This window comes from Rana temporaria, chromosome 2 (assembly GCF_905171775.1).
Source record: "Rana temporaria chromosome 2, aRanTem1.1, whole genome shotgun sequence".
In the NCBI taxonomy this organism is placed as follows: Eukaryota; Metazoa; Chordata; class Amphibia; order Anura; family Ranidae; genus Rana; species Rana temporaria.
In genome coordinates this window covers 25,654,619-25,861,343 of record NC_053490.1, presented here as the reverse complement: position 1 = coordinate 25,861,343, position 206,725 = coordinate 25,654,619, and the positions used below count along the sequence as shown (strand labels likewise).

At 47.1% G+C, this 206,725-nt stretch overlaps 3 protein-coding genes across 4 annotated transcripts in view; 1 reads left to right on the top strand and 2 right to left on the bottom strand.

The window, feature by feature from the left end:
• The window catches only part of CCDC90B (coiled-coil domain containing 90B), a 77,068-nt gene extending 16,210 nt beyond the window's left edge, over window positions 1-60,858 (top strand). The window contains exons 3-9 of one of the 2 annotated variants that reach the window (XM_040339974.1): window positions 59-162; window positions 36,610-36,711; window positions 40,881-40,922; window positions 45,910-45,981; window positions 49,299-49,352; window positions 59,382-59,496; window positions 60,635-60,858. In XM_040339974.1, the coding sequence (XP_040195908.1) occupies window positions 59-162; window positions 36,610-36,711; window positions 40,881-40,922; window positions 45,910-45,981; window positions 49,299-49,352; window positions 59,382-59,496; window positions 60,635-60,690 (545 nt within the window). In that variant the 3' untranslated portion in view covers window positions 60,691-60,858. The remainder of the gene's footprint in view (window positions 1-58; window positions 163-36,609; window positions 36,712-40,880; window positions 40,923-45,909; window positions 45,982-49,298; window positions 49,353-59,381; window positions 59,497-60,634) is intronic. The other variant, XM_040339975.1, reaches the window with a different exon arrangement.
• A 26,819-nt stretch (window positions 60,859-87,677) lies between these two features.
• Window positions 87,678-147,791, bottom strand: ANKRD42 (ankyrin repeat domain 42). Its single transcript, XM_040339973.1, has 12 exons — window positions 147,696-147,791; window positions 141,949-142,115; window positions 139,520-139,627; window positions 136,370-136,489; window positions 131,613-131,748; window positions 127,712-127,912; window positions 113,750-113,875; window positions 109,702-109,807; window positions 103,536-103,708; window positions 97,958-98,084; window positions 93,133-93,274; window positions 87,678-87,919 (listed from the first exon to the last, which is right to left on the bottom strand). The coding sequence occupies exons 1-12, from the start codon at window positions 147,724-147,726 to the stop codon at window positions 87,809-87,811; spliced, it is 1,548 nt and encodes a 515-aa protein (XP_040195907.1). The 5' UTR covers window positions 147,727-147,791; the 3' UTR covers window positions 87,678-87,808.
• Window positions 147,792-154,955: 7,164 nt separating this feature from the next.
• On the bottom strand, window positions 154,956-190,008 carry PCF11 (PCF11 cleavage and polyadenylation factor subunit). The gene is made up of 16 exons (XM_040339972.1): window positions 189,701-190,008; window positions 178,885-179,010; window positions 174,716-174,901; window positions 174,238-174,432; window positions 170,495-171,672; window positions 169,386-169,572; window positions 168,165-168,594; window positions 166,245-168,067; window positions 165,358-165,463; window positions 164,297-164,413; window positions 162,651-162,756; window positions 161,632-161,815; window positions 160,326-160,481; window positions 159,997-160,089; window positions 157,142-157,177; window positions 154,956-155,714 (listed from the first exon to the last, which is right to left on the bottom strand). Exons 1-16 carry the CDS (start codon window positions 189,866-189,868, stop codon window positions 155,484-155,486), a joined length of 5,322 nt encoding a protein of 1,773 aa, XP_040195906.1. The 5' UTR covers window positions 189,869-190,008; the 3' UTR covers window positions 154,956-155,483.
• Window positions 190,009-206,725: the final 16,717 nt, after the last annotated feature.

The following is a 206,725-nucleotide window of genomic DNA, read 5'->3' as shown; positions in this document are numbered from 1 at the left end:
AAAAAATATGTACAGACTAGATCAATGGATTTACATGTTTTTTATTTATTTTTTGTAGGCTTTGACAAAAGTCAATCAGAAACTATTGTGTCTGCACTGGCCTCCCTGACCAATGCAAGTCTGGACACTGTGTACAGAGAAATGGTGACACGGGCTCAGCAGGTAAGCCTCCTGTAATGTTATGTATGAATAAGGGAATGCTTCACATTTATTTGTTTGTTCTAGGAATTTATATAGCACCAACAATTTACACAACGCTTTTTGGACAGTTGGAGGAAACTGAAGTACTCGGAGGAAACCCACACAAGCACAGGGAGAACATGTAAACTCCATGCAGATGGTGTCCTGAGTGGGTTTCAAACCAAGGTGCCTAGCGCTGCAAGGAGCGGAACCTAAAGTGCTTTTATCGTATGCTAATAGTACAACGCTACTTAACCACTTAAGGCCTGGACCAATATGCTTCTAAATGACCCAAGGGGTTTTCACAATTCGGCACTGCGTCGCTTTAACAGACAATTGCGCGGTCGTGCGACGTGGCTCCCAAACAAAATTGGCGTCCTTTTTTCCCCACAAATAGAGCTTTCTTTTGGTGGTATTTGATCACCTCTGCGGTTTATTTTTGCGCTATAAACAAAAATAGAGCGACAATTTAGAAAAAAATTCAATATTTTTTACTTTTTGCTATAATAAATATCCCCCAAAAATATATAAAAACAAATTTTTTTTTCCTCGGTTTAGGCCGATACGTATTCTTCTACATATATTTAAGCGTTTATCGATTGGTTTGCACAAAATTTATAGCGTTTACAAAATAGGGGGTCGTTTTATGGCATTTTTATTAATAATTTTTTTTTTTTACTACTAATGGCGATTTTCTTTTTTCTTTTTCTTTTTCTTTTTTTTCTTTTTTTCGTGACTGCGACATTATGGCGGACACATCAGACGCTTTTGACACATTTTTGGGACCACTGTTGTTTTCACAGTGAAAAGTGCTATACAAATGCACCGATTACTGTGAAAATGACAATGGCAGTGAAGGGGGTTAACCACTAGGGGGCGCTGAAGGGGTTAAGTGTGACCTCGTGTGTGTTTCTAACTGTAGGGGGGCAGGGCTGGACGTGTGACGTCAGTGATCGTCTTTCCCTATATCAGGGAACACACGATCAATGACACTGCCACCGTGAAGAATGGGGAAGGTGTGTTTACACACACCTCTCCCCGTTCTTCAGCTCCTGTGACGGATCGTGGGACACCGGCGGCGATTCGGGTCTCACGGGCGTGGTCACCAGGGCAGGACTTAGGGTGGTGGGGGCCCCTGGGCTTGAGTGTTGAAGGGGCCCCCTGGAGCCGACAATTGGGGGGGATCGAAGTTGTTGAGCGGGGGGGGGGGGGCGAATTGAAGTTGTTGAGCGGGGGGGAGCGCATTAAAGTTGTTGAGCGGGGGGGGATTTTGCAGTTGTTGAGGGGGGGGTGCCTCTCACCTGTCATTAGCCCGGCTCTCGGCTATCTTCCCTTCAGCAGCCACAGTCCTCCACACACCACTCCGGTTCCTCCTGCTTCCGTGCTGCCTCCTCTTGCAGTGCGGGAAAATTAACCCTTTTGCGGGACTGCAGGAAGAAGCTGTCTGTGCGGGAAAGTCCCACAGAATCCGTGCGTGTTGGGAGGTATGCGCAGGGCCGCCATCAGGAATTTTGGGGCCCCTTGCACAGCTTAAGGCATGGGCCCCCTGAAGCAGAGAACCTAGGGGGGGTGGGGGTGCTGCCGCCTGAAATTGAGAAGCGTGGGGGCTGCCGCAAATTGAGAAGCGGGGGGGCTTTTACAAAAAAAAGAAGAAATAAAGAAGAAAACAAATATATATAAATATATGTAGCCATCCGGGGCCCTGGGGACCTCTGGGCCTTTTAATAAAAATAAAAAATAAACCTCTGGGCCCTTTAATAATAATAAAAAAAACATTTATAAAAAATACATAAAAAAAGGGAGGTTGCCAAACCCGGGGGCCCTGGGGACCTCTGGGCCCCTGGGAACCTCTGGGCCTTTTAATAAAAAATAAAAAAATAAACAAAAATAAAAAAAAAAACATTTATAAAAAAGGGGGGGTTGCCACATGGGGCCCTGGGGACCTCTGAGCCCTTTAATAAAAATATATATATATATATATATATATATAAAAAAAAATGTAATTTTTTTTATAAAAAAATAAAAAAGGTGGGTTGCCATCCGGGGGCCCTGGAGACCCTTGGGCCCTTTAATAATAATAATAAAAAATATATATATATATATATATATATATATATATATATATACATATATATATATATTATATATATATAAAAATAAAAAATATATAAAAAAAACATTTTTTTACAAAAAATAAATAAAAAAAAGGGGGGTTGCCATCCGGGGCCCTGGAGACCCCTGGGCCCTTTAATAATAATAATAAAATATATATATATATATAATATTATATATATAAAAATAAAAAATATATAAAAAAAAACATTTTTTTACAAAAAAAAAATAAAAAAAAGGGGGGTTGCCGTCCGGGGCCCTGGGGGCCTCCGGGCCCCTGGGGACCTCCGGACCCCTAAAAAAAAAAAAAAAAAAAAATTTTTTTTTTTTTTTTTTTTTTTTTTTTAAAGGGGGCCCCCTATTGGGTGGGGCCCCTGGGCTTGAGCCCAGTCAAGGCCAATGGTAAGTCCGGCCCTGGTGGTCACGGAGCTTCGGACCGGGTCGCGACCCCACGGCTGGGCACTTCGAGGACGTACAGGTACGTGCTTGTGCCCAGCCGTGCCATTCTGCCAACGTATATCGGAGTGAAGGGGTCCTTAACCACTTCCCAACCGCCGCATGTATATGTAGGTCCACAGAATGGCACGGACAGGCAAAAGGGCGTATATATACGTCCTTGCCTTCTAGCAGGTGGGGGGTCCGATCGGGCCCCCCCCTACATGCGGCGGTCGGGTTCCCTCGGGGAGCGATCCGGGACGACGGCACGGCTATTCGTTTATAGCCGCTCCGTCGCGATCGGTCCCCGGAGCTGAAGAACGGGGAGAGCCGTATGTAAACACGGCTTCCCCGTGCTTCACTGTGGCGGCTGCATCGATCGAGTGATCACTTTTATAGGGAGACACGATCGATGACGTCAGTCCTACAGCCACACCCCCCTACAGTTGTAAACACACACTAGGTGAACCCTAACTCCTACAGCGCCCCCTGTGGTTAACTTCCAAACTGCAACTGTCATTTTCACAATAAACAATGCAATTTAAATGCATTTTTTGCTGTGAAAATGACAATGGTCCCAAAAATGTTTCAAAGTGTCCGCCATAATGTCGCAGTCACAAAAAAAAATCGCTGATCGCCGCCATTAGTAGTAAAAAAAAATTATAAAAATGCAATAAAACTATCCCCTATTTTGTAAACGCTATCAATTTTGCGCAAACCAATCGATAAACGCTTATTGCGATTTTTTTTTTTACCAAAAATAGGTAGAAGAATACGTATCAGCCTAAACTGAGGAAAAAAATATTTTTTTATATGTTTTTGGGGGATATTTATTATAGAAAAAAAGTAAAAAATATAGAATTTTTTTTCAAAATTGTCGCTCTATTTTTGTTTATAGCGCAAAATAAAAACCGCAGAGGTGATCAAATACCACCAAAAGAAAGCTCTATTTGTGGGGAAAAAAGGACGCCAATTTTGTTTGGGAGCCACGTCGCACGACCGCGCAATTGTCTGTTAAAGCGACGCAGTGCCGAATCGCAAAACCTGGCCTGGGCATTTAGCTGCCTAAAGGTCCGGGGCTTAAGTGGTTAAGTGGTTAATAGGAGTTGGGGAGGCTTCGGTGTAGGGAAGGGGTAATCGGAGTGGATTTCGAGCCCCCAGTTGGGCTTTATGTTCTTGTGTTCCCTGTGAATAATCGAAGGTGTTTATTTTATGTGCCCTCTAGATAGTGCCAAGTGGAATATTTTTGTTTTTTTATGTCTTTCTCGCTCATTACCGGCGCAGTAGGAAAACTCATTGGAAGCGTCGCTTGCCATTTTCCCGGGCGAACGTCCTTCTATTGCCCTTGTAAAGAATATTTATGTAAAGCAGATGGAATGTTGCTGTGTTTGAGTTTCCCTGAATATTTGATGACAATGTTCAGCATACAGCTATATCAAATGATGTCATACAATGACTAACTCCATGTCTCTCGTATCAAATTTATGTTACCAGCTTCTTTTTTTATTAGGCATCAAGAAATGCAACACGGGGTGATTAATCCTCCCACATTCAGATATTTATTTTCAGCAAGTAATGGAATCTGTCATTTGCGTTGTGCGCCTGTCAGACATCCATCATCTAGTGACAAATTTACTGTTCAGTGGAAGAGAGGAAATTGACCACCTAGGACTCCATGTATATTAGGGGCTGAAAACCAAAGATTATTTCTAAAAAGTTCCCTGTCACTTAACAGCAGCTTTTCTGATTATGTACTAAAGTACCTTATGAGTCAAGGATGTCCCTAAGAATGCAGCCTATCCATTCACTAGAGACCAGTGACATCACTGAGAATGTAGCCTATCCATTCATTAGAGACCAGTGACATCACTGAGAATGCAACTTATCCCTTCTTTAGAGACCAGCGACATCACTGAGAATGCAGCCCATCCATTCACTAGAGACCAGTGACATCACTGAGAATGTACCCTATCCCTTCACTAGAGACCAGTGACATCACTGAAAATGCAGCCTATCCCTTCACTAGAGACCAGTGACATCACTGAGGATGCAGCCTATCCATTCACTAGAGACCAGTGACATCACTGAGAATGCAACCTATCCATTCACTAGAGACCAGTGACATCACTGAGAATGCAACCTATCCATTCACTAGAGACCAGTGACATCACTGAGAATGCAGCCTATCCATTCATTAGGGACCAGTGACATCACTGAGAACGTAGCCTATCCCTTCCCTAGAGACCAGTGACATCACTAAGAATGCAGCCTATCCATTCACTAGAGACCAGTGACATCACTGAGAATGTAGCCTATCCATTCGCTAGAGACCAGTGACATCACTGAGAATGCAGCCTATCCATTCACTAGAGACCAGTGACATCACTGAGAATGTAACCTATCCATTCGCTAGAGACCAGTGACATCACTGAGAATGCAACTTATCCCTTTTTTAGAGACCAGTGACATCACTGAGAATGCAGCCTATCCCTTCACTAGAGACCAGTGACATCACTGATAATGTAGCCTATCCATTCGCTAGAGACCAGTGACATCACTGAGAATGCAGCCTATCCATTCACTAGACACCAGTGACATCACTGAGAATGCAGCCTATCCCTTCACTAGAGACCAGTGACATCACTGAGAATGCAGAATGTCATACTTTGATTTACTGACTAATGTACTCCCTGTACTAATAAAGTACAGGGAGTCTCCGGGTTACAAACAAGAGGTTCTGTAGGTTTGTTCTGGAGTTGAATTTGTATGCAAGTCGGAACAGGTACATTTCCTTTAAGTGTAACTCCAGCCAAATTAAAAAAAAGTTTTCTTTCTTAGATAGCATAGAGAAGGGTTATCACCCCTGTAACGTTTGTTTTGCTGTCTGTGCCCCTGTTCTGAAGATTTCAACTCACTTCCTGTCCCTGTGACAACTGGATTTTGAACATGTTGGTTGTGGAAACAAGAATTTGGTGATAAAGCTTCTGTAATAACTCTTATAAGAGAGAATTTCCCTTCCTAGGGGGAGATTTCTTCTCACTTCCTGTTGTCTCCCTCCGTTTGTAAGTACGAGTCGTATGCAAGTCGGCTGTATGTAGCTTGGGGACCTGCCTGTATTAGCATTTGTATGGGGATATGCCTGGGGTGGGATTGGTTATTCACCATTTCTTTGCTCTTTGGTATAGTACAGGGGTCTCCCAACGAATCCAGCCCTCTGCAAAATTGTGTCTGGACTCTGGTATAAGATTGGACTCTGGTATAAGACTGGACTCTGGTATGAGACTGGACTCTGGTATGAGACTGGACTCTGGTATGAGACTGGACTCTGATATGAGACTGGACTCTGATATGAGACTGGACTCTGATATGAGACTGGACTCTGATATGAGACTGGACTCTGATATGAGACTGGACTCTGATATGAGACTGGACTCTGATATGAGACTGGACTCTGATATGAGACTGGACTCTGATATGAGACTGGACTCTGATATGAGACTGGACTCTGATATGAGACTGGACTCTGATATGAGACTGGACTCTGATATGAGACTGGACTCTGATATGAGACTGGACTCTGATATGAGACTGGACTCTGATATGAGACTGGACTCTGATATGAGACTGGACTCTGATATGAGACTGGACTCTGATATGAGACTGGACTCTGATATGAGACTGGACTCTGATATGAGACTGGACTCTGATATGAGACTGGACTCTGATATGAGACTGGACTCGGATATGAGACTGGACTCGGATATAACTAGGGTTGTCCCGATCCCACTTTTTTAGGACCGAGTACGAGTACCGATACTTTTTTTCAAGTACTCGCCGATACCGAATACCGATACTTTTTTTAAATGTGTCCCCAAATGCAGCCATGTCCCCAAACATATGCAGCCATGTCCCCCCACAGATGCAGCCATGTCTCCCCCCATATCCAGCCATGTCTCCCCCCTATATCCAGCCTGCATATGGGGGGAGACATGGCTGCATATGGGGGGAGACATGGCTGCATATGGGGGGAGACATGGCTGCATATGGGGGGAGACATGGCTGCATATGGGGGGGAGACATGGCTGCATATGGGGGGGAGACATGGCTGCATATGGGGGGAGACATGGCTGCATATGGGGGGAGACATGGCTGCATATGGGGGGAGACATGGCTGCATATGGGGGGAGACATGGCTGCATATGGGGGGAGACATGGCTGCATATGGGGGGAGACATGGCTGCATATGGGGGGAGACATGGCTGCATATGGGGGGAGACATGGCTGCATATGGGGGGAGACATGGCTGCATATGGGGGGAGACATGGCTGCATATGGGGGGAGACATGGCTGGATATGGGGGAGACATGGCTGGATATGGGGGGAGACATGGCTGGATATGGGGGGAGACATGGCTGGATATGGGGGGAGACATGGCTGGATATGGGGGGAGACATGGCTGGATATGGGGGGAGACATGGCTGGATATGGGGGGAGACATGGCTGCATATGGGGGGAGACATGGCTGCATATGGGGGGAGACATGGCTGCATATGGGGGGAGACATGGCTGCATATGGGGGGAGACATGGCTGCATATGGGATGAGACATGGCTGCATATGGGGGGAGACATGGCTGGATATAGGGGGGAGACATGGCTGGATATAGGGGGGAGACATGGCTGGATATGGGGGGAGACATGGCTGGATATGGGGGGGAGACATGGCTGGATATGGGGGGAGACATGGCTGGATATGGGGGGAGACATGGCTGGATATGGGGGGAGACATGGCTGGATATGGGGGGAGACATGGCTGGATATGGGGGGAGACATGGCTGCATATGGGGGGAGACATGGCTGCATATGGGGGGGAGACATGGCTGCATATGGGGGGAGACATGGCTGCATATGGGGGGAGACATGGCTGGATATAGGGGGAGACATGGCTGGATATAGGGGGAGACATGGCTGGATATGGGGGGAGACATGGCTGGATATAGGGGGGAGACATGGCTGGATATGGGGGGAGACATGGCTGCATCTGTGGGGGGACATGGCTGCATATGTTTGGGGACATGGCTGCATTTGGGGACACATTTAAAAAAAGTATCGGTATTCGGTATCGGCGAGTACTTGAAAAAAAGTATCGGTACTCGTACTCGGTCCTAAAAAAGTGGGATCGGGACATGGCTGCATATGGGGGGGGGGAGACATGGCTGCATATGGGGGACATGGCTGCATGGGGGGGGACATGGCTGGATATGGGGGGGGGGGAGACATGGCTGCATATGGGGGACATGGCTGGATATGGGGGGGAGACATGGCTGCATGGGGGGGACATGGCTGGATATGGGGGGAGACATGGCTGGATATGGGGGACATGGCTGGATATGGGGGACATGGCTGGATATAGGGGGGGGGGACATGGCTGCATATGGGGGGAGACATGGCTGCATATGGGGGGAGACATGGCTGCATATGGGGGGAGACATGGCTGCATATGGGGGAGACATGGCTGCATATGGGGGGAGACATGGCTGCATATGGGATGAGACATGGCTGCATATGGGGGGAGACATGGCTGGATATAGGGGGGAGACATGGCTGGATATAGGGGGGAGACATGGCTGGATATAGGGGGGAGACATGGCTGGATATGGGGGGAGACATGGCTGGATATGGGGGGAGACATGGCTGGATATGGGGGGAGACATGGCTGGATATGGGGGGAGACATGGCTGGATATGGGGGGAGACATGGCTGGATATGGGGGGAGACATGGCTGGATATGGGGGGAGACATGGCTGCATATGGGGGGAGACATGGCTGCATATGGGGGGAGACATGGCTGCATATGGGGGGAGACATGGCTGCATATGGGATGAGACATGGCTGGATAAGGGGGGAGACATGGCTGGATATGGGGGGGACATGGCTGGATATGGGGGGGGGGAGACATGGCTGCATATGGGGGACATGGCTGGATATGGGGGGGAGACATGGCTGCATGGGGGGGACATGGCTGCATATGGGGGGAGACAGCCATGTCTCCCCCCATATGCAGCCATGTCTCCCCCCATATGCAGCCATGTCTCCCCCCATATGCAGCCATGTCTCCCCCCATATGCAGCCATGTCTCCCCCCATATGCAGCCATGTCTCCTCCCATATGCAGCCATGTCTCCCCCCATATGCAGCCATGTCTCCCCCCATATGCAGCCATGTCTCCCCCCATATGCAGCCATGTCTCCCCCCATATGCAGCCATGTCTCCCCCCATATGCAGCCATGTCCCCCCCCATATGCAGCCATGTCTCCCCCCCTATATCCAGCCATGTCCCCCATATCCAGCCATGTCCCCCATATCCAGCCATGTCTCCCCCCATATCCAGCCATGTCCCCCCCATGCAGCCATGTCTCCCCCCCATATCCAGCCATGTCCCCCATATGCAGCCATGTCTCCCCCCCCCCCCATATCCAGCCATGTCCCCCCCATGCAGCCATGTCCCCCATATGCAGCCATGTCTCCCCCCCCCATATGCAGCCATGTCTCCCCCCCCCATATGCAGCCATGTCTCCCCCCCCCATATGCAGCCATGTCTCCCCCCCCCCATATGCAGCCATGTCCCCCATATCCAGCCATGTCCCCCATATCCAGCCATGTCCCCCATATGCAGCCATGTCCCCCCCATGCAGCCATGTCTCCCCCCCCCATATCCAGCCATGTCTCCCCCCCCCCATATCCAGCCATGTCCCCCATATGCAGCCATGTCTCCCCCCCATATCCAGCTGTGATACATTTGCCTATATGTCTCAGTTTACTGCTCCCTGCTAGCCATATGGGTAGAGGTAGAAAGGAATTTCATGTGTGATTCATTCCTCTGACAGGTTATTGACGTGCTAATGTCCCCTCACTATTCTAAACGTTAATTGATCTATTGTGTTGTGTGAAGAAGATCTGTGTTTACCCTTAAAAGATGTGTATTGTATCATCAGGCTAAATGATTAGAGAAGTAGTATGTTAATTATTCTGATTGCTTCAGTGTATTAATTAACTTCACTGATGTCTTTATCTAAAGAAACGTGTCTGCATGGTCGGCTCCGACTTGTCTCCTATAATCTGTATGGGAAACCCCACTGTGTGAGGGGGGCGTTCCTAACAAGCTGTAACCACATATAAGCTGAGTTTTTGTGTCATTAAAGTGTCTTGTTCTAGCAGTAAGCTTGGCATGTGTGGCTTTCTGGGCGATTCCAGGGATATCCCTCCTCGTGGAATATTGGGGTGATTTTCGTTATGGGAAGAAGGGAACGTTGACGGGGATATCATACCGATACCGTCACACCAGCCATGCCCCCCATATGCAGCCATTGTCTCCCCCCATATCCAGCCATGTCCCCCTTACCTGCATCCCGCTGCCGCCGACTGGTTAATACGCGCGGGGAACATTACAGCTTTGAATAGCTGTAATGATTCGCGCCGGGCTGCGTATAGACACGCCCCCTTGCTCGGGATTGGACAGTTCACCCGAGCAAGGGGGAGTGTCTATACGCGGCGCGGCGCAAATCATTACAGCTATTCAAATGAAAGCTGTAATGTTCCCCGCGCGGTAGCAGCGGGGATGCGGCGTAATGGCGGGTGGGGGGGGTTTATTCTATTTCGGTATGGGGGGTATTTGCGGGAGTACGAGTACTCCCGCATATACTCGGTACAAATACAACCCTAGATATAAGATTGGGCTCTGATTCATTTTTTGGAATTATTTTGCTTGGTTTACCGATTTATTTATTTTTTTGGATTTTTTTTTATGTTCTAAATCATTTCATGCTGATAAATAAAAACTCTGCCGGTTCACACGGGCAACGCGACTTCCAGACTTGGAGCGACTTACAACGCGACTTTGCCAGTGGCCAATCAAACAATAATCAGCTCTGTGGGAGGGAGGGGTTTGCCTGAGAAAACAATTATCTCTTCCTGTAAAGTTGCTTCAGTTTAGACAGAGATCCGACTTCGGAGGCGACTTCCATTGAAATCAATGGGTACAAGTCGCCTAGAAGTTGCCTTGAAGGAGTACAGGAACCTTTTCTGAAGTCGGAGCGACTGCAGTAGTGTGCATTAACCACGCCTAGACGTGGGTCGGGGGTCCGATCGGGACCCCCTCCCCCCCCCCGCTACATGTGATGGTCGGAAACCCGCGGGGAGCGATCCCGGACGAGGGCGTGGCTATTCGTTTCTAGTCGCCCCCTCGCGATCGCTCCCCGGAGCTGAAGAACGGGGAGAGCCGTATGTAAACACGGCTTCTCCGTGCTTCACTGTGGCGGCGCATCGATCGAGTGATCCCTTTTATAGGGAGACTCGATCGATGACATCAGACCTACAGCCACACCCCCCTACAGTAGTAAACACACACTAGGTGAACACTAACTCCTACAGCGCCCCCTGTGGTTAACTCCCAAACTGCAACTGTCATTTTCACAATAAAGATTGCAATTTAAAGTGGAGTTCCGGCCACAATTTCACTTTTTAAATATAAATACCCCTGTAATACACAAGCTTAATGTATTCTAGTTTGTCTGCAAATTAAGGTCTGTTTTGTTAGGTTGTTACAGCATTTAGACACTTTATAAAATAGAAATTGACTGGGGCCATCTTAAGTGTGGGCATCATGAAGCCAGACTGTATGAGTTCCTGGATTTCAGCCTTGCAGATCTCGCACATGCTCAGTGCTGCACAAGCAGTGTAATAGGTTTCAGATCAGGTTTCAATAGCAACGGGAGTGTCAGAGGAAGTTGACACTTCAGACTCCTGGAAAGTTACACCCACTACATTCCCAGGAGTCTGTGCGGTGTAGGTTAGAACGCTTAAGCACCTAGGTGTAGGAAGTGGGAAGAGTAACTATTCTGCCTAGCAACAACACTTTGAAGGCATCTAAAAAAAATATGTTTTTCTTAAAGGACTAATGACATTTTTTTAAAACTACTGATGTAATGTTATATTTATGGGTGGAACTCCACTTTAAATGCATTTTTTGCTGTGAAAATGACAATGGTTCCAAAAATGTGTCAAAATTGTCCGAAGTGTCCGCCATAATGTCGCAGTCACGAAAAAAATTGCTGATCGCCGCCATTAGGCCCCTTTCAGACGTCCGCTCCGCTCGTCCGTTTATTACAAGTCCGTTTAAGGACTTGTAATACATCCCTATGGGATTGCGTCTGTTAGCGGATGGAGCATCCGCTAACGTCCGTGACCATCCGCGTCCGTCAGGATCCGCTTTTGCGGACGGAAGAAAACCCTATTTTTCTTCTGTCCGGCGGAACGGATCGGATGCAGACGGACAGACGGTCCGTCTGCATCTGATTCCCCATAGGGGAGAGCGGAGCAGAGACAGGGTGGTCTCTGCACTGTGTGCGGGGACCACCCTATCCGCCGACAGCTCAGCGGGGATTATGGATGATCCCCGCTGAGATTTTGCGGAACACATGGAGCGGACACGGTCGTATAGTATGCAAATTGCATACTACCACCGATTCACAAAAGTTGCGCGGGCCCTGCGCACGCAAGGTACGTAGTTTCCGTACGGCGACTTTAGCGTAAGGTTGCTCCTGCTAATAGCAGGGGCAGCCAATGCTAAAGTATAGCCGCCCTTCCCGCTCGTGAAATTTAAATTTCACGTCGTTTACTTAAGTGATTCGTGAATGGCGCTGGACGCCATTCACGTTCACTTAGAAGCAAATGACGTCCTTGCGACGTCATTTGCCGCAATGCACGTCGGGAAAGTTTCCCGACGGAGCATGCGCTGTTCGCTCGGCGCGGGAGCGCGCCTAATTTAAATGATTCCCGCCCCCGGCGGGATCATTTACATTAGGCGCCCTTACGCAGGGCTAATTAGCATAGCGCCCGTGCAATTTACGGAGCTACTGCTCCGTGAATCGCGGGCAAATCAAAATATTTGCGTGGGCGCAGAGCAAAAATCGTTGCCCTTTGCCCACGCAAATATTGCGCGGATCTACCTGAATCTGGGCCAATGAAAAATAAACACTGAACTGTGACTGTAATCATAAAACACCCGTGATAAATGAAGAAACGTGAATTAGGAGCACTGAAAGTGCAAAAGAAAGTCTCTAAAAAAATCCAAAAGTGGATCAAAAAAAGTTCATGTGATTAAGTATCCTGCGATCTTCAAAGGTTTTCAAGAACTTTCACCACACCCGACAGTGATCTGTGATTCCTTCCCCATCAAAATGGACACTCGCCAGACAAATAAGCCTCACACTCTCGTGTTTTGGCAAGTAAGCTTATCAAATATAGATGTTGCAGTCAGTGAAGATGAAATATCGATATAACCTCCATACAGTTCCACATAGATGTTAGGGAGAAACAAAGAAGTGCAAATAGTGTGATACTGTAAAACAGGTTTAATAGCACACCAAATTAAAACTTCAAAAGTTACACTCGCAAACAAAACTTGCAAGGCTGCATTCACACCTGAGCGTTTTGTCGCCTAAAGCGCAACGCTCAAATACGCTAGAGGGGAAAAAATACATTATACCCTATGGAGATGGTTCACATCTGCACGCCGATACGCCTGACGCCGAACGACTGAAGCTCAAACAAGTTCTGGACCCTTTTTTTTGTCGCGCGTATCGGGCGTTTTGGGCATACTTGAGCGTTTCCATTTTCCATAGAAAGTAATGGAAACGCTTGATTCAAGCGACTAGCGCGACAATGAGCGCTTGCTACGGGCGTTTCGTCGCTTTAATCAATAGAACTTTTCACCCAGGCAGAAGATTAAAAAAAATCTACCAACATAGCAACAAGTGATGAAAAGATGATCATTTTTCCTATTGGCTAAAATAAAAAAACGTTGAAGTACAAAAACGTCGGACAACGCTGTATGCAAACGCGCAAATAAGCATGAATACGTGCGACAAAACGCCAAAAAAAAACGACCGACGCTCAGGTGTGAATGCAGCCTTAACCAGCAATGTGTCACATCAAAAAAATCCTTCAAAAGCTCAACTGGTGAGAAGCGGTCACGGCGGACCCCCGATCAGCAAGAAAAAGGAAATCCTCCTACTCACGCCGCCATGGACAGCTGTCGGGTGGAGCCGCAAATCCAAATTAAAATGAAACTTCAAAGGCACTCAGCATCCAAACACGTCACGTTCACTTGTAGAGATAGACTGTGTGGCAATACCCCCGACATGTTTCGTTATTAAAACTTGACCATGAATAAGTTTTAATAACGAAACATGTCGGGGTATTGCCACACAGTCTATCTCTACAAGTGACGTGTTTGGATGCTGAGTGCCTTTGAAGTTTCATTTTAATTTGGATTTGCGGCTCCACCTGACAGCTGTCTATGGCGCCGTGAGTAGGAGGATTTCCTTTTTCTTGCTGATCGGGGGTCCGCCGTGACCGCTTCTCGCAAGTTGAGCTTTTGAAGGAGTTTTTTGATGTGACACATTGCTGGTTTACAAGTTTTGTTTGCGAGTGTACCTTTTGAAGTTTTAATTTGGTGTGCTATTAAACCTGTTTTTACGGTATCACACTATTTGCACTTATTTGTTTCTCCCTAACATCTATGTGGAACTGTATGGAGGTTATATCGATATTTCATCTTCACTGACTGGAACATCTATATCTGATAAGCTTACTTGCCAAAACACGAGAGTGTGAGGCTTATTTGTCTGGTGAGTGTCCATTTTGATGGGGAAGGAATCACAGATCACTGTCGGGTGTGGTGAAAGTTCTTGAAAACCTTTGACGATCGCAGGATCCTTAACCACTTAACCCCCGGACCATTTTGCAGCTAAATGCCCAGGCCAGGTTTTGCGATTCGGCACTGCGTCGCTTTAACAGACAATTGCGCGGTCGTGCGACGTGACTCCCAAACAAAATTGGCGTCCTTTTTTCCCCACAAATAGAGCTTTCTTTTGGTGGTATTTGATCACCTCTGCGGTTTTTATTTTTTGCGCTATAAACAAAAATAGAGCGACAATTTTGAAAAAAATGCAATATTTTTTACTTTTTGCTGTAATAAATATCCCCCAAAAACATATATAATTTTTTTTTTCCTCAGTTTAGGCCGATTCGTATTCTTCTTCTACCTATTTTTGGTAAAAAAAATCGCAATAAGCGTTTATCGATTTGGTTTGCGCAAAATTTATAGCGTTTACAAAATAGGGGATAGCTTTATTGCATTTTTATAAATTTTTTTTTTTACTACTATTGGTGGCGATCAGCGATTTTTTTCGTGACTGCGACATTATGGCGGACATTTCGGACAATTTTGACACATTTTTGGGACCATTGTCATTTTCACAGCAAAAGGCATTTAAATTGCATTGTTTATTGTGAAAATGACAGTTGCAGTTTGGGAGTTAACCACAGGGGGCGCTGTGGGAGTTGGGGTTCACCTAGTGTGTGTTTACAACAGTAGGGGGGTGTGACTGTAGGTCTGACATCATCGATCGAGTCTCCCTATAAAAGGGATCACTCGATCGATGCAGCGCCATAGTGAAGCACGGGGAAGCCGTGTTTACATACGGCTCTCCCCGTTCTTCAGCCTCGGGGAGCGATCGCGACGGAGCGGCTATTAAAGAATAGCCGCGCCGTCGTCCTGGTTCACTCCCCGCGGGAATCCGCACGCAGCGGGGGGGGGGTCCCGATCGGACCCCCCACCCACTAGAAGGCAGGGACGTATATATACGCCCATCTGCCTGTCCGTGCCATTTTGCGGACGTATATAGTCGTGCGGCGGGCGTTAAGTGGTTAATCACATGAACTTTTTTTGATCCACTTTTGGATTTTTTTAGAGACTTTCTTTTGCACTTTCAGTGCTCCTAATTCACGTTTCTTCATTTATCACGGGTGTTTTATGATTACAGTCACAGGTCAGTGTTTATTTTTCATTGTATTATATATGGTTTGTGACATTATTTATATTTAGTCGAATATGCACATATATTTCGTTAGCGCTGTTTTAATTTGCTGACACTCTAGAGGGAGTGTGATCATTTTATACACTTTTCACTGATTTAATTTAAACAGCAGCTAGGCACCACTCATTTCTCCACAAGCGCAACGGTGGGCGGCTATTAGGGCGCTAACTATAGACCACCCATTTCTCCTACTATAAATTTTGCGCAAACCAATCGATAAACGCTTATTGCGATTTTTTTTTTTTTTTTTTTTTTTACCAAAAATAGGTAGAAGAATACGTATCGGCCTAAACTGAGGGAAATGTTTTTTTTATATATATGTTTTTGTGGGATATTTTTTTAGCAAAAAGAAAAAAATATAGAATTTTTTTAAAAATTGTCGCTCTATTTTTGTTTATAGCGCAAAAACTAAAAACCGCAGAGGTGATCAAATACCACCAAAAGAAAGCTCTATTTGTGGGGGAAAAAGGACGCCAATTTTGTTTGGGAGCCACGTCGCACGACCGCGCAATTGTCTGTTAAAGCGACGCAGTGCCGAATTGTAAAAACCCCTTGGGTCATTTAGCAGCATATTGGTCCGGTCCTTAAGTGGTTAAGACGGGTCTCATTCACGTTCATGTAATTTCTCATGTCGCGCGACACAAGTCGGATTACAAGTCGTGGTAGTGTGAACGGGCACTTAAAGGGGTTGTAAAGGTTCCTTTAAGCTAGTGCATTGTTGGTTCACCTACCCTTTCCTTCTAAATTTGTTTGTTTTCTTTGTCTGAATTTCTCACTTCCTGTTCCTCCTCAGTAAGCTGTTCTGACGGACTTTCCATCGCTCGGATGATGGTGGAAAGCTTACTGAGGAGAAACAGGAAGTGAGAAATTGAAACAAAAAAATAAAACATTTAGAAGGGAAATCGAAGGAAAAGGGTAAGTGAACCAACAATGCACTAGCTTAAAGGAACCTGTTTAGAAAATAAAAGACAAACCTTTACAACCCCTTTAACTGCTTGCCGACCAGCCACCGCAGTTTTACGGCGGCAGGTCGGCTCTGCTGGGCGAGAGCACGTAGCTATACGTCACCTCTCCCAGCAGCCAATAGGGGCGTGCGCGCGCCCCTATTGGCTGCTGGGAGAGGTGTGAAAAATGTGTCAAAAGTGTCCGATGTGTCCGCCATAATGTCGCAGTACCGAGAAAAAAAACGCTGATCGTCGCCATTACTAGTAAAAAAAAAATATTAATAAAAATGCCATAAAACTATCCCCTATTTTGTAAACGCTATAACTTTTGCGCAAACCAATCAATAAACGCTTATTGCGTTTTTTTCTTTTTTACAAAAAATAGGTAGAAGAATACGTATCGGCCTAAACTGAGGAAATATATATATATATATTTGGGGGATATTTATTATGGTAAAAAATATTCATTTTTTTTTCAAAATTGTCGCTCTATTTTTGTTTATAGCGCAAAAACTAAAAACCGCAGAGGTGATCAAATACCACCAAAAGAAAGCTCTATTTGTGGGAAAAAAAGGACGCCAATTTTGTTTGGGAGCCACGTCGCACGACCGCGCAATTGTCAGTTAAAGCGACGCAGTGCCGAATCGCAAAAAGTGCTCTGGTCTTTGACCAACAATTTGGTCCGGGGCTTAAGTGGTTAACCACTTCCCGCCCGGCCTATAGCCGATTTACGTCCGGGAAGTGGTTCTGAAATCCTGACAGGACGTTCCAGAACGTCCTGCAGGATTTCATGCCGCGCGCGCCCGTGGGGGCGCGCAGCGCGGCAATCGGTGGTGCGAGGTGTCAGTCTGACACCCTGCATCTCCAATCTCGGTAAAGAGCCTCCGGCGGAGACTCTTTACCACGTGATCAGCCGTGTCCAATCACGGCTGATCACGATGTAAACAGGAAGAGACGTTAATGGCTCTTCCTCACTCGCGTCTGACAGACGCGAGTAGAGGAGAGCAGATCGGCGGCTCTCCTGACAGGGGGGGTTCGCGCTGATTGTTTATCAGCACAGCCCCCCCTCGGATCGCCACACTGGACCACCAGGAATGGAAAAAAAAAAAAGCCTGCAAAAAAATAAAAAAAGCATATAAAAAAAGATGCCAATCAGTGCCCACGAATGGGCACTGACTGGCAACCTGGGAAAATCAGTGCCACCCCACAGTGTCCATCAGTGCCACCCCACAGTGTCCATCAGTGCCACCCCACAGTGTCCATCAGTGCCACCCCACAGTGCCCATCTGTGCCGCCTATGTGTGCCCATCTGTGCCGCCTATGTGTGCCCATCTGTGCCGCCTATGTGTGCCCATCTGTGCCGCCTATGTGTGCCCATCTGTGCCGCCTATGTGTGCCCATCTGTGCCGCCTATGAGTGCCCATCTGTGCCGCCTATGAGTGCCCATCAGTGCCGCATACCAGCGCCGCCAATCGGTGCCACCTCATCGATGTCCATCAGTGCCATCTCATCGGTGCCCATCAGTGCCGCCATATCGGTGCCCGTAATTGAAAGAGAAAAACTTATTTACAAAAAAATTAACAGAAAAAAATAAAAACTTAATTTTTTTTTCAAAATTTTCAGTCTTTTTTTAGTTGTTGCGCAAAAAAAAAAAATCGCAGAGGTGATCAAATACCACCAAAAGAAAGCTCTATTTGTGGGGAAAAAAGGACGCCAATTTTGTTTGGGTACAGTGTTGTATGACCGCGCAATTGCCATTCAAAGTGCGACAGTGCTGAAAGCTGAAAATTGGCTTGGGCGGGAAGGTGCGCAAGTGCCTGGTATGGAAGTGGTTAAAGAGCAAGTAAACCCTGATGGGTTATACTTCCTCTTTTTATCCCCCTGCAAAGTACTAGCATAATGGGCTAGTATGCATCGAATGGAGCTCAAATGAAATTTTTAATAATCAAAAGTTAGCTACAAAATCTATGGCTGCTGACTTTTAATAAACAGACACTCGCCTGTCTCTCAGTTCCAGCACTGTGCTCACCCAAGCCCTCTGTTACACAGGTGTGTATTGCTGTGTTTTCAATGCATTTCAATGGGAAGGTGCAATTTTTTTTTTTTTTTACCGCAAGCGCAATGCCCCAATCTGAACACATACCTAGAATTTAAAGGGAGTTATTTTCCTTGAGCTTTTTGGGCGCTGTTTTTAATGCAAAAAGCACTTAAATTTTCCTCCAGCGATGTGCACGCGAGCCTCAGCTCTCCGGGGACTCTCCCTCCTCGTTGGCTCCCGCTGCTGTCAATTGCAGCCATTGAGAAGAGAGAGGGGTGGGGCCAAGCCACGGCTCTGTGTGTGTATGGAGAGCCAGACCAGTAGCTTGGGAGCGAGCCTTCCTTGGTCCTCTCAGAGCAAGCTGCTTGCTGTGGAGGCAAGAGGGAGGGGCCAGGAGCGGCGGTAGGGGAGGATCCAGGCTGCTCTGTGCAAAACCCCTGCACAGAGCAGGTATGTATGACCTATAGTTTTAATATCACTTTGACTTCCATCCTTAAAGCGGTAGTTCACCCACAATCCCATGATTTTACCATCGAGACAGGCATTGTAGCGCGAGCTACAGTATGCCTGTCCCGATTTTTTTAACCCCGTACTCACCTTGTAGTCGTCCATCGTAGATTTCGGCTCCCGCGGGGAATGGGCGTGCCTATGGAGAGGGAGGATGATTGACGGCCGGCCCTGGCACGTCACTCCCCCCGAAGACAGCCGGAGTAGGTCTCGGCTCTTCACGGTGCCTGCGCACAGGCTACGCGCACGCGTCGTGAAGACCAAGCCTATTTCGGCTATTTCCGGAGAAGCGTGACGCGCCAGAGCCGGCCGTCAATCATCCTCCGTCTCCAGAGGCACGCCCATTCCCCGGTATCTTCGATGGACGACTACAAGGTGAGTACGGGGGTAAAAAATTAGGGACAGGCATACTGTAACTCGCGCTACAATGCCTGATTTTAAGGTAAAATAAAAAAAAATAAAAATTTTCCCGTCGATAGGGTGAACCCCCGCTTTAACTCCACATACTTGCCTTTCGCCACCTTTGTCTACTGGGAGGGAGACGAGGAAGCACTCTAGTTGGAGCTTACACCAAGTCCTCCCCACCCTGATGTAGAGCTGCACGGTTAATCGCGGAGAGAATCGTGATCTCGATTCTCCCCGCCCGCGATCTCCCCGCCATTTTTCTGCTTTTTTCATAGGAGTTACTGTATTTATCGGCGTATACCGCGCACTTTTTTGCCCAGAAAATCAGGGCAAAATCGTGGGTGCGCGGTATACGCCGCTTTCCCGCGCCGAGTTTTGAATACTGCGCCGACATATACCGAGCGCAGTACACTCGGGTATAGTCGGGCAGTCTCTGCTCTTTCCGCGCTCACGTCCTGGACGTACAGGACGTCAGCGCGGGTAGCCGAGCATTGCTGACAATACACGAGTGTACTGCGCTCTATATATGTCGGCGCAGTATTCAAAACTCGGCGCGGGAAACGAGCGGGGAGGACGCCATGACGCCGGACCCGACGAAGAGGACACCCGAAGCCGCAGAAGGACGCCGGACCCGACGAAGAGGACACCCGAAGCCGCAGAAGGACGCCGGACCCGACGAAGAGGACACCCGAAGCCGCAGAAGGACGCCGGACCCGACGAAGAGGACACCCGAAGCCGCAGAAGGACGCCGGACCCGACGAAGAGGACACCCGAAGCCGCAGAAGGACGCCGGACCCGACGAAGAGGACACCCGAAGCCGCAGACGAACGCCGGACCCGACGAGGCCGCCGATGGACGCCGCGCAAGACACCAAAACTGTAAGTACAAAAAAAATAAAAAAATTTCCACAGGATTGGGGGCAACTTTAGGGGTGCGCGGTATACGCGGGAGCGCGTTATACCGCGATAAATACGGTATATGGTCTTTAACATTATAGACATATCACTGGTCTGTTTTTTATATATTCATATTTTCAGATAAATCACAGGTTTATTTATTTATTTGGGGGGGGGGGGGGGGTTCTGGCATTCAGTGTTTGAGAATCGTGATCTTTAGTCTAAGCAAAAGAATTGTGATTCTCATTTTGACCAGAATCGTGCAGCTCTACCCTGATGGCCCAGTCACCAAGCACCAGTACTGTAACATGGCAGACAGGGCAGCAGTAGGGCTATGTCCCTTTTGCTCTTGGTGGCTACCCAAAGTGACAAGGTTAAAGCGGGGGTTCACCCAAAAAAATTTTAACATTAGATTCAGCCGAGTTGTCAGAATGACATTTTATCCCCGTACATACCGGATTTTCACTGCCGCTTCCGGGTATGTCTTCTGCGGGACTGTGCGTTCCTAATTGATTGACAAGCTTCCGACCGTCGCATACTGCGCGTCACGAGTTGCCGAAAGAAGCCGAACGTCGGTGCGCAGGTGCCGTATAGAGCCGACTCGCAGTCCAGCTTCTTTCGGAAACTCGTGATGCGCTGTATGCGACGGTCGGAAGCCTGTCAATCAATTAGGGACGCCCAGTCCCGCAGAAGACCTACCTGGAAGCGGCGGTGAAAAAACGGTATGTACGGGGATAAAAGAAAAAAAAAACAGCCGATTGTCATTCTGACAACTCGGCTGAATGTAATGTTAAACATTTTTTTTTTGGGTGAACCCCCGCTTTAAGGTGTGCAGTTGGGGTGAGCTGCAGTCAAGTGAACTTTTTGCTCTTTGGCTAAGCAGAGGTTGACTTTATGTATGCTTTGGACCTCAGGCTGTATACTACCTATGGCCCCCTCTACTTAAAGCGGAGGTTCGCCCTTAGAGAGCACATTTTCCCCTTAGATGGATGCTCGTTTTGTCTAGGGGAATCGGCTAGTTGTTTTAAAATATGAGCTGTACTTACCGTTTACGAGATGCATCCTCTCCGTCGCTTCCGGGTATGGGCTTCGGGAATGGGCGTTCCTTCTTGATTGACAGTCTTCCGAGAGGCTTCCGACGGTCGCATCCATCGCGTCACGATTTTCCGAAAGAAGCCGAACGTCGGTGCGCAGGCGCAGTATAGAGCCGCACCGACGTTCGGCTTCTTTCGGCTACGAGTGACGCGATGGATGCAACCGTCAGAAGCCTCTCGGAAGACTGTCAATCAAGAAGGAACGCCCGCTCCCGAAGACCCATACCCGGAAGCGACGGAGAAGATGCATCTCGAAAACGGTAAGTACGGATCATATTTTAAAACAAATAGTCGATTCCCCTAGACAAAACGAGCAGGAAGCTAAGGGGAGAATAGAAAAAAAAATAGGTGAACTCCCGCTTTAAATAAACCTAAAATATAAATAAAAAAGCTAAAAGCAGACCCTGAGCTCTGGGGAGTTGGGACTTGGGCACCAAGTAAGTTGGTAAGTTGACATTTACATATTGAGCTCCCGCAGCAAGAAACCAAGGCTACCTGCTTCTCACTGAATAAGCATCTTGAATAATTTGCCCATACGACGGCCTGAAATTATGCAATTTCTGTTTTATTGCTGAACCACCGGTGCATTAATTCGCATGAATAATCATCAAAATATTTCAATAATTTGCAGCGTTATTTTACAGCGACGCGAGCCTGTCGTGTGTGGCACTGCGTCATTCTGCCTACTAGGGCATAATTTTTTTTTTTTTTTTTTTTGTGCATTGTAAATCAAGGTAAATGCTAGGTCAATTATTCTAGATTTTATAAATAGATGCAAATCGCCAAGTTTAGCATGCAAAAAAATCAAGGATTTAAAGGTGACTTTGTACAACTATGAATAGAGAAGGCGATAGACATTGAGGAACAGTATTAGGGCTGCAACTATTTATTTCATAATCATTTTCATAATCGATTAGTTGGCCGATTATTGTTTCGATTAATCGGATAATAGCCTTAAAAAATAAATACATTTTCATTTTAATTTTTTTTTGGGCCAATTTGTTGTTGGGCAGATTACAACACACAAATTGCAGCAAAAACACATTACATGCTTTTCTGCAGCTTCTCCATTGAAGTATTTTGAACCAAAAAAAATAGCACCGTTTTGCGTTAAAAAGTCCTTGCCCTTTCCAAATACGCAGCAACTGGAAAAAAAATCATGGATGTGAACGTGTTCCATAGGAAAACATGTGAATGAACTGTAGTGTGTTTCTGCAGAAAGCACCAAAAAACACAGAGGTGTGACCCAGGCCTGAGATGTTTAGTTAAATAATGGGGTTAAAAAAACAATAATACCGTATTTTCCGGCGTATAAGACGACTTTCTAACCCCTTAAAATCTTCTTGAAAGTCGGGGGTCGTCTTATACGCCGGTAACCTAACCTTACCTTATCCTAAAGACATGCAGAATCGCGGCCGTATGTTTTTTCAAAAGCCGCGCCTCCTACGTCTTCTGTTCCGTGATAGGCGGAACACTCGGCTTCCCAGGAGGCACTGTGTTCAGTGTCCGCCTATCACGGAGGCCCTCTCGACCTGTGTTTAGTGCCCGCCTATCACGGAGGCCCTCTTGTCCTCGGACGAGTGGGGCCTCTGTGATAGGCGAACACTGAACACAGTGCCTCCTGGGAAGCTGACTGTTCCGCCTATCACGGAACAGAAGACGTAGGAGGCGCGGCTTTTGAAAAAACGTACAGTACGGCCGCGATTCTACATGTGGATAAGGTAAGGGCACAGTGAGGGGGGACACGGAGCGCGGACGGGGAGAACAGCACAATGGAGGGGCACAGTCTGGCATGTAATGGGACACAGTCTGGCATGTAATGGGACACAGTCTGGCATGTAATGGGGCACAGTCTGGCATGTAGTGGCACAGTCTGGCATGAAATGGTGGCACCGTGAGGCGAGGCATGACTAGTAGGTAGGGGGTAGTCTTATACGGTGAGTATATCCCAAAACCAACATTTTGGCTGGAAAATTAGGGGGTCGTCTTATACGCCCAGTCGTCTTATACGTCGGCAAATACAGTGTGTACAAAAAGAGCAAATAATCGCTACTGTAAGGGGTTAATTTTTTTACTGTGGGATAGTGAAAGTAATATTTACAGTAGCGATTTTCTCTTTGTACTATAAAGGGCCAATTATTTATTTTTTTTAACCCCCATTATGTTACGGGCCGATTAATCGATTATGAAAATTGTAATCGATTAATTTCATAATCGATTAGTTGTCGATTAATCGATTAGTTGTTTCGGCCCTAAAAAGTATAGGGGCTGATAGAGAAATGGCGATAGAATAATAACATAAACGGAGTGACCACCCTGGTCTCCGGTAGGTGTGGTAGAGGGATGTGGAAAAGATCATATGTAAATGTGGAAAACTTTCCGCGCTATCCTGATGTGTGTGTGTGTATATATATATATATATATATATATATATATATATATATATATATATATATATATATATATATATATAGGTAGATTCACGTACAGTGGAATAAAGTTACGGCGGCGTAGTGTTTAGGCTACGCCGCCGTAAATTAGCTAGGCTAGTAGTGATTCTCAATCTACTTACCTGCTAATATATGGCGGCGTAGCCTAAAGCGGGCGGGCGTAAGGGCGCCTAATTCAGATTGGTTGGAGGGGGGGCGTGCTGTATGGAAATGAGGCTTGACCTCACGTTTTTTTACTTTTTTTGCTACTGCGCATGCGTCGGGCGCCTACATTTCCCAGTGCGCATTGCGGCTAAGTATGCCGTACAGGCCTATTGATTTCGACGTGGACGTAAACGACGTAACTCCCGATTCGCGGACGACTTGCGCAAACAACGTAAAAAATTCGAACCTCGCGGCTGGAACGGCGGCCATACTTTAACATTGTTATTCCACTTCATAGGTGGAATAACTTTAGGCCACCTAAGGCCTTACGGAAACGACGTAATTCGACTGCGGCGGCCGGGCTTTCGTTCGTGAATCGGCGTACAAGCTCATTTACATAATCTACGCCGGCTGCAATGGAAGCGCCACCTAGCGGCCATCATAAACATTGCAATCTAAGATACGACGGCTTGCGCCGTCCTATCTTAGATATGTTTAAGTGTATCTCTGTTAGAGAATACACTTAAACATAGGTCGGTGCAGATTCAGAGTTAGGTCGGCTTATCTGTAGATAAGCCGGCCTAACTCTTTCTCAATCTACCTAATAGTGCTTTGAAAAAGTATTCATACACCTTAAAATCTTTGACATTTTGTCATGTTACAACCAAAAACGTAAATGTATTTTATTGAGATTTTATGTGATAGACCAACACAAAGTAGCACATAATTGTGAAGTGGACAGAAAATGATAAAGGATTTTCAATTTTTTTTACAAATAAATATCTGAAAAGTGTGGGGTACATTTGTATGGCGCCCCCCGGAGTCAATACTTTGTAGAACCTCCTTTCTCTGCAATTACAGCTGCAAGTCTTTTTGGGGATGTCTCTACCAGCTTTGCACATCTAGAGAGTGAAATGTTTTCCCATTCTTCTTTTCAAAATATCTCAAGCTCTGTCAGATTGGATGGAGAGCGTCTGTGAGCAGCAATTTTCAAGTCTTGCCACAGATTCTCAATTGGATTGAGGTCTGGGCTTTGACTGGGCCGTTCTAACACATAAATATGCTTTGATGTAAACCATGGGTCTCCAAACTTTGGCCTTGGAACTGTTGCAAAACTACATGTCCCATGAGGCATTGTAAAACTCTGACATGACTAGGCATGATGGAAATTGTAGTTCCTGAACAACTGGAGGGCCGTAGTTTGGAGACCCCTGATCTAAACCATTGCATTGTAGCTCTGGCTGTATGTTTAGGGTCGTTGTCCTGCTGGAAGGTGATCCTCCTTTTCTTTCCTTCTCTCTGCAAGGAAAGTGATCTATAGAATGCATCTCTCTCCTCCATTCACCATTCTCATCTCTCTCCTCCATTCACAGAGAGAGAGAAACACAGAGGCCAGCTTCACAGTGACTGATCACTGTCATAGATAATCAGAGGCTAACACAGGGATCGGGGACCCTAAATGGGGAGATCCGGGTCCTGATTGTTCATATGGGAGCCAGGTCTCTGTGCTAGGAGTGCGCTCTCTCAGCACAAAGACCGATGTGGGAAAAAGCCCAGTGCAGTGAGGCCGTTACGTCGCGGTGAAGCGGTTAAAAAATAAATAAATACAGTGCCTTGCAAAAGTATTCACCACCTCCTTGGCTTTTTACCTATTTTGTTACAGTACAGCCTTTAGTTCAATGTTTTTTTTAATCTTAATTAATATGTGATGGACCAGAACACAATAGTCTAAGTTGGTGAAGTAAAATTAGAAAAATATATACATAAAACTATTTTTCAGAAATAAAAAAACTGATAATTGGCATGTGCGTATGTATTCACCCCCTTTGTTATGAAGCCCAGAAAAAGCTCATATAATTAGTGAAATGATGTCCACCTGTGTGCAATCTAAGGCCCCGTACACACGACCGAGTTTCTCGACAGAATTCAGCAAACTCAAGTGAGAAACTCGGTCGGAGCCGGATTCTGCCGAGAAACCCGGTCGTGTGTACACTTTTCAGCGAGGAACCCGTCGAGGAACTCGTCGGGCCGAAAAGAGAACATGTTCTCTATTTTCTCGTTGGTCAATGGAAAAAGTCGGCCCGCCGAGATCCTCGGCGGTTTTAACACTAAACTCGACGAGGAACTCGATGTGTTTGGCACGTCGAGTTCCTCGGTCGTGTGTACGGGGCCTAAGTGCTACATGATCTGTCATTACATACACACACCTTTTTGAAAGACCCCAGAGGCTGCAACACCTAAGCAAGAGGCACCACTAACCAAACACTGCCATGAAGACCAAGGAACTCTCCAAACAAGTAAGGGACAATGTTGTTGAGAAGTACAAGTCAGGGTTATAAAAAAATTATCCAAATGTTTGATGATCCCTAGGCAGCCCTCAAAATTTCCACTCGCCTGCTAGCATTTGGCGAGTGGATTTAAGCTGGGGGCGAGTGATGACAGGGCTGCATGACCAATGTCCCTTCAATCTGTGCCTATACTTAGAGCCCTGATGCTATTGGCGGCCGAAGAGGAAAGGTGCATGCTCGGGAAAAGTAGTCTGGTGAGCCGCGCACAGGCAGAGCAGTACACAAGTGCTCTCCTTACAATTCTCATTAAGCCATGGGACCTAACAGTATAACCTCTCTGAGCCTGCCCCCCTCCCCCCCCCCTCCGACCAATGTAGCTGGAGAGCAGGGAGCAGGAAGTAATGAGTCAGGTGGAGGATTGCGAAAATTACCACTCCGGGTGTCCCAGGTAGGCAGTGCTGCGCTCACTGAAAGTTGCCCTGACATGAGAGCGGCAGCCTTCCAGTTTGTGCAGTTTTCTTCTCCTTGTGCTCTATGTAAGTGTCCAGCAGTTCAGCCTGAGCACTGTGAACAGACTGGTCTCAATGTGCGCTGTGCGCTGTCAGTGTGCGCTGTGCTATGGTGTCAACAGCTGTGCAGTTGTGTGGATCTCGGCGCTGGATTGTACTCCCTCCCACTGTGCTGCTGCAGCTCCTCTCCTCTCTGCCAGCCTGAATAAAAGGGGGAAGTGGGGACATGCAAGCGTGGAGCCGCACACACAGGCTCCTGATGATGAGATGAATAGGAGAGAGAGAGAGAGAGGATGGATGGGAGTTGCAGAGGAGACAGCAAGAGAATGGGGAAGAGACCCAGTTCTAGTGCCATGTCCCTCTGGTCTGTCCCCAGTGCCATGTCCCTCTGGTCTGCCCCCAGTGCCCTGTCCCTCTGGTCTGCCCCCAGTGCCCTGTCCCTCTTGTCTGCCCCCAGTGCCCTGTCCCATTTTGTTAAAGTTGTTTTTGGTAATATTTAATTGTGTAACTTTATTCTGCATAAAACATTTAACAGTGTCATTCCATGAGATAATTTACGAGGGCGTGTTTAGGGGCGCAATTAGGCGTGGAGCAGTGTATGAATTAGGTGGGGCAACTGGTGGCGAGTAACTCTTGAGGCCTGGCTAGTAGCTCAGGGCTTGAAATTTTGAGCCCTGCCTAGGAGAACTATCAAATCTATCATAACCAAATGGAAAGAACATGGCACAACAGCAAACCTGCCAACACCAAAACTCACGGACCCGTCAAGGAGGGCATTAATCAGAGAGGCAGCATAGAGACCTAAGGTAACCCTGGAGGAGCTGCAGAGTTCCACAGCAGAGACTGGAGTATCTGTACATAGGACGACAATAAGCCATACGCTCCATAGAGTTGGGCTTTATGCCAGAGTGGCCGGAAGAAAGCTGTTACTTTCAGTAAAAAACAAAATGGCACGTTTTGGAGGAAGGTGCTCTGGACTAAAATTGAACTTTTTGGTCATCAAAGAAAACGCTATGTCTGGCGCAAACCCAACACATCACATCACCCAAAGAACAGCATCCCCACCGTGAAACATGGTGGTGGCAGCATCATGCTGTGGGGATGTTTTTCAGCAGTCAGGACTGGGAAACTGGTTGGAGTTGAGGGAAAGATGGATGGTGCTAAATACAGGGATATTCTTGAGCAAAATCTGTACCACTCTGTGTGTGATTTGAGGCTAGAATGGAGGTTCACCTTTCAGCAGGACAATGACCCCAAACACACTGCTAAAGCAACACTTGAGTGGTTTAAGGGGAAACATGTAAATGTGTTGGAATGGCCTAGTCAAAGCCCAGACCTAAATCCAATGGAAAATCTGGGGTCAGACTTAAAGATTGCTGTTCACAAGCACAAACCATCCAACTTGAAGGAGCTGGAGGAGTTTCGCAAGGAGGAATGGGTAAAAATCCCAGTGGTAAGATTTGGCAATCTAGAGACTATCCAAAGCGACTTGGAGCTGTGATAGCCGCAAAAGGTGGTTCTACAAAGTATTGACTTTAGGGGGGTGAATAGTTATAACTTTTTCTGTTATTTTGTCCTATTTGTTGTTTGCTTCACAATAATAATAATTGAAAAAAAAATCTTCAAAGTTGTGGGCATGTTCTGTAAATTAAATGATGCAAATCCTCAAACAATCCGTGTTAATTCCAGATTATACATCAGACAGGAGGCTCATATATTATGCATTATCTTTCTTTAATAATGCCCATAGCAGAAATACAGTAAACATTTATTGTAACTTAAAAGAAAAAATTCAAAGAACTACCCTTCCCAGCAGTCCCTGGGCCAGCGTAGCCCCTCCCAGACCGTAATCTATATAAGGGACTGTCTGAGGTAACCTATCCCTCTTTCTTTCTGCTCATGGCAGAGCACACAAGATAAGTATTTCATGTATCTTTATTATTTACAAGATAAGTATTTCATGTACCTTTATTGTTTGATTGTATATATGGTCTCTGATACCGAGTGCCCAGGTGTCGGGTGATTTTGTTCAGTCTTGACTGATATGTTTGAGGTATTGTGGAACATGGGGAGTTTCCCTGGAATTCCTCCCTGATACCGAATGCCCCGGTGTCAGGTATTTTGTCGGAATTGATTATTCTGTAGTTTTTGGAAGATGTGGAATACTGGGGGTTCTCCCTGCTATCCCCCGTTTCTGCGCTTTATTTCTGTCTGCCTGACACCGGAGCGGTGTCAGGCAGATATGTTTGAGAGGCCACGTTTGTTTGTTTGCAATTCTTTGATTCTTTGCTCGGGTTTTTTCCCTTTCTTTGACGCCGGAGCACTGCGGCGTCCGTGCGGGATCCGCGCTGTTTTTCATTCGCTCCCTCGGCTTGCGCCATGCCTGGGCAACTGTCCCCCCCCCCCCCCCTCCCTCCCCACGCTCCCCTTTGCGCGCTCAGGTGGGGGGCGGGGTCTCCACCGCGGCCGCTCCTCTCCTCCTCTCCTCTCTTTCGGTGCCTCTCTCGGTATCGAGAGCGAGACGGGGGAGAACGGTTCTCATCGACCGTTCCGTCCCTCACAACCTCGGGCCAATAAGAACTCCAGAGGCCGTAGTCTCGCGAGACTTCGCCTCTGGAGTTAGAATCTCGTCAGGCTCCCCTCACACCGCAGGATGTCCTTCCCAGCGGTGTCGTAGCCAGGAACCTGCTGCTGTTTCACCATGCTTTCAACCACTAGATGGCAGTACAGCTTTTCATATATATATATATATATATATATATATTTATATATATATATATATATATATATATATATATATATATATATATATATATATATATATATATATATATATATATATATATATATATATATATTAAAATAAAATAACCGAATCTACAATAAATAATTCAATATATACTCAAATTATATTTCTGGGGAATTTATTCCCTAGAACATATACCTTATTTATCCTAATAAATAAATAATCAATATGTAGATAGATCAATAAATCAATAAATTAAATAAAGAAATTATAGCATGTTTATCTCCGGGGAATTTATTCCCTACAACATACTCCTAATAAATAATGTATTAAATAACTATCTAAGGATTGAATGAATAAATACATTTATTATTAATGATATTATTATTAATATATATTATTACTTATAATATATAACTAAATCCATTATTCAATTTTACAAATAATACATTATAGATGGATTATACAAATTATATATTCATTATATAAAAAAATTATACAAATATGTATAAAAAATTTGTATTGAATTGTACAAAGATTCTACAATTTAATGAATATCATGGCATTGTTCATGCCGGTACCCCGGATAGGGTGGACACAGTCCTAGGAGGCAAAATCTCAACAGTGTTACACAGTTGCCAAAACTGATCGGTAGACCAATCTTTACGACCATGGCGTCGGTTACCCCCGCCTGCACACCATATGCCCGGACCATCCGGCAACGGTCTACCGCCCCTGAGAAGGGCTGGGCGTTCCAAAACGCTGCCACGTTTCTGTGGCCCTTGACTCCCCGACAGGGGAAGTAAATAATATGTCCCAGGCAGTACCCTACCCGGACTGCCGACCCACTGCCCTCCCAGACTCCGACCGACCCCCGAGCCTCGGGGAAATGCACATGCAGAGGCAGCGATCCGTTAGACGGACTAAGCCAGACCCATTCGTGGACTCTTCCAGAGTTGTCCGCGGAGTCTGAGGCGGCTAACACCTTGAGTCTGAGGTTGTAGATGATGAGAATGATGATGAGTGTTAGGGCAGTGGGCACATGGCGCTCTATGACGACGCCAACCCTGTTCCCAGGGTGACACTCTATGGATTCTCGTAGAGAGCCATTATAGATCCGGGGGCGATATGCCATCCACACTCCGATGACTGGGCACCTCCGCCCGAGGTGATCCAATATATCACATAATGGACCCGGAGATCGGTCGAAAAGCTCACCGAATCATTTTCAGGGCGTAACCCCCTTCCTTTACCATTTATGGCTGTGCACACTCCCGAGGTGAACCCCATACCCTGGGGGTATCCCACCATACACGGGAAATCCCCCAAGCTGGGAATAGAGAGGTCCTTCGGATCATACAGACCAGGGCCTTGGATCTTTGGGACCTATCACCATCATCCCACACCTTAGTGAGCAGGCCACGCCGCTGAACAGCCGACTGACCTGTCCCAAATCGGGGCTGGGCCCAACGGGCGGTCGCCTCCTGGGATGCGTGGACACTACGGGTCCGACTGGACACCACCGCTCGAATCTTAACGTGGCTTGTTCCCCAGCTGTCTCACCTAGCCGAATCAGACCCCGGTCCGACCACCGAGGGCAGGCTAGTCGGGATCACGCTGATTAAGATATTCCAAGACGGTAGGGCTCTATTCCATCCCGGATGAGCCCAAACGTCATCAAAGTCTAACACGGTACAGTGCCGGTCTATCAGGATTATAGGACCGGAGATGGACCTAGTCCCTCTTTCCTCGGTCTTCAGACCTGAACACCGCCCTAATAGACAACGAATTGCAGGGCCTCTGGTTCACCCAAACGATAGTGGAGACGGACCCGCTCTCCCCGGGTTTCCCCAACAACGTCTTCCTGGTCAGGAAAGGAGGGCGGTTATCGCCCGGTAGTAACTTGAGAAATCTCTCGTAATTACCGTATACAGTGACGACATTCTGCGACACAAAGGGTGAGGTTGATTATCTACTTGGACGACCTACTCTTAATGGCTCGTACCCCTCGCCTGGCGAACGAACACGCCTCCGGGACAGTCCCCCATAGATCACGGGGAATCTATCCTCTCCCCATCTCAGGAGGTAGAGTTCTAGGGTTCTTGGTGGACACCAACCTAGTGCTCCTTCGGCTACCCATGACCACTTGGCCGCCATCTGCACGAGGTCAGTATCGTGCTGGGCTAACGACGGGTATCCTTACGCGGACTGGCTCGCCTGGTCGGCCTGTTTCCGGCGTTAATCCTGGCCATTTGTCCAGCTTCTTTTCACTATCGAGACCTTCAGAGTCTCAGTCCCTACGTCTTTGCCAGGGGCTTCACTGTGCAGACGTCGTCACTCTGGACACGGAAGCCATAATTGAACTACGGTGGTGGCTACGTCAGGTCGACAGACGGCACGGCAGGTCCACCTGCAACTCCACAACGGATTCATCTTGGAATAGGTTGCCAACCACCTCGGTTGGGGTACTCGATGCGGTCCCTCGTCCACAGGAGGGGCGTGGCCCACAGCGGAGTCTCTGCTGCACGTTCACACGTGGAAATCCTGACGACCGTCTTGCCATCAGGACTCTAATGCCACACACGTCCACCTACGGTGTGTTCTTGCGTATGGACACCGTATCCGCGGTCCAGTACGACCTTCGCTTGGGGGGTCCTTGACCCAAAATCCTAACGGATCTAGCAAGATCTCTGACATTTCTGCCTGGAACGCGACATCGTTCCAGCTGCGAAATGTACCCCAGGCACTTCCGCTATGGTGTTAGATTGGAATTGGGCGGGTAACGAGAATTCCATCGACTGACGACTGCACCGGTCAGTGTTCCTGGCCCTTGCTCCCTTATGGGATCCTTTCTCTCCCCAGTCTGTACGGGGATCTGCACCCTCTATTCACGACGCACGTCCTACTTCTCTTCGCATGGTTGGGTTTTCGGGGTGTCGGTCACGGACAGCGACCTTTTCTTTTATAACGGGGGTTCCACTTGCCTTGATCTAGGCCTTGGGACTAGATATACATTTCGATCATCCGGAGGACTCTGGGTTAGTTGGTGATCAACGACAAGTTAACCTCATGAAGGCGTTCGTCTGAGATGACCAACTACCTGGTGGACTCGTTTGAGTCCGGGAGGTCCTATAGCTCCCCTGCGCCTTCCGCGCTGCGAACTCGGACTACCACTCCCTTGTAGACTTGCTACCGGTGGGATAACACCCATGGTGTACCGACTTAGTAAGCGTTAAGTTTCAACGCCCATCACACCCAGGGTATCAATGCTCTTGGGAGGTGATCAGTGGTCCTGACCACGCGCCAGGACTGGGGGGACAATCTCACTCTGTCGGAGGTTATTGTCGTTTGAGCTACTGCCCCCTCGTGTCTGATTCCGTCAGACGCATATCGGGTGTCACGACGTTGGCCATTCCAGGCGTCGGATCCCGCCTCGGAGAGTCTGGGTTTTTCCGTCGTGCGTAGGACAGCGGCGGGACTTCATCGTTTTTTTTCTACCCGTTCTTCCCTGCACATCGTACTCCGTTGTCTACGGGTTTCTTAGTCCTTCACGGTCCCACTGCGATCTTCGCATCTCTTCCTACTCCTCATTCCTACGCTAAACCTCAGTTTCCGGTTTCCTCAGCTACGCTAGCCAGAGGGGTACGATCAATCATGGAAATGGCAGGGTCTTACGTAACCCCGTTGGGCGCCCACCCCTCCAGAGGAGCGGTGGCTCCTAGGTCATCACCCCGGGCGGCTTCCTATAGGATTTACGGCTAGCGGCGGACTGGTAACCACGATTGCTTTCCGCCAATTCTGCTTGGATCGGAGGAACACATATCTATATCAATTTTGTAGTTGTTTCATTTGTTATCATCTATATATGCATTGTTATAGCTTTGAACTTGCATAAGATATGAGCCTCCTGTCTGAGGTATAATTCGAGATTTTCCTAGCTTGTGACGGAAAGTATTGATTATATGAAGACAGGAGGCGAGTATCTTCCCTCCCGACCCAACCCTGTCACGAGGTTGTCTCTCTCTCGTTCTAGACCAGGGGTGGGCAATTATTTTTTCGATGGGGCCACATGAGAAACTAAAAATATTTTGGAGGGCCGGGCCAAAAGGCTAAACTCAATACTGCATAAAATCAATTGTATTTCTTTATAAAAAAGCAGTAAACATCATTGTTGGAAAACTGGTACGAGTACTTGTTATAGACATGGCACAGGAGGGGGACAGAGGCTGGGGACATGGCACAGGAGGGGGACAGAGGCTGGGGACATGACACAGGAGGGGGACAGAGGCTGGGGACATGACACAGGAGGGGGACAGAGGCTGGGGACATGACACAGGAGGGGGACAGAGGCTGGGGACATGACACAGGAGGGGGACAGAGGCTGGGGACATGACACAGGAGGGGGACAGAGGCTGGGGACATGACACAGGAGAGGGACAGAGGCTGGGGACATGGCACAGGAGGGGTGCACAGGAGGGGGACAGAGGCTGGGGACATGGCACAGGAGGGGGACAGAGGCTGGGGACATGACACAGGGGGGGACAGAGGCTGGGGACATGACACAGGAGGGGGACAGAGGCTGGGGACATGGCACAGGAAGGGGACAGACGCTGGGGACATGACACAGGAGGGGGACAGACGCTGGGGACATGACACAGGAGGGGGACAGACGCTGGGGACATGACACAGGAGGGGGACAGAGGCTGGGGACAGGCAGCCACTGTTTAATCAATAACAATTGATTAAACAGTGGCTGCGTGTGATGGCACAGTGGTTGCGTTTGATGGGCACAGTGGCGACAATTGGTACAGTGGCTGCGTGTGATGGGCACAGTGGCAACAATTGATGGCACAGTGACTGCGTGTGTTGGCACAGTGGCTGCGTGTGTTGGCACAGTGGCTGCATGTGATGGCACAGTGGCTGCGTTTGATGGGCACAGTGGCTGCGTTTGATGGGCAGAGTGGCTGCGTGTTATTGGCACAGTGGCTGCGTGTGATGGGCACAGTGGCTGCATGTGATGGGCACAGTGGCTGCGTGTGATTGGCACAGTGGCTGCGTTTGATGGGCAGAGTGGCTGTGTGTTATTGGCACAGTGGCTGCGTGTGATGGGCACAGTGGCTGCATGTGATGGGCACAGTGGCTGCGTGTGATTGGCACAGTGGTTGCGTGTGATTGGCATAGTGGTTGCGTGTGATTGGCACATTGGCTGCGTGTGATTGGCACAGTGGCTGCGTGTGATTGGCACAGTGGCTGCGTGTGATTGGCACAGTGGCTGCGTGTGATTGGCACAGTGGCTGCATGTGATTGGCACAGTGGCTGCATGTGATTGGCACAGTGGCTGCATGTGATTGGCACAGTGGCTGTGTTTGGGAACAGTGGCAACAATTGATTGGCACAGTGGCTGCGTGTGATTGGCACAGTGGCTGCGTGTGATGGGCACAGTGGCTGCGTGTGATGGGCAGAGTGGCTGCGTGTTATTGGCACAGTGGCTGCGTTTGATGGGCACAGTGGCTGCATGTGATGGGCACAGTGGCTGCATGTGATGGGCACAGTGGCTGCATGTGATGGGCACAGTGGCTGCATGTGATTGGCACAGTGGCTGCGTGTGATTGGCACAGTGGCTGCGTGTGATTGGCACAGTGGCTGTGTTTGGGAACAGTGGCTGCGTGTGATTGGCACAGTGGCGACAATTTATGGTGGCACAAGTGGCTGCGTGTGTTGGCACAAGTGGCTGCGTGTGTTGGCACAAGTGGCTGCGTGTGTTGGCACAAGTGGCTGCATGTGTTGGCACAAGTGGCTGCGTGTGACCCCTCCCGGCCCTGCCTACTGTTATCACCGCGGCGGGGAACATTAGACAGCATTCGTTTGAACAGCTGTTTTCCCCGCTGCGCATAGACACTCCCCCTTGGACGGATCTGTCCAATCGCGAGCAAGGGGGAGTGTCTATGTGACTCCCCCTTGCTCGCGATTGGACAGATCCGTCCAAGGGGGAGTGTCTATGCGCGGCGGGGAAAACAGCTGTTCAAGCGAACGCTGTCTAATGTTCCCCGCCGCGGTGATTAACGCGGCAGCGGCGGCGGTTTCGGCGGCGGGGGTGGGCCGGATAAAAAGGTCCGCCGGGCCGTATACGGCCCGCGGGCCGTAGTTTGCCCAGGTCTGTTCTAGACTGTTGAACCACACACCCTGCAAGTCGGAGGCTGGTACGCCCCGGCAGTTCATTTTCACTAACCCCGTCGGGATTGCTGTTCCGTTTCGATCCATGGGTTTAGTTCACCGCAGATGGAGGCTCCTACTACGTTCCAGATCCGGAGTCGGGATGCCGTTGACTGAATCCGTTGGTCCATGTTCCTGAAGACGACTGACCGGTCGGCTCCGAATGGTTTTGGTTTTCCTATAGTCCCCGTTGGGATGAAGTTGGTCCGGATGAAGTTGGTCCGTGTTGGCCTTGTCCTTTCGTTTCCTCCAGATTCAGATGTTGTGTTCCGGTCGGAAGGTTCCCGGCAGCCGCAGAGATGTCTAATTGGACTTTCGGTTCCTGTTTACACTAATTCGCATGAAGAAAGAGGAATAGGTTACCTCAGACAGTCCCTTATATAGGCTACGGTCTGGGAGGGGCTACGCTGGCCCAAGGACTGCTGGGAAGGGTAGTTCTTTGAATTTTTTCTTTTAAGTTACAATAAATGTTTACTGTATTTCTGCTATGGGCATTATTAAAGAAAGATAATGCATAAGATACTCCCCTCCTGTCTTCATATAATCAATATTTTCCGTCACAAGCTAGGAAAATCTCGAATTGTGAGGCAACAAAACACAAAAAAAGCCATGGGGGGGGTGGATACTTTTGCAAAGCACTGTACATTTTGGTTTGTGTTCCATATATTATTTTTTTTGGCCATGATAAATATTTTCCTCATCTTTTACAGGAAATTACCATCCAGCAGGTCATGGCACACTTGGACTCTATAAGGAAAGACATGGTGATTCTGGAGAAAAGCGAATTTGCCACCCTCCGGGCAGAAAATGAGGTGATTGTTCAAACTTTCCTCTATTCAACATAATCAAGTGTAAGGAAATGTGTCCTTCTCCTTCCATCCCCAGCTGAAAGCTGACCTCCAGCCTTCCATTTCCTTCCCTGATGGTTTTCAATGCTCTCACAGATATTTGAGTCGGCAAAGTCGGTCAATTGTCCCACAGTCACATCTTAAGTGATCTTGGCTTCAAACTTTTTGAGTTTAACTTGTATAATAATTTTTATTCATTTTTGGGGCCTCATAAGTACCGTATTTATCGGCGTATACCGCGCACTTTTTTCCCCTTAAAATCAGGGGGAAATCGTGGGTGCGCGGTATACGCCGATCCCTGCTGTCTCCGACATTGTCCGAGCCGAGTTTACTGCGTACTCGGCTCCGCCCGCAGCCATGCGAGAGGAGCCGAGAGAAGCAGGAAATCCGGCTCTGCACAGCGCGCCAAATTCAAACACACAACGGAACGCAACCCCGGACAAGGTGCGGTTGGACACCTCCAAAGCCTCAGACGGACACCCACAAGGCTCGACGGACCCTGCGCAACGCCGCAGACGGACGCCGGACAAGGCCGCCGGGCAAGACAGCAGATGGACACCGACAAGGCTGGACGGACCCCGCGCAAGGCCGCCGATGGACGCCGGGCAAGACATCCAAAATGTAAGTTTTTTTCTCTAAACTTCCCTTCTCAGCTTGGGGTGCCCGCTATACGTCGGCGCCCGGTATATGCCGATAAATACGATATATAATTTTATAGCTGACCTCCAGCCTTCCATTCAGTCTTTTGCAGCACAGACACTGAGATAGATAATGATAGCTAACGGAGGAGATGGGATGTTTGTAGTAAAGTTATAATAGCAGCACGAAGGGGAGGGGTGGGAGCATAGTGGTACAGACTAGCTGACAGGCAGAGGGGGGGGGGGGTGGGGAGGGGGGTCGGAGGACTGAGTAGGGCTGCGGATAACGGAGGCACGTAAACTGTCAGGGCTCAGCAGCCATGATATACCGTGATTAGTTTACAGGAGGAGAGCATAGCCAGGCAGGATCAGCCAGGTTTTTTAGGTGATAGAAGAGAGCCGAAATATACAGCACATGCACTGTGATGTTATGCATGCTTTAAGGGAACATGATCTGTTTTTAGTTTTTTTTTAGGGTCAACCTAGGGGTCCGTTTCAGGTGGAGGGTGTAGCGCAGGGGTAGGCAACCTCGGCCCTCCTGTTGTGGTGAAGCTACAAATCCCATCATGCCTCTGGCTTTATGAGTCATGCCTTTGATTGTCAGGGTCTTGCAATATCTCATGGGACTTGTAATTTCAAAACAGCTGGAGGGCCAAGGTTGCATACCCCTGGAGTAGGGGGATACTTTTTTTTTTTTTTTACATTCATCATTAAAAACCCTATAACAAGAACCACCGGCAACCAACAATCATCACACTGGGAATTTTCTTCAAAAAAAGCTTCTGCTTTATAGAAGGTATGCTGTGTGTTCGTGTCGCGATGCCTTTAGTGCCTAGATCGGCCATTATCGACCTTTTTTACCCCTGCAGGACCCTTTGAGATCATTTTAAGGTTTTGGGGGGACCCCTGCTAAAACCAATTAACTGGTCAGTGGGAAAAATTCCCCCTTACAGTAGTGGTCAGTAGGGATGGGCCAAATAGACCCCTGTACGGTTCGGACCCGAACGTTTGAACACCACGAAAGTTCGGACCCGAATAACGAACCCCATTAAAGTCAATAGGACCCGAACCTTTAATGCACTTTAATCAATGTAAAGAGTACTCACTCTACGCAGACACACTCCAAGGATACACTATAATATACTGCAATATAATGTGCCAAACGTACAGTGACGCACAGAACTATATGGCGTTAAACTGGCAGTAACGCAAACAGCAGTAAATGGCAGTAACGCAATCAAATAGATGGTGTTCAACTGTCTCTACACTGACGCTATCTGAACTGTCCCTACTCTAGCTCAGTGGTCTCCAAACTATCTAAACAAAAGGGCCGGTTTACTGTCATCCTGACTTTATGGGGGCCGGACTATGGCTAGTGGGAGTAAACAATGCCCCATCATTGGTTTTAGTGGAAGGAATAGTGCCCTATTAATATCGGTGGGAGGAATAGAACCCCATCCTTGGTGTCAGTGGGAGGAATAGAACCCCATTCTTGGTGTCATCGCCCCATCCTTGGTGTCGGTGGGAGGAATAGCGCCCCATCCTTGGTGTCGGTGGGAGGGATAGCGCCCCATCCTTGGTGTCAGTGGGAGGAATAGCGCCCCATCCTTGGTGTCGGTGGGAGGAATAGCGCCCCATCCTTTGTCGGTGGGAGGAATAGCGCCCCATCCTTGGTGTCGGTGGGAGGAATAGCGCCCCATCCTTGGTGTTAGTGGGAGGAAAAGTGCCCCATCCTTGGTGTCAGTTGTGGATGCAATAGTGCCCCAAGGGCCTGATAGAGGCAAGCTAAGGGCCACATCCGGCCCCAGGGCCGCAGTTTGGAGACCACTGCTCTAGCTATACACTAATGTAAAGATTACTGACACGGTCTCGCTACACTACACTGAAACTATCTGAGCTCATCCCTACTCTACACTAATGTATGTATAATTGACACAGTCTCACTACACTTTAGTGAAACTATCTGAGCTGTCCCTACTCTAGCTAATACAGGACTGGGGAAAAAAATCGATTTGAATTTAGAATCAAGGTCAAATCGATTCAGATTTTCAGCAAATCGATTTTTTTAGATTTTATATTTTTTTTCACCAGGACCGGCGCTGACACCGCGCCGGCCCTGAGGAGCTGCGGGCAGGAGTTCTTAGGCAAAGCCGTGGCTTCGGCCTAGTCCGCGAGGTCAGACGCCGCGGACTAGGCCGAAGCCGCGGCCTCGCCTAAAAACCCCTGCCCGCAGCCCATCAGGACCGGGTCATTGCCAAGAATGCTCTGCTTACAGATGGCTAAAATGATCATTGGTATCAGTTGTTGCTTAACCACTTAAGGACCGGACCAATATGCTGCTAAATGACCCAAGGGGTTTTTACAATTCGGCACTGCGTCGATTTAACAGACAATTGCGCGGTCGTGCGACGTGGCTCCCAAACAAAATTGGCGTCCTTTTTTTCCCCACAAATAGAGCTTTCTTTTGGTTGGTATTTGATCACCTCTGCGGTTTTTATTTTTTGCGCTATAAACAAAAATAGAGCGACAATTTTGAAAAAAATTCAATATTTTTTACTTTTTGCTATAATAAATATCCCCCAAAAAAATATATAAAAAAAAAAAAATTTCCTCAGTTTAGGCCGATACATATTCTTCTACCTATTTTTGGTAAAAAAAAATCGCAATAAGCGTTTATCGATTGGTTTGCGCAAAATTTATAGCGTTTACTAAATAGGGGATAGTTTTATTGCATTTTTATTAATTTTATTTGTTTCACTACTAATGGCGGCGATCAGCGGTTTTTTTCGTGACTGCGACATTTTGGCGGACACTTCGGACAATTTTGACACATTTTTGGGACTATTGTAATTTAAATTGCATTGTTTATTGTGAAAATGACAGTTGCAGTTTGGGAGTTAACCACAGGGGGCGCTGTAGGAGTTAGGGTTCACCTAGTGTGTGTTTACAACTGTAGGGGGGTGTGGCTGTAGGTCTGACGCCATCGATCGAGTCTCCCTATAAAAGGGATCACACGATCGATGCAGCCGCCACAGTGAAGCACGGGGAAGCCATGTTTACATACGGCTCTCCCCGTTCTTCAGCTCCGGGGAGAAATCGCGACGGAGCGGCTATAAACGAATAGCCGCGCCGTCGTCCCGGATCGCTCCCCGCGGGAACCCGACCGCCGCATGTCGCGGGGGGGGTCCCGATCGGACCCCCGACCCGCGGAAAGGCATGGACGTACAGGTACGCCAATGTGCCTGTACGTGTCATTCTGCCGACGTATATGTACATGCGGCGGTCTGGAAGCGGTTAACTGATGGGCAGAAATAGCCGGTTGCTCATGGAAACCCTAGCAACCTCCTGGAGGAGGTTCCACAGAACACTGGTTGAGACTGACTGACTGACTTGACTGACTTGACTGACTTGACTGACTTGACTTGACTGACTACAGATGATTAAACTGCCTTCCCGGCTCTTTTTTTAAGACTTTCTTTTCTGTTCCTTTTGTAGAAAATGAAGATTGAACTGGAGCACGTCAAGCAGCAACTCTCGGTAAGTAGTTGAGTGGGTTAGAAAAGCATGCATGTGTCCACCCCTTGGTCTCCCTCCATAGTTCTGGTGACCAGGAGATACCATTTGCTCTGCAGAGGGGGCTCCCCCTGCTTTATGTTTAACCACTTGCCCGACTTCCTCGCGTAGATATAAGTCGGCAGAATCGCACGGGCAGGCAAAGCAACGTACCTGTACGTTGCTTCAATGCTGTGGCGCCTGTTCGCGGCGAGCTCCGGAACTGTGGGAACTGTGGACTCGATGTCGCAATCGTGCCACGGAGCTGCAGAACGAGGCATTTCCCTGTTCTGCCTAGTGACAGGACAGTAATCTACTGTTCCCTGTCATCAAGAGCAGTGATCAGTATCGTGTCACTCGTAGCCTGTGATGGACTTTTTACCTATATGCTTCAGTTTAATCCTCCCTGCTTGTTTAAGGCTGTTAATTGTATTTACTCTTCTGCAGCTAGCCCTGTGTTTACTGGTTACTGTGATTAGATAAGTGGCTCATGTTAATTATGCTGATTGCTTCATTGTGATAATTATCTCTCTATATGCGGTGCCGAACCGGCTAGATACTGACTAGTTCAAAGAAATATCTTTATTTCAAAGGAGCTGTATTGAAGACCCCCCACTGTGTAAGGGGGGGCGGAGATTTGTCATTGTAACAGTTGTAACCACATATAAGCTCTGGTTTCTTACGATTAAAACTCTGTGTTATACCAGCATTAAGCCTTGGCTCATGTATGGATGCTGCTGTGATTTCTTTTATGGGAAGAAGGGACTGTTTGACGGGGATATCATACCGATACCGTTACAATTGGATTGCAGCAGCGGGATCTTCCCGTCTACTCTCCCTTACACCAGGATTCCAAGCAGACACTGGGAACAGTGAATGGAAGGCTGCTACACCCTGCTTAAAAGAAATACACTGAAAGAACTACTGGAAGTTCGTGGAAGGATTGCTAGCAACAAAACCAAGTGGGTCATCATAGCAGAATCAATGGAGATAGACCAGGAGGACGGGATTGCAGCAACGCCAGCAGTACAAGAGATGGAGACACCAGTGATTCAGGAAGAGGAATCACCAGCCAACAAGCTAATGAGAGAGAAGCTAGCGTGGTTCGGCCCGAGCCCAACGCCGGATGTGGTGCTGAAAGTGATGGACCTGTTAGTAAACGCAGAACTACAGAAGGATAAACAAATAAGAGATGCAGAACTACAGTTAAAACTGGCAGCAGTCCAACAAGCAGCCGCACATTCTCCGAACAGTGAGTACAGCACAGCAGACACAAGGAAGATTCCGTTTAGCGCTTTTAAAGCTTTTGATGAAAAGGACTGTGAAATTGATAACTACCTGGCAGATTTTGAGCGACAATGTAACCTGCACCGAATAGCTAGAAGAGAGTGGGTTGCAATATTGTCAGGCAAACTGTCAGGCAAAGCTTCTGATGCTTTCCGGACCGTGCCAGATCAGGATATCCATAGCTACGCCCGGGTTAAAGAAGTGCTCCTGGCTCGTTATGCAGTAACCCCAGAGTCCCACCGACAGAAGTTCAGGGACTCACGCAAAACCACGAAAGACTCTTACGCAGAATGGGCATGCCAGTTGTCCCTGTCGGCCTCTAACTGGGTTAACAGCAGCCAGGCCACCACCGCAGAGGACATTTTGCAACTAATGCTCCTGGAGCAATTTTACAATCACATCCAGACGGACGTCAAAGATTGGGTGAGAGATCGCAGGCCCATGACTCTACCAGAGGCCGCTAAGTTGGCGGATGAATATGCGGATACTCGCAAGACAAACCAGGTCACACCACGGGTACAACCTCCACGACCAACGGCGCCCTCACACCCACCAGCCGCTAGATACCAACCGCCTAACAGACCGATGACATCTAGCCCTCGCTACCCACGCCAGGAGGACAACGAACAACGCTGCTTCCGGTGCAAACAGTTGGGTCACTTCAAGCAGAATTGCCCCATGAATGACAACACCAGATCAAATTGGTCTCAACCTGGGTACCGCCCACCAGCAGCAGCCCATTGTGTAGACTCGGCTTGGGATCCCCAGGAGCTGGGTCGGGAAGAACCATTGGGCACCCCTTACGAAGCCCTCATGGTACAATCTGTTATTACGGACAACAGGGAACACCATTGTCAGCTGGTCATGGGCGACAGCCATGAGCCGGAGGGGCCTTGGAGGGAGCTGGGCAGAAAGAGGCACCGCCAGCTACCCTCCAAGAAGAAGAGGTCCTGGAAGTCATATAACCAGCGGACCTGGGAGGAGAAGAAGCGACTGGAGGAGATGGAATCGCAGCGGGCGCCCCAGATGCGGGCCGAGATGTTCGCCAAGGGCCCACCGGTGGCCCCTTACACCACCACCCAGTTCCTGATGATGAAGGACCACGTGGAGAGCCTGCAGGACATGAGCAAGCAGGATCTGATCCGTGAGTACATAGAGCTGGAGGAGTGCATAAGCCGCATGGAGGAGGAGAACAACCACCTGAGGTCACAGCGGGCTGACCCCCCCCAGGCTCCATGAACTGGAGATGGAGCTGGAGAAGCTCAAAGAGGAGAACCGGCGGCTGCGGAGGGAGCAGGGGGTGGCTGACCTTATGGGGCTCTGAGTCCCCTCCCCCCCCCCCCCCCGGACTCTGAGCACCAGTGCTACAGCATTTCAACAAATATAACTTTTTCTTTTTATGAATCTCCTGTGACTGTCACTTCAGAGCCATAACCTGCCCCTCCCATAGCGGGACACCTAGATGGCGGCGCACAGACCCATTCGCCGTCTTCACACTGACTTCTGGTGACTTTGCAGATCGCACAAAGACTTGGGGACTGACTGGCGTGTGATCTGACGACCCGGTGGCATACCTGAGTCTGAAGCAGTTGCCAAGGGAGGTCAGTCATGCCAAACGGAGTTAACCTCGGACTAAAAGCTCTGAACCCGTCAACCCTACTGGACCAGGAAAGGTCCAACCGGGTTTTCCGGAGCAGGGAGAAGAAGGGGGGCCATTGTGATGGACTTTTTACCTATATGCTTCAGTTTAATCCTCCCTGCTTGTTTAAGGCTGTTAATTGTATTTACTCTTCTGCAGCTAGCCCTGTGTTTACTGTGATTAGATAAGTGGCTCATGTTAATTATGCTGATTGCTTCATTGTGATAATTATCTCTCTATATGCGGTGCCGAACCGGCTAGATACTGACTAGTTCAAAGAAATATCTTTATTTCAAAGGAGCTGTATTGAAGACCCCCCACTGTGTAAGGGGGGGCGGAGATTTGTCATTGTAACAGTTGTAACCACATATAAGCTCTGGTTTCTTACGATTAAAACTCTGTGTTATACCAGCATTAAGCCTTGGCTCATGTATGGATGCTGCTGTGATTTCTTTTATGGGAAGAAGGGACTGTTTGACGGGGATATCATACCGATACCGTTACATAGCCCATCCCCCCCACCGTTAGAATCACTCCCTAGGACACACTTAACCCCTTCATCGCCCCCTAGTGTTTAACCCCTTCCCTGTCAGTGTCATTTACACAGTAATCGGGGCATTTTTATAGCACTGATCGCTGTATAAATGACAATGGTCCCAAAAATGTGTCAAATGTGTCCGCCGCAATATTACAGTCCCGATTAAAAATCGCAGATCACCACCATTACTAGTAAGAAACTAAATGAATAATAAAAATGCCATAAATCTATCCCCTATTTTGTAGATGCTATAACTTTTGCGCAAACCAATCAATATACGCTTATTGCGATTTTTACCAAAAACATGTAGAAGAATACGTATCGGCCTAAACTGAGGGAAAAAAATAGCTTTTTTATATATTTTTGGGGGGGTATTATAGCAAAAAGTAAAAAATATTGGGCTAGATTCAGGTAGGGGGACGTACAATTGTGCGGGCGTAGCGTATGTTATTTTTTAACTTACAGGAGCAAATGCAGTATTCACAAAGCACTTGCTCCGTAAGTTGCAGCGGCGTAGCGTAAATGGGGCCGGCGTAAGCCCGCCTAATTCAAATGTGGAAGGGGGGGCGTGTTTTATGCTAATGTGTGATGACCTGACGTGATTGACGTTTTTTAACGAACGGCGCATGCGACGTCCGTGTACATATCCCAGTGTGCATTGCTCCCAAGTACGCCGCAACAACGTATTTGGTTTCGACGTGAACGTAAATTACGTCCAGCCCTATTCGCGAACGACTTACGCAAACAACGTAAACAATTCTAAAATCGAAGCGGGAACGACGTCCATGCTTAACATTGCGTGCGCCTCATAGAAGCAGGAGCAACGTTGCGCCGAAATAGCCTTACGTAAACGACGTAAAAAACTACCGCACGTACGTTTTGTGAATCGGCGTAACTAGGTAATTTGCATACTCTACGCCAAAAACGACAAAAGCACCACCTAGCGGCCACCGTTCATATGCACCCTAAGATACGACGGCGTAAGAGACTTACGCCAGTCGTATCTTAGGCTAATGTCGGCATATCTTGTTTTCTGAATACAGAAAGAAGATACGCCAGCGCAGCTTTGAATTTACGCGGCGTATCTATGGATACGCCGGCGTAAATCATTGCTAAATCTAACCGGTTCCCTACGGCGCATGGGCGAGTCGCTCTACGCCTGCCGATTGGCTCCCCTTGTGTACTGGGGAAGGTGACGTCATGCCCGCAGTCTGCCCGAGACTGTGTGGCCGGAAGTGGGTGAAAATACCTGTCTTTAGACAGATATCTGCACCCCCCTCCCCCCTGAAAGGTGTCAAATGTGACACCGGAGGGGGGAGGGTTCCGATCAGCGGGAGTTCCACTTTAGGGCGGAGCTCCGCTTTAATGAGCAATTTAAGCCTTGCAATATGAAGGGTGCCACTGCAAGGGTCTTTTTTTTTTTTTGTAGCTTCTGGAGCTCGGCTTCTGTAACTCCACAGTTCCGATCTTAATTTGTGTTGCTCTATATTTCTCTTCTTTTTTTATAGAATGAAACCAACCAGATCCGGGCCGACACCAAACTGGACATAAACCTGGAGCGCAGTCGTCTGACCGACTTGGTAATGACCCCCCCCTCCCCCCATGGATATATTCAAAGATGCTCAGTATACATTTATCAAAAGTCTCTGCTGCCATCCAGTGGTCACAGGCTGCACTGACGGTGTAAAATATGTTATTGCTGTGCATTATTTTCTTTCCTAAGCACAGGTGAGCTCTTCTAGTATCTAAAGCAGCCCATGCATGTGTATTTTTTTTTTATTCATTTTTTTTTTTCCTTCAGCCAGAGGGTTGAAGGACAGAAATGACTTGATTTTCCTATCCGCACAGTCGCTGCGTATGAGGAATCCTCCCGCTGAGCCGTTGTATTCTGACTTCCTCTCCATCACAATACAATGGTCGGGTCTGCAGGCTATAATCCTTCTCTACTCTTATCCTGTACTAGAATTTTTTTTTTATAAAAAAAAAATACACTTATTAGGTTGCCTATAAGGCCCCTTTCACACTTGTGCGACCTGAACGTCGCGTGATTTTGCTGCAATTTTTTTTTTCCACGATTTTGATGCGACTTGAAGCAATGCCTGTGTAATCTTGAGGTCTGTGGACCTCAAGTCGCATCAAAGTTAGACCAATGGGACTGCTTTTGATGTCGCCTTGACTTGAAGTCGCGCAGATATGAAATTGGAAATCATAGGGGTGCGACTTGTCATGCGACTTTTGCAGTCGCACAAGTGTGAAAGTGGCCTAATGCAACACGTTTCAACGCATACACTTACGCAGGTGTAATTAAACGCCAAGGCCCCTTTCACACTGCTGCGACTTGAAAGTCACAAGATTTTTGCCGCGATTTTTAAGGGAATGCCTGCGTAAAAACTTCAGGTCTATAAACCTTGCATCCAAGTCAGACCAAAGTAGTACCAGGGACTTCTTTTGAAGTCATTATGAATTGAAGAACAGGGAAGGTGTGTTTACACACACCTCTCCACGTTCTTCAGCTCCGGTGATCAATCGCAGGACACCGGCAGCGATCGGGTCCCGCGGGCGTGGTCACGGAGCTTCGGACCGGGTCGCGAGCGCACTGGCGCGCTTGTGACCCCCACGGCTGGGCTCTTAAAGAGGACGTACAGGTATGTGCCTGTGCCATTCTGCCGACGTATATCGGCGTGAAGGGGTCCTTAAGTGGTTAAAGCGACGCAGTGCTGTATCGCAAAAAATGGCCTGGTCATTGAGCAGCCAAATTTTCCGGGGCTGAAGTGGTTAAAGCGATGCAATGCCATATCGCAAAATAAGGTCTGGTCATTAAGGGGGCAAACCCTCTTGGTCCTTAAGTGGTTAACTGACAATTGTGCGGTGCTGTACCCAAATAAAATGTGTGTCCTTTCATTCCTGCATATAGTGTTTTTCTTTTTTTTTTTTGTGGCATTTGATCATCTCTGCTTTTTTTTTTTTTTTTTTTTTTTTTGCTATAAACAATAAAAAATAAGACAGCCAGTTTGCGTTTTTTTAAATGGTTAAAGAACTGAACCATAAACACTCCTCATTTGAAATGCATGGAGAACGCAGCAAGAATGCATAAAAAATGTGACCGTGTTGCATTTTTGATGCATATTTTGAGTCGCATACCTATGAAAAACACGCCATAAGCAAGGTAAAATCGCAACAAATTCTGGTAAAATCGCAGAATTTGCACTTTTCGGCACAACGCTTAAACAAAACAAACCCCTATTTTCGGCCAGTTTTTCGCCAGCCATAATTTCAGTGCATCACTACTGTTTTTTATTACCGATGATGACGCAGTCAGCCCCTTAACCACTTCCTGCCCGGTCAATGGACAATTGAAGTCCGGGAAGTGGTTGTGAAATCCTGACTGGACATCTATTGACGTCCTGCAGGATTTCATGCTGGTGTGCACCCTTGGGGGCGCGCCGATCGGTGATGCGGGGTGTCAATCTGACACCCTGCATCTCCGATCTCGGTAAAGAGCCTCCAGCAGAGGCTCTTTACCACGTGATCAGCCGTGTCCAATCACTGCTGATCACGATGTAAACAGAAAGAGCCGTTGATGGCTCTTCCTTACTCGCATCTGACAGACGCGAGTAGAGGAGAGCCGATCGGCGTCTCTCCTGACAGGGGGGGTTCGCGCTGATTGTTTATCAGCGCAGCCCCCCCCCCCTCGGATGCCCACACTGGACCACCAGGGAAGGGCAGTAAAAAAAAAAGAGAATGGATGCCAATCAGTGCCCACAAATGGGCACTGACTGGCAACATGGGCACAAGTGATGCCCAGAAATGCCATCAGTGCCACCCCTCAGTGCCACCCCTCAGTGTCCATCAGTGCCACCCCTCAGTGTCCATCAGTGCCACCCCTCAGTGTCCATCAGTGCCACCCCTCAGTGTCCATCAGTGCCACCCCTGTGTCCATCAGTGCCCATCTGTGCCACCCATAAGTACCCCTCTGTGCCACCCATAAGTACCCCTCTGTGCCACCCATGAGTACCCCTCTGTGCCGCCTCATCGGTGCCCATCTGTGCCGCCTCATCGGTGCCCATCTGTGCCGCCTCATCGGTGCCCATCTGTGCCGCCTCATCGGTGCCCATCTGTGCCGCCTCATCGGTGCCCATCTGTGCCGCCTCATCGGTGCCCATCTGTGCCGCCTCATCGCTGCCCATCTGTGCCGCCTCATCGCTGCCCATCGGTGCCCGTAATCAAAGTAGAAAACTCATTTACAAAAAAAATGTAACAGAAAAAAATAACTTAATTTTTTTTCAAAATTTTCGGTCTTTTTTTAGTTGTTGCGCAAAAAAAATTGCAGTGATGATCAAATACCACCAAAAGAAAGCTCTATTTGTGGGAACAAAATTATAAAAAAAATATTTGGGTACAGTGTAGCATGACCGCGCAATTGTCATTCAAAGTGCGACATCGCTGAAAGCTGAAAATTGGCCTGGGCAGGAAGGGGGTGTAAGTGCCCTGTATGGAAGTGGTTAAGGACCCGGGCACACCAAAACGCAGTGCAGGAAACTCGCATTCCGTGTGCGTTTTCCACACCGCAATCAAAACGCACTGCAGTTGTGATCTACAGCGGGTATCAATGTCGCGCTGCTCCCAATGATGACCCCAAATGCAGGTCACATATGCGTTTTGCCTGCACCCGGATCGCGTGGTTCCAAAGTAGCATGTGATCAGGTTGCAATGCGTTTATAAAATCAGCGCTTGCGCTACTTTTGGTACGGTGGGATTTTCAGCCCGTTCAAAATGAATGGTGCTGAAATCGCATCGCACTGAACTGCATGGGAGTCGCGCTCCTGAGCGATGCCTAGCGTGAGCCGCCAGTTCTAAAACTTACATTACAGATAATAACATCTTTCTTCTATTTCAGTTCACAGATCAAGAGAAGAAGCTGATGGAAGCCAGCACAGAGTTCCATAAAAAGGTGATTTCTAACAATTGCTCCCCAGGAAATATTCCAACAAAATGAAACTTTACATAAAAATAATGCGCCAAATTTTAAACTTTTTTTTTCACCATTTGCAAATAACTTTGTTTTGTAGAAGAAAGATCATTTTTAGTGTAATTTTTTTTAAAATGTGAACAAAATTTATTTTTACAATATTTATAATACTTTGTAACCACTTCAGCCCCGGACCATTTTGCTGGCCAATGACCTTGCCACTTTTTGCGATTCGGCACTGCGTCGCTTTAACTGACAATTGCGCGGTCGTGCGACGTGGCTCCCAAACAAAATTGGTGTCCTTTTTTTTTCCCCACAAATAGAGCTTTCTTTTGGTGGTATTTGATCACCTCTGCGGGTTTTTAGTTTTTTGCGCTATAAACAAAAATAGAGCGACAATTTTGAAAAAAAAATAATATTTTTTACTTTTTGCTATAATAAATATCCCCCAAAAATATATAAAAAAAAACATTTTTTTTCCTAAGTTTAGGCCGATACGTATTCTTCTACCTATTTTTTGTAAAAAAGAAAAATCGCAATAAACGTTTATTGATTGGTTTGCGCAAAAGTTATAGCGTCTACAAAATAGGGGGTAGTTTTATGGCATTTTAATAAATATTTTTGTTTTTTTACTAGTAATGGCAGCGATCAGCGTTTTTTATCGGTACTGCGACCTTATGGCGAACACTTTTGACACATTTTTGGGACCATTGGCATTTTTATAATGATCGGTGCTATAAAAATGCATTGATTACTGTAAAAATGCCACTGGCAGGGAATGAGTTAACACTGGGGGGCGGGGAAGGGGTTAATCATGTTCCCTGGGTGTGTTCTAACTGAAGGGGGGGTGGGACTGACTAGGGGAAATGACAGATCGCTGTTCATACATTGTATGAACAATCAGTAATTTCTCCCCCTGACAGGACCGGGAGCCACAGCTCCCGCTTCTCGCTCTGTAAGGAGCGATCGCGGGTGCCCAGGCGGTAATCGCTCGCACTGAGGGTGAGCAGGGGGCGTGCGCCCCTAGTGGCTGCAATGCAAAATCACTTTATATTACGTAATTTTGCGCAGCCGAGCCGACCTGCTGCCGTAAAACTACGGTGGGCGGTCGGCAAGCGGTTAAACCACCTAAGGTCGGGGGGCGTGGCCAGGACAGGCATGTGAGAGGACGCATCTCTCACAGCTCCCAGCGCTGATCCGGTATTGATCCTCCCCCGGCCGTTATTCCGGTTCGAGACCGCCATATGCTGGAAGCCAGCACTCCCGGGACCACAGCGGTACCACCACCGGCGTTGTGCACCAGGGGAAAGACCCGCAAAGGACAGGTGGAGATCGCGGGGATGGAGGCCCAAGATGGCGCCGCCGCGCCAACTGCCAGAGGGACGCCTCGTGGAGCGGACAGAACGGGCCCCAAACAGGGTAAGCCTGCCAAGACCCAGGGAAAAGAGGCCCCCAGGGACATGCTTTACTATGCCCAAAAGATGTCTGGAACGGGGGGGCCAGAACAACCGTCCCGCTCCGGTGCCATGCACCAGGCTAGACCCGCAGCACAGGGCGACAGTGTCCCACTATACTGGGGGGAGGAGGAGGACAGAGAAGGAGCAGGCCAGGGACCGGAGGACGAGCAGGCCCCAGACGCACAAGCTGAGAATGCTGTGCAACCCACGCTGGCAGACATACTTAAAGCAGTTAATAAATGTACTGCATCTGTGGACACTTTGAAGGAGCAGTTTGGTTTACTAAGGCAGGATATGCAAAAGATTCGTGAACGTACTACTGCAGTGGAAAGCAGAGTCAGTGAGGTGGAGGATCAGCTGCAGCCCATGGCCCAAGACACCAGAGCTGCCCTGCAGATGGCAAGAGACGCTTATGACCGCGTGGAAGACATGGAGAACCGTCTCAGACGCAATAATGTCCGTATAGTAGGGCTGCCGGAAAGGGTGGAAGGTAAAGACCCCACCATGTTTGTAGAGAACTGGCTGATTGAACTTTTTGGCAAAAATACGTTGTCACCATTCTTTGCGGTGGAAAGAGCCCACCGAGTACCTTCGCGCCCACCGCAGCAGGGGGGCCCCCCTAGATCCATCCTGGCAAAACTACTCCACTACCGGGACAGGGAGGCGGTGCTGCGTCAGGCTCGGGAGCGAGCTAACATCCAACACAATGGCGTCCGGGTGTCATTTTACCCAGATTTTTCGCAGGAAGTACAACGGCGCCGGGCCAAATTCCTTGATGTAAAAAGGCGACTGCGACGGATACAACTCCCATATGCTATGCTCTACCCAGCGAAGCTCCGGGTGGTGGTGCGGGGTCAAGCCCAATTCTTTGAGTCTGCAAAGGAGGCCATGTCATGGCTGGATAGAAACGAGCAATCTTTACAACGCCAAGCACAGGAGGAGGGGGAGTGAGGCATGGGCAAGTTATTTTTACTTTTTATTTCTTTGGTTTTGCCTCCAGTCACTGACTATGCAAGATTGAAATGTTTCTATGCTTCCCTGCTGTCCCTTTTTTAGGGGGGATCCCCTACAATTTGCCTGTTTGAATATTCCTTTTTCACTTACCCTTTGGCCGGGGGAAATTATGATTGGCAGCACATCGTGAGGAAAGCTGTTCTAAGTAAAATGATTTCTGTGACTGAAGTAAGCCGACGTTTAGTCGCACAAAGTGCTGGAGCCGCCCTGTTGGTGGACACTGATGTTTCGGGACCCGTTTGGTCCGCAAGTTATGCTAACTTTTGTTTTTCTAGCTACCATATGAAGACAGAGGTACATCTTAACAGACTTGGGCCGTTGGCCCTTACGCAAGATACTGTGCAGGAGAGGACAGAACTGGGGGGTGGCCCGTTTTCCAGACGGTGGGGTCAGACTGTGCATTTTTGCCCACAAGTATATTGCTTTCTGATGTTAAAGGAAGACACCCATGGCTAAGGTACCTATTGTGTCATGGAACGTGAGGGGTATGCTTTCTCCATTGAAACGCACGATGATATTTATGTGTTTAAAGAAATTTCTGCCTGGGGTGATATGTTTTCAGGAAACACACCTGACTGCGGATACTGTGGGCTTTTTGAAATATGTGTGGGCGGGCAAGGCATATCACTCTACACACACCTCCTTCTCTAGGGGGGTGAGTGTACTAGTGCACAATGCCCTGGATTTCCAGGAATTTGACAGTGCGGTAGACTCTGAAGGTCGCTATGTATTCATCCATTGCAAAATTGGTACATTGATTTGTGTATTGGCGTGTGTTTACATCCCCCCGCCGTTCACGGCAGCGGTGCTCAGGCTCCTCCTTTCCTTTTTAGGGGGTAGGCCGGAGGTTCCGTTGCTCGTGATCGGCGACTTTAATTGCTGTCTGGACCAGGTGGCGGATAGACATCCGTGCCCTAGGCCCTCTGCCCTCGCTAGGAGTACTCCCCTGGCGCGGTTGTTGCAAGAGGTGGGCTGGACTGATATCTGGAGGCACCGTAATCCAGGGGGCAGGCAGTTCACGTGCTTCTCGAAGACGCATGGCTGCCTGTCCAGGATAGATCTGGGGGTGGGTAACGCAAGCATGCTTCCACTGATAGCAGACCTGTCGCATAGGCCCCGTAGTGTGTCGGATCACTCGGCCCTGGTGGTGCAACTCTGCGTGGCACCGCAGGGGAACCTGGTTAAGGCACCATGGAAGCTGAATGCATTTTGGTTGAAATTGATTAGATCCCACACCGAAATAGAGGACAGTATACGGAGGTATTTTGTTGCGGAGGAGGGGGTGGAACGAAATGTGCTACAGTGGGATGCCTTTGAGGCTTATCTTAGAGGCCTCCTCATACGGGAAGTGACTGGGGTGAAGAGGGCCTCTGCTGCATTACTGATAGAAGTGGAGAACAGGGTCCAGGAAATGGAGCGGGCTTACATTACAGATCCTTCTGATTCGGCCAGGGAGTCCTGGCAGGCGGCTCAGTCCGCCTACCAGCAGTTGCTCTCCTCGTCAGCAGAAAAGAAGAGATTCTTTGCCAAACAGGCGTTTTTTGAGGAGGGTGAGAAAACCGGCCGTATACTGGCACGGATTGCGAACTCTCATCAACGGTCACCTGAGATAGGGGCTATTAGAGCTAGGTCAGGAGGGGTAGTCTCTCAGCCAGACCAGATTATGCAGGAACTGGCGGGTTTCTATGAAGCCCTGTACAGTTCCGGCGCGGCATACACCCAGGAGGATCTGGAGCTATATTTGAACCAATTGACCTTCCCGGGACTGTCAGATAATCAGCGTATTTCGCTGGAGAAACCAGTTACTGTTGAGGAACTGCAAGAGGCAGTCAGTGCCTTCCCTAATTGTAAAGCCCCGGGGGAGGATGGGCTGCCCATGGAGGTATACAAACAGTATTCGGGGGTGTTGCTGCCACAGCTTTTGCAGGTTTTTAACAGCGCCAGGGAGGGAGGGACTTTGCCCCCTTCCATGTCCAAAGCAAATATAGTACTGTTACTTAAGCCAGGCAAGGACCCCGTGGACCCGGGGGCCTACCGTCCCATTTCCTTATTACAGAGTGACGTTAAGATCCTGGCCAAGGTGCTCGCCATCCGGCTAAATGGGGTGGTGACTTCCATAGTACATGGAGACCAAGCTGGGTTCATGCCTAACAAATCAACGGCGGTTAATTTGAGAAGGTTGTTCCTTAATATACAAGCGCGGGCAGACAACATGGGCAGTAGGGCTCTACTATCCTTAGACGCAACAAAAGCCTTCGATAGTATCGATTGGAATTATCTTTGGACCGTTTTGCGGAAATTCGGATTTGGCCCTATCTACATTTCCTGGGTGCGGCTGCTGTACAGCCAGCCGCAGGCAGCGATACGGACATTTGGCTCGTTGTCGGCGGGCTTTGCACTGAGGAGGGGGACTCGGCAGGGTTGCCCCCTGTCCCCCCTCCTCTTTGCCCTGGCTATTGAGCCGCTGGCCATGAGTATCAGGGCTAACCCCCGCATCACCGGTTTTTGCTATGGCGACATGCAGGAAAAGGTGATGTTGTATGCTGATGATACGCTTCTGCTGCTGGGAGACACGGATTCCTCCCTTAGAGAGGCTATGATGGCAATCACAGAGTTTGGAAAATTCTCTGGCTTGCTCATAAACTGGACAAAGTCAGCACTGCTTCTGTTGGATGGTGATGACACACAAGTAATTAACGCTGTTTGCCCCTTATCCATTACTTCATCCTTTAAATATCTAGGGGTACAGGTAACGGCCCGGCCACGAGATTTCATACATCTAAATATTTCCCCCCTGTTGTTGAGGTTTAGGGATAAGGTTAAAACTTGGAAGGCCCTGCTTCTGTCGGTTGCTGGGAGGGTGAATCTAATCAAGATGATACTCATGCCGCAACTGCTGTACTTTCTACACAACACCCCCATGGTCATCCCCCTGAAAGTCTTTCACACCGTGAACAGTATTTTTCGGGGACTTATCTGGAAGGATAAGAACCCTAGGATTAAGTTGGAACACCTGCAGAGACCTAAAGATAGCGGGGGATTGGCGCTGCCAAACCCCTGGCTATACTATTTGGCGGCTCAGATGCAGCAGCTGGTTGGCATGTTTCGGCCGACGGTGCGGTCCTCGGCTCAGAGGCTTATGGAGCACACCGTGGGCGGAGGTCCGATCCCTGAGGCGTTGGAGGCGCAGGCATTTGCTAGACCGCACAAGAAGCTCCCCACATTTAGTCTGATTCAGAAGGTATGGAATAAGGTTAAATATGTCCAAGGCGCAGAGGGTTACACGAAGTACAGTCCCATATGGCTAAACGACACGTACACTGAACTGGCTAAACTACAGTCCGGTGCCAGGTGGAAACACTATGGGATTACACACCTTACCCAAATATTCCGAAACGGGGTACTTCGCACGTTTCCGGACTTGCGGGAGGCGTTTGGCCTGCCACAGTCCATGTATTTCTCATACATACAGTTGAGACACGCAGTGGCGGCACAGGGTCGCTCCTCTGAGTGGTGCCTGTCGCCGACCCCTGCTTTTGATCTTCTGGGGGAGGCTGGGACGTCTAAGGGCTTTATCTCCCAATGCTATGCCATCCTGTTGCAGTATGTGATGAAGCAGCATCCCCTGAAGATACGGGAAAGGTGGGAAGCTGATGCAGGGGACTTGGACGGGGAACAATGGGAGGAAATTTTTCAGGCAGTAGGCAAGTGCTCACTGAATGTCTCACAGAGGCTCACGCAACTGTACATGTTGTTACGAATATATTATACCCCACACAGACTCCATAGAATGAACCCACAGCTCGACCCTACCTGCACCAGGTGCAAGAGAGACCATGGAGACCTGATACATATGCTGTGGAGATGCCCAAAACTCCACACATATTGGGCGGGAGTCGTGAGTACCATCAACTCAGCATTTGGAGTGTCTCTTCCGCAGGACCCGAGGGCTTGTCTCTTGGGGGCTCTGGAGGAGTATGAATGGGAGGAGATGGACAGGGAGGCGGTGCAAAGGGTCTTATTCCAAGCTAGGAAGCTCATTATGGTTCACTGGAAGGCCGAGGCTCCTCCGACGCTGGCTGAATGGATCAATAACATTGGGACAGTGCTGAGGATGGAGAAGGTGATATATCAACACAGGGGTAATGCCCAAAAATTTGAGAAGTTATGGGCAAAGTGGCTGGATGTGCCGGGTCTGGCCCCTGTGGACCTGGTGATGGACAGGCTTCTGGGCATTAATATTGGGTGAGGTGGGCATTGAGCCAATTGTCGGGAGGGAAATGTTTGACTTGCTTGGGGGGGGGGGGGGGGTTTACCTCCTGTTCATAGATGTATTCTGAATATGTGGCTGTCTCGCTGCAGATCTTTATTTTCCCCGCACTGTTAAGGGGACTTTGTATACCTTGTACCTCTGTAAACTAAACTAAATAAAAATTTTGTTGGATTAAAAAAAAAAAAAAAACACCTAAGGTCAGTTTTATTGTCACGGGCGGCACCCCTTCGCTGGATCACGTGTGTGTGTGTATATATATATATATATATATATATATATATATATAGCGCCAACCAAAATAAAGCTCTATTTGTGGGGAAAAAAGGACATCAATATTGTATAAGTGCAACGTCGCACGGCCGCGCAGTTGTCAGTTAAAATAACGCAGTGCCGTATTGCAAAATATGGCTTGGTAATGAGGTGGGGGGGGTTAAATCTTCCAGAGGTCAATTGGGGTTAAAAAAAAAAATGACTACTGGTCAAAAATTTTGTCATTTTATTACATAGAAAATAAAATATCTTTGCTAATTTTCTTTTAACGTTTTCTAAGTCAACCTTTTTTCCTTTATAATAATCAAAGGCTGGATACTCTCATATAACCCAGTCATGACACGATAACTCTTCTTGCTCACCATGGATGACGGCAGCACTCCCTTTGTTAATAAAGCGGTGGGATTCCCAGTGTACATTGTATAATTCATACACACTTGGGATTCTGAGGCTGATGTGTGTACATTATGTCCCCCTCCGAGCATGCGCCGCCGCACTCCCTAGTACAAGCAGAGATGAGATCTGTTCTATTCATGGCCAGGATTTGATCAATTACAGATGAGACCCTTGTAATATTCATATCTGATTTTAGAGTAAAGTTTCTGAGATGTCAGGACTGGTTTGTCCTTTAAAATACTGAATACAAAGTAGATTTGATGTCTCATATTTCCTACTTAAAGAGATATTTTACATGGGAGTGTGAGGCCCTGCTACAAGTATAGGCAAAGGATCAGTAATGCATTTCATATGCAATATTCTTTTGTACCACAATATAGTTCCCTAAATAAAAGAGTTTTATACAAATATATATAGATATATCTATAGTTGTGTGTGTGTGTGTATATATATAAAGGCCCGGATTCAGAAAGGAGTTACGTCGGCGTATCTCCAGATACGCCGTCGTAACTCCGAATGCGGTCCGTCGCATCTCGGCGCCTGATTTATAGAATCAGATACGCCTCAATGTTGCCTAGATACGAGCGGCGTAAGTCTCTTATGCCATCGTATCTTAGGGTGCAATATTTACACTGACCGCTAGGGGCGCTTCCCAAGACTTCCGCATTGAATATGCAAATTAGGTAGATACGCCGATTCAGAAACGTACGTCCGCCCGGCGCATTTTTTTACGTCGTTTACGTTCGGCTTTTTCCAGCGTAAAGTTACCCCTGCTATATGAGGGGTATCCTATGTTGGGTATGGACGTCGTTCCCGCGTCAAATTTTTAAATTTTTACGTCGTTTGCACAAGTCGTTCGCGAATAGGGCTGTACGTAAGTTACGTTCACGTCTAAAGCAATGACGATTTGCGGCGTCATTTCGAGCATGCGCACTGGGATTCTTTAACAAACGGCGCATGCGCCGTTCGTATAAAACGTCAAATACGCGGGGTCACAAGTAATTTTAATAAAACACGCCCACATCATCCACATTTGAATTAGGCGGGCTTACGCCGACACATTTACACTACGCCGCCGTAACTTAGGGCGCAAGTTCTTTCTGAATACGGTGATACGTTGCGCCCGCCTATAGATACGTAAATGTAGCTGAATCCGGGCCATAATCTCTATCTATCTATCTGGTATAAGGATATATGTGTCTCAGAGAAATCAAACAAAATTCTAACAGTGGGTGGCCCTGCTGGCTCAACTGAAATCAATGAATCTGTTCGCTTTGCCAATAGAGGCGCAGTGACAATTGTCGACCAACCAGCATCTGCAGGCACTGTGCAGATATTCTGACCGCCAGCACTAGCAACTGTCAGAATGCAAAAGCCTAGCTCGGGGGGGGGAGACATTCATCCATCCCATTTATATGGATGGAGGAATCTTCTTGATTTTATGTGTTCAGCCCCTGAGTCCAGGGACACCGTGAGCGGTAAGGGATAATATAATGAGGATAGGAGGGGAGTCCAGGGACATCATCAGGGGTAAGGGATAATATAATGGGAATAGGAGAGGAGTCCAGAGACATCAGGGGTAAGGGATAATATAATGGGGATAGGAGGGGAGTCCAGAGACATCATCAGGGGTAAGGCATAATATAATGGGGATAGGAGTGGAGTCCAGGGACATTATGAGGGGTAAGGGATAATATAATGGGGATAGGAGGGGAGCCCAAGGACATCTTTAGGGATAAGGCATAATATAATGGGGCTAGGGGGAGTCCAGGGACATCATCAGGGGGTAAGGAATAATACAATGAGGATAGGAGGGGAGTCCAGGGACGTCATCAGGGGTAAGGGATAATACAATGAGGATAGGAGGGGAGTCCAGGGACGTCATCAGGGGTAAGGGATAATATAATGGGGATAGGAGGGGAGTTCAGGGACATCATCAGGGGTAAGGGATAATATAATGGGGATAGGAGGGGAGTCCAGAGACATCATCAGGGGTAAGGCATAATATAATGAGGATAGGAGTGGAGTCCAGGGACATCATCAGGGGTAAGGGATAATATAATGGGGATAGGAGGGGAGTCCAGGGACGTTATGAGGGGTAAGGGATAATATAATGGGGATAGGAGGGGAGTCCAGGTACGTTATGAGGGGTAAGGGATAATATAATGGGGATATCAGGGGAGTCCGGGGACACTATATAAGGGGTAAGGGATAATCTAATGGGGATATCGGGGACACTATATAAGGGGTAAGGGATGATTGAATGGGGATAGGAGGGGAGTCCAGGGACATTATCAGGGTAATATCAAAGTCCATAAAGACATGGATGAACACCTAGAACGAAGACTGCGAGCCAGGACTTCTCGTCCAACATCAGTGCCTGACCTCACAAATGCACTTCTGGAAGAACGGTCAAACATTCCCATAGACACACTCCTAAACCTTGTGGACAGACTTCCCAGAAGAGTTGAAGTTGTTATAGCTACAAAGGGTGGGCCAACTCAATATTGAACCCTACGGACTAAGACTGGGATGTCATTAAAGTCCATGTGCGTGTAAAGACAATGTGGAATTTTTTTATGTACTTTCTACGTTTTACAGAGTGCGACTACCGATGGTGTCATCACAGAGATCCACAAGAAGATCGATATAGACATCGCTTCTCTAAAAACCCTCATGGAGTCCCATAAACTGGACACCATCCGTTATTTAGCCGGTAAGAAGATTGGGCTTCACCAATTGGTTCATTCTGTTTTTTATGTTTCGTTGTCTGTAGTGGTTGAGATGGAAAGTTTTTTAAGAAGAAAAAGATCTCCTTTACTAAAGGACCATTCAAGATGAGTTAAAGTGGAACTTCACCCAAAAGGGGGAAGTTCCGCTTGGGGGTGGGTCCCTGGTTTTGACATCGCGGCAATCGGAGCAACATTTGGCACCTTTCAGGGGGAGGAGAGAGCAGATACCTGTGTAATACAGGTATTTGCTCCCACTTCTGGGCATAGATCATCGCGGTGACCAACGCCACGTCGGGCGCTTACTCCATCCTGCTGTCTTCTGGCGCGGCGGGTGTATTACTGTTATATCGTGTAAGGGGCGGAATTTAAAATTGATGGAAAGAGCTGATAAATTGGGGGTGGTTTTAGCAATAAACTAGACGTCTTTGCGAGGCGTGTTTAAACAAATGAAGGGCGGGTCCCGCAAAGACGTCTAGTTTATTGCTAAAACCACCCCCAATTTATCAGCTCTGCCCATCAATTTTAAATCCCGCCCCTTGCACGATATAACAGTAATACACCCGCCCCTTGCACGATATAACAGTAATACACCCGCCCCTTGCACGATATAACAGTAATACACCGTAATACACTGTTCTTCCCAATGATGGGACATGGTTCCTCCCAATGATGGGGCACTGTTCCTCCCAATGATGGGGCACTGTTCCTCCCAATGATGGGGCACTGTTCTTCCCAATGATGGGACACGGTTCCTCCCAATGATGGGGCACGGTTCCTCCCAATGATGGGGCACGGTTCCTCCCAATGATGGGGCACGGTTCCTCCCAATGATGGGGCACTGTTCCTCTCAATGATGGGGCACTATTCTTCCCCCCTAATACTAAATGTGGCATTGTTTTTACTACCAATAATGCCAGGAATATTTACACTCCGCTGGCCACAGTCTCCCCCCCCCCCCCCTCCGAAGCCTGAAGGGCAATAAACTGGCCCTTTGTTTAAAAAGTTTGGAGACCCCTGGTTTAGGGGAATGGGAACTTCTCTATAGGCATGGATGTATGGTGAAATGCTTTTGTTTCATGAATTATATTAAGCTTATATATATTTTTTGTTTTTCCTTTTTAGGCTCTGTATTTGCTTGCCTTGCCATAGCCCTTGGATTCTACCGACTGTGGAAATAGTAGAGCAGACCGCGTCTAAGGGAACCTGTCACTTCGCAGCAGACATATTACTGATAGGGGGAAGGGTAAGGAACGCCTTATCGCGAAACTGCAGTTATAACCGTTGCCTAAAGAAGAACTGCAGTCTGCTCACATAATTTGTAATAAAAACATCTTTGCCATTCTGAAGCTTCCCTCCAACCACTCTCCATATTATTTTATATATATATTGTGATTCTGTACTTGGCAAATATGCCGCAGAAATCTCCCTCCGATGAGTCTGGCTGCAGCCATTTTAACTGTGGGCAGCTGAAGCTGCTGCCTGTTCACTTCCTGGATTTACATAGAGGAACACCTCCAGCTCTGAAGCTCTCATTGGCTCTCTTATGACTCATCTTTCCCTCCTTTCCTGGCAAACTCTCACGAGAGAGAGAGCTGTGCATGATGTCATAACCCTAGGCTAGGGATCCTCAAACTACGGCCCTCCAGCTGTAGTAGAACTACACTTCCCATGAGGCATTGTAACACACTGACATTCACAGACATGACTAGGCATGATGGGAATTGTAGTTCCTAAACAACTGGAGGGCCATAGTTTGAAGACCCATGCCCTAGGCTAATGACCAGACAGGAAACAGGAAGTGGGCTGTATAAGGTACTACTGGCAGAGAAAAAAAGATTTTACTACCCAAAGTTAAAACAACAACAAGGGCAGAAGATTTAATTTCATTATTATTATTTAGGTACTTGTATAGCGCCGTCAATTTACGCAGCGCTTTACATATACAATGTACATTCACATCAGTCCCTTACAATCTAAGGTCCCTAACTCACATTCATATACTAGGGCCAATTTAGAACAGAAGCCAATTAACCTACCAGCATGTCTTTGGAGCGTGGGAGGAAACCAGAGTACCTGGAGGAATCCCACACAAACACAGGGAGAACATGCAAACTCCAGGCAGGTAGTGTCGTGGTCAGGATTCGAACCAGCGACCCTTTTTACTGCTAGGCGAGAGTGCTACTCACTACACCACTGTGCTGCCCAATAGATGGAAAGATGAACAAATGACTGTAGTTCCACTTTAAGCCCCATCATCTATTCTGGCCTCTTCCCCGGGCCTGTTGATTAGATTAGTCCTGCATTTTGATGCGCTTTCAGAAAACGCACCAAATCTGCAGGACATTATAGGAAGCGTATGGGGGAACTGGCAGTTAACTACTCGAAAACGGCGGTACACCTGCGCTGCGACCAATCCAACCAGAGGTACCAGCGCGAAACCTCTGAAATCATTCAGGACTCGGATCTCTTCCTTCCACTTCTCTAACATCAGGACTACTAACACAGGAGAAAATGAAAAAAAAAATTGCTCATGGCAGCCATTCGATTTTATTTTTTATTGTATACAATGCGCTTTGTATAAAAAACGTTTCCTATTCACCAACTCCATGTAGTCCATTTTCTTCTGCTACAAAGTGACAGGTTCTCTTTACATGAATGTATTCTGCAAGTGCTACATTCTCATAAATGGCAGCTGTTCACGTCGGCCATTCTGGCGGCACTGCGTTTGCACCGTTCCTTATCGCCGCGGTACACGGATATCGGGGAGCCAGAAGTCTGAACGCACAATGTTATGTCTTTTTTGATTGCTAGGACTCCATGCTGATTGGTTGTCTGTCACACGCCATGACACCGCTCTGCAGCCGATCAGGGAAGCGGTAGAATGTATAGTCGCTGTATTGTTCATACCCGCTATGAAGTGCCTTTCTGTGTGTTTATAAGGCGGATCCTTTTGTTTTATATTATTCTATTAAACTCATTGAATGTTGCCTTTGTGTGAGTCTCTGTTGTGTTATGTCTCCTATATGGCGGAAACCAAGGAAATTATACTGATCTATGTGCTGGACTGGTGACCTCCAAACTCTGCTTGCCCTTATCTGGGCCTTGGGCACTATTCCTCCCACTGACACCGATGACGGGACACTATTCCTCCCACTGACACCGATGACGGGACACTATTCCTCCCACTGACACCGATGACGGGACACTATTCCTCCCACTGACACCGATGACGGGACACTATTCCTCCCACTGACACCGATGACGGGACACTATTCCTCCCACTGACACCGATGACGGGGCACTATTCCTCCCACTGACACCGATGACGGGGCACTATTCCTCCCACTGACACCGATGACGGGACACTATTCCTCCCACTGACACCGATGACGGGACACTATTCCTCCCACCGACACCGATGACGGGACACTATTCCTCCCACCGACACCGATGACGGGACACTATTCCTCCAACTGACACCGATGACGGGGCACTATTCCTCCAACTGACACCGATGACGGGGCACTATTCCTCCCACTGACACCGATGACCGGACACTATTCCTCCCACTGACACCGATGACGGGGCACTATTCCTCCAACTGACACCGATGACGGGACACTATTCCTCCAACTGACACCGATGACGGGACACTATTCCTCCAACTGACACCGATGACGGGACACTATTCCTCCAACTGACACCGATGACGGGGCACTATTCCTCCAACTGACACCGATGACGGGGCACTATTCCTCCCACTGACACCGATTACGGGACACTATTCCTCCTACTGACACCGATGACGGGACACTATTCCTCCCACTGACACCGATGACGGGACACTATTCCTCCCACTGACACCGATGACGGGATACTATTCCTCCCACTGACACCGATGACGGGATACTATTCCTCCCACTGACACCGATGACGAGGCACTATTCCTCCAACTGACACCGATGATTGGACACTATTCCTCCCACTGACACCGATGATGGGGCACTATTCCTCCCACTGACACCGATGACGGGACACTATTCCTCCCACAACACCGATGATGGGGCACTATTCCTCCCACAACACCGATGATGGGGCACTATTCCTCCCACTGACACCGATGACTGGACACTATTCCTCCCACTGACACCGATGACAGGACACTATTCCTCTCACTGATACCGATGACGGGGCACTATTCCTCCCACTGACACCGATGACGGGACACTATTCCTCCCACTGATACCGATGACGGGACACTATTCCTCTCACTGATACAGATGACGGGACACTATTCCTCCCACTGATACAGATGACAGGGGCACTATTCCTTCCACCGACGACGGGACACTATTCCTCCCACTGACACCGATGACGAGGCACTATTCCTCCCACTGATACCGATGACGGGACACTATTCCTCTCACTGATACCGATGACGGGACACTATTCCTCTCACTGATACCGATGACGGGACACTATTCCTCCCACTGATACCGATGACGGGACACTATTCCTCCCACTGACACCGATGACGGGACACTATTCCTCCAACTGACACCGATGACTGGACACTATTCCTCCCACTGATACCGATGACGGGACACTATTCCTCCCACTGACACCGATGACGGGACACTATTCCTCCAACTGACACCGATGACGGGACACTATTCCTCCCACTGATACCGATGACGGGGCACTATTCCGCCAACTGACACAGATGAAGGGACACTATTCCTCCCACTGACACCGATGACGGGACACTATTCCTCCCACTGACACCGATGACTGGACACTATTCCTCCCACTGGTACCGATGACGGGGCACTATTCCTCCAACTGACACCGATGACTGAACACTATTCCAACTGACACCGATGACGGGACACTATTCCTTCCACTGATACCGATGACGGGACACTATTCCTCCAACTGACACCGATGATTGGACACTATTCCTCCAAATGACACCGATGACGGGACACTATTCCTCCCACTGACACCGATGACTGGACACTATTCCTCCCACTGACACCGATGACGGGACACTATTCCTCCAACTGACACCGATGATGGGGCACTATTCCTCCAACTGACACCGATGACTGGACACTATTCCTCCCACTGACACCGATGATTGGACACTATTCCTCCAACTGACACCGATGACTGGACACTATTCCTCCAACTGATACCGATGACGGGACACTATTCCTCCAACTGACACCGATGATTGGACACTATTCCTCCAACTGACACCGATGATTGGACACTATTCCTCCAACTGACACCGATGACTGGACACTATTCCTCCCACTGACACCGATGATTGGACACTATTCCTCCAACTGACACTGATGATTGGACACTATTCCTCCAACTGACACCGATGACGGGACACTATTCCTCCAACTGACACCGATGATTGGACACTATTCCTCCAACTGACACCGATGACGGGACACTATTCCTCCAACTGACACCGATGACGGGACACTATTCCTCCAACTGACACCGATGATTGGACACTATTCCTCCAACTGACACCGATGACGGGACACTATTCCTCCAACTGACACCGATGACAGGACACTATTCCTCCAACTGACACCGATGACGGGACACTATTCCTCCAACTGACACCGATGACGGGACACTATTCCTCCAACTGACACCGATGACTGGACACTATTCCTCCAACTGATACCGATGACGGGACACTATTCCTCCAACTGACACCGATGATTGGACACTATTCCTCCAACTGACACCGATGATTGGACACTATTCCTCCAACTGACACCGATGACAGGGCACTATTCCTCCCACTGACACCGATGACGGGACACTATCCCTCTCACTGATACCGATGACGGGGCACTATTCCTCCAACTGACACCGATGATTGGACACTATTCCTCCAACTGAAACCGATGACGGGGCACTATTCCTCTCACTGATACCGATGACGGGACACTATTCCTCTCACTGCTACCGATGACGGGACACTATTCCTCTCACTGATACCGATGACGGGCACTATTCCTCCAACTGACACCGATGATGGGACACTATTCCTCCCACTGACACCGATGACGGGACACTATTCCTCCCACTGACACCGATGACTGGACACTATTCCTCCCACTGACACCGATGACGGGGCACTATTCCTCCAACTGACACCGATGATTGGACACTATTCCTCCAACTGACACCGATGACTGGACACTATTCCTCCCACTGACACCGATGACGGGACACTATTCCTCCAACTGACACCGATGACGGGACACTATTCCTCCAACTGACACCGATGACGGGACACTATTCCTCCAACTGATACCGATGACGGGACACTATTCCTCCAACTGACACCGATGATTGGACACTATTCCTCCAACTGACACCGATGACAGGGCACTATTCCTCCCACTGACACCGATGACGGGACACTATCCCTCTCACTGATACCGATGACGGGGCACTATTCCTCTAACTGACACCGATGACGGGGCACTATTCCTCCAACTGACACCGATGACAGGGCACTATTCCTCTCACTGACACCGATGACTGGACACTATTCCTCCAACTGACACCGATGACGGGGCACTATTCCTCCCACTGACACCGATGACGGGACACTATTCCTCCCACTGACACCGATGACGGGACACTATTCCTCCAACTGACACCGATGATTGGACACTATTCCTCCAACTGAAACCGATGACGGGGCACTATTCCTCTCACTGATACCGATGACGGGACACTATTCCTCTCACTGATACCGATGACGGGACACTATTCCTCTCACTGATACCGATGACGGGCACTATTCCTCCAACTGACACCGATGATGGGACACTATTCCTCCCACTGACACCGATGACGGGACACTATTCCTCCAACTGACACCGATGACGGGACACTATTCCTCTCACTGATACCGATGATTGGACACTATTCCTCCCACTGATACCGATGTCGGGACACTATTCCTCCAACTGACACCGATGACGGGGCACTATTCCTCCAACTGACACCGATGACGGGGCACTATTCCTCCCACTGACACCGATGACGGGGCACTATTCCTCCCACTGACACCGATGACGGGACACTATTCCTCCCACTGACACCGATGACGGGACACTATTCCTCCCACTGACACCGATGACGGGACACTATTCCTCCCACTGACACCGATGACGGGACACTATTCCTCCCACTGACACCGATGACGGGACACTATTCCTCCCACTGACACCGATGACGGGACACTATTCCTCCCACTGACACCGATGGCGGGACACTATTCCTCCCACTGACACCGATGACGGGACACTATTCCTCCCACTGACACCGATGACGGGACACTATTCCTCCCACTGATACCGATGGCGGGACACTATTCCTCCCACTGACACCGATGACGGGACACTATTCCTCCCACTGACACCGATGACGGGACACTATTCCTCCCACTGACACCGATGACGGGACACTATTCCTCCCACTGACACCGATGGCGGGACACTATTCCTCCCACTGACACCGATGACGGGACACTATTCCTCCCACTGACACCGATGACGGGACACTATTCCTCCAACTGACACCGATGACGGGGCACTATTCCTCCAACTGACACCGATGACGGGGCACTATTCCTCCAACTGACACCGATGACGGGGCACTATTCCTCCCACTGATACCGATGACCGGACACTATTCCTCCCACTGACACCGATGACGGGGCACTATTCCTCCAACTGACACCGATGACGGGACACTATTCCTCCAACTGACACCGATGACGGGACACTATTCCTCCCACTGACACCGATGACGGGACACTATTCCTCCCACCGACATCGATGACGGGACACTATTCCTCCCACCGACATCGATGACGGGACACTATTCCTCCCACTGACACCGATGACGGGACACTATTCCTCCCACCGACACCGATGACGGGACACTATTCCTCCCACCGACACCGATGACGGGACACTATTCCTCCCACTGACACCGATGACGGGACACTATTCCTCCCACCGACACCGATGACGGGACACTATTCCTCCCACCGACACCGATGACGGGACACTATTCCTCCCACTGACACCGATGACGGGACACTATTCCTCCCACTGACACCGATGACGGGGCACTATTCCTCCCACCGACACCGATGACGGGACACTATTCCTCCCACTGATACCGATGACCGGACACTATTCCTCCCACTGACACCGATGACGGGGCACTATTCCTCCAACTGACACCGATGACGGGGCACTATTCCTCTCACTGACACCGATGATGGGGCACTATTCCTCCCACTGACACCGATGACGGGACACTATTCCTCCCACTGACACCGATGACGGGACACTATTCCTCCCACTGACACCGATGACGGGATACTATTCCTCCCACTGACACCGATGACGGGATACTATTCCTCCCACTGACACCGATGACGAGGCACTATTCCTCCAACTGACACCGATGATTGGACACTATTCCTCCCACTGACACCGATGATGGGGCACTATTCCTCCCACTGACACCGATGACGGGACACTATTCCTCCCACAACACCGATGATGGGGCACTATTCCTCCCACAACACCGATGATGGGGCACTATTCCTCCCACTGACACCGATGACGGGACACTATTCCTCCCACTGACACCGATGGCGGGACACTATTCCTCCCACTGACACCGATGACGGGACACTATTCCTCCCACTGACACCGATGACGGGACACTATTCCTCCCACCGACACCGATGACGGGACACTATTCCTCCCACCGACACCGATGACGGGACACTATTCCTCCCACTGACACCGATGACGGGACACTATTCCTCCCACTGACACCGATGACGGGGCACTATTCCTCCCACCGACACCGATGACGGGACACTATTCCTCCCACTGATACCGATGACCGGACACTATTCCTCCCACTGACACCGATGACGGGGCACTATTCCTCCAACTGACACCGATGACGGGGCACTATTCCTCTCACTGACACCGATGATGGGGCACTATTCCTCCCACTGACACCGATGACGGGACACTATTCCTCCCACTGACACCGATGACGGGACACTATTCCTCCCACTGACACCGATGACGGGATACTATTCCTCCCACTGACACCGATGACGGGATACTATTCCTCCCACTGACACCGATGACGAGGCACTATTCCTCCAACTGACACCGATGATTGGACACTATTCCTCCCACTGACACCGATGATGGGGCACTATTCCTCCCACTGACACCGATGACGGGACACTATTCCTCCCACAACACCGATGATGGGGCACTATTCCTCCCACAACACCGATGATGGGGCACTATTCCTCCCACTGACACCGATGACGGGACACTATTCCTCCCACTGACACCGATGGCGGGACACTATTCCTCCCACTGACACCGATGACGGGACACTATTCCTCCCACTGACACCGATGACGGGACACTATTCCTCCAACTGACACCGATGACGGGGCACTATTCCTCCAACTGACACCGATGACGGGGCACTATTCCTCCAACTGACACCGATGACGGGGCACTATTCCTCCCACTGATACCGATGACCGGACACTATTCCTCCCACTGACACCGATGACGGGGCACTATTCCTCCAACTGACACCGATGACGGGACACTATTCCTCCAACTGACACCGATGACGGGACACTATTCCTCCCACTGACACCGATGACGGGACACTATTCCTCCCACCGACATCGATGACGGGACACTATTCCTCCCACCGACACCGATGACGGGACACTATTCCTCCCACCGACACCGATGACGGGACACTATTCCTCCCACCGACACCGATGACGGGACACTATTCCTCCCACTGACACCGATGACGGGACACTATTCCTCCCACCGACACCGATGACGGGACACTATTCCTCCCACTGACACCGATGACGGGACACTATTCCTCCCACCGACACCGATGACGGGACACTATTCCTCCCACTGATACCGATGACCGGACACTATTCCTCCCACTGACACCGATGACGGGGCACTATTCCTCCAACTGACACCGATGACGGGACACTATTCCTCCAACTGACACCGATGACGGGACACTATTCCTCCAACTGACACCGATGACGGGACACTATTCCTCCAACTGACACCGATGACGGGGCACTATTCCTCCCACTGACACCGATGACGGGACACTATTCCTCCCACTGACACCGATGGCGGGACACTATTCCTCCCACTGACACCGATGACGGGACACTATTCCTCCCACTGACACCGATGACGGGACACTATTCCTCCAACTGACACCGATGACGGGGCACTATTCCTCCAACTGACACCGATGACGGGGCACTATTCCTCCCACTGATACCGATGACCGGACACTATTCCTCCCACTGACACCGATGACGGGGCACTATTCCTCCAACTGACACCGATGACGGGACACTATTCCTCCAACTGACACCGATGACGGGACACTATTCCTCCAACTGACACCGATGACGGGACACTATTCCTCCAACTGACACCGATGACGGGGCACTATTCCTCCAACTGACACCGATGACGGGGCACTATTCCTCCAACTGACACCGATGACGGGGCACTATTCCTCCCACTGACACCGATTACGGGACACTATTCCTCCTACTGACACCGATGACGGGACACTATTCCTCCCACTGACACCGATGACGGGACACTATTCCTCCCACTGACACCGATGACGGGATACTATTCCTCCCACTGACACCGATGACGGGATACTATTCCTCCCACTGACACCGATGACGAGGCACTATTCCTCCCACCGACACCGATGACGGGACACTATTCCTCCCACTGACACCGATGACGGGGCACTATTCCTCCCACTGACACCGATGACGGGACACTATTCCTCCCACTGACACCGATGACGGGACACTATTCCTCCCACCGACACCGATGACGGGACACTATTCCTCCCACCGACACCGATGACGGGACACTATTCCTCCAACTGACACCGATGACGGGGCACTATTCCTCCAACTGACACCGATGACGGGGCACTATTCCTCCCACTGACACCGATGACGGGACACTATTCCTCCAACTGACACCGATGACGGGACACTATTCCTCCAACTGACACCGATGACGGGGCACTATTCCTCCAACTGACACCGATGACGGGGCACTATTCCTCCCACTGACACCGATTACGGGACACTATTCCTCCTACTGACACCGATGACGGGACACTATTCCTCCCACTGACACCGATGACGGGACACTATTCCTCCCACTGACACCGATGACGGGATACTATTCCTCCCACTGACACCGATGACGGGATACTATTCCTCCCACTGACACCGATGACGAGGCACTATTCCTCCAACTGACACCGATGATTGGACACTATTCCTCCCACTGACACCGATGATGGGGCACTATTCCTCCCACAACACCGATGATGGGGCACTATTCCTCCCACAACACCGATGATGGGGCACTATTCCTCCCACTGACACCGATGACTGGACACTATTCCTCCCACTGACACCGATGACAGGACACTATTCCTCTCACTGATACCGATGACGGGGCACTATTCCTCCCACTGACACCGATGACGGGACACTATTCCTCCCACTGATACCGATGACGGGACACTATTCCTCTCACTGATACAGATGACGGGACACTATTCCTCCCACTGATACAGATGACAGGGGCACTATTCCTTCCACCGACGACGGGACACTATTCCTCCCACTGACACCGATGACGAGGCACTATTCCTCCCACTGATACCGATGACGGGACACTATTCCTCTCACTGATACCGATGACGGGACACTATTCCTCTCACTGATACCGATGACGGGACACTATTCCTCCCACTGATACCGATGACGGGACACTATTCCTCCCACTGACACCGATGACGGGACACTATTCCTCCAACTGACACCGATGACTGGACACTATTCCTCCCACTGATACCGATGACGGGACACTATTCCTCCCACTGACACCGATGACGGGACACTATTCCTCCAACTGACACCGATGACGGGACACTATTCCTCCCACTGATACCGATGACGGGGCACTATTCCGCCAACTGACACAGATGAAGGGACACTATTCCTCCCACTGACACCGATGACGGGACACTATTCCTCCCACTGACACCGATGACTGGACACTATTCCTCCCACTGGTACCGATGACGGGGCACTATTCCTCCAACTGACACCGATGACTGAACACTATTCCAACTGACACCGATGACGGGACACTATTCCTTCCACTGATACCGATGACGGGACACTATTCCTCCAACTGACACCGATGATTGGACACTATTCCTCCAAATGACACCGATGACGGGACACTATTCCTCCCACTGACACCGATGACTGGACACTATTCCTCCCACTGACACCGATGACGGGACACTATTCCTCCAACTGACACCGATGATTGGACACTATTCCTCCAACTGACACCGATGACGGGACACTATTCCTCCAACTGACACCGATGATGGGGCACTATTCCTCCAACTGACACCGATGACTGGACACTATTCCTCCCACTGACACCGATGATTGGACACTATTCCTCCAACTGACACCGATGACTGGACACTATTCCTCCAACTGATACCGATGACGGGACACTATTCCTCCAACTGACACCGATGATTGGACACTATTCCTCCAACTGACACCGATGATTGGACACTATTCCTCCAACTGACACCGATGACTGGACACTATTCCTCCCACTGACACCGATGATTGGACACTATTCCTCCAACTGACACTGATGATTGGACACTATTCCTCCAACTGACACCGATGACGGGACACTATTCCTCCAACTGACACCGATGATTGGACACTATTCCTCCAACTGACACCGATGACGGGACACTATTCCTCCAACTGACACCGATGACGGGACACTATTCCTCCAACTGACACCGATGATTGGACACTATTCCTCCAACTGACACCGATGACGGGACACTATTCCTCCAACTGACACCGATGACAGGACACTATTCCTCCAACTGACACCGATGACGGGACACTATTCCTCCAACTGACACCGATGACGGGACACTATTCCTCCAACTGACACCGATGACTGGACACTATTCCTCCAACTGATACCGATGATTGGACACTATTCCTCCAACTGACACCGATGATTGGACACTATTCCTCCAACTGACACCGATGACAGGGCACTATTCCTCCCACTGACACCGATGACGGGACACTATCCCTCTCACTGATACCGATGACGGGGCACTATTCCTCCAACTGACACCGATGATTGGACACTATCCCTCTCACTGATACCGATGACGGGGCACTATTCCTCCAACTGAAACCGATGACGGGGCACTATTCCTCTCACTGATACCGATGACGGGACACTATTCCTCTCACTGCTACCGATGACGGGACACTATTCCTCTCACTGATACCGATGACGGGCACTATTCCTCCAACTGACACCGATGATGGGACACTATTCCTCCCACTGACACCGATGACGGGACACTATTCCTCCCACTGACACCGATGACTGGACACTATTCCTCCCACTGACACCGATGACGGGGCACTATTCCTCCAACTGACACCGATGATTGGACACTATTCCTCCAACTGACACCGATGACTGGACACTATTCCTCCCACTGACACCGATGACGGGACACTATTCCTCCAACTGACACCGATGACGGGACACTATTCCTCCAACTGACACCGATGACGGGACACTATTCCTCCAACTGATACCGATGACGGGACACTATTCCTCCAACTGACACCGATGATTGGACACTATTCCTCCAACTGACACCGATGACAGGGCACTATTCCTCCCACTGACACCGATGACGGGACACTATCCCTCTCACTGATACCGATGACGGGGCACTATTCCTCTAACTGACACCGATGACGGGGCACTATTCCTCCAACTGACACCGATGACAGGGCACTATTCCTCCCACTGACACCGATGACGGGACACTATTCCTCCCACTGACACCGATGACGGGACACTATTCCTCCAACTGACACCGATGATTGGACACTATTCCTCCAACTGAAACCGATGACGGGGCACTATTCCTCTCACTGATACCGATGACGGGACACTATTCCTCTCACTGATACCGATGACGGGACACTATTCCTCTCACTGATACCGATGACGGGCACTATTCCTCCAACTGACACCGATGATGGGACACTATTCCTCCCACTGACACCGATGACGGGACACTATTCCTCCAACTGACACCGATGACGGGACACTATTCCTCTCACTGATACCGATGATTGGACACTATTCCTCCCACTGATACCGATGTCGGGACACTATTCCTCCAACTGACACCGATGACGGGGCACTATTCCTCCAACTGACACCGATGACGGGGCACTATTCCTCCCACTGACACCGATGACGGGGCACTATTCCTCCCACTGACACCGATGACGGGACACTATTCCTCCCACTGATACCGATGATGGGGCACTATTCCTCCCACTGATACCGATGATGGGGCACTATTCCTCTCACTGATACCGATGACGGGGCACTATTCCTCCCACTGATACCAATGACGGGGCACTATTCCTCTCACTGATACCGATGACAGGGCACTATTCCTCCAACTGACACCGATGACGGGACACTATTCCTCCAACTGACATCGATGACGGGGCACTATTCCTCCAACTGACACCGATGACTGGACACTATTCCTGCAACTGACACCGATGACGGGACACTATTCCTCCAACTGACACCGATGACAGGGCACTATTCCTCCAACTGACACCGATGACGGGACACTATTCCTCCAACTGACACCGATGACGGGACACTATTCCTCCAACTGACACCGATGACGGGACACTATTCCTCCAACTGACACCGATGACGGGACACTATTCCTCCAACTGACACCAATGACGGGACACTATTCCTCCAACTGACACCGATGACAGGACACTATTCCTCCCACTGACACCGATGGCGGGACACTATTCCTCCCACTGACACCGATAATTGGACACTATTCCTCCAACTGACACCGATGACGGGGCACTATTCCTCCAACTGACACCGATGACTGGACACTATTCCTCCGACTGACACCGATGATGGGGCACTATTCCTCCAACTGACACCGATGATTGGACACTATTCCTCCAACTGACACCGATGACGGGGCACTATTCCTCCAACTGACACCAATGACGGGGCACTATTCCTCCAACTGACACCGATGATGGGGCTGTTATACCTGAAGGGTTTCACATGTACTGGCACTTTAAGGCTGGCTCCACCCAGCAGTGATGACAAGGGTCAAGGGGCATAGTAGCCATTAGAGAGAGCACATGTAAGAAGCAGATAACCTGTAATGTCCTGAGATGCATGTTGCAGTGTACAGGCTGTACTGAATAAACATCCATTGTTCCAGCCCAGAGTCTTGTGTCCCTCACAACACAGAGGATATAACAGTGGCGACGAGGATGGGATTTACAAAGTGTCTATCAGTCTGAGAGAGAGAGACAAAAACATTGTGGATTGTCACCTGGATAAAAGCAATCACAGATCCCAGCAGGAAAATGTCATTAATCGGGACATTAAGTGAGTTTGGAGAACAGACATCCTGGAGTTCCTGGGTTGAGAGACTGGAACAGTATTTCAGTGCAAATGACATCCCAGACAACAGGCAAGTAGCAGTGTTTCTGACAGTGGTTGGGGCCAAGACATATGACACTCTGAGAGATCTGCTTTCCCCTGTAAAACCTGCAGACATTGGCAGAGCTGCTGACACTGCTAGAGGATCACTTCCAGCCTAAACCATTAGAAATTGCAGAAAGATTTCGCTTCTATCAAAGCAGCAGCAGACAGGTGAAGAGATTAAAGTTTATGTGCTCGCCCTTCGCAGACTAGCCTCTACCTGCTCTTTTGGGGACTACCTACCTACTGCACTGAGAGATAAGTTTGTTATGGGACTGAATTGTGAGTCAACACAAAAGAGACTGTTAACAGAGAAAGACCTTACCCTTACAAAGGCAATTGAGATAGCTTCAGTGATGGAAATGGCTGTGAAAGATACAGAGGAATTGAACCCCCAGAGCAGAAGGGAAGAGGTGAAGCAGGAAGTTTTCAGGACAGCAGTCAAGCCAACTGCTGCAAACTGGAAATACAGACCCCCACCAAGCCGGGAGTCAGCTTGCTATCATTGTGGGAATACAGACCATGACCACAAAGTCTGCCGGTTTAAGGATCAGACCTGTCATAATTGCGGTAGGACCGGCCATCTGAAACGAGTTTGCCGTAGCAAGAAGGTGCGAGATAAACAACCTCTGAACCCCAAGACTAAGACATATATGGTGGGAAGATATACATCATCATCTGAGTCAGAGGATGAGGCTGTGCTTCACAGGTTAGACATACATCATATGCATTCAGCACCCTCCGCAATGACTGTAGATGTAACCGTTGAGGGAAAGAAACTCAGGATGGATGTAGACACAGGAGCAGCAGTTTCAGTTATCACCCAGAAACAATGGAGACAACTTCAGACCCGAAAAACTGTCCGCCCAACACCAATCAAACTGCAGACATACTCAAAGCAGATACTCCACCCACTGGGTTACGCAAAAGTAAAGGTATTGTACAAGGGTCAGACAAAGAGACTGCCATTATATATCCTAGAAAATGGGGGACCCCCTCTCTTTGGGAGGGACTGGATTGCTCACTTTGGTATGCCAGACATCGCCATAAGTCCCTGTAACACCGTTACAATTCCATTAGGAGATAATGAGGGATGGGTGGTGTCCCTGAAGCAGCGGTTCCCAAAGATTTTTGATGACCAGTTGGGAAAAATAAAGCATGACTGTGTGAGACTCAAGCTGAAACCCAACGCTCAGCCTAAGTTCTTCAAAGCTCGGACAGTACCTTTCGCACTCCGAGCAGGTGTGGAAGCAGAACTAAGTCGGCTGGAGGAACAAGGTGTCATCTCAAAGGTAGAACACAGTGAGTGGGCATCACCAGTTGTACCGGTAAAGAAATCGAATGGGGACTTGCGCATTTGTGGCGATTTCCGCATGGCACTGAACTCTCAACTGGAAATAGACCAGTATCCCCTACCCAGAGTAGATGACATTTTTGCCTCTCTTGCAGGAGGTCAAAAGTTCACCAAGCTTGATCTCAAACAAGCATATTTACAATTTGAGGTCCATCCTTCTTCCCGCAAGTTTCTGACCATCAACACCCACAAGGGACTGTATCAATATAATCGGATGGTGTTTGGGGTAGCCTCTGCCCCAGCCATTTGGCAACGAAAAATGGACGAGATTTTGGCGGACATTCCTTTCACTCAGTGCCTGCTAGATGACATGCTCATTACAGGACGGACCGACCAGGAACACAAGCAGAATGTGGAGCTTGTGTTGGCGAGACTCCAAGAACAGGGTCTGAAAGTGAACTTAGCAAAATGCCAATTCATGGTGCCTAAATTGGAGTTTTGTGGCCACCTTGTGGATGCAGAAGGTATACACACCACGGAAGCCAAGGTTGATGCTTTAGTCAAAGCTCCAGCCCCAACCAACGTCCAGCAGCTGCGATCATACCTTGGCTTGCTGAACTATTACCACAAATTCCTGCCAGATCTGGCACACACCTTGTTTCCGTTGAACAAGCTTTTGGAGAAACACTCCAGATGGGACTGGTCGGCTGCATGCCAACGTGCTTTTGAAGTTTCTAAGCGGAAGCTGTTGGCGTCACGCATGCTCGTGCACTATGACCTCCAGAAGCCTCTCACCTTGGCTTGTGATGCCTCACCCTATGGTCTGGGGGCGGTACTATCTCACATCTTACCAGATGGGTCAGAAAAACCAGTGGCATTTGCCTCCAGGTCTTTGACAAAAGCAGAAAGCAATTACTCACACATTGACAAAGAGACTCTTGCGCTGATATGGGCAATTAAGAAGTTTCATCTTTACCTGTATGGTAGGGAATTCACCATACTGACGGACCATAAACCACTCCTTCAGATCTTTAGCCCTGACAAAGGCATCTCCCAGACTACTGCGGCCCGCCTCCAACGCTATGCCCTATTCTTGGGGGCATACAGCTACAAAATTCAGTATCGTGGTCATGATGCCAATGCTAATGCGGACGCTATGTCCCGACTGACAGGGAGGTCCATGGACTCTTCTCCACCGGTCAAGAGTTGTCGTTATACCAGCCTGTCCTTCTTGTCTTCTGGGGAGATAGCAGCCCATACAAACAAGGATACCTTTCTGAAAACCATACTCTCCTGGGTACGTTCCGGTTGGCCTGCAACTGTCACACAGGAGTATGAACCTTATTTCCGTAGGCGTATGGAATTAACTGTGGCTGGCAACTGTGTTTTATGGGGAGACCGAGTGATCATTCCACAGACCCTCCGGAGACACATTCTGGACTTGCTACATACTGGTCATCCCGGGAGCACACGTATGAAACAAAAGGCCAGAGGCTATGTGTGGTGGCCAAACCTAGACTCAGATATCACAACATATGTGAATGCTTGTGCTGGATGTGCACAAACGGCAAGAGACCCTCCTCGAGGGTGCGTCCAGCCCTGGACTTGGCCCACGGTTCCTTGGTTTCGCCTACACTTGGACTTTGCAGGCCCGATCAGAGGACACACCTTCTTGATCATAGTGGACGCCCATTCAAAGTGGCCTGAGGTCATTCCTGTTACTCAGCCAACGACTAAGGCAACGGTTTCCATACTGTTACATCTCGCTGCTACGTTTGGATACCCCAGAGAAATCGTCACAGACAACGGTGCACAATTCACCAGTCAGGAGTTTCAGCGTTTCCTGACTGCCCACAACATCAAGCACAAGTTGATCGCACCTTACCACCCGGCTACAAATGGTCAAGCAGAGCGGTTTGTGCAGACTTTTAAACGCTATTTCAAAGCTACAGTGGCTGCAAGTAAACAACAGTCCCTGTCACCCCAGCAGCTGGACTCCTTCCTTTCTGCTTACAGAAACACACCACATGCAACCACTGGGAAAACTCCAGCAGAACTCCTTCTGGGGCGGCAGCCATGGACTGTTTTGGATATGCTCCGCCCTCAAACAGTCCAGGAACATGTACTACAGTCCCAAGACAAGATGGTCCAACACAATGAGCTCCCCCGATTCACAGCCCAACAAAAGGTATGGGCCCGATCTTATGGGGCTTCCAACACCCGTTGGCTTCCTGCTGTCATTGCAGAGACCTTGGGACCCAAGATGTACAAGGTACGCCTGGAAGATGGTTCCATTTGCAGACGTCATGCGGACCAACTGCGTCCTCGTTCTCAACTGCCCGAATCCCTGATGCCGGCTGAACCATCAGTGTCTCAAGGATCTGCTCCCAGCGAATCAGGATGCACAGAGACTGATGATTGTGGGGACTCTGAACATTTGAACTCGTCCCCAACAGAGCCCTCCAGCTCTGGTCCGGAGGTCTGTTTACCCTCTGAGCTGGGGGATCCCTTCTTGGCCCCGCCGGTACCCATTCCGGCCAGCCCTGTTTCCTCCGGTCCCGAATCGCTGGATGCCCGGCCTCAACGACACTGTCGCCCTCCTGACCGGTTTCAGTTGCAAGAGCGGTTACGAGACTTTCGACGGGGCCGACGGAAGTGATCCGATGACATATTAACCCCGCAACGGTTCCTGGAAGCTTGAAGTCCCATAATTCTCCTGTGTTTGGAGGACTGTTATTGGACAGCTATCAGTTAATGTTTTGTGCCTGTTATTGTTTTGTTGTGTTTTTTTTTTGTTTTTGTTTTTGTTTTGTTTTTAGGGATGGATTGAAGGTGTTATACCTGAAGGGTTTCACATGTACTGGCACTTTAAGGCTGGCTCCACCCAGCAGTGATGACAAGGGTCAAGGGGTATAGTAGCCATCTTAGAGAGACCACATGTAAGAAGCAGAGATATGTAATGTCCTGAGATGCATGTTGCAGTGTACAGGCTGTACTGAATAAACATCCATTGTTCCAGCCCAGAGTCTTGTGTCCCTCACAACACAGAGGATATAACAGGGGCACTATTCCTCTCACTGACACCGATGATAGGGCACTATTCCTCCAACTGACACCGATGACAGGGCACTATTCCTCCAACTGACACCGATGACGGGACACTATTCCTCCAACTGACACCGATGACGGGACACTATTCCTCCCACTGATACCGATGTCGGGACACTATTCCTCTCACTGATACCGATGACAGGGCACTATTCCTCCAACTGACACCGATGACGGGACACTATTCCTCCAACTGACACCGATGACGGGACACTATTCCTCCAACTGACACCGATGACGGGACACTATTCCTCCAACTGACACCGATGACGGGACACTATTCCTCCAACTGACACAGATGACGGGACACTATTCCTCCAACTGACACCGATGACGGGACACTATTCCTCCAAATGACACCGATGACTGGGCACTATTCCTCCAACTGACACCGATGATTGGACACTATTCCTCCCACCGACACCGATGACAGGGCACTATTCCTCCAACTGACACCGATGACGGGACACTATTCCTCCAAATGACACCGATGACGGGGCACTATTCCTCCAACTGACACCGATGATGGGGCACTATTCCTCCAACTGACACTGATGATTGGACACTATTCCTCCAACTGACACTGATGACGGGGCACTATTCCTCCAACTGACACCGATGATGGGGCACTATTCCTCTCACTGATACCGATGATGGGGCACTATTCCTCCCACTGACACCGATGACTGGACACTATTCCTCCAACTGACACCGATGATTGGACACTATTCCTCCAACTGACACCGATGACTGGACACTATTCCTCCAACTGACACCGATGACGGGGCACTATTCCTCCAACTGACACCGATGATGGGGCACTATTCCTCCAACTGACACCGATGACGGGGCACTATTCCTCCCACTGATACCGATGACGGGACACTATTCCTCCAACTGACACCGATAACGGGACACTTCCTCCAACTGACACCGATGACGGGGCACTATTCCTCCCACTGATACCGATGACGGGACACTATTCCTCCAACTGACACCGATGACTGGACACTATCCCTCTCACTGATACCGATGACGGGGCACTATTCCTCTCACTGATACCGATGACGGGGCACTATTCCTCCAACTGACACCGATGACAGGGCACTATTCCTCCAACTGACACCGATGACGGGACACTATTCCTCCAACTGACACCGATGATTGGACACTATTCCTCCAACTGACACCGATGACGGGACACTATTCCTCCCACTGACACCGATGACGGGACACTATTCCTCCAACTGACACCGATGACGGGACACTATTCCTCCAACTGACACCGATGACGGGGCACTATTCCTCCAACTGACACCGATGATTGGACACTATTCCTCCCACTGACACCGATGACGGGGCACTATTCCTCTCACTGATACCGATGACGGGGCACTATTCCTCCCACTGATACCGATGTCGGGACACTATTCCTCTCACTGATACCGATGACAGGGCACTATTCCTCCAACTGACACCGATGATGGGGCACTATTCCTCCAACTGACACCGATGATTGGACACTATTCCTCCAACTGACACCGATGACTGGACACTATTCCTCCAACTGGCACCGATGACGGGACACTATTCCTCCAACTGACACCGATGATGGGGCACTATTCCTCCCACTGATACCGATGACGGGGCACTATTCCTCCAACTGACACCGATGACGGGACACTATCCCTCTCACTGATACCGATGACGGGGCACTATTCCTCCAACTGACACCGATGACAGGGCACTATTCCTCTCACTGACACTGATAACGGGACACTATTCCTCCAACTGACACCGATGATTGGACACTATTCCTCCCACTGACACCGATGATGGGGCACTATTCCTCCAACTGACACCGATGATTGGACACTATTCCTCCAACTGACACCGATGACTGGGCACTATTCCTCTCACTGACACCGATGATGGGGCACTATTCCTCTCACTGATACCGATGATGGGGCACTATTCCTCCCACTGACACCGATGACTGGACACTATTCCTCCAACTGACACCGATGATTGGACACTATTCCTCCAACTGACACCGATGACTGGACACTATTCCTCCAACTGACACCGATGACGGGGCACTATTCCTCCAACTGACACCGATGATGGGGCACTATTCCTCCAACTGACACCGATAACGGGACACTTCCTCCAACTGACACCGATGACGGGGCACTATTCCTCCCACTGATACCGATGACGGGACACTATTCCTCCAACTGACACCGATGACTGGACACTATCCCTCTCACTGATACCGATGACGGGGCACTATTCCTCTCACTGATACCGATGACGGGGCACTATTCCTCCAACTGACACCGATGACAGGGCACTATTCCTCCAACTGACACCGATGACGGGACACTATTCCTCCAACTGACACCGATGATTGGACACTATTCCTCCAACTGACACCGATGACGGGACACTATTCCTCCAACTGACACCGATGACGGGGCACTATTCCTCCAACTGACACCGATGATTGGACACTATTCCTCCCACTGACACCGATGACGGGGCACTATTCCTCTCACTGATACCGATGACGGGGCACTATTCCTCCCACTGATACCGATGTCGGGACACTATTCCTCTCACTGATACCGATGACAGGGCACTATTCCTCCAACTGACACCGATGATGGGGCACTATTCCTCCAACTGACACCGATGATTGGACACTATTCCTCCAACTGACACCGATGACTGGACACTATTCCTCCAACTGGCACCGATGACGGGACACTATTCCTCCAACTGACACCGATGATGGGGCACTATTCCTCCCACTGATACCGATGACGGGGCACTATTCCTCCAACTGACACCGATGACGGGACACTATCCCTCTCACTGATACCGATGACGGGGCACTATTCCTCCAACTGACACCGATGACAGGGCACTATTCCTCTCACTGACACTGATAACGGGACACTATTCCTCCAACTGACACCGATGATTGGACACTATTCCTCCCACTGACACCGATGATGGGGCACTATTCCTCCAACTGACACCGATGATTGGACACTATTCCTCCAACTGACACCGATGACGGGACACTATTCCTCCAACTGACACCGATGATTGGACACTATTCCTCCAACTGACACCGATGACTGGGCACTATTCCTCTCACTGATACCGATGACGGGGCACTATTCCTCTCACTGATACCGATGACGGGGCACTATTCCTCCAACTGACACCGATGACAGGGCACTATTCCTCCAACTGACACCGATGACGGGACACTATTCCTCCAACTGACACCGATGACGGGGCACTATTCCTCCAACTGACACCGATGATTGGACACTATTCCTCCCACTGACACCGATGACGGGGCACTATTCCTCTCACTGATACCGATGACAGGGCACTATTCCTCCAACTGACACCGATGACGGGACACTATTCCTCCAACTGACACCGATGACGGGACACTATTCCTCCCACTGATACCGATGTCGGGACACTATTCCTCTCACTGATACCGATGACAGGGCACTATTCCTCCAACTGACACCGATGACGGCACACTATTCCTCCAACTGACACCGATGACGGGACACTATTCCTCCAACTGACACCGATGACGGGACACTATTCCTCCAACTGACACCGATGATGGGACACTATTCCTCCAACTGACACCGATGATGGGACACTATTCCTCCAACTGACACCGATGATTGGACACTATTCCTCCAACTGACACCGATGATTGGACACTATTCCTCCAACTGACACCGATGACGGGACACTATTCCTCCAACTGACACCGATGACAGGGCACTATTCCTCCAACTGACACCGATGACAGGGCACTATTCCTCCAACTGACACCGATGACGGGACACTATTCCTCCCACTGACACCGATGACAGGGCACTATTCCTCCAAGTGACACCGATGACGGGACACTATTCCTCCAACTGACACCGATGACGGGACACTATTCCTCCCACGGACGCTAACAATTTTCTACTCCCGCTGGACACAGTCTGACCCCAGCATTTGAAGGACAGTAAATTGGCCCTTTGTTTAGAAAGTTTGGAGACCCCCTTGTGCCAGATGACAGACTACCCATTACACAAAGTGCAGTGCCACCCATCTGTCAGTTTCCCATCAGTGGCTTACTTTGCCTGGATGGTTGTCTGTAAACCGTAGTCTTGGTACTGCTGCAGCTTACAGCCATAAGAAGAAACAGCAGTTGCAGGTGAACTGACGACTAAATGCCATCCTGACAAATGTATGACCCGACAACTATTGCTTGGCTGTTATAACTTATGTGAGATACGGTTACAGAAGATTGTTCTGCATTGTACATATGATGGATATGTAGTACTACTTAACCCCTTGCCCACCGGCAGGGCCGGCTTTAGGCGCCCTGTGCGAGAAAGCTTTACAGCGCCCCCTGGTGACCATGCCCCTCAGTAACCACGCCCCTTAGTAACCACACCCCTCGGTAACCACACCCATTTCTCCAATACCAGCTCCATTTAAAGCCTTCCATTCCGTTAAGTTCCCAAAAAAAAGATTACAAGCTATGATAAAAATACAACTTTTATTCACACGGTATAATAACGCCACATATAAAGTAAATCACATGGTATAATAACACTACCTGTAAATTTACTATCAAATATCAAACATAATTACAATAAAGTATTTTTTAACTTTCGTATTTACTGTTCCTTTAAGAAACACCCTATTTAAAAAAGAAAATACAAAAACAGACATTAAGCAGTACACTGCATTTATAAAAAAATTATTTACTTACAGAAAAAAGTTTTTACATCTGCTGCTTGCTTCTGTGGATTCTTGCGCTCCTTTGTCTTCTCAGTGCGCATGGCATATGAGCTCCTCATTCCTGCTCCTCATAGCAAGGCAAGGACAGCCGCCCACGCTGTCATTCCTGCAGAATCTGCCTGTGGCCTGCCAGGTGTACCTAGAGCATTTGGCACCGGGGGCGGATCCTATATCTGCCCCCCCCCCCCGTAAAATGTAAAAACACCCCACTGTGCCCCCATGCATCCTTCAATATCTCTGTCACTACTGTGTACCCCTCTCCACAACTGCACCTCTGGACCCCTTTACATTACACAGCACCCTGCACCTCTGGACCCCTTTACATTACACAGCACCCTGCACCTCTGGACCCCTTTACATTACACATCTCTCTGGGCCCCTTTACATTACCCAGCACCCTGCACCTCTGGGCCCCTTTACATTACACAGCACCCTGCACCTCTGGGCCCCTTTACATTACACGGCACCCTGCACCTCTGGGCCCCTTTACATTACACAGCACCCTGCATCTCTGGGCCCCTTTACATTACACAGCACCCTGCACCTCTGGGCCCCTTTACATTACACGGCACCCTGCACCTCTGGGCCCCTTTACATTACACAGCACCCTGCACCTCTGGGCCCCTTTACATTACACGGCACCCTGCACCTCTGGGCCCCTTTACATTACACAGCACCCTGCATCTCTGGGCCCCTTTACATTACACAGCACCCTGCACCTCTGGACTCCTTTACACTACACAGCACCTTGCACCACTGGGCCCCTTTACATTGCACAGCACCCTGCACCTCTTTACATTACACAGCACCCTGCACCTCTGGGCCCCTTTACATTACACAGCACCCTGAACCTCTGGACCCCTTTTACATTACACAGCCCCGGACACCTGTATGTTACACAGACACCCCCTAACAGTTCTGGACCCCCTGCATGTTACGCAGACCCCCGTACAGTGCATACCCCTCCCCCTACAATACAGATCTCTCCTTACAATACAGAACCCCCTCTACAATACAGATTCACCCCTACAGTGCAGACCCCCTACAATAAATAACCCCCCCACAATACAGAACCCCACTACAATATAGAACCCCCCCTCACAATACAGAAAACACCCCCCCCCCCAATACAAAAAACACCCCCCCCTACAATACAGATCAACCCCTACAGTGCAGACCCCCCCTACAATAAAGAACCGCCCCCACACACACACAATACAGAAAACACCCCCCCCCCCTACAGTGCAGAGTGACCCCCCCTACAATAAAAAAAACCCGACCCCACAATACAGATAAAACCCACACCCCCCCCCCCCCCTTCGGACCTGTAAAGCAAGCAGGCTCAGATAACCTGCTTGCCGCGTGCTGCACACACAGCACAGTACAGGCAAGGGGGAGGCTGCTTCACTGCTCGGCTGGGTGACTGAGACAGTCACAGGCAGCCGAGACTCGCGGAGCTGCCTAAGCAGAAGGGGGATCACTGCGGCCAGGTCCCGGGTGTGCCGACGGCTCGCTGGGATGCGGCTTGCACGGCACCCCCCCCCCCCTGCAAAGCCAGGCACCCGGCACCACGCCATCCCACCCAGCAAGGTCCTCTTCCGTCGCGGGGGGGGGGGGCGCCGGCCTGACACCCCCAGTGTGCGGCACGCCCCCCGCCCACTACTTAATACACGGGCGAATTAAAGAATCTGTGCAGTTGCCAGGCGCCCATGTTGCTATGGCGCCCTGTGCGATCGCACTCTCCGCACACCGCAAAGGCCGGCCCTGCCCACCGGGCACTTTCACCCCCTTCCTGCCCAGGCCAAAAAAAGAAAAATTAGAAATTTCTAAAATTGAGAGATTCGAAAATAAAAAATGAAAAATTGGAAATTATCAAAAATTCGGAATTTCGAAATAAAAAAAAAACGAAAATTCGAAATTGAAAATTCGGAAATGTAAAAATTCGGAAATACGAAATTGAAAAATTTGAAAATTCGAAAAATTTGAAATTGAAAAATTCGAAAAAAAAAACGAAAATTCGAAAATTGAAAAATTCGAAATTTGAAAATGAAAAATTCGAAAATTCGAAATTTTGAAAATCGAAAATGAAAAATTCGAAATTTCTAAAATTCGGGATTTTTAAAATTAAAAAAAAAAACTAAAAATTTTCGAATTTCCGAAAATCCGAATTTCCAAAATTCGGAAATACGAAAATTCGGAAATTAGAAATTCGGGAATTAAAAAATTCGGAAGTCCGAAAATTCGGAAATTGAAAAATTCGGAAGTCCGAAAATTCTGAAATAAAAAATTTGTTAAAACGAAAATTCGAAATTAACGAATTTCCGAATTTTCGTTAAACGAATTAGAAACTAAACAAATTGCACATGTCTACTGATTACCATTACGTGGTAAGAAGCGCGCGCCCCCACAATATCCTGCTGGACGTCATGTGATGCCCAGTCAGGATAACTAAACCACTTCCCGGCCGTCAATCTGCTATCGGCAGGGCGGGAAGTATCATGAATTGCAGATTTTGATGAATTTCTGTTTATTTTCACAAATTGCTGTTTAGACACAACATCGGCAATCAAATATAATCCAGTGCAGGATATTATCATCAGATTGTTACTCTGCTCCGAAACTAACCAAGAAAATGGCCGCCTCACAGGATGTGACAACTTTGTTCCTCGTTAGCCGCTGTGCTGTGAAAACGGCAAAATCTTCCTGTGCCGGACTGTATTCAGTGTTGTGTCCAAATCTGAAATTACTGATGGTTTAAAAAAAACGGCGGTGACGTGGTTTGACTTTCTGTAGAGTTGCCTATTTTGTCAGGACACCGGTAACTGGCTTCTGTTGACATCGTGATTGGACACAGCTGATCAGGTGGTGAAGAGCCGTTGATTGGCTCTTTATCGCAGTGACACTGCGAACACAGAGCGCCCATGCCCAGCAGCGGGCACATTTACGGGAGGATGCCATACAATGGGCTCCCAGAAATTGACGACTATTCGGCTATAGCGTGCTTGGTAAGTAGTTACCGGCATCTACTCTATGGATTTTTATGTATAAAAGAACCAGAAAAAGCACATCCTTGAGTTATTTAAAATATAGGTTTATTAGAGTTTTTTGGTACATTGTGAGGTGTATGTAAATGACTTGATGTAATCTAAGGTCAGGTGACTTTGCCATATTTCCCAGAATGCCTTGCGAGTCTTTCGCCTTCTATCTTTTCTCACTAGCTCGCCTGACAAATACCCCTCCGGGGTTCGGTTGTGGAGCGGGTTTCTTCTTGGCTTTCTTCTTCTCCTTATACTCCTCTGACAGCTTCACCCCCTGCAAAAAGGAAAAAAGTCAGTGACCCCCCCAGCTTATAAAAATTAAAGTCATTGTAAAGCAGGCATGTCCAAAGTCCGGCCCGCGGGCCAAATGCGGCCCCCCTGTTGATTTAATATGGCCCCCCTGGGGATTTGGATATATATATATTGTTTGTGGCCCCCAGGGCCACAAAAGATTTATACTGTATTTATCGGCGCTGCCTTGGAGGGGACAGGGAGGGGGCAGGATGAGCGCCATCAGATTACATGAAGAGAATCTCCTGTTTACTCAGCAGCATCTGTATTGGAAGTCCCGTCTCCTGGGATGCCATTGGACGACTGTTCTGTCTATCATAGGAGGCGGGACTTTGTATTAAAGAGGCCACAGGGTAAACAAGACATTCTCCTGTTTGTAATCTGTCGGCACTTGTCCCACCCCCCTCCCTCTGCCCTCCGAGGCTGCAGATGGGCATCGATCAGGCTGCACCGATGGCAATGGTAAGGCTGCATTCATGGCACATGTGAGGCTGCATTTATGGCACATGTGAGGCTGCATTTATGGCACATGTGAGGCTGCATTGGTTGCAATGGTAAGGCTGCATTCATGGAAATGGTGAGGCTGCATTCATGGAAATGGTGAGGCTGCATTCATGGAAATGGTGAGGCTGCATTCATGGCAATGGTAAGGCTGCATTCATGGCAATGGTAAGGCTGCATTCATGGCAATGGTAAGGCTGCATTCATGGAAATGGTGAGGCTGCATTCATGGCAATGGTAAGACTGCATTCATGGCAATGGTAAGGCTGCATTCATGGCAATGGTAAGGCTGCATTCATGGCAATGGTAAGGCTGCATTCATGGCAATGGTAAGGCTGCATTCATGGCAATGGTAAGGCTGCATTCATGGCAATAGTAAGCCTGTGCGTGTTATACGCCGATAGATACGGTAGATCCAAATAACACGCCCAAGCTCATCTCTTCACCACACACATCCACAAAGGCAAGAGAATTCTTGTTGGGCCGTGTATTGGTTGCTCGAACAAACACACTTAGACCGAATTTTATTGGTTGAAAGAATGTCAGGCAAAATAGTCGGCCCTCACGCATGTTCACTTCATCAAATCTGACCCTCTTTGAAAAAAGTTTGGACACCCCTGTTGTAAAGGCTTAAAGGTTTTTACCTTCATGCATTGTATATTCAGCAGCACACCCAGCCCCCCCTAAAAGCTACCTGAGCCCCATACCGATCCAGCTGTGTGCAGGAGAGCCTTGGTATCTCCCTCCTCATTGGCTGAGACAGCAACAGTAGACATTGGCTCCCACTACTGTCAATCACAGCCAGTGTGCCAATGAGGAGAGAGGAGGGGTGGGACTGAGCCTCCCTCTGTGTGCGAATGGACACGTTAAGCAGCGGCTCAGGAGAAAGCCAGCTTGGGTGCCGCCATAGCAAACTGCTTGTTGTGGGGGCAGGAGGGAGGAACCAGAAGAGCTGGCAGGAGACCCAAGAAGAGGAGAATCGAGGCTGCTCTGCGCAAAACCGCCGCATAGAGCAGGTAAGTATAAAAAGGTTTAGGAGTGTGTCTAAAGGAATGTTTGACCATTCTTCCAGAAGCGCATTTGTGAGGTCAGGCACTGATGTTGGGTGAAAAGGCCTGGCTCGCAGTCTCCACTCTAATTCATCCCAAAAGTGTTCTATCGGGTTGAGGTCAGGACTCTGTGCAGGCCAATCAAGTTCCTCCACCCCAAACTCACTCATCCATGTCTTTATGGACCTTGCTTTGTGCACTGGTGCGCAGTCATGTTGGAACAGGAAGGGGCCGTCCTCATAAAGTTGGGAACATGAAATTGTCCAAAATGTCTTGGCATGCCGAGACCTCAATGCCTCGTACACACGATCGGATTTTCCAACGGGAATTGTGTCATGACAGGCTGTTGGCCCAAAATCCAAACGCTTTACACTACATCAGACAATTGTTGTCCAACTTTCCGCCAACAAATGTTGGATGGCAGGCTAATAAAATTTCCACGAACAACGATCGGTTGTCAGATTTTCCTGTTGTGTGTAAATGTTCGGAATCAATGCTCATCAAACACGACATTAGCAGAAGGTGTCCATAGGGTGGCGCCCAAGAGCTGACATTTCACGTAGTACGTCACTACGTTCGTGTTTGTTGGTCGATAAATTGTGTACCGTTTGTATGCAAGACAAGTTCATGGCCAACGCCTTTCGGATAAAAGTCATACGCTTTGTCTGTGGAAAATCCGATCGCGTGTATGAGGCTTAAGTGTTCCCGTCACTGGAACCAAGGGGCCAAGCCCAACCCCTGAAAAACAACCCCAAACCATAATCCCCCCTCCACCTAATGATTTGGACCAGTGCACAGAGCAAGGTCCATAAAGACATGGATGAGCAAGTTTGGGGTGGAGTAACTTAACTGGCCGGCACAGAGTCCTGACCTCAACCCGATAGAACACCTTTGGGATGAATTAGAGTAGAGACTGCGAGACAGACCTTCTCGTCCAACATCAGTGCCTGACCTCACCAATGCACTTCTGGAAGAATGGTCAAACATTCCCATAGACACACTCCTAAACCTTGTGGACGGCCTTCCCAGAAGAGTTGAAGCTGTTATAGCTGCAAAGGGTGGACCAACTCAATATTGAACCCTACGGACTAATAGCCAGATTCAGAGAGAGTTACGCCAGCGTATCAGTAGATACGCCGTCGTAACTCTGAATCTGCGCCGTCGTAAATTTAAGTGTATTCTCAAATTGAGATACACTTAAATCTAGCTAAGATACGACCGCCGGCGCCGTCGTATCTTAGCTGTCTATTTAGGCCAGCCGCTAGGGGCGTGTACGCTGATTTACGCCTAGAATGCGTAAATCAGCGAGATACGCCTATTCACAAACGTACGCCCGGCCGTCGCAGTAAAGATACGCCGTTTACGTAAGCCGTTTTCAGGCCTAAAGATATTCCACCAAAAAGATGGCGCAGCCAATGTTAAGGATGGACGTCGGTCCTGCGTCGAATTTAAAAAAATTTACGTTGTTTGCGTAAGTCGTCCGTGAATGGGGCTGGACGTAATTTACGTTCACGTAGAAACCAATAAGTCTTTTCGGCGTAATTTGGAGCATGCGCACTGGGATATGTCCACAGACGGCGCATAAGCCGCCCGTAAAAAACGTCAATCACGTCGGGTCACGATTCATTAGCATAAAACACGCCCACCTCTTCACAATTTGAATTAGGCGCGCTTAGGCCGGCACATTTACGATACGCCGCCGTAACTTAGGACGCAAGTGCTTTGTGAATACAGCACTTGCCCCTCTAACTTACGGCGGCGTAGCGTATATGCGATACGATACGCCTGCTTAACGTTAGGCACGTGTACCTGAATCCAGATATAAGACTGGGATGCCATTAAAGTTCATGTAAAGGCAGGCGTCCCAATACTTTTGGCAATATAGTGTATACTATGCATGTACGGAATACAGGGAGTAATTGCGATCACACATATAGAGTTCACAATACCTTCCCCCCACCATCATTATCCCGATACGTCTACATTCCAGATGAGTAGAACTCCGGTTTTTGCACTTTTTTTGTTCCGGATCCATGCGGCCTTTTTGGAAAAACATTTTCTTTCTGTGAAGAACAAAACGCAGCGCTGCCCCTTCTGTGTTTCCTCTCTGAGGGCAAACAAAAGACTTGGCGCGGCAGCGGAATCTATTGATGCTGAACCTCGCTCAGCAGCTCGGCGGATTAGCGTTACGCTCCCGTCAATCCATTGTCCACAATAAAGCCCACGGGTTGGGAAAGAAATGTGCGGCGGCCATTGTGATCTCTGCTTCTGGAAATGCTGCTTTGCTGGCTGTCATGCTGATGCTTTGAATCCAACATTAGTATAGAAAGCTGGGCAGCCATCATTGTAAGAATGTGCAGGCCATGCGTTGTGTATATTCTCTGTTAACCACTTAAGACCCGGACCTTAAGGCTGCTTTCACATTGGGCAGCGTAGGTGCGGTGTCGGTATAGCCGCGCTATTTTTAGCGCCGCTATACCGTCGTATTTACCGCGATATTCGGGCGCTAGCGGTGAGGTTTTAACCCCCGCTAGCGTCCGAAAAAAGGTTAATACCGCAGTTTCCCATTGATTTCAATGGGAAGGCGCGGTATAGGAGCGGCAAACACCCCGCTCCTATACCGCTCCAAAGATGCGGCTAGCAGGACTTTTGGAGCGGTCCTGCTACCGCACCGCTTCAGTGTGAAAGCCTTCGGGCTTTCACATTGAAGCCTGCAGGGCATGATTTTTTCATGCAGTATAGCAGCGGACCCGATCGCGGCTGGAGTCCCGCGATCGGTCCCCGGAGCTGAAGAACTGGGAGAGCTGTGTGTAAACACACCTTCCCCGTTCTTCACTGTGATGCTATCATTGATCATGTGATCCCTAATATAGGGAAACACGATCAATGACGTCACACGTCCAGCCCCCTCCCCCCTACAGTTAGAAACACATATGAGGTCACACTTAACCCCTTAAGCGCCCCCTAGTGGTAAACTCCCAAACGGCAATTGACATTTTCACAGTAATCAGTGCATTTTTATAGAATTTTTTGCTGTGAAAATGACAATTGTCCCAAAAATGTGTCAAATTTGTCCGATCTGTCCGCCATAATGTCGCAGTCACGAAAAAAATCGCTGATCGCCGCCATTAGTAGTAAAAAAAAAAAATATATATTAATAAAAATGCAATAAAACTATCCCCTATTTTGTAAACACTATACATTTTGCGCAAACCAATCGATAAACGCTTATTGCGATTTTTTTTACCAAAAATAGGTAGAAGAATACGTACCGGCCTATACTGATATATATATCTTTATATCTTTATATATCTTTTTGGGGGGATATTTATTATAGCAAAAAGGAAAAAATATTGCATTTTTTTCAAAATTGTCGCTCTATTTTTGTTTATAGCGCAAAAAATAAAAACCGCAGAGGTGATCAAATACCACCAAAAGAAAGCTCTATTTGTGGGGAAAAAAGGACGCCAATTTTGTTAGGGAGCCACGTCGCACGACCGCGCAATTGTCAGTTGAAGCGACGCAGTGCCGAATCGCAAAAACTGGCCGGGTCCTTTACCTGCCTTAAGGCCCGGGTCTTAAGTGGTTAAAAAAACGAATTGCACATGTCTACCATTGAGGGTCCTTGAAAGAAGAGAGTCCTTACACTGGGTCGAGGAGAGGGTTTCATCTGTCCCAGGCAGCTGTTGAGCTGAGAGATCTGTACCCTGTATTCATCTAGTTGGACCTCCATCTTCTCCCGGCGGAGACGTTCATACTCCAGTTGGGCCTCCAAGTCTTTTATCATCCTGGAGAGAAGGTTAGAAATATGAGATATGAACAGAAATGAGGTACAATCATTCCAGTGTTACAGAGAAGAATCCCGACTTATAACATGGTGATGAATAAAACACAAAGGACCAGACTAGCTTTCCCGTTTTTATCTAGTAGTTGCTGCATTGTAACTGACCTCCTCTAATTATAAAAGACCAGTAGCCTGGTGTTCCAAGAAGACCACCCTACATGGAATAGTCAGGTTTATTCCGGATTCATGCCCACATAGTGGAGGGTCTGTAGGCTTCATCAGAATGTTGATGACATTATCTTTCCATGCCATCCATTCACCCTCCTGGCTTTCCCTGCAAGTCTTCCAGCTTACTCAACTATTGCCTTACAGCCTCCATCGATGGGCATTTGTGACATTCAGGTTTTACATCCCCTATAGCAGGGGTCTCCAACCCCCGATCCGTGGCCCACGAACGAGCTGCAGCCTGTTTACTGGCAGGCCGCGAAGTCTGAGCTGAGGTGCGGCGGCGAGCAGAGAGATCAACACACTTCCGCCCCCCACACAGCCCCGCCGCTACACTGTTAGGGGTGAAGCAGACAAGCAGAGAGATGACATCATATCCCACTGCCCGCCCCGCATCACTACTTTTTTCTCACCAAACTCACTGTGCTTAGTGACAATGCATCTAGGAGGCAGGAGACAGTGGCATGTGGCAATCTGCATCTGGTGGCAGGTGACTGTGGCAATCTGCATCTGGTGGCATGTGGCAGGTGACTGTGGCAATATACATCTGGTGGCATGTGGCAGATGACTGTGGCAATCTACATCTGGTGGCATGTGGCAGGTGACTGTGGCAATATACATCTGGTGGCATGTGGCAGGTGACTGTGGCAATCTGCATCTGGTGGCATGTGGCAGGTGACTGTGGCAATCTGCATCTGGTGGCATGTGGCAGGTGACTGTGGCAATCTGCATCTGGTGGCATGTGGCAGGTGACTGTGGCAATATACATCTAGTGGCATGTGGCAGGTGACTGTGGCAATCTGCATCTGGTGGCATGTGACAGGTGACTGTGGCAATATACATCTGGTGGCATGTAGCAGGTGACTGTGGCAATTTGCATCTGGTGGCATGTGGCAGGTGACTGTGGCAATCTGCATCTGGTGGCATGTGGCAAGTGACTGTGGCAATCTGCATCTGGTGGCATGTGGCAAGTGACTGTGGCAATTTGTATCTGGTGGCAATCTGCATCTGGTGGCATGTGACAGGTAACTGTGGCAATATACATCTGGTGGCATGTGGCAGGTGACTGTGGCAATCTGCATCTGGTGGCATGTGGCAGGTGACTGTGGCAATCTGCATCTGGTGGCATGTGACAAGTGACTGTGGCAATTTGTATCTGGTGGCAATCTGCATCTGGTGGCATGTGGCAAGTACCGTATTTATCGGCGTATACCGCGCACTTTTTTGCCCTGAAAATCAGGGCAAAATCGTGGGTGCGCGATATACGCCGATACTCGCTTTCCCGCGCCGAGTTTGAATACTGCGCCGGCTCCGAGTTTGAATACAGTCTCGGCTCCTCTCGCGCTGACGTCCTGGACGTACAGGACGTCAGCGCGAGAGTAGCCGAGCCTGCCCGACTATACACGAGTGTACTGCGCTCTGTATATGTCGGCGCAGTATTCAAACTCGGCGCAGGAAACTAGCGGGGAGGACGCGAGGACGCCGCAGAAGGACGCCGGACCCGACGAAGAGGACACCCGAAGCCGCCGCTGGACGCCGCGCAAGACACCAAAACTGTAAGTACAAAAAATATTTTTTCCACAGGAATTTCGGGGCAACTTTAGGGGTGCGCGGTATACGCGGGAGCGCGCTAATCCCCGATAAATACAGTAACTGTGGCAATCTGCATCTGGTGGCATGTGGCAAGTGACTGTGGCAATCTGCATCTGGTGGCAATCTGCATCTGGTGGCATGTGGCAATCTGCATCTGGTGACAGGCACCGTGACAAGCTGCATCTGGTGGCAGATTCTGCATTATGGTGAGTTAAACTTTTTAATTTTATATTACATTTTATATTACAATATAATAATAAAAATGATGTACTTCAATCATCCTGACACCTGACACCATATTAACCATGGTGTTGTGATCTCTGAAGTGCCAACACCAGCCATTTCCTGACAAATTGGCCGCAAAAAAACACATTGGCACCCAGCTGCCATTCACAAGCACAAAGCTATTGACACCAGGTCCTTATAATGGTGCATACCCACCAAGGGGTGCCTGGGCACCGCACCACCCCCTCTATCTATGCCACCTCCTATATGTATAATAGACAGATTCATACATACATCTATCCACGGCCTCCGCTGCCACATCCTATTTATTCATCCGGCCCCTTTCAGGATGCCGGGCGCCTGAATTAAAGCGGCGGGGGTGTTTTTTTTTTTTTTTACATACCTGATTAGAGCCATAGTCTCTAAAAGGCTTCAAGATAAGGTGGGCTCATGGGGCAGAGCATTGTGCCGTGAGCCCATCCAGGTGTTACAACAAATTAATATTCTTATATATTTCTGAGAACTGAATTCATAAAAAATGTTATCAGCTTTCCGAGGGATATCCCACCATCCCAATATGCAGTTTAGTACATTCAGCCTTCTGAGCCCTCTGTGTGGACTACAGAACCTGTCCTTTTTTTCCCGAAAATAGCGCATTTCTTTTGGTGGTATTTGATCACCTCTGTGGTTTTTATTTTTTGCACTATAAACAACAAAAAAAAAAAAAGGAGCGACAATTTTGAAAAAAAACAACAATAATATTTTTTACTTTTTGCTATAATGAATATCCAAAAAAAAAAAAAAAACGAATACAAATCGCAATAAACGTATATTGATTGGTTTGCGCAAAAGTTATAGCGTCTAAAAAATAGGGGATAGATTTATGGCATTTTTATTATTTTTTTTTACTAGTAATGGTCAGCGATTTTTAGCAGGACTGTGACATTGCGGCAGACAGATTGGACACTTTTTGGGACCAGTGACATGTATATAGCGATCAGTGCTAAATATAACCACTGATTACTGTATAAATGACACTGGCAGGTGGTTCACACTAGGGGGCAATCAAGGGGTTAAGTGTGTCCTAAGGACGTGATTCTAACTGTAGGGGGAGGGGAGTAGGAAGTAAGAATAAGCTCAGGCGTGTTCGCAACTCCACGTGTCGGCGCCCGCCAGGAAGCTGACACTCCGCAGCGCTAATCACAGGTAGTGAGACATTTCCCGATCTGTGCAGCCGCGGTCCGGCAAATGTCTCGCTGCCTGTGATTAGCACTGCGGAGTGTCAGCTTCCTGGCGGGCGTGGGCACGTGGAGTTGCGAACACGCCTGAGCTCATCCTTAGTAGAGAGAGATCGCTGTTCCTGATCATGAGAAACAGTAGATCTCTCTCTACTCCCCTGACAGAGCGGGGATCCGTTTGTTTACATTGACAGATCCCCGTTCTGGCTCTCTTTGGTGTGACCGTGGGTGGCCATCGTGGCCGATGGCGGTGCACGTGCGCCTGCTATAGCCCTTAAAGCGGCCAGCGTACACCTACGGTGATTCGCACAGCCGTTCCAAACTGCTGCAGTATAACGATGGCGGCTGGTCGGCAAGCGGTTAAAGAAAAGAAAGAGCAAAACGTTTTTTTCAAAATGTTTTGGCTTTTTTCTTTTTATAAAAAGTCCAGCAGTGATTAAATACCACCAATAGAAAGCTCTATTTGTGTGAAAAGAATGAGAAACATTTGGGTACAGCATTGCATGACCACGTAATAGTCATTCAAAGTGTTACAGCGCCAAAAGTTGAAAATTGGCCTGGGCAGGAAGGGGGTAATAGTGCCCAGTAGGCAAGCGGTTAAATAATATCTCCCCACCATGTGAAAAAAACCTTATGGGCCAGATTCTCGTATCTCCGCGCAATTTTGGGCAGGCGTAACGTATCTGATTTACGTTACGCCTCCGCAACTTACACGGGCAAGTGCTGTATTCTCAAAGCACTTGCTCTGTAAGTTGCGGCGGCGTAGCGTAAATCAGGGGATCAGGGGGGCGTGTTTTATGTAAATCTACTGTGACCCGACGTGATTGACGTTTTTCCCGAACGGCGCATGCGCCGTCCATGGAATTTCCCAGTGTGCATTGCTCCAAAGTACGCCGCAAGGACGTCATTAGTTTCGATGTGAACGTAAATGACGTCCAGCCCCATTCACGGACGACTTACGCAAACGACGTAACTTTTTCAAATTTCGACGCGGGAACGACGGCCATACTTAACATTGTTGCGCCGCACTTATGCCACCATATAGCAGGGGCAACATTAAGCCGGGAAAAGCCTAATGTAAACGGCGTAAATTTACTGAGCCGGCCACGCGTACGTTCGGGAATTCGCGTATCTAGCCAATTTACATATTTCGACGCCCCTAGCGGCCAGCGGAAAATTGCAGTTACGATCCAACGGCGTAAGAGACTTACGCCTGTCTGATCTAATGGATATCTATGCGTAACTGATTCTAAGAATCAGGCGCATAGATACGACGGCTCGGATTAGGACTTACGACGGCGTACATGGCGCTGCGCCGTCGTAAGTCCTCTGAGAATCTGGGCCCATGTATTCATTATTTCACTTTCCGCAGCACAGAAGTGGAAGGAACCAAGAGTAAGTCATACCGTTGCGATTCTTTCTGTTCCTTCTTTATCTGAGTTTCCTCCTCCAAGATCCCACCAAGATGCTTATAATTGCTTTTCGCAATTTGCAGAAGACTTTCCAGTTCCTTCAACTTTTTGTGCGCTCTCACTGTAAGGAAGAGGACATAAAACATTTAGAGACTTGTGCCCACCCTGTGGCACTTCCTATACAGCCCTGGGGCCCCTGCGGGCAGTAGTCTGTTTTGAAATATCGAACGTTTCACAAGTAACTTCTTAAGCTGTAGGGAGCACAAGTGTGGAAGTAGTGATCTCCTAAGGGGCAGTTATATCAGTGATCTCCAGCAGTCTCGTATAATGTGTCTTCAGTCTATGACTCGCCAGTCTCCAACAGTTCCCTTGGCATGTTCGCAGTCTCTGACCATCCCTCTGCAGGCTCTGACCATCCCTCTGCAGGCTCTGACCATCCCTTTGCAAGGCTCTGACCATCCCTTTGCAAGGCTCTGACCCTCCCTTTGCAGGCACAGACCCTCCCTTTGCAGGCACAGACCATCCCTTTGCAGGCACAGACCATCCCTTTGCAGGCACAGACCATCCCTTTGCAGGCACAGACCATCCCTTTGCAGGCTCTGACCATCCCTCTGCAGGCTCTGACCATCCCTCTGCAGGCTCTGACCCTCCCTTTGCAGGCTCTGACCATCTCCTTGCAGTCTCTGACCATCTCCTTGCAGTCTCTGACCATCTCCTTGCAGTCTCTGACCATCTCCTTGCAGTCTCTGACCATCTCCTTACAGTCTCTGACCATCTCCTTACAGTCTCTGACCATCTCCTTACAGTCTCTGACCATCTCCTTACAGTCTCTGACCATCTCCTTACAGTCTCTGACCATCTCCTTTGCAGTCTCTGACCATCTCCTTTGCAGTCTCTGACCATCTCCTTTGCAGTCTCTGACCTTCCCTTTGCAGTCTCTGACCATCCCTTTCCAGCCTCTGACCTTCTCTGACATATACCTGTAGTCTTTGGCCATCCCCTGTTGCATGTCTGCAATATCTGACAGTTTCCTGTAGCATTACAGTCACTGTGTGGCCCTTTAGGTCAGCACTTGAGGCCCCCAATATAAAGAGTTGGGCCACCACTGGTTTAGGGTATTGAGCAACCACATACACTATATTACCAAAAGTATTGGAACACCTGCCTTTACATGAACTAATGGCATCCCAGTCTTAGTCTGTAGGGTTTAATATTGAGTTGCCCCACACTTTGCAGCTATAACAGCTTCAACTCTTCTGGGAAGGCCGTCCATAAGGTTTAGGGAATGTTTAACCATTCATCCAGAAGCGCATTTGTGAGGTCAGGCACTGATGTTGGATGAGAAGGCCTGGCTCGCAGTATCCGCTCTAATTCATCCCAAAAGTTGTTCTATCTGGTTGAGGTCAGGACTCTGTGCAGGCCAGTCAAGTTGCTCCACCCCTAAACTCACTCATCCATGTCTTTATGGACCTTGCTTTGTGCACTGGTCCAAATCATTTGGTGGAGGGGGGTGTGACGGTAGCGGTATGATATCCCCGTCAACGTTCCCTTCTTCCCATAACGAAAATCACCCCAATATTCCACGAGGAGGGATATCCCTGGAATCGCCCAGAAAGCCACACATGAGACAAGCTTACTGCTTGAACAACACAGACTTTAATGTTATAACGCACACAGCTTATATGTCATTTCCAAAACTGTTACAATGACAAATCTCCGCCCCCCTCACACTGGGGCTTCCATACAGATGACTAGGTAGACACGACGGGGCCGATGCTGAAAACACATTTTCTTTAGACAATGACATCAATGACGCTGAGCACTAGCTGTACTGAATACATCAACCAGACCGCTCGACCCCGCATATAGAGAGATAATTACCACAATGAAGCAATCAGAATAATTAACACAAGCCACTTAAACACAGCTCTCCTTCACACAACACAATAGATCAATTAACCTTTAGAAATAGTGAGGGGACATTAGCACGTCAATAACCTGTCAGAGGAATGAATCACATGAAATTCCTTTCTACCTCTACCCATATGGCTAGCAGGGAGCAGTAAACTGAGACATATAGGCAAATGTATCACAATGGCCCCCCTTTTGCTCCCTGCTCCGGCAAACCCGGTTGGACCTTCCCTGGTCCAGTAGGGTTGACGGGTTCAGAGCTTTTAGTCCGAGGTTAACTCCGTTTGGCATGACTGACCTACCTTGGCAACTGCTTCAGACTCAGGTATGTCACCGGGTCGTCAGATCACACGCCGGTCAGTCCCCAAGTCTTTGTGCGATCTGCAAAGTCACCAGAAGTCAGTGTGAAGACAGCGAATGGGTCTGTGCGCCGCCGTCTAGGTGTCCCGCTATGGGAGGGTGCAGGTTATGGCTCTGAAGTGACAATCCCAAGAGATTCATAAAAAGAAAAAGTTATATTTGTTGAAATGCTGTAGCACTGGTGCTCAGAGTCCGGGGGGGGGAGGGGAATCAGAGCCCCATAAGGTCAGCCGCCCCCTGCTCCCTCCGCAGCCGCCGGTTCTCCTCTTTGAGCTTCTCCAGTTCCATCTCCAGTTCATGGAGCCTGGGGGGGTCAGCCCGCTGTGACCTCAGGTGGTTGTTCTCCTCCTCCATGCGGCTTATGCACTCCTCCAGCTCTATGTACTCACGGATCAGATCCTGCTTGCTCATGTCCTGCAGGCTTTCCATGTGGTCCTTCATCATCAGGAACTGGGTGGTGGTGTAAGGGGCCACCGGTGGGCCCTTGGCGAACATCTCGGCCCGCATCTGGGGCGCCCGCTGCGATTCCATCTCCTCCAGTCGCTTCTTCTCCTCCCAGGTCCGCTGGTTATACGGCTTCCAGGACCTCTTCTTCTTGGAGGGTAGCTGGCGGTGCCTCTTTCTGCCCAGCTCCCTCCAAGGCCCCTCCGGCTCATGGCTGTCGCCCATGACCAGCTGACAATGGTGTTCCCTGTTGTCCGTAATAACAGATTGTACCATGAGGGCTTCGTAAGGGGTGCCCAATGGTTCTTCCTGACCCAGCTCCTGGGGATCCCAAGCCGAGTCTACACAATGGGCTGCTGCTGGTGGGCGGTACCCAGGTTGAGACCAATTTGACCTGGTGTTGTCATTCATGGGGCAATTCTGCTTGAAGTGACCCAACTGTTTGCACCGGAAGCAGCGTTGTTCGTTGTCCTCCTGGCGTGGGTAGCGAGGGCTATATGTCATCGGTCTGTTAGGCGGTTGGTATCTAGCGGCTGGTGGGTGTGAGGGCGCCGTTTGGTTGTGGGGGTTGTACCCGTGGTGTGACCTGGTTTGTCTTGCGAGTATCCGCATATTCATCCGCCAACTTCGCGGCCTCTGGTAGAGTCATGGGCCTGCGATCTCTCACCCAATCCTTGACGTCCGTCTGGATGCGATTGTAAAATTGCTCCAGGAGCATTAGTTGCAAAATGTCCTCTGCGGTGGTGGCCTGGCTGCTGTTAACCCAGTTAGAGGCCGACAGGGACAACTGGCATGCCCATTCTGCGTAAGAGTCTTTCGTGGTTTTGCGTGAGTCCCTGAACTTCTGTCGGTGGGACTCTGGGGTTACCGCATAACGAGCCAGGAGCACTTCTTTAACCCTGGCGTAGCTATGGATATCCTGATCTGGCACGGTCCGGAAAGCATCAGAAGCTTTGCCTGACAGTTTGCCTGACAATATTGCAACCCACTCTCTTCTAGCTATTCGGTGCAGGTTACATTGTCGCTCAAAATCCGCCAGGTAGTTATCAATTTCACAGTCCTTTTCATCAAAAGCTTTAAAAGCGCTAAACGGAATCTTCCTTGCGTCTGCTGTGCTGTACTCACTGTTCGGAGAATGTGCGGCTGCTTGTTGGACTGCTGCCAGTTTTAACTGTAGTTCTGCGTCCCTTATTTGTTTATCCTTCTGTAGTTCTGCGTCTCTTATTTGTTTAGCCTTCTGTAGCTCTGCGTCTCTTATTTGTTTATCCTTCTGTAGTTCTGCGTCTCTTATTTCTTTAGCCTCCTTCGCTAACAGGTCCATCACTCTCAGCACCACATCTGCCGTTGGGTTCGGGCCGAACCACGCTAGCTTCTCTCTCATTAGCTTGTTGGCTGGCGATTCCTCCTGAATCACTGGTGTCTCCATCTCTTGTACTGCTGGCGTTGCTGCAATCCCGTCCTCCTGGTCTATCTCCATTGATTCTGCTATGATGACCCGCTTGGTTTTGTTGCTAGCAATCCTTCCACGAACTTCCAGTAGTTCTTCCAGTGTCTGCTTGGAATCCGGGTGTGAAGGGGAATAGAAGGGAAAAATCCCACCGCTGCCAACCAATTGTGACGGTATCGGTATGATATCCCCGTCAACGTTCCCTTCTTCCCATAACGAAAATCACCCCAATATTCCACGAGGAGGGATATCCCTGGAATCGCCCAGAAAGCCACACATGAGACAAGCTTACTGCTTGAACAACACAGACTTTAATGTTATAATGCACACAGCTTATATGTCATTTCCAAAACTGTTACAATGACAAATCTCCGCCCCCCTCACACTGGGGCTTCCATACAGATGACTAGGTAGACACGACGGGGCCGATGCTGAAAACACATTTTCTTTAGACAATGACATCAATGACGCTGAGCACTAGCTGTACTGAATACATCAACCAGACCGCTCGACCCCGCATATAGAGAGATAATTACCACAATGAAGCAATCAGAATAATTAACACAAGCCACTTAAACACAGCTCTCCTTCACACAACACAATAGATCAATTAACCTTTAGAAATAGTGAGGGGACATTAGCACGTCAATAACCTGTCAGAGGAATGAATCACATGAAATTCCTTTCTACCTCTACCCATATGGCTAGCAGGGAGCAGTAAACTGAGACATATAGGCAAATGTATCACAGGGGGATTATGGTGTGGGGTTGTTTTTCAGGGGTTGGGCTTGGCCCCTTAGTTCCAGTGAAGGGAACTCATAAGGCGTCATTTTGGACAACTTTGTGGGAACAGTTTGGGGATGGCCCCTTCCTGTTCCAACATGACTGCCCACCAGTGTGCAAAACAAGGTCCATAAAGACATGGATGAGCGAGTTTAGGGTGGAGGAACTTGACTGGCCTGCACAAAAGGTGTTCTATCAGGTTGAGGTCAGGACTCTGTGCAGGCCAGTCAAGTTCCTCTACCCCAAACTCGCTCATCCATGTCTTTATGGACCGAGAACAGGAGAGGGTGATACTCCAAAAATACTGAATTGTAACAGGAGGACTGTTCAGAAAACACAAGGCCGCCGGCTGCTCTAGGCCTCAGACTATTTATGTTCCACTCCAGCCACCTACTGGGCCCACCTTCGCAGGGACTGGCTGCGGCATAATAAATATCCAAGCTGCCCATCTAAATCTTCTAGCCTTCTATGTTCTAGAAGCCTCTAGAATGCAGGGGGAAGCAATCACACCTGCAGCCTGTGGGTCCTAGAACAGCCCAAAGCAACGGACAGCCTATCTAGGAGGGAGCTACATGTGATAATGGCCCCTATCCTGGTCCTTTTGGAGTTGGGAAGCTGGATACATACTGCGCGCCTGCTTCTTCTCGGCTGCACTAAGGTTTAACTCGTCGTGTTGGTCCGTGCTCCCCTCTACTCCATGTCTTTCAAAGAATAATGGATCATCTTCATTAAATTCTTCTTCGGAGTCTTCCTCCACTACTCCTCCTCCCAGGAGTTTGACGGCGGCTAGCTGCGCAAATCTGGAAACAGGAAAAAACAGATGTTCATGAACATTAGAGGTGGATACCAGAAAAACAAAACGTCATCATATCTATTAATCCTTTTAATTGATTAATTAGTAGCAGAAAATTCTGCAGCATTTTATGGATTGATCCGAACTCTGCACAGAAGTCTCTTTTAACCACTTCCGTACCCGTAGAACATCATATGACGTCCTGGACTTCAGTGTGGGGGGGGGGGGGGATATCTGAATGATGGGGGCAGCTACAGGCATCATTCAGATATCCTTTTCAGTCGGCGATTCTGCGCACCATAAGAACCATCATAGCGGCGGTTCCGCTGCTTGATCGTTCTTATAGGCGGCGGGAGCGGACATCCCCCCTCCCGCCGGCATCCGGTGCTTCTCCAGGCTCTCCCGCCATCGGAGGCCCGGAGAACAAATCGGCCGCCGCCGAATGAAGAGCATAGACATGACCGGTGACCAAATGGTCACCGGTCATCTCTATGACCGTCGGAGGCCCGGGGCGCTATGTTATGACGTCACGCCCGGGCAGAGGCGTATCTAGTGAAAATGGCGCCTATGGCAAGCACTGAAACTGCGCCCCTGTCAAAACATTTGAAACCTTTCAGATAACCAGGGACAGGGAGGGACGCAGTGCGACAAGGACAGAGAGGGACACTGGGGACCACCCACTGGCGACTGCTGCTGAATTTTTTTTTTGGGGGGGGGGGCGCAAACAAACTAAAAAAAAAAAAAAAAACTATTGCAGCCACTGTGCCCATCAAAAGCAGCCACTGTGCCATCAATGGCCAGTCATAGGCCATCATGGGGGCATCTGTCACTCCCCTTCCCAGGCCAAGTAGCAATATTAGCAATTGCTGTGCCGGCGCCACGCTTCAGCAGGCCGGCCGCAATGCCGGGAGCTACATTAGTGCGGGAGGCGAATGCAGGAGGACGGGTGGGGGTTTTTCCATGCAGGAGGTAGCTTTTTGCCGCCCCCCTCCCCATGGCGCCCATGGCACTTGCCATGGCTGCCATACCCTAGATACGCCACTGCGCCCGGGTACCCGGAAGTAAAGAAAGCCGCAATAGCGGTTGAAAGCCAAGGATGAGCTCTGGCGTGTTCTCATAGTACACGTGCAGAGCCCGCCAGGAAGTCTGCACGGCGCTAATCACAGCCAGGGAGACATTGTCCTGATGCTCGGTTGCAGAGATCGGGAAATGTCTCCCTGGCTGTGATCAGCGCAGCCCCGGTCAGACTTCCTGGCGGGTTCTGCACGTGTACTAAACGAACACACCGGAGCTCATCCTTACTGAAAGCATGAGATCCGTGAATTTTTTTTCACGATCTCATGCTTTCCAGCCTGGAGAAGAGATGTGGGGTCTTATTGACCCCGCATCTCTCCATAAAGAGATTCACTATTCCTATTACAAGGGATGTTTACATTCCTTGTAATAGGAATAAAAGTGATCAAAAAAAAAAGTGTAAAAATAAAAAAAATTCAGTAAAATAAAAAATAAAATATATAAAAAAAATTTAAAGCGCCCCTGTCCCCGGTAGCTCGCACTCAAAAGTGAATGTGCACGCAAGTCCCGCCCACATATGTAAACGCCGTTCAAACCACACATGTGAGGTATCGTTGCGTGCGTTAGAGCGAGAGCAACAATTCTAGCACTAGCCCTCCTCTGTAACTCTGAACTGGTAACCTGTAAAAAAAATTAAAGCGTTGCCTATGGAAATTTTTAAGTACCGAAGTTTGGCGCCATTCCATGAGTGTGAGCAATTTTAAAGCGTGACAAGTTAGGTATCTATTTACTCGGCGTAACATCATCTTTCACAATATACAAAAAAATTGGGCTAACTTTACGGTTTTGTTATTTTTTAATTCCCCCAAAAAAAAGGCGTTTGAAAAATTATTGCGCAAATACCGTGTGAGATAAAAAGTTGCAATGACCGACATTTTTTTTCCCTAGGGTGTCTGCTTAACCACTTAAGACCTGGACCTTTAGGCAGGTAAAGGACCTGGCCAGTTTTTGCGATTCGGCACTGTGTCGCTTTAACGGACAATTTCGTGGTCGTTCGATGTGGCTCCCAAACAAAATTGGCGTCCTTTTTTCCCCACAAATAGAGCTCTTTTGGTGGTATTTGATCACCACTGCGGTTTTTATTTTTTGCGCTATAAACAAAAATAGAGCGACAATTTTGAAAAAAATGCAATATGTTTTACTTTTTTCTATAATAAATATCCCTCAAAAATATATAAAAAATATGTTTTCCTCAGTTTAGGCCGATACGTATTCTTCTACCTATTTTTGGTAAAAAAAAAAAAATCACAATAAACGTTTATCGATTGGTTTGCGCAAAATTTATAGTATTTACAAAATAGGGGATAGTTTTATTGCATTTTTATTAATTATTTTTTTTTACTACTAATTTTTTTTGTGACTGCGACATTATGGCGGACACATCGGACAATTTTGACACATTTTTGGGACCATTGTCATTTTCACAGCAAAAAATGCATTAAAAATGCATTGTTTACTGTGAAAATGACAATTGCAGTTTGGGAGTTAACCACTAGGGGGCTCTGAAGGGGTTAAGTGTGACCTCATCGGTGTTTCCAACTGTAGGGGGCGGGGCTGGACGTGTGACGTCATTGATCGCGTTTCCCTATATCAGGGAACACACGATAAATGACGGCGCCACAGTGAAGAACGGGGAAGGTGTGTTTACACACAGCTCTCCTCGTTCTTCAGCTCCGGGGACCGATCGCGGGACTCCAGCGGCAATCAGGTCCGCGGGTCCCGCGGCCGCGGTCATGGAGCTTCGGCTGGGCACTTAAAGAGGACGTAAAAATCTGCAAAAAAAAAAAACCCTGCAAGAGAAAGGCATAATGAGCTAGTATGCATAGCATAGCATACTAGCTCATTATGAATTACTTACCTGAGATCGAAGCCCCTAAAGCGGTCCTCGATCACCTCCTCCACCGACGCCATCTCTCCCGGAGTGAGTTCCGGGTATCGCTGCTCCGGAGCTGTGACTGGCTGGAGCAGCGATGACGTCACTCCCACCCACTCCAGTCCATCGCCTTCACTAACGGCACGCTCAGTGCGCCTGCGCCATTGTCTATGGTGCGCATGCGCCGTAGACATCAGTGCCCCTTTTTTGGAAAATATCTCCTTAACCGTGTAGATATTTCTTGGACCCTAATCTTGACTTACCTGTAGGTCAAAGTGGTCTGTAAGGGTTTACAACCACTTTATGAACTAACTGACAGTTTACTCCCAGTGTCTGATCTGTAATAAAATGAACGTACTATAAAATAATCCACCGGGACCTTGTAACGCTCTATTACATGCGGTGAATCAAACCCGTCAGTTTCACTCAGTGACTCACACTTCCTTATAACACTAGGGGGTTTATTTACTAAAGGCAAATCCACTTTGCACTACAAGTGCACTTGGAAATGCAGTCGCTGTAAATCTGAGGGGAAGATCTGAAATGAGGGGAAGCTCTGCTGATTTTATCATCCAATCATGTGTAAGCAAAAATGCTGTTTTTTTTTTTCCTTGCATGTCCCCCTCAGATCTACAGCGACTGCACTTCCAAGTGCACTTGTAGCATACTTACCAACTGTCCCAAATTTCCTGGGACATTCCCGGGATTTAGACCTTTTTCACGATTTTAGCGTTTCCCAGAAAATTAATTTTTTCCCCAATTTTTTTGCCGCTGCGAGCGGTAGAGACAATGCCATTTTACAAAAGACCAAGAACAAGAGGCGGAGCCGGCTGGGTGGCTGACAATAGATATTGAGCTGCGGCGCCGCTCACCCCCACCCCTCTGTTTCTGATCTGTTGTGGAAAGGGGCGGGGTCGCAGCTCAAATGTAGCCACCCGGCTGGCTCTGCCTCAATCTTGATTACCTCGGCCTGTTACTAATTTGGTAACGGCGGAGGAAACTCTGTTGCAGGCACACCAGATGTAAGGAGGGGCTCCGCTGGGTGCACCTGATGCTCCAGCCCTATCAGTGCCGCCCTATCACTGCAACTTCACCAGTGCCACCCATCGCTGCAACTTCACCAGTGCCACCCATCGCTGCAACTTCACCAGTGCCACCCATCGCTGCAACTTCACCAGTGCCACCCATCGCTGCAACTTCACCAGTGCCACCCATCGCTGCAACTTCACCAGTGCCACCCATCACTGCAACTTCACCAGTGCCACCCATCACTGCAACTTCACCAGTGCCACCCATCAGTGCAACTTCACCAGTGCCACCCATCAGTGCAACTTCACCAGTGCCACCCATCAGTGCAACTTCATCAGTGCCACCCATCAGTGCAACTTCATCAGTGCCACCCATCAGTGCAACTTCATCAGTGCAACCCATCAGTGCAACTTCATCAGTGCAACCCATCAGTGCAACTTCATCAGTGCAACCCATCAGTGCAACCCATCAGTGCAACCCATCAGTGCAACCCATCAGTGCAACCCATCAGTGCAACTTCATCAGTGCAACCCATCAGTGCAACCTCTTCAGTGCCACCCATCAGTGCAACCTCTTCAGTGCCACCCATCGCTGCAACCTCTTCAGTGCCACCCATCGCTGCAACCTCATCAGTGCCACCCATCGCTGCAACCTCATCAGTGCCACCCATCGCTGCAACTTCATCAGTGCCACCCATCGCTGCAACTTCATCAGTGCCACCCATCGCTGCAACTTCATCAGTGCCACCCATCGCTGCAACTTCATCAGTGCCACCCATCGCTGCAACTTCATCAGTGCCACCCATCGCTGCAACTTCATCAGTGCCACCCATCGCTGCAACTTCATCAGTGCCACCCATCGCTGCAACTTCATCAGTGCCACCCATCGCTGCAACTTCATCAGTGCCACCCACCGCTGCAACTTCATCAGTGCCACCCACCGCTGCAACTTCATCAGTGCCACCCATCGCTGCAACTTCATCAGTGCCACCCATCACTGCAACTTTATCAGTGCCAACCATCACTGCAACTTCATCAGTGCCACCCATCGCTGCAACTTCATCAGTGCCACCCATCAGTGACGCCTCATCAGTGCACATCAGTGAAGGAGAAAAATTACCCGTTTACAGAACTTTATAACAAACTATGAAACTTTTTTTTTTTTTATTCAAAAATGTTGTTTATCACTGCAGTTCCAACAGTGCCCACCAGTGCTGCCAATCAATACCCATCAGGGCCGCTTCATCAGTGCCGCCCCATCAGTGCCATCTATCAGTGCAGCCTCATGAGCGCACATCAGTGAAGGAGAAAAATTACCTGTTTACAGAACTTTATAACAAACTATGAAACATATTTTTTTTAAATAAAAGGTTTGTTTAGCAAAAAATAAAAAACTCAATTGTGTTGCATGACCGCGCAATTGTCATTTAAAGTGTGACAGTGATGAAAGCTGAAAATTGGCCTGGGCAGGAAGGGGGTGAAAGTGCCCAGTAGGCAAGTGGTTAATGCAACCTCATAGAAATCTTATGAATGCATTGGATTATTTTTTATTTCTATACAATCATTTACAATTCTATCTCAATTCAGCACAGGATAGAATCACATTACAAAATGTTTGGCCAGCCCTTCATCATAACTGCTATACACAGACCTTAAAAATCTGCATCCAAATGAATACCATCACTACAAAATTAGCCATTCAGGGAATGGACCCAGGGCCGTCTTAATAGCATCATGGGCCCCTGGGCAAAGTAATGCTCTGGGGTCCCTACAATGATGACAGGGAAGGTAAACAGACATCAAGTAGGTAGGAGGCAGACTTCCTCCCCTGTGTATCTATCACTCTCAGTACCATCATGGGGCCCCCAATTTCGGGGCAGCGTGGGCTCAAGGACCAGCTGCTTTGGGAAAAGTGCAGGTGCCCCTCATGCAGCTGGGGCCCCTGGGCAGTGCCCAGGTGTGCCCTCTCATTAAGACAGCCCTGAATGGACCCACATTTGCTAATATTCTATAAACTCATATTACCGTTTAGCAACATCCTTTGGGGTCTCCCCGGCCTCGTTGGTGATATTGTAGTCAGCCCCCATCTCCAGGAGCCACTGCAGGCATTCAATTCGGCCCTGTCCTGCAGCTGGGAAGGAAAGAACAGAGATTAGAAACCTGTACTGGGGTGTCTGTGGGTTCATAGAGGACCTGAACCTTTCTCAAGTACATCTGGTTCAAAATCAGCAACATGGGCTTCCTCCAAAAACTCCCCCAAAATGTACTTTAATGGCAAAAATTTCCTTAATTTTTATAATCCTGCAGACCCCCTCTAGTTAACATTTGTCTCTTAAAAGTAGTAGATTATTGTATCATGTCCAAGGCTGGTGCAAGGAATATTGACACCCTAGGCAAAAACCTAATTTTGCCCCCCGGCCGACCCCTTTTCCCTGCCCATGTATACCCCACCTTTTTAATGAAGCGCCCAAATGCAGCCTCACCAGCGCCCATCAAATCTAGCCTCACCAGCGCCCAGCAAATGTAGCCTCACCAGCGCCCAGCAAATGTAGCCTCACCAGCGCCCAGCAAATGTAGCCTCACCAGCGCCCAGCAAATGTAGCCTCACCAGCACCCATCAAATGAAGCCTCACCAGCGCCCAGCAAATCTAGCCTCACCAGCGCCCAGCAAATCTAGCCTCACCAGCGCCCAGCAAATCTAGCCTCACCAGCGCCCATCAAATCTAGCCTCACCAGCGCCCATCAAATCTAGCCTCACCAGCGCCCAGCAAATGTAGCCTCACCAGCGCCCAGCAAATGTAGCCTCACCAGCGCCCAGCAAATGTAGCCTCACCAGCGCCCATCAAATGTAGCCTCACCAGCGCCCAGCAAATCTAGCCTCACCAGCGCCCAGCAAATCTAGCCTCACCAGCGCCCATCAAATGTAGCCTCACCAGCGCCCATCAAATCTAGCCTCACCGGCGCCCATCAAATGTAGCCTCACCGGCGCCCATCAAATCTAGCCTCACCGGCTCCCATCAAATCTACCCTCACCGGCTCCCATCAAATGTAGCCTCACCAGCGCCCATCAAATCTAGCCTCACCAGCGCCCATCAAATCTAGCCTCACCAGCGCCCATCAAATCTAGCCTCACCAGCGCCCATCAAATCTAGCCTCACCAGCGCCCATCAAATCTAGCCTCACCAGCGCCCATCAAATCTAGCCTCACCAGCGCCCATCAAATCTAGCCTCACCAGCGCCCATCAAATCTAGCCTCACCAGCGCCCATCAAATCTAGCCTCACCAGCGCCCATCAAATCTAGCCTCACCAGCGCCCATCAAATGTAGCCTCACCAGCGCCCATCAAATGTAGCCTCACCAGCGCCCATCAAATGTAGCCTCACCAGCGCCCATCAAATGTAGCCTCACCAGCGCCCATCAAATCTAGCCTCACCAGCGCCCATCAAATCTAGCCTCACCAGCGCCCATCAAATCTAGCCTCACCAGCGCCCATCAAATCTAGCCTCACCAGCGCCCATCAAATCTAGCCTCACCAGCGCCCATCAAATCTAGCCTCACCAGCGCCCATCAAATCTAGCCTCACCAGCTCCCATCAAATCTAGCCTCACCAGCGCCCAATAAATGTAGCCTCACCAGCGCCCATCAAATGTAGCCTCACCAGCGCCCATCAAATGTAGCCTCACCAGCGCCCATCAAATGTAGCCTCACCAGCGCCCATCAAATGTAGCCTCACCAGCGCACATCAAATGTAGCCTCACCAGCGCCCATCAAATGTAGCCTCACCAGCGCCCATCAAATGTAGCCTCACCAGCGCCCATCAAATGTAGTCTACCCACGGCCATCAATACAGCCTACCAGTGCCCATCAATGAATGTTTGCTTGCTTCCATTCATTCGGGAGTTGGCACACAGAAAGCACGCTGACTAACCCCCAGCCAGAACGGCTCGGATGACGAATCTATCTATTGGTGATAGAGAAGTGCAGGAGATAGGGGCGGTGCGCCTGCGCCTTCTATGGACGCACCGCCACTGGTTGGTGGTGTCAGCAGAGAGTGTTCATAAATTCAAAAAAACATTTAGATGCGTTTCTCAGCAAACACCAGGGACAGGGATATGGAAAACAATAGTCACAGGCGCACAGATCGAAGTGAATGGACTGGTGTTGTTATTCAACCTTATCAGTGAAGTAACTTTGTATGCCAAAGTGCGCTCTCCTTCCTGAGATCAGACTTATTGCAAGAATAGTGGTCAGACAGGTTGGAAAACGTTTACAATCACTATTTTATTCCTCATTAGCTGCAATCGCTGGCATTTTTTTAATGCACCTTCCCCACAGGCCTACAGAAGAACTCCACCTTATAGGTTGTTCCCTTGTTGTGTTCTTGCTCCAAGGTTCATCAGGTCAACTGTGTTTATGTGTGCAGACTAAATGTTACAATGTACCTTTTTGCAACATTTGTCCTTGGTTGACCTGCTAGGTTGGTGGATGGTGGATTGGTGTATTTAGGTTTTGTGCTGCCATAGGCCTGACTAAACTTGCGCACCCCCTAATTTAAATATGACCCACCCCTTCCTGTCAAAGCCACACCCCTTCCTTTTTAAGACCCACCCTGTCATCTTCATGGGAGGAAGACAGAGGGACGCCAAGGAAAGAGGACAGAGGGACGCCGTGGGAGAAGGACGCTGTGGGAAGAGGACAGAGGGACACCGTGGGAGAAGGACGCTGTAGGAAGAGGACAGAGGGACACCGTGGGAGAAGGACGCTGTGGGATGAGGACGCTGTGGGAAGAGGACAGAGGGACACCGTGGGAGAAGGACGCTGTGGGATGAGGACGCTGTGGGAAGAGGACAGAGGGACACCGTGGGAGAAGGACGCTGTGGGATGAGGACGCTGTGGGAAGAGGACAGAGGGACACCGTGGGAGAAGGACGCTGTGGGATGAGGACGCTGTGGGAAGAGGACAGAGGGACACCGTGGGAGAAGGACGCTGTGGGATGAGGACGCTGTGGGAAGAGGACAGAGGGACGCCGTGGAAGAAGGACGCTGTGGGAAGAGGACAAAGGGACGCCGTGGGAGAAGGACGCTGTGGGATGAGGACACTGTGGGATGTACGTCTGCTGTCTTGCCCGGCGTCCATCTGCGGCCTTGCGCGGGGTCCGTCCAGCCTTGTCGGCGTCCGTCTGCTGGTCCGTCCAGCCTTGTCGGTGTCCGTCGCGTCCGTCTGCAGGGGGTTGCTGCGTTGTGTGTTTGAGTTTGGCGCCTCGGTCGAGCTGTGCAGAGCCGGATTTCCGGTGTGTTCGGCTCCTCTCGCGTGGCTGCGGGCGGAGCCGAGCCTAGCCGTGTGCGCAGTACACTCGGCTCGGTCTTTGTCGGCGGCGCTCAGAGACAGCGGGGATCGGCGTATAACGCGCACCCACGATTTTCCCCTGATTTTAAGGGGGAAAAAGTGCACGTTATACGCCGATAAATACTGTACAGTAAGATCTCCCATTGTTCATTTACTCTGCCTGGTCTGATAGAAAAAAAATATATATTTAAAAGCCAAAAGTCATAAGCCATTTGGATCAAAGACAGAAGTTTACCCACACGATCAGTTTTCCCGTTGGAAAAAGTCAGATGAGAGCTTTTGGTTGGGTATCCCGACCGTGTGTATGCTCCATCAGACTTTTCCCAACTGAAAAACTGCCAGAAAAAAAAAAAGAGAGAGCAGGTTCTCCATTTTCCCAAACGGAAAAAAATTCCTAGTGGAAAAAACGTTCGTCTGTATGGAATTTCGACGGGGAAGAAACCATGCATGCTCGGAAACAATTCGACGCATGCTCGGAAGCACTGAACTCATTTTTCTCGCCTCGTCGTCGTGTTGTACGTCACCACGTTCACAGAACTTTTGTGTGACCGTGTGTATGCAAGCCAAGCTTGAGCGGAATTCCGTCGGAAAAAAACATCCAACTTTTTTCCAACGGGAAATCCAGTTGTGTGTACCGGGCATAATTTTACATCATCAGATGTTGCCAAGAGACATTTTTATATTAATTATAAAGCATTGGTTGTGTAAATTAAAGTATGACATTTACCCTTGTGTAGTGGCGTGGCGCCCCGGGCATCTCGCTCATTGATGTTGATGATTCCGCTTTCTACCAGCTTTCGAAGTGTTACCAAGTCACCTTTGAAGGCAGCAACATGAGCAGGAAATGCCAAATCTAAAAATAAAATAAAAAAAATAATAAAAAAATATTAAAATGAAGGGTGCTGTCTATAAAATTCAGTGTCATGGAAGCCTATAGAGCAGGGATATGCAATTAGCGGACCTCCAGCTATTGCAGAACTACAAGTCCCATGAGGCACAGCAAGACTCTGACAGCCACAAGCATGACACCCAGAGGCATGATGGGACTTGTAGTTTTGCAACAGCTGGAGGTCCGCTAATTGCATATCCCTGCTATAGAGTAAATGAAATATGATTTTTCTCCTCTGACTACATTGGGGTTATTTACTAAAACTGGTGTGTAAAATCTGGCGCAGCTCTGCATAGAAACCAATCAGCATCAAGGTTTTATTGAAAAATCTTAACTGAACAAGCTGAAGTTAGAAGCTGATTGGCTACCATGCACAGCTGTACCAGATTTGGACTGCTCCAGTTTTAGTAAATTTACCCCATTTTGCCCTGGTTCACACTGGGTACGATTTGGAACGATTTGAGATGCGCTTTGACATGTCAAATCGCATCTCAAATCTGCGGCAATTGTCGGCAATGGCACTGTCCTAATCAGTGCGACGCCGCATCTGCGATTTCAAAAAGTAGTTCCTGTACTACTTTTTGCGATTTCGGGCCGCGATTTACATTAAATTGCGGCCGAAATCGCGGCAAAATCGCGGTAAAATCGCGCATTTTACCGCGATTTTGAATTCGCAGCAGTGTGAACCTAGGCTTTGTCTGTTTAAATATTCAAGTATAAGGAAAAAGAGTTGAAAAATAAAATGTTAATATATATGTATATTTCAATGTTCCATCATCGCGTAATGGATTTGTGATCCAGCAAGGCTTTGAACAGGCCAATGGTGAGTAATAGTCAAAATAGGAAAAGCCAGCAACTCCATGTCCATTAGAGCTGCACGATTCTGGCTAAAATGAGAATCACGATTTTTTTGGTTAGAATGAAGATCACGATTCTCTCACCATTCTCGCGGCGTAAAATCTTTTACATTTATACAAAAAAAATTGGCTAACTTCACTGGCTAGTTTTTTTTTAAATTCATTAAAGTAATTTTTTTACAAAAAAATTGCATTTAAAAAGACTGCTGCGCAAATACAGTGCAACATAAAATATTGCAGCAACCGCCATTTTATAGGGTCTCTACTAAAAAATGATATAATGTTTGGGGGTTCTAAGTAATTTTCTAGCAAAAAAAATAATGATTTTAACTTGAAAAGAGCTGTCAGAAAAAGGTTTGGGCCCAGATTCTCAAAGGACTTACGACGGCGTAGCGCCATGTACGCCTTCGTAAGTCTGAATGAGAGCTGATTCTTAGAATCAGTTACGCATAAATTCGGCTAAGATACGAGCGGCGCAAGTCTCTTACACCATCGTATCTTAGTGTGCATATTTACGCTGGCCGCTAGGTGGCGCTTCCGTAGATTTCCACGTAGAATATGCTAATGAGCTAGATACGCCGATTCACGAACGTACGTGCGCCCGGCGTAGCAAGATACCTCATTTACGTAAGACATACGCCGGCGTAAAGTTACCCCTCATAAAGCAGGGGTAAGTCATGCTAGGTATGGACGTCGGAAACGTCGGAACAGCGTCGTGTTTTGCGTCGTTTGCGTAAGTCGTCCGTGAATGGGGCTGGATGTAAGTTATGTTCACGTCGACTAGGCATTGAGCAGGCGTAATTTAATTTGAAAATTCGAAGTGATACTGAGCATGCGCGCATGCGCCTTTCTAAAAAAGTGTAATTTACGTGGGGTCATGATTAGTTTATAAAAAACACGCCCCCCTGTTCCTCATTTGATTTAGGCGCGCTTACGCCGCCACATTTACGATACGCCGCCGTAACTTTAGACGCAAGTGCTTTGTGAATACAGCACTTGCCTCTCTAAGTTGCGGTGGCGTAGCGTAACTACGATACGCTAAGCCCGCCTACATTAACGCCGCTGACTGTGAATCTGGCCCTTGGTGTTTAAGTGGTTAAACGTTCCTAATTTACATACAGAAGTTTATTCATTTGATGTACAAGTCGATGTGATACAATGTTTAGACTTAACGTTTTCAAAACTTGGCAGATTGCCCAGACTTTGACTTTTGGCTGAGAGTAGAGAGGAAATTATTTGCATACCAAAGTGCAGAGAAAAAATTATTTTCATGTCAAAGATCGTGAAACCCTGTGTCAAGAATCGCAACGAGAAAAAGATCGCGATAACGATTCTTGACGATTAATTGTGCAGCTCTAATGTCCATTGCCAAAAATGTAAACGTTCATTGTTACATGTAAAAAGATACAAGGGCTGACGCGTTTCGGCACACCGCTTTGGTCACAGCACTGGTCAATAATATAGAGGATTTCCTGTTACATGATCAGTTTCAGGAAGGTAAGACAGGAAGACACACCCAACTTCATCTAGCTAGATATGGTGTTCACTGATTTTATATTTAAATCTTAAAAAAAAAAAGGAAATATAAAGGCCTCACTGCTAGTTAGTGGCTGTCATGCTGCTTCTCTGGTTTTAATTATTTTTGCAGTTCGGTAACACTTACTTGTCTGGCCCTCCCCCAGCCTGTGACTGAACAGTGAAAGGAGAAGCAGCAGACTGACGAGGTCACCTCTCTGTCACTCTGCTCTTCCCCCTTATCTGCATGCTCCTAATTAGCACACGAGGCATACAGCACAGCTGATTGGTTCCTGGTGCAGCTTCCCTTCTCCCATTCTGAGTCCTGCTGTACAATGAACTCCAAGCAGCTGAGCCAAACTGAGGTCTTTACACTGCTAGCATTTAAAAAAAAAACGCATTTAATATGTTAACCACTTCAGCCCCGAGCCTGTTTTTCAGATAAGTTGTTTACAAGTCAACCACTTAAGGACCCCTTCACGCCGATTTACGTTGTGAAGGGTCGCGAGTTATCGCGGGATTTAGAAAGAAGCAAGTTCTTTCTAAATCCCACGATAACTTGCGGCAGACCTCCGCAATGTCTCCTGGGAACAATGACAAAAGCTTCCAGGAGACATTGCGGCATCGAGGAAGTGACGGAATACCCGCACACTACCCGATGAATCCATATACAGGAAGTGGCCAGTAACATAAAGGATTACTAAGGTTCGCCTGCCCCTGAGAGTGACTTGAGCTGGGCATCGCCGCTTAGTGAAGGATTGGCTCGGGTGGCTCCGCTGCACTCGGCTGCTCTAGTCCTGCAAAGGGAACTGAGTTCCTGCTGTGAAAAAAGTGCAGGAACTCCGTTCCCACGCGTTCCCGCAGGACTTGAGCCCTGGTACACCCCTTAGTGAAAATGTTTAAATTGGGCCCATTTAACCATTTTCCCTCCCCGGTGTCATGTGACTCGTTAGTGTTACAAGGTCTCAGGTGTGAATGGGGAGCAGGTGGGTTAAATTTGGTGTTATCGCTCTCACTCTCTCATACTGGTCACTGGAAGTTCAACATGGAACCTCATGGCAAAGAACTCTCTGGGGATCTGAAAAAAAGAATTGTTGCTCTACATAAAGATGGTCTAAGCTATAAGAAGATTGCCAAGACCCTGAAACTGAGATGCAGCACGGTGGCCAAGACCATACAGCGGTTTAACAGGACAGGTTCCACTCAGAACAGGCCTCCCCATGGCTGACCAAAGAAGTTGAGTGCACATGCTCAGTGTCATATCCAGAGGTTGTCTTTGGGAAATAGACGTATGAGTGCTGCCAGCATTTCTGCAGAGGTAGAAAGGGTGGGGGGGTCAGCCTGTCAGTGCTCAGACCATACGCCTCACACTGCATCAAATTGGTCTGCACTTCTAGATTGTAAGCTCTAATGAGCAGGGCCCTCTGATCCCTCCTGTATTGATTTGTATTGTGACTGTACTGTCTTCCCTGATGTAAAGCGCTGCGCAAACTGTTGGCGCTATATAAATCCTGTATAATAATAATAATAATAATAATAATAATGGCTGTCGTCCCAAATGGAAGCCTCTTCTAAAGATGATGCACAAGAAAGACCGCAAACAGTTTGCTGAAGACAAGCAGACTAAGCACATGGATTACTGGAACCATGTCCTGTGGTCTGATGAGACCAAGATAAACGTATTTGTTTCTGATGGTGTCAGGTGTGTGGCGGCAACCAGGTGAGGAGTACAAAGACATGTGTGTCTTGCCTACAGTCAGGCATGGTGGTGGGAGTGTGATGGTCTGGGGCTGCATGAGTGCTGCCGGCACTGGAAAGCTACAGATCATTGAGGAGGAACCATGAATGTCAACATGTACTGTGACATACTGAAGCCAAGCATGATCCCCTCCCTTCAGAGACTGGACCGCAGGGCAGTATTCCAACATGATAATGACTCCAAACACACCACCAAGATGACCACTGCCTTGCTAAAGAAGCTGAGGGTAAAGGTGATGGACTGACCAAGCATGTCTCCAGAACTAAACCCTATTGATCATCTGTTGGACATCCTCAAACGGAAGGTGGAGGAGCGCAAGGTCTCTAACATCCACCAGCTCTGTGATGTCATCATGGAGGAGTGGAAGAGACTCCAGTGGCAACCTGTGAAGCTCTGTTGAACTTCATGCCCAAGAGGGTTAAAGGGGTTGTAAAGGACAACATTTTTTCCCCTAAATAACTTCTTTTACCTTAGTGCAGTCCTCCGTCACTTACCTCATCCTTCCATTTTGCTTTTAAATGTCCTTAATTCTTCTGAGAAATCCTCACTTCCTGTTCTTCTGTCTGTAACTACACACAGTAATGCGAGGCTTTCTTCCTGGTGTGGAGAAAGCCTCTTGAGGGGGGAGGGGGGCGAGCAGGAGTGTCAGGACGCCCACTAACACACAGCTCCTTCCTCTATCTGCAAAGTAGAGTGTCCTGACTCTCCTGCTCGCCCCCTCCCCCCTCAAGAGGCTTTCTCCACACCAGGAAGAAAGCCTTGCATTACGGTGTGGAGTTACAGACAGAAGAACAGGAAGTGAGGATTTCTCAGAAGAAATAAGGACATTTAAAAGCAAAATGGAAGGATGAGGTAAGTGAAGGAGGACTGCACTAAGGTAAAGGAAGCTATTTAGGGAAAAAAAATCCTTTACAACCCCTTTAACCACTTCCCCACCAGCCGCCGTCTGGAAACGGCGGCAAGGTGGTTGCTTAACTGGGGGTCGCCGTTCTGAAACGGCGCCCCGCAGAAGCAGCAATGCGCGCCGCCTCGGGCGCGCACACAGAAATTTCTGTGCGCGCCGGGTCTATGAGACCCGGCGCTACACAGATCTAGGTAAATGACCAGCAACAACGGTCATTTACCATGTGATCACAATGTAAACAAAGGAAGTCAGGGAAAGTTTACCTCCTCTCCTCTCCTCACACAGTATCAGCGGGAGAGAAGAGGAGATAAACTGAGTTTATAGTGCCCATAGTGTCACATCAGTGCCCAATCTGTGCCCTAAAGTGCCCAATCTGTGCCTAAAGTGCCCAATCTGTGCCTAAAGTGCCCAATCTGTGCCACATCTGTGCCCAGTAGTGCCGCATCAGTGTCACCAGAGCCGCACCAGTGTCACCAGAGCCGCACCAGTGTCACCAGAGCCGCACCAGTCCTATAATATTGCCACAACAGTGCCGTACCAGTACCGCCTGTGCCCACCAGTGCCGCCTGTGCCCACCAGTGCCGCCTGCGCCCACCAGTGCCGCCTGCGCCCACCAGTGCCGCCTGTGCCACCACGGCCACCTGTGCCCACCAGTGCCGCCTGTGCCCTCCAGTGCTGCCTGTGCCCACCAGTGCTGCCTGTGCCCACCAGTGCTGCTAATCGGTGCACACCAGAGCCACCTGTGCCCACCAGAGCCACCTGTGCCGCCTGTGCCCACCAGTGCCACACCCGTGCCACTACAGTGCACATAAGTGCCGCCTGTGCCCACCTGTGTCCACCAGTGCCACCACAGTACTCTGCAGTACAGCCTCACCAGCCACCAGTATGGCAAAAAAATTATTTACCGGCGAGCAGGCCGTACATCTTCTACTTGCCATGAGCGATGAGAGCAGCGAGGAGTCTCTGTCCGATTCTGATTCGGCCTATGAACCCGTTATAGACAGTGGGTCCGATTCAGAATCTGAAGAAGAACATGTGCCCAGGAAAAAAAGGGGTGCTGGCGTGGAGAAGCGGCCTACTCCCAGACGCGCAGGGCCGTCCACCTCAAGCGCTGTGCCTACCACCCCAAGCGCTGTGCCGTCCACCCCAAGCGCTGTGCCGTCCACCCCAAGCGCTGTGCCGTCCACCCCAAGCGCTGTGCCGTCCACCCCAAGCGCTGTGCCGTCCACCCCAAGAGCTGTGCCGTCCACCCCAAGAGCTGTGCCGTCCACCCCAAGAGCTGTGCCGTCCACCCCAAGAGCTGTGCCGTCCACCCCAAGAGCTGTGCCGTCCACCCCAAGAGCTGTGCCGTCCACCCCAAGAGCTGTGCCGTCCACCTCAAGAGCTGTGCCGTCCACCTCAAGAGCTGTGCCGTCCACCTCAAGCGATGTGCCACTGCAACAAAGCCCAGGCACCAGTAGGGTGTCATCTCAGCCCCAAAGGGATAGGGGCCATGCCAGCCTTCCCTATGGCCTTCAAAACCCCCTGTGGCTTCCCCCTAATTCCGGAGCAGCAAATATCCCCCCCTTCACTGCCCAGCCAGGTGTCCAGGTGAACACAGAAAACTTTTCTATGATTAATTTTTTTAATTTAGTTTTCACCGAAGATTTCCTATCCTTCATTGTGGCCCAGTGCAATCTCTATGCACAACAGTACGTAAGAAGTAACCCTGGTTCCAGATATGCCCGCCCCTTTGAGTGGAGAGAACTAACCGTGGACGAATTTAAAATGTTCTTAGGCCTAACCTTTACTATGGCACTTTAAAAAAAATAACAATTGTACTCCTACTGGTCCACCAAACCCATTCACCACATGCCCCTCTTCTCCTCCCTTATGCCAAGATCCCGATATTTAATAATTATGCGGTTCCTCCACTTTAACGACAACGCCCAGTGCCCTCCCCGAAATGACCCTGCTTTTGACAAGCTATATAAAATTCGGCCACTTCTAAATTTTTTCGCTCAACAATTTCCCCAATTATATACCCCTGACCAGAACATATCTGTGGACGAGTCCCTTGTCAAATTCTCAGGCAGGCTGGGCATCAAGCAGTTCATCCCCAGCAAAAGGGCCCGATATGGGGTCAAAATGTACAAGCTTTGCGACAGAGCCACAGGGTACCTCTACTCATTCATGGTGTATGAAGGAAAGGACTCCCAACTGCATCCCCCTGAATGTCCAGAGTATATGGGAGTCAGCGGAAAAGTGGTCTGGGATCTGATGTATCCACTCTTTGGAAAGGGATACCACCTTTATGTGGATAATTTCTACACCAGCTTGCCCCTGTTTCGCTGTCTTTACCTTCAGAATACCCCAGCATGTGGCACAATAAGACCCAACAGGAAAGGCTTCCCGCAAAAACTGGTGGATCAAAAGCTCAGACGAGGGGAGTCTGCAGCATTGAGGAACCAGGAGATATTGGCTGTCAGGTGGAGGGACAAACGGAACGTCCACATGCTTTCATCAATCCACAATGACACCCACGTGGAAGTCCCCAAAAGAACCGGCCCAATCCAAAAACCAAAATGCATCTATGACTATAATTTGTTCATGGGGGGAGTGGACTTCAATGACCAGATGTTAGAACCCTACCTGCCCACAAGAAAATCCCGCCACTGGTATAAGAAAGTGTCCATTTATTTTTTTAGTTTGGCCTTCTACAATTCCTATGTAATTTACAAAAAATCATCCGAGAACCCCGTATCATATCTGGACTATCAAGAAGAAGTCATCACCGCCCTTTTGTACCCTGAAAACCCACCGGAAAATATTCGCTCTGATTCTGTGAGCAGACTGCACGAGCGTCACTTTCCTGAGCAAACCCCCTCCCGTGAAACAGGCAACAGACATCAGAAGAGGTGCCGGGTGTGCTCCAGAAGAGGAGTTCGAAAAGACACCACGTATTACTGTCCCGATTGTCCTTCCCAACCAGGCCTCTGTATTGGAACATGTTTCCGCCGTTACCATACGTTTCTTCAATATTAGGGACATATGGTAAACGCAATTCTAATTTCCTGTAATTTCCCCCCCACACCCCTTATGCCACTGCACTCATACCTCTGCCTTCTCCGGAACCGACCATGGCCTGTTATACGACCACTCTTTTGCCTAACCCTAAACATACTTCTGCCTTCTCCGGAACCGACCATGGCCTGTTATACGACCACTCTTTTGCCTAACCCTAAACATACCTCTGCCTTCTCTGGAACTGACCCTGGCTTGTTATACGACCACTCTTTTGCCTAACCCTAAACTGTACCTACCTCTGCCTGCTCTGGAACTGACCCTGGACTGTTTGACCACGTTTTTTGCCTGCCCCTTGGATTGATCTTTTACCCTGCTATACTAGTGGGAACACAGGGGTCTCACATATGTGAGGGGCTCCAGAATTGTTTTTCTGGATGAAAAAACTAATTTTTTAGTTTTCTCATTCCCGGATTAGGGTCTGGTTGCCCGGAGGCTTCAAAGAGATTTGGGTGGGAGAAGCCTCTACCCCTGTCCCCATTCCCCTACCCATGGCCCGCTACTTGGACCATGTTCCTACCAGGACAAATATTTTGCCACTGCTGGCACTGTACTGACTATGGACAATATTCCTGCCTGCTGCCTGGACAATTCCATTCACTGTCGCTGACCAGTGACCACGTCCCTGCCTGCTGCCTGGATCGGGGCTCTCCTTCTGTGGACAATTGCACTACTAAAACCACAGGTAATCTTCTTTTTTTTTTACCCATTACTCAGCAGAATGTATTTTAGGGTGTAATTCTTGGTATGTACATGCTGTGTTAGAAATATGAAGGTCCTTCAAAAATGTGATAGATTGTAAGGAAATTGGATGTGTAATTTATGTCCCTAGACATGATGGTGCTTCTTGGATGTTGGGCCTCTGTATGTGGCCACGCTGTGTAAAAGTCTCACACATGTGGTATCGCCATACTCAGGAGGAGCAGCAGAATATATTTTGGGGTGTAATTTTTTCTATGTACATGCTATGTGTTGGAAATATCCTATAAATGGACAACTTTCTGTAAAAAAAAATGCGTTTTTATTTTTTTCCACATTTTCCAAAAACATCTGGAAAAAAATGAACTGTTCAAAAGACTCATTATGCCTCTTAGATTATACGTTGGGGTGTTAGCTTTCCAAAATGGGGTCACTTTGTGGGCGTTTCCATTGTCCTGGTGCTCCAGGGCCTTCAAAAGTGTAATAGGTGGTTGAGAGATTAGATGTGTAATTTATGCTCCTAGAATGCTTGAAGTTGCTACTTCGGTGTTGGGCCTCTGTATGTGGCCACGCTGTGTAAAAGTCTCACACATGTGGTATCGCCATACTCAGGAGGAGCAGCAGAATATATTTTGGGGTGCCATTTGTGGAATATACATGCCATGTGAGAGAAATAACCTGTTATAATGACAATATTGGTATGAAAAAAAAAAAAAAAAAATCTTGATTTTGCAAAGAATTGTGGGAACAAATGACAACTTCAAAAAACTAACTATGACTCTTACTAACTACCTTGGAATGTCTACTTTCCAAAAAGGGGTCATTTGGGGGGTATTTGTACTTTATTGGCTTGTTAGGGTCTCAAGAAATGAGAGAAGCTGTCAGTACTTCAGGTGTGATCAAATTGTTCAATTTTCAGAAATTGGTACCATAGCTTGTAGACCCTATAACTTTCACCCAGACTAAATAATATCCAAATTTTTTTTTTTTTTTAACAAAAATATGTAGCAGTATGCATTTTAGGCCAAATGTATGAGGAAAAGTTCATTTTTTACAAAATGATATGATAGAAATGAAGAAAAATGCATTTTTTTACAACATTTTCGTTCTTTTTTCATTAATAGCGAAAAAAAAAAAAAAAAACGCAGAGGTGATCAAATACCACCAAAAGAAAGCTCTATTTGTGGGGAAAAAAAGGACAAAAATTTAATTTGGTTACAGTGTTGTATGACTGAGTTATTGTCATTCAAAACGTGAGAGCACCAAAAGCTGAAAATTGGTCTGGTTATTAAGGGTGTTTAAGTGCCCAGTTGTCAAGTGGTTAAGGCAGTTCTGGAAAATAATGGTGGCCACACAAAATATTGACACTTTGGGCCAGATCCACAAAAACCTGGCGCAACTTAAAAAATCCCATTTAGGTTACACTGCCTTAAAATTTCTACCTAAGTGCCCGATCCACAAAGCACTTACCTAGAAATTTCAGGCTGTGTAACTTAAATCCGGCCGGCGCAAGGCGTTCCTATTCAAATGGGGCGAGTCCCATTTAAATGAGGCGCGCTCCCGCGCCGGCCGTACTGCGCATGCGCGAAGTTACGTTACGCCGAGTTTTGTGGATCGCGCCGGCTTAAAAAAGTTGCGTCAGGAAAAAAAAAAAAATTTGACAGCGTCGCTCGGCATGCATTCCTGAGGGAGAACTCCATGCCAATTTTCAAAGAAAAAACCGGCATGGGTTCCCCCCCCAGGAGCATACCAGGCCCTTAGGTCTGGTATGGGTTGTAAGGAGACCCCCTCTACGCCGAAAAATCGACGTAGGGGGTCCCCCTACAATCCATACCAGACCCGTATCCAAAGCACGCTACCCGGCCGGTCAGGAAAGGGAGTGGGGACGAGCGAGCGCCCACCCCCCTCCTGAGCCGTGCCAGGCCGCATGCCCTCAACATGGGGGGGTTGGGTGCTCTGGGGCAGGGGGGCGCACTGCGGGCCCCCCCACCCCAGAGCACCCTGTCCCCATGTTGATGAGGACAGGACCTCTTCCAGACAACCCTTGCCGTTGGTTGTCGGGGTCTGCGGGCGGGGGCTTATCGGAATCTGGGAGTCCCCTCAAATAAGGGGGCCCCCAGATACCGGCCCCCCACCCTAAGTGAATGGATATGGGGTACATCGTACCCCTATCCATTCACCTGGAGGCAAAAAGTTAAAGTTATTAAACACACAACACAAGGGTTTTTAAGATAATTTATTATTCTGCTCCGGAGGCCCCCCCTGTCTTCTTTAGCTCTAATACCAGGGGGGGCTTCTTCTTCCGCTCTCCGGGGGTCTTCTCCGCTCTCCGGGGGGGGCTTCTTCTTCCGCTCTCCGGGGGGGGTCTTCTCCGCTCTCCGGGGGGGTTTCTTCTTCCGCTCTCCGGGGGGGGGCTTCTCCGCTCTCCGGGGGGGTTTCTTCTTCTGCTCTCCGGGGGGGGGGTCTTCTCCGCTCTCCGGGGGTCTTCTTCTATCTTCGCCGCTCTCCGCTGTTGACTCGGCGCACCCCGGTTCTTCTCCAGCTGTCCGGTGCCTTCTCCTTCAGCGCTGGCTGCCTGCTATCTTCGTGTGTTAGCTCAATTACTAACAGGCAGCCAGCGCGGTCTTCTGTGACGTCATGTTCTTCTCTTCTGTTCTTCTCCCCTCTTCCGATGTTGACACGACGCCTCTTCTCACTGCAATGATGGAAGCGCGCCTTGCATCCCATTTATATAGGCATCACCGTCCCATCATGCTCCGGTAGGTACCCACGTGGTGGGTGCACGTGGGTAGGCACCCACCACGTGGGTACCTACCGGAGCATGATGGGACGGTGATGCCTATATAAATGGGATGCAAGGCGCGCTTCCATCATTGCAGTGAGAAGAGGCGTCGAGTCAACATCGGAAGAAGGGAGAAGAAGAGAAGAGAAGAGAAGAAGATGACGTCACAGAAGACCGCGCTGGCTGCCTGTTAGTAATTGAGCTAACACGAAGATAGCAGGCAGCCAGCGCTGAAGGAGAAGAACCGGGGTGCGCCGAGTCAACAGCGGAGAGCGGCGAAGATAGAAGAAGACCCCCGGAGAGCGGAGAAGACCCCCCCCCCCCGGAGAGCGGAAGAAGAAACCCCCCCGGAGAGCGGAGAAGACCCCCGGAGAGGGGAAGAAGAAGCCCCCCCTGGTATTAGAGCTAATAAAGAAGACAGGGGGGGCCTCCGGAGCAGACTAATAAATTATTTTAAAAACCCTTGTGTTGTGTGTTTAATAACTTTAACTTTTTGCCTCCAGGTGAATGGGTAGGGGTACGATGTACCCCATATCCATTCACTTAGGGTGGGGGGCCGGTATCTGGGGGCCCCCTTATTTGAGGGGACTCCCAGATTCCGATAAGCCCCCGCCCGCAGACCCCGACAACCAACGGCAAGGGTTGTCGGGAAGAGGTCCTGTCCTCATCAACATGGGGATAGGGTGCTCTGGGGTGGGGGGGCCCGCAGTGCGCCCCCCTGCCCCAGAGCACCCAACCCCCCCATGTTGAGGGCATGTTCGGCCTGGCACGGCTCAGGAGGGGGGGGGGGGCGCTCGCTCGTCCCCACTCCCATTCCTGACCGGCCGGGTAGCGTGCTTTGGATACGGGTCTGGTATGGATTGTAGGGGGACCCCCTACGTCGATTTTTCGGCGTAGGGGGGGTCTCCTTACAACCCATACCAGACCTAAGGGCCTGGTATGCTCCTGGGGGGGGGAACCCATGCCGGTTTTGATTTTACAAATTGCCGTGGAGTTCTCCCTCAGGAATGCATACCAAATGCCGTCGCTTGAATGGGCTTTTACATGGTGTTACTAACTTTACACTTTGTAACACCAGCCCTAGTTTTACACTTGCAAACTAAAACTTACGGCGAAAAAACGAAGCTGAAAAGCTTTGTGGATCGCCCTAAGTGCTAATTTGCATACTAGAAGCGGCATTTCGACTCGAAATGCCCCCAGCGGCGGATGCGGTACTGCATCCTAAGATTCGGCAGTGTAATTCAATTACACATGCCGGATCTTCGTCCTAACTTTGGAAAACTGCTTCTGTGGATCAGTTCCAAAGTTAGGACAAGGGATACGATGGAGTAACAGCAGTTACTCCGTCGTATCTCTTTTGTGGATCTGGCCCTTTGGGTCCAATTTGAACATTTTCACTTAGGGGTGTACTCACTTTTGTTGCCAGTGGTTTAGACATTAATGGCTGTGTGTTGAGTTATTTTGAGGGGACAGCAAATTTACACTGTTATACAATCTGTACACTCACTACTTTACATTGTAGCAAAGTGTCATCTCTTCAGTGTTGTCACATGAAAAGATAGAATAAAATATTTACATAAATGTGAGATGCTGTACATGGTACAGCAGGCACATATCAGGAATATGAAATGTTGGGTTTACATATTCTTTAAAGTGTTTTTTTTTATTTTATGTCACAATGTAGAGAATAGGATTTCCTATCATCTGTGCCAAGTCTTGCCACACAGAGTTAATCCAGCGCTGAGCAATCCTCTTTTTATTGTTCAGTGAAATAAAACAGACTTCCAGATAAAGACCAAAGTGCTTGCTTGAGTGACAGGTTATTTACATATCTCGTGCACTAGCTTGCAGACATGCACAGCTTCTGTAAAGTGCACAATTCACATCCCCCTCCCCTCTCCTCCTCTCCTCTCCCATCCAGCTCTCCCAGGATTGGCTGTCTTTCCTGTGTTTTGATTAAATGTTTTCAAAATATGGGGTGATCCACAGTTCAGTGTAAACAGCCATCAGAATATACATAGACAAGAAGCTGTGCATGTCTGCAAGCTAGTGCACGAGATATGTAAATAACCTGTCACTCGAGCAAGGACTTTGGTCTTTACCTGGAAGTCTGTTTTTTGGGTTTACATCCCCTTTAAGTCCTCAAGCTTTTCACTGGGTGTCTGAAGCCATTTTGTTGTAGATTTCCATGGAGGATGGACTTGGGTATAGAAGTACTCACTCTCGTGTTCCTCTGGATGATCTCTCTCATATTCCACACCATCGATGTACTGTGTAATCCTCTCTTTATAGAAGCGGCGGGCCAGGTCTCTCGGGGCGTCCTGATTGCTGTTCCTCGCTTCCAATGCTCGGGTTACACTCACAACTTTACTGAGAAGGAATTTGAAGCAGTGCAGGTGACCTTCCATGGCTGCTAGATGTACTTTAGGGAGAAAAGATAAAAAAAATTCTTACTAAAAGAAATCCAATATCTTTTCTTATTACCATACAGATTTAATAACCACCATAGAAAAAAGAAAGCATGCGGTCTACCTTCTCCTTGCTCTTCTCTTGCTGTAATAAATCTGGTAAAAAGTATCAAATCATTGTAGAAGTATCTGTTCATCCAAAACGGCTATTTCATTTTCAGGTAGCGGAGAGTTTAACCGCTTGTCCACGGGAGGACGTCATATGACGTCCTCCACTTTGTGCGGGGATATCTGAATGATGGGTGCAGCTACAGGCATCATTCAGATATCGCCGTGTTCAGCCGCGATTCTGTGCACGATAAGAACGATCAAAGCGGCGGTTCCGCCGCTTGATCGTTCTTGTAGGCAGCGGGAGGGGACAACCCCCCCCCTCCCACCACCATCCGGTGCTTCTCCGGGCTCTCCCGTGCCATCGGGTGCCCGGAGAATCGGTCGGCACTGCCTGGAAACCATAGAGATGACTGATAGTCACCAGTCACCTCTTTGACCGTTGGAGGCCCGGGCGCGACATTATGACGTCACGCCCGATACCCGGAAGTAAACGAATTGTGGCTGTCGGCATTAGATCGGTGATTTCTTTTTCACCGATTTCATGCTTGTAAGCCTGGAGGAGAGATGTGGGGTCTTATTGACCCCACATCTCTCCATAAAGAGGACCTGTCACACACATTCCTATTACAAGGGATGTTTACATTCCTTGTAATAGGAATAAAAGTGATAAAAAAATAAAAAAATAAAAAAATAAAATGTAAAAAAAAAGTGTAAAAATAAAATAAAATTAATAATTTTTTTTCAAAGCGCCCCTGTCCCCGTTATCTCGCGCGCAGAAGCGAACATGCATGCAAGTCCCGCCCACATATGTACACGCCGTTCAAACCTCACATGTGCGTTAGAGCGTGTGCAACTATTCTAGCACTAGACCTCCTCTGTAATTCGAAAATAGTAACCTGTAAAAAATGTTAAAGCGTCACCTATGCAGATTTTTAAGTACCGAAGTTTGGCGCCATTCCATGAGTGTGCGCAATTTTAAAGCGTGACATGTTAGGTATCTATTTACTCTGCATGATCTTTCACATTATACAAAAAAATTGGCCTAACTTTACTGTTTTGTTATTTTTTAATTCATGAAACAGTTTTTTTTCCCCAAAAAAGGCGTTTGAAAAATTATTGCGCAAATACCGTGCCAGAAAAAAAGTTGCAATGACCGCCATTTTATTCCCTAGGGTGTCTGCTAAAAAATATATATAATGTTTGGGGGTTCTGATTAATTTTCTAGCAAAACAATTTTGATTTTTACATGAAGGAGAGAAGTGCCAAAATAGGCCCGGTGGACAAGTGGTTAAAGTGGTTGTAAACCTCACACATGAAATATGAACAAAGCATATCCCTCCATAGTGTGTACTTGTCTCAATCCAGAGCACTGTCGGTTCTTCCTCCTCTCCCCTACAGCTGCTGCTAGTTGACACAGGGGAGGTGATCATGTGACCAGACTGACATGGCCTGAGAATAGTCATAGTATATGCATCTTATGTTTTTTTGCATCTTATGTTGGTGGTCGTTGCACGGTATTTGCGCAGTACATTTTCAAACGTGTTTTTTTTTTTTTAAAGAGTATCATGTATTAAATACATAAAATAAATAAATAAATAAATAAATCAGTAAAGTTAGCCCAATTTTTTCCCTAATCCAAAAGATGATGTTACGCTGAGTAAATAGATACCTAACATGTCACGCTTTGAAATTGCGCACACTCATGGAATGGCGCCAAACTTCGGTACTTAAAAATCCCCATAGGCAACGCTTTAAACATTTTTACAGGTTACCTGTTTAGAGTTACAGAGGACTACTAGCACTAGAATTATTGCTCTCGCTCTAATGCCGCGTACACACGTCTTTTTCACGATGTGAAAAATGACATTAAAAACGTTGGTGTGCGGGCTCCTGAGCATTTTTCATGACGTGAAAAATGGGCATTAAAAATTTAGAACATGCTAAATTTTTTTGCGTCGTTTTTCACGTTGTAAAAAACGCTCGTGTGTGGGCTTTAACAAACGTGAAAATAACCCGCATGCTCAGAAGCAAGTTATGAGACGGGAGCGCTCGTTCTGGTAAAACTAGCGTTTGTAATGGAGATAGCACATTCGTCACGCTGTAACAGACTGAAAAGCATGAAGACTGAAAAGCGCGAATCGTCTCTCACCAAACTTTTACTAACACGAAATCAGCAAAAGCAGCCCCAAGGGTGGCGCCATCTGAATGGAACTTCCCCTTTATAGTGCCGTCATACGTGTTGTACGTCACCGCGCTTTGCTCAAGCATTTTTTTTTCAACGATCGTGCGTAGGCAAGGCAGGCTTGACAAGAATCAGGTCGAAAAAAACTTTGTTTTTTCTAGACCATTAAAAATGGTCGTGTGTACACGGCATAAGGCCCCTTTCACACTGGGGCGGGAAGTGTGGTGGCGGTAAAGTGCCGCTATTTTTAGCGGCGCTTTACTGTCGGAATTGCGGCGGTATCCAGACGCTAGCGGTGCGGTTATACCCCCCGCTGGGAGCCGAAAAGGGTTAATACAGCCTGTGATGCACCCCTGCAGAGGCGCATTGCCAGCTGTATAGCCACAGTTTCCCGTTGCTTTCAATGGGAAGGAGTGGCGGAGAAGCAGTTAACACCCCGCTCCTCTCACTGCTCCAAAGATGCGGCTAGCAGGACTTTTGGAGCGGTACTGCTAGCTAAAAAACGACCCTGGCTCCCCAGCTGAGGCGGTAAAAAAAAATCAAATGCAGAGACCAGACGTAACATCGCGCCTGGACCCCCAAAAGATCAGAGGGGGTCCAGGGGGGGCCATCTGGATTTTCTATGGTTAACTTTCGGTATGGACCAATTCCTTCTCCCTCTCGCCGATCGTACGGGCAATCCGGGAGAAGCACTGGAGTGCGGTGGGAGGGGGGGACGTCGCCTCCCGCTGCCTGTAAGAACAATCAAGCTGCTGAACAGCCACTATGATTGTTCTTAGAGTGCAGGGAATCACCGGCTCTGAAAGAAGATATCTGACTATTGCCTATAGATCAGGGCTCAAGTCCTGCGGGAACGGAGTTCCTGCACTTTTTTCACAGCAGGAACTCAGTTCCCTTTGCAAGACTAGAGCAGCCGAGCCGCCTGAGCCAATCCTTCACTAAGCGGCGATGCCCAGCTCGAGTCACTGTCAGGGGCAAGCGAACCTTAGTAATCCTTTATGTTACTGGCCGCTTCCTGTATATGGATTCATCAGGTAGTGTGCGGGTATAACCAATGCCGCAATGTCTCTTGGGAGATTGCTTCTTTCTAAATCCCGCGATAACTCGCGGCAGACCTCCGCAATGTCTCCTGGGAACAATGACAAAAGCTCCCAGGAGACATTGCAGCATCGAGGAAGTATCTTTTTTTTTTTGGTGAGGGAGTGGATCTTGGGTGGGAGTTCCCACACTTTTTTCCCCAGGACTTGACCCCTGCTACAGATGCACCCGTCATTCAGATATCCCCACTCAAAGTCGATGATGTCATATCACGTCGTTGGGCGGGAAGTGTTTAAGCTACAACGAAGGCCCAACAGGTGCACATGGTGCAACCCATGTATTCCATCCCCGATTAAAAGCAAGAGTCGGTTTAGCATTAATACCTGGAGTGTTTCCATTGTGATCTGTGTCTTCTACAGAAGCTCCCCATCTTACGAGGAGCTGTAAACAACCAAGTCGGCCATGGAAGGCAGCATAGTGAACCGGTATCCAACCATTCACATCAGGACTGCTTGTATCCTGTTTGAAAGAAATATGCATTAAAAGTATGCACAGAAGACTTGCACCCTTCCCTTGTGATCTTCCCCCCTCTGCCATCTTTTTCTGATCTTCCCCTGGGGCCCGATGCATAGTAGCATACCAGTCAACATACAAAAATAATTGTTAACAGGAAAGGAAAGAAGATTGTGGCCGAGGAGACATACACCGGCACATTTTTAAACTAAAAATGTAGTTTGGTCTGTAAGTTAACTTCTCCCTCCCCAGGGCCTCCTTTCCCTTTCACCTAATTTAAAAAAAAATGTGTAGGACCCTACTTGATAGGTGGCAAGTTATGTAAACTAGTTCTTAGCTCTACTTGCAGTTGAGCCACGTATGATTATTTTGGGCCGTTCTGTGTCTCACTGGTTGCCGGACTGACTGCTTCCCCCTGCCTTTTGGAGGGTTCTGGAAAGTAGTGGGCTGGGAGAGTCAAGTCAAATCAGCAGCTGAATATTTATGCAATTCCAACTAATCTCTGGGGGAAGAATGCTCAGATGATGGCTGGGAGGGAGCATAAATAGTTTAGGGCTTGGAACAGAGGTGTTCTTGTCTAGGACTCGGAGATCCCAGCCTGAAGGTCTGCTGCCCTTCTGGGCAGTGCGGTTTTGTTTCCTCATTGGCTCATTGAGGCCCCAGCTGTGCTAGATTGGGGGCCTATTCTGCTGAAACTTACTGAGGAACTTCTTTTTTATTTTGTTAAATATTTATTCGATTGTTACAGTATAAACAAGTACGAAGTAGAAAATTTAGAGCTGAGGAGCTCTAAATCACAGTATTTAACCAATGTCTAGGATAACCAGGGGTAAGTAGTGGCTAGAAGGAGGGGGAGAAAGAAGGAGAAGAAGGAGGGGGAGAAAGAAGGAGAAGAAGGAGGGGGAGAAAGAAGGAGAAGAAGGAGGGGGAGAAAGAAGGAGGAGAAGGAGGGGGAGAAAGAAGGGGGAGAAAGTAGGGGGAGAAAGAAGGAGAAGAAGGAGGGGGAGAAAGAAGGAGAAGGAGGAGGGGGAGAAAGAAGGAGAAGGAGAAGAAGAAGGAGGGGGTGAAAGAAGAAGGAGAAGAAGAAGGAGGGGGAGAAAGAAGGAGAAGGAGGAGGGGGAGAAAGAAGGAGAAGGAGGAGGGGGGAGAAAGAAGGAGAAGGAGGAGGGGGGAGAAAGAAGGAGAAGGAGGAGGGGGAGAAAGAAGGAGAAGGAGGGGGAGAAAGAGGGGGGAAGAAAGAAGGAGAAAGAGGGGGGAAGAAAGAAGGAGAAGTAGGGGGAGAAGGAGGGAGGAGAAGGAGGGGGAGAAAGAAGGAGGAGAAAGAAGGAGAAAGAAGGAGGGGGAGAAGTAGGGGGAGAAAGAAGGAGGAGAAGAAGGAGGGGGAGAAAGAAGAAGGAGAAGAAGGAGGGGGAGAAAGAAGAAGGAGAAGGAGGGGGAGAAAGAAGAAGGAGAAGAAGGAGGGGGAGAAAGAAGGAGGAGGGGGGAGAAAGAAGGAGAAGGAGGAGGGGGGAGAAAGAAGGAGAAGGAGGAGGGGGGAGAAAGAAGGAGAAGGAGGAGGGGGGAGAAAGAAGGAGAAGAAGGAGGGGGAGAAAGAAGAAGGAGAAGAAGGAGGGGGAGAAAGAAGGAGAAGGAGGAGGGGGGGAGAAAGAAGGAGAAGGAGGAGGGGGGAGAAAGAAGGAGAAGGAGGAGGGGGAGAAAGAGGGGGGAGAAAGAAGGAGAAGGAGGGGGAGAAAGAAGGAGAAGGAGAAAGAAGGCGAAGGAGGGGGAGAAAGAAGGAAAAGGAGGGGGAGAAAGAAGGAGAAGGAGGGGGAGAAAGAAGGAAAAGGAGGGGGAGAAAGAAGGAGAAGGAGGGGGAGAAAGAAGGAGAAGGAGGGGGAGAAGGAGGGGGAGAAGGAGGGAGGAGAAGGAGGGGGGAGAAGGAGGGGGGAGAAAGAAGGCGAAGGAGGGGGAGAAAGAAGGAGAAGGAGGGGGAGAAAGAAGGAGAAGGAGGGGGAGAAAGAAGGAGAAGGAGGGGGAGAAAGAAGGAGAAGGAGGGGGGGAAAGAAGGAGAAGGAGGGGGAGAAGGAGGGGGAGAAGGAGGGAGGAGAAGGAGGGGGGAGAAGGAGGGGGGAGAAAGAAGGCGAAGGAGGGGGAGAAAGAAGGAGAAGGAGGGGGAGAAAGAAGGAGAAGGAGGGGGAGAAAGAAGGAGAAGGAGGGGGAGAAAGAAGGAGAAGGAGGGGGGGAAAGAAGGAGGGGGAGAAAGAAGGAGAAGGAGGGGGAGAAGGAGGGGGAGAAAGAAGGAGAAGGAGGGGGAGAAGGAGAAGGAGGGGGAGAAGGAGAAGGAGGGGGAGAAGGAGGGAGGAGAAGGAGGGGGAGAAAGAAGGAGAAGGAGGGGGGAGAAGGAGGGAGGAGAAGGAGGGGGGAGAAAGAAGGAGAAGGAGGGGGAGAGAGAAGGAGAAGGAGGGGGAGAAGGAGGGGGAGAAAGAAGGAGAAGGAGGGGGAGAAGGAGGGGGAGAAAGAAGGAGAAGGAGGGGGAGAAGGAGGGGGAGAAAGAAGGAGAAGGAGGGGGAGAAAGAAGGAGAAGGAGGGGGAGAAAGAGAGGGGAGAAAGAAGGAGGAGAAGAAGGAGAAGGAGGGGGAGAAAGAGGGGGGAGAAAGAAGGAGGGGGAGAAAGAGGGGGAGAAAGAAGGAGAAGGAGGGGGAGAAAGAAGGAGAAGGAGGGGGAGAAGGAGGGGGGAGAGGTAGTATCGGAGGGGGAGGAAAGGGGTGTATTTACCCATAAACAGTGCAACAGTAAAATATTTTGTATCATGGAATTCACAACCACAACAAAACAAACTATGAAACGTAATAAAATGAGGACTGCCAGAAGTCAAGGCAAGGGGATTGAGGCCGCTTAATAATCCTAGAGCAATGGGAAGGGGTTAAAGCATCAGGGGGTTGGGAGGATTCAGATCAGATATTTCGAGTTTGCCCAGGGAATTAGCAAGATCTCGCTTCAAGTAGCAGTCAGTATATCGGAATGGATGTACGATAAATGATAGTTCTTCCATAGTGAACGTAGACTCCGTATATTTCCACCACCTGGCAAAAAAAATAAAACAAGTAGTAGAGCGAAAGTTTAAGACAATGGTGTCCAGTCTTTCAATATGGAAAAGCGACAGCAATGGTCGCTTGGCAGCCTGTAGGGAAGGTGGAGATGGTTTGATCCAGTGGCGCATGATCGTTCTGCGAGCCGCTAACAGACATACAGTTGTGCTCATAAGTCTACATACCCTGGCAGAGATGGGATAACCCCCCTTACCCTCACATATGGATCCAACTCACCCTACAGTGGTGGATCACTTGCGCTTGTATCCCAATCAGGGACTCGAGGGAACCCGGAACCGCAGGTCGTCTCCTCTCTCCTCTACTGCACCTCATCCAAGATAGGTGACTCCAAAGCAGGGATCCGATATGGCGGGTTTAGATATCCAAACCAAAAGGATTTTTCCAGGTGTCAGATATATGTAAAAAAAGGAAAGGTCCTCCACATAGTGTAGATCCAAAAATGGAATTTATTAAAATCTTAAAAAAGCTCCACAAAAAAATGTAAAAATCCAAAGAAATCCGAAACAAACAGTCCAAGAGCGTGGTATGTACAGCTGGAGCTGGCGTGTAACCCGACGCGTTTCGTCTAAGAAAGACATCAACTGGGGAGTCACTACTGTCACTATATTATTGCAAAAAAATCTCTCGCACTGATTGTTTTACTTATGGCATCAAAAAAGAATACCCCTAGACCAGTAATGGCGAACCTTGGCACACCAGATGATTTGGAACTACATTTCCCATGATGCTCATGCACTCTGCAGCGTAGTTGAGCATCATGGGAAATGTAGTTCCAAAACATTTGGGGTGCCAAGGTTCGCCATTACAGCCCTAGACTGATCATTGAGCCGGAGAAGTGACTGAGACTGTGCGCATGGCGACTAGTGCACCTACTGGGAAAAGACCCTTAGAGAAAAGGATTGCCGCTCTCGAACCATCACAGTAAAGTATCCCGCGGTACTAGCAGCTGACAGTTGCTGGCTCTGCACAAGTTTGATGAGGAAAAATATCCTTCACGGCCACACACCATGAAAAAGGCATCTTTATTGTGGAAAATAAAATAAAATACAGTGTACAGCAGTCAAATCATGGAGAAACAGGGGAGAATAGCTAACGCGTTTCACATCAATCGATGCTTAGTCATAGTTAAGTGAACAAGACCCAAGCGTGTGTAGAGGAAAGATTGAAAAACAGGCTACCAATCAGAGCCTTAGAATTGTCTTTGGAAGATCTTCCACACAATTAGGTCCTGATCTCCAAAGATTGGGTGCACCTGAACAAGGAAAAAGCCAAAAAAGAAAAAACATGTCCAAAAATGTCAGGACCTACTGGGAGCAAATTAGCGGGCCCTTTAGGGGGTGAGCAACATATACATACATTATTTCTAGCTGTCCCTCTTGATCATCTCCGTTTCCTCAGTTTTACCGCGGGCTCAGGCTGCGCGATTATACTACACCAGGTGGTGTCTCCATTGCTGCCTGGACTCATAGCAAGTGGTTGAATGACACTGAGCATCAGTACTTAACAGTATTATGAGCATTAGTAATAATACTACTTACTGTGCCACTACGTAGTATGGTCTGTAGAGTGAATGAGTGGCCATGGGCCGCCGCCAGGTGAGTGGGGCAGCACTGCCGGTCATCTTTAGCTAAAAGGTTTGCCCCACTAAGGACAAGAGCCTGCAAAATAAAATGACTGTACATAAAACACCAAAAGGCACTATGACTGCATATAAACGTTTGGCTGCTGCTACAAATAATAAATAGCAATAATGTAATCATTTGCTGCATCACTAAAAAAATTGCATCTTAAAGCGAAATTCCACCCAAAAGTGGAACTTCTGCTTTAACCACTTGCTTACTGGGCACATAAACCCCCTTCGTTCCCAGGCGAAATTTCAGCTTCCGGCACTGCGTCGCTTTAACTGACATTTGCGCGGTCGTGCGACGTGGCTCCCAAACAAAACCTCTGCGGTTTTTATTTTTTGCGCTATAAACAAAAAAAGAGCGACAATTTAAAAAAAATATATATTTTTTTTACTTGTTGTTATAATAAATATCCAATTTTTTTTTAAAAAAAAAACTATTTTTTTTCTCAGTTAAGGCCAATACGTATTTTTGGACGTATTTTTGTAAAAAAAAAAAAAAAAAATCGCAATAAGCGACTGGTTTGCGCAAAAGTTATAGCGCCTACAAAATAGGGAACAGAATTATGATTTTTTTTCATTATTTTTTTTTTTACTAGTAATGGCGGCGATCTGCGATTTTTATTGGGACTGCGATATTGCGGCGGACGTATCGGACACTTTCGACACAAATTTGGGACCATTCACATTTATACAGCGATCAGTGCTATAAAAATGCACTAATTACTGTATAAATGTGACTGGCAGGGAAGGGGTTAACAATAGGGGGTGAGGAAGGGGTTAAATGTGTAGCCTGGGTGTGTTCTAACTGTGTGGGGGGAGGGGGGTGACTGGGGGAGGTGACCGATGCTGTGTCTCTATGTACAAGGGACACAGATCGGTCTCCTCTCCTCTGGCAGTACGTGGAGCTCTGTGTTTACACACACAGCTCCACGTCCTTGCTGTTACCGGCTGTGTCACCGACGATCGCGTGTACCCGGCGGACATCGCCGCCGCCAGGTACACGCATCGGGTCCCCAGCGATGCGGCGGCACAGTGGTTACCCGCCGTGCGCCCCCCAGTGGCGCGCGCGGGTAATGCTTTCAAATAACGTCCAAAGACGTCCAGTTGGCACCTGAGAACCGCGCTGTTGACGTCTTTTGTCAATAGCGCGGGTCTCAAGTGGTTAAGCACTCCTCTCCCCCTAACATGCCACGTTTGGCATATCATTTTTTTGGGAGGGAAGCGTTTACCTTACTTTTAGTGGGACTTCTTTTTCCACTTCCTGCTTCCTTTTTTGGGCCGCCTAGGTGATTCCTCCTCTCGCCGTAGGCGACCCCTCCCTGCCAGTGATCTTCTGGGACACAACTCAGGTCCCAGAAGATCGGCTGGCCAATAGGAGAGCGCAGCGCGACTCGTGAATGCGCTGTGTGCGCCCGACTGTGAAGCCGTAAGCTGTCACGGCCGGGTGCCCACAGTTACGATGACGCCGCGATGTAGAGGAGGGGGAGAGGAGCGAGCCTCTGGCCGGCTGCATCGCTGGACCATGAGGCAGGTAAGTGTCGGTTTATTAAAAGTCAGCAGCTATGCTTTTTGTAGCTGCTGACTTTTAATAAACTAAAACATGAGTGGAACTCCGCTTTAAACCATCTTACATTTTCACACTTCGGGCCAGATTCAGAAAGCTTCTACGCCGTCTCCAGATACGCTGCCGTAATTTCAAATGTGCGCTGTCGCATCTTTACCCCGATTCACAAAGCAAGATACGTCCAAAAACATGGCTTCAGCCATCCGACGTAACTTGCCTACGCCGGCGTATCGTGGGCGCATAGTTACGCTGGACGCATTCAACATTCCCATTATAAATATGCAAATCACCTAGATACACCGATAAACGAAGGTACGCTGTTTACGTAAGGCGTATGACCGGTGTAACTCTACCCCTCATAAAGCAGGGGTAAGTCATGTAAGGCTCCATTCACACCTAGGCAGACAAATTTGCGGCGTTTTGTCGCCGCAAATCGCGGTACAAATAGCGGCGTTTTGTACCGCGATTTGCGGCGACAAAACGCCAGTATTGTCCGCCTAGATGTGCCCCAGATTGACCCCCTCTATGGAGATGGTTCCCATCTCCTAGCCGAACGCCGAAAGCCGCCTGAAAAAAAGGTCCGGGACCTTTTTTCAGGCGGCAGGCGTCCGGCGTTCAGCGTGGAGATGTGAACCATCTCCATAGAGGGACATGTGTTTTCATCCCTCTGGCGGCAGCGGCGTAGCACTACAGGCGTAAAAACGCCTAGGTGTGAATGGGGGCTTAAAGTATGGACGTCGGAACGACCGTTGAAATTTACGTTGTTTACGTAAGTCGTACATGAATAGGGCTGTGCGTAAGTTAGGTTTACGTCCTAGGCATTGCGCCGACATATCTTAGGGAGTATATACGACGTGATTCTGAGAACGCGCACGCATGCCCAGTTCGACCGGCCATTAATTTACATGGGGTCACGCTTAATTTAAATAGATGACGCCCACCTGCTTCCTACTTTAAATTAGGCGGGCTTACGCCGGCCAATTTACACTACGCCGCCGCAACTTACAGAGCAAGTGCTTTGTGAATACTGCACTTGCCTCTCTAAGTTGCGGCGGCGTAGCGTAAATAAGATACGCTACGCCCGCACAAAGATGCGCCCAGGTACGTGAATCTGGCCCAACGTTGTAAACAGTCTCACACCACAGTGGCCACAATTGGTATGTGTAAAACAATCATGATTATTATTTAATATTTCATACATTTCTCCCCCCCCCCCCCATCAGAATACACTGATCAGCCCTGCAGCCATTGGCTGCAGCAGCTGATTGAATGCAGGTTTTCCAGCAAGATCGTTCAACAGAAACTGGTCTAATGATCGGCTTCTTTTGAACCGGCTGAATTTTGATACGTGTGTACCCAACTTGAGAGACAGACATGCAACTGGTACAGAAAGTCAGGAGAAAGTGTTAAGATTCACTAGCTTACTAAACAAAGAAGATGCATAAAGACCCAGAGGGTTGAGGACCAAATCCAAGCAGTTCTCACACAATGACATACCTGCATGCACGCATCTTGGCCTCTAATGGCGGATAAGTGAGCCGCAGTCCACCCTCTTGTTGTCACGTCACTGATATCTGCTCCGTGCCAAAGCAACCAATGAAGGCACTGTAATATAAAGAGATATAAAGTAGAAGTTCATACTCTCGTGTGTTTTTGGCAATATTTAGGGTCACTTGGGTGCTTGTGCACATATAATGTGAGGGACAAGGGAATAAATGTTTCAGTACCAACTCAGTGCTTTTCAAAGTGTGTGGACCATCAGTGTCCATAGGTTCATTACTGAAGCAATTTTATTAATGGTGAAGATTCTGAGAAACTCTACGGGAAAGCAATGAATGCAATTTTCCCCATGCCTTTGCAAACCCGAAACTACCCTGATAGAGGTTTCTGAGGTTGTGGTCAGCAAGGTGAGGCCCCTGTATATGGTGACCATGCCTGAAATTGCTTTCTTTCTGGTCCAGGGTCTTCTGTCTCCTCCATACACTGTTTCACGTGATTATTCCCAAGAACGCTAGTTATGCTTAACTTCACTGTCCTATTCCAGGCCTTCGTGGTCACCAACAACGGTCAGCCATGTTTCTTTTCCTAAATGGTCACAAAAGTTGAACCACAGTTCATGGACTTTGTGGGCACAACCACACCAGATAGGATAAAAATAAAAAATAAATAAAAAAAAACACAAAATACTTTTATTGATGCACAACATCTAGTTAAAAATCGAGTAGCATTATGCACTGTATAGCCTCGTACACACAACTTGGTTTTCTCTGCAAGAACCAGCAAGAAAACTGCTGGCAGAGCTTTCTTGCCGAGTAAACCGAGCGTGTGTACGAGGCTTTGAGGTTTCTCGTCAAGAAAACTGCCCAGAATCCAGACGAGAAAAATAGAGAATATGCTCTCTATTTTCTCATCGTGAGATTCTCTGCAGTGTTTTCCTGCCGAGAAACCTGAGTGTGAGTATACTTACCTCTCCATGGAAACCCGCTGTAACAGGAGTCACTTTTGGGCACAGATTGAGCCAGGAGATGGGGTACACATGTTGGATTGTTTTGGCGTGGACAGTGATTTACAGTATATTCCTTAATGCCTGCAAAGAATATTCTATGACTCATTTCTATGCTTAGCCCTGACTAGTGACATGCTAATTGAGTCAGGGCCTGGAAGACATTTCATTGTCCTTGTGTAAAGGTGTTAATCCAGGTCTGCTCCCAGACCTCTAATTATGTATGCTAAATACTGTTTATGTGTGGAATGTACTTGTCAGAGACAAAGCGTCTGTCTGGGGATGTGGATTGGAAGGAGATCATTGTGTGATGGTGTTTTGTTTGTTATGCTGTTAATGAAGGAATGTTTAGTAATTATTATATTAGCCTTAGTGTGTGATTAGGGGGGGTGGAGATTTTATTGTCCCTTTGAATACTTTCATGCCTTGTACTGTATATAAGCTGAGAAGAAACCATTAAAGTTGTCTTCATTTTGAAACCAGTAATGGAGCAAGTCTCGTTATTCTGGGATGTCTGATGTCTGTTGGACGGTTGGAGTGTCAGATGAGCTGTCGTGGATGGGATGGAAGGTCGTAAACGGTGGTGACCGTTACACCCGCGCATGCTCAAAATGACTTTGACGCATGCGCAGTAGCTTTCAAGGCATAGGTAGGGTGAAGCAAGATGGCGGCGACAGCATCAAATGTGACGAGCGCATGCTCATCATAGTCGAGGTCACCGCATTTGTGCAATTCAAAAGAACCTCGGTTCTTTTGAATGGTGTGTGTGTACACTCGCTGGCAAGAGATTCTTGCCAGGAATCTCGTCAGGAAAAACAAAAGTTTTTTTCCTGACGAGAATCCGGGCCGTGTGTACAGGGCTTCAATCGCTAAAGGTGGTGGACCAAAATGTAGAATGTATTACATTAAAATGTATACAGATCTTGTTGAACTGCAGACTATGAGTCAAGGATAATATATGGCTCCACCACCATTTCATATTAAGCTCAACTTGTTTCGCAAATTTCCTTCTTCAGGAGAAAAAGTGCTAACATAAGAATGCTACAACAATGTGTAACATGCTACACAGGGGATCAAAGACCCAGGGTCCATACAAAATAAAGTAGGTATACAATAAATCTACACACAAAAGGATAAAGATACCCTCATAATAACAAAGGAAATAGCTAAATCTTGGAGGCCAAGGGAGCGGGGTTTATTTAGAGGAGCGGGTGGTCAGTATTAAAAGCCACAGAAAGGTCCAGTAGTATGGAGTAGTGGCCATGGGTTTTAGCAGTTAGTAAACCGTAAGCAGTTTCTGAGTTCTGTGAGGAAAAGCCAGACTGTAAGGGTTTGAGAAGGTAGTTGTCAGATAGTAACTCAGATGGTTATAGACAAAAGATTTGGAGATTTTATATAACCCAGATCTATGACCCCCTCTTACCTCCAGGCTCCCGGAGTGTGCCGCCCAGTGCAGGGGTGTAAATTTATGAACGGGATCCACCTCATTAACCCGTGTCCCGCTTTTCACAATCTTCTCCAACTGCTCCACATCTCCACACTTCACCGCCTCATGGATGCTGCTGTAAGCCTTCTTCTTCTGCCCCGCCGCTAATACACAAGTGAAAAAGATTTACAGAATTTATGCGGGATATAAAGAAAACTCCAGAATTCTGTAGCTGAGTAAAAAAAAAAAGAAGCAACAACCAATCTTGTATTATCTGACAAATGAAACTCAATAGGTAGGGACAACCGCCGCAATTTTCTTCTGGCTTTGCTTTGTCACTGAACTGATAATCTGCCTCTCTCTGGGCTCTTTGTTTTTTTTTTAGGGTACACAATGATGCACAGCTACATGCTTTTTACTGTTTTGTAGTAGAGCTGCACGATTAATCGCGGAAAGAATCGCGATCTCGATTCTCCGCGCCCGCGATCTCCCCTCAGGATGACCCGCGATTCTTCTGTTTCACGGCCGGTTCCACGTAACCAGCGTGGAACGCAAATGGTGCCGATATCTGACCCGACGTCAGTAGCCTGTGCCACTGGATTGATGCCTGGGCTTCTCTTGCAGATCTGTACAACTGTAGTGTGTATCCATGCACCACCCCGTGGTTGCCGGCGGTACTGCTTCTGATATAATCTTTCTCAAAGTTCTGTACAACTGTGTGTATCAATGCGCGTGTGTACCCTGAGCTCCGTCCCTTGTCTCACCCTCTACCAACCTCTGAGCACTGTAACTTGGTTCCACCTCCAAGCACCGCAATGTGGTTCCACCCACCTCCAAGTTCCGTCCCTTGGTTCCACCTCCGAGCTCTGTCCTTGTCTCCACCCACTACCAACCTCAGAGCACCATCACTTGGTTCCACATCCTGTCCACCCCTGAGCTCCGTCCCTTGTCTCACCCCTACCATCTGAGAACTGTCACTTTGTTCCCCCTCCTACCCACCTCCAAGTTCCATCCATTTTCTCACCCCCTACCAACCTCAGAGCACCGTCCCTTGGTTTCAAATCCTGCCCAACCCTGAGCTCCGTCCCTTGTCCCACCCCCTACCTTGGTTCCACCTCCAAGCTCTGTCCTTGTCTCCACCCACTACCAACCTCAGAGCACCATCATTTGGTTCCACCACCTACAAGCTCCATCCCTTGTCTCACCCCCTACCAACCTCAGAGCACTGTCCCTTGGTTCCACATCCTGCCCACCCCTGAGCTCCGTCCCTTGTCTCACCCCTGCCAACCTCTGAGAACTGTCACTTTGTTCCCCCTCCTACCCACCTCCAAGTTCCATCCCATGTCTCACCCCCTACCAACCTCAGAGCACCGTCACTTGGTTCCACCACCTACAAGCTCCATCCCTTGTCTCACCCCCTACCAACCTCAGAGCACCGTCCCTTGGTTTCAAATCCTGCCCAACCCTGAGCTCCGTCCCTTGTCCCACCCCCTACCTTGGTTCCACCTCCAAGCTCTGTCCTTGTCTCCACCCACTACCAACCTCAGAGCACCATCATTTGGTTCCACCACCTACAAGCTCCATCCCTTGTCTCACCCCCTACCAACCTCAGAGCACTGTCCCTTGGTTCCACATCCTGCCCACCCCTGAGCTCCGTCCCTTGTCTCACCCCTGCCAACCTCTGAGAACTGTCACTTTGTTCCCCCTCCTACCCACCTCCAAGTTCCATCCCATGTCTCACCCCCTACCAACCTCAGAGCACCGTCACTTGGTTCCACCACCTACAAGCTCCATCCCTTGTCTCACCCCCTACCAACCTCAGAGCACCGTCCCTTGGTTTCAAATCCTGCCCAACCCTGAGCTCCGTCCCTTGTCCCACCCCCTACCTTGGTTCCACCTCCAAGCTCTGTCCTTGTCTCCACCCACTACCAACCTCAGAGCACCATCACTTGGTTCCACCACCTACAAGCTCCATCCCTTGTCTCACCCCCTACCAACCTCAGAGCACTGTCCCTTGGTTCCACATCCTGCCCACCCCTAAGCTCCATCCCTTGCCTCACCCCTGCCAACCTCTGAGAACTGTCACTTTGTTCCCCCTCCTACCCACCTCCAAGTTCCATCCCATGTCTCACCCCCTACCAACCTCAGAGCACCGTCACTTGGTTCCACCACCTATGAGCTCTATCCTTTGTCTCACCCCCTACCAACCTCAGAGTACTGTCACTTGGTTACACCCTCTACCCACCTCCAAGTTCCCTTCCACCCCCTTGGTTCCCCTTTTAGAGAAAACAGAACCAAGTACAGTGGAACCTCGGATTGCGAGTAACGCGGTTAACGAGCGTTTCGCAATGCAAGCTTTTTTTTCTCAAAATCCTGACTTGGTTTGCGAGTGTTGTCTTGCAAAACTAGCAGGATTCAAGCCTCTGCGGTGTGCAGTACCCCATTAGGCCAGAGGTGCGGGGGCGACGGTGACACTCAAAGCCATTCAAAAATTACTTGGAAACACTCAAAGTCCCTGAGTATTTCCGAGTCTCTCTGGCGCCCCCCACCTCTGGCCACATGCGATATTGCATGCAATAGAAGTCAATGTGGAACAAATTATCTTTGTTTCCATTGACTTCTATGAGGAAACTCGCTTTGATATGCAAGTGCTTTGTATTACAAGCATTCTCCTAGAACTGATTATGCTCGTAATCCAAGGTTTATGATTAAGTAATCCAATTTGTATAGAATTTGGTAAGGATAAAAAGAAAAGTTGTCAAATAGAACCCCTGCAGACACATATTTCCTAGTGGTCACCATCAATAGACCCCTCCCTCAACAGTAGATTACTCTCAGCAACTATTGCCCCCCCCCCCCCCCCCCAGGAACATAGGAATCCCCTTCCAGTAACAGTAGACCCCTTCTGCCACAACAACAGACCTCCCCAGCAAAAATAGACCTCCCACAACAACATAAGACCCCCCTTCCAGTAACAATAGATCCCACACCAGCAACAATAGACACCCCCAGCTACATAAGACCCCCTGTTCCATTACCAATAGATCCACACTAGCAACAATAGGCTCCTCCCACCACAACTGACCCCCCCAGCAACATAAAAAAACACCAGCAATGATAGATCTCACTTTAGCAACAATAGAACCCCCCCCGCCACAACAATTGACCCCTCAGCAACATAAGAGCCCCCTACCAGAGACAACAACCCCCCCCCCCCCCACCACAACAGACCTCCCCAGCAAGAATAGACTTCCCACATCAACATAAGACCCCCTTCCGGTAACAATAGATCCCACACCAGCAACAATAGACACCCCCAGCTACATAAGACCCCCCTGTTCCATTAACAATAGATCCACACTAGCAACAATAGGCTCCTCCCACCACAACAACTGACCCCCCAGCAACATAAAAAAAACACCAGCAATGATAGATCTCACTTTGGCAACAATAGAACCCCCCCCCCCCCCCCCCGCCACAACAATTGACCCCTCAGCAACATAAGACAATAACCCCCTCCCCCCGCCACAACAACAGACCTCCCAGCAAGAATAGACTTCCCACATCAACATAAGACCCCCTTCCGGTAACAATAGATCCCCCACCAGCAACTACAGACCCCCCCCCCCCCAATAACAATAAATCCACACTAGCAACAATAGACTCCTCCCACCACAACAATTGACCCCACCCTTCCAGTAACAATATCCAACCCGCATCCTTTCCCCATACATACATTCATTGCTGGAGGTGCAGGAACTTCTTTCCCACTAAAAACAAAACTGTGCTGCTGTCCAGAGGCGTGTCTATTGCTCCTTCCTCCAGAGTGGGGGCGCTCTAATACAGGGCGTGCGTTATTGGCCAGATCATCAGGTGAAAACAGATGGGGGGGAGCCTCAAAAGAAAACAAATGCAGCCACCACATCTAATGATAGGTAAGGATGAGCTCTGGCGTGTTCGCATAGAACACGTGCGGAGCCCACCAGGAAGTGTGCACGGCGCTGCGCTAAAAAGAGCCAGGGAGACATTTCACGATCCCTGCAGCCGAGCGTCGGGACAATGTCTCCCTGGCTGTGATTAGCGCAGCGCCGTGCACACTTCCTGGCGGGCTCTGCACGTGTTCTATGCGAACGCGCCGGAGCTCATCCCTAACCATAGGGTAGCTGGAATATATGACCATGTTTGGCTTTAGATGTAACACTGCTTTAAACTGGTCATACACAATTAGAAAATCAATGCTCCCCCTCCCCCGACCGCGCTGAACAGCGTGGAAGGAGGAATGTCTCCAGCCAATTGTATTGTGTGTGATAGGATGCAATAACTATTCAGCCAATCATTTCTCAGTTGATTTATTTTGAGCCGATTGGTGCAGACATGGGTGAAAATGTGAGCCGCCTACATCCAGCTTTGGTCTCTGGGATGTTGGGGGATGAAGAGAAGGGGAGGGGCTCATGAGTTGAACAATGGAGAACTGGGCAGGGCTGACACCATTAGCTAGATTCAGAGAGACTTAGGCTGGCGTATCAGTAGTCTGAATGTGCGCCCGCGCTAATTTAAGCGTATTCTGGTAACCAGATACGCTTAAATTAGGCTCAGATACGAGCGGCGTAAGTGTCTCACACCCCCGTATCCTAAAGTGTAATTTTTAGGCTGACCGCTAGGTGGCGCTTCCATTGCGGTCGGCGTAGAATATGTAAATCACTACTTACGCCTATTCACGAACGTACGCCCGGCCGCTGCAGTACAGATACGCTGTTTACGTAAGAGATAGGCCGACTAAAGTTAAAGATGCCCCCTAGGTGGCGTAGCCAATGTTAAAGTATGGCCACCGTTCCCGCGTCGAAATTCGAAAATTTTACGTCGTTTGCGTAAGTCGTCTGTGAATAGGGATTTACGTCATTTACGTCCACGTCTAAATCAATAGGCCCGCGCGGCGGACTTAGCCGCAATGCACAGTGGGAAATGTAGGCGCATGCGCAGTTAAAAAAAAAAAAAACGTCAATCACGTCGGGTCAAGCCTCATTACCATAAAACACGCCCCCTCAGACAAATTTGAATTAGGCGCCCTCACGCCCGCCCGCTTTAGGCTTAACTTAGCAGGCAAGTACATTGTGAATCATGTACTTGCCTCGCTAACTTACGGCGGCGTAGCTTAAATGCCATAAGCTACGCCGCCGCGAAGTTGCGGCCATCTCTGTGGATCTAGCTACAAGTCTTGCAATGTCAGTCCTGGACAGGACTTAGGGGGTGATTAGTGTAACTTCTGGAAGAGCAACAGGTACTTTTCTGTATCTGCCAGGATTGGTGGGGGAGGGGGAACCTTACTACTTACACCCTAAATCTGGAATATAAGGTGTACTGTGCCTTTAAGGCTATAAATAATGACAGCAGCTCTCTGTGATTGGCTTATAGATCTGTATTGGCTGAATATATATATATATATATATATATATATATATATATATATATATATATATATATATATATATATATATATATATGTATATTCAGCCAATACAGATCTATAAGCCAATCACATATATATATATATATATATATATATATATATATATATATATATATATATATATAGGCTCATCAGCAGCAAAGTGTTGCTTGCACTGTGCAGACTGACATCTCCTAATACTTAGCAGAGTGAATGGTGAGTGTCATTGCATCACCGGATGGGGGGAGGTCATGTAACGTGTCCTTCCCTCCCTCCTCTCCCCGGGACCGCCGCTCACCGTTTGTAGAGGCTCCGGAGGCTGCAGGCATCTTCGGGCGTCCCTTTGCTTTCTTGCTGCCTGTTAAAAACCCACACTTCCGGGACGCTCAGCGGTTTCCATGGCCACCAGGAGGTTTTTATACGTCATTTCCGGGCCGTGTCCCCCCACTGTCTCGCTCCGCCATCTTTGTTCCTGGCACTTGAGTAGATTGTTGTTCTCCTGTTCCAGTTGCCTGATGGTTTTTGGCAGAGCTGCCCCTGGAATCTTTAACTTTAAATACAAGCTTCTCTGTTTTGAGTCATTTGTCAATTTAATAACATTTTGTTTGTATATATACATAGCTCCCAACTGTCCCTGATTTCGAGGGACTGTCCCTGATTTGGAGCAGTGTGTGTCCCTCATTCCTCCTCATTCGTTCCTCATTTTGGTCTGATCTATATAGATGTATATAAAATGCACTTTTTATCTTTCAAAAAGTGTTTCCCAGTGCTAAACCTTTCATCCAAATTCTAAATTGTTGCATTTGTAAATTCCAAAAGCCAATATAAAGGAATAGTAGAGGTAAAAAAAGCACTCGTGGGTTTAACCAATCTTGTTTTGTTGTACAATTCTCCTTTAAGGGGGCGTGGCAAGGGATGTGTCCTATCCCTGCATACTTTTGCTGATAGGTGTCCCTCATCCCCATCTCAAAAAGTTGGGAGGTATGTATATATATATAATGCCACCTGCATTATATATATATATATATATATATATATATATATATATATATATATATATATATATATATATATATATATATATATATATATAATGCAGGTGGCATGCATGCATCCAGACCCCCCACCACCTCTTCCCCACTGCTCCAGCCAAATGTTAAAGCTCTGATGTCAAAAGGGGACTATGTGATTGGGGGTCTCTACGATGGGAAGGTTCTATGATGGAAGAAAAAGACTCTGATGTGATGAGAGGACTCTATCAAAGGGATACATTGATGTAATGGGGAACCTCTGACACGATGGATGATGAGGGTCTTTGAAGTAAAGAAGGGACGCTAATGTGAAGTGTGATGTAATTGGAGACCCTCTGACATGATGGCGAGACCGCTGATGTGATGGGGGAACTTCTGGCATGATGAGGAGACCCCTGATGTGATGGGGGAACTTCTGGCATGATGAGGAGACCCCTGATGTGTTGGGGGAACCCCTAACACGATGGTGAGACCCCTGATGTGATGGGGAACTTCTGACATGATGGCAAGATCCCTGATGTGTTGGGGGAACCCCTAACATGATGGCGAGAACCCTGATGTGATGGGGGAACCCCTGACATGATGGCAAGACCCCTGATGTGATGTGGGAACTCCTGACATGATGGCGAGAACCCTGATGTGATGGGGAAACTCCTGACATGATGGCGAGACCCCTGATGTGATGGGGGAACTTCTGACATGATGGCGAGACCCCTGATGTGATTGGGGAACCTTTGGCAGATGGAGAGACTCCTGATGTGTTGGGGGAACCCCTAACATGTTGACAAGACCCCTGATGTGATGGGGGAACCGCTGATGTGAAGGCGAGACCTCTGACGAGATGGGGGAACCTCTGATATGATGGCAAGACCCCTGATGTGTTGGGGGAACCCCTACCATGATGGCGAGACCCCTGATGTGATGGGGGGAACTCCTGACATGATGGTGAGGCCCCCTGATGTGATGGGGAACCTCTGACATGATGAGGAGACCACTGATGTGATAGGGGAACCTCTGACATGATGGCAAGACCCCTGATGTGATGGGGGAACCCCTAACATGAAGGCGAGACCCCTGATGTGATGCGGGAACTCCTGACATGATGGCGAGAACCCTGATGTGATTGGGGAACCTCTGACATGTTTGCAAGACCCCTGATGTGATGGTGGAACCTCTGGCATGTTGACAAGACCCCTGATGTGATGGGGGAACCGCTGATGTGATGGCGAGACCTCTGATGTGATGGGGGAACCTCTGATATGATGGCAAGACCCCTGATGTGTTGGGGGAACCCCTACCATGATGGCAAGACCCCTGATGTGATGGGGGGAACTCCTGACATGATGGCAAGACCCCTGATAAGATGGGGGAACCTCTGACATGATGGCATGACCCCTGATGTGTTGGGGGAACCCCTAACATGATGTCGAGACCCCTGATGTGGTGGGGGAACCTCTGACATGATGGCAAGACCCCTGGTGTGTTGGGGAACCCCTGATATGATGGCAAGACCCCTGATGTGATGGGGGAACCCCTAACATGATGGCGAGACCTCTGATGTAATGGGGGAACCTCTGATATGATGGCAAGACCCCTGATGTGTTGGGGGAACCCCTACCATGATGGCAAGACCCCTGATGTGGTGGGGGAACCTCTGACATGATGGCAAGACCCCTGGTGTGTTGGGGAACCCCTGATATGATGGCAAGACCCCTGATGTGATGGGGGAACCCCTAACATGATGGCGAGACCTCTGATGTAATGGGGGAACCTCTGATATGATGGCAAGACCCCTGATGTGTTGGGGGAACCCCTACCATGATGGCAAGACCCCTGATGTGATGGGGGAACTCCTGACATGATGGCAAGACCCCTGATAAGATGGGGGAACCTCTGACATGATGGCATGACCCCTGATGTGTTGGGGGAACCCCTAACATGATGTCGAGACCCCTGATGTGATGGGGGAACCCCTAACATGATGGCGAGACCCCTGTGATGGGGGGGAACTCCTGACATGATGGCAAGACCCCTAATGTGATGGGGGAATCTCTGACATGATGGTGAGACCCCTGATGTGTTGGGGGAACCCCTAACATGTTGACGAGACCTCTGACGTGATGGGGGAACCTCTGATATGATGGAGAGACCTCTGTGATGGGAGGCTTCTGATGTAAAGAGGGGACTCTGGTGTGGTGGGGGAACCTCTGAAATGATGGGTGGACCTCTGATGTGATGGTGGCCCCTCATATGAAGGAGAGCTGTGATGTGATGGGGGGACTTTGATGTAAATGTGACCCCTTATGTGATAGAGGGAACTCTATCTTGAATGGGGCCTCTGATGTGGAGGAAACTCTAGTGTGAAGGGGGGCTCTGGTGTGGTGGAAGGACCACTTACGTAATAGGGGGGACTCTGACTTGAATGGGGCCTCTGATGTGAAGAGGGGACTTTAGTGTGAAGGGGGGTTCTGGTGTGTTGGAGGGTACCTCCAATTTTCTGGGGGGACTTCTCAAATGATGTGAATGATAATTTACTCCCCCTCTGATGTGAATGTACATTTTTCCAAGGCAGTTGTGTGCATTAATTGTCGCAGGCTCAGAGGTCCCATTGATAAATATATTTTTTGTGTTTTTACATTTTATTTTGGGTGCCTCAAGATTTTGTGTCACTGAAAAAAAGGTTGAGAAACTGTGTTCTAGAGCAGCGTTCAGGGGGAATCGTTAAAATCTCCAGATGTCAATGCACATGCTGTAAAATCCCATTGTGGTAGGGTGTGTGCAATCACCACACCCCACTCCACCTAAAAAAAAATATAGAATTCCAATAGCTCCCAGGCAGTGGCATGGGCCCCACTGTGGACTCACACAGCACACATATTGTTGGTGGCCATGCTGGAACTGTTCATACCTATCTGAAAGCATCCCACGTCATTTTCTGGGTGCCTCCGCCCACTTTTTTTTTATTTATTTTTTTAAGCCGATTGCCTGCCACCACACTTGGCATAGTGACAGCTGTTCTAGCAACTTGCAAGTGGAAATAAACCAGTAGTGTCAGATGGCGCAATCTCCAGCCAAGAGCAATGGTGTATTAAGATGGCTTTGTTGGGGGTTATGGGACCATTGGTGTAAATTATTATTGCATCCTCCAATCCCAATGGTGGCGGTTATCATTGCATCCACCGACACCAATGCTGGAGCCACCGAATCCCGATACAGAGATTGTGGTGGTTATTATTGTCTCTACATTTGATAACAGCTCACTTTAAAGCGTTACTAAACCTAAAACAGTAAAATCAGTCTGTAAATACAGCAAAGCAGGCTCGTTATATTTAGCGAGACCCAAAGGGTTAATCCTCCACATTGTGTAAAAAGAAAAAAAAAAAGCCGTTTGATTCCATCTTCAGTGATCCTTCCACTGTCCCCATTCCATCCCCTGATCACACAGGGCCTTGGGGGTACTCTGCACATGCTCAGTTTGAAGTGTATTGCTAGAGTTTTTTTTTTTGGGGGGGGGGGGGGGGGGGTGTGCATTTGATCAGCAGAGGGCAAGTGGTCCTGCAGCCTTATAGGACAGTTGGAGAATTAAAACTCCCCTACAAGGTCTAGCCAGACACTCATAGAAGTCACAAGACTGCTAAAGACCTTTTCCCATCAGAAGTATATATTTACTAAAATTGCATTTCCATGTACTGTGGGAGACCAGATATAATGAGTGCAGGCTCCTGGGTTTAGAAACACTAAGCCCAACACCAATGCTGGTGGTCATTACTACATCCACTGACAGCAATAGGGGGGGACATTATTATTGACACCAAAGCCCAGAGGCCATTATTGCATCCCCTGACCTCAATGCTGGGTATTTACATTTTACAGCCACTGACACCAATGAGGGGAGTTCATTTTAAGGCCAATGACACCAACACTGGAGAAAATCCCTCTCTTTCTTCAGTGATGTACATGCTTTGCTGAACAGGAACAAAACCAATTCATCTTAGAACTGCTGTGGTTTAAAAAAAAAAAAAAAAAAAAAAGCTAAGCCAAAGCTTTTTTAGGAGCAGTCACCTTGTGGGCTTCACAGAGGTGCATTTATTGTGACCGAGGCCCCTCCCACACAGCTGAGCAGGCGCAACTGGCTGGTCCGTGCCCTCTTATGTAGAGAAGACAGAGCCCTCTATGGGTGGTCTCATGTAAACATCCATTAACCACTTAAGGACCGGACCAATATGCTGCCTAAAGACCCAAGGTGTTTTTACAGTTCGGGACTGCGTCGCTTTAACAGACAATTGCGCGGTCGTGCGACGTGGCTCCCAAACAAAATTGGCGTCCTTTTTTCCCCACAAATAGAGCTTTCTTTTGGTGGTATTTGATCACCTCGGCGGTTTTTATTTTTTGCGCTATAAACAAAAATAGAGCGACAATTTTAAAAAAAATGCAATATTTTTTACTTTTTGCTGTAAGAAATATCCCCCAAAAACATATACATTTTTTTCCCCCTCAGTTTAGGCCGATACGTATTCTTCTACATATTTTTTTTTTTTTTTTTTTCCAAAGTCGCAATAAGCGTTTATCGATTGGTTTGTGCAAAATTTATAGCGTTTACAAAATAGGGGATAGTTTTATTGCATTTTTTTTTTTTTTACTACTAATGGCGGCGATTAGCGATTTTTTTCTTGACTGCGACATTATGGCGGACACTTCGGACAATTTTTGGGACCATTGTCATTTTCACAGCAAAAAATGCATTTAAATTTCATTGTTTATTGTGAAAATGACAGTTGCAGTTTGGGAATTAACCACAGGGGGCGCTGTAGGATTTAGTGTACACTTAGTGTGTGTTTACAACTGTAGGGGGGTGTGGCTGTAGGAATGACGTCATCGATCGAGTCTCCCCTATAAAGGGGATCACTCGATCGATGCAGCCGCCACAGTGAAGCACGGGGAAGCCGTGTTTACATACGGCTCTCCCCGTTCTTCAGCTCCGGGAGGGAATCCTACCGCCGCGTGTAGCGCGGGGGGGGGGGGTCCCGATCGGACCTCCGACCCACGTCTAGGCAGGGACGTACAGGTACGCCAATGTGCCTGTACGTGCCATTCTGCCGACGTATATGTATATGCGGCGGTCGGGAAGTGGTTAAGACCTGATCCAATAGACCAGGGGGTAGGCGACCTGGGGCCCTCCAGCTGTTGCAGAACTACAAGTCCCATCATGCCTCTGGGAGCAATTGTAACTGCCAGCCCTGCAATGCCTCATGGGAAATGTAGTTCAACAGCTGGAGGGCCCCAGGTTGCCTACCCCTGCGATAAGACAGAAGGGTAATGGTTCTGTGTGTTTTTAGTGGATTGGACCAGAGATAGGTTGTGTGTAAACTAGACATGCAAGGACAATGTGGTCCGTCTGAAAAACTGACAGGCAGACCCGATCGGTCCGCTTGTGTTAGAAGGGGCCCAAAAGTCTCTGCTCAGAGCAGACCAAGAACTGAGCGATCAGCAGTTATCTCTTGGTTTACTTCCGCTTTTAGGAATGAGCCATTGTAGAAGTTTCAAAGAAAAGGTTACATTTCAGGCACAGGTGGAAGAGTAAGAAGGAGGAGTTGGCTCTGCATAAGGTAAACAGCTCCCAGTCTACCGTTTACAATTGGAAGGCAAAATAATCAGCAGTCTCATGATCAGAAACTCTGCCCATCTTCTAGAACCCTTCCAGCAAACCAATGGGGTCTCACTTTTTTAGGCAGACCCGATCAAACTGACCTCTATGACAGCGTTTCCCAACTCCAGTCCTCAAGGCACACCAACAGGTCATGTTTTCAGGATTTCCCTCAGATGAAATGGCTGTGGTAATTACCAAGGCAATGAAACTGATCAAATCACCTGTGCAAAATAATGGAAAGCCTGAAAACATGACCTGTTAGTGTGCCTTGAGGACTGGAGTTGGGAAACACTGCTCTATGAAGCAGTAGATTTAAACAGACGCGTCAGCAGTTTACACCTGCCAACATCCGATCCCATCTGTCTGGCAGATTGGGTGTAAAAAACGGACAGGCGGTCCGTTTACATCCGACCACCCATAGGAGGGAAAGCGAGCCGTCTGTGTGCTCTGCATGAGTAGAGTGTACATGGACCTGCCATCCGCCTGCTCAGTGGGCATCATATATCCCCCCCCACTGAGCAGGCAGATCTGCTTGTGTGAAAGCACCCCCAAAAAGGAACAGGAGCTGGTGGTTAGGGGTTAAAATTACAGTTCCTCACAACAGCTCCAACCACCACTGAAAAAAAACAAAAAAAAAAAAAACACCACAAGCATAGTTCGGTTCAATGTGTTTTATTATTTATTAAGCTTAACACAGTTTTATAGTTTGCACCTAATGCACTTTAAAGTAGAACACTGAAAAAAAAAAAAAAGCAAAACGGGGGAAAATAAAATAAATTAAAAAAAAATTCAGTCACTCATCCAGATCCTTGAAAGTAGAAGCTTTTTTTGAAATATATATTATGTACAGGCGTGTTCAACTTAAAAGGTCTCCTCCGAGTATTGATGTGCTTTGTCCTGGGCACAATCGCTTCCATTTTTTTTTTTTTTTGTAATTTACCTGGATCTTATTAGTGAGTTTTTTTATAAACTGTATTAAAGAAGAAAGCTTTAAACCAACCAGTTATTAGTCCAACATGTAATTATAGGAAAACCAAAATGGCAGAATCAGCTTTGTTTTTAAACTCCAAAAAAATAAAAAATAAGTTTCCAGAAAGATACATACGTCAACCACAGAAAGCAAAGCACTTTATTCTCAAACCTCTGTATGGTGTGCAGAAACCTCACACTCCAGGTATAGCAAAAATATTTTTATTTATAATTTACAGCCATGTGGAAACTTTTTTTTATACAACAGCTCTTATTGTACAAAGTCATTCCGCCCTCTGTGCACATCCCTCAAATTACACATGAAACTGTGTCGGAATATGGAAATACAAATACAAAAATGTATTCAGTAACAAAGAACCAGAGGCCCCGCCCCCAGTTCACATTTAGTAGAAATTTCTATACTACAAACAGAAAAGTCTTATGGCAGCGGCTTCTGCTCTGGATCGGTGGGTTCCAATTTGATCTCCGTTAACAGAGGTATGGTTTCGCCCTTACTACAGGGTCTGTCCTCTGTAGGCTCTTCCTTCACTGTGAGTGCAATTTCGGTAGTGTCGGTCGCTTCCTCCTTAACTAAACTTAGCATGGCACTCAGTGGATTTTCCAGGAGTGCTTTACTCGGAGATGGTGTGGAGTCCAAAAAGGAAGAAGTCTGAGAAAGAAAAAGCAGAATATGAATAATCTCACACAGCTGCAGTATATAAAGCATATGTAAACACACAATACAAGCAATGGTTTACCATAATCACATGGAATTGTAACAAACCTCTTGTACCTTTATTTGCAGTTTTGTATGGCAGTCATGTGATTGCAGAGCAGTCTTATGATCCCTCTTTTGTATAGCAGGGAGTGTGCATTTCATGGCATCATACATAGAGGGGGGGGGATATTTCTACATTCATTTACTGACTTTGAACAGCTTCAGTATAAAGCTGCCCATAGAGAACACTGCAATCAGCCAGTGGGCTGGTGGAAAAGCAAACCGATGTCTCACGAGTGAGGTGGATGGAGAAATGCTCCCGGCTGGGACAACGTATGCCGATGGAGGAACTCTTCTCCGGTGTCCGAATACACCGATTGGTGGCTGCAGCCACCGAATCAAAGATTTTCCAGTAAGGCTCCATTCACACTTGTGCCAAGCAACTTTGACCATGCCGTTCCCAGAGTTTTCCAATGATAGCCATTCATATCTGTGCGAATTAATGGCAGCAACTTCAAAGTTCATGCACTACTTTGGTCCGACTTTCATGCAACTTGAAGGTCATAGACTTCAATGTTAAACCTCATAAGTTGCATGAAAGTCGTACCTGCATGTAGTACAATGCAACAGTTGTCCATCATCTCTGGTCAAAGCCAAAGTCGCACCCATCCAAAGCTGCACTACGAAGTCGGCACAACTTTGGAGTGGTATAAGTGTTTGAATGGAACCTTAGGCCACACACTGTTCAAATCTTGGCAAGTTCACCTGAAACCGGCCAAGATTCAAACCATTAACGGGCAGGCTGAATGTACCAAATCGATCAACTTGGGTATAACAAGCCTGCCAGTCACTTCCGATTATCGCTAGCAGTTATAGCAGCCTCTTGTTATAATCAGTCTTACTGGCAGGGACGGCCCCCCTTGCGACAGAAGACAATTGCTCGGTAGGAGGGATTCCCTTGTTAACACCGTCATGTATTGATGGGGGAATCTCGCAAATTTCTTTCCTACAACCCAAATTAGCACTTTTACTGTGACCACGTTGTCACCAACTGTTTCTGGCCACACAGTGACAGGAGCCTGTAGATGCACTCCCTATCATGTGATCGCTGACAGCCAATCATAAGAAACACAGGGAGCCCATGTAATGCCTGTCATCATTTTAGAGGGCCAACAGAAATAGTAATGCGCTCAGCAGAACGGCACTAACTGGAATCCAAATATAAAGGACATATACAGCACCAACAATCTGCGTAGCACTTTAAAATATAAAAAAGGAGACAAAACAGTTAAAAGAATTTAAGAAAAGTGGGTTAGGCGTGCGCCCTGCTTGTGATCCTGCTTACACTCCAAGGATTTCAGACATCACTGAATACTTACATTTTTATAATCTTCAAAACAGGAAGGATGATAAATCTGCAAAACAGAAACAGAGTCAGAACCACTACATAATAAAAATCTGCACAGTCTGCCCCTTTCTTCCTCCTTGTACATCGACATAATATAAAACATTCTGATTGGACAAGATGAGAGCCAGCTGCTGTATAGGAGAGTCGCAAGCCTCCTGTTGGAGAATAGCACAAAGCTATACTCATAGCACTCAATAAAAGTAAATAACAGGCAGCAATCCAGGGAGGTGGAATATACCTTTTAAAACTTGGCACCCATTTTTTCCCCCATTAAAGTAAACCAAGGAATAAACTGAAGATGCATTTTGCAATGGATACCAGCATCTTAAATGAACTGTCAGGAGAACTGTGTCAACGTGCCTTAGCAAAAGTGAGAGCGGTGTATTTAGCACAAACATTGGCTGATGGCAAGATCTATATTTGCCCTTCCCATATTTACTTGCATATTGTGAAGGCCTTGGTGATATTTTTTATATCTTTGTTAGCACAACATGCAACCTATTGCACAGAAAACAGCAGCTAGTCCCTCCCTCCTACATGCAAAAGACCGCAAGGCAACTCAAGAGTAAAGTCAATACCACCTGATGTGCGAATTCACACGGCTCAGCAATCTGTGTTCCAGCAGATTACTAAAGCAAGGAGATATGGGTCTCCTGTCGATGGGTGTTCTTGTCATAGGAGTTTCCATTTGAGTGCAGCTCTGGTTTAACCACTTGAAGACCAGGCTTTTTCTGGCACTTTGTTTACAGGTTTAAAACAGTTAATTACTCCTAACCCCCAACATAACTTTTTTTTTTTAGACCCTGGGAAATAAAATGGTGGTGATCTTTGCAATTTTTTTTATAGCATACGTTATTTGTGTAGTGGTTTTGCAAAGTGTAATTTTTGGGGGAAATACGTTAAAAAAAAAAAAAAATTTAAATCACACACAAAATATATATATCACCATTTTTTTGTAAAAATTAAAAGATGTTACACTGAGTAAATAGATACCCAACATGTCACACTTTATAATTGTACACCAATGTAATGACGACAAACTACAGTAGTGTAGTCGCTTCTGCACACGAGTACGGAGGGATGGGCAAATAATTATTTTTTTAATCACTTATTCCCATTACAAGTAATGTAAACATCCCTTGTAATAGGAGGACAGGTCCTCTTTATGGAGAGATCTGGAGTCAAAAAGACTCCACATCTCCCCTTTAAAAGCAAAAGATAAAGACCATAGAGGCAATAAAAGAATCTGCTCTTTGATCACCTCTGGGATTAGCAGGCTGCAGCATCAGATCGTTTAGAGTACCCGCCACTTCTGAAAACGTTCCAGCAGAACGCTTTCACAATGTAAAAACAATGCCGGGGTTACAGCCGATATCCTGAGCTATAATCCCGGGTTAACTGCTTCTAGCCAGGCCTCAAGGCGTACTCGCCACCAGTTGCCCGCCCAACCCCTACCATGTCCCGCCCCCTAGACACGCCCTCAAATTATCTCATGAAATTACACTTAAATGTTTTATGCAGAATTAAGTTATAAAAAACAAAACCACAACTTTATCCGTCCCCAGTGCAGCCAAATGTCCCCCACATTGCAGCCTACCTGTGCTGGGTGAGAGAGGAGCCGGAGCCACCTGTTTGTTCAAAGCGCGGGGAACATAACTGCTTTCAATTCAATAGCTGTGTTCCGTCGCGAACGTCGTATACAGCCCTCCCCCCTTGTCCGGGAAACTGATAGACCGATCACCCGTTCAATTTCGGGACGGGCGATCTGTCTATCAAAGTGCCCGGACAAGGGGGATGGGCTGTATAAGACAGCGCGCGGCAGGGAACACAGCTATCGAATCGAAAATCGTAGTTACCCACGCTTTGAACAACCAGACGGTGGCAGCGACTCTCCTCTTATTCCCCCCCTGCTCCCAGGCAGCCCACACTCGCCAGTCCTCAAAATATACTCGCAAAATGCGAGCACATTTTGAGGGCTGTGCGTAATATATATATTATATATATATATATATATATATATATATATATATATATATATATATATATATATATATATATATATATATATATATATATATATATATATATATATATACACACATATATACACACACACACACATACTTGGAAGAGGTCAATTCATGCTCTCAAAAAGAAAACACTGCCAAAAGATTATGGCCTCCTTGGTCTGAAGTTCAAACCCACCTCAATAGGACATGTCATGTCCTGCAAAATGGCCAAATGCAGCCTCTAAAGTCTAAACAGTCACACACTACTTATTTGAGGTTACTGGGAATTTGCTGACCTGCGTCCCCCCCATCAGAAAACAATCATACTACTAGCTTATGCTTTTGTCTTGCAGGTTTTTTTTGCAGTTTACAACCTCTTGAAAAGCAGAGCTAAACCACCATTGAAAATGCAAAATTTGGGCTCTATGATATGCACAATATGTATATACATTATACGCATTTGAACAGCACTGCAATGTCAGCGTTTCCCTTTATGGGAGGCACTTCCACTGTCATCTGATCTTCTGGGTCAGAGGCTGCAAGCACTTTTATGTTTTTTACCCCTTCCGAATACAATAGTGCAGTGGGAGAGATCCTTGTATCATTTGTGTTGATATGGGGAACTGTCAGTTTTTTAATTCCTTCAACCTGCTGGTTGAGCAAAAAGAAAACCTGTACATGTTTACCCAGCTCTACCCTTCATCCTTCTTGCCTACATCATTCGGATATTGTTAGAGAATGCAGCACCATCCACAATGAGACCCGATTTGGAGTTCATAGAAGGACTCCAACAGGGTGTCCTTCAATCATGACATACCTTGTCATTAACACGCATAGCATTTTTCAAATGCCACTCCTCCTCTTCCTCATCCCAATACTGTTCAAACTGCTCCTGGCATATTTCACAAATCTGAAGGACGAAGAACAAAAAACAGTTAGGGTTACGTTAACAGAACTTACATTCCCCAATACCTGAACACACTACCAGGACAGCATTTGTTTACCCCAGTGGCAGAGTTAATTTTTTTTTGAGGTGTTGGACCATAAAAGAACACATTACAGAGAAACAAAATACAGTTCCCCAGTGAGAACATTAGGACTATAAAAACAAAAAAAAAACCTACTACCCCAGCCCAGCAAAGTTACCTCGTCAGCTCCTGCAGGACCAGCCGGCACGCTCTGAAATTCTTTCTCCTTAGCAGCTTCCTGGGTTTTTAATATGACCTCCTCATGGACTTTCTCAAAAAACTGGCTTTTAGCCCTTTCCTCCAGATCTGCAATTTCCTCAAACTCTATCCAATCCTAGAAATGAACATAACATGGGAAAGTCACACCTTGATCAAGTCCATATTAATCCAGTTCTTACTGGCTTAACCACTTTAACCCCCAGGCCAACGCTGCCACTTCTTACATACATGTAGAAATAAGCATTTTTTCCCCCCCTAGAAAATTACTTCGAACCCCCAAACATTTTATATATTTTTTTTGAAAGCAGAGATTCTGAAGAATAAAATGGTGGTTGTGTCAATGCTGTGCAATATTTACACAACTATTTTTGAAACGCAAATACCCTTTAATGAGTTAACCCACACAAACATTTAAGTTTTGGTCAAATGCAAGTAAATAGATACCCAACATATCACGCTCTAAAATTATTATGCTCATGGAATGGCAACAAACTAGGGAACCTAAAAATCTCCATAGACTGGCAGACCCCAGATTTCTCCTTTGCCATGAAAGCATTTGATCAAATCGAGATTGAGGCTTTACAAGTTGGTGAAATGGCTTGTAAATATCAAACTGAAAGTGGTAAAATTGGAGGAGGAGAGGTGGGTAGAGTGGGGGTACCGGGTTTCCCTGGGAGAGTCGAAGGCAGCGGCAGCAGGAGGGGGGCCCTTTCCACACCCGGTAAGAAGTAAACAACCGGCTGTATAGCTCAAGTTACTTCTACATTAAAGTAGATCACCAGCTGAAAATTTTGATACAGGGATGATGCCTGCATCCCGGTTATAACCACTTCAACCAGAGAAAATGTATGGGTACATTCTAAGGAATAAAAGAACTAAACCCACCGATTTAACATTTTCCTAAGTCAATGCTCCAGTTAGAAATGTTCAATAAAAGGTTATTAATCCTTAAAAATGTGCCAATATTTTCTGCAGCATTTTAATTTACATTCAGTCTACATCCAAGGAAAGTCTCCGGTTATCAGGGTGCTTATGTCCGGCTCTTTCAAGCCCTCCAAAAGCTTCATAGTTCATCACATGTGCAACGGCAGAGCTAAAGAGAGGCCAAAATGGCACCATCCTCAGCAAATAGGAGGGTTTCGATTTGCAGCACTTTTTCTAAATCTTAGCCAAACTCTAGATAATAAAAATCACTTGAGGCCTAAAGGTTTAAATAAAACAATTCACTACAACGCTACCCAGATTATAGTCACAATATGGCTTACCGTCAAGCTGTAGTACCATCTCCTGTGTGTTATTTTCCTGCTCACATCTTTTTCTGTCCTGTTTTGCCGGTAATGCCAATCTAAATGGTCAGCATATACGTCGGTTTGTGACTTTGTAAACCTCATTCCACATGAATAGCACTGGATACCAGTGTACAGGCGTGTTATAACACAGTCAAAGCGTCTGAAAAGAAAATTTTCATTAAATACAAAGTGATTCAACATGCACATACATGCAGAGATTATTCCGTTTCATACACCTACAGTCTTGTCTTTTCAAAAAACAGAACCCATAGTGAAAACCAAACTCCAGGTTATATATCAGACTCTGGAAAGATTTACCTTCATTTCCAGCCCCTGTGATGCCCCTAAAAGACCAGGGGAACTGTGCAGCATTAGGACAAAAAGCAGACAAAAAAAAAAGTCTTATAAGCGCACCCCTACTGCATACAAGTAGCCCCAGTGATCAGCCAACCACAACACCTACACAGTCTTTCTATACAGGTCTTTCTATACAGGTCGATCATTTTAAGGGCTCAGGTGCAAAGTACAAGTAAAACGTTAGCCAATTGTTGGGAGATTAAAACTACTTTCAAGTTTTAACTTTGACCTCTTACTTAAACTTCTTGTTAGGTCACCAGAACCCAACTGTACAACAGATTCTTTACACAGTCAACTGTGGCAATGTCATCTTTGCTTCTCTAATCAATTAAGCAACCAGCAAAGTTGACATTGCGTACCTAAGGTCAGGGACTCTCCAAGTAATGAAAGCACCAGAGCCTTTAAAAATTAAGTCTGTAGAAGCATTGCATTCCTAGTATTTTGGTTAACCTTTAAATTTAATCAATGCTTTCACATTCATGACCAATACATCCATTTAAAAATAGATGTACTGTTTAGTCAAATTGCAGAGCTATGTGTTAGAGTGTAATTTTTTTGGGCTGCCAGTTTCCTACACTGCCTTTTTGATGCAACTTGAATATTCAATAAAAGCTGAATTTATATGAAGTTAGACGTACTGTTTCATATCTTCTAAGACAAAGCTGGTAAGATCAGGAATATCGTGTTCTTCAACCGGTTCCTCTTCCTCCTCCTCAGTTGCAGGCTGACTGGGTGTTTCAGTTTCTAAAGATAAAATAAAGGATACAAAAATAAAAAATTAGACCCTAGCCCAATCTAAATATACATCTTAAATCTCTAATATTAAAAGCAGAACTAAGGCGCTTCACACAGGAGGGGAAAAAAAATAAAAAATTATAATTGTAACCGACTCCTGGTAACAGTTTCCTATGTAAAAACTATATAGCGCATGCACAGTGCTGTGTACAGCTTGACACCATTATTGGCATGTAAAGAATAGAGCTGGGTGTCAGACAACTAATCGCCTGTGACTATGCTGGCCAAAAGCCCAAGCTGATCGCATCGAAACCCAGAAAAGTCAGCAACAAAGATGGCATGGGAAGCAGCAGAGAAGGCTCAATCGAAGCACAGCAGGAGGTAGGCACCATAACCTGCAAGCTTTTGATGCATATTTCGACAATCTCTCCCTTAGCAAGCTTACTTCCATTTTTAACTATATTAAAAAAACTCCAGTTAGCACATTTACCCAACCAAGTAAAACAGCCAACTTAAAGCGGTAGTAAACTGCTGCAGAGTAAAAAATAAAAACACCTGTAAGACAAATGGCATAATGTGCTAACATGCATCGCATGCAAGCACATTATGAAGGGCTTACCTTAGAACAAAACCCTTCCAGCGGTGGGCAGTCCCCACTGACATCTTGCTTCTGGGTTCACAGGCTCCGGTGCCGTGAGTGGCCAGAGCTGCGGTGAAGTCACTCCTGTGCAAGAAGCTCCGAATGTCCGGCACGGTATGCCGGACCTTCAGAGTGAATGCGCTGCTGATTATCTCCTAAACAATGCGCGCTTAGGAGATATTTTACCCACAGGTAAGCCTTACTGTAGGCAAAAATAAAGCAGCTTTACTGCAGCTTTAATTTATTGGTAAAATTGAAAACCATTTATAAAAACAGCAAGCCTATATGAAATGAATACCATGACTGTTTGGGGCATCAATATAAAATTCATGTATAATTCAATTTATTCAAATATATTCATGATTTTGTAAATCTTCATGCAAACAGTCAAAAGCAAATGTTCCTCACGTCTCATTCAAATATATCATCGCCTTTATCTGTAGCCATTGTTTGAATGAAGATCTAAGGTTAGCCCAACCAGATATTTAAAAAAAATTTAATAAATGATGACAATATAGTATACACTGAAAAAGTAATTCGGAAATATGCCGTTCGAGACCTCTGGCCACATGCGGTACTGGCCAAATTATTTTCGTTTCCATTGACTTCTATGGGGAAACTGTTTGATATGCGAGAGCTTTGGATTATGGAGCATTCTCCTGGAACAGATTATACTCGTAATCCAAAGTTCCACTGTATATATAGTTTACTGTTGTGCCTTGGACACTTTGCTCAATTGGCACAACATAAATCACTACTCAGAAGATGACCAGGCACACAATCCTATACTAGTCTAGCCCCAGTTTTATTGAAATCAGCCCACTTAGATTTTAAACTTCTTGCATCTATGGAAGTGAAGGAAGGAACAGCAACTTATCGAGAAGCATGCAACTCGTTTTGAAAACTTACGGGAGGAAGATGGCTCAGACTTTGCCCCTTTAAGGATTCCAGTTGAAAGCAGCTTTGAAAATAATTCATTAACATCCAACTGACACAAGTGATTTTCAGGGTTAGGAAAGGCAGCAGCTAAGAAAAAAAATAAAAAAGAAATTAATCACAACACCATACATCATGTCATATGCATAACTAGCCAGGCTACAAGGACAGTAATGTCAAACTCGGATAAACCAATCAAATGCAATAAATAACTGCCATGTAAAAAAACAGGTTTACATATTTTTACTGAAAACTTTCTGGGCTTTAGGCTCGGTTCACAATGGTGCAATGCAGGAACCTTGCAAATCCACTGCAGGTTCCCGCATCGCACCTGACTCGCAGGCAGTTCACACTACCTTATGCGAACCACTGGGAGTGTCAATACAAAAGTTAATGACACCCCCAGATCGATTTGCACATCGCAGCGCAAACTGTCAATTCAGACAGGAATCAGATCGCATGATACACCCATGTAATCCGATTCTGGTGCGGACCAGGAAAAAAAAAAAAAAATGCGATGCAAATTCAGCCAATCTGTATGGCTGAATTCGCATCTCACAGACATCACCTGTGATTTGCACAGTAGTGCAGATGACATGCGATGTCGCACACGCACCAATATCAACCCAGCCTTAACCAAACCTTGTTGGGCAGCAATGCCCAAAGCAATCCCAACAAACTCAGACTTGCTTTCAATAATGCCTTGTTCACATCAACACTCTTCATTGTGTGTGTTGCAATAAAGTGATGCAGGCATTCATCCATCACAGCTCCACATGTCTGGGCACGTGACACTGTGCTGTGATTAATGCCTGCATCAAATTATCGCAACTAATAAATTATATACACATTTATATATATATATATATATATATATATATATATATATATATATATATATATATATATATATATATATATATATATATATATATATATATATATATATATATATATATATATATATATAAATAAAACACACACATATATACACACACACACACACACACACACACACACACTAAGCCACTTACCTGGTTGGGGTGGTATAATAAATGATCCTTGATTTGGTGCTTGTGTTGTGCCCATCATTGACTCTGGATTAAAAGGTGTAGGTTGCGGTTGAGCCATAGTTGAAAACTTAAGAAAAAAAAAAGTGATTAGAAAAACTGTATAAATAAAAATGTGCTAAAATTTTACAGGTCGCAAAACCTTATATAGCAAACCTAAAGCAACTTAAAAAGCTGATGTCTATGCTTCATGTCACTTTAAAAATAGTTTGGACCAAGATGATTTAAATAAACCATTTCCCTTCACCAAGTGCTCCGGAGTATTTAACTGTATGTTCTGCATTTAACTTCAGCTTCATATACAGTACACAAGTGCTGGGTACCAACTGACACTTCGTCGCACAAAGCAAAACAGCTTCTGGCTAAGCAGTGCTCAGCCATTCATAGGCAGTTTTAGAGTCTGTGAATGAATGCAAAGCCCCCCCCAGATTGTACGAGTCCAAGAGCGTGAGATCAGCCCCTCCCTCCCACTCAACCAGAGGAAGCTTTGTATTCATTCACAGAATACACAAAAAAAGAAACTTACCTTTACTTGGCATCTAGTTACTCAACACTTTTGGTTGTTTTTTTTTGGGGGGGGGGGGGGGGGTGCCTGATCCCCCTGCTGTGCTTAGTGGTTTTCTCTGTTGGTTCCCAAGTCACTGGAGTCGCTTATAATGTAGAGCCGACAGGAGCAACATTGGGGGGAGGGGGGGAGAAGCACACACTCCAACATTCCCAGTTACGATTAATACAGCAGGGATCGGCAAAGCAAGTAATGAGAGGGGAAGGGATAAACCATTTTTCTTTGCAGGGTATTTTTATATAGACAGTCCCTTGATTTATAGACAAACGTTACACAAATTACTTACTGGAGGGTTTTGCTGCATACTTGCAACAGGTAGGTTGAAGTTCCCAAAAGGAGGCGCCTGTGGATTTTTGTCATCGAAATAGGGTCCTGATGGTCTGGGGAGCTGGTTAGGAAACATCTGCATTCCAGGGGCCGGGGGCCCAGTAAATCTCGGGCCTTGAGGCAGGTCATATCTTTGTTCTGGCCTTTGAAATGGCATTCCTTGCGACTGTCCATGAAACACGTTTTGGGGATCAAAAGGAGCAGTCTGAACAAAGGGTGGAGGAGGAGTCTGTCCAATGGGTGGAGGATTCTGTCCAATAGGAGGATTCATATTTTCGAACCGTTGTCCTTGGGGGCCAAGAGGCATATCAAATCTGGGCTGTTGATTGGGGCCATCAAATCTTTGTGGCATAGGTGCATCAAACCGAGGCTGCATATGTACTGGGCCATCAAATCTAGGAGGTGTTTGGTGTCCAGGAGGGGCATCAAACCTTGTACACGGTTGTCCAGGAACACCGTCATACCTTGGCAAATGGGGAGGGTGATTGTCAAATCTGTTTACAGGAACATTGTCAAATCTGGGCCCAGCCTGTCCCATAGGGCCATCAAATCTCATTAAACCTTGTGGGCCAGGACCATGATCAAACCTGGGACCTTGACTTGCAGAAAATCGTGGACCCTGTGGAGGACAGTCAAACCTTGTACCTGGTGGCCCATCAAACCTAGGACCATGTGGTCCATCAAACCTAGGACCATGCGGTCCGTCGAATCTAGGACCTGGAGGACCATCAAACCGTGGACCATGTGGAACTTCAAACCTCACATTGCCCATTGGTTGTCCAGCACCGTCAAACATAACTGGCTGAGACATTGGTTGCTCAAATCTCATGTGAGGACCCTGTGGTGGACCCTCAAACCTCTGCTGGAGTAGCTGCGGTCTAGGTGGTCCTTCAAATCTATGAGGTCCATCAAACCTTTGAGGCCCTGAATTACCATCAAACCTTTGGGGCCCATCAAATCTTTGTGGGCCTACTCCATCGAATCTCTGAGGTCCATCAAATCTCTGTGCACCGTCAAATCTTTGAGGTCCATCAAAATTTTGTGGTGCAGGCCCGCCATCAAATCTCTGTGGGTCATCAAACCTTTGTGGTCCTGGTCCTAAACCACCTTCAAACCGCTGAGGTCCCACTGGCTGCACTCCATCAAATCGTGGTGGACCTATGGGTTGTCCAGGAATCCCATCAAACATCTGAGATCCCAACTGCTGTCCTTGTGGTCCATCAAATCTTGTTGGAACTAGAGGTGGACCTGGAGAAGACTCTATTCTTTGACTACACATTTGTGAATTAACCATTTGATTTTGTACACCTTCAAATCTTTGCAATGTCTGGCTTTGTGTGTTATTTGGCTGTCCAGAAATATTGTCAAACCTTGGAGTGTCGACTAAATTGCTTCCCATGGGATCAAAGTCCATCGGTTGTCCTTTCAGGTTTTCGAAAAGTTGACCTCCAGCTTGATTGGCTAAAGGACCATCAAATCTCTTGACTGGTGAGCTCTCTCTACTGTCCATAATGTCCATGTCTTCAAAACCCTGACTGCCAGCATCTTCACCTCTATTAGGCAACAGCGACGGCAGGTCATGCAGTGGTGGCAGGTCATGCAGTGGTGGCAGGTCATGCAGTGGTGGCAATCTTCTCTCCTCAAGTAAGCCAACATGTTTTGAGCTCTCATTGCTGAGCGAGTCTAAACTGTCTAACAAAGACGCCTGCTCTTTTTCATCTAATCTGAGTCGTTCAAGAGTATATTGTTCACTGTATAAGGTCTGCGACTCATCTCTTAAACCTACAGATAGAAAAAAGAAAAAGTGGAAAATCAAAAATGTACCAGAAAAAAAATAAAAAATCCAAGATGACATTTTTAAAAGTAAATTCAAGCATACCTTTGGGCAGTTCTTGATCAAGGTCATGTGGGAGGTCTTCCTCAAGGAGTAGAGTTCCAGGCATAGAAGGACGACGCACTCTTTCAGGGAACTGCTGGTTTCTTTCAGACAAGCTACTGGGTATTCTGTCATTGTGCTCACTTTCTCCATCAATAGAGGACATTTCATCCATGGGAAAATCCATAAAGTCTTGATCCATAAAATGCTGTACCTGAGTTCTCCTTAACCTAGCTTTATGCTGGTAATACGTCAATTCTGCATTCGAAAGAAGTGGCTTTTTTCGCACTCCACTGCTGCTGGATTCTTCTGTGGGACTGCTAAACACACATCTCTGCTTATCCTCTTGGTACTGAAAAAGCTGCTTGATTTGATGCGCAACGACAAGGAATTCATCATGTGTAATTTCTCCAGATGTCAAGCGTTCATTAGCCTAAAAAGAATAAAAAGAAATAAAAACACCCCCTCAGAAGTACCTATGAAATCCAAACAAAATAAGGGTCTAACCTTAATTACATTAGTAGGCAATAAGAGAAAAAAAAATCCACACGGCATCTGCAAAAGAGCAACCTAGATTTTCTTTTAAGAAATGGCTGCACATCCAAATGTTCCAAAAAAAAAAAAAAAGGCCTTTTATTAAAAAACAACCAGGATACACCAGGTATTAGTCACGTAGACTTCACACATCTGACCTATGCTTATTAGTAATGATTAAGCACAGGTCAGATGTGTGAAATGCGTCTACGTGACCAATACCTGGTGTATCCTGGTCGTTTAATAAAAGGCCTTTTTTTTTTTTGGAACATTTGGATGTGCAGCCATTTCTTTTTCTCACGTTTTCACAAAGGCAGGCCGGGGCTAGTACTACTTGGTTCCAATTAATGTATTGCGCACACCTGGACCAGCGGATCCCTTTTCGCTTGATTCTATATTTTTCTCTTACTAAGTTTTAACCTTTCCTGACCAAAAGCTTTTACATTTTTATATAGCCTGAAAATTCAAATATATAATATTATAACACTCCAACGGAATATGACAGTAACAGATGAACATGGCTGACTTCTGGCTGCAGTGGGAGCTGCAGACTGTCATATTCCGTTGCAGTGTTATCCAAAACAAAAAAGGACCTTTGATAATTGTGTAAAGTATAGTAAAAGATAAACCAAGAGAGCAAGGTTTCATAGCATGACAACCATAACTGGAGCATGTTGATTAAACACTTACCCTCTGAAGCAGTTCTCCTTTGCTTGCACTTGTTAATTCTTTTGGGATTTGTAGGTTAGGATCCACACTTAGCCACGGTTGTTGCTTGGGAGTGCGGGGGGAAAGTATTCCTTTACTATTAGGCCAGCTGTCCCGATGTCTTGGATAAGGAGTTCTATTGCCATGGTGGTGATCATCATTCGGAGAACTATAATGGATACAAAAAGAAAACCAGTCACTTGGCTGTCATTGCTGGCCTCCTAAAAACACAAGTTACATGGCCTTCTCTGGCATAAATACTCGAGGGTCTTTTCACACTATACAAAGTGGCAAATCAGATTACATTGCTGACTGCACTAGAGGGCAGTGTGATGTGCAATGCACTACTTTTTTGTACAAGCTTTATTTGAAGTGTACAAAACGTACACTTGATTTACTGCAAAGTCAGATGGCACACTGCCCAACATTGCAGTGCCATTCAGGCCAGTGCGCAAAATGCAGGTTTGCATTTTAGTGCAGCACTAGGCTGTATTGCAGTGTGAATGGGACACTTAGGCCCCTTTCACACGGGGCGGATCAGTAATGATCCACCCCATGAACCTCCGCTTGCTCAGCGGGGATCTCTCCGTTGATCCCCGCTGAGCTGGCGGATGACAGGTGGTCGCCGCACACCGTGCAGGGACCGCCCTGTCTTTTCTTCGCTCTCCCCTATGGGGGGGGGGGGGAGGAGAATCGGATGAACACGGACCGTCTGTCCGTGTTCACCCGATCCGATCGACGGAAGGAAAAGTAGGTTTTTCCTCCGTCACACTTTGGCGGATCGGATGTCAGCAGGCATAGAGGAGCATGGAGCGCCCGTTCAGGTCCGCCTAAAAAAACTGGCAGGCGGACCTGAACGGTCTGCCGTGTGAAAGAGCCCTCAAGAGAACGGATGGTTTCCCCGAGTGTCCCTGCGGTGACAGACTTTTACTATGTGGTAAAATGTCTGTCATAGCACGAATTGGCCTTAAGCCAATGACCTGCAACAAGTGTACAGATTAGAAAGTCAGTATTTCTGCAAAACTAATTAGCGGTAGTACAGTTTCCCATTAAACATGTATAAAAAGAAAAAAAAAGGAATTCACACTCACGTCTTGTTTTCCTCCCATCCAGGTCGCCATCTTTTCCCGATCTTAGACCCTTGCCAGTTCTCCACGTTTTCTTTTGGTTCTGAACCAGTTTTACTAAACAGCGGTGTTGGTGCATCTTGCTGCCTTTCCTCTGAGGGTCTCTTCTGCCTCTCCTCTGAGGGTCTCTTCTGCCTCTCCTCTGAGGGTCTCTTCTGCCTCTCCTCTGAGGGTCTCTTCTGCCTCTCCTCTGAGGGTCTCTTCTGCCTCCTGCTATCTCTAGGATCCAATTTCGGAATCCTTTTAAGTCTGTCATCTCTTGCACTTGATGAGAAGTCACTCGTATGAGGTGGTTTACTTCCAGGTTGACGCAGCTTGCTGTTTTTGAGGACAGGAGGAATAGGAGAGCGGCTTCTTTGAGGAACTGGAGGAGATTGGCTTCTTTGTCTTCTCTTTAACGGAGATCGTCTGTCTCTCCTGGACTTAGGAGAACGTGATCGGGACCTTTTTCGGTTACTACTTCTCCCAGGTTTTTGGATAAGTTTGTCCGGGTCATTTGCACCCAAATCGTTTTTCGGCAATATACCATTTACAGTCTTAGTCCTATTTCCAGATGGTCGATGCTCAGAGGATTTGTGGTCCTCCTTTTTCTCTGTGCTTTTTCGTTTTTCCTTAATTTCTTCTGGTTTATCATCAGATGATTTGTCTCTCGAGTGCTTGCGTAACCTCGGATCCCTTCTATTTACATCAGAGTCTCTTGTACCAGAATCTCTGGTGCCATCGGCAACAGGTGCCTTCCCATCTTTTGCATGGGGTAACTTAGGTATCAACGGTAAAGGTGATTTGGACTTAGATTTAAGGTCCAAGGGTACAGATTCCTTCTTGGGTAACTTTTCTGCTGGCTTATTTTTTTCTGGCTTAGACAAGCTAGGTTTGTCTGATGGCACAGGTTTTAGGGGTTTAGAGTCTGGTGGTGCAGGTGTATTGGTCTTGGTTTCCTTTTTATGGGGTTCTTTTGTGTGTGATGAATGCTGGTTTCCCCTGTTAAGTCTAGGGTCTCTGGTTGACGCGGGAGCCTTGTCAGACTGGGAGGGTACAGGAATTTTGTTCTTCTCAGAATGTGTAGTAGAGGTTGGGTGCACAGCCTTAGCAGGCATGTGTGGAATTTCTGGGACATTAGGTTTTGCAGGTACTGAACTAGCCTATAAAGTAAAGACGCACATTAAGAAATACAATTTCACACAATCGAAATTCCAAACATTCAAAACAACAAACTGCAAAAAAAAAAAAAAAAAGAAGCCCCACACACTGAACGAGTACAGGAGTATTTGCAAAACTCAAAAAGGTCATTAGAAAAGTACAACTCCACCCACAAAAGGGGAAGTTTAGCTCTCCCGCCCCCCCCCCCCATCTGAGACACTTTTTTAAAGGGGAACCGAGTATCTGGTTTTGACAGGTACCCGCCCCCCCCCCCCCCCCCACCTTCAGGGACATGTCGCTACTCCCAGAAAGCTGCAAACCACACACCCTTTTTTACTTTCTATCAAACATCCAATATATAAACACCATACTATATTATATATACACACACACACACACACACACCTCTTCATCAATTTAGGCCAGTATGTATTCTGCTACATATTTGTGGTAAAAAAATCCCAAGCATATTGGTTTATTTTTACTAGTAATGGCAGCGATCAGCGACTTCAGCAGGCAGTGCACCGAGACTTTCGGGAACAGTGACATCAATACAGTGATGAGTGCTAATATGCACCGTCACTGTACACTTGCTGGGAAGAGGTTAAACAGTGGCGATCAAAAGATTAACTGTGTGCCTGACAAGTTTAGTGTAGTAGGTGCTTGTACTAGGTGAAGACATGAATCCTAGTCCAGGCTTTGCAGAAACACAGGATCCCTGCCTTTACTACAGAAACAGTGATCCGTCTTGTTTATATAGGCATCTCCTGAAGCGAGCCGGCGGAGGCACTCACGTGCGCCCCAAACCCAGCAATGCCAATTTGCCACCTTACAAGTTATATTGGCAGGAAGTGGTTGTCAGCCGTTACCATTTATGTTGCTGCCAACTTAAATTTTTGAAAAGATGACTGAACAGTCGCTTTAAAAAGTGGTGCCCCATTCATAGGTCTCCAAAGAAATCCTCCTTTGTAAAAGTGGCGCCCACAGGTAACAAAATGATTGGAGTCCCGACACCAAATAAAGCCTGTCTTATTGATGTAAAAATACATTGTAATCTTTAAAATCCTGTCAGGTACCACCAAAGGAATAGCTGGGGCCAAGATCAAAGGGAACCGAGAAGCCACTGAACATTGCCACAAAAATTGTCCACTTTAAACCATTTGCTTTTGACTCCTTTTAAGATTAAAACACTTTGACCAAGACCAACTTACGCATTTTCAATGTATACGTTATTACTCTGACAAAAAAAAAAAAGAAAGAAAAAAAAAAGTGAATTTATGCTGTGGTACCCGCATAAAGTGGAGCCCTGTGAAAGTATTTAACGTCACAAATCTGCATGGAATCTTTATAGTCTGTGCCAATGACCCCTACCCTATAAGCACATCCTACAACAGGTATGTTTAGTTTTCTACTTCAGTCTCAGACTCCATTTACAAAAAGTTCCAAAAGCATGCTGTATTAATTTTTCTAATCTTAGAATTAAATTGGACATGATATACAAGTAGGGATTGCATTGTCAGCCTGTGTGACATTGGCTAGATCACCGGAGTAAAAAAAAAAAAAAGAGAAGTGCAGAAAACGCACGATTTTACTGTGCTTTTGTTTTTCATAGGTCAGGCGACTCAGATTGCATCAAAACCGCAACACGGTGCATCATTGATATGCTTTCACTGCATATCAACTGGGTGTTCCGTTTTTTTTTTTTTAACTGACCAAAAATGCAGCAAGCAGGATTTTAAAAACAAACTGGAAGCGCAAAAAACCAGTGGAAAGACATACATAGAATAAAAAAAAAAATTTCTTGCATGTAAATGCCTGACATTCATACTCATTTAAAATTTAGGACATAAAACATAAAAATTTATACACACATTTAACTAATTTTCGGCACCAAAATTTCCAAATCAAATCTTTATTTTTGCAACAACATGGGGTGGGCAGATTTCTGCCAGTGTCGCACCCCTCCAGCCCATGGTCTTTGATCAGGACTTCTACATGCAATATCCTGCTCCCATTATATTTAGCTGGTTAGAGGGCATGGAATAGGAGCGAGCTAGCTGTCATTTACCACTGTGTATACGCCCACATGTGTGACTATAGCAGTGATGGTGAACCTTGGCACCCCCGATGTTTTGAAACTACATTTCCCATGATACTCATGCACTCTGCAGTGGCGCATCATTGGAAATATAGTTCCAAAACATCTGGGGTGCCAAGGTCCGCCATCACTGCTCTATAGTCATATGAGCAGCTCAGATGTGATAGGGAAGCAATGCTCAGCATGGTCAGTCACCAAAAACTGAGCATGTGCAGAGTTGCCAACACTGCTATGCAAAATCCCTAGCTGCATTGGTGACATGGACAAAAAGGGGAGACTGTAGGATCAACCCATTTTTTTTTTGTTGCAGAATACAGAACAACAAGTATGAACAGCATGTAGTACACCATTTATCAAGTGATGTTTATGATGTGGGTTTAGTGACAAATAAAAAAAAAAGGAAGTAATTTACATAAATTCAACCATGTTACTCCGGAAGCATTTAAATGAACTTGTAAACATTACTTACCAGTTGTGCTTTAGTCTGCTCTAATTCTAACTCCAACTTCTTCTGCTGAAGTTCTAACAACTGTTTTTGCTTCATAAGCAACTGCTGCCTTATAAGCTGTTCTTGTGAAAGATGAGACTTTGGTACCTCAGGTTTCAAAGTGCGAGACGGGACAGGTTTTGGCACCGCTATAACAGGTGTAGTAGGCTCCTCTGGCTATTGAAAAGAAAAAAAGGGGGGCTTTTAAAATAAAAAAAAGGTTGCTAAAAAGCAACATCCATTGAAAAAAAAAAAAAAAAAAAATTAACACGAGTTATGTAATGCTTCTTGCAGTAACTACCAATTCACAGAAAACATGAAAATTACCAAAAAGGGATCCTCTGAGGAATGAAGACCGATAAGCAGAAATATAATCATCTATCAGCTAGGGGGTGCTGGCAAACATTACACTTTGTATTTGGGGGGAAAAAAAAAAACACACACATCCATTAATACTTACTTTGTTCAGGAATTTAGGATTCACATGGATACTAGCTGTGTTCACATTAGGGGGTAAAGGCTTGACAGGCCATGCTGGGTCTACCTGGTTGACCCTCACATCAAGTGCATAGAGTTTCTTTGAAGTAAAAATGTCTTCCCATGTGGAACGTAACTTATACAAACTTTTTCTAGTGTTTTCATCCACCTGGAAAACGACAGAACAAGTTTGCATCTAATTTACATTTAATAAATTGGATGCAAAAGCAGCCGAAGAGTACATTTTAAATATAACAGATCTGACTTCACTAGAAGAGAAAACATTTGGCATGACATGGTACAGGCACAATTGTGGTCTGCTGTAAATTAAAAATAGAAAGGGTTTTAATGGCAATTTACCTGTTTTTGTCATTCACTAAAGAAAAAAAAACAAAACAAATGCATACATTTTATCACAGTAAAATGAGTGAACCCCTGAACTATTGCATCGAGGTAGATAACATTTTAAAGTTGTTTCAGTATGCAAAGTAGTGACTACCGGCTAAACTATGCAATTATCTTAAAGCAGAACTAAACCTATCAATATAACGGTTGCATAAACCAGTTACATTCACGGCATGCTTGTGCTTTCAAACTATCAAATGACTGGAGTCATAACTGATCACATGTGTAGCATCATGTCAGTTGTAGATCAAACAGGCTAAGATGGCAGCTTCCTTGACTGAAAAGGATAGGAGGGTTTAACTCATTTTTCGTTCACACCATGGTGCAGAGACATCAGGTTTTCTGCAAGGGCAAAAAAAAAAACACAATATTGTTCGCTAGGTGCCCTGTTCACAACACCATGACGTGCTGTTTTTTTCTGCACTGGGGGAAAAAAACTGACATGAACATTGGTTTGAATAGGCCACACAACTGACGTGAATGAAAAAAGGTGAAACTGGTGTCGGTTTTCCCCCCCATCAGTTTTCATGCACGTATTGTGCGAACAAACCCTTAAAGTGGAAGTCCATGCAAAATCTAAAATCCCTGAATCTATAGAAACCAGAGATCCAACACCAACCTCTAAAGAAAAGATGGGTATAAATACTTTTGGAAGCCGCTCCGACCCCATCTCCAGAAGCTCTGCAGAGCACACTGGCTGTGAACGGACAGGGAAGTGACGTTCCCCCATAGACATACTATGGGGCTTCCGTTTTCCTCTGCACCTGCCACTGACAGCTTGGCGTGGGATCCGATCGGCTTCCAAAAAAGGTATGTATACTCGTTTCTTTCCAGGGATAGAGAGGTTGGCGTTAGATCTCCGGTGTCTACAGATGCACGGATTTTAAATTTTGCATTGACTTCCACTTTAAAAAAGGATAACAAAAGCTTTATGCCAACCACATACGTTTTTGATTGAGGTGGGCTAAAACCAGACCCTTACATTAGCCTGCCAGGAAACAATTTATGTAACGTTTCTAAATTAGAGCCCAACATCAAGAAACTGCTCACTTATTCTAGTAAAAGCACTTACCCGAACCCTCAGTTTCCACAGCACAGGGAACTTCCCTATGTTCCAACAGTGGACTGTTCCTCAGCGTCATTATGTCCAATGCAGTAGTTTTGTGGACCCTGCATTGGTCTGAACATCAGCACCTTCGACCGCTAAAGCATGGGGGAGAAGATGCTGCGGACTCGACTCTAGCAGTACTGAGGACCAAGTAAATCATTTCTATATTCTATTTCTAGACCTCAACAAGCAGTGAACCCTTTCAGTGTGGGAGCATCCACATTGCAAAATGCGAGAATTTAATGGATATGTTCAACTTTTGTAACATGTTACACCCTGAAATTTAACAGGTTAAAGATCTGCCCCCACCCGATGTGAGAGCAATGGTTTAAAGCAGGGATCTCCAAACTATGGCCCTCCAGCTGTTCAGGAACTACAATTCCCACCATGCCTAGTTATTTCTAAACGTCAAGAATTTTTCAATGCCTCGTGAGACGCATAGTTCCATGAGGCAATGAAAAATGCTTGGTATTCACAGACATGACTAGGCATGATGGGAATTTTAGTTTCTGGACAACTGGAGGGCCATAGTTTGGAGACCCCTGGTTTAAAGCATTGGTGCTCAACCTGTGGACCTCCAGATGTTTCAAAACTACAAGTTCTATTACACCTTTGGGAGTCATGCGTGTACCCATTAGCCTGCAATGCCTCATGGGACTTGTAGTTCCGGAACAGCTGGAGGGCCACGGGCTGAGCACCTATTCTTTAAAAGAGTTCCAACAAAAATGCATTTTTTTTACCTGAAAATGCATATTTTCAGCAAAAAGTGAATATATACACAAACTTTAAATTGAGTTGGACTTTAATTCCCTTCCATAATCCTAAAACCATAATTTGTTCAGAGGTTTTAGTACTTGACAATATTCAGGTCCTGCCAGAACACACAAATGCAAAAAACAAGTCAGTCATACTCACTTTGGGTACTCCGTTCAAAAATAAAACAAAAAAAGGGTCAGTTTTTCATGGAAGTTTCATTTTTATAAAAATCCTTGAAAGGATAGATATCCTACCTTTTATATTTTTTGCATAGCAGTAAGAACATGAAATAGAAACGCTCATTGGCTGCTACCAAGAGCAAACTAATCCTTCCTTTCAGACACTTAAGCCTCATTCACAAATGCCTGCTGCATTTACAAGAGAAATTTGGATGCATAAGCATTATACTTCCCAGATCACCTTCTCCTGCATTTTCAATGTGTACACACAGCTGGGCATCTGATCTGCCCCCTTCTAAACTCACTACACTGGAACCTCGGATTACGAGCATCATTTGTTCCAGGAGAATGCTTGTAATCCAAAGCACTCGCATATGAAAGCGAGTTTCCCCATAAAAGTCAACGGAAACAAAGAAAATTTGTGCTGCATCGACTGCTATGGCATGCAATACCGCATGTGGCCAGAGAGCCTTGGAAATACTCCGGGACAGCTCGGCTGATCCCGGAAATCACCCGGGAACAGAGTATTTCCAAACGTTTTCAAGTTTCGCCAGTGCCCCCGCACCTCTGGCCAAATTCAGTACTGCACACCCCATTAGCATGAATTCTGCTTGTTTTGCGAGGCAACTAGGGCAATTTGCATTTTTTGGGCCAATTTGTTGTTGGGCAGATTAAAAAACACAAATTTATGCAAAAATGCATTACTTGCTTTTCTGTAGCTTCTCCGTTGAAGTATATTGAACCAAAAAAAAAAAAAAAAAAAAAAAAAAAGTACAGTTTTGCTTTAAAAACAAAAAAAAAAGTCCTTGCCCTTTCCAAATACACAGCAGGTGAAAAAATCATGCATGTGAACATGTCCCATAGGAAACCATGTAAATGAACTGGTAGTGCGTTTCTGCAAAAAAACACCAGAAAACACAGAGGTGTGACCCAGGCCTTAGATGTTTTAATAACACAATGGGGTAAAAAAAAAAAAAACTAACATTAGTACACAAAGAGCAAATAATCGCTACTTAAAGTGCCGGTTCACACATAGGCGGCACGAGTTCGGGTGCGACTCGTCCTGAAGACGACTTCAGAGGCGATTCGCAAAACGACTTCTGTATAGAAGTCAATGCAGATCACCCCGAGCCGCCCCCGAAATACTACAGGAACCTTTTTTCTAAGTTGGAGCAACTTGCGTCGCTCCTATTAGAACGGTTCCATTGCAGTAAATGGGACGCGACACGTCAGGCGGCTGAGCCGCCTGTCGTGTCGCCCCAGTGTGAACCGGGTCTAAGGGGGGTTCATTTTTTACTGTGTGACAGTAAAAGTATTTACAGTAGCGATTTGCTCTTTAAAGGGCTAATTTTTTAACCCCATTATGTTACTGCCCGATTAAATCGATTATGAAAATGGTAATTGATTTCATAATCGATTCGCTGTCGATTAGTTGTTTCGGCCCTAGAGGCAACACTCGCAAACCCAAGTCAGAAAAAAAAAAAAACACTGCGTTACTCGTAAACCAAGGTTCCACTGTAGAATGTAATAACTGAGCATAAATGATACCATTTAAAATCAGTACATGCATTTAGTCCATACGACTTGAAAGCCCCATGTGAATGAGGCCTAATAACGTGGCACATAGTTAAGCTAGATTTGACACAATACATACATTGACGCTATTGCAATACAGAAGAAGTTTGAAGAATTATGAATCTATACCTTGTCGAACACAATAACAAACGTGGCAACTATGTTTTTAGCAAACGCAGCAACGTAGTCTCTTCCAACATTTTTAACAATGGAATCCATAAGATACATGACTGGAAGCTTCTCTGAGCTAGGTGCCTAAATAAAAAAAAACTGATAAGTTTAATACGACAAGACCGTCAGCCCAGTTTACTGATCCCATTTCTATACAAACCAAAAGAGCAGAACATGGATTTAAGATTAACTGATTCCCACGTGCAATGAAGAGAAAATGTTTTCTTTTTTTGTATAAAATATTCTTGATATCTCCACAAGCAAAATATTAGGGTTCCCATTTTAATTTAGCCACTCGATTTAAGATTTATCCATTTTGGTTTTAAAACTGAACGCTTTATTTTTTTTTAATTTTCAACAATTAGAGTTGCATTCGCTTAAAGGATCTCCAGGCCCGATGACCAGAGGAAACATTTCTCCATGCTCGAAGGCGTTATATACATTCCACTCCATCTGGCAACTGCTGAAGATCTTTTATTTATTTTTTCCGAACAGCCAAGTATGCTGCATCTTCCACATAATTTCCCAGATGTGTTCAGCATGAAGTATGTACTCAGAGGTAACCTGTGAATGTTTCCACCTGTTTGAATATCTGCTCAGGAAAGTGAGATTACCCGCAGGTGTCACTTGTTCAGTTTCTGCCACATTAGTCACCCTTTAAAGTGGCGTGTTTGTCCAGTCCAACCCCCTCCCCACACAGGGTACAGAACCAATAGTAGTTAAATACTGTTCAGACAAGTACATAAATCTATACCCTTTTAGGTTCGAGACTCTTTCAGACGGGCGATTAGGCTGCTGCAGCTGAATGATAAATGCCCCATCTGACTGCAGCAGCACTCTGACCTATGGCTGCATAGAGAGACTGCACAATTGGTATGTTTCTAGAGAATGCCAGGCCTGGGTCCTGAGCCAAAGGCCTTACATGCGTATGGCTACATGTGAATGTCGGCAGCGATAGCCATTTATTTATACAGGGTGAGAACGGGGCCACTACAGCTTGTGAATGGGCTCAAAGTTTCTCTGCCAACATGAAATGCAGATTCCTGCTGGCAGAGAAGCTAATCAGCTGTCTGAATGAGGCCTTAAACTCCTGGGGCGTGTGTATATGAAACCTGTAACAGTCACTGAACATTTTAAATGCTAAAGAATATGGATATAAATGTTGAATATGTAAATAAAATGGTTGTATACGATATGTAAGGAGGGAGCTATGTGTCTGCAGACAGCACTAGAAGTTACCTTATGTAATGAGTAAAGATTATTGTGCAACTTTTCCCAACAACCCAAAGAACTAGTTGCAACATCACACAGAGTAACTTTGTTATCGAATGAAACTATTGCTATGTGTGACTGATATTACATGCACCCAGAAACCTACATATATCCATGTCATGATTGCATTTACAAACTATGTTGGCCTTTAAAATGTATGCATGTTTATAGCTATAAATAACATGGTACCACGCTTTAAAAAAAATGTGTCTTTATGTGTTACTGCAATTAAATACCACTGGAATACATTCATAACCACCTCCCACCATGAGTGTCAAACCCCCTTTTTATTGCAGTTCAACCTTTCAATAAAACAGATGCAATAAACAGCAGTAAATAAAAAAAGACAAATAACAAATTTCATACATTTTATTTACATATTATAGCATACCAATCACACATTTCAAAGCCATTTATTCAAATCGAGAATGTGCACTAAAACTCAAAAGACAATGGAGCAAATAACATGGTTAAAGTACGTCAGAGGGAAACTGGCAAAGGCTGATTAGCTGATATGGAGGCTGATGGGAGATGAAAGTTACAGCAAGACGACTGTCAACTAATCCCGCTCTAATCTAAATCTCTACATCTAGATATTCTGCCAAGGAATACCAGAACATATGTAGGGGATGGAACCTACTCTACAAAGCATAGCACTCCAGTTACCTACTAGATTTGCATGAACTGGAAAAAATAAAAAAAATAAAAAATTATATAAAAATAAATGTGGGGGGAATATACCGTAAAACTCCCTAAAGCAATTTTTCTCTACAAAAAAAAAACAAACAAACACAGGGACCATCAATATACTGCTAAATGCAAAAGATTTAAACTGCCTGTGTAGTTTTCAGCAGCTGGCACTTTTAAAGTAACTAAAAGCCCAACATATCCCCCCCCCCCCCAATGGACAGACAACCTTTTACTTCCCATGTTCTGTCTCTAACAATGGTCAAATAATCAAATATACAGACAGCAAATCTACAGGAGTTTTAAAGATTCCCTACTCCATCCAAAAAACAAAAACTGTCTCCAGAAAAAAATAGTTTGGACATTTGCCATGTATAAATAAAACACTGATGGGTGTCCAGTGTGTGGATGGCGTCGCTTTAGGTAAAATAACTGGGATTCAATCATCCTAGACAATACTGAAAGCACCCAAACTCATCTCATACTCCAAGGATCAAGTACTGTCCTGTGATTGGATGAGAGGAAGGTGGAGGCCGAGCAATCCCACAAGTGTGAGAGCTGGAACTACAAGTCTCAAGGCAGAAAGCTCAGCAATTATAACCGTGTCAGATATAAGTGCCGGTTCACACCAGCGCACAGAACTCGCAGGGAGTTCACACCAGCGCACAGAACTCGCAGGGAGTTCACACCAGCGCACAGAACTCGCAGGGAGTTCACACCAGCGCACAGAACTCGCAGGGAGTTCACACCAGCGCACAGAACTCGCAGGGAGTTCACACCAGCGCACAGAACTCGCAGGGAGTTCACACCAGCGCACAGAACTCGCAGGGAGTTCACACCAGCGCACAGAACTCGCAGGGAGTTCACACCAGCGCACAGAACTCGCAGGGAGTTCACACCAGCGCACAGAACTCGCAGGGAGTTCACACCAGCGCACAGAACTCGCAGGGAGTTCACACCAGCGCACAGAACTCGCAGGGAGTTCACACTGTCCTATGTGAACCACTGTAGGGCCAATAGAAAGTTAATGACACCCCCAGAGCGGTTCGCATATCGCAGTGCGAACTGTGAATTTGGACAGGAATCGGATCACGTGTTTCAACACCCACGCCATCCAATTCTGGTGCAGAAAAAAAGGATCCTGCACGATTTTGATCCAAACACAAGGAAAATTCAGTCTACAATCTGTATAGCTGAATTCAAATCGCACAGATATTACATGTGATCTGCACAGCCGTGCGAATCGCATGCGATGTTTGACATCACGCTGATGTGAACCGGCACTGAAGGAAAGCAATATCCGTACCCAATGCAGCACGATCCATACATGGGACATCTAGAACTAGAGGTACTTTCACATAGCAAGTGTAGGGCCAGCCATACACCATTCAAATCTCTGGCCAAGATTAGAACGTGTATGGGCAGGCTGGCCTTATCAAGTTTAATCGCTCAACTTGGGTACAACCAGCCTGACGTATTTTACCTGCGATTATTGCTAGTGGCTGTTATAGCTGCTAGCAATAATCACAATCTTCTCCTGGCAAGTGGTGGGGATTTCTGTCAGCACTGTCTGTATTGGGGAAATTGTGCAAATTTCTTCCCTCCAACCAGTGATGGAAGGAAAGAAATGTGCACCATCTAAGGCCTGCCTAAGTTTTTACCTCCAGCGTTCACTTTACAGTATATATCTAATTGTCAAGATCTTTGAGTGGAACAAGCACTTCCATTGAATAAAAAAGCTGCAATGTGTTTCTTTTCTCCCACACCTAAACAACCATAACCAATATTTACCCCAATTAGGGAGAATGTACACTATAAAAAATGAGCTCCTCTTATCTGCTGCCTTTTGGTCTGTTAAATACAACTTTGTAAGCATTTTGTTCTGATAAAAAAAGTGTTGATCTTGTCAGAAATGTAGAGCCCCTCCTGTGTCCTTATCTGTTTATTCCTCCCAGCTCTTATCTTTGACTACAGATAAGTATGTTGTAGGGACATGAGAGTGGTTGAATAGTAAAATATGAGGGGGGTCTGGGCCCTTACACCACCCAGTCCTCAAATGATTAAAGCTGTATGTTACTTTAGGATGGGCATAAAGACCACCGATAACCATTATCTGTGAGCCACTGCCTGCTTTGGTTTTGAGGGAGTGGACCTGCTCACCAAAACATCAACCTTGAGCAGGTGCCAATTTTCGATGTCAAAAAAGGCAGCCTTGCATTACTTGCCTGCTAAAGGTGGTAAATAAGAGAAAGATAAGGATGCATTTGAAAAGGTGTTGTTATTAATATAGGTTATAAGCTGTGTGCTGCCCACCCACAAAAGGACATAGGAGCCGGGTGTATTTCAGAAAGATCAACAGGTATTGATCTGTACTTGCATGGTCTCTAAATGCAGAAATGTGCTGCATATCTTTTTGCCTTGACATACACCAACATAAGCAAGTTCCCATTATCTCTGAACATGTAGTACAGACACATTTCAGGGGTATCATTGGCCAAGAGCAGGGATAAGGTGTTATATTACAAGTCCACTTAATGACAAACACTGCAAGGCAGGAAAGGAAAAAAAATCAACACTACTGGCCATCAGTTCCATCTTTTCACAGAATAAAAGATGTATCCTGATGGCCGGCTAAAATCAATCTCCATGGAGTACAACAGAAGGAAAAATGGATTTGAGAACAGTACAAAGCATACAATACAGTTTACATAACGGATCTTTTTACTTCCCTGCATTACATGTTGTAATAATCTGCCATCTATAGAAAGCAGAGACTAGTGACCTTAGCGTGTAAAGCCAAAACGTTTTTTGGTTTGAATAGAGCACTATGAGATTTTGGCGTCTGTGTCATTGCTGGGGAGATTTCCGGATCACATACTTTCCTGAAGATACAGCAGGAAATGAGAAAATGCCCCCAACGCGGGAGCTGCTCTAGCAGTTGTTAGCAAGTACTTCTCCCCCCCCCCCCCCCCCCCATTGGATCATTTCCCCTCATCTTGCCTCTCCCCTCACTTAGTAACAATTGTCAGCAGGACAAAGAGGGGTTTTCTAATATGTGTAAAAAAAAGCAACAGAAAGTTTAAAGGTCCAACCTACTAATAAAATAAAAACCCCATGACAATGTTTAAGCTGGCCATACATTATATAATTTTTATGTTCAATTTCCTTTCGAATTTACCTTCAACTGTGTAGTACAAGGGCCTGCCAGATTGCATACAAATAGAAAGTGTTTAGATTTGACCTCAAATGTTTACAGCCAGCCTTGTGACCCAATCAAAATTTACAGGTGCCACTCAAGGCTCCACCGGTTCCTCTTATGTAGGAACTGCTTAGAGTGCAGACAAGGAACGAGCTCGTCCCAACTCTAGACATCCAAGACCCCTTTCACATGGGTGCCTCCACCTGGTCATCAGGGGGGGGTAAATCACTCCCCTACTGAGCTGGTGGATGACAGGTCCGTCTCTACTTACTGTGCAGAACAGAGACGGCTCCAGTCGCGTTTTCCACTATAGGGAAGTCAGGTGAAAACACACCACCTGGATTTTGTGGACAGGATCGGATAGCAGTGGGTGTAAGCGCACATGTCACTGCTCCATAGGGGTGAATGGAGGGTCTGATAAGGTACGCCTGAAACTGACAGAAGGACCTGATCGGACAGCCCGTGTGAAAGGGCACTAATGGAAAAAGTCCTGGAGGTCACATCTTTGCAAAACCCCATATGGTAGTATAGGACAATATTTCTCAAGTACCCTCCAACAGTTCATGTTTTCAGAATTTCCCTCAGATGAAACAGCTGTGGTAAGTACTAAGGCAGTGAAAGTGATCAAATCACCCAAGCAAAATAATGGAAAACATGACCTGTTCGGGGTACTTGAGAAATATTGGTGTATGAAAGCCTCAGTCCAGGGTTGCCACCTCATCCCTCTAAAACTGAACACATTACACAGGTTCTGTGGCTGATTAAGTAAACTCACTTGGTGCTTTTTCTGCAATAAATTTGCCCCAGAACTTGTGTAATTCATGTGTGTTCAGTTTTTAAAGGAATGAGGTGGCAACTCTAGCCCAGGCTCCAACCAGGCCACACCCCCAATACATTTCACTCCACCCACAGAGCTTAATCATTGGGACAACCAAGATCTGTGGTTGGAGGGAAATGCATTGGAGGCATGGCCTCAGCTCAGGCTGACTTACAATCTTTTGCAGAGATGTGCAGCTAAAGGCCCGTACACACGATCGGATTTTCCGACAATTGTCCGATGGACGTGTTGTCGGATAATTCGATCGTATGTACGCTCCATTGGACAATTCTTGTAGGAATTTCTGACAACAAATGTTGGATAGCATGCTCTCAAATTGTCCGACAACAAATGTGTTCCGTCTGATTATCTGATCGTGTGTACACAAATCCGTCAGACTAAAATCCAAACACGCATGCTCCGAACCAATGCCAACCATAAGACATTAGCAGAAGTTGCCCAAAGGGTGGCGGTAAAGAGCTTAAAAACCACTTTGTTTTGTGAATGTTGGATGAAAAAGTTCTGCCGTCTGTATGCAGAACAAGTTCATGGCCAACGCACTTCGGACAAAAATCCACGGATTTGTCAGATTGAAGTCCGATCGTGTGCATGATGCTTTAGAATCATTTTACTGAGGCGTCCCTGTTAGGGAGATTCAGTCTGATTGTACCCAACAATGTCACCAAGTCCAAAATCCCCAAAAATCCTAAATTTTAAAGCGGTTGTAAGCACTGCTTGATGATTTTTACCTCAGGTAAGCCTATAATAACCTGTAGGTAAAATTAATATCTCCTAAACCTGTACAGTTTAGGAGAGATTCCCCCTGCATGCGCTCTGAAGGTCAGGCATATCGTGCCAGGTCAGGGGGCTCCTGCGTGCATGCGCAGGAGTGACATTGCGACTCCAAACACTCAGAGTCGGAGGCCGCAAACCCGGAAGAAAAGCAGAGGGAACATGTCAGCACCCTTAGCGGGGACCGGGAGCCGATGCAGGAGCTTCCTTCTTAAGGTAAGCATTTCATAACGTGTTAGGGTGCGGTGCATTTTAGCACATTATGCTATTGTCTTGCATGTTTTTTTTCCCTCGGAGCGGTTTACTACCGCTTCAAGTTGCCACCAGAACAGGGGAAACATCCAATGGGGACATGTGTTACTGTGACCACTGCCTCAAAGGAATTTCCTTTGAACTAGAAAGATATCTTCTCCCTCCCTGCTGAGTCTATAGAACTGGAAGTAAAGGGAAAATTCCCCGAGACACAGATTGAAAATGAAAAATCTCACAGCAGCCTTCTCTATACAAAATAAAACAAGTTTTGACTTTAAAGCATTCTATAAGTTGCAGAGGACATTACCGTTACAGACATGGACCTAATACAAGTAGAAGGGATTCCCTCCAGTTGAAAGAACTATTATGGGGACCAAAATGCTGAGTTTCAATCTACAGGCTGTGTACCCCTATTCTAGTAAATGACCAATGTTCTTGCCCTATGGGTTGGGATTAATGCCAGTGTAGGGATGAATATATCTTAAAGAGGGGCAGAAGGGCCCAATACCATCCCATCTGAAGTAGGAATGGGCTCAAGTGTGTTCGGGATCCCACCTGTCTGATCCCGCCAGGAAGCCAACACTGCTCATCACAGACAATGAGACATTTCCCAGGTTGTACAGATGTGAAATGTCTCACACTGCCTGTGGTTAGCGGTATGCAGTGTTGGCTTCCAGACGGAATCAGGCAGATGGGACCCCAAACACCCCCGAGCCCATCTCTAATCTGAAGTAACAGAGCGAGGAAAGACAGAAGGGCTCTAAACTAAGTGCCCAGAGTTATAGAACGCACACCTTGACCTGGAAACCCAATATGCTTGCCTTAGGGGTGTGAAGAGGGTAGAAATAATGGCAGAGAGGGTTTTAACCTAAGTGTGCAAGATAATATTCTATCCCACGCACATTGGAAGAATCTTTCTATAAGAATGGAGTAAAAGCAGGAAGGAGCCAAAATGGCATAAAGAGGGGCGAGTGTGTTTTGGTGCTCAGCTATCAGTATGAGGTAATGGCCTAGCAAGACAGGCGGCTCTGACATCATAGGGTCCAGAGATATAGTTCTGGTACCCCTGTCCTAGCAGGGAGAAGAATATCTTTGCTTCAGAGACACGATACGGGTGAGGATAGGACAGGAGTCCAAAGGGCGTCATCCTATCCGTAAGTTGTGTCCCATACAGTCTATATAGAGCCAAGCCCCCCCAGTATAGATTGTATGGGGCACAGCGTATGCAGTATACAGCCTATGCCTTCCCAGTATAAGCTATACTGTGAAATGGAAAAAATATATACACATCTATATCTTTATCTGTGATGGGTAAAGTACAATTTGCAAATAGAAGTGCTTAAAGTGGAGGTTCACCCGAAAAGTAACATTTTTAACCTTAGATTGATGCTCATTTTGTGAAGGGGAATCGGGTGTTTTTTTTAAATCGAAGCAGTACTTACCGTTTTAGAGAGCGATCTTCTCCGCCGCTTCCAGGTATGGGCTGCGGGACTGGGCATTCCTATTTGATTGACAGTCTTCCGACGGTTGCATACATCGCGTCACGATTTTCCGAAAGTAGCTGAACGTCGGTGCGCAGGCGCCGTACAGAGCCGCACCGACGTTCGGCTACTCGTGGCGCGATAGATGCGACCGTCGGAAGACTGTCAAATAGGAACGCCCAGTCCCACAGCCCATACCCGGAAGCGGCGGAGAAGATGCATCTCTAAAACGGTAAGTACAGCTTAGATTTAAAAAAAAAAACTACCCGATTCCCCTAGACAAAATGAGCATCAATCCAATGTTAAAATTTTTATTGCGGGTGAACTACCACTTTAAACTGGGAACACTGTGCTACATAAAAGCTATACAATACAGGAAAGGTATAGGCTGTATACTGTGTAAGCTGTACCTCCATACAACCTATACTGGGAAAGGATGGGCCCACTGCACTACATGAAAACTATACTGGATTTATACAATCTATACTGGGAAGCCAGGCTGTGCACCATGTAAGCTGTGCCCCATACAATCTATCCTTGGAACACTAAGCTACATTAAAGCTATACAGGGATTTATACAATCTACACTGGGAAGGCACTGACTCTAATACAATCTATAGTGGGAAAGGTAAGCTCCATACCATCTATACTGAGCTCCATACAACCTATAATGGGAAGGCATGGGCTTCAGTGTATGCTGTACTGCATACAATCTGGGAAGACTGGGCCCCGTACAATCCACACTGGGCTCTATACTGTGCGGCATAAAAATCATTACTAAGCCTCGTACAATACTGGGAAGACTGGGCCCCGTACAATCTATACTGGGCTCTATACTGTGCTGCATACAATCATTACTAAGCCTCGTACAATACTGGGCTTTATATACACAACCTATACTGGAAAGATACAAGATCCACAACAATCTAATGGGAAGGCATGTGCTCTATACTGCGCTGCATACAATCCACTCTGGGCTTTATAAAAATCTATACTGGGATTAGATAACTACACTGGGCCTCGCACAATTTATACTGGGCTTCAAAAGTTATAATGGGCCTTGCAAAGTCTATACTGGGCCTTATACAACCCATACTGGGAAGGATAGGGACCTGTACATTTAAACTGAGAAAACTAGGACTAGGTGAAAGCTATACTGGGAGGTCATTGGCTCTAATAAAATCTATACTGGGATGACTGGGCCTCGTACAATATATACTGGGCTTCATACAATCTATACTGGGAATGTTAGGCACTCTGCTGGGAAGGATAGGGACCTGTACATTTAAACTGGGACTACATGAAAGCTATACTGGGAAGTCACTGGCTCTTAAAAATCTATTCTGGGATGACTAGGCTTCATACAATCTATACTGGGCCTCATACAATCTATACTGGGATGACTGGGCCCCATACAATCTATACTGGGATGACTGGGCCCCATACAAGTATACTGGGCCTCATACAATCTATACTGGGATGACTGGGCCCCATACAAGTATACTGGGCCTCATACAATCTATACTGGGCCTCATACAATCTATACTGGGATGACTGGGCCCTATAAGTATACTGGGCCTCATACAATCTATACTGGGCCTCATACAATCTATACTGGGCCTCATACAATCTATACTGGGATGACTGGGCCCCATACAAGTATACTGGGCCTCATACAATCTATACTGGGATGACTGGGCCTCATACAATCTAGACTGGGATGACTGGGCCCTGTACAATATATACTGGGCCTCATAAATCTAATCTTGGATGACTGGGCTTCATACAAGTATACTGGGAATGTTAGGCACTATACAATCCATACTGGGAAGGAGGGGGACCTGTACATTTAAACTGGGAAAACTAGGACTACATGAAAGCTATACTGGGAACTACTGGCTTTACTAAAAAATAAAACTGGGAAGACTAGGCCTTATACAAATGTATACTGGGAAATGTAAGCACTCTATAACCTGTACTGGAAAGGATATACTGGGAAGACTGGCCCAGTACACCGCCTCTCTCTCTGAGAGGAATGGAGGATAAGAAGATGGCGGCGGTTGAGGGGGGGAAGGGAGGAGGACGGGGCGCCATCTTGCCATGTGAGGAGATGATGTGACAGGAATGGGGGAGGGGGGTGTAATCTATATATGTGGGGGGGGGTCTCCTATCTCTTCCCCGGTATGGGGTGGGGGGGTATAGACTATATATATTGGGGGGGGGACCGGGACCGGGGACCCTTAGAGTAAAATAAAAGGCTTTAGTCATAAAAACCTTAGCGATTTGCGCTTCGATAAGAGTGACGATATCCTTGGCGAACTGCAAGTTCTCCTCGGCCAGGATGGTGAGCATGTTGATGTGCGGCTTGCTGTTGAAGGTCAGATCCTCCAAGGACGACTGGTACTCCCGGCAGGCGTCTTCTCGGGCCTCGTCCCCCGCCATGGTGAAGGAGAAGGGTGAGGAGCGGACGGGTGACCGGCTGAGGAGGGGGGGACTAACAAGGACCGGCCTCCAGCATCGTGCGAAGGACTCCTCGGGCTCTCCCCCCGGACGGCCTTTCACGGACAAAATGGCGCCGACGCGTCACACACACAAGGAGGCGTTTGAACAGCGGCTGCGAACGAAGTTCCCGAGCTCGGCTCTCATTGGTCTATGGGCGGTGCCTGCGTCAGCGAATGGAGGCGGGGAGGGAAGAGGGAGGCGGGGCCGTGCGATGAAATCATTCCCGTGCGTGCGCAGCGATTGGTTGCTAGGCTCGGCTAATTTGCCTAGCAACTGAAGCGTATGGCCGTGAGGCGGGGTCACGTGATGTTTACCAGCCCATTTACCAGTTTGCGGGGCTCCGAGCACGTGGTCTGTGTCAGGGCTGAGAGGCCTGGGCACGTGTCTGTTGCCATGGCACACAGGCAGGCCCCATAAGTGTGCACCCCAAATCACATATATATATATTTATTACACACAAGTATATATATATATATATATATATATATATATATATATATATATATATATATATATATATATAAATATAGACTTGTGTGTAATATATATATATATATACTGGGGTAGATCCAGGTAGCAATTACGCCTGCGTATCCATAGATACGCAGCGTAATTGCTAATTTGTGCCGGCGTATCGACTTTTCTGTATTCAGATACGCCGACTGTAGCCTAAGATACGACTGGCATAAGGCTCTTATGCCGTCGTATCGTAGGCTGCATTCTTACGCTGGCCGCTAGGTGGCTTTCCCGTAGTGGTCAGCGTAGAGTATGCAAATTGCAAACTCACGCCGATTCACAACCGTACACGCGCCCGGCGTTCAAATTTTACGTTGTTTACGTTCGTCGGTTTCTGCGTAAGGCTGCTCCTGCGATTAGCAGGCGCAGCCAATGCTAAGTATACCCGTCGTTCCCGCGTCGCGATTTTTGAAAATTATGTCGTTTGTGTAAATGAATCGTGAATGGCGCTGGACGCCATTTACGTTCACGTTAAAGCAAATGATGTCCTTGCGAAATGTCATTTGCCGCAATGCACGTCGGGAAAGTTTCCCGACAGAGCATGCGCACTGCGTTCGGCGCGGGAACGCGCCTAATTTAAATGATCCACGCCCCCTACGGGATCATTTAAAATACGCGCGCTTACGCCGGCCAGTTTTACGGAGCGCCCGCGCAAATTACGGAGCTACTGCTTCGTGAATGAAGCGTAGCGCAAGTAATTTACGGAGGCATAGCGTTAAAACGGTACGCTGCGCCTCCGTAAGAGTGCGCAGCCCTACCTGAATCTACCCCACAGAGCTTTTTTTTCTCAGAAAATAGGTGCAGGATCTCAACCACGACCCGTTCAGATTTCACAAACAGTAGAAGGGTCTTAAAGGGGCATTAAATACCAGGATTGCATTACATACAGAATGCAGAGTTCAGGGTGGTTACACACAGAGTGCAGAGCTGTCACTTGTAAACACAGAAACCAGACTTCTGTGTTTACAAGTGATTGTAGTGAGCAGGCACCAAAGGGTCTGAGCCAGAGGTGGTGGAACTGAGTTCCCCCAATGTAAACATCCCTTGTGACAGCAATAGGTGGTGACAGGTACTCTTTATGGAGGGATTGGGGGTCTAAAAGACCTCCGAGCCCTCCTTTGCACTTCAAAGTATTCAGATCGCAGAAAACGGCAATTCTGAATACTGTGTACTTTTTTAAATCCGGCGCCATTGGCAGCCGAGAAACCCGGAAGTGACGTCATGACGCCGCTTCCGTGGTTTCAATGCAGAGACTGAATCAAAGCCGTTTACGGCTTAGTGTCAGTCTCCGCCTGGACACAGAACGCGGCGGATGGAGGATCGGGTTTCCCGGTGGGACGGGAGGCCCGGTCAGAGCGGCGAAAGGCGGCTTTTAGCCGCATCGGTTGTTATGTTTGGATAGCCGATCGCCCGCTCTAAACAACGGTACCGGGATGATGCCTGCGGCTGCAGGCATCATCCCGGTATAACCCCCGAACGCCGAGGACGCATATATGCGTCCCGTCGGCGTGAAAGGGTTAAGAGGTACGTGCTGACAAAAAAAAAATGTTTTAAAGGGTGAACCTCGTTAATCGCGCGATAAAAAAATTGACGGCGTTAAAATGGGTTTGTGTTAACGCCGTTAATAACGCGTTTAACTGACAGCACTAATATATATATATATATTATTACACACAAGTCTATATATATATATATATATATATTATTACACACAAGTCTATATATATATATATATATATATATATTATTACACACAAGTCTATCTATATATATATATATTATTACACACAGGTCTATATATATTTATTACATACAATCAGCCCATAGTTTGTACAATTTTCTTCCAACACAAGTGGAAGGAAAGAAATTTGCTCGATTCCCCCATCATCACAGTCGGTGTTTACGGGAGGAATCCCTCCCACTACTCTATTGTATTCTACCAGATGAAGGTTTCCTCATCGTCATAGTACAATGATCACTGCTGGCAACTATAGTCACCAACAGCGATTGCACCAACAAAAACCAGACAGGCGGGTTGTACTGAAGTCGATCCATCAATTGAGTTCTGTACTGTACAACCAGCCTGCCCATAGACTGACTGAAATATGTCTGGTTCCTGCTAAACCGTCTGTGGCCAGCCTTATAAATAAATACAGTAAAACCTTGGATTGTGAGTATAACTCGTTCCAGAAACATGCTTGTGATCCAAAGCACTTGTATATCAAAGCAAATTTCCCCATAAGAAATAATGGAAACTCAGATGGTTCGTTCCACAACCATTTATTCATAGGTCCTTTAGTTTATAGTCCATATAAAAAGATTATAGGAATGTGATTGGTTGTGTAACCATAAAATGTCCATCCACAAATGGAAGCCTCCACAAGAGGATTAGAAGGAAAATCCAGCAGGAGCTCCAGAGTAGATATGTGCATTCGTACGAAAATGTTCATTTTCGTACCCGCAGAATAATGTGTACATACGAAAAAATTAAAGCACCAAAATACGAAAACGACAGGATTACGAATGAGTCGCATAACGAACAACCGCAAATACGAATGAACGATCCGACGGAAATACGACAAAACGAAAACGGCAAAAGAACGAAAATGACAAAAAGACTTGCATTCTGTATTTTGTTTAAATCCTTGTTCTGTTCGTATTTTGATTTTCAGTGGTATGTTCATATGACATCTAACAAAAGATGTTCGTTCTGTATTTTGTTTGAATCCTTTTTCTGTTTGTATGTTCATATGACATCTTATAACAAAAGATTTGTATTCTGTATTCTGAATTCCTTTTTTCTGTTCGTAATTTGGTTTCAAAATACAGAATGCAAATCTTTTGTTATAGATGTAATTTTCGTTTTTTTGAATGGACAGTGAGTGTAGTTAGTGAAGCAGCTTCTCTTTTGTGCTGAGTAGTACAGTAAAGCCAAATAAACTTTTCTGTGGATTTTCGTCTGAAGGGAGAGATCAGTTGGCCAGACTTTTGAACCTGGAACCCAAAAATGGTTTTCTGATGGAGTTTAAAAACGAACGAACGTTAGGTAAAACGATCGTTTTTATGTTTGTTGTTAAAAAAGTCTGACCAAGTGTATGGGGCTTAACAATAGTTAATATGGATGAGCCGCGTGTTGAAAGTGCTGCGAATCCCGTGATATATTAACGAAAGTACAAAATGACGAAAATTCACGAAAATTATTGTCTAACAAGTAACGAACATGAATTAAACAGAATAACGAACCATCCCGCATGTACGAAAATAAAACGGTAACCAAAATACGAAACGATCGGAATACGAAAAAATCGCGTCGTACGAAAAACGAACGGGAACGAACAGGAAAACGGGCGACTTACGAAAAACGAACGGGAACGAACCTACGGAACGATACAAAACGGAACAAAAAAAAACGAAATTTTTTTCTGTGCACATGTCTACTCCAGAGTATAAAAGAGAAGAGAGGCGCCTCTAAGTGTAGCAATATGTTGCTAAATGTTGTACCTTCATTAAATGTAAACATATTGCTACACTTAGAAGCTCCTCTCTTCTTTTTTATACTCAGTTGTGACACGAAGCTACTTGTATATCAAGACATCGCTTGTATATCAAGTCAAGATTTATTAAAACATTTTTGCTTGTCTTGCAAAACGTTCTCAAACCAAGTTACTCTTAAACCAAGGTTTTACTGTATACACAAACATATTAAGACGACAGAGGAAGAGAGAAAGAAAGGGAGAGGAATGGAGAAAGAGGGAGAGATGCATGAAGAGAGAGAAATCAATAAAGGGAAAGGGGGAGGGATAGAGTAAGTAAGGGGGGTGAAGAGAGAAAAAAGATGTAGAAAGAGCAAGAGAGAGAAAGACGAATGGACAGAGAAGTAAATAGACATGTGCATTCGTTTTGTCCGAATGCATTTTCGTCCGAATTTCAGGTCTTTTTGTTATCGTTTTAACAAACGATAACGAAAGCACAGAAAACAAAAACCGAAAGATCCGACATAAACAAATGCTTTATTTTCTTTTTCATTGCGGTCGAATGTGCCTAACCTTAACTCTATTAGTCCAATAATATTCTACATAGAGAGAAAAGATTCGACATTGAGAGAAAAGATTCGACATAGAGAGACATGAAGATTCGACATAGAGAGACATGAAGAGTTGATTTTTTATTTTTTTTAAGATTCTGTCAAATCTTCTTTTTTTCTTCTTCTTCTTCTTCTTCTTCTTCTTCTTCTTCTTCTTCTTCTTCTTCTTCTTCTTTTTCTTCTTCGAACATTCGATAGACACCATAAGCCTTCAATGACAGATTCAACCTTAATTGTGCCTAACCTTAACTCTATTAGTCCAATATTATTCTACATAAAGAGAAAAGATTCGACATAGAGAGAAAAGATTCGACATTATAGAGACATGAAGAAGAGTCGACATAGAGAGAAAAGATTTGACATAGAGAGAAAAGATTCGACATAGAGAGAAAGGATTTGACATAGAGAGAAAAGATTCGACATAGAGAGAAAAGATTCGACATTATAGAGACATAAAGAAGAGTCGACATAGAGAGAAAAGATTCGACATAGAGAGAAAAGATTTGACATTATAGAGACATGAAGAAGAGTCGACATTGAGAGAAAAGATTCGACATAGAGAGACATGAAGATTCGACATAGAGAGACATGAAGAGTTGATTTTTTTTTTTTTTTAAGATTCTGTCAAATCTTCTTTTTTTCTTCTTCTTCTTCTTCTTCTTCTTCTTCTTCTTCTTCTTCTTCTTCTTCTTCTTCTTCTTCTTCTTCTTCTTCTTCTTCTTCTTCTTCTTCTTCGAACATTCGATATACACCATAAGCCTTCAATGACAGATTCAACCTTAATTGTGCCTAACCTTAACTCTATTAGTCCAATATTATTCTACATAAAGAGAAAAGATTCGACATAGAGAGAAAAGATTCGACATTATAGAGACATGAAGAAGAGTCGACATAGAGAGAAAAGATTCGACATAGAGAGAAAAGATTCGACATAGAGAGAAAGGATTTGACATAGAGAGAAAAGATTTGACATAGAGAGAAAAGATTCAACATTATAGAGACATGAAGAAGAGTCGACATAGAGAGAAAAGATTCGACATAGAGAGAAAAGATTCAACATTATAGAGACATGAAGAAGAGTCGACATAGAGAGAAAAGATTCGACATTATAGAGACATGAAGAAGAGTCGACATAGAGAGAAAAGATTCGACATAAAGAGAAAAGATTCGACATAGAGAGACATGAGGCTATAATCAATTGTCGGCTCCCGGCAATTCAGAGAGAATTCATTCATTAAAAAAAAAAAAAAAGCGTGGGGGTCCCCCCAAATTCAATTACCAGGCCCTTCAGGTCTGGTATGGATATTAAGGGGAACCCCGCCGTCAATTTAAAAAACAAAATGACGTGGGGTTCCCCCCAAATATCCATTCCAGACCCTTCAGGTCTGGTGTGGATTTTAAGGGGATCTCCACCCCAAATAAAAAAAAAAATGGCGTGGAGTTCCCCCAAAAATCCACACCAGACCCCTTATCCGAGCATGTTAACCTGGCCGGCCGCAGAAAAGAGGGGGGTACGAGAGAGTGCCCCTCCCTCCTGAACCGTACCAGGCCACATGCCCTCAACATGGGGATTTTTGACACATTTTTGGGACCATTGTCATTTTCACAGCAAAAAATGCATTTAAATTGCATTCTTTATTGTGAAAATGACAGTTGCAGTTTGGGAGTTAATCACAGGGGGCGCTGAACGTGTTAGGCTTCACCTAGTGTGTGTTTACAACAGTAGGGGGGTGTGGCTGTAGGACTGACGTCATCGATTGTGTCTCCCCTATAAAGGGGATGACACGATCGATGCGCCGCCACAGTGAAGCACGGGGAAGCCGTGTTTACATACGTCTCTCCCCGTTCTTCAGCTCCGGGGAGCGACCGCGACTATAAACGAATAGCCGCGCCGTCGTCCCGGATCGCTCCCGGAGGGAATCCGCCCGCCGCACGCAGCGGGGGGGGGGTCCCGATCGGACCCCCCACCCGCTAGAAGGCAAGGACGTATATATACGCCCTTCTGCCTGTCCGTGCCATTTTGCGGACGTAAATAGTCGTGCGGCGGGCGTTAAGTGGTTAAGGGGAACCCCCGGCGTCAATTTAAAAAACAAAATGACGTGGGGTTCCCCCCAAATATCCATTCCAGACCCCTTATCCGAGCATGTTAACCTGGCCGGCCGCAGAAAAGAGGGGGGTACGAGAGAGTGCCCCTCCCTCCTGAACCGTACCAGGCCACATGCCCTCAACATGGGGAGGATGTCCCCATGTTGATTGGGACAAGGGCCTCATCCACACAACCCTTGCCCGGTGGTTGTGGGGGTCTGCAGGTGGGGGGCTTATCAGAATATGGAAGACCCCTTTAACAAAGGGGACCCCCGGATCCTGGCCCCCCCTATGTGAATTGGTAATGGGGTACATTGTACCCCTACCATTTCACTAAGGAAGTGTAAATAATTGTAAAAAAAACACATACACACCGTGGAAAATAGTCCTTTATTAAAAAAAAAAAATCCAGCGGTGGTAATCCACTCTCGTTCCCAGCTCCCCGCTGCAACGTTGTCAGTATCCAGCGACGGGTGATCTCCTCTCCGCCGGTGTCCAGCGATGAGAAGATCATCCAGGCCTGGGATCCAGAGCGCAGCATCGCCGGCCGCCAGTCTCCACCGGAGACAGCCCGGAAAATGACGCGGCTTGCGCTAGTGACAGTTCTTATATAGATGAAGCGGGGCCACCCGTCATGTGACCCCGCCCCCTCTGACGCAACATAGAGAGAAAAGATTTGACATTGAGAGAAAAGATTCGACATAGAGAGACATGAAGATTTGACATAGAGAGACATGAACAGTTGAATTTTTTTTTTTTTAAGATTCTGTCAAATCTTCTTTTTTTTTTTTTTCTTCTTCTTCTTCTTCTTCTTCTTCTTCTTCTTCTACTACTTCTTTGAACATTCGATAGACACCATAAGCATTCAATGACAGATTCGACCTTAATTGTGCCTAACCTTAACTCTATTAGTCCAATATTATTCTACATAAAGAGAAAAGATTCGACACAGAGAGAAAGGATTCAACATTATAGAGACATGAAGAAGAGTCGACATAGAGAGAAAAGATTTGACATAGAGAGAAAAGATTTGACATAGAGAGAAAAGATTTGACATAGAGAGAAAAGATTCGACATTATAGAGACATGAAGAAGAGTCGACATAGAGAGAAAAGATTCGACATAGGCCCCGTACACACGACCAGTTTCCTCGGCAGAATTCAGCTTCCGACCGAGTTTCTGGCTGAATTCTGCCGAGGAAACTGGTCATCTGTACACTTTCGGCCGAGGAAGCCGACGAGGAGCTCGACGAGGAAATAGAGAACATGTTCTCTATTTCCTCGTTGTTCTATGGGAGCTCTCGCCCCGCCGAGCTCCTCGGCGGCTTCAGTGCTGAACTGGCCGAGGAACTCGATGTGTTTGGCACGTCGAGTTCCTCGGCCGTGTGTACGGGGCCATAGAGAGAAAAGATTCGACATAGAGAGAAAAGATTCGACGTTATAGAGACATGAAGAAGAGTCAACATAGAGAGAAAAGATTCGACATAGAGAGAAAGGATTCGACATAGAGAGAAAAGATTCAACATTATAGAGAGACATGAAGATTTGACATAGAGAGAAAAGATTAGACATAGAGAGACATGAGGCTATAATGAATTGTCGGCTCCCGGCAATTCAGAGAGAATTCATTCATTTAAAAAAAAAGCGTGGGGGTCCCCCCAAATTCAATTACCAGGCCCTTCAGGTTTGGAATGGATATTAAGGGGAACCCCGCCGTAAATTAAAAAAAAAATGATGTGGGGTTCCCCCCAAATATCCATTCCAGACCCTTCAGGTGACAGTTCTTATATAGATGAGGCGGGGCCACCCGTCACGTGACCCCGCCCCCTCTGACGCAAGGGGGAAGCCTGGGCTTTCCCAGTGACGTAGCAGAGGGTGCGTCAGAGGGGGACGGGGTCACGTGACCCCCACAGCCACCGGGCAAGGGTTGTGGGGATGAGGCCCTTGTCCCCATCAACATGGGGACATGTGGCCTGGTACGGTTCAGTAGGGGGGGCGCTCTCTCGTCCCCCCCTCTTTTCTGTGGCCGGTCAGGTTGCGTGCTCGGATAAGGGGTCTGGTGTGGATTTTTGGGGAACTCCACGCCAATTTTTTTTTATTAGGGGTGGAGTTCCCCTTAAAATCCACACCAGACCTGAAGGATCTGGAATGGATATTTGGGGGGAACCCCACGTCTTTGTTTTTTAAATTGACAGCGGGGTTCCCCTTAATATCCATACCAGACCTGAAGGGCCTGGTAATTGAATTTGGGGGGGACCCCCACGCTTTTTTTTTTGTTAATGAATGAATTCTCTCTGAATTGCCGGGAGCCGACAATTCATTATAGCCGCGAGTGATTTTTAAATGACTTAATACAACATTAGAATTCTTCTATAGCTTGTAGGCGGAACATTCGACCGAAAATGTACAATTGTGGCATCGTACAGTTTCACTGCTCCGTCAGATCTTTTTTTTTTTTAAAGATTCTGTCGAATCTTCTTAGAACATTCGACAGACACCATACGCCTTCAATGACAGATTTGACCTTAATTAATTTGGATTTTCGGACGAAAATAGAGATCCATTGATTTCTCCCTAAGTTTGGCCTTGTTTCACTTTTCTCTTCTACCACTTGGTGACCGGGTACTTGGTGGTACTAGATACGAGAAGGGCAACGCAAGATCAGGTTATGGGTATATGGGGTATCTCAGTAAATGGGCAGGGGTTTTCTTGAATCACTTGGCCTGCTGGGAGACCCTATATATTTGGGTGGAGTCAGGTGATATATGTTCTGCGCCACCTGGACGGCTGTCTGGAAGGACATGTGTCGTGTGCCCCGGGCTGCTAGGCCGGAGATTGGGCCTATCCCGATGGCGTCTGGCTGCTAGGCTGTCTGAGGGGCCTATCCAGAAGAAAGAGAGCAGCTCAGGGCTGGGATTGCAGCTTGCAGTCCAACCAGAAGTGACAGTTCTGCTGGCCAGAGAACCTGTCAGTGGTTGGAGGTAGAAGGTAAGGTGTTGCCACTAAGGGACCAGCCACCTTACTACCAGGGACCACAGTGAGTAACTTGTACCAGTTAAGTTTGTACTTGTACCAGAGCAGCATTCTCACCAGACGGAGATGTAAAGAATCTGGAAACTTCAGTGGGAATCAAGCCAGGGACCCAGCCAGCGGAGGTGACACTTGCAGAGCAGCCTTGTGTGTCAAGGCAGGGATGAGCAGGCCAGCGTGGGTGAAGCTTGAGAGGTATCTAGAGTTCCAAGCTAGGGACCCAGCAGAGAAGCGGGGGGTGACACTTGACTACCTTTTACTGTGTTTTGTTTTTTTACACCCCCTTCTTTCCCACGTCCCCCTCTTTCTGCCCCTTTTCCCTCTGTATCCCCCCCCCTTTTCCCCTTTGTCTCCCCCTCCCTCATATATAATTCTTTCTCCCCCCTTTTCTCCCCTGTTCCCCTCCCCCTCTTTCTTCCCTTCCCCCACTCCCCACATGTTGCCCTATTCACTATTCCTGGCCTCTATGGGCCACTTTCACCCTTTTTTTCTGGTTTCCCTCTCCTTCCCTTTCTCCTTACCCCCTGTCCTATGGGAAAGTATGATGTCCCGCCCCCCTTTTAGGAGTCAAGACTTTACTCCTTTACCCTCAGCATTCTAGAGCACACACCTGATCCTTGTCCGGTATCTACCCTGCTTATATATATATATATACTAAAATTCTTATAATTCTAACACCCATCATTCCGATTGCAGGTTGTTTTTCCCTATCCTCGCAAACACTTCTCCGTCCTTTTCCCGGTGGTGGTCCAATCCACCACGGGTTCCACGTTTTCTGGGGGTGACCCCCTGTTGTGTGGAGCAGAGTCCCTTGGTATAGATGCACGTCCTTAACATCCGATTTTTGGACTACCCCCGGGAGATTTCTGGTGGATATCCCCACTCAGCATAGAGCATTACACTGTGATACTCTTTACATTCATATTAAGGTAAATAATAAACTTTTGTTTCCTATATATATTTTTCTTTATATATATATATATACCAATCTATATTCGATATATATACACTAATTTGTTCTTCTTTTTGGTCTTATCTACTTGTCCCCTATCCTCTAAGGTTTTTCTATACAAATGTAATAATGGGTCTCCTTAAAGATGTAACTTGTCATCATAAAAATTCAGGTTATGAGATTTTAACATATGTGTGTTCCTTTCCAGTCACAATAAATCCTCTGAAGAAGACCGACATGGTCGAAACGTTAGGAACCATTTATACTGCGCTACAATCATTGGCCGTATGAATGTAATATTGTGCACTGTTTGTACATTATTGTAGATTGTGTCTCAACTTATGCTCTAACATGTAATCGACAATTGCCCCACTCTGTTCATCTTCCCCATTTTATACATGTGAATAAATACTTATTTTTTAACTACACTGTTTATTACTTTTTCTAAATTGAGCTGCCTAAAAACCCCACTGGGAAAATTTCTTTATCACACTTGAGGAAGATACCACTGTGAAGATTGGAGGAGCTCAAGGGATAAAGAGACAGTGAATCAGCAGGTCTAGTGTGTAGCACTACCCCCAGAGGAGCCGCTGATCAGATTTGGGATAGGCGTATTTAAGTTACCTCTATGTCGTGTCTAGGGGTGATGGTAGTGAAGAGAGCAGTAATAGAATGTCCAGACCGTTGGTTGACGTTTTCAATGCTTTATTTTCCGGTCAAACACGACCAACACATCAACTTGAGGTAGACAGGATAGGTTGGTGAAGGAAGAGTAACTTCGCAGAATCAGGCTATGGATAGTAAAGGCAGTCCTGCCTTCTGTAATTGTATTTGTCTCGTCGCCACTCCAGCCGGAGTGGGTAAAAGTGCCCCTGGACAGACCTCTCTCACAGGTCTGGCAGCCAGAGCGCCACTTAAAGCTTCTGGGAAGGGACAAGTCTCTGCCACCGACTTGGCTCTAATTAAATTGAGATGTTAAGGTGAGACCTCTCTCACAGGCCTAGTACTTGAAAGTTTGAATAATAGAGCGAAACCTCCCAGTATGTCTCTTGGGGTCACCGACTGACAGTCTGAATGTAACCTGTCAGTGTCCGGTCACCCAGATCCCCTGTGGTTCGTTCAAGCCCTGTTGGATCACCTGCCTCCGGGTTCTCCTCAGACCGATCCCCCACCGAACAGAACCCAGCTTGGGATCTTCTCAATAGGTATGGGAACCCAGTAAGTCACTGGGGTCCCCTGGCAGCATCAGTTGCTCCGGGCTATGAGAGCCCAGAGTCAGGAACTCCGCGTAGCACGTGACCCCGGCCTGGTAGGCCATAGTGGTGGGGCCCGTGATGTGCGCACACCCTAAAGATGGGTGCCGCACCTGGAACCAGGAACCCGCCAAGAACCCCGAACCACGGCCTCCGCCACAGAAATACCCCTTCCCAGCATGCCCCGCGAGGGAAAAACTCCTCCAATTGGCTGCTGGGAAGAAGCGGCTCCGCCTGGACCCCCCTGGCGCCACCTGCCACCCAGAGATTAGACTGCACAGACAGACCCACAGGACCAACCAATCTGTGAAGCTTCAGCTAGTCCTTATAAAAGTACCAAAATTGGTGCAATTAACGTGCATATGAATATAAGAAAAAGTGCAAAACGAAAAATGGTGAATAAATAGTCCATAAGATCATGACATTCACAGCTGAGATTCTTGTAGATATCCCATAAATATCGCAGGTACACCAATAGAGTGTTGAAAACAATCCAGGAAGCAGTGTCAGAAGAAAAGGCACCTCCACCTCTAATAACAAATCTCCTTACCGACTCCCATGGATCTCTATATTTGAGATCATATACGCATGTGACTCATAAGCCAAGCTGATTCTCACTGCTCCTCTGTAACACTCCTCCCCAAGTGGTTTCACTTGACAGCGACCTCCAGGTCTCACCGCATAAATCGTACCCAGGAGTGAAACAAAATTGCCAACATAGAGCAGTATTGTATGGTAAAAGCAATTTATTGTCATTAAAACTCACATGTCCATTGAAAAGTAGTAGCGTTTGTATATATGTTAAAGCCGGCCGGCTTAGATGATCCGCCCGTCCTTCCGAATGGTCGTTGGTGAACAGTGGTGACGTCAGCACGCCGCTCCTCCCTACGCCGTTTCGTCAAAGAGATGACTTCTTCCAGGGGCACGAGCGGCGTGCTGACTCGCCACTAGTTATTCAACTACAACGTCGATAAGACCGCCCAGCCCTGACGTCCGGGGATCATAGACGCGGATCCACCATCTTTGAATGGGGATCCTAGCCCAAACTAATTTCAACTGAATCAAATTGAGTTTTTTGTTATTAATATTTTTTACTGGCTAAAATTCAATTAAAAGAAATATCAGCGCCTAGCAACAGGGCTGAAAAGGAAAAGGGGTATTAAATGTAAAACTAACAGACAAATAATCCGCCAGAATCCGCCCTTCCCCATACTTAATAATAGGACACACAACAATACGAATGGCGCCAAAAAGAGTCGCACATTCAAATGTAAATGACTCAATGATGACTCATACTTAGACTATTGTATTACATTAACCTGTGTTGTGCGCACAACAGTGTGTCAGTGTGTGTCCTAAAAAGGAGGTTTTTATTAAGACAAAAGAGATGTAAATGACTAAGCATACTCTCGTATAGTAAAAAACATTTGATTAAAATTAAAATTAAAAATGCATCACCTGTGGCAGAAGGTGAGCTATGGGAACAGATACCCTTTATTGTGTCTGCCTAATATAAAGGCCAAACTAAAAAGCCCGCATATTTAATGGCAGACAAAAATTATTGGGTCAGAAAAAAACAAGAAAAAATATAAAAAAGGCAAAAAAACTGATAAATTTAAAATTGTATAAAATTAAATTACACTTCCTCTTCTAGATTGAAGTGGGTCCAGATACCTCAGATGTCAAGGCTGGTTTACAACAACTATTAAAATTAAAAGAAATTGGGAACATATATGACTATGAGTTTCCTAGCTGTTATCTATGAACGCATTGACGTCAATGTCAACATTTAATCCATACGGAGTGTACGTGCGTACCCGGTATATCCAGGCCATTTCAAGCCTGGAAAATTCCCTTACTAAGGAACTACCTCTCCAGTGGGCATCGAATTTGTCGATGCCCAAGAAGAGGGTCCCCTCTGGGTTCCGGTTATGGTGTAAATCATAGTGGTGTGACACGGAATGTTCTGGAAAACCTGACCTGATGTTAGCTACATGTTCTCCTAGTCTCACCTGCATAGAACGCTTGGTGCGGCCTATATACTGTAGCCCACATGGGCACTGAAGCAAATATACAATGCCAGTTGAGCTACATGTGATAAAGGGCTCAATTGAATGTTCCCTAGATGTACTTGTTGAAATAAAGTTTTCTTTGTTGTGATTTTATTTAACGTACAGATTTGACATCTGCGGCATTGATGGTAGCCCACAATACCTCTTTGAAAGAAAGAAACTTTTTTGGTGGGGGATCTACAACATTTGGCGCAACTTTGTCTCTTAATTAGGGAACACCTCTGAAGATAACCTGAGGGTTAGTATGGAGAAAGGTTTTAATGATCCTGTCGTTACCCAACAGATGCCAGTGCTTTTTATTTATCTTTCTAATCTGATAATGCTGCATGGAGTATGTAGTTACGAATGGTACTGTCGGACCAGCTTGGCGAGTTTTAGGAGTAGGGTCCAAAAGGTGCGAACGAACAATCTCCGCCACTTCACTCCTTATGGTCTCCAACATGTTAGGGTCATAACCCTTCTCAACAAGTCTAATCTTAAGGGTTTCTGATTGAGATTGATAATCCTCCTGAGTAGTACAATTTCTCCTCATTCTTATGAACTGGCTCTTAGGCACAGAATTGAGCCAGTTCTGATGATGGCAGCTTCCCACTGGAATAAATGAATTCCTGTCGTTTTTTTAAAAACATGTTTTTGTTTGATAGCTACCCCCCTCTTTGGTGAAGGTAAGGTTCAGGAAGTTGATCGTTTCTTGACTTGCCTCATGTACAAGATGGATCCCCCTATCATTGGTATTTAAAAAACCAATGAATTTGTCTATTTGAAACTTTCGCCATTCCAGAGGAGGAGGATGTCGTCAATGTACCGGGCCCACAATATGATATGTGGGTTATGGTCATTAAAGACGACATCCTCCTCCCACTTGGCCATATATAAATTAGCCAAGCTTGGTGCATATTTTGCGCCCATGGCGACACCTCTAATTTGACGGTAAAAATAATGGTTGAACCAAAAATAATTGTGTCCCGCAGCATATTCTAATAATTCTATGAGGAACTCCTTCTGTACTGGGGGTACATCCGAGAGGACATCCAAATAATGTTTAACTGCAGATATACCCAATTGATGCGGGATAATTGTGTACAACAAACTCACATCGGCCGTTACCATCCATGTATCACCATTTGGCTGTATCTGAGAAAGCTTGTTGATCACCTGCTTGGTGTCCTTCAGATATGAGGGTATCTTCTGGACCAAGGGTTGGAGGAAATAGTCAATATACTTGCCCACCCTGGACGTAACAGAGTCGATGCCACTGACTATCGGACGTCCAGGGGGGCAAGTGAGGCTCTTGTGGATCTTGTGGAGCCCTAGGAATTGTTGTTCCTTTTCGTTCAGTATGCCTTGATCCAGGCCTTTCTTAACTAATATTTCCAATGCACCCTGATATTGATTAACAGGGTTACCCCTCAAGAGTGTGTAGGTAATCTGTACGTTAAATAAAATCACAACAAAGAAAACGTTAAAATTTATTTCAACAAGTACATCTAGGGAACATTCAATTGAGCCCTTTATCACATGTAGCTCAACTGGCATTGTATATTTGCTTCAGTGCCCATGTGGGCTACAGTATATAGGCCGCACCAAGCGTTCTATGCAGGTGAGACTAGGAGAACATGTAGCTAACATCAGGTCAGGTTTTCCAGAACATTCCGTGTCACACCACTATGATTTACACCATAACCGGAACCCAGAGGGGACCCTCTTCTTGGGCATCGACAAATTCGATGCCCACTGGAGAGGTAGTTCCTTAGTAAGGGAATTATCCAGGCTTGAAATGGCTTGGATATACCGGGTACGCATGTACACTCCGTATGGATTAAATGTTGACATTGACGTCAATGCGTTCATAGATAACAGCTAGGAAACTCATAGTCATATATGTTCCCAATTTCTTTTGATTTTAATAGTTGTTGTAAACCAGCCTTGACATCTGGGGTATCTGGACTCACTTCAATCTAGAAGAGGAAGTGTAATTTCATTTTATACCATTTTTAATATATCATTTTTTTTTGCCTTTTTTATATTTTTTCTTGTTTTTTTCTGACCCAATAATTTTTGTCTGCCATTAAATATGCAGGCTTTTTAGTTTGGCCTTTATATTAGGCAGACACAATAAAGGGTATCTGTTCCCACAGCTCACCTTCTGCCACAGGTGATGCATTTTTAATTTTAATTTTAATCAAATTCAAATTTTAATCAAATGTTTTTTACTATACAAGAGTATGCTTAGTCATTTACATCTCTTTTGTCTTAATAAAAACCTCCTTTTTAGGACACACACTGACATTGCCTGTTGTGCGCACAACACAGGTTAATGTAATACAATAGTCTAAGTATGAGTCATTATTGAGTCATTTACATTTGAATGTGCGACTCTTTTTGGCGCCATTCGTATTGTTGTGTGTACTATTATTAAGTATGGGGAAGGGGTCCTGTAGCACTGGCGGATTATTTGTCTGTTAGTTTTACATTTAGTACCCCTTTTCCTTTTCAGCCCTGTTGTTAGGCGCTGATATTTCTTTTAATTGAATTTTAGCCAGTAAAAAATATTAGTAACATAAAACTCAATAAATTTTAAGCCTCCCATTCCCCACTAACTTTTGGGTAGTGCCCGTACTGAAAGTAGGGGGGCGCTACACTAAGGCCTCGGAATTCTCTTACTATATTTAAGTCCATGTGTGTCCGTATGTCAAATGCCAGACATTGGTTGTCGCAAAATATAACAGTTCCCTATTTTATTAGTGTAGCGCTACCCCCTCGGGAGCCGCTGGTTAGATTTGGGATCGCCATTATTATGTTACAT

Coding starts and splice junctions, on each gene's coding strand:
- ANKRD42 (XM_040339973.1), bottom strand. CDS start 147,726: ATGCCTGCAGCCTCCGGAGCCTCTACAAACG. Junction 98,085..103,535: donor CGAGAAGAAGCAGGCGCGCA/GTATGTATCCAG, acceptor TCTTCCTTACAG/TGAGAGCGCACAAAAAGTTG. Junction 87,920..93,132: donor AACCCTCTCCTCGACCCAGT/GTAAGGACTCTC, acceptor TCCTTTTTGCAG/GGGGTGAAGCTGTCAGAGGA.
- PCF11 (XM_040339972.1), bottom strand. CDS start 189,868: ATGGCGGGGGACGAGGCCCGAGAAGACGCCTGCCGGGAGTACCAGTCG. Junction 168,595..169,385: donor AAGGAGAACTGCTTCAGAGG/GTAAGTGTTTAA, acceptor TATTCTTTTTAG/GCTAATGAACGCTTGACATC. Junction 161,816..162,650: donor GTCTTAGAAGATATGAAACA/GTACGTCTAACT, acceptor TTTTCTTTTCAG/ACGCTTTGACTGTGTTATAA.